Here is a 264388-nt window from a genome sequence, read left to right on the forward strand (position 1 = left end):
CTCGGCATCAGGTGCTGGGCCAGGGGCTCTGCATAGAACAGCTCCTGTCGGCCTCCCAGGGCCCTGCACGGGGACAGCATCATTACTGCCCTCTCCAGCAGAAGATGCTGGAGCAACTTGCCTAAGACTTCGCACAACTCGTGGTGAGGCCGAGCTTTGAGTGCACGCTCTTCTCCAATATCCTGAAGGTGGTGCCCATCAGACATTGTTTGATGGATGCCACCCTGGCTCACGGAACCTAGCACGTTTCCAACATGCGATTTTTCAGTAAAGTGTTTGTTACTTAAACTAGAAACAACTTCTGCATCAAATTCTGCTTCAACACACCTCAGAAGGTTGTGTGCAGTCTTCTGCTATCCAGCAGTCCTGGAAGTACGGGGCGTTGCTTGGCCCCAGCTATGCAATCCTGTACTTGCTGCACAGGGGTCAAGTGTGGGCATGAGAACACATAACTCCATAACATCTTCCCAGTGACGGCTCCTCCTCCTATTCTTTGATTTTGGGAGGATTCTAGTATAAATACCACATCTCTGTACTAGCATTTTCTAAAACTTCTGAAATATGGATGACCAGCTTCCAGTCACCTTTCGGTCCATCTCCAGGCCTTCTGACCTAGGGAAGCAGGATCAGCCCTCTTCCCACCCTACCCCGACCCTGGCCCCTGCCCCAAACTGTTGGACCCTCAAGGCCCATCTGGAGGGCTGGAGCTTAAGTGAGGAGTAATCTCTCTGCAGGAAGACCAACCAAGTTTTATTACAGATTCTATCACAATACAAGGGCTGGTCCTTCTGTGATTGAGCTAATCCCGTCACCACGTAAATCAATAGGAGACCCACAGGAGGTGATTTGATTTAGGATGTTCATTTGGGGAAGCTAGTCTTCCTAGAACATTGAAGCCAAAATAGTGCCTGGGCACTTCCACAATAAATGCCAAGTGTAGCTCACAAGGACCAGATCTGTTAATAAAATAAATTCAGATCCCTCCAAATAAAAATTCAGACACATTTTAGGCTCCTCAGTTCAGTGGGCTGAATCCCTGAATCTGCTAAATTATTATGGAAAAACTCTTATCTCTGCCTGTCAAAAATCACTGCTGTCTTGGTGGGAGGGTGTGTGTGTGGGCCCTCTGGGGAGGGACGAATTGCTTCATAATAACTTAGATTATGTGCAGTGTAGCATTATCTTCAAGAGTGCCACATACTTGAAGAGGCACAACACAGGATCTGCGACACAGCCGACCCAGTCCAGGTGACAGGGGCCAGAAGGGAGACGGGTGTCTCCCACATGGATTGCTGAAAAGTGACAGAGTGCGACTTCTAATCCAGCCCCCTGAATCAGTCCAGCATCCCTTCTCTGTGGACAGCTAGGCGACCTCTGGAAGAGACAGGGTGAGGGTTCTGGGTATGATTTTGGCTAAGGGGGGGGGGGGGTGTGACCTCTAGGATAGCCCGGCTTGCCTCAGGGCCTCCTGTCTCTTAAGTGGGTAGGGGCAGGCTAGCGTCTAGGCCGTCTGTAAGGGGGATGCAAGGGGCCTGATTCTGCAGCATGGGGCAGGCCTTGAGTGTCTGTCCAGGGAGCTGATCACACTCGGCCAGGGGGAGTGAGGTGGGAGAAGTTGCATCTAACGCAGAAAAGAGAAAAATGTGAGGGAAATGAATCCCCAGGTTCCAGGTTCCCTGGCAGAAGCCCTGTGAACAAGGATTTGGTTTGTCCCTGTGGGGCCTCCTACCATACCTCCCGTGCTCTCACCTCCATTCAGGGTGACTCACGCCTGCAGAAAGGATGAATCATGTCAGTTACGAAACCAAAGGGCTCCTGAGAGGGAGGCTGGAAAGGACCCGGGGAAGCCACCTCCACAGATCCTGCTTTCTCCCCACCCCTCCTGCCCCCTATTGCCCCACCTCTATCTGCCAAGCCACAGACTCGAGCGAGCTCTCCATAGGAATTTCTTCTGGAAACGGGACATCGGATCAGTGGTCGTCTTGCCTTCCCACCTCAAGGCCTTCTGGGGCCTATGTTTTGTTTTCTCTCCTGTATTCATCCGGGTAAAGTCTTGCTTTCCACGTGATGCCAGTTGGGACCAAGGGGTCCTGAAAGTAATGGGAGAAGAGATCCTGAAGCAGTCCTCACCTCTCCCCACTTGCTTGTTCACAGTGTGAACACTTCCATAATTCTCCAGGGTGCACCAAATAATTACCTGCTGCATTCTAGGCTGCTCCAGGCAGCAGGGGCAAGGATGATTCAACTCACTTTCCCACTGACTGGTACCAGCTCACCAGGAGCTTTTAAGAGTCTACACGAGTGAACACCTACCATGTGGCAGGCCCTGGGCTCATAAAAACAATTGTTTATGGACAGCTTATCGCCCCGCAAGAGCTCATGTCATCCTCAAAACAGCCCTATGGGGTGGATACTGTTGTCATCCCCATTTACAGGTGGAGCCCTGCGCTCAGCAGGGACAGCGACGTGCCCAAGAATCACACAGAAAACGAAGCAGACAGCTTGGGGATTCACCTGTACCACCTGCTTCTCCAGGGTCGGCTGCGCCTCGGGGTTTCTGCTGTGCACTCCTTGAGTCCGGCTAATCTGTCAGCCGTCTTGGCCCCACTTAACGTGCCTCTCCAATCAGGCCTCGTTCTCCACCGGGCCACGACCCTGTCTTTCCTTGGGGCTTCTTTCCTTTAGAACCCAGAGCCCTTGCAAACCCACCATCTCACACTGAGATGAGCAAGGCCACCCTTCAATGAGATTAAACTCGACCCGGTGGGTGAGGCCTCCAGGCTGCCCGACGGGTGGGAGGGCTCGGGCCTGAGCTCCCCGGTCTGGACTCACCTGAGCTGCCCCAGGCGGGGGCGGGGGGTGGGGAGCCTCTCGGGGCTCCTGGTAGAACGTGCGGGGGGCGGACAGGGCCGCCGCTCGGGGCCGCCCTGGGCCTGTGTCCCGAGAGCCCTAAAAGTCTGCGAGAAGTTCCCCGGTGGGGGGCGTCTCGGGCCTCCCCCGCCGCCCGCCCGCACCGCCTGGTGCCCCCCTCCCCCCACCCCCCGGCTCGCGCTGGTCCTGGTGCGGGCCGCTGGAGCGCGGGCCCAGGGGCGCCACCGGGCCGCGCGGGCGGGAACGCGCCGCGGCCGCCTCCTCCTCCCTCGCTCCCGCCCGCAGCGGCGGCGGCGGCGCTTCCCCGGCGCGGAGCGGCTTTAAAAGGCGGCACCCCACCCCCCGGCGCACTCGCCGCTCGGGCGCCGCGCGAGCCTGCCGCTGCCATGCCTCCGCGCGCGCCGCCTGCGCCCGGGCCCCGGCCGCCTCCCCGGGCCGCCGCCGTGGACGCCGTGGACGCGGGGGGCGCCGGCGGGCCCGGGCTCCGGCCGCTCGCGCCGCGCCCCTGGCGCTGGCTGCTGCTGCTCGCGCTGCCCGCCGCCTGCTCCGCGCCGCCGCCGCCGCCGCGCCCCGTCTACACCAACCACTGGGCAGTGCAAGTGCTGGGCGGCCCGGCCGCGGCGGACCGCGTGGCCGCGGCGCACGGCTACCTCAACTTGGGCCAGGTGAGTGCGGCCGGCCCCGCGCGCCCAAAACTTTCCCGGCCGCCGGTGGGCACGGCGCGAGGGGGCGCCTCCTTCCGGCCCGCGGCGCGGCGGCCGCGCGCGGGCAGGGGTCCGGATCGGCTCGGCCCTCGCGGTCGGGGGGCGGCCCCGGCGCCCGGCGGGGAGTCGACTGGGGACGCGGGACGCTCGGCGGGACCCATCGGGTGGCCCCAGAGCGCCCACTCGGGCCTGGAGCGCCGCGGGCAGTTCCGCCGGCCCGGCGGCCCGGCGCGGGCACCTGCCCGGCGGGGCGGGAGAGGGAGCCGGTCTCGGGCGCCGCGCTCTGCCCGCGGGCGCTGTCCTCAGTGCCCACCAAGCTCTCCCTGGCCTCGGATCCCCGCTCCGCCACACCGGACCCGCTGTCCTCGACGGGGGGCGGCGCGGGGCTCAGGACCCTGAGCGCGCCGGGGCGGCCCCGCGGCTCGCTGGTGACACGCGCGTGGCCCAGAGGCTCGGGGACCCGTGCTGACTCGGTGTCCGCGGCTCCAGGAGGGAGGGCGGCCCGGAGCCTGGAAGCAGCCGTGAGAGGCTTTGCAGGCAGCTCAGGACCCTGCACCCGCGCGGTGGGCTGGAGGCAGCGGTCCTGCGTTTAAGACCCCTTCCGGCACCGGCACCGGGGAGTTGGCTTTGATTCTGAGCTTCTGTCGCTGTTCTCAGGGCTGCTCTCCACACTAGCTGTATGACCTTAGGCGAGTCACTTTCCCATCCCATCTTCAACTGTAGGGACGGTGGCAGTTTGTACTGGCTGCATTTGTTGGGAAGATCAGTGTTGTCCGGCAGCAAAACCCCAGGCCGGGCCCTAACCCTGGTCAGTGAGCCCAGAGCCCTCCCACGGCCTGGGTCATCGCTATTACTGTCAATTAGCAAGAGAGGACAAGCCCTGGGCACGAAGGTGGCATAACCCCAAAGGAGGCTGAGGCAGGTCCCTCCCCCCCCCCCTTCGCCAACCCTACAGAATGGCAGCGGGCAAGGGATTGATTTGTGGCCCGTGGAGGGGCAACAGACTGAAGTGTGCGGTCCCACCAGGGGACCTCTCCGTGCAGTTAACAAATCTCCTACAAACTCCACACTTAGAGGGATGAAGCGAAGCGACAGGGAAGCGCCAGCTCATAACTCAAACCCTAGTGCCAGGCGGTGTTAAATTTAGTTTCATCATTATCCGTGACAGAAGCCAGCAAAGTGTGGTGTGGCCCCAATGTAAATGACATTTCTTCTGCATCCTAAGTCCCGCACAGAAGCTGCTAATGTGAGATGTGTGGCCTTCCGGAAAAGTCAATTTCTGCGGCTTGCTCTGTACTTCAGGCGGCAGATCAGAGTGTGTCTGAAAAAATGCCACCGTATCTTTTTGTGTATCTTTTATACAGTTTGCTCAGGTCTCTTCAAACACCCTGTGATGGAAGATGTTGCCTTTGGGTAGCACTGGCTTCATTTCTACTTGTGGTTCCTAAATCTCCCCAGCTGATGGTCCAGCCTGAAGAAGGTGTTCCTCGGGGCGCCATCCCCGTTGGTTGCTAGGGCCCCCCGGCTCCTGCTACACTTCGCTGCTCTGCCCAGGTGGCCTGGCAATTTGTCTTCAGCTCAAAGTGACTCTCAAACTGCACGGTAAATTACAAAGTGCCTGGGTTTCTGGCTCCTATAATTAAAGGAGCAGAGGGGAACTGACGTTGAGCCGTGAAGCTCCTGGACATGGCAATGAGAGGCACACACAGTGCCTCCCCCTCACAGTTCCTGTCCCCCACAATAAAAAATGCCAGGGCTTTGAAACAACTTCTGTCAGACTCACTGAGCTGAGTCTCATACGCAGTGTGCTGTTGTCATTTTACCCATGGGGGAGGTTCCTCCAGGTACCTACCTGCCCCGACCTGGGACCTTCTGGGGAGTCTCTCAAGGACCCTCCAGTTCTGTCCAATGCAGCCAGGGTAGACTGCCGTGGTGCCTTCGCCCAGCTAGGGAGTCAGGGTGTCATTCGCAAACGGAGGGATTAGTTGGTTGGGGATCCGAGCAGTCTCAGAGGCTGTGTGTGTGTGTGTGTGTGTGTGTGTGTGTGTGTGTGTTTACTCAAGGACAGCCTATTACTCTTTATTCCAAAACCAGCTTTTCTCCCTCCCTCCCCCAAGTGAACTGCTAATGTGGAAAAGGCCTGGAGCATTCCAACCTCTACCTATTCACTAAGAACTCTTTTAAAAACCTTATTTGCCTTTTTCAGCCGGGAGAATTCGTGACTCATAAATAAGATGTAGATATTATTAGGTTTGATTTATGGATAAGTAAACTGAGGGAAAACAAGGGATGGAAGCCGTTTGGGTCCACACAGTGTGTGTCACCTCTGATAACTTTGCTCCCTGCTCTTTGTCTCCTGCTGCATTCTCTGGTCTGTGTCCTTTGTGTGAGACCCTTTCCCCAAACCCTTAATGGGCAACTAGTGTTATGCCTCCTACCTGCCCTGACTCACAGCCCTGCTGTGCTCATGGGTCTTTGTGATGCTCTAACTCCTGGCTTGATTGTTTTACTCTCTTTTATGCAACTGATAACCTGATTCCATGTATTTTAAGTGGTGCAAAAGTAATAGAGAGAGAGAGAGAGAATGAGAGAGATGGATGCCTTTCAGACTGATAAAGGCTCTGGATCTTCTCCATTGAAAAATATGCATCAGCAGGAACCAAACTAGCCTCTTTTTTTACCCTTCCGTCCCAGATAATGCACCACAATGTTGAAAGAAAGAAAGAAAGAAAGAAAGAAAGAAAGAAAGAAAGAAAGAAAGAAAGAAAGAAAAGAAAGAAAGAAAAGAAGGAAGAAAGAAAGATTTGGAAGAGTCAAATGTCATTATTGACAGGTGGTATAAGTAACTACGTGGATAATCCAAGAGAATCTAGAGACTGTTAGAATTAGTTATAGAATTGAACAGGGTGCTTCGTCACCGGTAGCTACCTATCCAACAGCAACATCTCAGAAGATAAAAGAAATGATAAAACACTGTAGCATAAAAGCTGTTAGAAACCTAGGAATAAATTTTTGAAAAAATGTGAAACTTACAGGCAGAAAATTATAAAATATTGGAAAGATGTTTTGAAAGAAAGGTCTGAATAATGAAGGGATGAGCCATGTTCATGGATGGGAGGACTGATTATCACATGCCCCCTCCCCTGATTAATCTATAAATTCAGTGTAATTTAGTTGAAGTGCCAACAGGGTTTTATATGGGATATGAAGTCATACAACTGAATGCTAAAATTCACATGGAAGAGTAAGTTCCCAGAATCCCTGAGACGACTCTGAGAAGGGAGAAAAAGGAGGGGAGTGTGCTGTGCCAGGGAGCGGAACTTCCCATAAGGATGGTTTGACATTGGCCCAGGGATGGTCCCATCCATCAATGGGATCAACTCAAACCCGGGCACATATGGGAACATGTATGTGCAAGTGGAAGAGTTACAAATGGGTGGGGAAGGGTGGGCATTTCAGTCAATGGCGCTTCAGATCCTTACCTCACCTTGCACTACACAATAGTAAATTCCAGCTAGAAATAAACAGAGTGGAATACTTTTATGACATTAGGACAGGAAAGGATTTCTTTTTTTTTTTATTTTTTTTAACATTTATTCATTTTTTTGAGACAGAGAGAGACAGAGCATGAATGGGGGAAGGTCAGAGAGAGAGGGAGACACAGAATCTGAAACAGGCTCCAGGCTCTGAGCTGTCAGCACAGAGCCCGACGCGGGGCTCGAACTCACAGACTGCGAGATCATGACCTGAGCCGAAGTTGGACGCCCAACCAACTGAGCCACCCAGGCGCCCCAGGAAAGGATTTCTTAAGACAGAAAAAGAACAAATAAAGGAAGAGATTGATCCATGAAAAGTTCTGTGTAACAAACACATCACAACAGAGTTTAAAAGCACATAGTAGACTAGAAAACATATTTACAACATATAGCACACAGGTTGGTGCCAAGATTATTTAAAAAGATATAAATCAATAAGTAACAGATAAATGCCACATAGAAAAATGGAGAAATGTATGAATAGGGAATTCAATGAAGAGGAAGCCCAAACGGCCAATGAACACGAGGAAAGCTGCTGGGCCTCCTGGGAGTTATGAGGACAGTGCAACACGAAGCAGTGACAACATAGCACTTCACACCGTCAGATCGACCGATGTGGAAAAGTGTTAGTATCAAGTGTTGACAAGGATGTGGAGCCACGGAACTTCCCGAGGCTGCTGGTCGAAGTGGAAATCGCTATAACTACTATGGAGAGCAATTTGGCCCTTGACAATGAGGTAGAATTGCATCAGCACGTTCATATCTAGGCTTCTACTGGAGAGAAGACCTTACGTAAGTGCGCAAGGAGCCTTGCAGAGGAAGGTCACAGAAACATTTTTTAAATGAAAGGAAACACGTCCTAAATATCCGTCAGTAGGAGAATGGAGAAATAAATCAAAATGGTCACATGATGGAATATTATACAATAGCTAGAAAGGAACTAACCAGGGACACCTGGGTGCCTCAGTTGGCCTAGCGTCTGACCCTTGATTTTGGCTCAGGTCATGAACGCAGGGTTGTGGGACCAAGCCCCGAGTTGGGCTTCACGCTGAGTATGGAGCTTGCTCAGGATTCTCTCTCTCTCTCTTTCTTTCTCTTCTCTCTCCCTTTCCCTCTGCCCCTCTCCCCCACTCACACACACACTCTCTCTCAAAGAAAAAAAAGATAAGAAAGGAATTAATCAGATAAGTATCTACAGAGATAAATCTCTACATGTGAAAAGGCACATTGCCAGTGCACAGTGTAGTAGTATTTATGTAAACTTTAAAAAACACACTAAGTAATTCTGTATTATTTGTGAATGCATACACTTGTAGGAAGCATCCACATCAAGTTCAGGTTAATAGTAGAAGGGAGGGAGGGGGGAGAAACTGAGAGAGGAATGTCAAACTTTATCTGCAGTGTTATAATTCATAATATACAGATATAGGGGCATACATGTGTGTATATATAACACAAATTTGGGCTTTTGTGCTTTTCTTTGTATCAAAATTTATATATGGTGATGTGTACACGTGGGTGCAGACATGCACGTATACATGCACGTACATATATACACTTACGCACACACACGTACACACATATATGTCAATACACATGAAATGTTAAAGGGGGGGGAAGAAAAGAAAAATGCACCTCACATGCACACATCGTGGTGTTCCTGGATTGTCTGAAGACTGTCTGTGGACACACAGGTGGAGGAAGAAGCCCCTATTTAGGCCTCCTGAGCTGGGCCAGTCTGCTTGTCAAGCAATTGGTGACCTAGAGAACCAGAATGCCTAGCTCAGATCACCAGGCTATTTGGGCAGAGCCAGACCCAGAGCCCTAGAACCCTGCTCTCAGCCATCACCCTCTCTCTTCTACCCCCTCTGTTTCTTTATTTTTTTAATTTTGTAATGTTTATTCGTTTTTTTGAGAGACAGAGTCAAAGCATGAGCTGGGAAGGGGCAGAGGGAGACCCAGAATCCGAAGCAAGGTCCAGGCTCTGAGCTGTCAGTTGGGCTTGAACTCATGAACCATGAGGTCATGACCTAAGCCGAAGTCGGATGCTTAACTGACTGAGCCACCCAGGTTCCCCTCCTCTGCTTCTTTGTCTTTCAAACCATTTGGTGGCCCACATGGCCCTCACTCTAACCTATATACATTGTAACCTTTGACCCCAATGACTCCAGGAAAAGACTGGTTGTGCATGTGAAAGGGATGGCAACAAGATATTCTCACCAACCAAATCACAACATTTCAGCACCTGCAGCTTTTGGAAGTGATATTTATCTTAAAGGTGGTGCTTTGATACCATACTTTCCCTTGCATTTTTTGCTTTGCCTGAGGTATTGAGCTAATTTGTTGGTTCTGAGTCTGAACATAAAAAGGCAGGCTGGCTGCCAGGGCCCCTAAAAGATCTAAGAGCCTTAAATGATTTTGAACTTGCCTTAAATAGTTTTGCTTAAAATAGCTACAGCGCGGGACATACCTGGCCCAGAATTTCAGGTGGGTCTGCTTAATTCACTTGTCAGCAGAGGAAAATTGTCATGCTGCAGACAGCTTGTTCTTACAATCAAAAAAAAAAAGCTGAGGCTTTAGCCAGGTGTTAGAATAATGGGCCAGCATTTGTTCCGAGTCCGAGCAGAGTGTTGGGGGCTTGAGGGGGACAAGGGGAGGCCCAGAATAGCAGTCACCTGTGACCTAGTTATCTGGTTTTGATTTTCAGTCTGAGGCTGTCTTGTGTTAATACTCTGAGCCAAGAGCCATGCATGCAGGCTGGCCTGGGAGTAGAAATGGAGAGGTTCTGGGTGTGATGTGGTGGGGTGAGGGTGGAGAGAGAGATAAGATTGGGATTGTGAAGCTCGTGGTATCATATGGTATCATACCCTCCGTTTGACATCTTTCTTCAGATGGTAACAGTGTTAAGTGGACAGGGTTTTATTTGAATAGACTGCCCTCATAAGTCACGGGAACTGTGGTGGAGAGAGATGACTGAAGCTGAGTGGCTGTGCGTGGAGCCAGGTGGCCAGGAGGAGACTCTGAATCAGGCCAGAGTGGATGCTCAGCCGAACGGTCCCCTGGAAGAGTTTGGGTCTCTCGAGGCAGAAACCAACAGCACAAGTGAGCAACAGAGCTGTGGACGGGGTGGAGAGCCCGAAGCACCTGTCTGCGGCCTCTGCCTGGCCTTGGGCTTTGGGTGACCCCAGGGCCCTGCAGGACCGTTCACACACTGCAGAACACCCTGGGGCCTTTTGGGTCTTGAGCCTTTGCACAGATTTTTGCCTCTAAGTTGCAGTTCCTCTGAGCCTCCACAGCCCGGGCCAAGGGGGCTGATGCATCTCCCTCTCCTTCCAGGGCCCTGCAGTGGAGGGCTGCCTCTCTCCCTTCTGGCCTTTGGATTGTGGCTTGGCCTTGGCATTGAGCAGAAGCCCTGGCACGTGCTTGTGTCTAGCCAATGAATGTCTCTTCTGCAGGTGCTCCCACTCATGGAGCCCTCGTGCCACCCCTGCAGAGAGGTGTCACCAAGCCTGTTTAATCATGAGGAGCGCTCAGGCCCAGTTCAGTTCTGACTTGTGCAGGTCACAAACTGGTGACTGACAGGCCAGGGTCTAAACCCATACACTCTGACCTGCCTTCCACTGTCATCACCTTTGGCTGACTGACCTTGGACCTGTTTCTCAGATACAGGTAAGCCATCGGGCCAGAAAGCCATCAGCTCACTGCTGCCATTGACAAAGAGCCTATGTGGACCCCACTGGCCACTGTTTCTCCTTCTTTCCACCTGGCTCACATGCACACGCACACACAGTGCTGCATGTCAGCACTGTTCCATCCAGAACACTTGGTGCTGGCTCCTTGTCATCGGTATTGAAACTTACATCTCTCCATTTGGGAGGGAAAAGTATGCTCCAATCCTTTTTGGTCCTTTGAGGATGGATGCTACACTCAGTTGCTCAAACTCTGCACACTATGAACGGAGGAATCATCCCTCACTGTAAACCTTCTCCTCTCTGTGTGGTCCCTGTCCCCAGAAAGGATTGGCAAACCCGGTGCCTGAGCTCGAGGACCGGAAGTCACCGCCGCCTCCCCCTCCTTCCATGCCTCCCGTCTGGTTTGTAACTCAGCCTGTCTCGTGGGTCTCCTGGATGGCTCTCAGGTCCCCCTGCTTTCCTGCTGCTGTTGCCCAGCATAGGCCGGGGGGCCTCTATCACCTCTCACCTGTCCATCCTGCTACCGGGCCTCCTTCTGCCCTGGCCCCAACTCTCCTGAACCACTTCACGCTCTTGCTTCCCTTCAGGTTCCCTTATGCTATTCTTTCTTCCTGGGATGCCCTTCCCACCCCCTGGCTAGCCTCTTGTCCTTCCCAGACACCTGCAGGCCTGCCCTGATTTCCCCAGCCCTCCTAGGCTCCCCAGCCCCCATCACCCCGACGTTGCCTATTGGCTTGTTCATTTCTGCCACCAGGCTCTGGGCTTCCTGGGTAAGTCAATCCGTAGTTGGTCCTCTGGCTGCTCTTGAAGATCGGTTCCAATCCTGCCATTTCTCTGATCGTGGAGGGGCCACTCCAGGGTGGCCAGAGGACATGCCCTCACTTATTCTGTGTTTGCTGTGTGCTCTCACTGGTGCTGGGCCCTCAGAGGCAAGAGATGTAGCCTCTGCCTGACCAGAACCTCTTGGTTAGGGGGGAGGATGTGAGCATTTGTGAAGGAGCAGGTGACACTCGTACATCTCCATATCTGTTGGCTGAACCGTCTCCACCCCTACTTTTTGAATTTTAATCCCTTGTTTTTTGGAGTCACCTGGCAGACGGGCCCCTCCCGGGCTTGTGCCTGTGTTCCTGCATGGGGATGACCCCATGATGCCCTAGTTTGCTGCTAGGTGAGGTCAGCTACACAGGGCGCAAGGGCCAGCAGTGCCCCGCCCTGGAGACCACCATGGTGCTTCAGACCCTATGGGCCCTCTCATCCCATCAAATCCCACCTCTTCCTGATGTCCTTGAGCCTGTACTGTTGGAGGATTTTGGAGACCCGGTGGGAGGCACAAGGCACTCTGTCCAGTGCTGCGGAGAACAGGGATGAATAGCCATCAACTGTTGGAAGGGAGCCTCATGCTCCATGGGATGGGATCGGCAGCTCAGGTTCCCATGGTAACCAGCCCATCAATGCCCTTAGTGTCAGGACAGTGGCACCGCTGAGAGGAAGAAACAGTCTCATTGTCTCCCCCTTGGTTGCTTGGGTGCAAAGCAGCGATGCTCCGCGGGGCCCCACAGCCTCTGGCCCGACTTGTGTTGCCGCCCTGCCGCATATGACCTGCTTGAGGAATCGGGGTCAGAAAGTGGCCATCGGCTTCAGCTTCCTACCCCTCCTTGGGGCCTTTACACTCCTGTCACTGGCTGACATCCAGTCATTTCCGGAGTCCTTGTTGGGTGAATCCAACTTCTCAGTGGGAAGAAACAGCCCAATGGATCAGACTCTTGAAGCTCTGGATGATGAGCCAGACTGCATTTGCCACAGGGGTGGATCAGTCTGCGCCCAGTTTTGGCAGGCGGGTTTCTGGAAGGGTCCTTGATTTCCAGAGGCTCTCCCCTTTGTTTCAAAAACTTGTGAGGATAGCTCTCAGAGATGACCTCCTGTGTTCATTCAACCAGCACCTCCTTCTTGCCCATGGGGGGCCCGAGTCTACTCCGGTGACCTTGTCAGACTCTCCAGGGTGGACACAGTCTGGGGAGGTGGCAGAGAGGCAGGCAGGGCCACCCGCTTGCCACGTAAGGGCCTGCATGCAGTTGTCCCTGGCTAGGAGAAGGCAAAGCTGTTCCTTTGCTAGCCCTGTCTCATGCCCTGTTCTCCACGCTGGAAGCCGGGACTTCGCTCTGGATTTCCCTCATGTCCACATCCACTGGCCACGGCCCTGTCCACTCTGCCTCCTGGCTTCTCCCTTGCAGCCCTGCCTGCTCCCGGGACACTCACACTCTCTCTGGTAATACCTGGGTTACTGCCTCGCTGTTCTCCCTGCCCCCTTCCAGGTCAGTTCCCACACTGCTGACTGGACAGTGCTTCAGGACCAAAATCCTCATGCCGTCCTTTCCCTGCTTTGAACCTGGCCAATGCTCTTGTGCAGCAAAGCCTCACTCCTTTGGCTCTTGGGGAGCGAACTATCCCTCTCTCTTGTTCTGGCCTCAACCCAGAGCCCTTCCCTTTTGCCGTTTTCCAGCCACCCCTTTGCCATTCTGGAAACTTTCCCTATACTTTATCTTTCTTTTGCACCTGCTATTGGTTGCTATTATTTTAGCCCCGGTGCCCATTCCCTGTATATTCTGCCTGGCCAACACTGCTCTTCAGAATTAGCGAAAGTGCTGTTTCCTGACCTGTCTGCTGCCTGGCAGGCCTGAGCACTGTGCTCTCAGAGCTCCACAGAGGGCCTCAGCTAGACCCCTGCCGTCCACCACACACACAGACATTGTGTGAGAGCATCTTGTCCTCATCTTTGTTCATTTCTGTTTCTTCAGGCCCTTGTCCCACTCACTGCCCCCACACCACCTCCCAGACATACCTGGTGACTGTGTTGCATTAGAGGGGGCATTTGAGTCACTGACATTATTGTCCCCACTGATTAAGAAGCACTGCTCTGATCATTACCCAAGAACCCTAGGAGTGACCCTGTTACACAGATGAGCAAACTGAGGCTCTGGGTATTTGAGTGACTTACTATAGCTTAGTAAATTTCAGAGCAAGGCTTTCAACTTGGACCACTTTGATTCCAGACCTCACTCACAGACGGTCCATGTTAGGAAAGGTTGCAGAGAGCTGGCGGCAGCTGGACTGGCCATGGAGCTTGAGTTGGGGTCCTCTAACTGGTAAGGTAGAGGGGTACAGTCCAGGCAGATGGAAGCTTGAGGAAGAAGGGACACTTAGGAAGGTGACTATGTAGTCCTATCCAGAAGGAGGATGACTGTAGAACCCTCCCTTCTTATCAGGTCTTGGCCTGGGGCTTCACTTCCAAGGTTTATCTTTGAAGGCGTAAAGGCTGCCTGCAGCATCCTTGACTTTGGAGTCCAAGAGTCCCAAGGGCAGGGAGCTTTCCTTGGACATCGCTCCCCCCCCCCCCCCCCCGCCAAGGCTCCCAGGGACCTGTGTGTTTCCCACCCCAGGAGGAGAGTGGAACACCATGGAGCCAGATCTCTGACAAGAAGGTTGGAACCCCACGAGGAGAGAAGGGGCTTAATGAGGGGACAGCCTAGTTATAAAATTGTGTCATTACTTAAATTTTTTGGTGTAAGAGGAATACACACATGTATATTGAATATTTGAAACACATGAAAAAGAACAAAGAAAACTCCAAAAATCATTTATAATCCTACCACCCAAAGATAATCAGCGTTAATGTCTTGGACCGTGTCCTTTTCATTGTTTTTTTTTTTTTTTTTAAACTGTGTATGGAGGTGGGGGCACCTGGGTGGTTCATTCGAATGAGTGTCCTACTCTTGATCTCAGCTCAGGTCATGAAGTCATAGTTTGTGGGATTGGAGCCCTGCATCTGACCGCCTAGAACCTGCTTGGGATTCTCTTTCTTCCTCTCTTTCTGCCTCTCTCCTGCCTCAAAATAAATAAACATTAAAAAAAAAAAAAACTTTGTGTGTGTGCACACTCATGCATGTACATGTGAGTATGTGCATACGTGTATTTATATATAAGTATGTACATATGCATATATGTATGCACACACACACTCACACATGGGTGCATGTCTTATACAAATAGAGTGTACAGTTTTGCACCCCATACCTCCTAAGCCTAGAACTACTCTATGGTGTAATTTTTAAGGGCTGCCTCAGTGTATCATTTAGTGGCTGGCCCATACTTACTTAATCTTTCCCCTGACATTTTAGGTCAGTGGATTCTTTGCGACTCGTTGGGGAGTCTGGTCTGGAAGGTGAGCACCGAGCAGGGAGGCGGAAGGGGTTCCGTCACCGCCTCGCTCCCACTGACATGACTTGCACCCCTGGTCACAGTGGCTCATCACAGTTCCCTGTGTCTCCCCTGTGTCACCGGCCTTGCAGAGGGTCCAGGACTTGATGACATTTGTTCACTTCAACTCATAAAGATTTTATTGAGCATATTTTTTCTTATTTTATGAAGTTACATCTGTATTATGTAAATATTCTTCCATCGTAAAGATTTCAAACCGTGCAGATGTATAACGAGCAAAAATCCAAAATCTTCTTCCCCCTTCTCCCATCTCCAATTTCCTTCTTCCCCTAGATACCATCACACTTTAGCGTATGAGTGTCTGTTTCAGAAACGTACGTGCACATAAAAGGTTTTATTTTTTTATGTAAATGGGATCATGCTAAACATGTTTTTCTGCACCTTGCTTTTCTGAAGCCTAACCATGTATCCTGGAAAGCTTTCCACTCTAGTGCATAAAGATCTACTCTGTTATGTGAAATGGTTTTAAGTTATTTTATGGATGTGACATTTTATTACATCATTTACCTATACTAATGTTCATTGATTTGCCTACAGTTTTGTTTTTGATTTTTTTTTTTTTGGTATTATAAACAGCGTTGTGGTTATCATCCTTATGGATGCCTCTCTGTGTATGTGTATGAGAATTTCTGTACTGTACACAATTGCAAAAACAGTAGTTATAATAATAATGATCACAGACACCCCTCTGGCCCTCGTATGCCAGGTAATTTTCCACGTGTTTTCCTGGTATTGACCCATTTAATCTTAGAAACTCTGTAAAGTAGGTGTTATTATTATCCTCATTTTACAGGAGGAAACCAAGGCACAGAGAGGTTGAATAACTTGGCCATGGATACACAGCATATACATGTCAGAGTTAAGATTTGAGTCAAGATAAGGCAAAGTATATATGCATGTTATATGGTACTAGGGATCGGCAGGTGGCTCTCCGGGCAGGTGGTACCAATTGACACCCCCCAGAAGTGTCTGATGGGCCCTCACCAACCTTGGGTGGAGATAGCAGTTGCCGCAGTATTTGCCAGTTCTTACAGGTGAAAATGAGATCTTGTGGTTGTTTTAATTTGCTTTTTTTTTTTCTGATTACTTTTAGAGTGAAATGCCTTTTCATAAAGTTATTAGTCATTTTAATTCTCTGAATTGCTTATTTGCATTCTTTGCCCGTTTTTCAATTGGGCTATTTTTCTTCTATCTTAATGATTTGTAGGTGCTGTCTCTATATTGTGGATATTAATCTCTTGTTTGCAACTATATTACAGATATTTCTCCCATCTGTCACTTCTCTTTGAACACTGTTCACAGGGTGTGTTTGCTTGCTTGTTTTCTGAAGTTAAACCTGCGGTCCCATCTGTCTGCAAGGCTTTGGGCTCGTCACTGGGTATAATTCGGTGATGAACAATCAGGGTCCTTACCTACAGCAGACGGGAACATAAGTGAGGAATACTGAAATTAATATAGTGAAATTAATGGAAGCCAGATGCTTTAGGATAAGAGACGGGAGTGGGGCTGCTTTTCACCTGGGAAGTTCAGGGAAGGCTTTGACCCAGACCTCGAAGGGCCCACCGGATTTTCAGAGAGAGAGAAACAAGAAGTGGGAGTGGTGTTTCTGCAGGTGGATCCTGAGTGAGTGCATCAATCTGCATCCCACTGGGAAACAACTCACCCTGTTGGCTCAGGTAGAGACTCTCATGGGGGCTATTTATAGAGGCGTGAGTGGGGATAAGGGAACCACCAAAAGGTATTGAGGCATCTGAAGACCAGCAGTGCTGGGAGATCTGCTCCTGGCCTTGAGCTAAAGGGACCCAGGGAGAACTCAGGTCAGCAGAGCGCGGGAGGAGGAGGAGCTGCAGAGGAGGCTGCCTCCTTCTGGCCCCGCCCACTGGCCAGACCCTCCGGAAGTGTGGTCCAGGTAGGGTTGTTGGAGGGGCACGGGGCAAGGCAGAGAGGGAACAGTAACCAGCACAGTATGAATAAGGAGACAGACCATTTTTGGCATAGCAAGAGCTCAGCAAACACCCTGATGTCAGTAGAGGAGACAGGAATTCATCTGGGGGCTGGCTTGAAGCCTGGCGCTGCGCAAGATACCTAGTTGCAAGATGCGTTGGGCTGGCTTCGCATCCAGCGATGTGTGCCTCGGCGCCAGTTTTAGCCTTCCACGTGTCCTCTAGGAGGGTCACAGCAGAGGCGTGCGGTTTCGCGGTTGTTAGACCCCACGTACCTGGATCTGTGCCTCCTTGTTCCAGCCGGAGTTTATTTAGGTGTGTCTGTCAGAGGACAGACTTTTAACACGGAAAAATAAGTCCCTTCTGGCCACCATTGCGTGCCGTTTAACACACATCTTGATCTTCCGCTGTTTTCTTAGACTTGAGCAAACAAACAAAAAACCCCTTATTTGTGTTCCTCTTGACAAAGCTAATTTCTGTAAAAAGAAAAAGAAACCTTTCTAGCCGGCTATCAAAGTAACTGTTCATGACTGAGCTCATTAACAGTCTTTTGACAAACGTCTTTTAATTTCTCATTTGCAGGAATATGACACTATTAGCCACGGACAAGATTTCAGGGGCTTAAACAAGTTTATGTACCACGGCTTTGCCAATTCAAGACCCCCACAACCCTTCGTTGGAGCACAGGATGCAAAAGCCCATTTGTGGGAATGAATGTTTTCTGTTCCCGCAGAGTTTCGTGTTCTTGTACAAAACGAACTCGTTAGGACTTTCTAGGATTATTTTTGCAGGGCCAGGTGGGGGTGGGGTTTGCTTTTATAAGGACCGTGGTTTTCTACCTTCCTCTGATATCTGACCACACCGGGAACGTTGTAAAACCAAATTGATTCCTTCTCACGCTAAATAGTCTTCAAATCCAAACAAAACCCCAGAGGTAGAGACTTAGCAAAGTCCAGAAGACCATCTTTGTAAGGCTCATGTCGGGGGGCGGGACTGACCACCCCACATCATGATGAGCCACGTCTTTTGTTTTGTTTTTATAAGTTTATTTTTGAGAGAGAGACAGAGAGGGTGAGTTGGGAGGGGCAGAGAGAGAGGGAGAGTGAGAATCCCAAACAGGCTGTGCACTGTCAGTGCAGAACCCTCATGAACCGTGAGTTCATGACCTGAGCCCAAACCAAGAGTTGGACACGTAACCGACTGAGCCACCAAGGCGCCCTGTGTGATGAGCTGTATCTTAACAGCATTCCTATTCTAAGTAAGTACCTATCCAAAACCTAACTGGGAGAACCCCTCTACTTTCCATTTTGGTAGTCACTCACAAAGAGCACTGGACTGGGTTCTGTTTTTCCCTTATGTCAGAAATTCAATGGCTGCATAAAATGACAGAAAATCCTATCTTCAAGCCAATTGGTTTGGGTGACTGAAAGTTGGTTTTTCTTTCCAACAATTGGTTCCTTTCCTGCAGCTAGTCACTTACAGTGCTTTGTACTTGGTCTGTGCTGAGAGCTGTGCCAGCCTGGCCTCGTCTTCCTGACAGGCAGCCACCCAGCCTCCTCCCCGGTTGCTCCTGCATGCTGACCTCCTCAGGGGGGTCTCCCAGTGACCAGCTGCTGCCATCAAGAGAGTCCCCCCAACCCCCATGCCCGAGGAAACATGTTTGTGCACTTTCTGCCACTTTTCTCCCCTCATCATCCACATCTTATTTGAATTGTGTGGTCAGGCTGCAGGAATTGAATCCCAAGTCTCAAGGCAGGGCTGTGTTTCTGCATGTACTGTGGGCACAAAAATGAGGCTAAAAGATCACAGGATGATAGATGCAGCTGGATAGGAACAGACATCTGGCTGAACCTTCCCAGTCCATTTCAAATGGTGTTCCTGTGTCCTGAGGTCTTCTGGGGAGGTTCCTTAGTGTTGAGCCCAGTTTGATTTCTGCATGAGCCTTCCATAGCAGAAGACAAAGGGTTGACTGCTATGACCAGGCCTTCCTGTGGCCAGGAGGAGCCAGTGCTGTGGCTTCCCTGGAAGGTCATGGTGCTTGGATTAGATAATCAAACCAACAAGTACTTGCATTGACCCAAACATGTCCCCAGTTTGTCTATTGCCCTGTTGGTTTTTCTGTAATCAGAAGTGCTGCATCTGTTTGGTTTTTTTCCCCCAGAGAGGATTACAAAGTTCCCTGAAACATTCAGCATGTTTATCATAATTTTTTAAAATATTTATTTATTTATTTATTTTGAGAGAGAGAGAGCATGCGCCATGGAGGAGCAGAGAGAGAGGGAGAGAGAATCCCAAGCAGGTTCCATGCTGACAGCACAGAGCCAGACGTGGGGCTCGATCCTGCAAATCATGAAATCATGACCTGAGCCAAAATCAAGAGTCAGATGTTTAACTGAGCCACCAGGCGTTCCGTGTTTATCATAATTTTTTAAGTTCTTTAGGTCCATCAGTAGGAGAATGGGTAAATAAATGTGATGTACTCATACAATGGGCCCTCTTTACTCAGCAGTGAAGAACAAACAATCGTTAATGCCTAACAGCAGGGACAAACTCATAGACATAATATGGAGTGAAAGAAGCCTTGCACAAAAAGCTATCAGATTCCATTTACAGGCAGTTCTAGAACAGGTAAAACCAACTTGTAGCAGAATAAAAACTAATCTATAGGAGTGATGGACTGGGAAGGCACATGGGGAAACATTCTGGGGGTGGTGGCTATGTTGTGTCTCCTGATAGGGCTCTGGATCACATAGGTATATACATTTATCAAAACTCAACAAATATATAATGAACATTTGTTCATCTCATCATATGTCAACTTTACTTCAAAGGGAGAAATCCATAAGCAAATATTGAACTCTCTGTAATGATGTGTATGTTGAAGCATTTTGGGAGAGAGTATATTGATACTGCCTGCAATTTACTTTGGAATGCACCAGAAATAAGACAGATGGACAGATGGCTAGAGAGACATGGATAGATGAAGAGAAATGTGATAGAGTAATTGCAGTAATTATGTTAATGGTAGAATCAAGGATCAAGGTGGTGGGTATGTGGGTGTCTGCTGTATAGTTCTTTCAACTCTGCTGTATGTTTGAAAAATTGCATAATAAAATGTTAGAAGAAAAAGGTTCTGAAGGTAGTGGTGGAGATAGGAGAGATTTGGGAGAAATCCACTGTCCTTAGAGACATACTTATAAGTTTGTGTTTGGAGGTGAAGATTAAAAACCTAGAGATATAATGGGGCAAATGATGCCATCCAAGAAATCCCCATAGACTCTGACTTGGGGGGGCAGTAAATGCTTTTGTAAGGGGTGTTTTGGTCACACTAGCATCTGAAAGGAGTACTGTGGCTCCCTGAACCCCTAGGCTGTTAGTTTTCCAGGGACAGAAAGATTCAGCCCTGGGGAGAAGCAGCCCAGCAAATGTAAATGAGTGGAGTCCCGCAGTTTAAGGACCTTCCTGCAGAGGAAAGATAAGCCTGCAGCAGATACCCCTGGCATGGCCCTGGTAGTCTGGGTTGCTTGCCTGCTAATTATCTTCTCTTCTTGCTCGGCAGTGGTTTTCTAGTTCCAGGATTTGAATTATTGACTTTATGTAGAATTTTCAGCCCCTCTTATGTTGCCGAATGGGAGGGCAGGAATAGCACCCATTCCGTACAGAGTCCTCATGGGTGGGTGTCCTAAGCTGGAGTCTTACCCCTGTGTCACCTGGGGGCTGTCCCAGACCATCTGCAGCAGAGACAACGGCCATCAGAGTTCCTGTGGGAGAAATCCTGCCTGGGAGATGAAGCTCCTGGTCTGCTGGTAAATTTAGGGCATGTGTGAGAAGTTGGGGGTAGGGAGAGAGGAAAAGAATGAAAGCATTATTCTAAGAAGCTGCTTTTATTTATAGATTCTCCTAATTCTATTAAAATGAATGCCAGGGGATATAAAACTTGGAACACGTAACACATAATAGAAATAAAAGGACGTTAAGCTAAAATAGGGAACAATGGCAAAATAAGAAAGTCTTAGGACCGAGAGGAAGATAAGACATTTTTCTGAAATAAAATCGTCTTCGAGCACACTGTACAGGGAAAGTGAATTAAAATAAGGACTTTGTTAGGAGAGAACTTGGAAGGAAACATAAAATATTTCATAATGAAAAGGAGAAAGTGTTACACTGACTCCAGGGGAAAACAGAGACAGAGATTATACTAATTACATTATAGAGACAAATAAATAAAATGTCACTGTTGTAAAAGGAAATCAAACTAATTAAATACTTAATATGCGTTAAGAAGAGTTGGCAAAATAAAATGTATTAAATATGATAAAATATGTAAATAGACATCATTTGCCTGCTTTGTTCCGGCAGCCAGTACTGTGTCTTCCTGCCTATAAAGAGAGATTTTTGATTCCTGTGATAACACATTAATGGGACAAGACGCTAAGTAAATAGCCACTTACATTAGAAAGGCAGGAGTTCAAGCTCCACACTGGGCAGAAAGCCTATTTAAAAGAGAGAGAGAGAAAAAAAAAGGCTGGACTCAAACAAGCACTTTCAAATGAATGCATTGATGAATGAATGAGGATTCCTTAAAGTAAGGAGTTTAAAAACACACATGCAAAAGAGAGAGCAACAGAACTACCTTCCAAGATGAAAATTGAGTGCATCAAGGCATGAAAGAAGGTGCCAGTAACTGAACTTCTCTGTGCCTCAGCTCTTTCTACTGCAAAATGGAAGTTATCAGCACCTCCAACAATCAAATGCTTGGAACAGCGCCAGGCCTGAAGCAGACACTCAGTGCATATTAATGCTAATAATATTATCATCGTGGTGATTATTAATACCAAAAGGGAGGGAAATAACACGTCCTTTCAATGTCAGGCATTGGAGACAGACTAGGAAAGCACTGTCTATTTTTAAAGTAGGAAATCAGAGCTAGTCGAAGGTGGGATGTGGAGAAGATTGCAGATAGGGTGTTTGTTTTACCTCTCATCTTTTTTTGCGGGAGAAGATTCACTGATGTGAAAAGTTTAAGATGGAAAGGGCAGAAGTTAAGCCAGGCCAAGAAAGAAGCAATGAACCATGGCTTACAAACCAGGAGATCCCGGGCTGCAGAGCGTGCTCCTGGGCTCCCAGCGAGGTGCCTGGCCCGTAGCCACTGTGGCTGGCAGCACGCGCAAGGTGCCCTCCTCAGCTCTTCCACCTCCCTGGCAAGCTCAGCTGGGCTTGTGCCCACCACCACTGTTGCAAAAGAGAGCCCTCTTGCTTGGAATTAATTCATGATCCTCTCTTGAGGATACATGAAATAAAACTTTGGATTAAGTGCAACTTTGCGTGTCGGTTAGCCTATGTGGGCATCTGGGAGCCACGTAAAGCTTATGAAGGAGTAGTCTGTTGCCCGAACGTGGCCAGATAGAGCCTGGGGCAGCTCTCTACAATGTGCATTTGCCTATTAATTACAGCTGACACATGTCCACGTTCATTCCCAAAGGAGAGCTGTGTGCCTGGAGATGCTGGATTTTTATGCTTTTTCCAAACTTAACTTAGTCTGGGCATCACTCAGGATGGATTGCACAGAACACTGACTCTCCTAATTAAATGAGCCAGAGTCATAATGGGACTCTGGAAACAGGAAGGCAGGAGATGGATTGTTTTTTCTTCTGTTACTCCCCCCATCATAGCCAAATTTCCCCATGATGTACGAAGACATGCATGTTTTTCATTTTATAGGGCTATTTTGACCTGGTGCCTCCGGCAGACAGAGCCAGTGGCAAAAATACAGACTTACGAATTAGAAGGGGCGGATTCTAATTCCAATGCTTTTGTATACAAATTGTTCAATGGTTGGCGAGTCCCTTAATGTCTCTGGATGTCAAGTCGTATATTCATCTGTAAAGTATGAATGTAATGATCATTACCCAAATAGTGTTCTCATCTGGCCGTTGTATCACAGTGTAGACTTAAGCCTCTGTGTAACTAAAGGGGTCAGTCATTATTAGGGCAGACGGGAAGTGGGCCTTCCTGCGTGACAGACACTCTGTGCAGGCACCCCCGTGTGGATGTCTAACACCATCCATGCTGTGGCCACCTGCCCACATTTATAAGAACCCCCTACAGCCCTCTCCCTAACATTTTGCCTGGGTTGGTTCCATATTGGATTTCGGTGGACCTGTGGAAGGCTGGGTACTTCGGGAGTCTTGGAGTCACAGCCTGCCTTTGGATGTGAGAACTGAAATTTGGAATGGTCAGATTGCTGCAATCTAATTTAATCAGTAATCTAAAAGCCCCCTTCCCTCCTCTGAGAGTGGATACTTTGCATGCATTCTGCTGGGGAATAATACACCCTGCGCCATCAATTTCAAAGCATTGTCAGATGGTAGAAAGGAATGCATTCAGATGCAAAACCAGAAGGTGGTGGCCAGGGTCGGTTCTTTCACACAGCAGGTCTGGAAATGGGTCCTCCAGGGTTGGTGCTGTGCCTGGTGATGTCTTTGGCTACTCCACCACACTCAGCAGGAGGTCTCTGCCCTTGTGACCATACAGCATGGTGGTTGATGCACCTTCAGGCTTCATGTTCAAGTTCCAGGCAAGGCTGGGGGTCAAAAGGTAGAAAAGGTCTTTCTACCTTTTTATTCAGGAAGGGTCACCTCCCCCAGAGAGGTGACATTTCATGGGGCAGACCTATGTCTGTGGCTATGCTAGCTTCAAGGCAGTCTGAGATATCAGGATTTTAGATTCTACAACCTCTATAGAAGAGGTGGGCAGCAGAGAAATTGTTGAAAATAGAGGTAGCATCAGCCAACCACACATCACACTGACTGTAGTATGCTTCCACTATCTTATGGATGATCAGGAAGGAGAGGGAGAAGAGAGAGCTTTGTGTTATTGCAAGAGAGTCATTGACTCTTAATGTGGCTCAGCTTAAGCAGCAATTCTGTGAGGGGCAGGCCCTGACCTGGCTGCTGCGGGAAATGCAGAGGAGACCAAGACAGGCCAGCTAGTCCCATCCCCTGCTCTCTAGCAAGGGAGATGCCTGCACCAATAACCATATACCAGCAGAATGTGATGCAAGTGACACTGTAGGACCGGGCAGTGAGAGATCACTTCCATTTCGCAACAGAAAACAGTGAGGAGGAAGAGGAGGAGGAGGAGGAGAATGGTGGCAATGAGAATGGTGAGGATGACGATGATAGGTATAATGATTATGATGATGATAGTGACGGTGAAAAGGATGGTAAACTTTTACTGGGCTAGAAACTCTCATTTACTCCTTATAGCCACCCCACAAAGTAGGTATCCCTCCCTGACTCTCTGTCCCCAGTGACAGATGAGGAAACTGAGGCACATAGAAGTTACGGAGTTACTCAGGTTAGGAATGGCAGAACCGGAGCTGACGACACACGTTATTTCTCCTTCGTTGTCTTTGAAGCATGTTATTTGACACATATAAAATAGTTCCCATATGTGTCAGTTATAAAAAGCGCAATAATAGCCCTTGTGAAGCCACCACCCTGTGCAGAAACTAGACAACCATCAATATTACCTATATATTTCTCCTCTGCCTTAACCACTGTTAAAAGATTAATGGAGGCATATTAAAATTTTTAAGAATTTATTTGAGCACAAGTCTATTTGAATCGGGCAGCATCAAACTGGAAGTGGTTAGGAGTGCCCTGCTGACAGAGCAAGAGAGAAGAAGGTACCCAGGTAAAGCAAGGAAATGATTTGATTGGCTGTAGCTTAAGTGGTTGCCTTGTTTGGGAAAGACTTGTTGGCTGTTTGTGATTGGCTGTCCTTGGATTTTGATTTCTTTGCCTTGAGGCATTTACAGGCTTAGGTCTTGGCTTGCTTATATAGGCTGCTAAGGAATTAGAGCCACCTCAGTCTAATGGCCTGTTGTTTAATTAATACCACCCTGCCACCACCTGTCCTGCTCCCCTGTCCAAATGGAGCATGGATTGCAGGTGTTATAGATACACTTAGATGATGTATTGCTCAGTTTTGTTTTTGAGCTCTATAAAAATGATGTATGTGTGCATGTGGCCTGGGACTTGCTTTTTTGCTCACTTAACGTCATGTTTCTAAGACTCAGCCACAGTGTAGCCACCCTGTTTAACTTTGGTTCATTTATTTTCACTGCTGTACAATAGTCGTTGGCCAACAAGTCACAATGTATCTGTCCATTCTTCTGGCAATGAATGTGTGTGATTTTTATTAAGAATGTTGTTGCTAAGAATAATCTTGTACGTGACCTCTGGGGCACATATACCAGAGTTTCTCTTGGGTACTTGCCTAGAATTGGGATGACTGTGTTTATATATTATGAATACCAACCCTTTGTCAGTTACAAGTATGGAAATAGCATTTTCCAGTTTGTGAATTTTTAAAAAAATTTGTATAGGTGTCTTCTGATTAAATAGGAGAGTTAACCTTTATCTATCTTTTCTCTTTTTTTATACTAGTTTTATTAAATTGTAATTCACATGCCATATGATTTCCCTATTTAAAATATACAATCCAGGGCACCTGGGTAGTTTAGTCGGTTAAGCATCTGACTTCGGCTTAGGTCATGATCTTGCCGTCCATGAGTTCGAGCCCCACATCGGGCTCTGTGCTGACAGCTTGGAGCCTGGAGACTGCTTCGGATTCTGTGTCTTCCTCTTTCTCTGTTCCTCCCCCACTCGTACTCTGCTGTCTCTCTCTCTCTCTCTCTCTCTCTCTCTCAAAAATAAAGATTAAAAAAATTTTTAAATATACAATCCAATGTTTTTTTGTTTTGTTTTGTTTTTGTATATTCACAGTTGTGCAACCGTCACTACAATCAATTTTAGAGCATTTCATCACCCCAGAAAGAAACCCCAGACCTATTAGCAGTCATTCCCCATTCTGCCCCATTCCCCCAGCCCCAGACAACTACTAATCTACTTTCTGTCTCTATAGATTTGCCTATACTGGACATTTCATATTATGGAATCATACAATAGGTGGTCTTTTTTGTGACTGGCTTCTTCCATTTAGTGTGTCTTCAAGGTTCATTCATTTTGTAACTTGTCTAAGGACTTCATTCTTTTTATTTCCAAATAACATTCCACAGTGTGGATGTACCAGTATATAGATGTTTTGTTTGTCCATTGATGGACATTGAGGTTGTTTCCACCTTTTTGGCTATTATGAATTATGCTGCTATGAACATTCATGTATATATTTACTCCTCTGGGATTATATCTGGGAGTGGAATTGCTGAGTCATATGGTAATTCAATGTTTGAGCTATTGAGAAACTGCCAGGCTGTTTTCCAAAGTGGCTCCACCATTTTACAATCTCACCAGTGGTGTATGGGGGTCCGATTTCTCCACATCCTCATGAACACTTATTATTACGTCTTTTTTTATTGTAGCCATCTTAGTGGGTTTGCATTTCCCTGATAGCTAATGTTGCTGAGCATCTTTTCATGTGCTTGTTTCATGTGCCTTTTGTAATTTTTCTTTAGTGAAATATCTGTTCAGATCTTTTGTCCACATATATAATTGGTTTGTCTTTTATTATTATATATTCTAGATGCGAGTCCCTTTTCAACTATGTGATTTGCAAATATTTTCTCCCACTCCATGGATTGTCTTTCTACTTTCTTGATGGTGCCCTTTGCAGCACAAAAGCTATTGTGTGTTTTTTTTTTTTTTTTGAAATCTATTCTTTCATTCTCTTTTAATTGGTGTACTTAGACATTCACATTTAAAGTGATTATTGATAACATTGAGTTAATATCTACCATGATTTTTTTAGTGTTTATTCATTTTTGAGAGAGAGAGTGTGTGGCAGGGGAGGGGAGGAGAGAGAGGGAGACAGAGGATCCAAAGTGGGCTCTACGCTGACAGCAGAGAGCCCGGTGTGGGGGCTGACAGCAGTGAGCCTGATGCGAGGCTTGAACTCATGAACTGTGAGATCATGACCTGAGCTGAAGTCAGACGCTCAACCAACTGAGCCACTCAGGCACCCCTTCCGCCATGTTTTCTATTTGCAATTGTTCCCCACTCCTGCTTTTCTACCTTCTCTGATTATAATGGGGCCCTTTAGATACTTTCATCTTATCTCCTCACTTAAGCGTATCAATTATATTTAGCATTGCATCCTATTCTCCTTGCCTCTGTCAGTTGTACCTGCCACTGGTCTCTACCTCTTAGGATCCCATGGTTCCCACTGACAGTAGGGAAGGAACCCAGGGCCATTAGAACATCCCTTGGTTATCCGCAGGATAGAGAGGGCAACCACTGCAGAGCTCTTTGGGAATGCTGCTATGCCTTCCCCGGGCATCCTCAACTTCTTGGTCAAGTTTGTTGGGGTAGCTTAGGAGATTTCACATAGCAGATCCCTCCAACATTCTCATTCTCCCAATTCCCACCTGACCACCACCAGCAGCACCATTTAGGGCCATATTAGAGATGCAAATTCTTGGGCCCTACTACCTACCTACGTCATTAGAAACTCTGGGGGTGAGCCCAGAAACAGGGGTTTAAGAGGCCCTCCAGGGCATACAGTGCTTGCTGGAGCTTGGAGAGCCATTGCTTCACAGGGATCAGGAAGTTCCAGCAGGTTGACCTTACCAGCTATTGGTTTTTGTTCATTCTTGATGTCGGCTAGCCAATCTTGTAGATGGTAAACACCTCCTAGATATCTGAGTTACGCATGAAATAATCTGATTGTGGGGAAAGCACCCACATCCTCAAATTTGGCCAGATCTGGGCTATTTACATAACTTCCTCCTTCCCTGTACATTCATTGAATTTACTCCATATTTTCCAGGCTCCTGCAGGACACACCAGCCCTCTCCTTCCAAAGCTGATGCTGGACTTCTAGGATCCAACTCATTTTGTGGGCTTGGGCAGTGAGAGATGTGGGCTGGGTCCTGTGGAAAAAGGGCCCCAGCTTGTGAGACAGTGGCCCAGTAGCAGCCATTTTTTTTTTTTTTTTTTTTTTTTTTTTTTTTTTTTTTTTTTTTTTTTTGCAGAGGTCTCTCTCACATGTGGTGGGAAGGTTGTTTATACAGACAAAAGAGGTCAGAGTTCTCTGTTGCAGCCATTGTCTAGCTGTGCCTGATGGGCCCACTTCTTCCCCATCTTTCCTCATCGTAAGAGACCTGGGACTGTTGAGCATTTCAACAGCTTTTTGACTCCGGAACCTTAAAATCACACCCTGGGGCTGCCATGGGAGCCATCTGGTTCTCCATATGTGTTCTTAGTTGATTGTTTTTAGCTTCTCTTTTCCCCCTATATATGTTCTGTAGGGCCATACACAGAATCTACCTAACCTACCACCTTTGCAATTGCTGTTGCCACACTCCCTGTTCTCCCCATGCCTCACCCTCCTCCTGCACCTCATTCCCATGTATCATTATGTGTAATCATGAACGCTCTGGATTTGCATATAATCCACATGCTGTACATTATCTTTATTCACACACACACCCTTGCCCTCAGCAAGGTGATGATCCCAGTGCTCTTGTAATATATGGACAAACCCAGAATCCAATTTTGAGGATCTATTTTAAGACCATTTCCAGTAACAATGACATTATCAATGAGGGTCTCAATAAGATCGGTAGGACACACTCAAATTAGGGCACTTTGAAGAGGGTTAATAGGTAGATTAACTCTTTTCAAAGGTGTGGGCAGAGTTTGAAGAAATCACCGGGTGTTATTAACAGCAAAGTTTTTCCCATCCTCTGGACCCAAAGGAATAGAGAGAGAAGGAGAGACTGTATTGAGCAGTGATCTCCGGGGAGAGACAAAACCAGTCTGAAGTAACCCTGTAGGGAGTGTCAGGGGAGTAAATAAGCCAGCTTCACTCTCCTCCGCCTTCCCTCTGATACCTTCCCAGGGTGCTTCATTGCCAAAGCCAATCCACAGCCAGAGATCAAAGGAACCCACTGATGTAGTCCATATTCCTGGGGCAGAGAGCCAGGTAGAGGAAGTTGGAAAGTAGATTTAGAGTGGCAAATAGAGATATCTGGCCCACTTTCCTATGTTCTAAAAGTTTTAGTTTTGTCACACTTAAAAGTACTTATTCTAGCTCACATTTGTTTTTGTGTTTGATGCAAAGTAAGGATTTAATTTTTTTCTCATATGGATTCATCAGGTGATAAGTCCCTCCTTTCACCATTCATGTTTCATCATAGATCAAGTTTGTATCTGCATGGGTTTTGTCTCTCTTTTCTGTTCCATGGGTTTAATTTTTCTGTCTTGGACACAATGTCTCACAAACTTTAGTACAGTGGCTTTATAATAAGGCTTCCTATCATGTAGAGCAAGTATTACTCTTCTTCAGGCATATCTAGGCTATTCTTGGTCCTTTGTTCTTCCATGTTAACACTGAGTCAATTTGACAAGCTTCACAAATAAAAACTCTGTTGACTCAACAAAAACTCTGTTGACTAAAATTTTATTTAATATATAAGTCTATTTGATACATCTGTTATATCTTTATGATGTGGGGTCTTCATATCCATGAATATGGTATGTTTATTTGTTTATTGCAGTCTCCTTTAATATAGGTTAGTAAAGTTTAATAATTTACTATGTACAGGACTTATACATCTTTTGTTAAATGTATAGATACCTTAAGCTTTCTAACAGCTATTGCTGGTATATAGAAATGCAATTGGCTTTTTTTTATATTGACCTTATATCCAGCCACCCTGCTATAAATGCCATTGTTTTTTCTAATAATTTGTCTATAGATATTATGGTTTCCTATGTAGTCATTTCACCAATGAATAACATTAGCTTTGTTTCTTCCTGAGCAATATTTAAGCTGATTACTTAATTACTGCTGGTGGTGCTGGCTAAGACCTTCAGTATAATGAGCAGTAAAAGCATTGATCATAGATTATGTTCTTGATTTTACAGGGAATGGTTTCAGTATATTAAGCTTAATATTTGCTATGTATTTTTTGCAGATAACTCTTTAACAGGTTAAGGAAGTTCTCTCTTCTTTCTACTTGCTGAGAGTTTTTCATTATATGGGTTTTTAATTTTATCAAAATATTTTCCTGTATCTCTAATTTGTTAATATAGTTAATTACATTTATTGATTTTCTAATGTTAAAATACCATTGCATTTCTGGAATAAACTCAACTTGGTCATGGTGGATTATCTTCTTTCATCACTGCTGAATTTGGTTTTCTAATATTCTAGTTAAGAGTTTTGCTTTTATATTTATGGGCAAAATGAACTTAAAATCTTTTCCTATACTGTCTTTGTCTGGTGCAATATTAAGGATAATCTAGCCTCATTAGATTTTACCGTTTCTATTCTCTGGAAGAGTTTATGCAAGACTGGGATTATCTACACCTTGACATTTTGGTACAGCTTACCTGTAAAATTATCTAGACCTGTTTTGTGGGAAAGAGAAAAGATATTTAATTAGTGCTTCAGTTTCTTTAATGAAAAGTCTGACTAGTCCTATAAGCATTTCTTCTTTAGTTAGTTTTCTTAAGTTATAATTTCCCAAAGATTTGTTCTTATTGTCTATATTTTCAGATTTGTTAGCTTAACATCATTGATAGTGTTTCCTTATTATTATTTTTATTTCTCTGCTTTATCTTTAGTTGTATCTCTGTTTTTATTTATAATATTACTTATTTGTGCCTTCTCATTTTACTAATCAGTGTTGTCATGGGTCTGCCTATCTTGCTAGATTGGGGTTTTTTTTATGTTTTTATTTACTTTTGAGAGAGAGAGCAAAAGAGAGAGACAGAGCACGAGTGGGGGAGGGGCAGAGATAGAGGGAGACACAGAATCTGAAGCAGGCTCCAGGCTCTGAGCTGTCAGCACAGAACTTGACATGGGGCCTGAACTTGTGAACCACAAGACCATGACCCAAGCTGAAGTCGGATGCTTAACCCACTGAGCCACCCAGGCGCCCTGCTAGATTGTTAAAGAACTACTATTGGCTTTGTTTAGTCTCATTATTATAAAATTATTTGCTGTTTTATAGAGTTATCCTAACTTTATTATCTCTTTTCTTCTCTATTTTTTTATTGCTTATTTATTTTTAAGAGAGAGAGAGTATGAGCAGGGGAGGGGCAGAGAGAGGGAGACAGAGAATCTGAAGTAGACTCTGTGCTGACAGTGTAAAGCCTGACATGGGGCTCGAATCCACAAACTGTGAGATCAGGACCTGAGCTGAAGTTGGACACTCAACCAACTGAGCCACCCAGGTGCCCTCTAATTTATTTTCTTTTTAACTTTTTTGTTAGATACTTAATCTCATGAATGTTCAGCATGTCAACTCTTAATATGAGCACCTAAAGTTGTCACTTCCCTTCCAGTGTCATGGTCATTAATGCTCATGGTTTGTCATATATAGTATTGTCACTCATTCTGTTTGCGTGTACTTTTAAATTTCCAGTATGATATTTTCTTGGATCCATGAGTTATATATACATGTGTTTGCTAATTTCCAAACATGTGGAATTTTTAAACTCCTCTTTATGGTATTCATGTCTCACATCATCGCTCCATGATCAGAGACCTATGCTGTCCTGATGAAACCAGTTCTTTGATATTTTGGGAAAATCAGTTATTTGCTTTAGACCTGGTATTAGGTCAGTTTTTGAAAATGTCCCATGTGTCTGGAGAATAGTATTGTCCTCTGATGTTGGATGCAGAGTTCTAAGTCTGCCAGAGCATGCCTCTGGATAGAGCTGCTCAGATCCTGTCCACCACAGTTGACCTCTGTTGTTTAGGGATACCCCTGTGCCTTATGGCCTCTGGAGTCCAAGGATTCCTTAAGGAGGAGCAGGTATTTGGGCTGTCCTTGGAGGATGAGGGAGTAGGAGGAGGGTAGGAGGGGGTGAGCAGAGGGAAGAACATAAATACTGGTGAGATAAGGGAATGGTGTAATCTCTGGGGAGAAGGCCAGAGGGAAGGGAGGTGATTGGGGCAAGGACCAGAGACTCTGGGAAAGGCAGTTCTTTAGAAAAGAGGCAGGAGGGAGCTGTCTCGGGGGTGAAGACAGGAGAAGTCTGGGTGGTTTGAGCTGGATGAGCCTTTATACTGACATGGTAATGGTGTGATTGCATGGTAAGGATGTCCTCAGCCATGCCTGGGGATTGGAAGAGCAAGGGTGACCGAAAGTGAAGGGACAAGCAGTCTGGGGTTCTAAAGAGAGCATGGTTGAAACAAACTGCCCCAAAGGCCCAGGACTGGGTGGGGCAGGATGGACCAAGAATCTGGAGTGCTCAAGGCCATCGTAAGTGGGAAGGGAAAATAGTGGTGAGGGAGGAGACTGAAGTCTGGGGGCCTGGCTGGGGCCATGCTCACGGTTGCTGGAATGGAGAGGTCAGAGAGAGGATAACGGCAGTCAGGGGTATTGAGGCCAGGTGTCAGGAAGGTCATTTACCTGAATGTCAAAGTCATGTCTTGGTGGCAAAATGGTGACAAAGGAGAGGGGTGAGCTCCTTGATGATGGTGATGATGAGTATGGCAAGGGACAGGGGTGGTGACAGCAGGTGGCATGGACTTGGGAAGGAGAAACACAGTGAGGCTTGAAAGCCTGGAGATGTCCTTTCCTGGGAGGATGACTATGGCCACAGAACTTACCATCCAGCCTGGATGTTTCTAAAAGTGAAAATGAGAGCCATGAATACTTAGGCAGGAAAACAAGGGTGAGAAAAACTGGACACATGCTATTTGTTAGGGAGGGTTATCAGGTAAATGAGAGCTTTCAACTAAGACAGGAATATATAAGCAAATACCAAAGAGGTATTTTCATTTGTAAAATATCTTAGAAGAGTTTTACATTTGTTTGTTTGAGGCCTTAGGAAAAAAAAAAACTGTGGTAAAATACATACAGCACAAAATCTGCCATCTTCTCCGTTGTTCATGTACAGCTCAGTGGTGTTGATTACATTCATGTCATTCTGCAAGCCACCACGACAACCCATCTCCAGAACTCTTCATCTTGCAAAACTAAAACTTTGTATTAACTCTCTCCACCCCCAGGCCCCTGGCAAACACCATTCTACTTTCTGTCTCTATGAATTTGACTACTCTACGTGCCTCATATAGGTGGAATCATACAGTATTTGTCTTTTATGACTGGCTCGTTTCACTCAGCATCATGTCCTCAGAGTTCATCCATGTAGAGGTGTTAGAATTCCCTTCTTTTTTAAAGCAAAATAATATTCCATTGTATGGATATATCACATTTTGGCTGTCGGTTCATCTGTCAATGAAAACTTGCAGCTTCCACCTTTCAGCTATTGTGAATAAAGCTGCTACAAACGTGGGTGTACCTAGATCTCTTTGAGCTCTTGCTTTCAATTCTTTGGGGCATATATGGTACTCAGAAATGGAATTGCTGTATCATATGGTAAACTTATGTTTGCCTCTTTTGATGAAGCATGCTGCTGCACCATTTTACATTGCCACCAGCAGTGCACAGGGCTGTGATTTCTCCACATTCTTGCCAACACTCGTTTTCTGGTTTGTGGATAGTAGCCATCCTAATGTATGTGACATGGTATCTTACTGTGGTTTTGATTTACATTTCCGTAATGGCTGGTGATGCTGAGCATATTTTTAATGGGCTTATTGGCCATTTATACATATGCTTTGGGGAAATGTCAAATGGGGACATTCAAATCCTTTGCCCATTTTTATTTTATTATATTTTTTAAATGTTTATTATCAATTTTTGAGAGAGCACAAGCTGGGGAGGGGCAGAGAGAGGGGGACAGTGGATCCACAGCGGGCTCTGCACTGACAGCAGCAAGCCCAGTGTGGGGCTCGAACTCACCAACCACAAAATCATGACCTGAGCCAAAGTCTGACATGCAACTAACTGAGCCGCCCAGGTGCTCCTCCCTTGCCCCTTTTAAAATTGTTGTTGTTGTAGCTGTAGGAGTTGTTTATATATTGTGGGTATTAACCCCTTTCCAGATGAATGATTTGCAATTTTCTTCCATTCCATTTAATAAAAAATTTAAATAATAGCAATTCTCAAAGGTTTGGCAGGAGGAGCTAGTGGTGGGGCTGGGTGAGGAGATTTGGAGGTGGCAGGTGGGAGAGGTGACCTGAAGGGGGTTTGAGTGTGTGGGATGAGTGAGTAGCAGTTGGTGTCTGAACTTGGGACTCATAGGTGGGTACCTGGAGTGAGGGAGGTTGGGCTGTGACATTGGATGGGCAGACGAGACAGCAGACTGGATGCCACAGGAGCTGTGTGAGCAGTAGCCAGCCTTGGGGCCCCCCAGCATGCTGGTAGGACCTGCAGGACAGTTAAGCTCTGGGATCTCCAGATGCTGGGAACAAGGCAGCAACGGTTTCTTTGACTTGGGGTCAAGATAACTTGTCAAACAAGTTGATTTTTAGTTCCACGCCCCCCACCCCCATCTCTTCTTCTATCCCAAAGCATTTCTCCTTGGCTAAGAGAAGCCACATGCATAACTTTTCTGTTTGAAGATGTGGTGTGCAAAACCACAGCAGCGGAACTGCTGGTAGTAAATAGCCAGGCACATAAAAGAATACCTGAGGAAAGATTACATGGGCTTGTAGGGGTGAGCAAATGAAATGGAAGGCAATTTGTTCTTTTCCAAGTGAGGCGGATATGTAGGAATTATGTAGAAGCTGACGGAGATATAAGCAAAGCAGCTTAAATTTAGCCTGGATTTGGAAAAGAAAGAGGTTAGAGAGGTGGTGTGCTGAACAGTTAGACCCATTGCAGAGAAATCTGAGTGATCGTTTGACAAAGGTCATGTCTGCAGTTGTCACCAGGGAGAAATAAAACAGAACGGAAGCCTTGGAAAGACTTCTCGATCTACAGCAAATTCTGGAAACTTTGGTGCGGTAAAACACACTGTAGGATGGTGGAGTCCATTTCTGGCAGAGCCGAGACTCTGAGGGGGAATGGGTCATGAAATGCAGAGCATTTCTGGCCCCTGGAGATGGCTGATGGTCTGCAGGTGGGTGAGTCAACACCAGCCAGCAGCCTTGCTCAGGGCCACACTGAGGGCTCTCCAGGGAAGCCAGGTCACATGTGATCCAGGGAGGCGTAGAGGCTCCGAGGTGTATTTTATGTTGACTAGAATGTTTGTAGAAAATTGGAATCGGGGGCGCCTGGGTGGCTCAGTTGGTTAAGCGACCAACTTCAGCTCAGGTCATGATCTCGCAGTTTGTGGGTTCGAGCCCCGCGTCGGGCTCTGTGCTGACAGTTCAGAGCCTGGAGCCTACTTCAGATTCTGTGTCTCCCCCTCTCTCCACCCCTCCCCTGCTCATGCTCTGTGCCTCTCTGTCTGTCAATAATAAATAAAAATGTTAAAAAAAAAAAAAGAAAATTGGAATCGATCTCAACATTTAAACATTGGGAGATTTCAGATAGGAATTGGAATTTCTAGCTTCTCTTGAAAAACAGGAAGGACTGGCCCCTTCCCTACAGGGCCGCAGGCAGGGCAAAGGGGGAAAGTGACCAGAGTGCTGGTGTCATGTTGGATTTCATGACACACATTCCCCCTGCCACACCCTTGCTCAACCTCCCAGCAACATCTGATAGAAATAGTGTTGAGTGAAGATGGGGGCAGGGTGGTGGGAATTTGCCGGTCATTCCCTGGGAGGGAGCAGATAGCAGCCCAGCTGTGTCAGGTCCTCACTGATCACCCAGCTCATAAAGTACAGCCACTAAGCCCTCTGAGAGCAGGTGTGTATCCATTGGGTTGTGAGTCACCAAAAAAAAATTGCTGGATCCAGTTCCACCTGTCAAGGAGATGTGTCATCTTGAGTTATCTGTAGGTGAAGGTACACATTAGAAATACCAGTTCTGGGGCGCCTGGGTGGCGCAGTCGGTTAAGTGTCCGACTTCAGCCAGGTCACGATCTCGCGGTCCGTGAGTTTGAGCCCCGCGTCAGGCTCTGGGCTGATGGCTCAGAACCTGGAGTCTGTTTCCGATTCTGTGTCTCCCTCTCTCTCTAACCCCTCCCCCGTTCATGCTCTGTCTCTCTCTGTCCCAAAAATAAATAAACGTTGAAAAAAAAAAATTAAAAAAAAAAATACCAGTTCTCAGCTTTAGTAAGTGGTGACCATAAATCAGACAGAATCTCATAGAACCTAATGAGCATATCTCTTCATTTGAAGTGAATTTATCTTTGCAGACTTGGGAACATGAATGATGACATAAGGCATGAATTCGTTTTACAGAATCAGAAGTCTAGAACCTAAAAAACGTTTCAGCCTGGAATCGATCATGTATTGGCGGCTGTAGTTTATAACAGTTGATAAAAATGAAAGGGGCGAGAGAGAAGTTAGTTTCAGGGAACTGACAAATGCAGGGGCTGGCAGGCATGAGGTGAGGGTCAGGGCCGCCTGTGTGGGGTGCTGCATCCCCGCGCGCCTGCGCCTTCCTGAGCACCCAGGGCACAGCTCCTGTTCCCACATGTCCCACAGGCACAGGCCTGGCCAGCAGGGCGATACTGTGTATACTGACCTTTTTGTTTCTATTTTCCTCACAGGAACTACCAATAAGGAAGTCCAATATATATATTAGTTTTTTATTTTTTATTTTTTTAACGTTTATTTATTATTGAGAGCCAGAGAGAGACAGAACATGAGCAGGGGAGGGGCAGAGAGAGAGGGAGACACAGAATCCAAAGCAGGCTCCAGGCTCTGAGCTGTCAGCACAGAGCCTGATGCGGGGCTCGAACTCACAGACCGTGAGATCATGACCTGAGCTGAAGTCGGATGCTCAACCGACTGAGCCACCCAGGCGCCCCTATATTTTTAAATTAGAATTAAAGATCAAATGGGATTTTTTCTTGAACCAACTTTGCAACTAGCAAGTGAGATGCATTCATTTTCTTTTCTTTGAGAAATAATATGAAAAGGGCTACCTGAACAACAGCTTGCCACGTGCCAGGCCCCATTTAGCCTCGTGACAACTGTGAGGGTGAGATACTGTTATTCCCACTGCATGGAAAGGGAAATAGAGGCAAAGAGAAATTAAGGCACTTGCGCAGAGCCTCTTTTCTGTTCTTTACTGAACAGTTCTTACAGAACTGAACAGTTCAGTAAAGAACTGTTCTTTACTGTTCTGTTCTTTACTTTTTTTTTTAAGTTTATTTCTTTATTTTGAGGGAGAGGGGAAGAGAAAGAGAATCCCAAGCAGGCTGTGCACTATCAGCACAGAGCCCAATGCGGGACTTGATCCCATGACCTGTGAGATCATGACCTGAGCCAAAATCAAGAGCTGGACACTTAACCGACTGAGCCACCCAGACGCCCCCAGAAACTCTTTTCAATTAAACAGAGGGGCTGCAATTCAGATCTGGGCAGCCTGGCCCCAAGACCCAAGATGGCAAAGGGGAGTCCCACCAGAGCGCCCCCTGCAGTCCATGCAAGGGGATGGCTGGGGTCCCTTTGCGACCTCCTGGCTCCGCCTCCCATCCTCCCTCTGCCTGGTCCCACCTTTCCGCGAAAGCCTGGTAGAAAACGTTTGCTCCACCAGCGGGACACCAGCCTCTCAGAATGCAGGCACCGGTTTCTATCTCAGGATGCATTTGGGCAGGTCTCATAGTTGCTATCCGAGCACCAGCTGGGCACAAGCTTCCCTTGGGCCTCCCTCTGGCCTCTTCCCCGGAGGCAGGTCCTGCGCCCTATGGAAGCCCTGCTGGATGCCCTGGGTCTAGAACAGTGCCTGCGTCAAACAGCTATTCACATACTTGCTAAGAGAAGGAAGGAGTGAACGGGCAGTCACCCAGCAGTCAGTGTGGGCGTCACTAAGCAGTAAATACTCAGCAAGGTTACTGCAGAAGAGCCGGCGACCGTGGGTGGGTGGGTGGGTGGGTGTTCATCTGCCCCACGTTCACAAGACACTGTCGCATGCACTGTCTTCGTGAATCATGGGCGGAGGGGGCAGACTGGTGATGTTTTCTCCTGCTTTCCTTCAAACAAGTACTTCTCGCCTATGAATTAGTGCTTCTGAAGTTTTACTTTGAATACAGAAGTTCTGTCGAAATTTTTTATTGCCAAATATTCCATAAACCATAACGTTAGCATGAAAGGGAGAGAAAAGCTGATCCAGCCCCTCCCTTGTGAGGGGAGAAGCCGGGGCCAGTGAGGGGACAGAGACAGGCAGCCGCCTGGGTCCCCGGACTCCTCAGTGCAGCAGCTTTGCAGGAAAAGTCCCAAATGCCACAGTGAAAGGGCTAACTGAAAATTATCGCACAGAGCCCTGTTTTTCGTTTCCAAACCACGATGTGCTCTGCAACCGGGAAAGGGTGTCCCTCGAGTTGTGTTTTGGTGAAATCATGACAGCTGCCTCATCAGTAGCTTCTTCATTTTTAATTACTGGCTTGGGGTTGAGTCACAGAAGCCAAATGATAGAGCGTGTTTCTCTTTACATCTGTTGTTAATTGGCATTATTGAGTTTGGGCACTAATGCGGTTGGACTCAAGTTTTCCATGTCTTCACTCATGGAAGCTTGTCTCGGTAGGGCAAGCCCCCCAGAGGTCAGCTGATTTAGGGGGCTGGTACGGGGCTGCCTGGTCAGCAGACCTGGACGGCCACACTCCCAGGATGGACATCTGGTAAAAGGAAGCTGGGGTGATGGGGTCAGGTGGACTTGGCCTGTCGCCAAGAACGTTGCTGCCTCCTCTCTGGTATCCTTTTACCCTGTGAGGGAAACCATATAATAGAGGGACACAGGAGGGGGATAAACTGCCTGGAGCCAAGAGTAGTTAGTAATTACAGCTGGGCAGCATTGCTGTGCTCTGGTTTCTGTTCTCTGCTCCTTGGGGCTGGCTACACCTTCTCCCTTGTAGGGCTCCCTGTCATGGAAGCTGACACCCAGCACCCCAAGTGACATGAGAGAGGAGTGAGTTTTAGGAGCGGTGGGGAGAGAATGTGGAAGAGATATATTTTTACTATGGTAAAATATTCATTTATTATTATTTGTTTTAATTTAATTTAATTTTTTTAATTTTTTTAACGTTTATTTATTTTTGAGACAGAGAGAGACAGAGCATGAATGGGGGAGGGTCAGAGAGAGAGGGAGACACAGAATCCGAAACAGGCTCCAGGCTCTGAGCTGTCAGCACAGAGCCCGACACGGGGCTCGAACTCACACACCACAAGATCATGACCCAAGCCGAAGTCTGATGCTCAACCGACTGAGCCACCCAGGCACCCCTATTTGTTTTAATTTTAAAGTTAATTTATTTCGAGAGAGAGGGAGAGGGTGAGCAGGGGAGGGGCAGAGAGAGAGGGGAACAGAGGATCCGAAGCAGGCTATGTGCTGACAGCCGAGAGCCCGATACGGGGCTTGAACTCATGAATGGTGAGATCATGACCTGAGCTGAAGTTGGACGCTTAACTGATAGAGCCACCCAGGCGTCCCGTTGTGGTAATATATTCATAATAAAATTTACCATCTTAACCATTTTTAGGTGTAGAGTTTGGGGTCGTTAAATACATTCTCATAGTCACACAACCTTCACCACCACCTGTCTCCAGAACTTTTTCGTCCTCCCAAACTGAAACTCTATACCCGTTCAACACTTAACTTCCTCATTCCTCCTCCCTCAGCCCCTGGCAACCCCCAGCAGTCCCCATTCTACTTTCTGTCTTTATGAATTTGACGATCCTAGGTACCTCATGGAAGTGGAATCATAACAATATTTGTTCCTTTGTGACTGGCTCGTTTCACTCCACATAATGTCCTCAGGGTTCATCCATATTGTAACATGTGTCAAAATGCCCTTGCTTTTTAAGACTCAATGATGCTCCATTGTGTGCATAGACCACATTCATCCATCGATGGACACTTGGGTTGCTTCCTCCTTTTGACTATTGTGAACAGTGCTGATGTGAACGTGGATGTACAAATATCTATTCAAGTCCTTGCTTTTGCTTCTTTGGGGTATAGGAGCTATTTATTTTTAAAGGGAAAAATTTGAAGATTAATTTCTCTAAAATCCTTTTTAATTTCCCTCAGGATAACTGCTCTCTAGTGAGAGTGTTTTAGATATTAAAGTTTGAATTTTAAGCCTATCTTTCATAAGGACAAAAATCCTTTTTTCTTTTTTTCCCCAAATCGTGCAGCCTTTTGACCTTCCTCAGTGAAGTAGCCCCAAATGGCAGCCCATTGCCAGCCTCTCTGGAGACCCCCAGATGGAGCCCACCTATTTTCCTGGGGTGCTTACTGTAGCTTTGCTCTTGGGTCTGTGGTGTAACCAGCCCGCCAGGTGTGCTGTGCACGGCCATTGGTGCTGAAGGTCACGGACATGGCTTTACTCCATTCACAAGCTGAGATGCTTTTTGCTAAGAGCACATCTGGGCATGCCCAGAGCTTCCCTGGTGAATTTTCCAGGTGAGACTTTCTAAGGATAAGGCCACTTACTTAGGTCTTGCATACTCAGAGACAAGTGAACAGTGTACCTCCTCGAGTGAGGGAAATCTAAACCAAATTGTCTAGATCCCCTTGTTTCAGGGGCCGTGGAATCCCTGTGGTCCATAGGCTGCACCAGTGGTGGTAACATTTTAAAATTAGTTGCTAATGTTAAAAACTTGGGAGATCTCTTATAGAATTGAAGTGTCAACTTCTCTGGAAGAGTTCAGGAGATCTGGCAGAACTGGGTTCCCTGAGTCTCCACCTACCTGCCTCCTCCCCATCATAGGGTCCATGCCTGGGCCTGGAGGGCAGCGAGGGCACTTCTCCCAACTAGATCCAAACAGGGACAAGTGGCATGAACCTATCTGCAGTATCAGGCCACCACGCGGGAGGTGGGGGGCAGCCTTGGGGGCTGGGGTGAGGATCAGGGCCCGGATCCATAGATGGACGGGGCCAGGCCTCAAGCAGCCTCCCGACCCCAGTGGTCATCTACCCTTGAAATAAACCTCATTGGCTTCCTGTCTCTTTTACAAAGTAGTTGTGGGCCTGATGAGTTTCAGGGGAGGGAGGAAGACCTGGTTCCAAGGACCAACTCACCAAAGAGACGGTTGTTGAAGTGATTCAGGTTTTGACCTCAATTCTAGACTAGAAGGTCTTTAGGCTTTATTTGGGAAAGGGGGACAGTGAGAACTCTAGTTACCTTGTTGTATTGCAATTAAAATATTCTTTATAGGAACACCTGGGTGGCTCTGTCAGTTAGGCGACCGACTTTGGCTCAGGTCACGATCTCTAGGTTAATGAATTCAAGCCCCGTATCGGGTTTTGTGCTGACAGCACGGAGCCTGGAGCCTGCTTCAGATTCTGTGTCTCCCTCTCTCTCTGCCCCTCCCCCACTTTCTTTCTGCCCCTCCCCCACCTCTCAAAAATAATATTCTTTTTAAAAAATATGATAACAGTCATGAGGTCTCAGAAATAGCTGGGACTGTAGTATACAACTTTTTCTGAACCGTTTGAAAGTACATCGCTGAGCTGACCTTATCACCCCTCATCCTTTACTGTGTCTTTCATAACAAACAGCACCATATTCTACAGAACTGTGGCACCCTGGAAACCAGAGGATTACAGATGGTCATTGCCACCATCTGGCCATCATACCTCCGACACTGTTGCCAACTTCCCAACAGTAGCCTTCACAGGAAAGGATCCTGTTCAGAGTCAGGTGTTACATACAGCTATGGGGGTCTTTCAACTAAACTATAAGGGGATGGACGCCAGAAAAGAAAAACTTAGTGGCCAAGAGAAATATCATTTTAATGCAACGTTTTAAAATTTGAAATTTGCACAGTGAGCAAAATATCAGAAAGTTAAATAAAGGCAAGTTCAGCATTGCTGATTTTTCCTTTGCCTCTGGCTTCAATATGGCTTTGCACAGCGCTGTTCCTTACTCTCTTGGAGTCTAGAATAGTTCCTCACTGTTCTCTTGACTTTCGTGACCTTGGCACTTGCCAGTGTCAAGCCAATTACTCTGTGGAAGGTCCCCCTTCATTGGGGGTTTGTCTGCTGTTTGTTTGCTCACGATGATTTGGGTTCTGCACTTCGGGCGGTGACACGGTGTTCTCGCTGCGTCTGACCCCATGGCCCACGTTTCAATTTGCCTCATTGCTGGTGGCCCACTTGTTGATCACTCTGTTAACAGGCTCTGTCTGCCTGTCAAGTTTCTCTTTTCCCCTTTATAATTAGTAAATATTTTGTGGAGAGGTGCTTTGAAACTATGTAAAAATAGCCGATTCCTATACAACTTAGGATTTGTTCTTAAGTATATCTGTATGGACTCATGGTTTCCTAGTTCATTCTTGGACTGGAACCTCCAAGAGGGATTATTTATTTCGATTTTCAACTGGTCTCAGTTTGGCCTTGTAGGTGCCTTTCAAGTCTGGCTCCCGTGTGCTGGTGATATGTCTCTAGAGTTCTTTGCATCATTTCTTACTCTCTTCCCAAATGTGGTATTACAGATTCCTCTTGCACTTTCCCTGCCCTGACCCTGGAATCAGCCATTTCTCCAAAAGCCCTGGTTCCTTTTAGTAGAAAATGGTACTTAGAAGCCAAGACCCGGGCTCTGGGTGGGTTTGCCACTGTTTGAGTGTTGCTTCTCACAGGCCTGTCCAGTGAGGGGAGACACGTGTGCACACGCTGGTGTGTCTGCCTATCTCTTTGTCTGTCTATCTATCTATCTATATATGTATCTGGAAAACTAAAATCGCATGGCTGTCCAATTCCAATCCCAGCACCACAGAGTTCTTTCTAGTTTTCTTGTCTAACGGTGAGAAATCTCTCCCACTACCCCAGGGTGTTAACTGTATTTGATCATTCTCCCTGTGGGTAACCAAGGTGCCATGTGTTCTGTCTACGTCTCACGGTGTGGACAAGCTCCTCACCCACTTGGGCTCTGACACCCAGGCTGGGCTGCTCTCTCCCAGGGCAGACACTCTTGCAACCTGCTCAGGGCCACCCCAGGTCTCCCCTTGTACCCTTGGTGCCCTTCCCCCACACACCAGAAGCCGTGCTGTGCCCCACATGGCTTTAGGACCTGCATTTTTTCAGGAGGAGGAGCCTTACTTTTGTATTTTTCAATCAAAATGAAACAAAAATAAATACAAAAGTAGCATTGGGTTTAGAAATCTGATAAAGTGGCTAATTCTAGATGGCTGCAAAGAAATCTTTAACCAGTAAATGGTTTAAAAAGAAGACCTTCAAAGTAAAGATTGTAGAGTTTTTCAGATGGCTCTTTGTGAGTGTTAAAGGTATATGTTGAGGCCAGATATATAATATAATATATATAAGCAATATATAATATATAAACATCCTCATAGGAGGCCAGACCATTCGGTTTGGCAACTTCAGGGAAGAGAAAATGAAGGCTGCTAAGTAAAAATTAATGATTTTTCAGGAATTTGTAGGAAGTTGAGCAGCTTAATTGCATGCTTTGGGTGGATATGTGTTGAAGAAAGTAATTTTAGGAGACTAGGAAATTGTGCAATAATCTTAACTTGGGTCAGAATTGTAATTATTGCAGTAACAGAATGTTGCTATGTGTATATGTGACCGAAATGGGAAGCAGGTTTTTTTCTTCTTTTTTTAATGCTTTAAAAAATAACAACAAAATGTCCATTCTCCCTCTTTGGCCTTCCTTAATTATAAATACCAGGTAACTCAGTTCTGGCTAAATATAGGTTCAGTGGCCATCTATATTTATAACTTTCTTCAGGTAGGAGTCACCAGAGCAAGACAGAATTAATTTGGTGTGTAGGTTTTTTTATAGGCTCTAATTAGTTATGTTTTTCTTAAGCAGACCAACTGGGATCAATACTATTATATAACTGAACTCTGATGCCCGTGACTTTTAAACATAGACTCTTCCCCAGAAGCCAGAGGCCCTCAGAAGAGGCCAGCCCTGAAGACCAGCAGGTCCGGAAGCCGGCATGCTGCAGCTGCGAGCAGACAGGGCTCGAAACATCTGTTTCCAGCCAAGGGCAGGCTTTGGGAGTGATAAAGTGAAGAGTTTTTTGCAAAGTCAGATGTCTCATCTACAGCCCATTCATTTCTGAGACCTTGGATCGTGACATTTCGTGGCTGCTTATCAGCTGTCCCTGTGAGGCAGATTTAACTGTGTGAGCCTGGGGAGGTGGGAGTGGCATTTTTGTGCACTGACCAAAGCGTGCATTTAGCCAACCCCCCAGCCCCCCAACCCAGCATGCTGACTTGAGAGCTCAGGGAACCACACCTGCATCTGAGGTCACATTCATTGGAGGGCTGAGTGGGCGGCTGGACCTTTGGAACGATCCGATGTCATCTCGGGTGGATTTGGCATGCTCCTCAGTGACTTTGCTGCAAATCAAACGTAATATATCAGATGGGGCTCTTCTCCACCATTCCTTGGGATCTGCAGAAAACAACAAATCATCTTCTTTTTCTTCAGGAAGGCAGGGTACACCCCAGCCGCCAGCACCCACAGATCCCTCGGGCCTCACACCTGCCCTGTATGAGCAGGGAGGTGATTTGAAGCTGGAAATACTCAAATTTACAGGAAAAAAAAAAAAAACCCGAAAAACCAAAACGGGACAAGAGAGGCTCTTCCTGTCAACATCCCCAGCCCAGGCCTCTCCCCCGACACACTTGGCTTCTGCCCCTTCCTTGTTTGGCTTTGCAAGCTGTTTATACTCATCCCTCCTGTAGTCCCCAAGAGTCTTCCTCTCCAAGGCCAGTTAGCTTGCCATGAATGAAGGGTGCCAGGCCACTTGGATGGAAGTGCAGAGTCCTGCATGGCCTCTCGCTCAGCCTGCACCCGTGGGAGTGGAGCTCAGAGGAGCTGCATGGGGCCTAGCCCAGGCCACACAGCGGGTAGATGGTTGCCTGACTCCACAGCCTCAGCACCGTCATGAGAGGGGAGGCTTAGAGAGAACCTGAAAGGCAAGACAGCAGTCACTGGGCTGAGAGGCACGGGGTCTTGGTTGGCCCCAGGGCCACGCCGGACAACTATATGTAAGGCAGAGAGGGGAAGACGTGTGTGTCCTTCCAGTATCACTTGAAATCTGTTCATTTCACCAAATATGTTTTGAGCTTCTGCCATGCACCAGACACTGCCAGGGCCTGAGGATTTACAGATGACAGTTCCTGCCTTTGAGAGCTTACCGTGGAAGGATGGAGGGAAGGTGGGTTATGATAGCCACATGTGTGCAGACCTGATCCTGGAAGGTCCAGGAGGGCTTCCTGGAGGCAGTGATAGCTCAGGTGATGGTTAAAAATGGAGTGGGAGGTAGTCTTATTGGTGTGAAGGGGCTGACACACAACAGCAGCACCCAAGGACAGAGGTGATGCCACCAGGGCCAGGCCTTTGGCCAGAGAGGTGGCCTGGCCTAGTGGTGGAGATTCTTATGTGCCCCATGAGGGGCCAAGGCTTTGTTGTGGAAGGGAAGGCAGGGCTGGGGTAGGAATGGCAGTACAATGGTGCAGAAGAGGGTCAGAGGCCAGCCAGGGCCCTGCTTTGGTCCTAGTAGAGCAGTGGGGCCACCTACACTGATGTGGGGGTGATGGGGTTCAGCCAGGCTTGAGAAACTTTCAGCAGGTCACTTCCAGAGGGTTTGGTGACACTGGACACCTGTGGAAGGTGTGGCACCATTTACCAAGACAAGGGACTCCTAGAGAGGAGGAACAGATCTGGAAGGAGGTGAGGGTGGCAAGAAGATGCTGACCTCAAGATGGCGGCTCTAGCTGTGGCTCTGGTTGTGGTGGGGAGTCATCTGGGACGTGCACATTGGGGGCTGCTCCCCTCTATGCTCAGCCTGGAATAAGGAAACCAAGATGGTGAGGCTGTGACCCTGCCCCAGCAAGACTCAGCCTGTACAGCACAGATGTGCTCAGGACCCAGGTGGGTGGGAGAGGCTTCCCAGAAGAGCTGGTGTGGAGCTAGCCTGGAAGGCCCAGCGAGGGAGGGGCAGCCTCCTGGAAAGGGACTCGACACAGTCCCTGGATACAGCTCAGCATCTCCTGGGAAGAGGCTTTAGCATACCCGTGTGTGGCAGCAGCCGGGACCCCAGGAGCCGGAACCTTCATCTGGGGGTGGGCCTGGCTCACAGCCAGCATTCATGCTATCAGGTGATTCTGACCAAGGTAGTGGCCTTGGTGGCCCTCAGACCCAGAAGTTCTGAATTAGAGCAATTAATAGCAGCCTCAGGAGGTCCTATTGGATATCAGGGCTGTGGGAAAACCAAAGACTTTCCTGGTTGCATTTCAGAGCCATTTATTTGTGAATCTTGCATAAACACCCCAGGCAACTGTATACATACATATACAAACATATCTGAATATGCACATACATGTATATACACACACCCACACATCTCTGTGTACATACATACACACTCATACATGCACACACATATACACACATATCTGAATGCATACATATATATACCCATAAACATCCATATACATGTACGCATATATTGCACACTGCACATCCATATACATGTGAACATGCATGTATACACACATGTTTGAATGCGTACATATATACATGCGTGCATATATATGCATAAGCACACATATCCGTGTGTACACATGGGCACATACACTCACATGTGGACGTAATGGAATAGATACGTGCATGGAATATATGTCTCTCAGGATTTCTGCTTGAAATGGAGAGTGGACGCCTGTTGAGCCACTTGGCCCTGTGTGAACACACCTGCAATCGAGGATGAGAACCAAGATGACTGGGAACCCCCCCATGGCAACCAATGCTGTGAATGTGGCAAGAGGCAGAAGGCATGATGGTTATGAATGGGAACTCCGAGGTCACGTCCTCACTGTGCTACTCACTCAAGATATGGTCTTGAAGTAGTTACTTCACCACTCCGTGCCTCAGTTTCCCCAACTTCAGGATGAGGATAGCATAAGGGCGTCATGACAGTCAAACAAGTGAAGGCATCTAAAACTGCTCTCCTACTGCCTGACACATGGCATGTGCTCAGCAAGTGCCAGCTGCTCTTGACGTGAGCCAGGAGCACCCAGTAAATGTTGGGGACCCTCAGTGGCTGGGAGATGGGAAGGACGGAGAATTGCCATTCCCTGCGAACTCTGTGTGCTTTTGTACTATGTATATTTTGTACCATGTGCAGACATTATCTAGACTTTTATTTATTTATTTACCTATTTATTTTAATGTTTAGTTATTTTGGGGGTGGACAGAGAGACAGGGGACAGAGGATCTGAAGCAGGCTCTGCACTGTCAGCACAGAGCCAGACCCGGGGCTCAAACTCACAAACTGTGAGATCATGACCTGAGCCGAAGTCAGACGCTTAACCGACTGAGCCACCCAGGCGCCCCATCTAGATTTGTTAAAATAGAGTACCCCATTAAAGAGAAACCGTGCTTCAACTGTCTTCACTGTGGATTCTTTGATCTCATTTCTCCCAATGCTCTGGCCGAGAACGTTTAGCAGGGTTTTTAATGATGTTTTAATGATGTTACCAATTTTATCAACTAATGTGTATAATTACACATCAGTGATGAGTAAAGAGACCTGAGTGTTACATATTCAGAAGATTGTTCACATTCTTGGAGGGGGTTACTAACAGACTGGCTCTAATTAATGCATTGTGAAAATACCATGGACAGGAAAGAGAAAAGGCACTGAAATTTTATGTTGTGACTTAAAAAAAAACAAACAAACAAAACACTCTGCACACCAGAGATCAGATTCATTGATGGAGAGCAAATTGAGGTTCTGGAAGGGCTCAGAGCTGGGCAGGACAGGCAGACAGCCTAGGATGCTGGGGGAAGAATTTCTCTCTCATTGTCAAGGAGGAGAAGGAAGAGGAGACTGCCAGCACCCTCAAACAGCGATATTCTGTGGAAGCCACTCACCCCATGTTTATAAAGGCAGGCTGCTTCGATACTGGCTTGAGAAGCGGTACACAGAGCACGTGAGTGGTGACTCCCAGAGGCCAGTGAGGCCTGGGGTAAACACTGTCCCAGGCCGTGGCTGAGGGACAGCAGCACAGGATGGCCCAGACTGCCAAGTTGGGAGGAGTAGCTACTTAATATCAGTGCAGAAGTCATATCAAAATAATGATATTTCCTCACTTAGGAAAGTGAATTCAAGATCACCTTGAATTCAAGTCTTTATGCCACCCCAGCTTTTCTATTTATCCTTATGGTTCCAGCTCTTGTCCATTTGACTCTGAAGATGTACCAAAAGTGTTGCAATAATCCTAAGCCCTAATTTGCGTGTCTCTGTGTCATTTGGTGTCAGATGTTGTCACCTATTCATCTGTGGCCAGGTGGGGTGGGAGGGATTGTTGGTTCAGGAATTGGGAAACCCTGAGAGTAACAACTGGGGATAACTCCCTGGGTGGTTTCCCATTTATAAAATGGGACCATTCCCAAGGTTCTTTCCCTTCTCTGTAGGTCAGGACCATGTGACAGGGACACATGGGACATGTCTCTTACGTTTAACCAGGCCAGTGGCCATGTCCCCAATGATGCTGCTAGAGAATGGAGGCTTCCCAGCCATTCTGTCCTCTTAGCTCATGTAGGTACCTGGAGATCTTAAAAAGCAGCTCCCTAAGCTGGGAGGGGCATTAACTGGGGTGGCAGGCAAGGTGAGAACCAGAGGAATATTTAGATGGGGTGGGGGAGGAGAAGGAAGTAGGAAATAGCTCCTAAATCATAAATGCTGCATCAGCCAAGCGAGATGACTTTCGCTTGGCTGTGTTCCATGAGCAGTCAGGTGCACCCATCTACTGCCCCCTCCTTGATCCTTTCTGACCTTTTGGCCATGATGAAAACCTCATATTCCTGACCCATGCCTGATACCAGGGGAGGGCCATGGCAGAGGGCAGGATAGTGTGAGTCAGACAGATGTGAGTGACCTCCTGGGGCATCCGACAAAGAGGGCTCCTGGAGAAAGGGCAGCTCAATGGCCACATGAGACGCCACAGGTGCTGGGACAGCAGCTGCACCTATGTTTCTAAGCAGAGCCCCTCAGCATGTGGACTGGTGGTCCCCAACTTTTGGAGAAGCCATGTTCATCATCAGAGACTTTGCTGGACTCCCAAAGTATGCTCAGCAGCAAATGCCATAAATCACAGGTTGGCAAACATTTTCTGTAAAGGCCACATGTGAAATGTTTTGGGCTCCTGAGCCAGAGGGTCTCAGTAGCACACAATTCTGTCATTGTAATATGAAAGTGGCCATGGGCAGTAGGTCAATGAATGGGTGTGGCTGTGCTCCAATAAAGCTTTATTGATAAAAACACAAGGTGTATATAGCATTGAAAGCAGGTTCATGAACAGGTATTTGCATACACATGCTCATAGCAACATTATTCACAATAGCCAAAGGGAGGAAGTGAAAATCCGTGTGTCCATGAATGGATGGATGGAAAACAGAATGTGGTATACAAATACAAGGGAATATTATTCAGCCTTTAAAAGGAAGAAAGTGTTGACAAATGTCACGACATGGATGAACCTTGAGAACACCATGTTTAGGGAAATAAGCCAGTCACAAAAGGGCAAATGATTCTACTCATATGAGATATCTAAAGCCATCAAACTCACAGAGACAGGAAGTAGCATGGAGTTTGCCAGGGTTTGGCGGGGAGGCGGGAATGGGAGTTCATGAAATGGGTGCAGTTTGGGGAGAGAGAAAAGTTCTGGAGACAGAGGGTGTCGTTGGCTGCACAACATTGTGAATGTACTCAGTGCCGCTGAACTGCACACTGATAAATGGTAAATGTTATACTATGGTATAACCTGGCAAATGTTATACTATGTATATTTTACCACAAAAAAAAAAAAAAAAAAAAAAAGTAAGCTAAACAGGAGATAGACCAGATTTGGCCTATGGACCATAGTTTTCTGATGCCTACTCTGAATTAATGAGTATTTATTTATTTATTTATTTTTAAATGCTTATTTTTTACAGAGAGAAAGAGAGAGAGAGAGGGAGGGAGAGAATGAGTGGGGGAGGAGCAGAGAGAGAGAGAGAGAGAGAAAGGGAGGCAGAGAATCCCAAACAGGCTCTGCACTGTCAGTGCAGAGCCTGATGTGGGGGCTCAAACCCATGAACCGTGTGATCACGACCTGAGCTGAAATCAAGAGTCAGATGCTTAACTGACTGAGCCACCCAGGTGCCCCATCCTCTCCTTCTCTTACCCTTACAGTAATTCCAGTACTTTCTGTCCTGTGCTGCCCTGAATCACACTATCTGGCCTCAAATCTTTGGCCATGAGGAAGGAATGTGGCTGCTGCCCACCCACTCATGCCAACTCTCCATAAGGACCCAGAAGGTGGAGAGAGGTGTTCAGAATTTCAGGGACCCTTGCAGCTGCTGTCAGATTTATGAACAGCCGGTGGTCTGACCCCCTCACTGGTTTTTCTGAAACACATTCCAGCTTATTCTGCAGCTAACCTTGCAGGGGCAGGAGGACAGCCTTGGCTGGTGTCCCCTTCTCCTCTACATTGGGAGTGGTCCTTCCCGAACCCCCCAGTCCCTATGCTGGGCTGGACATACACTTCCAGACAGATGTGGCACTGGTCACCACTGCCACTGGGGCTGGTTTGCCAGGTCAGCCCTGGGGAGCATCTGTTCCTCCCATGGATTGCTCGAGGAGAGCAGCCCTCATTAGCTCAGACCCTGGACACCATTGCTAAGGATGATCATGGTGGCTCAAAGGCAGGGAGCTGGGTGGTGGTGGGGTTGGCTACCTCTGGCTTGGCTTGGCTGCCCTGAGGCCAGGTGCTGCCCTGAATGACCTCCAGGGCTGCCCTGACACGGGTTTGCTTAAGGTCAGCAGCTCTGCGAGTAATCCACCCCTTTGCCAGCAAATTTGATTCACCTCTTAGTTTCTCCACGTCCCTGGATGGGAATTGACTTGAATGCCCAGAGTTAAAAGGCCAGGAGTTGTGAAACATCTCCCAGGGATGGTGGCAGCTTAGAAGCAAACATGCTGATTAAATACTGCTGTAAGTTAAGACTCCATTATTGCTTCTGGCTCTAAATCACAGCTCTGGCATGCGTTAGGAGGAGGCTTGACATATCTAGCAATTAACTCTGTTGAAGAAGTGAGCAAGGTGACTCATCTGTAGGAGAAATAAAAGTGCTTTTGTGCAAAATGGGGCCGAAATAACGAGGTTTATGATGGCAGAAGGGGTGTCTCGTGGTAGAACATGAACTGAGAATCTTAATTGCAGAAAACCATTTATTGAGCACTTACTACCTGCTGGGCACTCTGCTAGATCTTCCTATATTCGTGTAATTTAAGTCTTAGAGCAACCCTGCAAGGCAGTAGTTACTATTTTCACAAGGAAACTAAGACTCAGAGAGGGCCTGAAGCCCAGGTCACCCGCAGGAAGGGATCGAGTTGGAATGTGGGCCCAGATTGGGCCAAATCTAAAGCATCCTGGTCCTAGCGAGGGGAATGGAGGAGCCGTGGGGAGGAGCCAGAAAGAGAATCCCGACCAGTGTTTGTTGAACACCCATGATACCTATTTAATCCTCATGACTATAATAGTATTCAGTGTTCCATAGTTGTAAGCTGTCACTTACAACTCAGAGCACTCAGGAGCAAATTTAAGTGAAAAAGGAGGATTTATATATTTTTTATTTTTTATTTAATTTTTAAAAAATGTTCATTTTTGAGAGAGAGAGAGAGAGCTCACATGCAAGCAGGCAAGGGGCAGAGAACGAGGGACAGAGGATCTGAAGTGGTCTCTGCACGGACAGCAGTGATCCCGATGCAGGTCTGACATGCACAAACCGTGAGATCATGACCCAAGCCAAGGTCAGATGCTCAACTGAGCCATCTAGATGCCCTGAAAAAGGAGGATTTTTAAATGGGAATCTCCTGACACTTAAGAACAGGAGACAGCCAGGCAGCTGGGATTGCTGGAAACGAGTGCTGGAGGGCTCTCATCTTGTGGAAATGGCCACTCTGAGCATCCACATCCCCCCAGGTCTCTGCCTGGGCCGGTCAAGCCTCATGGGGTTAGGTCACAGCAGACAAAATGGCTTGAGCGAGGCAGGTGTAGCCAAAGGTTGTTGGGCGTTGCTCAGACTTTAGTTGTACTGAACTCCAGTGGCTAAGTAGTTTTGTCCCCGTTTTACACATAAGGAATCGAGATTCACAGGGGGCAAATGTCCTTGCCCAAGATCACATGGCTAGTGGTGGTGAAGGGAGAGGGAAGGTTTTGAACCAGATTCATATTGTAATCACCACACATGTGCCATCCTAGAGGACAAATTGTCTTAAATTCTCCCTTTGATCAGAAGCTGGAAAAGAAAACTAGGATGGTTTAGGCTGAGAAGGGCAACTTGAAAGTCTGTATAATGTTCAGTCCAGCCTCTTTTAAGAAGCTCTGCTTTCAAGGATGGTGACCAACAAGCTAGTTTCAACAACCAGTGAAAGTCAGAACAAAAAACAGGTCTTCTGAGAACAATGTCCTGATACTCAAGGGTCACTGAGGCATGAGAGCCTGCCTGTCCCGAAGGCCACATCCATTGCTTCTCTTGGTTCTGTCCAGCCCTCAAGCTGAAATCTGTCTCGACAAACCACCCCTGGCAGAAAATTGGGACACCCTGGGGGTTTGGATGTTCTCATCTGACCTTTTCACAATCCCCAAGCAGATGGACGTGCGTGTTTTCTTTGGCTCCCTTGTTTTGCTTGGGAGCGAATGTTCATTCTTAGATCTTTCAGTTTACCCGTGGGGTGGAGAAGATGGAGTTTGTTTATAAATGAATATTTTGGTATAAGCCTGACTTGACACTAACTTAGCTACTTCAGGGATGCTTGGCCCTAAATGAACATGGATTCTGGTCTACCAAACTTGGCCAAGATAGTACACATTTTAAATGATAGGCACTTAATACAAGATTTGCTTCACTGGAAACACGACCCTGTGTTGTTTATCCCAAAAGGATTGTCTAAATCCACCGTCATGTTTGTAAATACCAACTATATGCCAGAGAGATGAGTGGGAAGGCATAACGGAGGGTATGTTTCCTTTGGGAGCAGAATGAGTCTCTAAGAGAAAGGGAAGATTTTTGTGGGATAGAGGATTTTTGAAGCTGTTTTTAAGACTGTATTAACTGATAGTGTCCTGCTTCTTGTTTTGCAGATTGGAAACCTGGAAAATTACTACCATTTTTATCATAGCAAAACCTTTAAAAGATCAACTTTGAGCAGCAGAGGCCCTCATACCTTCCTCAGGATGGACCCCCAGGTACAGATCTCTACTCTCTGGACAGGACCCTTTCCTAAGGCCTAGAGCATTGTTTGCTTTTCGTTTGGGTCTGTGCTTCTAAAAAGAGCTGAGCCTTGATTTTAATATGGTTCTACATAGTCGTTAGTTTTCTTTGTCCACTTTGAATAAAACAAGACAGATGTGTAGCAACAAATCAGACCATCTGAATGCTCAGAATATTTGGTCCCTTGTCAGACTGGAGAATTTAAATTGGCTTCAGTTTGAAGCAACAATCAAATGAGTATAGATCTGTTGATATTTTACATCTTTAGAAATCAACAGAATGCACCGTAATTAGAGGAGATAAATATCTGAATATCACCCATAACAGCAAAAAGACCAGGGAATTCAAAACAGTGTTTTAATGATTAAATTAGAGATTGGGCCGAAAGATGTTTTTGCGGTTGTCATAACACATGTCTTAATGGTTACCATGAATTTTAAAACTTGGGCAGTAAATATAACTTTTTTCCCCTTAAAAGTTCATGTGATCTTTGAGAGTAAGACAAATATAATTTGCAAAGAGGCTGACAGTTTAAGTTTTCATGTAATTCATGTTTATTGGGTGGTTAATGATACTTCCTTTCTGCATAGATTTGAGACTAATGTTTCACAAATGCCAGTCAAAACAGATCCTGGTAAGCTTACAAATTGAAGATGGTCAAGTTAGCTTTTGATGACTCCATTCATTCAGCAGGTGATTCTGGAATCCCAGCAATGTGTCAGGCTCTGTCCATAGTGGTGTCATTGGAGTGGGTGGTCAGGCTGATAGAAAATGAGGCAGTAAGTAGAAAAATATGTGATCTATCACAGGGTGATGAGTGCTATGAGGGAAAATGAAATTCATGTGAGAAGCGGTAGCAGCCCCAAATGAGGCTATTGGTAAATCATAGTTTTAGAACATGGAACTCGCCTTCTCGTGAAAGCAATGTGCTAAAATGTTAGTTTGAGCTTCCAAGCTGGCTCACGATACTATTTCAGCTATTCCCACAGAATATTTATAATAAAGTTTCCATGGAGAAATGGGTTCTTGGTGTTGTCCCAGGCCACCCCCAACTGACAATCGTAGCTCCTTTTGTATTGGCTGAGCCACAGATGGGTGGGAGAGATGGTTTATCCCTGGACACTGTACCCGCCACACCCTTCTCCAGGGCTTACCTTTGTGATGCTCTGATTCCGAGCACATGAGAAAGTGGTCCTCGTGGAACTCATTCATGTCATTGGACTGTGACAAGGCAGACATGTACATATTTCTGAGTTCATTTTATTGGTGTGTAGGCAAACAAATGGGTGGATAGATAGAAGGAAATAGATATGAGGCTCCTGGGTGGCTCAGTCGGTTAAGTGTCCGACTCTTGACTTCGGCCCAGGTCATGATCTCATGGTTTGTGGGTTCGAGCCCCATATCGGGCTCTGTGCTGACAGTGTGGGGCCTGCTTGGGATCTTCTCTCTCTCCCTCTCTCTCTGCCCCTCCCCTGCTCACACATGCATGTGCTCTCTCCCTCAAAATAAATAAACATCTGGGGCGCCTGGGTGGCTCAGTCGGTTAAGCGGCCGACTTCAGCTCAGGTCATGATCTCGCGGTCCGTGAGTTCGAGCCCCGCGTCGGGCTCTGTGCTGACAGCTCAGAGCCTGGAGCCTGTTTCAGATTCTGTGTCTCCCTCTCTCTGACCCTCCCCCGTTCATGCTCTGTCTCTCTCTGTCTCAAAAATAAATAAACATTAAAAAATATTAAAAAATAAATAAATAAACATTTAAAAAATTTTTTAAATGAAGGAAGTAGATATGAAACATTATGCTAATCCCATTATTGCTTCCTAGCAGGGAAGAGAATCTGATGCTTATTAAGGGACTACTATGTGCTTGAGTACTTTAACATACATCCTCTCATCTGATCATAGGGGGCTGTGATTATACCTATGTGTGTTCACACCATGGAACTGGAAGGAATGTTTTTAATAAAAAGGGCTGGTATATATATATATATATATATATATATATATATATATATATATACCAGCCCCTTTTTAAAAACATATATATTTAAATATATATATGTATATATATATATACACATATATATATGTATATATATATATATATATATATGTATATATATATATATTTACATTTTTTTCCTCCTGGAAGCAGAGCCAGATTGTAGTTGCCAATTCCCACAGAATGGGGCAGTTGGAGAAGGGTGAGCAGACTGGATGCCTCTGTCAGTATTACACTGAGTGGAAGGGGGTTGTCTCTGCTGGTCACCAAAGAAACTGGATTCTTTGAGGCCGCACAGGGGGTGCTGAGATTCACAACAGCATCACCTCTCAAAGCCTTGAGAAACTTCTGAGCTAGAAAGGGAGTTCCTGCCATGGCCCTCCACAATTTCACTTCTAAGCATACGGTGCTCTGTCTTGTGAAGACGATGTGCTTTTTCTTCATCTGAAGCCTTGAGAGTTTGTGGTAAATTGCTACCACACAGATAGTTACAACAAGGGGCAAGCCATTTGAATGGGGGAGCCCCTGTACCCCAACGTAATTATGCAATGAGAAAGATACTGGGGCAGCGCCTTTCTTGGCCCCTTTCCACAGGTCCTTCTGAGGATTAAGCTGGTTTCTCAATTGTTAGAGAACTAAGGCAGAGTTGAAATAGGACCTGAGTTTTATAGACATCCTTTTTTTTTTTTTTTTAAGTGACTAAATTTTAGAACGGCTAAAGATATTCAACTTGGCTGCTCTTCCCTTCCTTCCCAAAAATATTAATTGTGCACCTGCTGGGTACCCCTGTGCCCAAGGGAATGCAGAGATGCCTGGGCGTCCACCTGGGTGAGTCCCCAGCAGAGCAGGGCATGGGAGCTGGGCATGAGATTGTTCAAGGCGTCAGAGAAGGAGTCCAGGCAGGCTTGAGCACCGTGGGGTGGGAGTGGCCAGACCCGCCTCTGCTGCATCATCTAAGGTGCTGGGCTCGTTCACTTGAGGTGCACTCAAAGTACTACATTCAGTTTGGGACCGAGGGCCAACCATTCCCAGCGATCAGTTGTGTCCTTGAATGGAAGAGAAAGAAGGATAGACTTTCTCTGAGCAAAGGCTATGGCAGTTACGTTTTTTCAAATACAAGTCCTTTTTACACAAGAACTTCTTAATAAGCTTTGCAGGGCTGCTATCAAAGCATCCTGCCGCTAGAGAAGAGAGAGAAAAGGTAAACAGCCTGCACATTCCAGCCCTGCCTGTGACTTCCATGCGATTGGCCGCTGCTTTCTCACAACACTAATTAAATTTGTAGCCTCCGGGAAAGCATATAGACATCTGAACCAATTATGAATTCAGAATCGCAAGCGAAATCCCTCTGTTTATATCAGTCTAGTTGAATACAAACCAGATCAATTAGCTGTCAGTCTGGCTAACTAATATTTACTCTGCCTCGTCATTTCTGATTAAATATTGGGCAAAATTAGCTGGCGTACCCACGTGTGTAGTGTTATCTTTTCCTCGTGGCGCGCCAGAACGCTTTCCTATGTGAGCGAAGCATTTCTGTGACACCTTGGCGTTTGGAGATGGTGTGATTAGTATTAATAAGAAAAGGACAAGATGAGTTAATATTATTCAGAGACACTGGAATGCAGAGTTGCCATTGGGTTCGAATGACCAAACTGGAAATGAATGTTACAGGGCTCCGGTACAGTCCGATCGAATGCAGATGGTATTTTATTTTAATTAGCTCCAGTCCCTATTGTGTAAGAGCACTTTGATAAGTGATGGAATTTACAGTCAACCCCTACCTCACAAAAGAGCTGCGAGAGTGTACATTTGTTAAAGCAAAGCAAAACACAAGCGGGGAGGGAATATTTAAGAGTTCCTTAGCCACCCGTGCGTGAGCACGCACATGCATTTATTAAGTATCTTTTTGCATGGATCGCATACCAGAATTGTGCTGTTGTTTTCTTTGCATTCTTAATTACCTTCACTTGATGTTTTGGTGGTTTTTTTTGCTTTTGTTTTTGTTTTTGTTTTTTTACCACCCTTGAAAAGGGCCATTTTACTCCAAGTGCTTTGTGGATCAGCCCTCTCCTCGGGAGAACAGCCCAACTGTTCTCCGCATGCAGTATCAGTCACTGGGTTTTTCCAAGGGCTATCATTTAAGCAAACTGAAAGCATTTGTTTTTAACTTGTTCTTGTGCCAAAAGTCTGGAGAAGGGTGGATGTTACAGAAGCATCGGCCAATGGCTGTAAGGGCTCACAAATTTTTTTTAAATTACTTGTTCTGATTTCGTTCCAAGCTGGCTTATAGTTCGGCGTGGCTGCCTACATCTTCCAACCCTTACATTTTAGTGCGATGACTCGGGTACAGCCCTTCCCTTCCCTTCAGTTCTCAGCCAGATTGATGACAGAAATGGAAGGATAAAGATGTTATCAGGAAGGCCCTCAGTGGCTCCTTCCGGGGCGATGGGAACCTTCACTTTGAGGCTTCATTTCAGTGCTTTAAGCTCAGAAGTTGGAAGTGATTTCCATGACCAGAGTAGGCATTCTGTGTTGTCGGATGGGACTTTGCCCCCAGAGTTTAATCAAAGCTCAGGTTTCTTTCCAGCAGTGATGCAACGTTTAAGCAGATCTTTCCATTAACCACAGATGGAATTTTATCTGAGAGTTTTGTGTGCAAGAGCCATTCAAAGTGCAAACAAAAAGTTCCTGGCAAATTCAAGCACATAGACAGCAAATGACCAGATTGATCTCAGGGTTGATGAACTTGTTGTAGACTGGGGGCAGGGGACAGCTGCCACCTAGGGTCTGATGGATTTGCCCATATGGAGACTAGAGAAATCTCCAGCTGTCTCTTCATATTTTCTTTATTTTTTTAAACTATTTTATGTTTCTTTATTTTTGAGACAGAGAGAGAGAGACAGAGTGTGAGTGGGGGAGAGGCAGAGAGAGAGGGAGACACAGAATCTGAAGCAGTCTCCAGGCTTTGATCTGTCAGCCCAGACCCCGACGTGGGGCTTGAACTCATGAACCGCAAGATCATGACCTGACCCGAAGTTGGATGTTTAACCGACTGAGCCACCCAGGCGCCCCTGTCTCTTCACATTTTCTGTACAACCCGACTGGGTCGAGTGGGATGGCCACTATGAATTGGTAAAAAGTTAGAATTTCAAAATATACTTTAAAAGATGGTGCTTTATTACTTCACTAGCACATTCAATGCTTCTGCTTTGATGCCTCATAGACATGTCCAAGTCCACAACCCAGCTGACCATCCCTGACTCTGCTCTGTCCCAGAGAAGAGTGTCATTGGCATCCACAGTGTGAGCAGCAGCTTCCCTCACACCACACTTGTTCTACACCCTGTACAGCTCTGTGCTGCCCTTGTCCTGTGTTGCCCCCTGCACCCCTGCCCTCTCTCATGTGGACCACTGCACTGCCCTCCTTCCTGGCCTGTCGCAGACTTCCTTGCCTCTCACCAGTCTGCTCTCCACTCTCCCAGGAGGTCTTATGAAACACACATATGATGGTACCACTGTCCCTTAGGATGTCCCTCCCAGGACTTTCTTCCTCTGGCCTCCCTGTGGCCCCTGGGCCCCAGCCACACTGGCCTTTACAACCCCTCAGACAGCATGGGCTCTTTCCCCCTATAGAGTCTTTGCACAGGCTGTCTTTCCCCACTGTGTCTCTTCCTCACCCGCTTGTCTCGGCTCATGTGTGCCTGCTGCCAGAAGCTGGCTCAGAGTCCTCTGACTTTACTTGCTCTTCCTATAGTTGTATATTTATATTCTAGACTTGCGAGACTATTCCATTAGAATCTATATTCCTCACTGGATTCCAGGAGCAGAGGCGTCATGTCTGTTTTTCTCACTACTCTTGTCCCAGCTTGACATTTGAGCATAGCCGTGGCAGGGCCAGAGAGGGTCTGGGGGGCCTCCACATCCAGCCTTCATTCCGAGCTGACCGCTGTCACGGGAGATGCGCCATCTTGAAAAGTTTAGTGGTCACATAGATGTAGGAGAAATTGCACCGTCTTCCTCTTTGAAGGAAGGAAAGAAGCCTGTCTAGCTCGGCAGCTATCGGACTTGTTTGACCACGGCCTCCTCCCTTTTGTTCCTGTAACATCTGTTTCCTGGCCATTTTGGAAATAGTGCCAAGATTGCGGGCCTGGGTGGGAGCACACAGGAGCATACGGCAACGTTTGGTGGGAGTGATGAGTGGTTTAGTGTGCTTGGTGACAGGGATGGGGTTGGTGGGAGCTGCAGATGGTTCCCATGGAGGCAGGGAGGCCTGGAGCATGAGGCTGGGGAGACTGTTAAGTTTTCCGGAACCCAAGGAGAGGCGATAGGGAGGTGAGCTGACCTGAGGTGGAGGAGCTTACAGTTAAAAGCATGTAAGCCCATCTCTTGCCAGTGAATTGTAAAGTTCTTGAGGGCCAAGGCCGCATCTTAGTTGTTTTTATTCCCATGCAGGTCCAGCAGACTACCCAGCAAATAGTAGACAGACACTTAGTAAATGTTTATTGAAACATATCTCAATTTGCACAGAGTAGGTTCACATAAGCAAGTTATATCTGTTATCATTTGTTTATCAGCTTCTTTTTATGTAACTACGTTAGATGTGACTTGTGCCCTGCCTTGGTAACATTATGACAAAAATCCTGGGGCATCTGGGTGGCTCAGTCAGCTGAGCGCCCGACTTTGGCTCAGGTCATGATCTCGCAGTCTGTGAGTTCGAGCCCCACATCGGTCTCTGTGCTGACAGCTCAGAGCCTGGAGCCTACTTCGGATTCTGTGTCTCCCTCTCTCTCTGCCCCAACTCCACTCATTCTCTCTCTCTCTCTCTCTCTCTCTCTCTCTCTCTCTCTCTCTCTGTCAAAAATAAATAAACATTAAAAAAATAATAAAAATCCTAAAAAGGGCCCAGATGAGCTAATTAAGCTGCATCCTGTATCACTAAAGCCTACAATGACAAAAGTACAGACAATACTGGCTGGATACCAGGCGTGCTGACCAGTATCTGGTTGGTGAACGCGGGGGACCTAGGCTTTGGCTACCTGCCCCATTGTCCATGAGTAGAGGCAGGTGATGCTCAAGAGGGTCAGGGAGAACAAGGGTAACTCTCTTTCATTTCAACCAAGTAAGAACTAACTTATAAATGAAAGAATAGACCCAATTTTCCAAAGTACTTTCACACCTACTGGTCTCCAATATGGGCAGAATGAGTACCATCATCTCTCACCAATATAAAGCAGTCATCCTTTGGCTCAGGTAGTTCAGCTCAGATGGCAAGAATTGGAGAGATGGTCTACACATTGTTTCAGTTGTGGCTGTAGAATGAGGAAGTGGGGAAGGGCTAGGTTTCCAGGTGCCTCCATGCCACTGGGGGAGGAAGGAGGTAGGTTTCTACGCCAAGTTAGAATACCCTTTATTTTGTTGGTTCATCTTCCTTCTCCTCTCCCTCTTATGCTGCCCTGGCTGCTGGGTTTACAGCTGAGCAACTGCCATAGCAGCTCAGCATCCCCTACCCCGCCCCAAGGTGATACACTCAGGTAGGCTTGGGCATCTCACTGAGACAGGCTATAGTGAGGCTGTCTAATCATTGCTTGCCTGTGGGGCTGGTCCCCTCTGCTCCCTAGGAACATCAGTGCTGCTCTATTTCTCCATTTCTCAAATCCTCACATGGAAAGCCCCGATCCACTTTCTACTCCATGAGCTTAGCTGAGTTTAATGGTTCTTACCCATTTTAGAATCGTAGATCCCTTTTTGAAAAGCTGATGAAACTTCTGGATTCTCTCTCTCTCTCCAGAAGAAGAAAGAAATCATGTGCTCATATCCACACCACTTTGCCAGTAGTTTCTGGGGTTTCCTGGGACCATAGGCTGTCCTTCCATTCTTGAGGGACCCTGGGCCCTGGGGCAAGAAGGCCCACCTTAGCTTCCTGCTGTTGTCGCGTATGCATTAACCATTGCCTATCATGAGAGAGGGGCGACCTTGAAAACCGTAAGGTCACATGCACTTGTCAGGGAGCAGTGTTTTTCTTTCTTTAAATTCTTCACTCAGTGAGTTGGCTTCTTACTTAACTCTTCACCTGGTTGAAAGTTGGCCCAACAAGTGTTGGGACAAGATGTTGAGAGGGGTCCAGTGTTGATGGGAATCAAGATCTAAGCATCATAGACCATTGAGTGCCAAAGGGTCTTTGGAGTGGGCTGAGCCGACCCGTTGACTTTGCAGATTGGAGGCGGAAGCTCGGGCAATCTCCCACAGGGGAAGTGAGTCAGAGACTTATCACCTACTTTACTTCTGCTTCTCCCTGGAAGGAGGTCTTAGGATTTGATGGCACCTGGACCCTCAGGGGTCTGGACTTCTTCCACAGATTTTCCCTGGTCTACATTCAGGGGCTGGCTTACTCAAGGTGAACAGTAGAGGGAATGCCCTGTCCTTCAGCAAACTGTCCTTCCCTTTGATGATGCTAAGGGAGAAAGAGAAAGAAAACAGAGAGCTGGCAAGAATTGGCTCCCACGTGCTGGATAAAACTGTGCATGGAAACCAGAACCTGTATAGAATTAACTTTCAACAAACTGAGCATACAAGGCATGTCAAGGATTTTAGCAGCTTGAGTCAAATGCGTGTTCTTCCCCTTGAGGTAGTGGGGACACGAGAGGGGGTGGGGTCAAGGATCTCTGCATATGGCCTTTGTTGCCTTAGCTCCATCTCACAGCAAAGACTCTGGAGCCCCCTTCTAGGACTTTCCAGCTCCCACCAAGTTCCTTAGACTTCTCAAGCCCTAGAGGGGCCCCTGTGAGCTGTTGAGGGCTTTACAGCAGGACACGGGCACATGGTGGCTTCGGGTGGAATGTGGCTGGGTTTTCATGCTCTCCCTGGTGTCATTGGCTTATGGGAGGAAGCTACAAAATAAGTCCCTTTGCCACTTGTCAAACCTACAGCAGATGTGCTAGGCCAGCTTCTGGTCTGGCAGCATGCCTGTGGCCCCAGGGAAGAGAACATGACCAGGTCTGCCCAAGGCACACCTGCCAAAACGCTTGGCCAATTCACAGCCCAGTAGCACTGATAACCCATGACACCCGCAGGCCATCTAGTGGGATCCTGCTCATTTCTGTTAGCTCTTTATACACATCTTTAAATTTTGTCTTATCTTATCTACAGAATGGCATTCACCAGATGCCTAGTTTTAATTTGACTTCTCCAGAAGAAAGCTGGAGGGGCAGGCCGGCAAAAGGGAGAAGTGCTATTCACATAACCTTGGGAAGATTATGAAGTCTTCTGCATGACTAGAATTCTCTCCCCCAGAGCAAATAACTTTCTATGATAAATATGCTGCATGTTTAGCAAGAAACGTACCAAAAAAAAAAATAGATAAAAAGAAAAGGGTCAGTGTGAAGTTCCACCTTCAAAATGTGACTTTGAAGAAATCAAGACACTCTATACAGGTCTATACAGGTTTGCTAAGAGAGATGATTTGCGTTTGGGCCAGACGTGGCCTTTGGCAAACATTGCTCTGGCTCCAGATCATTTCCCGTTGATCTTCCACAAATGATCAACCAAGGTCATCGGGTGGTCCTTGAGACTCCATCGCATTTTCTCCTCTGAAATATGTTTTTAAAAGTCTACTTGTAGTTATGCTATATTTGTAATCTGTAATGTAGTCACTTAACAGCACTCCTTCGTTCAAGAAAGCATTTAGTGAGCTCCCATTCTGTGCCATGCGTTGCCTGATACACTGAAATACAGGGGTGAGCAAAATCCAGGCCAGTGGGGAGCAGAGGGGCATCAGCCCAACCCCCAGGTATGTCCAATTACAGACTGGCCAGTGTTGGAAGAATGAGGTGCAGGACAAGCCCTTGACCTCTGGCAGATGCACACCTAAGTTTGTATTCAGCCTGCATCCGTTTTTAATCTGCCTTTTCAGTGAGAAAGAGGAGAGTACTTCGGTCCAGCCTATCGTTGCTGAGAAGTACGTGGTACAGGGCATGTATTTGCTAACATGACTGAGGAAATGAGGGCCCCTGAACAGATAATGTCCACATTGTGGGGCAAAGGCGCTAGTAAAGAGACATGCAGGGGAGTCTAGGAGCCCCTCAACAGCCAGCCTGGATGTCAGACAAGGTTTCCAGGGTGCATAATGGTTAAAAGATGAATGCAGGGGTGCCTGGGTGGCTCAGTCCATTAAGTCTCCCACTTCAGCTCAGGTCATGATCTTATGGTTTATGAATTTGAGCCTTGCATTGGGCTCTGCACTGATGGTACAGACCTGCTTGGGATTCTCTCTCTTCCTCTCTTTCTGCCCTGCCTCAAAATTAATACACACACACACACACACACACACACACACACACACACACACGGTGAATACAGGGAAATGGCCCAGCAAAGGCAGGGAGCACACGCCAGTCAGAAGGCATAGAGCTTGTGGCACAGCTCAGCCTTGGACACTTGCTGCTGGATGTGGAAGACCAGGAGAGAGTGACCTGGGCTAGAGTGAGGGTCAGGGGGTCAGATTTGCCTTTCTGCATTGGTCCTGGGGCAGGGACACCCTGACAGTCCTGTGACCACCCAGACACAAGGGGCACTGGCCACGGCCGTAAAAAGAGGGGACAGGACCCTGACACCTCTAGCAGACTGAATGTGAGGCCCTCACATTGGGGCGGATTCCAGTTTTGTTCTGATTTGGAGAATGGGTGCGTTTTCATGCCACTGAGCTAGAAGGGAGAATCAGCAGGCCGAGTGGGGCCTGAGTGGGGAGCAGGCTCACTTTGGGGGCAGCTGGAATGTGAGAGGTGGCAGTGGGGAGAGGTGTTGGGTGCCCTGTGGCTTACCGGGGAAGGAGCAGTCGGGGCCAGAGCTCCAGGTCTGTGTGGGAAGTGGTTCTAGCCAGAGCTGGCCTCAGGGGGTGCACGAGGACAGCTGTTCCAGCGTTTAAAATACTGGTCAAGAGCCTCTGCCTGGAGCATCTCTCCCCGGCCCAGTGCACTCGGCCTCAGCACCCAGCCTCGGCCACTGTGGTCCCTCCTCTGGGGTCCTGTGTGTTCTCGTCACCAGCAGCGAGAGGGGAGGTCTGGCCAAACCTGGGCTCTCAGATCCTCCTTCTGCAGGACAGCCTCATGGATTTTCAAATATTTAAAACTCTCAGCCCTGATTAAGGCCATGATTTAAACCTGTGTTACTCTCTAAGGACAGCCGTAACAGATGATCACAGACCGGGTGGCTTGAAACAATAGAAATTTATCGTCTCACAATCTGGAGTCCAGAAGTCTGAACTCAAGGTATCGACATGGCGGTAGCTCCTCTGAAGGCTCTTGTTGAGAATCGTTTCTTGCCTCTTCCAGCTTCTGGTGGCTCCAGCTGCTCCTGGGCCTGTGGCTGTGTCCCTCCCACCTCTGCCTCTGTCTATATCTTCCCAAGGGCTTGTCCTCTTGTGTCTCTAATCTCCCCTGCCATTTTTTTTAATGTTTATTTTATTTTTTTTGAAAGAGAGAGAGAGAGAGCAGGGAAGGGACAGAGGGAGAGGGAGACAGAGGATCTGAAGCAGGCTCTGCGCTAACAGCAGAGACCCTGATGCAGGGCTCAAACTCACGAACCGTGAGATCATGACCTGAGCTGACTAACTGACTGAGCCACCCAGGCGCCTCTCCCCTGTGTTCTTATATGGGGACATTTGTCATTGGAATTTAGGGCACATCCAAATAATCCAGGGTGATCTCATCTGGAGCTCCTTAACTTTAATTACTTCTGGGTGGACATACCTTTTGAGAGGCCACCATCAACCCACTGGAAAACCTACAGAGGGCGAATTACAAGCAGGTTCTTTCTTGTGTGCAGCATTTCCCCCTTCCTTCAATCCAAAGACCTGAAGATTTGACGATCAGCCTGTTCTCTTCGTAAGGAGGTTGGGCTCAACTCTTACCAGGCATACATAGACACTAAATATATTTTATTGTGCTCCAGGTCCATTCATTTGCAGTCTTACTTGAGTTTAGTTTAGTTCTAGTCTGTGGCCTTGAAAGGTAGATCATGCGTGCTACTGTCTCCTCCCCTGCATCTTTTCCCAAGAGAAAGGCGGAACACCTCCCAGGGAAGTTCTGAGGGATCTGGATAGGTGACAAGTGAAGCTTCAATGTAAATGGACAGCCCAGGTACACTACCAGAGAAATATTATGAAAAATACTTGAAACCCCACAAAGGATCTTAGGTTGCCTTTTCTAATAAAGATAATCATGTGGATAAGGGAAACTAGCCTCAGTCTCCCTCCCAGGCTTGATACTCACTATCATGACCACTTCACTGTTCCACCATATTTGTTCTCGAGATCTGCAGAAGAATCTATTCCGTGAGTGATACCTCCTTAGAGATCCTAAACCATGTATCCCTTTCTCGTGAATCACATCACTCTTCATGGGTAACCCCTTTAGCAAGGACAGGTACAGATACTATTTGAAGGGAGAGCTAATGTTTCAGTCATGTGGTTTGGGTCATCGGCACTCTGACCTTCCTAGACAGGCCATTGGACCCTGGGTTCCAACCTGAGGGCCATCTACAGAACTCTGTATCTGAGCTGGGGGCACAGGGGAGGGTGCTTTGGTCCTGGATGGGACCCAGTGGTACCTATGCATCAGAAACACAGTAAAACTGAATGCAACTTTGTTGAGCAGGCAACTGAATATGCAACCACAGGGAAATCAGGGCAGGTAGACCTGGCAAAAGGCAGGATACAGGAATCCAGGATCCTCTTGTACTTCTCTGTGGTTGGCTGAGAAACGAGGCAGTGATTGGAGCCAAGAGAAAGAAAATGGGAAGCCCAGACCAAGTGACTACTGGCTGAATCAGTCTGTGACAGTAGGGTCACCTGTGATTCCATCTGAATAATTTGTTATATTCAGTTCCATTGGCCTGACAGTGCCTCACTGGCTGTCAAAGACTCATAATGACCTGGCACAGGAGAGAGGGCTGTCCCTGAGACCACGCTAAAGAGAGAGCCCCAAACTGTGCCATGGAACCTGTGCCATCACAGCCTACCCTCAGAACTTGTGTTAACGTTGGGTTATTACCCAGAGTCCAGTCATGATTCGAGCCAGGATGCCCATGCTCTTTCATCCCACTAGGGGCCTATTTTGTGACTTCTGGCGACATGCTTTCCCATGTCACCTGATTTGGGGAAGTCACCCACTCGGGCTTGGAAGAGAGTTCACTTCCTCCTTTGTAACTGCAGGTGGGGCCTGGTGACCATAGAAGTCAGAAGGTGCTGGAGGGTAGTAAGATGGGTGGTGAGTCAGTGGGGCAAGATGGATGGGAACATCCCAGGGAGCTTGGAGCCATCAGTGGGATACATAACACCTTATTCTGTAATGGGATATTTAGTAGATTAGGAAATATTACCTTAGGTATTTTATAAGTCAATATTTCTGGTTCAGGCAGTGATACTTGGGGAAGTTGCAAAATGCCATCAGAGAGTGTTATGAACAAAATATCTTATTGTATAGTTTTCATAGAAGTATCTCTCCATGGGAATTATACATTATCTAGGACTTGGGGTGGGGGTTAGTTTTAGTACCTGGTCTGAAATTGTTTTTGAGAGGCTTGTGGTGTTTCTTTCTTTCTTTTTTTTTTTTTTTAAGTTTATTTGTTTGGAGAGAGAGAGGGAGAGTGCAAGCAGGGGAGGGGCAGAGATATAGAGATAATCCCAAGCAGGCTGTGCACCATCAGCATGGAGCCCCATGTGGGACTCAAACTCACGAACAGTGAGATCATGACCTGAGTGGAAGCCAAGAGTTGGGCACTTAACCAATTGAGGCACCCTGGCACCCCTGTTTGTAGTGTTTCTAAGGAACCTGGTCTACTGGGGTCTCATGTACAGAGCTCATTAGTGGTGGGACAGGCTGTGGTACTTCTTCGTAAGCATTTGGTCCTGTCAACGAAGGCTGCCTTGCAGATCAATCCCCACCCTTAAATATAAGGCTGGGTATGGGACTGTTCCACTTTCCTCCCTCAGGACAGTGTGGGGAAGTCGAGGCCAAGAGAGGTCTGAGGGAAGGTATCTTGCCCCTCTACCCTTGGGTGCTTTTATTCCCTTCAAGAGTTGCCTTGGGTGTGGCTCCCACAGTGGGCTGTGGCAGCCGTGGAGCTGAGCCTGACCATCTTTGCCTGGCCTCCAGGTCACCCTTGGCCTCCACTGCCCCACCCTTGAAGCTCCCAACCCCCCCTTTCCTCCTCTTCTACCTTCCCTGCCCTGTGCCACCATCTGCTACCTCAGAGCCTGCATCACACTCTGGGCTGCTTGATGGGGGGCCCCCAACTAGAACACAAACTCCCAAGAGCAGAGCCCAGGCACCCTCATCCTGCCTGTCTCCACCCCAGCACCAGACTGAGCCCCAGAGGGAGCCATTACTGAATCAGACCATGGCAGCAGGACCAAGAAAATGCTTCACCTCAGGGCATGGGAATTCTTTTCCCCATGATCTTTTAAAAGTTAAAAAAAAAAAAAAAAAAAAACTCTTCCACCTTGAAGAACTCTTAAACACACACACACACACACACACACACACACACACACAAGCACACACACACACACACACACACAGATGTGAGCGCTTTATGTACACCAGTTCATATGCCAGTGCCCACTCATGACAACCCATTATGATGCCCATTGTACAGATGAGCAAACTGAGGCCAGGGAGGTTACCAGACAGCTCTAAGTCATACCACTGGTGAGTATGGGACTGGGTTTTGAATCTAGGCAAGGAGGCTCCTAGATTCCTGCTCTTAAATACCAAGTATACTCCCTCTCAAACTTTTCCTTGGTGGTGAAGGCAAGTTATGCCAAATGAAGATTTATAAAACCGTGAAAATAATTTAGAAATTTTAAATTAGCAATAATATCACCAACAAAGATTTGCTGCTATTAATGTTTTACTGTACCTCTTTCTAGATCTTTCTCTGTGCTTGTTTTGGTACCATGTTGCCAGTGGCTGCTAAAAATTCCAAAGTATGGATTACTATAATTTACTTATTCCTGTCCTTTCTGTAGAATATCTTGCTTCCAACTGCCAATAACCATTTGATCAATTGCTCTGCTCTCACCATTCTTATACATGGAGTTCCTTCATATTCTGGACAAGGGTCACCAGACAATTTGCTGGCAATTCCACAAAGTCTTTTTTTGCTTTTTTTTGTTTTTGTTTTTGTTGGATTTTTTTCATTTTAATAGAACGATTTCAAAACCTATGAGAGTGGCACTGTTTTCCCTGCCACATACACAGACAAGTTCTCAGATTTAAATATTGTCACTAGGAGTGAAAATGTCTCCTTGGTGTTTACCATCCAAGACCCCTATGCCACAGATATTCATGAAAAAGGACACCTGTAGCACCCACAGAGAAGCTACAGGTGATCATGAGATCCTCTTTAAAATGAAGAGTAACCTCATTTCTCCCTGCCAGGTGAAATGGCTCCAACAACAAGAAGTTAAACGCAGGGTGAAGAGGCAGGTGCGAGGTGACCCTCAGGCCCTCTATTTCAACGACCCCATTTGGTCCAACATGTGGTACATGGTGAGTAGGGTGTGGGCCTTGCTGCCCCCAGGGCGTCGGCAGCGCTGTGTTCCCGAGATGGGTTCAGTTCCCCCAGCAAAGCTAAATTCTCACGACAACTCGAAACAGACACACTTCATATGGGTGAGAAACCCCTACTTTTTAATGCTGGGTAGCACAAACTTTCTCATGAAAATTTTTTAGAAATTATGTGAAAGTCTCCAGGGGGTGGTGGTGGAGCCCTTGAGCAGGAGAGTGATTTAAGGCAAACTCAGGACTAATAGTGAAATGAGAGCCCCGCCCCCCCCCCAAAAAAAGGGAGATAATGCCCTGGGAAAATGGGCAGGTAGATTGCCGGGTGCAGAAAACACGTGGAGTGCTTCCTGGAAATGCGTGGGAGAGTCTCTCTGCTAAGGCATGGAGAAATGTTTCCTCCCCTACTGCATTTACACGGTATGGTATGTCTATCTCATGCCACAGTATGGGCGCAAGGAGTGCCCATGCTGGGGGGGCTTTGTGTCTTCTGTGCCTACAGCACTGTGGCGACAAGAACAGCCGCTGCCGGTCAGAAATGAACGTCCAGGCAGCGTGGAAGAAGGGCTACACGGGCAAAAATGTGGTGGTCACCATCCTTGATGATGGCATAGAGAGGAATCACCCCGACCTGGCCCCGAATTATGTAAGTCAAACCCAGAAACGTGCAAGGATATTCAACCATGCTAGTCATTAAATAAATCCAGATTTTAAAAACCATAAGGTGCCATTTCTCTCCCCTCACCCACTGTATTAAACAATATAGAGGGACACCTGGGTTAAATGTTGGACTCTTGATTTCAGCTCAGGTCATGATCTCATGGTCATGAGATTGAGCCCCGCATTGAGCTCTGTGCTGAGCATAGAGCCTGCTTAAGATTCTTTCTCTCCCTCTCCCTCTGCCCCTCCCTCATTCATGCTCTAAACAAATAAATAATACAGAAAACCATGTTGAGAAGGATTGACAAACCATACTTCCCTCTGCCTCCTGGAGCCCAGGATTTCACAGAACAATTTTTTTAGATATTTGAGGAGTCACATGTACTTCTGGGAATAGATCCTAAAGAATTCAGAAACACATGTGTGGATGATCGTCATACTAACATGAGCAACAAGGAACAGGACGTGATTAAAGCCTGGGCTCTGGACCCAACTGCCTGAGTTCCTATTCTGGCTCTGCAGCTGATTAGCTCTGAGACCTTGAGCAGGTTGCTTCACTTCTCTGTGCCTCAGTGTCACCGTCTGTAAAATGGTATCTCATCAGGTTATCGTAAGGATTAAATGTCTTCATAAATGTCAAGAAGACAGCCTGGCGCATAGTGAGAATGAGAAATGCATTCAGTATCCTAAGGACCCTGAGTACCTAACAATGGTTAAGTCAACCATGTCGTATCTGTTTCATAGACCTCATGCAGCCCTTTAAAATGACAGTTTTGAAGTCAACAACTGAGGACTTTTATGTGTTTTAGAAGGAAGATATGAAATTATATGAATACTATGATTATGGGTATATAAACAAAGACATACATATTAAAAGTATACGATGAAGGAAATTCTGATACATACCGCAAAATGGATGAACCTTGAGGAATTCAGTGAAATAAGGGGCGCCTGGGTGGGTGGCTCCGTCAGTTAAGCATTTGATTCTTGATTTCAACTCAGGTCATGATCTCACGGTTCATCAGTTTCAGCCCCAAGTTGCCCTGAGGCGCAGAGCCTGCTTGGGATTCTCTCTCTCACTGTGTCTCTGCCCCTCCCCTGCTTGTTCTAAATAAATACATACATACATACATACATACATACATACATACATACATACTTAAAAAAATGAAAGAAGCCAGTCACGCACACACACGCACACACACACACACACACACACACACACACACACAAGAACCCCAAATACTGTATGATTCTGTTTATCTGAGGCACCTAGAGAACTCAAATTCATAGAGACAGAAAGCAGGGTGGGGGTTCCCAGGAGCTGGGGGAGGGGGAGGCTAGTGTCTGATGGGTGCAGGGTGTCAGTTTTGTAAGACGAAGATGTCCAGGGATGCATGGTGGTGATGTTGAGTAACCATTGAAGTCTGATGCTATTGAACTTTATACTTTCAAATGGTTAGGGTGGTACATTTTGTTGTGTGCATTTTACCACAATAAGAATATATGTAAGATGATAATTATCATACGAGAGCACCAAGTGTGTGTTTTTCTCTAACTTTCTAATAGTTGCATAAAAACATTTAAAGCATGCTTTAATTTCCCTCAGTCATTAAGATTTCATCTCTTAGGATTCCTACGCCAGCTATGATGTCAACGGAAATGATTATGACCCATCCCCACGATATGATGCCAGCAATGAAAATAAGTATGTCACTTTGTCTCCTCTTTCCTTACTTGCCTGTCCCTCTCCCTACAGAATCACTATTGAACTGGCCCCCAGTAGGGATTCCAGAAGGGTGATGGGGCAGCCTGGCCAGTGTCTGGGACTAACCCGGGAGCCAGAAGCCAGACCCGCACAGCCCTTCAGGCCCAAGACACCTTCTGTGGACTTTGTGTCTTAGGGAAGAAGCAAGAAATGGATGTTCAGCTAGAAATGGATGTTGGCCAACATTGTTCCTGTTTCCAGCCTTTTCGGAATATTGGAAAGGAATAGCCCTTGAATCTAGTGGTCTCCATGACCAATTGTGTTAAGACAGCAGTTGGGCCTATTGGAACACAGAGGTCACATGCTGAGCTTTTTTTGTCGCCACTTGTGACCTTATGAGAGAGGTGGGGCATGCATGAGGGATGTTGGATAAATCTGGGTTCAAACCCCAGCTCTACCATTCCTGGCTGTGTGGCTCCTTCTCAGTCTCTTAGAGATTTTGCAGTGGAGACAGTGCTCCCTATCTCCCAGGGTTGTAGGTGGGCGAGCGGACAGGCGAAGACCGCATACGCATATTGTGGGCGTGCAGCCTCCATGGTTTTTCCCATCACTTTGCAAATGAAGGCGGCAGGATCTGGAGAGCTAGGTGACTTGTGTGCTGTTAGTGGCAGTCTTGGGGGTAGCGTCCAGCTTCGCAAACCTGCTCCTGGGAGTTCACTTTGCTGCGTCCTGCTTGTCTTCTCTCTGCTAGCGTGCCCCATGCCCTAAGCTCTTACCATCCCTCCAAAAATATTTAGAGGAAAAGAACAAAAGCCCTTTTCTTCCCTCCCTCTTCTAACATGATGCTTGCCAAGGTGCATTCTCCCTCCATATAGTGTTTTGCTTTTCTGTAGAGTCCCTGGTGAGGTTCAAATACTGGTGCCCTCTCTGTGCTGTGCAGGGAGGTTTGGCCAGGCTGATATGTTCAACACAACAGACACAGAGCTCCCCAGAGCCCGCCAAGGCCCCAGCCCTGAGGGCTGCTTTCCTGCCTCACGTCCCAAGGTGCCCCTTCCTGCTCAGCAGCAAGCACGCCTGGGGCGCAGGGTGCCTCATTTCCCCGCCACACATCCAGGGGGCAGGGAGGAATGATCCAGACGCGATGCAGTGACCCATGAAGGATAGGATTGAATCTGGGCGAGACAGGGAGCTCCGTGACACTGTGAACAGCCCTGGCCGTGGGGCCGCACGAGGTCCGCAGAAGGACAAATGACCCCCCCCACCAGAGGGTAGCACGCAGACTCAGGACTCTTTTAAAAGACGGTTTTAAATTTGAATCAATGATTCTAATCCCCTGTGGACCCTCCTCAAAGATGTGCTGTTTAAACTCGCCCGTATTTTGGCCTCTGCTAGAGGAATTGCCTGGATGCAGCACGTTGGAAAATGGAGTCATTACCGAGGAAAGCAATTTGTTTTTTCTGGTAATTTCTTCATAGTCCCTCCGCTACTGTTGAGTGTCCAATTTCGAGCACTCTTCCTCAGCTCCGGCTTAAATGGCCATGGAGGTGAAGGGGGGGCTCTCTGCAGGTGAGCATGGGGGTGGCAGGTACACAGGGAACACATTTGTTCTTTCTTCCGTCCCATCAGCCGGGCAGATGTTTACACCACACCTGCAGTGTGCCAAAAGCGGTGTGTTGTCAGTCATGTGAATGCATAGCTCGGGGTGGGGGAGCCCGGGGACCCTGGGTGCTGGGAGCAGGAGCCCCTCACTTCGGCCTAGGGGTTATGGGGAAGAGCCACCCCTGAGCAGGTGCTCGCAGTTTGCGGGGTGGCGGGAAGGTCCTATTTGTCTGCCTGTCCGTGCCGGTGTGGCGGGGACAGGACCGCCCAGGTCTATGCAAACCCTGGCCTGGTGCCCCCTCCCAGAGGAGCCAGCCATGGGAGGCAGGGTAAGTGGTGTCGAGGAGAGAAGGAGGCAGGACATAGGCTTTCGTGTCCCATCTGGACTTAGGGATAACTGACTGTCCTTGTAGGAGACCCGAGCCTTGCACCGAACCTGCTACAAATCGGGGGGCTGAGCCCTGACTCTGTTTTCTGCTCTGCTTCAGACACGGCACCCGGTGCGCAGGAGAGGTCGCTGCTTCAGCCAACAACTCATACTGCATCGTGGGCATAGCATACAATGCGAAAATAGGAGGTAAGGTCCGGGAGCACACAGCCTGGGAGCTTCAGGGCCCGCTGCAGGGGCGCTGGGGGTCCCTCCCTGCAGGGCTCAGCAGCTGTGCCTCTGGCCTTGGCCTGGCCACAGCCTGAAGCCTCGTGCCCGTGTGCCACGGCCAGGCAGCCAGCACTCAGTGCTCAGGACCTGGAGGCAGAGGCATCGCTCACTGTTTTGGCTGAAAAGCCATCAGAAAGGCACCCTCTCTCTCTTTTCCGATCCTGCTAGTCTGACTCACCATGGTCAACCAGACCACGTTGGTTCCCTGCTGCTCACAGCCCTATGGCGGCTCCCTGTGACATTCACAACACACTGTACTGTCCTTACCTGGGATCAAGGCCTTTCATTGCCCCAACTCCTGCTCGAGCCTGGTGGCCCACTTCTCCTGCCCCTGCCCCTCAGCATTAGCCAAAGGACATTTGTCATAGTGTCCCCCAGTCACATGTGCTCTTCCCAATTTACGCCTGGACTTGGAACATTCTTCCCATCACCCCAAAGAACTCTCCCTGCCTCTCCCTTTGGTTCAGTCCACTCATGACTTATGGGCAGCCCATGGCAACTCTGCTTCATGAAGTGTCCCCTGAATGTAGCTGTCCTGCCATCTTGTTCACTACAGGCAATGGGGGTCAGCTCTTCCAGGTCTCTGTAAGGAGCAATGTCAAACAGTTATGACATGGTTGACTTAACCGTTGTTAGGTACTCAGGATCCTTAGAATACTGAATGCATTCCTCATACTCACTATGTGCCCAGCTCTCTTCTGGACAGTTATGAAAACCCCAGGTGTTTCTGCTTCCACTTTTGGGCTTCCCCATTTGTGAGTGAAGCCACCCTTGCTAGGAGAAGGCTTGAGAACAGTCTGCCTTCCCCACCTGAGCCTGGCAGTTTGACAATTCAGACTGGCAGTCAGCAAGTACTCCGAGGTAATGAAATGACTGGGAACTGAGCAGGTACATGCCACGAGTGTGAATGGTCCCTGACCGTCCAGATGGTTTGGGGGCACCGCTGTCCTCACATGGGACTCTCAGTTTGGAGGTGCTCATGCTCATTCAACGGCATGCGAGGATGCTGCCTTCCCTGCTGCTTTGCCTTTGCTCAGATGACTTTGCCTTTTGTCTTTGACCCCCTCAGGCCTACTATGAGCCACATAGGTGGAGAGGTTGGGCCACGGGTTCTCTGGATCACCCAGTCCTTAGGGGACTTCTTGAATTTTGAAAAGAGAGTCCTCAGCTTTTACTTAACTAGTATGCCCTGCCTGCCCTTTCCCTTGGAAATCTTTGAAGTGACTCGGATTTATCATTTTATGATAGCATTAACCACCAAGGGTATGTCCGGCAGACCAAATCTGGACACTCTGTCACCTGGATGCTCCTTTGTGGACAGATGTTGAGATGTTTTAAGTTCTCCCTGGAGGTTCTAATGCATGAATACTCCTAAGAAGTCTCTCCATGAACTGTAGGACCAGGCTGACCCTGGAACCAATCCCACTCCTACTACCCACTAGCTGTGCGTCCTTGGACCTCTCTGAGCCTCGGTTCCTTCACTTGTGGAGGAAGAATGGCAGAGTCAGCTGGCCTGCTGGGTCTGTTACAAGGATGAAGTGAGATGCCATGCATGAAAGCATTGGCTCAGGGCTAAGTCTGCAGGGAGCCTCTGAACAATTCCATTCCTCCTTCTGGAACTCAGAGGCAGAAAAAAAGTGATTTGCGCTGTTGTAAGTGAGAGGTGAACCCCACCTTTGGGGTTGTCTGAGCTCTGCTCCCCCAAAGACCCTGGACTGGTACCACTGACATTCTCTGGGAGCTATTAAAAGTGCAGAATCCTAACCCCCATCCCAGACCTACTGAGTCAGGATCTACATTCTAATAGAATCCCTAGAGGGTGTGACAAAAATGACAGTTTGAGAAGTGCTGGTGTAGAGGGTTCTGGAGTCAGGCAGATAGGTAACACCTATATTGTGGACTGCGATGAGCAGCCAGCAGAGTTAACGGAGATAAAGAACCTCCAGAGAAGTACACATGAATATGGTTTGTTCTTGCTCAAAGAGATTTGCTCCATACTCATTACAAAATTGTATACCCAAGTTGCCCAAATTCTGAAGAGATCACTTCTATGACCAGGGCTGGAGGACAGGAATATACTTTAATAATGCATTTAATATCTTTGAGCATGAACTGTACACTATGATACTGTGCTCGCCATCGAAGGGGAGAATAAGGATAAGACCGACACAACCCGGGACCCCCAGGAGCTCCACGGGTCTTTGGGATGAACAGCGTGAACACAAAAGACAGTATGGGACCAAGTACTGAAATGACAGAGGCAGACGGGGTCCCAAGCGTGGCAGGGCAAGCACCTAGTGAGGGAAGAATCACAAGGACGCGGCACAAGCTCAACACGGTAGAATTCAACAGGGAATGGAGGAAGTGCAGCTGACAAAATAGGATCTGCAGCATGGAGCGTGCCACAGAGGGTTAGGGGCCATGGGGTGGGGCTGGCCATGGAGGGGCAAGCTGGCATTGACCCGGGGAACTTGTGGCACCTATGTCCCGAAAGATGCTTGTACACGGGCAGCCACCCCTTTGTCCTCCAAGCCCACCCCTGGACAGGGCAACCTTCAGGCACCCCTAACAGACTCCCTCTCTGAGTCTGCATACCACAGAATTTCTGTGAGATGCCCATGGAACTGACCATGAGCTTGGCCCTTTAACTTTTTGTTGTTGTTGTTAGCTGTTGCTCGAGAAATTAAAGTGTATATCCTAACTTATTCCAATCTACCTGGAATTACTAGTATACTACTTCATGTATCATGTATGAGCCTAAAACAGATTATTTGAATTCACACTCACTCTCATCCTTTGTGCTGTTGTTTTTATATTTTACTTCATGTGTTATAAACCCATATGCATTGTTATTCTTGCTTTAAACAGTTGACTTGGAAAATATTAATGGCAAGGAATACATTTACCTACATATTTACCATTCCCAGTGCTCATCCTTACTTTCTAGCTTTGGATTTCTATCTGCTTTCAATTTTTCTTTAGCCTGAGAATTTCTTTTCATGTTTTTTGAGGTGCAGGTGTACTGGTAACAATTTACTCTGCATTTATCTGAAAATGTCTTTATTTTGTTCTCATTTTTTAAAGTTTATTTATTTTGAGAAAGAGAGGGAGAGAGAGAGCACACACAGGCAAACAGGGGAAGGGCAGAGAGACAGAGGGAGAGAGAGAATCCCAAGCAGGCTCCGTGCTGTTAACACAGAGCCTGACTCAAGGCTTGATCTCACAAACTGTGAGGTAATGACCTGAGCCGAAATCAGAATTGGACACTTAACCAACTGAGCCACCCAGGCACCCCCTATTTCATTCTCACCTTTAATTTATTTTTTAATGTTTATTTTTGAAAGAGAGAGAGAGAGACAGAGCACAAGTGGGAGACAGGGGAGCAGGCAGAGAGAGAGGGAGACACAGAATCCAAAGCCAGCTCTGTCAGCACAGAGCCTGACATGGGCCTCAAACCTGTGAACCATGAGATCATGACCAGAGCCAAAGTCAGACGCATAACCAACTGAGCCACCCAAGCACGCTTTATTCTCATTTTTGAAAGAAATTTTTCTGCACATAGAATTCTAATGTGACAGGTTTTTCTTTCAACACTTTAAAAATGTTCTTACATTGTCTTCTGGCATCCATTGTTTCTGATGATGAGTCCATTATAATCCCTGTTGTTGTTCCCCCTTTATGTAATGTGATTTCTTTTTTTCTTTCTTTCTGTGTTTTGCCTGTGACTACAATGCCCTTTGGTATAATTTTCTTCATGTTTATCTAGCTTGGGGTTTGCTTTGCTTCCTAGTGGCTTGTTCTTATTTTTTGGTCTAAATCAAACGTGGAAAAATTTCTGCTATTGTTTAACTTTTTTTCAACCCTATTTTCTCTCTCCTCTCTTTGGGCATGGATTATAGTTGTTAGATTGCTTGATACACCTTACAGGTAATTAAGGCTGTGTTCATTTTTTTAAGTCCTTTTTTTCTCTGTGTGTTGCAAATTATATGCAACTATCATATTTCTATTGCACTATCCTCAGGTCCATTAATACTATCTTTTGTTGTGTCTAGTCTGTTGTTAAATCCATCCAGTGATTTTTTTTTTTTTTAACTTTCAGATCTTGTGCCTTCCTTTTGTCAAAGTCCATTTGACATCTTTTTACTGTTTCCAAATCTTTCCTGAGATTCTTCTTCTCTTCACCCATTATTTCTATCTTTTGTTTTAGATTCTTTAACGTATTTAGAAGAGTTACTTTAAAGACTTATTCTACTAATTCCAATATCTGGGTTATTTGTGGTTATTTCTAATGGTTGAGTTAGGAAGAGGGTCATATGCTCCTGTTTCTTTGCTCGTGGCTCGTAAATTTTTACTGTGTGCTAGCCATTGTTGTGCTACATTGTAGAGACTACATTCTATGATCTTTGAATGCTGTACAGTTTTGTTCTAGCAGTCTGCTCAACTTGAACTTGTGATGGTTTGATTATTAATTTTTTTATGGTTGATCTCTTTCTGATTTGCTCTTAGCCTTAGGGAAAATTCTTTATCCCAACCACATGGTCTTTACTCTTAGATTGTGACCCTTTGGGCATTTCAGTGGAAAGACTGAAATGTTTACCAAAACCTCTTACTTGGCGAGACTCAAACGCCAAATTGACTCCCCTGTAATGGGCAGCAGCTGAAGTATCTGCTCAGCTCATTCAGCTTCCAGCTGTTCTTTTCCTCTTTTTTTTTTTTTTTTTTTTTTTTTTTAATTTTTTTTTTTTTTTTAACATTTATTTATTTTTTGGGACAGAGAGAGACAGAGCATGAACGGGGGAGGGGCAGAGAGAGAGGGAGACACAGAATCGGAAACAGGCTCCAGGCTCTGAGCCATCAGCCCAGAGCCCGACGCGGGGCTCGAACTCACGGACCGCGAGATCGTGACCTGGCTGAAGTCGGACGCTTAACCGACTGCGCCACCCAGGCGCCCCTTTTCCTCTTGAACTTCTTAGAGTCTTTCCCAAACATGTTTAGCTCAGGGGACAGCTAAGTGTTTGAGAGGAGTTTATATGTCCTCTTCTGTAGCTCTCATCTTTCTGAGATTTATCTCAATTTCCAGCTGCTCTAGCAGTCCCAAACTCTATCCCATACTCCCCAGGAGAGCTAGATTGCACTTTCCTGCTTGAGTTCTAGCCTCTCCATATGAAGAGAATTGGGGAGTTCCCCCAGAAGAAAAGTTACGTAAACTTGCATCATACCTAATATGGTTCCCGTCTTTCAAGAACTGAATCCCGTGCCTGCCTCTGTCTTCTTCTGGTTGCTTTCCAATGACCTTAAGATGTTGCATTTCTATTTAATAACTATTGTGTTGAGAATTTATAATTATTATTTTTAGAGGAGTTAGCATGATAGAATCTACTCTGCAGTTATTAGAACTAACACTTGTGATTTATATTTCTTTACCAAATAGATGGTGTATTAGGTATCTATTGCTGCTTGACAGTTACTACAAAATGTAGCTGCTTGAACAACAAACATTTGTTATCTCTGCCCCTCCCCTGCTCATGCTCACTCTCTCTCTCAAAATAAATAAATGAATAGACTTAAAAAACACTCATATATACAGATAGATGGATGGATGGATAGTAGATGGATGGCTATGATTTCATTGACATTTGATCATTCTCTACTTGTTTTTAGTAAGATATGTACAGCTTAAAATAAATATAGCTTAATCTTACACAAACATAACACAATTAAATCAAACTGAATAATTGCTGGACTCCAGATTTAATTTTATGTTTACATTTTATTTGTTTAATGTTTAATTTTATGCTTAATTTGATTGATGTAGATGTAACAGAAGAAAAAGAAACTTAACTTGAAATGAAGACATTGCTGAACTTCACGTAAACATTTCATTGTAATGAAATATTTTCCAAATAGCCCTTTTCAGTTAGTACAAACAAAACAAAACCCAAGATTGTGAAAATCTTTAAGAAGCCAAAGTTACTTTTCTAATGCCTAATTTGACATTATGTGAATTTAATAGAAAAAAACAAACTTAACTTGAAATGAAGGAATTGCTGGACTTTACATACATATTTCATTATGATGAAATATTTTCTCAAATAATCCTCTAAGTTTTTTTTTTAAAGAAAACCAAGATTATGAAAATCTTTTAAGAGTCTAGGGTTCCTTTTTTTTTTAATTACCTGTTTCCCATATTAGATAATTAGTACTTCAGTTTCTTATCACATTCTCACCCTCATACCTTGATTCAGATTTTTGTCATTGTCCTTACATTGTCACGGTTTGATTGTAATCATCTGTCACTGTGATTCTCCCACTTGTTCAGTCTTGCCACCATCATTTTCAGCATGGCATCTCCATTCCTGAATTATTTTTTTAAGTTTATTTATTTATTTTGAGAGAGAGAGAGCACACCAATGCATGCTACAGGGGAGAGGCAGAGAGAGAGGGAGAGAGAGAATCCCAATTAGGCTCTGTTTTGTCAGCCCGATGCAGGGCTTGGTCCCCCAAACCCTGAGATCATGATCTGGGCCAAAATCAAGAGTCAGACACTTAACCAACTGAGCCACCCAGGCACCTCTCCATTCCTGAATTATTTCTTTTGATTCATCTCTTAGTTGACTGGATTTCATCACTGAGTGTTTTTCAGGAAAGGCTAACAGGTGCTGTCTCTCCCTAGTTCTTTCATCTTTGAGAATGCCCAAAAGTTGCCTTTACACTTGAATTATATCTGTGTTATCTATTATATCTTTATAGAACTTAGCAAACATCCCCCTGTTTGTCCGCTAGATTCAGTGTTGTTTGGACAAGTTTGAGGTCAGCCTGATTTTTCCCCCGGTAGGTGATTTGACTTTTTGGCTTGTGTAAAATTCTTCCTTTAAACATGAAGTCTAGTAGTTTTGCTGGACCACCTATGGATGAGGATTATTCTCTAGCAGCTGTTCTTGGGAATCAATATTATTGAAAAGATCTGGGTTTTTGTTTTTTTTTTTAATTTTTTTTTCAACGTTTATTTATTTTTTTGGGGACAGAGACAGAGCATGAACGGGGGAGGGGCAGAGAGAGAGGGAGACACAGAGTCGGAAACAGGCTCCAGGCTCTGAGCCATCAGCCCAGAGCCTGACGCGGGGCTTGAACTCCCGGACCGCGAGATCGTGACCTGGCTGAAGTCGGACGCTTAACCGACTGCGCCACCCAGGCGCCCCTGGGTATTTTTTTTTTTTTTTATTTCAGGCAAATTTTCTTCTGTTATGGTTTTGAATATTTTGGGCTCTATATATGCAGTTCTACTCTTCATGCATACCATTTATACATATGTTGGATTTCTATTTCTTGACTTCTATATTTCTTTCTGATCATATTTAACTTTTTGTTTCCTTTCCATTTTATTTATTTATTTATTGTTAATTATTTTTAATGTTTTATTTATTTTTGAGCGAGAGAGGGAGGGAGAGAGATACAGATTCCGAAGCAGGCTCCAGGCTCTGAGCTGTCAGCACAGAGCCCAATGTGGGACTCAAACTCGTGAAGCACGAGATCATAACCTGAGCTAAAGTTGGACGCTTAACTGACTGAGACATATAGACATCCCTACTTATTTATTTTTAATTTTTATTTTTTCAGTTTTTCTCAAGCTTGTCCTCCAGTTCTTTGGGAATTTTGCCAAAGTGTTTTTGCCTAGAGAAAACTCCAATAAAGGCTTTCATTTATTTTTCTTCTTTTTTTTTAAGTTTATGTATTTATTTGGAGACAGCGGGACAGAGGGAGAGAGAGAGGGAGAGAGAGAATCCCAAGCAGACTCCACACTATCAGGGCAGAACCCAATGTGGGGCTCAAACTCATGAACTGTGAGATCATGACCTGAGCCAAAGTTGGACCCTTAAGCAACTGAGCCACCCAGGCACCCCAAGGCTTTCATTTCTAACATTGTTTAATATTTTCCTTCTATTTCTGTCCTAAGGATGAACACACTTTGGACCCCTTTCTTTTGTCTTGTCATGTCTTCATCGAATCCTTATATATCCTTGATCTCTTGCTTCAGAGAGAAATTACATTTTCCTTAAGTTATGGAGAAATATTTGTTTATATATTTATCATTTTCTTGCACTTATGCCCCCTTTTTCCTTATTTCTTGCAGCATTGTTGCACAGATGTTATGCTGCTCACTTTCTGGTTATTAATAATGACTAGCTGGAGAGTAGGTGAAGGCTTTCTCTCTAGGTCGGTAAGATGCTAGAATATGGGGGGTGAGGGGTGGGAGGAGCAGAGAAGAGAGCAAGGCTGCAGGTATTGAGAACTTGTGTTTGTGGACCCAGATCCCTCTCTTCTGCCAATCCAGTAGCTGAAGAGCTCTCCTCCCCTCACTAGTGAATTAGCATTAACTCACATTATGCTCACCACAGTGGGGATGGGGCAGAGTTGGCTGTCACTTAACTTTTTCTCCTCCAACAAACCATGTCACAAAAAAAAAAATGCCTGTTCTTGGAAAGATGGTGTGTGTCTGTGTGGTTCCTGGTTAGACCTCACTGTTTCTAAAATAATAGACTTTTCATTTTTGCTGTGAAAACAATGCAGTGTGACAAAGAAACATCCCCCCTCCACCAGCCACCCCCCCTCACCCTGCCCCCACTGCCACCCGTGTCCCAGCCACAAGGCCCTCAGGTGCATTACCTACTTTATGGAGAAATGATAAATCCTAGGGAATCACAGAGGCATGTGTCACCTTTATTGTTTTCAGAGAGGAAAGTGGGGGTACTCCAAATTTAACTGGAAGTCCCTTTCATTTCAGAGAAATTTTCACTTTTTTAAGTTTTAAGTTGTACATTGATGATTTGTGCCTTTTTTTCTATATGTAATATTTCAATAAAAATCTGTTTAAAATTTTTTATGTTGTTAGATTAATCATTTTTGTGACTCTTGGGTTTGGGCTGTTGCTTAGAAAAGCCCAAGATAATAGATTGATTGTCCTGTATTTCCTCTAAAACTTTGTTTTAGAAGAATAGTTCATCTTAAAACTTTTATGGTTTTGTCTTTTGCATTTAGCTTTTTAATTCATATGGAATTTATTTCTGTGCATGGTGTGAAGGAGAGATCTAACTTTATTTTTCTCCATAGTTAATATTTACTGATCTCCACATGCCACCTTGATCCTCCATTGTCTCATTAGTTTCATTAGCCTATTTGTTCTTAATCCCTAAACAATACCTCACTTTTAAGTATATTATAGTTTAAGAGGATTTTTTTTTTGATAACTTATAGGACAAATTTCTTCTTATGGTTCTTTTTCAAAAATTTCTTGGCTATTCTTGCACATTTTCTCTTTCAGATGAACTTGAGAATCTGCTTGTCAAGTTCCATAAAAAATCCTGTTGGGATTTTGATTGGGATTGCATGGAAATTATAGATTAATTGGGGGAGAATTGACATCTTTACAATATTGAGTCTTCCCACCCAGGAACATGGTATGTTTTTATTTATTCAGGTCTTCTTTGACATCATTTAAAAGTGTTATCGCTATCTTCATATCAATCTGATGCATTTCTTGTTAGGTTTATATCCAGGTTGATTTTTTTTAATTATGTTTTCAATTGGTTATTATTGAAATGAGTATAGGAAAATGACTGATTTGTGTGTGTTGGGTATTTGTATCTGGCCGCCTTAATGAACTCTGTTGGTGCTATTATTTTTTGTTTTCTTGGCTTTTCCAGACAGATGGAAATAAAAGTTCTCTATAAATGTAATGGTGGTTTTTATCTCTTTAATAACTCTCATTTCTTTTTCATGTCTTATTTCAATGTATAGGGACTCCTGATGAATATTAAATAGTGGTGGTTTGTAGGTTTTGTTGTTTTGTTTCCTGCTTATACAGGAATGTTCCTAGTATTGTGCCATTTGTAGATGTCTTCTGTAGGTTTTCTGTAATTATTTTTTATTAAATTAAGGAAATTTTTATATTCCTAGATTTCTAAGAGGTTTGATCAGGAATGGATCTATTGACTTTTATCACATGCTTTTTAAAAAGCATCTACTGAGGTAATTATATTGCTTTTCAAGTTTACTATTTAATCTGTTTAATTTAGTAAATTACAGTAATAGATTTCCTAACAATGGAAATTTCATTCTTCCATTCTTAGAATAAGTTCTACCTGCTTATGAGTATTGTTCTTTTAATACACTGCTTGCCGTGTTCAATTGTTAATGTGTTATACCTGGTTTTTTAATCTTTACTTGTAAGATAGATTGAACTACAGTTACTGTGTTTTGTGATGTCTGTCTCTAGTTTAGGTATCAGAATTATGCTGGTTTTATAGAATGAGTAAGGAAGTTTTCTATCTTTTACTGTGCTCTGAAACAGTTCATATACTGTGGACATTGCCTGCTATCTTAAATGTTGCCAGGGCTGAAAAATCAGTCTGACCACACAGGGTGACTCTTCAAAGGACTAAGTCTATTCAGGTTTTCTATTTCCCCCTGAGGAAATTTTGGTAGTTAAATTTTCCTACAAAATTATTCATTTCTCCAGATTTTCAAATTTATGACCTATAAATTTAATATTGTATTCTTATAATTTAAAAGACATATCCCCCACATTCATACTTGTAATTGTTCTTAATCTTATTTGTGGCATCTTTCCTTTTTTTCCTTGATTAGACTAGATAAATTTGCTATTGTATGAAATAGGTTTTTTCCCAAGAGCAAGATTTTGATCCTTATTATTATTATTATTTGAGTTTTTTGTTTTCTAATTATGAATTCTACTTTTCTTTTCTTATTAATAATTCCTTTGGCTTTTTAATTTTTATTATTGGTGTCTTTTACTAGCTCCTTGAAAAGAATGCATAGTTCTTATTTTCAGGCTTTGATGTGCTCTAATAAGTAAATAAGTGTTCTATATATTTTCTTCTCATTACCTATCTCTGGCTTTAATTTTACAGTGCTCTTATTGTTATTTGTTGCTGAATAATTTTTTTCAGCTTTGATTTTTCTTTTCAACTCAAGAGTTATTTATAAGGGATTTAAATTTTTTTCCAACTGGATAGATTTTTTTTTTGGCACTCCTTTTGTTGCTAATTTTCATTGCAACATGCTATGCTAACTTCATTGCATTGAGATCAGAGACTGTGTTCTGTATAATTTCTGCCTTTTGGAATTTGTTGAGTGTTTCTTTGTGGTGTAATGCATGTTCAATTTTTGTAAATATCCCAGTGGGTTTTTGAAGAGTTTTTATTCTATGCTTATTGAGTACAAAAATCTATATAAACTAGATCAGAGGTTGCAACTGGGGGCCCACAGATTGCCTTGGCCTATATGCGTGTTTTGTGTGACCCACACAAATGTTTTTTTGTTTTTGTTTTTTAACGTAAGCGGATATTTACAAATCAAGGGATTTTACATTAAAATACAGATTTGGAGTTTGTCTTGAAAAATTAGAAGCTCTGGCCATGCCGGACCTCATCACTTCATGGCAACAGTTAGCTGGAACAGTGGCTGTTCTTTCAAAGAGCTGTTCATGTATCTCCCTCACTGCTTAGCTTGATAGACCTGTCTACCTCAGCCATTTGTCCTGCCTTCCTGGTGCCTGTAGGAATCTCTGTCACCTGTGTGCCTGATCAAACTCATTCAAAGGTTTGGGAGTCTTGCACTCCATCTGGTCAGTTTCCGAGAAGGGATGTTTGTCTCCATGGTGACTGTGGATTTGTTGGTTTCTCTCAATCTTTGGTGTATAAATTTCATAGCTATGTTACAAGGCGCACAAATGTTATCATCTCTTGCTGGTGTGATGAATCTTTCTTTAATCACTGTAAAAATCCTCTCTGTTTCATTCTCTTTTTGCCTTTAATTGTTCTTTGGCTGGTAATAATACTGCCATACCTGCTAAGTTATTTTATGATCATTTGCCTCATATATTTTTCATTATTTTATTTTATTTTTTTTTAATTTTTTTTAACGTTTATTTATTTTTGGGACAGAGAGAGACAGAGCATGAACGGGGGAGGGGCAGAGAGAGAGGGAGACACAGAATCGGAAACAGGCTCCAGGCTCTGAGCCATCAGCCCAGAGCCTGACGCGGGGCTCGAACTCACGGACCGCGAGATCGTGACCTGGCTGAAGTCGGACGCTTAACCGACTGCGCCACCCAGGCGCCCCTCATTTATTTTTAACCTTAGTTCTGTAAACGACATGTATCTGGCTTTATTTACATTTTTTGTGTGTGTGCAATCTAAGAATTGCTTCAAAGAGAGAACTTGATATGTTCACACCTGTTCTGATTTCAGATGTATTTAGGTTTATATCTGTTACCATATTTTCCTTTCTCTTAATTAACTTACTTAGTTTCTTTATTTTTTCTGTTTTTTCTTTCTTTCTGTTTCGTTACTTCCCTGCCCTTTGCCAGATAGATAAAGTTTCTTTCTCTCTTCTTTGTTCCCTTTCATCCTGATGGCTTGAAATTTCTGTCTTTCTCATCACCTGAAGCACACGTACTTGAATTTATATTCTCCTACACTGTTTAGCATTAATCAGTACCTATCCCCCTTCTCCTGAGCAAAACAAGAACCTTACCATAGTTCTCCTTCCTTCTGCCATCTTATCTTCTCCTTCATCACCTCCCCAAATTGGGGACATCCAGGATTTTCACTCCTTATTTTTATTAACAGGTTTACATTATGCAACAGTTATGTCAGCTTAACCATAAAGGTGGACCAGCTTCTTTGGTCACTATTGTCTTGGGTGCTGGGAGAATCCCTAAACTCAGTCTTCCACCTCTCTGATACCCTATCTATTCAGTTGGTAAATATTGAAAATAGGTTCCCTTCTAGAACTTCTGGTTGATGTTTTAAATTAAAGTTTTATTTGAAATAATGGTAGATTCGCATGCAATTGTAAGAAATAATACACAGAGATCCAACGTACCCTTTACCCAGTTGTCCATAATGGCAATGTCTTGCAAAACAGCAGTACAATATTACAACCAGGATATTGATACAGATACAGTCAAGATACAGAAAAGTTCCACCACCAAAAGGATCCTTCATGTTGTCCTTTTATAGCCATACCTACTCATGCTGTAACCCCATTCCTTAATGCCTTCACAACCAATAATCAGTTTCCCATTTCTATAATTTTGTCATTTCAAGAATATTATATAAATGAAACTGTATACTATGTAGCCTTTGGGATTGGTGTTTTCACCTTACTGTGATTCTTTAGAGATTCATCTAGGTTGCTGTGTTTATCAGTCGTTTGTTCCTTTTTGTTGAAAAGTAGTGTTCTGTGATATGGATGTACCACAGTCACCCATTGAAGGACATCTGGATTGTTCCTACGTTTGGGTTATTAAAATAAAGCATCTAGAAATATTCTTATATAGGTTATGTGAAATTAGTCCTCATTTCTTTGGGATAAATACCCAGGAGTGCAATTACTGGGTTGTATAAGTTACAGGTTTATTTTTTCAAGAAACTGGCAAATTATTTTCCAGAGAAGCTGTAGCATTTTACATTTCCACTAGCAATATATGAATGATACAGTTTCTTTGCATGCTTGCCAGTAATTGGTAACATCACTTTTTAATTATAGCCCTTCTGATGAGTATGTAGTGATACTAATTTTCATTTCCCCAAGGCTAGTTATATTGGAAATCTTTTCATGTGTTTGTCATATATATATATATATATATATATATATATATATATATATATATGTGTGTGTGTGTGTGTGTGTGTATATATATATATATGTGAACTGTCTCTTCATATTTTTTGTTCATTTTCTAATTGTAATGTTTGATTTTTTTTAACTGTTTAGTGTTGATGGTTTTTTTACATATCCTACCTACTAGCCCTTTGATGATTATGTTGCTTGTGAATATTTTCTCCCATTGTGTAGCTTGTGTCTTCATTCTCTTTAACAGGGTTTTTTGCAGAGTAAAAGTTTTAATTTTGATGAAATCCACTTAGCAATTTTTCCTTTTATAGATCGAGGTCTTTGATATCAAAGAACTCCTTGCCTTGTCTTAGATTCCAAAGATATTCTATGTTTTTTTTGATAAAAGTTTTATGGTTTTATGTTTTACATTTGAATTCCATCTTTGAGGATCCTCTGTGAGTTGATTTTGCATAAGGTGTAAGACAGGTCATGCTTTCTTGTTTTGTTTGCCTATGGATGTCCAATTTTTCCAGCACCTTTTGGTGCAATGCCTGTCTTTTTTCCATTGAGTTACTTTTGCACTTTTGTCAAAATTCAGATGGGCATGTTTGTGTGTCTTTCTGGGTTCTATGTTCAGTCCATTGATCTATGTGTCTGTCCCTCTGCCAATGCAGCACAGTCTTGATTACTGTGGCAATATATAAGTTTTGAAACACGGTAAACTGATTGCTCCCACTTTCTTTTTCAAAATTATTTTAGTTGTTCTAGTTCTTTTGCCTTTCCATACAGGGTTTATCATTATCTTGTCAATATCTATAGAAAAATCTTGCTAGGCTTTTGGTAAGGATTGTGTTAAACCTATACGTCAGTTGGGATAATTGACATCTTTACTAAGCTGAGTCTTTTAACTCATCCACTATGTCTCTCCATTTATTTAGGTCTTTAGTTTCTTTTATCAGTACTGTGTGGCTTTCAGTGTACAAGTCCTATACATTTTTTGTTTATATTTACACCTAAAAGTTGCATTTTATTTTTAGTAATGATAAAGAGCATTGCATTTTGAATTTTGATATCCATGTGTTCATTGTTAACGTATAAAAATGTAATTGTTTTTGGTATGTTGATCTTGTATCCTGCGATCTTTCTGAACTCACTAACTTGTTCTAAGAGTAGATTCCTTGAGGTGTTATACTTGATAATGTCATCTGCAAATAGGGGTAATTTTATTTCTTCTTTCTGATCTACACGCCTTTTATCTTTTCTTGACTTATTGCCCTGCCTTGAACTTCCAACCTAGAGTAAACATCCTTACCTTGTTCCTGATTTTAGGAAGAAAGCATTAAGACTTTCACTGTTATGTATGATGTTACCTATAGGTTTTGTAGATGCCCTTTAGCAAGCTGACAATGTTTCCTTCCGTTTCTAGTTTTTGACAATTTTTTTAAAAATGAATGAGTGTTGAATTTTCTCACTGCTTTTTCTTTAGTGAGTGATATGATTGTGTGATTTTTCTTCTTTAGCTTGTTAATATGGTAGGTTATATTGGTTCATTTTTGGATATTGATCTAGCATAGAATCTATGGAATAAATCCCATTTGGTAATGGTATTTTCTTTTTATATGTTATTGAAATCTGTTTACCATTATTTTATTAAGGATATTTGTGTATATATTCATGAGGAGTTTTGGTCTATTATTTTCTTTTTCTTCCTTCCTTTCTCTTTCTTTCTTTCTTTCTTTCTTTCTTTCTTTCTTTCTTTCTTTCTTTCTTTCACCATCTTTGTCTAGTCTTTTTGTTTTTGTTTTTTTTAATCAGGGTGATGCTAGCTTCAGTAAAAGAATTGGCAAGTGTTCCCTCATCTTTTATGTTCTGAGAGTGATTGTGTAGAATTGGTATTAATTCTTTAAACTTTTGGTAGAATCTTCCAGTGAAACCATATAGACCTAGAGATCTTTGGGGGAGATTTTTTTTTTTAATTACAAATTCAATTTCTTGAAAAGTTATAGGGCTATTCAAATTATCCATTTCATATTGAGTGAGTTGTACTAATTTGTATTTTTTGAGGATGTGGTCCATTTGTCTAAGTTGTCGAATTTATGTGTGTAGAGTTGTTTGTAGTATTACCTTACATACACTTTTGATGTTTGTAGAGTCTGTGGTGATATCCTCTTTCATTCCTGAAACTGTGAAACTGTTAAATTGTGTCTTTTTTTTTCTTTGTCATTCTCATTCTTGCTAGAAGTTTATCAATTTTGTTGATCTTTTCATAAAACCAGCTCTTTGTTACACTTATTCCAGTGTTTTTGTTTTCAATGTCATTGTCTTGCGCTCTTATCTACACTGTTTCCTTCCTTCATCTTACTTTGGGCTTGCTTAGTTAGCTTTTCTTTTTCTAGGATCTTAAAGTGAATGCTTAGGTTATTGATTTAAGACTTTTCCTCTTTTCTAACGTAAACAATAATGCTATAAATTTCCCTCTCATCAGTTTAGCTGTGTCTCCCATATTTTTTAACTTTTTTCCTTAAGTTTATTCATTTATTTTGAGAGAGACAGAGACAGTGTGAGTGGGGGAGGGGCAGAGAAAGAAAGAAAGAGAGAAAGAATCCCAAGCAGGCTCTGCACTGTCAGCGCAGAACCCGAGTGGGGCTCAAACTCACAAAACCATGACATCATGACCTGAGCCAAAATCAAGAGTCAGATGCTTAACTGAGGGAGCCACTCAGGTGCCCCTCCCATATGTTGATACATTGTATTTTCAATTTTGTTAAGTTCAGTGTTTTTTTTTTTTTTTTCATTGAGACTTCTTGCACCCATCAATTATTTAGAAGTATTTTGTTTCCAAGTGTTTGGAGATTTTTCTGTTATCTTTCTGTTACTGATTACTAGTTTGATTCCACTGTGGTTGGAGAATACATTCTGTGTTAGTTTCGTTCTTTTGAATTTCATGAGATTTGTTTTATGACACAGGATCTAACTGATTTTGGTATAAGTTTTGTTGGCACTTGTAAAGAATGTGTATTCTGCTGTTGTTGAGTGGAGTGTTTTAAAAACATTGATGAGAACCTTTTTGATGATGGTGTTGATGAATTTATCTATATCCTTACTGATTATATGTTTAGTTGTCCTCTTAATTGTTGTGAGAAGAGTGTTGAAGTCTTCAACTATAACTGTGGATTTGTATATTTCTCCTTTAGGTTCTATCAGTTTTTATTCAAACATTTTGCAGCTTATTGTTTGGTGCTTATACATTTGGATTACTACGTCTTTTGGTGAATTAGTCCTTTTATCATTATAAAATGTCTGTTTCTGTCTATAATAATTTCCTTTGCTCTATAGTCTGTCTCATATTAATATAGTTAGATTGGTTTTGATTTAAGTTTTGATATTAATGATCTATAATGACATATTTTTTTCTATCCTTTACTTTCATCCTACCTGTATTGCTATATATTTTTTTACCGTTTATTTATTTTTGAGAGAGAGAGAGAGATAGAGCATGAATGGGGTGGGTCAGAGAGAGAGGGAGGCACAGAATCTGAAACAGGCTCCAGGCTCTGAGCTGTCAGCACAGAGCCCGACACGGGGCTCGAACCCACAAACTGTGAGATCGTGACCTGAGCCGAAGTCGGACGCTTAGCCGACTGAGCCACCTAGGCGCCCCTGTATTGTTATATTTGAAGTGAGTTTCTTGTAGACAGCATATATTTGAGCCATGTTTTTTAATCCATCCTGCCAATCTCTGTCTTCTAATTGCCATATTTAGACCATTTATACTTAATGTAATTACTAGTGTGTTAGGACTTAAGTCTGCTATTTTATCTTTTGTTTTCTGTTTGTCTTTCTGTTTTTAGTTTCTTTTGTTTTCTCGCCTTCATATGGGTAACTTGAATGCTTTTTAGAATCCATTTTGTTTATCTCTAGCCTTTTAAAGTTTATCTTCTTGTATAGCTTTCTTAGTGATTGCTCGTGGTATTACATTATATATACATATCACAGTCTTTGAGTGTTATCATTTTACCAGCTTGAGTGAGGTATGGAAACCTTACCTCTCTTACATCCTATTACCCTCTCCTCTTTGTAATTGTCTGAAATATTTCTCTATTACATCTAGAACCACATCAGACAGTATTATAATATTTGTTCTATTCATCAAACATAATTTAGAAAACTCAAGAGAAGGAAAGCCTATTGTAGCTGAAGGTTTATGTGTCTTGCCAGACTTGGATAGAGTTTAGTCATTATATCTTCTAATACTTCTTCAGCCCTTCCCTACTTCTCCTCTCCTTCTGGGACTCCAATGACATGAATGTTAGATCTTTTGTTATAGTTCCAGAAGTCTCTCAGACTCTGTTTACTTTTATTGAGTTTGTTGTTGTTATTTTGTTTTATTTTTTAGTCTGTTTTCTCTTTGTTGTCAGACTAGACAATTTCTATTTTCTGTCTTCCAATTCACTCTGTCTTTCTTCTTTCTGTCCACTGCATTCTGTTGTCAAACTCATTCATTTCATTTTTTACTTTATTATATTTTCAATTCTAAAATTTCAACTTTCATATTATTTCATATCGCTGTCTTCTATTTCTTTGCTGAGACTTTCTATTTCTTTATTGAGGTTTTATATATCTGATCATTTGTTTCAAGCATATTTGTAATTGCTCATAGAAATGTTTTCATTATGGCTGCTTTAAAATCTTTATCATATTATTCTGACATTCCCTGTTACCTCAGTGTTGGCATCTATTGATTGTCTTTTATCATTCTGTCTGAGGTGTTGCTAGTTCTTGGTATGATGTATGATTTTCAGTTGAAACCTGTACATATTTGTATTATGTTATGAAGCTCTGGATCTTATTTATTTATTTGTTTGTTTAATGTTTATTATTTTGACAGAGAGAGACAGAGTACAAGCAGGGGAGGAGCAGAAAGAGAGGGAAACACAGAATCCAAAGCAGGCTTCAGGCTCTGAGCTGTCAGCACAGAGTCTGACATGGATCTCAAACTCACAGACTGCAAGATCATAACCTGAGCCGAAGTCAGACCCTTAACCAACTGAGCCATCCAGGCGCCTCTCTGGATCTTATTTAAACCTTCTGTTTTAGATGGCTTTCTCTGACACTACAAGGTTGCTGAAGGGGGCCCCACTGCTTCATCATTGCCAGGTGTAGGAAGACATCCAAGTCCACTCACTTACCCACTGTTGGCATCTGAAAATGGGAGAGCTTCTCCTCAGTGCTGAGCAGGGTGTGAGTTCCAGCTTTCCATGTGGTCTCTATTGACACTGCAGGGGTTCACCTCGTTCCTGTGGTTGATGATGAAAATTCTGACTCACCACCAGGCCTCCTGATATGACTCCAGTGGGGAGGGAGAGACATCTTCTCACTGCCAGGTAGGGTGGAAGGCCAAGCTTCCCCACAAGATCTTTACTGACACTATGGGAATGAGCCCCTTTTTTGGTTGCCAAGGGGAAAGACCTGCTCCTTAATTGCCCTTTTCTGACATCAACTAGGAAGGATGTTGAGGTTCCTCATTACAGCCTTGCAGGGGTAAAGGTCTAGGCTCCCCACTTGGTCTTTGCTGCTGTGGGTAGAGGTAGTACCACAATGTCGTCTGTGGCGTTTGGCTAGAGTAGAGTGGTTCTTGTGTGAAAAGTTTCTGTCTTGCTGTGTTGCCCTTCCTTGGTGCTTTGGCTAGAGGGAACAGGCTTTGGGGGATTCTTTTTTGGTCTGTTCCCATTGACGCTTCCAGGCTGCCAGCATCTCCATTTCCAAGTCCCCAGATATGTGAGACAAAAAGAATCCCAGGGAACTTACCACCATGTTGTTCCTTGGGTCCTGAGATCTCTGGATAGTCTGCCTTCTCTCTACCTTTCAGAGTCTTATGTCTCATTCTTACACAGTGTCCAGAGTTTTGGCTTTTCTTAGGAGGAAGAATGGGGAGAAGTGCTTCTACTCCATGTTCCTGGAAGCAGAAGTCTTCTAGTTGATTTTTTTCAAAGACGCACTACTTTCTTGCATCATTTTAAAGATATTAACAATACTTGCTTTGGGAATTTTTTCCCATTTGCTGCATTAACCATTATCTCCTTGGCTTCCTCTTATTGATGCCATTCTGTTTAGCTTTTTCATTTGGGGGTTCTCTTTCTTGATGTTGGTTTTCCTCCTAATTGCTGATTATTGGTTGTGTGCACTTGTGTTTGTGCTCACAGATCCTTGTCTGCTTGTGGTGTTTGTCAGTCCTGATGGCTATGACGTGGGCGGGGGTGGGACCTGCTGCTGGATCATATTACTTCTGGCAGGGTGGTAGGTGGCCTCCCCGTCCCACCTTCTCTGGCCTCAGTGTTGGCATCTGAATAAAGCCTGCTGCTGCTCACTGCTCGGCCTGGAGGAGGTGGAGGCTAACCTGCTTCTTTAGCTCCCCACACTGACGCCTGCTCAGGGACCCCTCCTGTGCTTGCACACCAGGCCTCTGGATCCCAGGATTTCAAACCCTTCTGAAACCTCCTGCTGGTTAATCCCATCTGCTTGCTGTCTTTCCACAGTTCCTTGAAAGGTCTCATCTTCTGATCTTGTTTTCCAAGGCTTTTACTGATTTTTTTTTCCTTCTCTTTTTCATGTTATCTCTGAGGATTTGGGCCCCAAGGAGAGGTAGACTGATCACTGTTTTCCTGCATGGTCCAATCTGCTTAGTGTTTTTATTGTGATGATGGTAACAGCTCTCTCCACTTGCTGTTGGCATCTCATCCTCAGACCGATCCTGAGTTGGAATTACTACAGCCATTTTCTACCAGGGGAAACCAATAATCAGAGAGGTTACCCACCATGCCCAGGCTCACACAGCCGCTAGGAGGCAGAGCCAGGATGTGAACTCAGACCCGTTGACTTGAAGCCTGGATTGTCCCTTTGCGGTGGTATCTCTTTAATGCTGGGACATAGTGGGGATAGGGTGAGGACAGCTGCCACCAAGCCCTGTGAGCAGGAACAGAAGCAAAAAAGAAGGTTCCGTGGTGTGCATGTGTATTCTTATCCTTGACTGAATTCATATTCTTTCCAAACATAATTTCGACCTTGTTTCCTTATTCTAGCCTAAAATAGAATAAGCTAGATTTTTCAACCTCCTCTCATGGTGGGAATAACATAGGAGGGTACAGGTGGGTCATTCTTGGCCTCTCTTCTCACTTAACCTTTTGTTTTATGCCCATCTCAGCCTATTGATAGTAATACTATCCTTTGCTATTGGCTAGAAATGCCGGGGGGGGGGGGGTGTCGCTCACTGGAGCCCCAGGTGAGCCTGATGCAGACATCTCCCCTTTCCAAACCAGTGTTACAACTGGATGGCCCCTTGTGGTTCTTATGATTGCAAAACACCCTTCAGCAAAACCATCAGGAAACAGAAAAAAAAAAGTTTATTACCAATGACCTGGAATTGACACAGCACACCTGGGGGCCACATAGCAGGGTTGGAGATACAGAGAGAGAGAGAGAGAGAGTGCATGCACAGGTGGGATGTATTGGGGCGTCTGCTCTCACTGGGGCTGAGGGTGGGAACCTAGGGCTTCATGGGCTCACTCTATTGGTCCATTTAAAATATGGGCAGGGCGCCTGGCTGGCTCAGTCAGTAGAGCATGTGACTCTTGATCTTGGGGTTGTGAGTTCGAGCCCCAAGGTGGCCTGCAGACATTACTTAAAAATAAAATGTTTAACAAAATAAATTAATAAAATGTGAGAGCGAGAATTTAAAGTGCTAGGAAAAGACAAGTGGCCGAAATGGTCAGTTATCAAAATCAATTGAGATCTCTAAAACAAAGGCACCTCAGTGGAGGAGGGAAGTGGCCTGGCCCTTTATCTAGGGTGGCTGGCAATGTTTACTTGGGAAAAATAGTCTTTGAAGACGAGGGCTCTTTGAAATGGATGCCTTAAGCAATTAAAGCTTAAGTCAAGCACTTGCATTTCAAAAAAAAAAAAAACAAAAACAAAGGAAGGACAACAACAAAAACCTTCGAGGGCTTTAAAATACACCTTTCTTCACTCTCACTCAGTTAACCTTTAAAAAAAAAAAATTCAGCCCTATGGATAGTTTCCCTTCTTGTTGCTCTGCTCCCCATAATGCTCTGGCCCTTCTGCTTCAGGTTGGCATTGGTGGTGGGCAAACTCTCAGACTTGGCCGTGTCCACCAGTCATCAGCTCAGCAGCCACAGAGGCTCACTTGCAAGGTGCGCTCCCTGGGACAGAGCCTTCCCTACCATCCTGGGAGGCATCTGAGCCTGGCCACTGCATTAGGGCTTCTTGGCTTCAGGGCCTCTCCCAGCATCCCATGGGGCAGGTGAGTGAAGCCCTCGCCCTTGAACTTTAGGAAGAGCCTAGCTTTTGGTAAGCTTCTCACCTGTCCTAATGCTTAATGCGATTCAGACATTTTCCTGAGGCAGGACAAGTGTTGCCTGGGACACAGCATTTTTTGACCCCAGCGCGCCCTGGTTCTGGATGTGAAGAAACATGACCAGCAGATCCCAAGGCTGCTGGGGTGCGGGCAGCAAGGGAGCAAGGGAGCTGGAGGCTGCCAGGACACCCCCTACCTCGGGGGACCTGGCAGACACTTAGAAACAGAAAATCTCCCCTGCTCAGGCCTCAAGAAGTCCGAGCATCTTTTTAGCCTGTGTTTACTCGGTTTCTGGGAAGGAAAAGTGACACAGCCAACAGCCAAATTTCCGTTGGTGTTTTTGTTCCATATTTTGCTCGGGGAACTGAATCATGTTTTTCCTTTCATACACATGAAAATGTTAAGTACATAACAGCTAAATTAATCCACGCTCATAAATTAGTTAATTATGTTAATTCAGAGTCACAGAACTCTCAAGTCTCATTAGCGTTTCCATTAAACAGTTTAGGCTTGTGAGCATTTTAAGAGGACAGTTGAACCTACAGATTAATCTTCAAAGGCTCCAAGTATATTTTCAACGGCAGTAGGATTTAACGTGCTTTGGAAGTTATGGGGGGGATTTCGTGAATGTGCGCAGCTCCTACTTCAGAGCTGAGCTCTCAAGGAGCTGGGGTTCCCCACCTCCCTAATCTTCACCCCACATTCTCATCAAAGGCCCCTGCCTGCTGGGTCTGAATATCCCTAAGTGAAGCAGGATCCCTGGGAAGGAGGAGATGTACAAGAACCGGCCATAGCTGCTTCACCCCTGTGTCTCCTGGGCGGCCGTGCCCTCTGCAAGCCACCTTGTTGCAGCCACCCCCAGAAGACAGATAAGACTGGCTCTTGAATGCCCTGGGGTGCACAATCCAGTTCCCAGCTTGCCCTCACAAACACTGGATGAGGGGTAGCTGCTTCTGGGTGTATGTGAGATAGATAGATAGACAGGGAGAGGGCACGTTCAAGTCTAAGTGACAAGCTGAGCCTAAGATGGCCTTTGTTCGAGGCTATGTGAGTGTCTTGTTGTTGCCATGTGCTGGTCTCCTTCAGGAGCCAGTTCAGGGCCTGTGCTCCCTGTCACAGGTGCACATCCTGTCAGGGTCCCTCACTGTCGCCACACGCAGAGCGGATATGTGGGTGCCCCAGCTGGCTTGGAAGCATGCTATTGTGCCCAGTGTCCCCAGCCGCCGACCCCGCTGACTCTCTGCGGGCCCCTGTGTGATCCACTGTTGCTTTCTGGCCCCTGATCCCTGGTGGGGAGACCATGAGAGCTGGTCTAGATGTCAAATCTCAAGGTAGCGACTGAGGCTCTTCTGGTTTTTACCATTCTTTGAAAAATCAGCAGAACCTGATTATGAACGAGTGACCTGTTTTAAGCTCTAGTTGTTATTATTTAAGCACGGCGAGGCCAACAGATCAGGAGACAATGGCATCGAACAAAGTTTGTTACTCACAGTTCCCAAGATGAGAGAGTGCTCCACACGGTGGAGGCCAGGAGGGGAAGCCTCAGAAGCTGGTCTGGAGGCAGAGGGAGCCAGGGAAGTAGTGGCTTATAGTGGTTTCTGCAGGAAGAAGTGGGCATGGCAGAGTCAACAGAGTGAGGATGGCTCATTTGAATCATTTCGGTGGGCTCTGGGGCTTAGGGGCTGTCCTTAGTGGTCTGGTACTTGGTCGTGCGGGGATTAGGGCAAATGGAGGGGGGCCCAGAGCACAAAAGGCTGTTGAAAGTGTGGGCTCTGGATTTGATTAATTTGCACATGGAAGACATGCCTCCTGGAAGAGTTCTTTACTATTTTGAGGAATTGGCCAGCCCTGGGGTGTGGATCCCTCCAGGGTCCACAAGGCCCCAAGATGTCAAAGCATCAGAATAACAGAAAATAAAAGGCATGGTTAATGCAAGACCCTACCTAGCATGGGCCTCATCTCATTGACCCCGGGCTCCAGGGTAGGACATGCCCATGAGTTTCCTGGCACGCCAGTGGCTACTACTGCATTTCCACTCTGGAAAGAAATGGCATGGCTCTATCAGGAGATCAAAAACGGAGTAGGAGACCAAGAGAAACTTGGCGTGAGCATCAACCACTGGTCTGTAAGAATTTCCTGTGACAATGGTGAATGTAGATGTGTCCCGACAACTTAGCAGACCACAGCTCCCTGGTGTTTGTTGAACAAGGCTGTCATGTATGGCCATATTTAGAGATTTGAGAGCCCTGTTACTGTCTTAGGCAATAAGGAGAGTTGACAGAAACCTTTTCGGTTTGTAACAATTCCAAACAACTTTTGAAACCTCACTTGGCCCAGAATGTCTGCTCATAGAACAGAATGTACTGTGGGTTTATTGGGGGGGGGGGAGGACCCCAAAAACCAATTTTCTGTGGATTTACTAAAATAAACTCAGGATTAATGAACAAAATTTGTTGGGGAGACCTATTTGTCACACTTAGGAAGCTACAATCTAATTTTACTTGCTGCTGTTCATTGCTCTTGCATTTCCATTCACTTGCTGAAGGCAAAATATATTACTTCTCAATAAACAAAAGTGGGCCCAGCTCATCCTGCTCCCCTGCCTTCCTCTAGACATTAACAAGCTGGGCTGATCACTGACTTCTTGCATTGGGGTGTGTGCGTGTGTGTGTGTGTGTGTGTGTGTTCTTCTCCTTGCCCCCTTTTTTGGTTACCATCTTCTTGTCCCCTTCGGAAGCCAAAAGATTTAAAATCTAAATACATTTAGTTGGTGCCTCCTTGCTCACCAGCTGAAATTTATTTTCTGTCAATTATGGAGGCTTGAAGTCCAAGATCAAGCTCTTGGCAAGTTTGGTTTCTACTGAGGCCTCTCTCCTTGGCTTGCAGATGGCTGCTTCTCACTGTGTCCTCCTATGGTCACCACTTGGTCTGTGCGTTGCCCATATCTGGATTTCCTCTTCTTTTTTTTTTAAGTTTATTTTTTTTGAGAGAGAGACAGAGAGAGAGAGAACATACACATGGCAGAGAAGAGAGGGAGAGAGAGAATTCCAAGCAGGATCCACACAGTCAACGCAGAGCCTGATGTGGGGCTGGAACTCACAAACCGTGAGATCATGATGTGAGCCAAAATCAAGAGTTGGATGCTTAACCGACTGAGCCACCCAGGTGCCCCCTGAATTTCCTCTTCTTTTTTCATTTTTTTTCAACGTTTTTTGGGTTTTTTTTTTTTTGTTTTTTTGTTTTTTTTTTTTGGGACAGAGAGAGACAGAGCATGAACGGGGGAGGGGCAGAGAGAGAGGGAGACACAGAATCGGAAACAGGCTCCAGGCTCTGAGCCATCAGCCCAGAGCCTGACGCGGGGCTCGAACTCACGGACCGCGAGATCGTGACCTGGCTGAAGTCGGACGCTTAACCGACTGCGCCACCCAGGTGCCCCTGAATTTCCTCTTCTTAAAAGGGCACGGGGCATAGTGAATTAGGACCCACCCAGATGGCCTCATTTTAGCTTAAATACCTCTTTATACCCTGTCTCCAAATCTGGTCACACTGACCTTGCCATGCCTTTTAACATGGAGATTCTTCAGAAAGTTCAGGGGAACTGCTGTGTCTCATGCCACTTCATAGGGTCAACAGCACGTTGCTAGGCCGGTAATTTGGAAAGTCACACTATAAATTCGTAGCAGGGAGAGGGGAGGAAGGACAGGTCACTATGGAAAAAGTGCTGTTGGTTATTTACACTTGACCAAGAGACTTGTACAGTCCTTCATTTCAGCAGGTTCTCCAGGGCATGTAAAATATTATTGGGTCCAGGCAGTTTTATAGGAAAGCACATCTTGTTTAAAGTGAGGCCAGCCTGTGTGATTCGCTCCTGGACACAGCTTCTGTGCACACCAGAACGCATAAGCACCATCTTCCTTCTCTTCAGTGATCCTCCCGCAGACCGGTCCTCGGGGTGGACCCGTCAGCACATTCGCCCTGTCACCGTGAGCTCTGAAGCCTGCAACGCTGCCGCACCTGTGAGCACGCCCACCACCTGGAGCTCACTGGCCTTCCACATGATTGGTCCAAATTTTGTTGTTGTTGTTCCGGACAATGTACAGCAAATGGATGGGTCTTTCATTTCCATTAGAGAAACAATTACTGTTTTTCTTCATGTTGGCATTTCCAGAGAACCATTCACATTTAAAGCTAATATTGGAGCTCTGAAAATATTTACCTTTTCTTTGTTGGCAACTTGTCAGCGTGGGGGAAAATAGATGCTTCATCAAAATCTAAATACATTATGCTTCCTTCCTCACACATCTGTCAGTCTTCTTCTGAGATGAAAAGCATCAGGAGAGGTACTGAGAAATCATTCTGGTTGTCTGCTTTTACAGATCTGTGATGTCTTCTGGCATCTCGTTCTTCGTGTTCAAGAGGAGGCACCGAGCACTGAGTAATGCATAGAATTGTTGAATCACCATATTGTATACTGAAATTAATATAATGCTGTATGCTAGTTATACTGAAATTTTTAAAAAGTAGGCATTCAGGGGCCTCTGGGTGGCTCATTCGGTTAAGCATCCCAACTCTTGATTTCAGCTCAGGTCATGATCTCCTGGTTTGTGGGATTGAGCCCCACTTGGGATTCTCCCTCTGCCCCTCCCCGTGCTCTCTCTCTTTCTCTCTCTCTCTCTCTCTCTCTCAAAATAAATACATATTTGTTTATGGGGCGCCTGGGTGGCGCAGTCGGTTAAGCGTCCGACTTCAGCCAGGTCACGATCTCGCAGTCTGTGAGTTCAAGCCCCGCGTCAGGCTCTGGGCTGATGGCTCAGAGCCTGGAGCCTGTTTCCGATTCTGTGTCTCCCTCTCTCTCTGCCCCTCCCCCGTTCATGCTCTGTCTCTCTCTGTCCCGAAAATAAATAAAAACGTTGAAAAAAAAATTTAAAAAAATAAATAAATAAATAAATACATATTTGTTTAAAGGTAGGCATTCCAACACCTCTAACTTGCATGGAGAAGTCTAGAATAACAGGTTGCATTTCGGCACTAGAACATCAGAATTGATTTTGGCTGCCTGTGTGGCTGTCAAGGCCTTCTGCTGCCCTGGAAAGCCTGTTGTGGAACATAAGGATATAAAGAAAAAGCGACCATTTCTCGAACAGCACCAGGCACTATGGCCTCAACATATATTTAACTCTCTCAGCTATTCCGCCAGGTAAATATTGTGGAAGACAAGGGCTCAGAGAGGTTGAGATCCTGGTCTGAGGTTAGACAGAGCTGGGATCCCACCCCAGGACTCTCTGACCCCTGTTCTCTTTCCCCCACTGTGAGCTGCTCTTTCTTTAATCTTGCCAGAGGCCACACCGTTGCCATAGCACACTGCCAACATCCTGTACTACTGGTTATGGCCCCTCTCTTTGGGCTGATGGCTAAGTAAGCACCTGGGCCCAGTGTCTCTGACAGAGGGAAGCCCTGAGCACAGAGACCAGTGACTGAAGAAAGGTAACCTTTCAGATCACCTGGACTCATCGTGTCCACCCAGAAATCAGAAAGAAAGAAAGTACACTGAGCTGATGTAAAAAGTGGATCTGCCCCACCTATAAAAGGGAGAAAGGAACCCCGCAATAGATCCCAATGAACTCACATAAATTTGGCTTCCGTTATAACTCCCTCGATCCTCAAAGGAAGTTGTTCTTACTCCTTTGAAATTAAGTATCTCTGTCTAGCAAAAGATACCATAAATAAAGTGAGAAGACAAGGCTTCAACTGAAAGAAGATAGTGGTAATGTGTCTAACCAATGAAGGATTAATTCCCAGTACAAGCAAAAGGAAGCAATATGTTATTTAAGCATGCATACAATTGTGTTAAAACACTAGTTTTTAAAAGGCAATGAGGACGCCTAGGTGGCTCAGTCCGTTAAGCATCCGACTTCAGCTCAGGTCATGATCTGGCAGTTCATGAGTTCAAGCCCTGTATCAGGCTCTGTGCTGAGAGCTCAGAGCCTAGAGCCTACTTTGGATCCTCTTTCTCCCTCTCTCTCTGCCTCTCCCCTGCTCATGCTCTGTCTCTCTCTCTTTCCCAAAAATAAACATTAAAACCATATAATAAGCATCCCTTTATTTGAAAAAAAAAAAAAAGGTTATGAAAAGACAGTCCAAAATTCTGAGTAATTTCCTCTGTGAGGGGCAGGGCATAGGTAGAGACCCCAGTGGGTCATGTTTATATTTACATTGAATGGAGGGAGGGCTTGTGAGTGTCAGTTTCCTTAGGCTTTACCACTAACATGTATGTAACTTATGATCCTTCATACATTATCAAATAGCATATGTTTTTAAAACAAAGGTAAAAAACTGGGGCGCCTGGGTGGCTCAGTCGGTTAAGCGTCCGACTTCATCTCAGGTCATGATCTTACAGTTGGTGAGCCCACATCGGGCTCTACGCTGACAGCTCAGTGCCTGGAACCTGCTTCGGAATCTGTGTCTCTTTGGATCTCTGCATCTCTGTCCAGGCACCCCTCTTTTTTAGCTTTTATGGCACCTTTGTAGATATGATAACTTTCATCAATGCAATCTATAGGAAATGGAGGCTCAGTGACATGGGGTAATTCCCAGAGTCACTAGTTGGTGGTCACGGCAGGACTGTCACCTATGGCATGCCCCACCTCCCTCCTGCCGGTCCCATGGCACACTGTCCGTAGAGAGCTCTGCTCCATGGGCCACTCCTCGGGAGCGGTGACAGGAGTCCACATCTACTGGCCATGTGGTGCCATCTTAGTGTGTGAACAGTGGTGGCTTCCTGGCCCATCCTAAGCCAGGCAGCTGAGGTCCTGTCTGCATCAGCTGGGGCCACCATAACAAAATTCCAGACTGGGAGCTTACACAACAGACAATTACTTCTCACAGTTCTGGAGGCTGGAAGTCCAAGGTCATGGTGCTTGTTCATTCTGCTCCCCTGTGAGGGCTCACTTGGTGGTTCACAGATGGCTAACTTCTCTGTGTCCTCATGCGGTAGAGAGAGACAGAAGAAGCAAGCTGTCTGTGGACTCTTTTTATAAGGGCACTAAGCCCATCGTGGGGGCCCCACCCTCATGACCTCATCCAAAGCTAATTACCTCCTAAAACTCCTGTCTTCACCACACGGGGTGGGGTGGGGCTTCAGCGTGTGAATGTGAGGGAACACAAACATTCAGTCCATAACAGGTAGTAAAGAGAGGAAGGGAAATAGATAGCGAGCCAGAAGATAGAACAGACAGGGTTGAAGTTAGAATTTATTTCTGCTTCTCATTTTTAAGGTCTTTCCGCCATAAAGACATGGTTCTTCTGATGACTCCAGCACCACCTTCTGTCACTGCCTGTGCCGTAACACTCCCAAATGGCTCTTGGCCCTGTCACTGAACTCCTGATGTCTCCCAGACCTCAGTCTCACTGTTGTTTTGCTATAATTTCTCTGACATTGATTTTGAGTATGATTTCCAGGCTTCTGGAGTAAGCGGTTCCAGTTTGCTTTGTGTCCCACGTAAGCACAGGGCCAAGATAGTGTGCCCTATGGTGGCCCTCCCTCCTCCTATCAGCACAACTGTCCTACTCGGCTTCCCAGGGACCCTGCACGGTGCCTTTTACCTTTTCTCTCTCAACTCACAACCAGAATTGTTAGGACAGGCCTGAAAGAGAACACTTCAGGACAACCTGAACCTTCAAAAACCAGGCAGGACAAGTTGATAGGCTGGAAGAATTTACTGCATTTAAATCATCTTCACATTCTCTGTAGGTAGGAAGTTTCTCACCCTGACAAATCATAAAGTACTGTTAGTTGTTCGTCTACGATCCCTGTGTTACTGGGTGAGAGATTAGGTATCATTCGAAATTTATGTGTTAGGGATCTCTGCCTCTCAACTATCCATCAAAAGGGACAGCAAGGCATCTCCACAATTCCAGTTAAAATGGGTGGGACAGGAAGGTTTAATCCACATCCCACATCTGTCCCTGAGCCCCTGGGGAGGGTGTCCCCTCAAAGAGTCTCTTTCTTGTGGTTCTTCCTGCCTGAGCCCTGTACCATTTCTTTTCATCCTGGGGAAAATTCACCGTTCTGTCTTTTAAAGTCATTTGTATTCCGCGTTTCTATTTTTGGCATATGTGCTCTCTTGTCGACGCAGATTCTGGGATATTGCATGAGTAGATCCAGCCCAGTCTGGGGGAGGTGGGGGCCTCTCTGCTCAGTGAGGCAAACCTCGGGGAAAGTGCCGCCTGGGCTGGGGTGCACGGGAGGGTAAGCTGCGGCCATTAACAATCGAGTCTTAGAAGAGTCTTTAATGGTGCAGGGAAATGTTCTGTATGAGGTTCTGTGGTAAAAAAAGAACTTGGAGAGAAAGTGCATGCTGTGGCCAAAGAAAAATACTGGAAGAAAATAACCAAAATATTATCACTAGTTATTTCTCTATTTTCCAAACTTTCTGCAAAGAGCATATGTGATGCTTATAATCAGAAAAAGTCCTCTTTCCTGTTATGTCTTAAATAGCTCAAGATTTAAAATTCGTTGGCATGGCCACCACACACATGGAGCTGGGCCTGGTGGAGGAGGGGTTTCTGGGGACCTCTGAGCGGAGTGGCTGTGGTCCCCGAGGAGTCACCTAGAGAGCGCTGATCCGGGGTGAGAGGGCACAGGTTTTCTGAGCCTCAGAGAGGTCCCATTCTGCATCCAGGCAGGACATGCTGGTGGCCATCATTACCCTTGCTTCCCAGTCACATCCCAGCATCGCTGAGACCCCCTCTCTGGATGAGGCACGGGGGTACCACACTTGCTGGGTGCAGAGTGTAATCATTAATGGAGGCAAATGCTGGGCCCAGGGCGGGCAGGGGACCCCTGGCCGAGGAGGCAGGCTTCGGAAGAGGTTCCTGGCTCACCCCCTCTCCTTTTGAGGTGCTCTTGAGGAATCTGTACTCCCCAGCACCTAAAGAGCCCTCTGGGGAACCCGGAACCAGAACATACACTGAGATAAGATGCCCCCCACCCCCCGCCTTGATATGCTAGGGGGAGGCCTTCTGTCTTTCAGGTTAAAAACTCCTAATTACAAATCAGAGATGGAGTCATGTTTTTTAAAAAGGAGAAATAAACTGTTGACAGCAGGGAAAGGTGAAAATGACCCCAGAGTTCTGTTCTAGAAATAATAATCATAATACGTCTAATATGTTCTGTTGTTAAATACCAGAATGATATCGTGCTACTGAGGAAATTGCTTAAATCCTATATTTTCCAAACACTTCTGTTTCCTTTGCTCCTGTCCGGTGTTGGGGACGCCACAGCGTGGCCCCAGATGGTATTTGAAGTCCTTCACCTCGGCCAGCACAGGATGGGGGGAAAGCTTTCCAGAATGACACTGGAAGTCTCCAGAACTGTGTGGGGCTCCCTGGCCGTACCCCTGTGCCCTGGGGTCACGGTCTCTGCCGCCCTCCCAAGTGCAGAGCAGGCGTGCATGGAGCCCCCTTGTGTGCTTGCAGGCATCCGCATGCTGGACGGCGACGTGACGGATGTGGTTGAGGCCAAGTCTCTGGGCATCAGACCCAACTACATAGACATTTACAGCGCGAGCTGGGGGCCGGACGACGACGGGAAGACCGTGGACGGGCCTGGCCGCCTGGCTAAACAAGCCTTCGAGTATGGCATTAAAAAGGTGTGAGTTGTTCAGGGCTTTGGTGGATCTCTCAGGGGCGGGGTGGGGGGGAAGGGTAAAAAAAAGTTTTTAGCGATTAAAAACAGAGTGACACAAGCCAGAGCCCCAAAAGAGGACCAGGATGGCCCTGCTGTGCCAGGACCAGTGTGAGGGAGAAGTCATTTAGGGGCTCAGGGAGGTGGCTCTCTACCATCCAGAGCAGAAGAATTTCACCTTGTCATAGAACGGCTATTTCAGCAGGTGCCAGCTGGTCACCCACCAAGCCCAGGACTCTGTGCCTTGAAGCCTGACAGCCCCCAGCCAAGGGGTATGTGAAGGTGGGCAGCCGGGCTCTTAGTCCAACTACCTGGCCTGTTAACCTGGAATGTGCAGGTGGAAGGGGTGTCCTGAGCCTCGGACTATCTGCCCATGGAAACACCCAGCCGTGGAGCTTCCTGTGTCCGTCACGAGCGTGTGCTAATCTAGGGCCTCCAAAGCAGGAAGGCCTGGCCTTTTTGCCCTCAGTGCCAGCACACAGCCTAATGTGTTTAGGATTTCTTGGGTGGAGCCTCACCAGGGACTAAACAGAGCAAACATCCAAGCAGTGGTTCTCCACTGACCAGCTGAGGGGAAGCAGAGGAAGCTGGCAGCCTTCTTCTCCTCCACCCACCAGGAGGCCCACCCACAGTCACTCTGTGATCATTAGTTCTGGGTCCTTGGGAGTCAAAAATGCAGGGGGAAGGGAAAGAGGGACTGGAGATAACCCAGTTCTTGTAAGCCAGGTGGTGCGGCAGATTTCTGGGTGAGGACAGCTTCTTGGAGCAGGCAGACAGAGTTGTGGTCAGTGTCCGGGTGGCTTTGGGTGGCCCAACAAGGCCCAGCCCAGAGTATAGGGTATGGCCTGGCGATGCTGGCAGGGGTTTGGGCAGGAAGTCCAAGCGTCCCTGGGTCAGCATTCATACTTCTGACTTTTATTGGAGATGGGGGAGAAGGGCTGGGGAAGAGGGTGGTTCAAGTCCATTTTATTATTTGTGCTTTATAAATCTTTTTTTTTGAAGTTTATTTATTTATTTTGAGAGAGACAAAGAGAGTGCAAGTGGGTGAAGGGCAGAGAAAGAGGGAGAATCCCAAGCAGGCTCCACACCATCAGCACAGAGCCCGATGCGGGGCTTGAACTCACGAAACTGTGAGATCATGACCTGAGCCTAAATCAAGAGTCAGAGGCTTAACCGACTGAGCCACCCAGTGCCCCTTATTGTTTATGCTTTAAAACATTTTTTTAAAGTCCTTACTTATTGTAACCTATGCACCATGATTAAAATGTGATTAATAAATAGTTAATGAATAAATCAAATATTATCAGAAGATTGTGTTAAAGGCAACCTTTCTTTGTCTACCCTCTGCCCAACCCCTGGCCCTGCCCCATAGAGGAGCCATCTTTTTTAAACCCTGTTCATTATTTCTTTCTTCTAAATAATATGACTTGATCGCTTTTCTGGATGTATTGAGTTTGGCCATTTTCTATTACTTTTTTGTGGAGTTTGAGCATTTATGTGTTAGAATACTCCCAACCTGGCATTTGACCTTATGGTCATGCCTGCGACACCACACAGCCTCCTTTGCCTGCCCCCACCCCTCACCCCCATAACTCCAAGAAAATGCAAAGGCTGCTTCTGTCAGGTTGCTGAGCACCTGAGCTGTGCCAGGTGCCGGAAGGTTCTGTGACCAAGTCAGCTGCTGCCTACAAGGGGCTGCCCGGTAAAAATATCTTATCTTCCCAGTACTCAGCTCCTACCACCCACTAGATCACATGGATCTCACTCTTGGTGACAAGTGGAACATCCTAAAAGTTAAGCTTAATTTAAGCTATAAACTAGAGATCACATTTTCTGTGTGGAAGACACTGCTTTGAATGGTGTTAATCCTAAACATGTGTTATTCTAGAAGATGATTTCTAAAGATCTGATGTCTTAGGACAGGGCCTCCCATTTCCTGGATAAGTAAATGATTGTTTTCTTTCTTTTTTTTTAAGTTTTTAAAATTTATTTATTTTTGAAACAGTGTGTATGTGTGAGTGGGGGAGGAGCAGACAGAGAGAGAGAGAGAGAGAGAGAGAGAGAGAGAATCCCAAGCAGGTTCTATGGTGTCAGCACAAAGCCCAACATGGGGTTTAATCCCACGAACCATGATGTTACGACCTGAGCCGAAATCAAGAGTCCAACGCTTAACTGACTGAGCCACCCAGGTGCCCCAAATTGTTTTCAAACAATTTTTTGGTATCTCAGTTTACTTGGGTTTGTGTAGACGAACCCATGGAGGACTTTGGAAAGCCTGGAGCTGCAGAGAGGGGCTCTTTGCGTGCCGAATTCCGAGCAGCGTCAGCTTTATCAGGCTGTCGGGGGGGTGAGGAAGCTGCAGAAGGGACCATGTGGTTCCCCGTCATTCTTGTCACAGTTGCTTGAAATACTCAGGTCATTTCATCTTTTTTCAGTCATTCTGAAGTAAAATATATCATATAGGGAGCCTTAAATCGTAGCCGTCTAAAGTTGTCACTGAAAATCCTCCTAGAAATTTGGTGATCTCAAACCAGACCACATTCCCCCATCTGTTTTTCCTCCTCGGTTCCCCATTTGTCACCTACAGTCTTTTTCTGTCAAGTCTGACTTCATTTCTGGTGGACGATGTGGTTTGGAGACTTCAGAGACCATAATTTGGCATAGGGATGTGCCTAATGTCGGCCCTTAGGAAGCTTTACCCCTCACGTAGCTTGTCATCCCAAAGGGGACATGCAACATGGCTGAGGCTGGAAAGGCTGGCCTTGCCCAGATGCCGGGCATTTGCTAGCCCTCAGGAACGGTGCTTCGGAGTTCACAGATGAACCCTTCACCTCCCAGGCAGGACGCTGAAATAGGTTTTGATCCAGTTGAGGTTGTGACTGTCCTGAACAGAAATACAAGTTCATGGCTGGGGTTGAACTGTCGTCTCCTATAACTTCTGCCCTGTGGCTTCCATGACCTGGGAAATGAACATGAAAGAGACAGCGAACACATCTCCCACACCTCAGATCTGGGTATTTTCTCCACCTCACTTTCACATTCTTTTTAGGAGACTTTTCAGGAAGGAGAAAGGTTTTTGATGCCTCGACACCTGAGAGAATGGATTGGTCTAGGAGTAACTGTGTGGTGTAAGGTGGCATATATATGCCTTTGGCACTTTAGGCCCTTGTTACCCAAAGTGGAGTCCAGAAGCAACCACGCGGGCATCACCTGGGAGCTCATTAGAAATACAGAATCTTGGGGAGCCTGGGTGGCTCAGTCAGCTAAGCATCTGACTCATGATTTTGGCTCAGTCCTGATCTCGTGGTTTGTGAGTTCAAGCCCCACATCGGGCTCTGTACTAACAGAGTGGAGCCTGCTTGGAATTCTCTGTCTCCCTCTCTCTCTGCCCCTCCCCTGCTCACTGTCTGGCTCTCTCTTTCTCAAAATAAATAAGCATTTTTTAAAAATAAAAAAAAGTAAACTATTTTAAAGAAATACAGAATCTCGGGGCTCCCCCTAGACCTGCCAAGTCTGAGTCTGCCATGGAGCAAAGCCCCCAGTGACCTGTGTGCATGCTCCGGTACGAGGAATGCTGTGTGGAGGCATCGTCTGTGCTTCTGGAACAATAAGATTATAGGCCCCACTTAGCAAAATGACAGTGTTTCATAAATAAATAATCCGCATGGAATAAAGATCGGCTCTGATGGGTTAAATACCTTTTTATTTGGATTTCCGTTTCTTTGAACTAGTTTCAAAGAGAATTACATACAGACACACCCATTTCTAAGGTACTTTGTGCCTTTCTTCCAGAAGGTTGACCTTTTGGCTAAATGTGAGTAACCTTTCTGTGGAGCTCATGGCCATGTGGACAGTCCCCCCTGGGACATGTGGAAAGTGGAGTGAGTGAGGCAGCTTTGAGCAGCGGGATTGCGTAGGCGTGAGGGACCTTCTGTGGACTGTGATGAGAGCCTCAGGTTGGAAACTGGAGGAAATGTCAGAGTCATGACAAATAGGCACAAAAGGGCAAAGAACTATAGTCCATTTGGTCTACAAAGTGGAACGTCATGGGGCTTTCAGAGTATTTGGATCTACTCAGCCTGGGATGGACTTGAACTCAGAGTGAGTGTAATGCCCCCTGAGTCAGCAGCAAGGCTTCAGTTGGACTCTGTGGGGATCGCAGAATTCTGTTGCAGGTTTTCTTTGAATTGGCCAGTTGTTGGGCATAAGTATCAATTTCCTCCCACTTATTTGGAAAGAAGGGTCCTCGACAAGGACACCAAAGTTACCAGCCCTGTGGGTCCAGTTTCACCTACATGGGTGTTGGCACTGCTCTCTGGGGCTGGCTGTGCACCACCAATGGGTCCAGCCACTTGGGCAGAATGGTGAGCTCTGTCTTGGATTAGTTCATCTTTAGCTGGTGTTTGTGACTTGGTTGGATCAGAAATCATTGCTTCTGTGGATGTGGGATGGAACAGAGCTGCAGGAAGCTACCCTGACCACCACTACCTCTCAAACACTTGCTCTCCTGTATGCGTTCCTAAAAATAAAAACCTAGGTACAGGTGAAGTGCTGGCCTTGGCTGGCATTGACCATCTGACTGCTTTAATGCGGACCCATGGCGGGGACACTGGGAAGCCCTCATAAGATGGCCATGAGCAGCCAGGGCATTCTGGACCATGACCCTTTTTACCTGTTCAGTCCTCACCCAGAATTCACAGTCCCACCCCCTCTTCTCAAAAATTAGCTTGCTCTGGAGCACCATGAAGTATCTAACTTCAGCACAGGTCATGATCTCATGGTTCATGGGTTTGAGCCCCACATCAGGCTCTGTGGTGACAGCTCAGAGCCTGGAGCCTGCTTCGGATTCTGTGTCTCCTCCTTTCTCTGTCTCTCCCCTACTCATGCTCTGTCTCTCAAAAATAAATAAACATTAAACAATTTTTAAAAATTAGCTTGCTCTCTAAGACATGTGCCTTTTCCACTGGGTTTTTAAGAAAATTCACCCTCTGCCTCACAGGACCAGCTCTTTCAGTCCAGAAAAATTAATGTTATAAATTCAGCCATCAATTTTTCTTCTCAGTAATACTGCTCTTTGTGATGATCGGACATTACGATGGAAATTACAGGCATGGCTCTGGAATAGAACAGCTTATTTGAAGGCCCTTGATTTTCCCATGAAGAACAGAGAGGTCTTTCTGGGCCATCTCCTCAGTGCAATCTGTGATTCTGCAGCATTAAGCCTGTCACCACAGGCAGAAGTGCTCTATTAAAATAAAACAGGAGGGGTGCCTGGGTGGCTCAGTCAGTTAAGCATCCTATTTTGGCTCAGGTCATGATCTCAAGCTTTGTAGGTTCAAGCCCCACATCAGGCTCTGCACTGAATGGCTCAGAGACTGGAGCCTGCTTCAGATTCTGTGTCTCCCTCTCTCTCTCTGCTCCTCCCCTACTCATGTTCTCTCTCTCTCAAAAATAAATAAACATTAAAAAAATAAAAGAATCCTTTAAAATAAAACAGGGGCCCACAGAACCATGTCCTTGGTAGCATCATACAATCTGAATGCATCCTTTTTTTTTTAATGTTTATTTACTGTTAAGAGAAAAAGAGAGAGACAGAGCACAAGTTGGGGAGGGGCAGAGACAAAAGAAGGAGACACAGAATCTGAAGCAGGCTCCAGGTTCTGAGCTGTCAGCACAGAGTGCGACGTGGGGCTCAAACTCGTGAACCGTGAGATCATGACCTGAGCCGAAGTTGGATGCTCAACCGACTGAGCCACTCAGGCACCCCTGAATGCATCCTTCTTAGACCCTTGGAAGGGACATTCCGAGGGAAGGACTCCGGGCTGGTGTGAGACCCACTCTTCGAAGTTGTAGCTGCCGGGGCTGACTGAGACCTTGTTGTCCTTCCTGTCTAGGGTCGGCAGGGCCTGGGCTCCATTTTCGTCTGGGCATCTGGGAATGGCGGGAGAGAGGGGGACCACTGTTCCTGTGATGGCTACACCAACAGCATCTACACCATCTCCGTGAGCAGCACTACCGAGAACGGCTACAAGCCGTGGTACCTGGAAGAGTGTGCGTCCACCCTGGCCACCACCTACAGCAGCGGGGCATTCTACGAGCGGAAAATTGTGAGTCCTCTTGGCCAGGTGGAGAGCTTAGGATCTGCTCCTCCAGCCCTTTGGGGACAAGTTTCTTTTCCCTGAGGCCAGTTTGTACTGGCTCCCAGGGTACCAACCTCCCCCATCAGCAAACTGGTTGTACCTCGAGGGAAACCCCAGTCCCTTGGCAACCTTCCCCAGGCCCTGCCTTTCTAATTTTTGCACAAAATACCGATTAAAACCCTCTCTGGCTTCAGAGATCTAAAAATAGCATTTAAGAATGGGGTGCATTCTCAGCACTGTGCCTCCTTTTAGCTCTCTAAATTTCTGTGGTCACATCGCTTGGGATCCAGCTGACCGGTTCAGTTTCAATGTGCCAAAGAGAGGAAGGGAAAGTCTTGGTTTTATACTGAAACATTTTAGAGATCTAAGTGTTCTTCCAGGCCATCCTCTCCCTAACAAAAGGACTTGCCCCAGACCCTTCAAATTGAGCACTGGTTTTTCTGTCTGTTACTTTCACTTCAATGGACATCAGTGTGATTTCTCTTTTAAAAAGTGTTTCCGTTTAGCATATGGGTGGAATCCGTGTTTCTTTTTTCCCTACAGGCTTTCCTGCTTTAAGAAAAGTAAAGAGGGGGAGGATTTTGAACTGAAATTAATGCAGAATTCAAATGCACAGTCATTAAGTTGCTTTTTAGACGTTTAAAAAATGAGACCGTGGAGCTGGCCAGACACGGTTTAATTTGAAAGCAAGCTCACTAGCATCTTTTTTATTTCTCCTGCTGCTTCATCGCATCTCGAGAAATTATTTGCAAATTTATTTTTAGGTTTTTCTGCGGGAGCATACAGGCTCCCTGTTCCCCACTTTGCTCTGTACCAGTTGAAAGGTCGGCCACGGCTGTTCCGCCACCAGCCTGGCAGCGGCCCGGGCTAGTTAACGAAGGTATTAATTTATTTTCCTTTTCTACTGGAGCACGTGCCCCTGGGACAGGCGGCCGAGATTCTGCACGGTGTCCTGTTCGTTTAGGAATCCAGCTTCATTTGAACACGAACTTGCCGGAGTCTTGTTAAACAGGCCTGCTGGCTGGAGGCGTGTGGGGTGGAGACTGGGTCATTGAACGCTTTGTACCAGAGGCTTCCTACGGGACAACCCTGTCTCTCAACCCTGGGAGCAGGGCTTGCAGCTTTATTTGCTTAATTAATCATACTGCGTGTGCACACACCTTAGCTACAAAACGCCTTGATTCTTTTTTCTTTCTTAAGTCCCTTCTCTGAGCCATAACATGGGTCAGAAGGGTGTAGTTAAGAGGATGGTAAAAGAGAGAGTGAGTCAGTTCTTGCTCTGGACTGGAATTCTTCTCTGAGAGTATGGACGGCATTTTTTGTTTGTTGTTATTATTGTTTTCAGCTCAACTAGAGCCAAGCGTTTGCTCTGAGTCCCCTTAGAAAACCTCCAAGCTCTGGACTTTTGGCAGCTTGCTGTCAGCTGGAAATCAAGGCTCTGTCCCATCCATGCCCTCTAGTGAATGCCAGGCAGCATTTGCCTGGAGGGTGGGATTGCCTGGTGCTGACACGTGACTCTTTATAAATGGAGTGACACCTAACGTGAGCATCTCTTACTCAATTATTCCTTGGCTCTTTCATTCACTGAACATGAGCAGACCATGCACGACATTTGGTCTCAGAAAGGGGGACCTGCCTGACTTGGTTGAGCCATCTCCTCCCTGTATGGAGGACCCACTGCTCGCTCCCCAGTAGCCCTTTCTCATGGGCCTCACCTGCTCTTGGGGGCTTGGCCTCCTGCCCAGATGCCCTCAGTTTCCCTCACGGGCCACCATTGTAAGTATGTTTCAGGTGCCAGCTGTGACTTTCACCAGAAACCTTATAAAGGATGTGGCATTGTGCCCATTTGCAGATGAAGATCCTGGGGTCAGAGAGGTTGCATCCTTGTCCCTACTTCCCTACCCTCAGCTGCCCTTCCTAACATTAGGTTGCCTCAGTCCTGCTGAACAGGGAGGGAGGAGCAGGCTGGTCTCTGCCAGTGTTCCTGTCCAATCCTTCCTGTGTGTGAGAGAGACAGGCTAGATCCTGTCTGGGTGATTGCAGCCCAGCCAGAACGTGAAGAAGGAAGATACTCTGTTTGGGAGAGGATCTGGATTGTTAGCACTAGGGCAATTCATGCTTCAGGGCTATGCAGATCGGCTACTAGAGGCTTACAGTTGGTGAGGCTATCAGTTTCCTATTGCTGTCGTAACCAACTATCCCAAACTTAGCTTAAACAGCACAGATTTATTATCTCATAGTTCGGGAGGTCAGAAGTGCAGCAGCCTCCACGGAGTCTCTGTTCTGAGTCCCCTGAGGCTGAAATCCACGTGCCTGCCAGGCCGTGTTCCCTTCCCGAGGCTCAAGTGGGGAGTCCATTCTGTGCTCGTTCAGGTTGTTGGCGGCATTTACTTTCTTGTGGTTATAGGACTGAGCTCCTGTTTCCTGGTGGGCTGTCTGCTAAGGGCTGTTCTCAGCATCTCCTGGCCGCCCACATTCCTTGGCTTATGTTTCTCCATCTCTGTGTTCAAAGCCAGCAATGATGGCTTGGGCCTCTCTTCTGCCTCATCTCTCTGACACATTTTTCTGCCTCCTTCCACTTCTGGGGGCCCTTGTGATTACATTGGGCCCACTGGCTAATCCAGGATATTCTCAATGATTTAAGGTCTGCTGATCAGCAACCTTAGTCCCATCTGCAGAGCCCATGGGGAATAGCTTGAGGGCCAGAATCCCATCTAGTGCAGCAGGTGTGGCACAGCCCAACCCAAATCGGGTGATTCCCTGGTGCTGCTTCCTCATTTCAGCTCAAAGGCAAGGGGCAAATCAGGCTGTATGCCAGTGGGGCCCAGAATCAATTTCCCCACCCAGCTGGGAGTCAGTGCCTCAGAGGAAGGCATGCGGGGCCCCTGCAGTTTGCTGAGTCAGCTTTGCCTCCCCAAGGAGAAGGGCCAGCTTTGTGGTCCCGTACAGCAGGCGCTGTGAAGGTGGAGAACTCGCCGGGTTCGTCCGCTGCTACAGATGGAACTGGGTGCTTTGGGACACAGTCAATGATCTAAGGAGGACGTCCTGGTGGAGAGTGATCTGTGACCTTCTATGACTGACCTCTGATCTTCTGACTAAAGGCAGAGATGCTGTCTGGGCCACCTGGGCACCCCCCGCATGTTTCCAGCTGCTCTGAGGTCAGGGGTGACTTGGGGGTCATTCCTGTGGGCTAGCGCAGGTGGTCTCGCCATGGGGACTCTGCAATGGAAGGCCCTCTTTGTTTCATTTTGTCTTACCGTTGTGTCTCAGCACGCACACCTGCAGTAAGGAGGTTATGCGGCTTCCAGCCGTTTGTCTTGCTTCCAGCTGTTTGTATCCCATCTCCCTTGTCTCCTGGTTCTCAAGCTGTGATTAGCTCATCCCTGCAGTGGGTCGGTGTTTTACATATGCGAGCAAAGCAGATTAGCAGGGAGTATCTGACACAAAGCTTGACTGCAGAGGGGCGCCTGGGTGGCTCAGTCCGTTAAGCATCTGACTCTTGGTTTCGGCTCAGGTCACCATCTCACGGTTCCGAGTTTGAGCCCCATGTCGGGCTCTGCGCTGGTAGCACGGAGCCTGCTTGGGATTCTCTCTCTCCCTCTCTCTCTCTGCCCCTCCTGCCTCTCTCAAAATAAACAAACATTAAAAAAAAAAAAAAAAAAAAGCTTGGCTGCAGAGATATGAATGCATAGTGCCTCTTGAGTAGCTTCCGACATCTGGGAGCTGACTTAGCCTCTTATCACCCAGGTCACCACGGATCTGCGCCAGCGCTGTACCGACGGCCACACTGGGACCTCGGTTTCAGCCCCCATGGTGGCGGGCATCATCGCCTTGGCTTTAGAAGCAAAGTAAGTTCCCACTTGTCTTCTCCTCTTTTCCTTTGTTTTCTGTAAATTTTTAACACAGTAAAACACTCATAAAATTTACCATTTTAACCATTTTTTTAAGTTTATTTTGAGAGAGTCAGAAACGTTGCAAGTGGGGGAGGGGCAGAGAAAGTGGGAGACTCCGCCTTCTCCCTCGTGTACTCAGGCTGTCTTCCCTCCATCTATGTGTGTATCTAGGTCCCAGTCGTACTGGATTAGGGACCCCAATCGTATAAGGACCCCAGTCGTATTGGATTAGGGCCCACCCTAATGACCCGTTTTACCTTAATTACCTCTTTAAAGACCCTGTGTCTCCAAATACAGTCACATTCTGAGTATTGGAGGGAGGGCTTCAATATATGAGTTTGGGAGGACACGATTCAGCCCATAGTACTGCCTATAACCCCTCCCCCAAGCTCTGGCAATTGCCATTCTACTTTTCCTCTCTATGAGTTTGACTGCTAAGCAGCTCACATAAGTGGAATCATACAGGAATTGACTTTTTGTGACTGGCACACATGGCACAATGTCCTCAGAGTGTATCCATGTTGTAGCATGGGTCAGGATTTCCTTCCATTTCAAGGCCATCCTTAAGGGACGTGAAGAGATCCCTTCCCTTCTTTTCTTTTAAAAATTTTTTTAGTATGTATTTTTAAGTTTTTTTATTTTTATTTTTTTTGAGTGGGGTACAGAGAGAGCAGGAGAGAGAGAATCCCAAGCAGGCTCCATGCTATCAGCACAGAGCCTGATGCAGAACTCGGTCTCATGAAACTTGAGATCATGACCTGAGCCGAAGTCAAGAGTCGGATGCTTAACGGACTGAGCCACCCAGGTGCCCCTCCTTCATTTCCTGGTTAAAGCTCACCACCTCCTGCCCTTTGTAGGGCCACAGAGAGCTGGGTGGGCCAGAACCCCAAGTCTACCTCCCATGCTGCGTCACATACCAGAATCCCCCTTCAGGCGGCCACAGGCTGATCTTTATAAACTTTAGTTGATAATTGATAATGCAATGGTGACATTTCATCTGTCATAAGCCAAATAAAAACTCTAGGTTGTTAGTGTCTGGATGGGTCAGAAAGAACATGCAATTACGGTGTCAAAAACAGATTCAGTTAAGGCATCAAAACTGGCTTGGAACATGCCAGCCATTTGAAATTGCCAGTTGTAGATGAGATTTTAAATTATTCAAAAAATCACATTTGGGTTGCTTCAATCCTCACAATTGTGTGTTTGCATGTTGATTCCTACGAGGCAAAAGGGCATACAACTCAAATGCTACCAGTTTAACAGAGGAATAACTAAATATTTTCGATTTGCAGGCCAAAGCACTGGCTTCTGTGTCCTGAGGCTCTTTAAAAAAAAAAAAAAAAAAAAAAAAGCAAATAACTCTAAATAATTACTTACTTATGTGGAAAGTGGCATTCACATACTTAGCAATTCATTGTTTTATATTTCCTTCCATTCTTTATTGGAAACATGCAAGGAATTTTGTTAGTCAAAACTAAATAGAAAGCAAGCTTCATTTCATGCCAGCTTGTCCCATTAAACTTGGCCTGTGGACACATGAAAACTCTCATCTTCCTCAGTATTTTAGATGTTCCTCAGAAGAGTACAGGTGGCGAGTCAAGCAACGTGAAAACAGCATCAGCTTAAGGGTGCCTGGGTGGCTCAGTGAGTTAAGTGTCTGAGTTCAGCTTGGGTCATGATCTCATTTTGTGAGTTCGAGCCCCACATCGGGCTCTGCTGACAGCTCAGAGCCTGGAGCCTGGTGCAGATTCTGTGTCTCCCTCTCTCTCTGTCCCTCCCCCACTCACACTCCATCTCTCTCTCAAAAATAAATAAATATTTTTAAAAATTTTTTAAAAAGAATTTTATTGAACTGAAAACAGTGTCAGCTTTGAGCATTTAAGCCTGCAGGACCGGTCAAGGCAGGGACGGGTTGTAACAAGGGACCCTGCAAGCCTGAGGTGAGGAGATTGGAGACAAGGCCAGCTCACGTGTCCAGGGAGCAGGCCTGCTGCTCACCTGCCTGGCATTGCCTTCAAACACTGTTCACTTGTAGGTAGAAGGCGTCAGGGCAAAGCCAGATCGTCCCAGGTGGAAAAGGCCTCAGGGGGTCAGGGAGGGCCTGTGGACAGCATGTAACAAAAATGAAGAAAGACCCGCACGTGTAAGAATTGTGCATAGGTCATCCTGGTTTGTGGCAGTCTTGGGACTTTCCATCAATCCCTTCTTTGTTGAAAAACATTTTCAATGCCATTTCTTAGCTGTATTTTTCAGATGACTATATTTGTGATTTTGGTACCAGAGTCCGAAATAAAATGGAAGTCCTTATAATGAGATGGTTTCCTTTTTTTTTTTTAAGTTTATTTATTTATTTTGAGAGAGAGAGACAGCATGAGAGCAACAGAGGGGAAGAAAGAGAGAGAGATTGAGAGAGAGAGAGAGAGAGAGAGAGAGAATCCCAACCAGACTCCACACAGGCAGTGCAGAGCCTGATTTGGGGCTTGAACTCTCAAACCATGAGAGCCAAAATCAAGAGTCAGAAGCTTAACCGATTGAGCCACCCAGGCACCCCATGATCGTTTCCAATAATGTCCTTTTCTGCACCCATTCTGTGCTGCCCTGAACTCTGAAGTTCATGCTTCCTGGCTATGCTGAACTCCTGGGTGGACTGGCTTTAGCCATCCTTGATAGGATGCCGACATGAGTAGTAACATGTCAGGCCACACAGGTAACAAAGGCTGTGGCCCCACCCCTGGCTGAACTCTAAAGCCTGTGCCTGTATGAAGCCTTGGGCCACATGGAGCCTCAGAAACCCCCTTGAACTATGAGGTTGGCCACGGGGCCTCAGGAGGGGGAGTGGATATGGAGCAGAGAGCCGAGCGAAGACCTAGAAACTGGACTAATGGACATGGCTGGGGGAACATGGCCAGGAGGCCAGTGAGGTCATTGGCACAGTGGCAAGAACATGGTGGAGAAATCCCAGAAGCCTGGGGCTAGTGCCTGGAGAGTGAGCGCCAACGGAGGAATCTACTTGTGCCCCAAGACTCAAACCACAGTGAGGTCCCAGTGGACAACAGACAAAGAGGTGGAAAAATAGAATGGTTCAGCCACTGTAGAAACCAGTGTGGTGGTTCCTCAAAAACTTAAAGATTTACCATGTGATCCTATAATTCTGCAGGTGGGTATCTACCCAAAGAACTGAAAGCAGAGACTTGAAGAGCTCTTTGTACACCCATGTTCATAGCAGTGTGACTCACAATAGCCAAAAGGAGGAAGCAAGTCAAGTGCCTACTCAATAGATGTATGGATAAACAAAATGTGGTCTATGCAAACAATGGAGTATTATTCATCCTTAAGAAGGAAGGAAATTCTGACACCTGCCACAACGTGGATGAGCCTGGAGGACATTATTCTGAGTGAAATCAGCCAGTCACAAAACCACAAGTACTGTAGGATCCCATTTGTATAAGGTTCCCAGAGTCGTCACATACATAGAGACAGAAAGTAGAATGGTGGTTGCCAGAGGACTGGGGGAAAGAGGAAACGGGGAGTTAGTGTCTCATGGGGACAGAATTCCAATTGGGGAAGATGAAAAAGCTCTGGAGATGGATAGTTTGTGATGTATGTACAGCAATGGGAAGGTACCAAGGACATGCACTGTACAGAGAAAAATGGTTAAGAGGGTAAATTTTATGTTATGTATATTTTTTTTTCAACGTTTATTTATTTTTGGGACAGAGAGAGACAGAGCATGAACGGGGGAGGGGCAGAGAGAGAGGGAGACACAGAATCGGAAACAGGCTCCAGGCTCTGAGCCATCAGCCCAGAGCCTGACGCGGGGCTCAAACTCACGGACCGCGAGATCGTGACCTGGCTGAAGTCGGACGCTTAACCGACTGCGCCACCCAGGCGCCCCTATGTTATGTATATTTTTAAGCATGCACAAAGAGTGGGTGATCGGGAAGACCACTGTAACCACTGTGGGCTAGGGCAGGCACTGGTCAAGAGGAGGGGGTGCAGACTGTATTTAAGACAGCGTCTGTCTGCAACCTGGTCTTAATGCTGTGAACAGAAGGGGTTATGAGAGAGTATCATCTATCATCGTAAGATGGATCCTGGTTACAGAGGCGTTTAAAAGGTGGGACCATGTATCTTAGACTCAAAAAATTCTGATCTGTGCATTTTTATTAGTGGGCATGTGTTCTTTCAATGAGATGTTTCCACTTTGCACCAAAACAAATATAGATTGGGAATTACTAAACTCTCAAATTATAATTGGTAGGAGGTGGATCTAAACAACGACAGGGTCTGGGAAGATGATGGCTTAAGCATGCTGTCATGCACCACAGCCATTTACTTGTTATGATGAAGAATAGGCCCCCTCGTACTCGTAAAATAAGGAGGTCCCTCTCTCCGCTGCCACAATTTCCTCTCTAGGCCTTGAGCACTCAGGCATACCTTGGTAGCAGGGCTGGGTTTTTAACGCTAGGGATTTTAGGTCACCCGTTGCACTATTTTATCTTGGGATTTAATCCCTGGAAACCATTCTTTACAAAGAGGTTATAAAATAAGCCCTTGCTGAGGAATGGAGTCTTCGGGAATTCCATAAGTCCCCACTCGGGGCTGGCTCCCGTCGTGCCACGGTGGATGGTCCTGTGAAGCCATTGTTTTGACCTGTGTGGACTTCAGCGGTCTGTCATTGTGTCATTGCAGCAGCCAGTTAACCTGGAGGGACGTCCAGCACCTGCTGGTGAAGACATCCAGGCCGGCGCACCTGAAAGCAAATGATTGGAAAGTCAACGGTGCTGGTCATAAAGGTGCAGTGGTGGCTCCTGTTGGGCTGGGCGGGGACCAGTCAGCCGGTCCTGGGGGGCCCACTGGGTCACCTGCTGGAATCTCTATTAAAGGGTTGACAGGAGCTTCTCAAAAAGAATCCCCAAATGACCTTGATTGTGTGTCACAAGAGTGAGACGTATGTAGCTAGAGATTTAAGGATGGTATTCTGGGACCTCACACTGACTTTAAGGAAAAAAACCCAAGATCGGTAGAATTCAGGGTTCCCAAACATCATGACTTTTCCCACATCCAGGGACCACCTGTACCAGTATTGGTATAATAGTTCTCTTTAAATTGACTTGCATTTTTTTTTTTTTACATAAAGAAATATATTTTAGGGGCGCCTGGGTGGTTCAGTCAGTTAAGCCTCCGACTCTTGATTTTGACTCAGGTCACCATCTCATGTGAGCTCGAGCCTCGGTCAAGCTCCAAGCTGGATGTAGAGCCCACTTAAGATTCTTTCTCTCCTTCTGCCCCTCCCCTGCTTGTGCTCTTTCTTTCTCACTCTCTCTTTCAAAAAAATATATTTTTTAAAAGGAAACTTTATTACATCTAGTTAAACACAGGTTTGGTGTGTACTTTTATTTCTTCCTAATGCACATCCAAACAAATCCATGACTATTAAGATAAATAAATAAAATAATATTTATCTGTGTGCCACCTAAGGGCAGCTTGCATTCTTAGTCCTGAGTAGCAATACGATTTTGAAACTGGCCCTCAGTTTCCTTATGTGTACAATGAGGACCCTGAGATAGCCATGTAAGTTACTTTCTAACTATAAAACTTCTGTCTGTGTTATAAAAGTAACTCCTAGAACAGCAAGGCTTCTTCCCCCGATCCAGCCTGGGACAGACATAGGTTCCATGAAATCAACCTGCAGTCAGGGCTTGTAACCCAGATACATGGAGCCTCTTAAGCAGATAATTATAGGACTGTGCCATTGGCTTTGTTTGTATGGCTTCTTACCAGAGATGCTTGAAAAAGATTTCCATTCAGCCATGGTATGTTAGGGAGGACTTCTCCTTTCCTGAAGCTGAGGCCCAACTATTTCGACACCAAGCCTGATACTACTAGTATGTGTAAAATATAGGGCAAGTGGTGTTATTGTGAGTTCCAAGGGACATTCCTTTTAATAAGAAAGCCATTGATCAGGCAGGCCTAATGCATCTTTGTTTTGCAGGAATGCTGGTGGTAGTCGTGTGCTGTAACAAGAGCTGACCTACATTTCAATGTTGGCCTAATTAAATAGGAAAATAGATTGTATCTAGTTCTTGACCTTGCCTCTTAAATTAAACTTTGAAACTCTCCTGCCACGGCCAAATTAAACACTGGCTCAGGCCAACTCACAAGTGCGCACACCGTGCCCCTCTCCCCAAATGCCGTGGGAGGTTAGCAGGCGAAGAAGATAGCAAAAAAGATGAGCGTGGCCCTGCTTTCTTGTTTGTTGCACATCATGGTCGCGTGAACCAACGGGTTTAAGGCTTTGTTTCTCTTGTCTGGTTCATGACTCAGGGAGCCCAGATGCCGATGAGTCCCTTCACTATACAGAAACCCAAACTCGTCTCCCAGGAAGAAAGTAATAGGTCCGAGTAGGAAACACTTCTTTTCCTACTCAACACCGGAGTGGGCCACATTGGCTGGCCCGCACCCCTGACCTGAAGGAGTACAGACCAGGGAGAGGGTAAAGTGGCTGGGATCTTGGAGCAGTCCTCAGAAGGGCTGGTCCTGCGGCCCGGGACTTCCAGGTGATGGCCCGCACCCTTGCAGCCACGGAGTGACACAAGTGGTCTGTCCCGTGGCAGTTGTGGATCAGGTGCCCTTCGTGGGAGCCAAGTGGAGTGTGAGCGCGGAGCCTCGCTCCATTCCTGGGGGGCAGGATGAGGCGGGGTCTGAAGGCTCTGTCTTTCCAGTTAGCCATCTCTATGGATTTGGCTTGGTGGACGCGGAAGCCCTCGTCACGGAGGCGAAGAAGTGGACGGCGGTGCCCTCCCAGCACATGTGTGTCGCCACCACAGACAAGAGGCCCAGGTGAGGCTCAGCGCAGGCACCGCGTGGCTTTTCAGGAACGTCGGTGCTGACATGACTCTGCTGCCAGGTTCCGCAGGGGGAGGTGTTCACACACGCAGTCCCGTGCACGTCGGTGGGCATAGACCGTGCATAGACGTGTCTGCGTTTTCTCATGCGGATTGTTGAGCTGGAAAGGAGTCACTTAACTCATGACCATTTGGAGGTATTTTGCTGTCAGTTATGGTTTCTCCTCTTGCTGCAGATTGCCCCATGGTGGGGAGCCAGACCCATAGCCCCTCGTGTTGGAAATTCTTACCCAGGATACTTAGCAGAGCTGACCAGCCCAGCGATCAGCCCTGCCCACTGGAGCAGCTGTGATGGGGGTGGTCTCTGTCACCTGGGAGCCCTAGCTGCAGCCCAGCCCACAGTGTGACTTCCTCAGCCCAGAGCAGGAGTGGCCGTATCTCCCGCTTCTCTGTTGCAGAAGGGGACTTATTATCCAAAGCGCAGAGCGCTTTTCCTCTGCTTCACTTTTATCTGGCCTTGATAACTAACCTTCCTAAGGTTTAAGCACCAGAATTTTTTTTAAATTTTTTTAACACTTATTTATTTTTGAGAGACAGAGTAAGACAGAGCACAAGTGGGGGAGGGGCAAAGAGAGAGGGAGACACAGAATCCAAAGCAGGCTCCAGACTCCTAGCTGTCAGCACAAAGCCTGACTCTGGGCTTGAACCCACTGACCGTGAGATCATGACCTGAGCCAAAGTTGGACTCTCAAACCAACTGAGCCACCCAGGTGCCCCAAAGCACCAGGATTTTTTAACAAGCCTTGAGCTGTAGGACCCTGGCTTTGTCTCTCTTGCAGGGTTAGGACACACCAGGTGTCGCCCTTTGTAGTGACTTGCTCTAAATCAGATGCATTCATTCATTGGAATTTTTGTTAAAAAAAAAAAAAAAAAAAAACAGCCACAGAGTAAATCAGATAGCAAGAACCCTACTCCATCAGGAGACTAAATCAGATGATTCTTCTGAATTCTGCCATAGCCACTCTACTTTTTAAGGAGGAGAATGGTGTTTCTCTAGGCCTCAGTATCTGATAAAGAATGGAATGCTTTTTTTTTTGTTGTTGTTGTTCTTAGCTGTAACTATTTTATTACCTTTGGGAAAATGCGTGTTTGGAAAAAGACATGTTGGAGTAATCAGAAGTGACCCTTCCTTTATCAACAAATACAGATCACTCCCTTTGATACTGCCTCTTTTTTGAATGCACCTACCTCTCAAAAAAAAAAAAAAAGAATGCATCTACCTCTCATAATGTGTTCCTCTGCTAGAAAATGTTGAGGAAAACATTTCTCGCTGCTGCCTGGCATACGGGAGGAATTCAGAAAGTATTTGTTGGATGAATAGCCATGGAAGGCTCTTTTGAGAAATTACATCTGCGTCCTGCTGCTAACTGTGGACACAGCTTGGGTGACCCCTCCCAGGCCTGATAGGCCAGGCGGCCAGCGGCAGGTCTCAATCTTGACATCTTAAAGCATCATTTTCCAGATCTGGGCAGCCTTAGCCTGTCAATTCAGAAGAAAGCGAGAGGTTCTCTGAGATAAAGAAGGCCTTTTGCTTTCTTTTGTTTTGCCTGTTGGAAAATGCCCGGCACGTGGGGAATCAGACTCCAGGTCAGGTGACGCTGGGCACCTGGGAGCTGGGTCCTGCTCCGCGAGGCCACTGCGTCCAGGCTTACTTCTCTCCCACGGGTCTCCCCATCAGGGCGGCTCCTGAATGAAGCATTCTTCTCCTGCCAGAAATAGTTTTAAGATGGTAGAGTGGTGCCTAGGTGGCGAAGGGTTGTTTTTATTTTTATTTTATTTTGTTTTTTAAATGAAAGCACACAGAGTCTAGACAGCATAGGTTGAGGGAAACAGCCAAAACATACAGTGTGACATTGTTCCTGTCCTTTGAGGGAAGAAAGGACTCTGCGAATTCCAACAGAGGGGAAGAATCAGACTTCTGTTTCTGAAGAAAGGTCATCTTTACGTGTAGCGGTTTCAGGCTCTTTCTAGACTTTTCAGCCAACCGGCGATCCCAAAGCACTTGCTTAACTGCACTCTCAACTGTTCCCAAGGAGATAAGGGCCTCCAGATAGAAAAAGACAGAAGAGAGAGGGAGAGGGGGAGATTTAGAGAGAGGGAGAGAGAGAGAGAAATATTACTATGTGGAAGGGACCTTTGGGCTTTGTGTCCTGGCAGAGAGCTCCAGCTTACCTGTCAGGGTCTCTTGAATCAGGGCCACTAAGCACCCCTGAAGGTTATGGCCAATTTTTCTCATGAGGGTTCTTGTCTAGCTTTGTCCAAGCTGCTGGAATCACTTGGCTTACAAATGAAAGGGAAATGTTCCCACATACCTATGTTTCCCTCTCCCTGTCAGTCCCCCTTCTCCATGGTCCGGCTGTCCACCAAGAGAGCCGTCCACTCTTGTGGCCTCATTCTGGTTTCTCCTTCTCGTGGTGGAATCCAGGACTCTCTGAATGTCCCAAAGTTGGCTTTAGCTGCTTCCCATGGAGAAAAGCAGAAAGCGAGAGAGAAAGAGAGAGAGAAAGAGAGAGAGCCTCTTTATCTGGCCATCCCATGCATACCTGGGTGCAACGTAAGTGATACGTTTACCTCTTTCCTCTCGGGTAGAAGGGAAAGGCTGCCCTAGTGTGATGAAATTCAAAGAACTGTATTCATTAGGAGCAAATATGGATGTCCCAGTGGGGGCTGTGGCCACATCTGCCATTCTACAGTACTGTCGTATGGGGTGCTGAGTCAGAGGGCCTGGGTGTAGATGGTCACATACTGGGGCAGGAATGAAGTGCATCTAGGGACTGTGGGGTTGGGAATTTAGCCTGTCTCTGTCTATATCCCCCTCCTGAGAGAGAATAAGAAGTCCCCAGGAGCATGGAGAAGGTCAGGGAGCCTGCCTGGAGATGCCAGGAGAGAGGGGACCACAGGGGTGGGGGTGGTAAGAAACGAGAGGGGCCAGGCCTCCTGCTCCAAGGCACAGCCAGATTTCACTGAGCCATCTCTTTACAGCCTGTCACCCCCCCACCCCAAAACAGACTGAGCCCCCCCTGAAACAGACACCATGGTGTCTGACTTAGCTCTCCAGCACCCACAGAGCATCATAAAAGCTGTCAATGAATGCTAAATCTAAATGCAAGGACAAGGGGAAAATCACTTGAACTTGACAGCTACTTTTGCAAAAGAGAATGACTTTTGACATTCGAACACATTCAGGAGAGATCCTTGCTTAGTCTTGGGCACAAATGGTTAGGACTTTTCTTCCGTTAAAGGAAGGTACAGAGGACCATGACCTGTGACATTGCCCATGCAAAATTATTTAACAGTCTTTGTGTCTGGGGCACCTGCACGGCACAGTCAGTTAAGTGTCTGACTCTTGATTTAGGCTCAGGTCATGATCTCACAGTTCGTGGGATCTAGCCCCGAATCAAGCTCTGTGCTGACAGTGCTAAGCCTGCTTGGGATTCTCTATCTCCGTCTCTCTCTCTGCCTCTCTCTCTCTGCCCCTTCCCTGCTTGCGCTCTTTCCCCCTCTCTCTCTCAATAAGTAAATAAAAACATTTTTAAAAATCTGTGTGTCAGATTAGAGTAGGACAAAATTGATATTTTTATAACCTTTCTAAAAGCAAAAAAGAAAATCAAGTTCAGTATAATTCCTGTGAATGAAACAAAAAAATAAAAGGCCCAGCTAGTAAATATCTTATTTGACCCTTAGGATGTTTCTAAGCCAGCACTTCTTTGTGTCTTTAAAACTCAGGGCTGCTATGAAACATTTTATGCCATCCCTGACTCTCTACTCCTTCTGGAAAGACGGCAAAAATAGCAGAATCTCTTAAAGCACTAAGATGTTATCTACTCATCTTTTGTTTTAATAGGTTTGGAAGGTTACCATCTAGAGTTTACAGTGTAGTGTGGCTTGTCTTTTATCGAAAGAACTCACACACCCAAAAATATATTTCAGTCCCAAAGGCTTTGCATATTAAGGATTATCTATAGACCAGACCATATATTTATAGATGTTTGAAAATTAATTATGGATGGGGGCGCCTGGGTGGCTCAGTTAGTTGAGCGTCTGACTCTCCATTTCGGCTCAGGTCATGATCTCACAGTTTGTGAGTGTGAGCCCCGCATCAGGCTGTGTGCTAATGGCGCAGAGTCTGCTTAGGATTCTCTCTCTCTCTCTCTCTCTCTCTCTCTCTCTCTCTCTCTGCCCCTGCCCCCGCTCATGCTCTTTCTCTCTCTTTTGAAATAAATAAACATTAAAAAAAAAAAAAAAAAAAAACCTGGGGAGCCTGGGTGGCTCAGTTGGTAAGGAGTACGACTTTGGATCAGGTCATGATCTCGCGGTTTGTAAGTTCGAGCCCCATGTCCGGCTCTGTGCTGACAGCTCAGAGCCTGGAGCCTGCTTCAGATTCTGTGTCTCCCTCTCTCTCTGCCCCCCCATGCTCACGCTCTGTCTCTCAATAATAAATAAATGTTAAAAAATTTAAAACAAAAACAAAAAAAACCTTACGTTAAAAAACAATTAACTATGGATTAACCACATACTATTTCTCCTTCTCGTATTTCATGAAACCAGACCACACGGGTTGGTTACTTTATCACAACTCTACCTATAAATACATAGATAAGCATAATGGATAATGATCAGGACCTTACTGTGTGCCAGGCATTGGCCTAAGTGCTCTGTGGGAGCTCACACATTCAAAACAGCCAACAAGGGTGTGAAGTGTGGGGACTATTTTTATCCCCATTTATATATTGAAGGCACTGAGGCCCTAAGGAGTTGAGGAGTAGCCTGGGGCTGAGAGGTGGAGGGGCTGAGTTGCCACCCCAGGCTGCCCGTCTCCGGAGTCCACCTTGTCCCCCTGGGAAGGGGCACATCACAGGGACTCAGGCGGGACCAAAGCAAGAGGAGTGATCTGCGTGTTCTCCAGGAGAGAGCTTGCTTCTCTTCCTTCTGCATCCCCAACAGGCTGGGCACACTGGCCCTGAGGACAGAAGGCACCTTGGCCCTGGCCAGTAGGAGGTTCTTCCAGTCCTGAGCAGTTGCCAGCACCCCAGAGGCCAGGCCCAGTTGTCTTGTCAGCAGCAGCTTAGCTAGGCGAGCAGGCAAGGCCACACAGCCGTTATGTCCTGATGAAGTACCCGTGTGGCCATGACCCACATCGGCCCAACTTCAGGACCCTTCTGTGCTGTGGCGCACAGCCTGGTTTGGCATCTTTTTTAAAAGCTAAAAGCCCCTCTTACTCTGACCTTTGGTCTGCCCTGTCTATACTGTGCAGGTTGCCCACACGCCCCGCGTGGCACTTCTCTCCAGGGCATCTAATTGTGTGCACTCCTAGATGCTATATGAGGCCCCTGCTTCTGGCTTCTTCCATCAGGGCATGGCTGGTATCCTAGGAAAACTCGTGCTTTGCTGTCCTTCCCTGGTGGGTGACCATACCTGGGTCCTCATATTTGTCCTGGTTCCTGACACCCCTTGAGACACTGGTGAATATTCGTAAGCTGCCTATTATCCTACAGCCCTTGACATTCCAAGCTTATTTTTTGCCACAAACCTGTTCCCTCCAAATTATAAATGCAACTTACTTCAAAAATTAGTATTTGAGGGCACCTGGGTGGCTCAGCCAGTTGAGCAGCTGACTCTTGATGTCGGCTCAGGTCATGATCCCAGGGTCGTGGAATCAAGCCCCACGTTAGGCTCTGCACTGAGTGTGGAGCCTGCTTTAGATTCTGTCTCTCTCACCCCCTCTGCCCCTCCTCCACTCATACTCTGTCTCTCCCTCTCTGTCTCTAAAATAAAATAATGAATAGTTTTTTAAAAAATTAGTATTTGAGGGGCGCCTGGGTGGCGCAGTCGGTTAAGCGTCCGACTTCAGCCAGGTCAAGATCTCACGGTCCGGGAGTTCGAGCCCCGCGTCGGGCTCTGGGCTGATGGCTCAGAGCCTGGAGCCTGTTTCCGATTCTGTGTCTCCCTCTCTCTCTGCCCCTCCCCCGTTCATGCTCTGTCTCTCTCTGTCCCAAAAATAAATAAACGTTGAAAAAAAATTAAAAAAAAAATTAGTATTTGAATTCAAATAATACAGCCAGTTCTCAGTTAATGTTCTATGAAGTCACCACAAACACTGACTTTGCAAATATAGAACCATCGCTTCTAAGAGAAATACAGGGTTAGGTTTGTGCAAGCCTCTGGCCACAGCATTTTTGTCAACTGATCCATACATCACCTTGTTTTATGTGTGTTTCTGTTTAAAAACATTTTATTTACTATGTATTACTGATTCATTAACACTGGACTCAAGGCCAACAGCACTGTAACTCCTTCCTCAATGAAGCTCACCCAGCACACGTGTTTTCTCTGCAAGGCACATCACAGCTGTCCAATGCTTAGGAACCAGACAGCACCTCAGCACTCTGCTTGGGGGCCATTTTAAGCCATGAAGCCACCAACCAAAGGCACAAAAATATGAAAAACATGGCACTAAAAATAGATCACAAGAAGGACATTTGTTCACAGAATGAGAACTGAAAACAAAAGACAGAGTGTCGCCTTTGTTTGGCCTCAACTGGGAACGTGTGTATCTGGGCAGCTCAAACATTTTGCTGTTCTGCATATATCCGCAAATGATCACAAAAGCACAAGTATTGATTTAGGCAAATTTCATGGAATCGTGAATAATGGGAAGTGACTGTATATCTTATTGTCTTTTTCACTCCCCATCAGACTGAATCTTAGAGCTGGAAGGAATGTTTAAAGCCAGCTAATTTAGCCCCTTGTTTCATATGGGGGGGGAGAAAAATAAACGTAAATTTAAACACTGTGTATTAAAGCACCTTACAACTTAATCATGAACAGCATGTCTAGATTAATGTACTGGATTAGTCTCTTTTTCTTTTCAAATTGTATTTCCAGCCTAAGTGATGTGCTGTGGTTTCATATTCAAAAGCAATTTCATCTAAGGAAGACCTGAAATGTAAGCTAATATGAAAGAATCTATGTATTTGAGATTCTGTGACCATCCTGCCAAGAACGTTCATCCTAGAACATATCATAGATCTAAAAAGTGACCCAGAAGCTTTTTACTGTCTACGTTCAGATCCCTCTGTGCCCTCCAACAGACCAATTTGCTTTCCCACAGTTTAGTCTAACAGGAATGTCCCAATTAACCCCCCTCCACTCCACTATTACCCTTTAGAAGGTCTGTGAAAGGGTTACTGGTTGACCTTCCTTTTTTTTGAGAGAGAGAGAGAGAAAGAGTATGTGCGAAAGTCAAAGCAGGGGAGGGGTAGGGGGGTGGGAGGCACAGAGAATCTCAAGCAGGTTTCATGCTGACAGCAGCCAGCCTGATGAGGGGCTCAAACTCATGAACCCTGAGACCATGACCTGAGCCAAAGTCAGACACTCAACTGACTGAGCCATCCAGGTGCTCCTGGTTGACCTTCCATTGTAATGGTCGTCAGCCCAAGACAGATTCCAAATACAACACGGGGAAGGACCAGTCTGCCTTCCGATTCTGGTAGGTCTCCCACTCAGCATGATCTCAGAATTGTCTAGTGAGGAGCTGGGCCCAGCTCGCTTTGCCCACCCCGCCTCCAGCCCTGCAGCTTGGTAAGGCAGCATTGCTCTGGAAATGCTCTGCACCAGAGCACAGATCTGCCCTTGTAGCTGAGCTGGAGAGAGGTCTTCAAGGTGGGAGTTAGAAATATTGGCTTGGGGACATCTGGGTGGCTCAGTCGATTAAGCATCCTACTCTTGGTTTCAGCTCGGGCCATGATCTTACTGTTCATGAGATCGAGCCCGGTGTCCAGCTCTGTACTGACAGTGGAATTCTCTTTCTCCCTCTCTCTGTCCCTCCCCCACTCATTCTCTTTCTCGCTCTCTCTCTTTCTCAAAAATAAATAAATAAACTTAAAAAACAACATTTAAAAAAGAAAAAAGGAAGAAAGAAAAAGAAGAGGAAAAAAAGGAAAGAAGAAAAAAAAAGAGAGGAAAAGAAAAGAAAAGAAAAGAAAAGAAAAGAAAAGAAAAGAAAAGAAAAGAAAAGAAAAGAAAAGAAAAAAAAGAAAGACATACTAGCTTGTAGTATGCTCCCAGCCAGGGCAGAAAGACAAGTAGAACAATGCAGGGTTTCCACTGGTAGCTACCAACCTCCCCCTCTCCTTGCTTTCCCTGGCCATTTGGTGTGTAGGTATCCCCCACTTTTCAAAAGTTCACCTTACACCACTTGGCTTTTATGAAAGTCTTAGACCTGGAAGAAATAGGCAGAGGATTTCTGCTTTTCCCAAAGAAAGGGCAGAAAGCAAAAATAGCATTCAGTATTGGTTTTGCAGTGAGCTGCTAGAAAGTCATTGCACACCCTAAGCAGCAATAGTGGTGCCCCCAAACTCCTTCCCCGGGGAACTACACCCAGCATCTCAGCATCAAGCAGCCACAGCTTCAAACTGTATCTGTGAGCATCTGTGCTTTGTCTCTATTTATTTTGGGCATCCATTAGCAGGACATTTCTTAAGGTATCAGAAAAACCTAAGAGAGGTGATTTGGGGGTAGATGGGGCGGGGCATCTGGGAGTCTGGGAGTCCTCACATGTTTTTCCCATATAAATTAATGGTAATTGCTTCTTTGCTTAATGCCTTTGCTCTCAGCTTGAGAAAGGTTTCATAGGAACACTCTACTTTCAGACAGCAGGGAAAACCCATACTTGAAAATATTTATCTTTGGCTCTGAATTTTACTGTGATGCTATCGGAGTCCAAGCATTGTGATTTGGTGAGTGCCTTGAATTTATTAAAGCGGATCTTGTTTCTACACATTTACAAGATGTTAGATGCTATTATACACTGGAGACAAGTTCAGAGGTCAAAGGTCAGGAGGTACTAGGAAGTTATTGTCAAGACTGCTCCACCCTCAAGAGAAGGGAGCTGTTCACGAGACTTTAGGATAAAAGGAGAACATCTGGAGTATCAGTAATTAAGTCTGAAATGTGGTTCAACAGGAAGTGACAAGTCTGTCCTCAGAGATCTTTTCAAAGTAGGACAGTCTCCATAGTTTAAATATCTATCGCTGGGTCTGGAGCTAGGTCTCATGGGATTTTTTAACTCCTTGGGTTCCTTTAGGGCCCTTGGGGGATGGCCTTGCATACACAGACAACAATTACAGAATTTAATCACAGTGGGACGTTTTTAGTTATCTTGGGAACTTTAAGACCTTTCTAAATCAGGTTTCATGGTTAAAATACAATTTAGCTGAGTTCATGTGACAAAGATAACGCCCCCGCACCGTTTAAACTAAAAAATACACGGCTTTGCAGTCCACTTGCATTTTCTGTGTTATCTTTGAAATAACTGTACAATGGGGAATAACTTCCTTTTTTCTACCCATCAATGATTTCGCCTTCTGCATAGGAGTTAATTCTTACAGAGTGATGGCTTTTGATTTTCAGCTTCCCCATTTCTACTTGGAGTTTCTATCTGAAATACAGAAAAACTTCAACTTGACTATCCTGAAACATTTTAAAGCCTCCCCCTCACCTCCCTTCTCTTTATAGGAAATGTAAAAGCCCCTGATTTGGAATATTAGGTTATTTGTTCCAACAGGAACAATAAAAGGTGGGGAAGGTTAACTTCAAGTAAGGAGGGTAATGCCTCGTTGTCTTTGAGTGGATGTCCTGGGCTCCCCACCCTTCCCTAGAACTTGCAGAAATGAGGAGGTCTGGTGGCCTGTGACAGTGTGGGTTCATACAAACTGTTATAATTAGCCTTGTTCCCCAGAGAAAGGGACTCCTTGCCCCCCCCCAGGCGGGGGGTAATGTCTTAAGTTTGAAAATCTAATCAGACTGGGCTTTAATTTCCAAAGGAAGGAGTTGTGGGCTGCCCACCCCCAGCCAGCCACCCTGCAGGCAGGGGCAAGGTGGCCTCTGGGCATTAGAGCAACCAAGCTTTCTGACCTCTGGGGTGGCCTAGCAGCTAGAGTCCAGTGGCAAGAATAAAATTGTCAAATGCAAGAAGCTTTCATAATCTCACTATTTAACACTACTTGAGATGGTTTTTGTTGTTGTTGTTGTTGTTTTGTTGTTGTTTTTCTCTAGATGTCAACACTGTGGCTGGGGCACAGGGGAAGTGGGCAGGTGAGGGTGGGGTCTGTTTGCCATATCTTATACCCCTTTCTGTTTTCTGAAATCCTATGCCTTATCTTTAGGATTAAGAATGCCTCAGTGGGCAGGTGCCTGGGTGGCTCGGTTGAGCATCAGACTTCATTCGGCTCAGGTCATGATCTCACTCATGATCTCATGAGTTTGAGCCTGGCTTCAGGCTCTCTGCTGTCAGCATGGAGCCTGCTTCGGATCCTCTGTCCCTGTCTCTCTCTGCCCCTCCCCCATTTGCGCTCTCTCTTTCAAAAATAAATAAAACATTAAAAAAAAAAAAAAAAAAAAAAGGAATTCCCTGGTGGGATTTCAGGTCTATTTCTAGGTCGGAGTGATCATTCTATCTCCCGAATGGCCAAAGGTTGGAGGGATAGCACAGGTTTTTAAACTTTCTTATGGCTTTTGTTTCTGCTTTAGCTTGACCTTCCTCTTGGGCCCAGGAAAGGCTCTGCATCTGGCACAGCGGGGGGCCTGCTGACCTGTAAACACAGACAGGAAAATTTGGGAGAAGGCAGTGAAAGAAGTCAGCATCTCTAAATCAATTTATGATGCATGCAAATCAGTTTTCAAATATTTACAGAGTCTCTGAGGGAATTACATCACTGTTTATAACTGTTTTGATTGTTTTTTATGACTCAGGCCCTGTAGAGCCAAGCGATGTAATTCCTGAGAGATGCTGAGACTACGCTGCGAGCCTCCCCTCCTGAGCGGAAAGTCGGGGTGTAATGAGAAAAGCGCTCCCCTTAATAGACGGAGCTTGGCTGAGCACTGGGGGATTATTAATGTGCTGCTGGGTGGCAGGAGATCTTTCCTCAGTTTACAAGTGGTGGGGGCGGTAGGGGCAACCGTGGTAGCCCAGAATGGGCGGGAGCGCCTGGCCTGGATGTGGCAGGGCACGTGCAGGTGCGAGCTTTGTGTCTGCCTCCTCTGGGGAGTCTTAGAAGATTCTGGTGGAAATAAGCCATGAATGATTGGGGTTTGATGCTTGTCCTCAGATCCCATCCCATATGGCAAAACTTCCCTGACTTCATAAAGAGAACTGTCATCCATTCCTATTAGAGGACAGGGGAGGGAGAGGCCCCCAGTCTCCATGCACAGCAGTAGGGACTGGACCAGTTCCTGTCCATCTTCCATGACTCTGGTCCAGTCACTACGGCCTTGACCAGTGCAGTTAGCACAAGAGCACAATTCCAGCCCTTGACCATATCTCCTCATCCCCAGTGTCCCCATATGGTGCCTTGACCATATCTCCTCATCCCCAGTGTCTTAAACACAAGTGTGGGTCCACACAGCATCCTTGCGGAACAGTGTGGAACAGAAGTGGGAGCAGTGAACTCCAGCCTCACATCCCAGCTCTGCTCCTCAGTAGCTGTGTGACCTTCAGCATGATCCTTGACCTCTTTCTGGATTTAATGGATTAATCCTTGTAAATTCTCAGTGCCATGTCTAGCTTCTGGCATGCAGTCAGTTCCGGAAATGTTTGCTGTTATTAGTCAGCATGGTGACTTATATTATCAAGTCTGGTCTTTGAAACAAAGTAGTGGGGTTCTAAAGCCTGGCTTACCCCAGCAGTTGAGGAAATGAGGTGGCCAAAGGCTACTTAGAAGCCAGCTAGTGGGCACTGAGGGGGCCGATCACTGGGTCGGTATGAGAAGCCATTCTTTGTGTCTCTAAGCAAATTCCAGGACAGCAAACATCTTCTGGGCCAGCAAGATAGCTCCACTGGGAGCACCCAAGAGTGGGACATCCAAGAGGGGCTAGAGCTCTCCTCCCTGGGGGTTCCTGGGAAGACCTGAGTCCATGGCCCTCACTCGAGACTTGGAGCTTCTGGTGTCACGTCCTGAGTCCCTCCCTCCTCTCCCAGGAGCATCCCTGTGGTGCAGACGCTTCGGACCACCGCCCTGACCACTGCCTGTGCGGACCACTCAGACCAGCGTGTGGGTTACCTGGAGCATGTGGTGGCTCGCATCTCTATTTCCCACCCACGCAGGGGAGACCTCCAGATCCACCTCATTTCTCCCTCAGGAACCAAGTCTCAACTCTTGGCAAAGAGGTAAGGCCAGGCTGGCCTAGTGGGGCAAAGGCTGGGGATTGTCAGGAGGGCCTATCCAGCCCCAGGTCACAGTGTCCCTACAGGGCCCTCCTCCCCAGGGCAGGTTGGTTCTTCAGCAGCTTCCTCTTGGAGATACTCAGATGTATACCCCACCAACCTGAAACCTGGCCTTCAAAACCGTCCTTCCTGGAAAACTTTTGTTTCCAGGCAGGAGAGATAAGGGTTTGGAGAGATTTATGGAATTCTGGCTATGACTTAATTGCTCTTCAAAGTGCACCAGAGATCATTTTTCTCACATTCACTCGGCATCTGGAGTAAAAGCTTGTATTAGGGAAGGACTGCTTTGCCCGCTGAAGCTTCTGCACGGTTCTCCAGTTGTGGGGTGTGCTCTTGAACTTGTGTGGGCAGGAGGCTCTGCTCCATGGGAGACTGGCTCACTTGGGGTGCTCGGTGGCTGCCCTCTACAGCCTTCTCACCCATGTGCCTGAGAGGGTCCCACTCAGGACCAATAAACAGCCTCTGAACTCTGGGGAATCACATAGGCTTTGTGGAGAGCCATGGAGCCATTTCTTCCACAAAGTCAGAAACAAGAAAGAAGTACTTTGATGCATTTGTGTTGCTTGCAGGTAACTGGAGTGAGGGGATTAATGGGAGGTTGGGGGAGGGGGCAAGGGGGACTGGGGCTTCCTTCCAGCCCCTTCTAGCTAAGAGGCAGAGGGAAAAAGAAAGGTTTCAGGACAAACCAGCACTTCCAGCTTCTCTTGAAAAACAGCTGGCAAGTGTGTCCCCCCCCCCTCACCCCCCGCCTCAGCCTCAGGAAGCACCCTGCCACTACCTGTCCCCTGGGCCGTGGCCCCACTGCCTGCTTGCCCACACTGGGCCCACATGACCCATTTGGGTTCCCTGCCTGGGGCTGCAGCCATATTTGGGCTGTAGGATTCAGAAAATGGGGGTTGAGTAAAGGCCTCCATTCAGGACCAGGTAGGAGTTGCAGTTTCTCTTAGCCCCCTTCCACCCCACCCCTACTTTGCATAAGACAGAGAGATTGCCTGCAGAGATGAAAGGCTGAATGCTCTTGCCAGCCAGTTGTCTGAAGGAGTGGGGAGTTTGTCCTCTGGAACCAGCCCTGAGACCAGATCCTGGCTTCATGGGTTCCAAGGGCTTGGCCATCAGACTCAGTCCCCACCAGGTTAGGTTCCACCCTCGTAGAACGAGAGCGACAGGGGGCATCTCTCCCTCTTGAAGGTAGGCCTGGGCCATACTCTGCCTCTGCCCTTGGGAGACCAGCAAGGCTGTGAGCAGTTTGAGAGTGCCAGCTGGCAAGCCAACACTTTATTTATGCTATTTTACAACCAGAGTTATTATTATTATTACTGGAACTTTTAGAGATTTCATCTAAAAGTCCAAATTTCTAGCATTCCTTGAAACATTGAAGTTCTCTGATAAGGGCCCTCATTCCCTGTTCAAACACCAGACTGGAGCTGGGCGGATGGGCGGGGCCACTTCAAGGCACCTTAGGTCCCCGTCCTTACAGTAGCACGGAGGCCAGGCACAGGCTCCACTTCTCTGGGCTCTCATGAAGTCACCTCCCTAGAGCCCCCTTTGCTCCATGCTGCACACCAGGAGGCATCCAAGGTGGTGAGGCCTGACTTCGAGGCAGGAACTGGATCCAGGCACCAAATGGTGACCTGGGTTGACCAAGAGCCACAGTGAGGCTTAGGGGTTGGGGCGGCAGGTCAGAGGCCAGCAGGGCAGCAGTGACCTGCGAGGACCCATGCCGAGATGGGCTGTGGGCCCAGAGACATGAGATTATACCCTGCTCCTTCACCTCCTGGCTGGGCACCCAGGAGTCACCCATTTCTCCTCCCTTTATCCCTCACCTCTAGAAATATCATTTCACTCCCATCACAGTCCAGAATGCTACAAGCACTGGATGCTGATGATGTAGATGAAAATGCCCGGCACATGCAGCTGGCCTCCCTCCCTGTCCTGCTTACATCCACCTGACCTGGAAGAACCTTCCAGCGCCCCAGCATCCCCACCGCCTGGCCTCTGTGCACTCTGATCTCCTCCCCTTCTAACCTCCGTCCTGTTCAAGCCCAGTGTGTGCCCCTCAGATGGGAAAGAGCGGGTCCTGCCAAGTTCATTCGCTTCAAGACTACCCATTAGCTAGGAGGTGCTGTACCTGTGCCATCAAGCACTTGAAACCTGCCTTGAGGCCATTTGGCAGTCATCTGAGTCTTGGGAATTTGTTTTTTTCCAAGGCACAGATTTTGTGATTATATCAAGAGTTTGTATTTGGGCGATCTATTACTTCTACTTTATTTCGCATCTTGCTCAATACGGCAGCTTTTTCAGGTTGCCAGATTTTTTTTCACCAAGAGTTAAGTTGACATTTCGTTAAGTGTTTCAGCCCTTAGAAGACAGTTTGTCTTTGTTCTGTCCAGGCGGGTCGGGATCAGTTTGGCATCGTGTGTGAAAATCAGCCTTGACCTTTGCAGTTTCTTAGAAGAACGTACAGGGTGTGGCCCTTCCCCCTCACTATTCGCCAAGCGAAGAACATTCTTCCGATAAAGGTTTTTATACATTCGTTGGATGTTCGGAGAACACCCAAATCAGGCATCCAGTCTTACATCACACCAAATATGTATCTGAACTTCTGATGACAAATAAAGAGCTCTTGGGTAAAGACAGTGTTCCACAATAGAGCTAGAAAATTAGACTGGGAAGGAAGAGTAAGGGAGAAGAACCTGAGATTGTTTCTTCCAAGGAGAGGAGACTAAGCAGGGCACAGGGTGTGGGAAGAAAGAGGGTGCCCATAACTTGTTTCCTGTTTCCTGCTCAAGTCAAAGAAGAGGAAATGGATCTGGGTTGAAGTCCAGAAGGACCTTGGGGTAGCAAAGGACCAAGGGAGGCTCATCAGAACCTACAAGGGGAGGCTGGCTGAGGGGCGGGAGCTCCTGTGCCTCCTCGTGCTGCACCCAGGGGTGCCTCCCACCCACACTGGAGAACAACCAGGCCCCTTATGTCATCTCTTCCAAATGCACCTGTTGAAGCCTGTTAAGCCCTGGAGAGTTGCACGTTTTTCCTTCTTTGTATCTCCTGGAGAACAGCACGTAAGAGCTGGGTCCATGACAGATGTGAAGGTTTCATTCGTTCCATAAGCCAGCATTTTAGAAAGGTTTCCTCTGTGATGCCCTTGGTGCTTAAGTCCAAGAATCATGTGGCCTAGCCTCTTTCTGCCTTTGTGCATCCAGGCATTGGTCCAGATCCTCTGTAGGAGGGAAAGGGTAGGAAGGAACCAAACACCTGAAGGAACATGGGGTGGGGGGTGGGGGGTTTGAGGACCTTCTTTGGTAACCTCTTACACACCTCCCTGTGCTGGAAAGAACAAAGACAGGAGTCCGAATGCCATTGGGTGAGTCCCAGCTCAGCTGGTTCCTGGCCGTTGGACCTGCCATGAATCACTACCCTTGGGATCTCTCCATCGGCAAACTAGGATGGCAGGAAGAGCCCATCGCTGGCTGAGTCCGTCTCATGTTGGGCACCTGTAAGTCCTGCCAGCCTGCCTGCCTCTCAGAATGTTCAGGGGACCCGATGGGATAATGAAGGTGAAGCTGCTGTCCAGGGCTGTGTCATAATGCAAGGGTTTGAAAGCGGTCACCATTGTACCTGCACCTGCGCCTGTGCTGAGGGCCAGGCTCTTTTTCCTTCCGTTCTCAGACCTGCTGCCCTGGAGGTGCCACTCAGCTGAATAGTACCGTCACCTAAGTAATTCTGAGCTGGGAGAGAGCCCTCCTCGGCCTGTCCCACCCCCTCCTTTCCAGATCCTCGTGTTCTCACCCCGAGTCTCCAATTGCAGATTGCTGGATCATTCCAATGAAGGGTTTACAAACTGGGAATTCATGACCGTGCACTGCTGGGGAGAAAAGGCCGAGGGGGAATGGACCTTGGAAATCCAAGACATGCCGTCCCAGGTCCGCAACCCCGAGAAGCAAGGTCAGTGGTTCTCAGGAATTTCCAGACCACTTTTGTTATTTCTACCTTTTTGTTAACTCAGACTTTTATTTAACTTGTGTCTCTCATAATTCTTTCTTTTCTTTTTCTTCTTCTTCTTTTTTTTTTATGGAGGTAAAATTCACCATTTAAATCCTTTTAAAGTGTATAACTAGGGGAGCCTGGGTGGCTCAGTCAGTTAAGCGTCCGACGTGGGCTCAGGTGATGATCTCATGGTTCGTGAGTTCAAGCTCCACGTCAGGCTCTGTGCTGACAGCTCAGAGCCTGGAGTCTGCTTGGGATCTGTGTCTCCCTCTCTCTGCCCCTCCCCTGCTCACGCTCTGTCTCTCCTCTCTCAAAAATAAATACACATTGGGGCGCCTGGGTGGCGCAGTCGGTTAAGCGTCCGACTTCAGCCAGGTCACGATCTCGCGGTCCGTGAGTTCGAGCCCCGCATCAGGCTCTGGGCGGATGGCTCAGAGCCTGGAGCCTGTTTCCAATTCTGTGTCTCCCTCTCTCTCTGCCCCTCCCCCGTTCATGCTCTGTCTCTCTCTGTCCCAAAAATAAATAAACGTTGAAAAAATAAATAAATAAATAAATAAATACACATTAAAAAAATAAATAAAATGTGTAACCAAATGGCCTTCAGTACATTCACAGTCTTGTACAACTTACCGCTTAACTAAATCCAGAACTTTGTCATCACCCCAAAGGGATACCCCATATCCACTAAGGAGACACTCCCCGTTCTCCCAGCCCCCAGCAACCCCTAATCTACTTGCTGTATCCATGGATTTGCCTCTTCTGGATGTTTCATGTAAATGGAATCACACAATATGTCACCTTTCGTGTCCAGTTAGCATAATGTTTATAGTATGTATCATACTTCATGCCCTTTCATGAATAATACAATTTAATTGTGTGTAAATAATTGCATCTATAACATTTTGTTTATCCTTTCATGAGTTGGTGGACAGCTGGGTTCTTTCTACTTAATGACTGTTAGGAATAATGCTGCTTTGAACATCCACATGTAAGTCTTTATGTGGGCATACATTTTCAGTTCTCTTGGTTGTATACGTAAGAATGGAATTGCTGGGTTATATAGTAATTCTATGTTTGACTTTTTGGAGAACCATCAAACTGTTCTCTGCAGTGCTGTACCATTTTATATTCCTATCATCACTATATGAGGATTTTAGTTTCTCTCTGTCATCATCAGCTCTTGTTTTATCATATCCATTTTCTTATTATAGACATCCTAGTGGGTGTGAAGTATATCTCATTACGGTTTTGATTTGCACTAATTCCCCTAATGACTAACAATGCTGAGCATCTTTTCGTGGGCTTATTGCCCACTTTTATCTTCTTTGGAGAAATGTGTATTCATATCTTTTGCTTATTTTAAAACTGGGTTGTCTTTTATTATGGAGTTGTAACAGGTTTTTTTTAATGTTTGTATTTATTTTTGAGAGAGAGACAGAGCACAAGTGGGGGAGGGGCAGAGAGAGAAGGACACCCAGAATCCAAAGCAGGCTCCAGGCTCTGAGCTGTTGGCACAGAGCCTGACACGGGGCTCGAACTCGCGAACAGCGAGATCATGACCTGAGCAGAAGTCAGACACTTAACCGACCGAGCCACCCAGGCGCCCCAGTGGTTGGAATTTTGATAGAGATTTCACTGAATCTAGTTCAGTTTGGGGAGAATTGCCATCTTTACAAAATTGAGTTCTCCCATCCATGAACACAATTTATTTATTTATTTTGACTTATCTCGATCTTCTTTCATTTCTATCAGCATTGTTTTGTGGCTGTCAGTCCACATGCCTTGTACATCCTGGGTGACATTTGTTCCTAAGTATTTTGTTCTTTTTGATGCTATTGTAAATGGAATGGTTTTCTTACTTTTGCTTTCAGATTGTTTTTTTTCCTCTGGGATGGTAGCCCTTCCTAACTCTCCTTTTGGGTCATAATCATTTCTTGAACTGATCTGTATTGAATTCCTACTTTGGGCCAGGCACTGATGGAGGTGATAAGGCTACACCAGGAGAGAAAATGAGAATAATCATTGCGTCTTCTGCCATAGTCACCAACCTCAGTCTCTGATGTCTTCACATATCTCTCTGTTGGATTGGGATTTGTAGTAAAGGGACAGGGACTATGCTGTCTGTGGAGACAGTTCCCTGAAGTTTGCTTTCACCGTTCTGTTGTCCCTAGGGGCCTGCTTCTTGATCACCCTAGAACCTTCCCCTGCCCTGGTCCTTTTCAGAGTTTTCATGAAGCACAGTTTCAGAGAATTTTTTTTTAACCAGGAAGAACAGAAGAGCATTGACTTGCCTCATGCAGAAAATTGACTTTATTATTTTTTGTGTGTGAGAGAGAGAAAGAACGATCGAGGGAGAACAAGAGGGGGAGGGGCAGACAGAGAGTGAGACAGAATCTGAAGCAGGCTCCAGGCTCTGAGCTGTCAGCACAGAGCCCGATGCGGGGCTCAAACTCACGAGTCACAAGATCATGACCTGAGATGAAGTCAAATGCTTAACTGACTGAGCCACCCAGATGCCCCCAGAAAATTGACTTAAAATTTTTTTTTAATCTTTATTTATTTTTGAGAGAGAGACAGAATGTGAGCAGGGGAGGAGCAGAGAGAGAGGGAGACACAGAATCTGAAGCAGGCTCCAGGCCCTGAGCTGTCAGCATAGAGCCTGATGTGGGGCTCAAACTCACGAATCGTGAGATCATGACCTGAGCCGAAGTCAGACACCCAACCGACTGAGCCACCCAGGCACCCCAAAAATTGACTTTAAATGATCAAATCATCTATAAGACCCTGCCTGCCCCCAGTCACTTTCTTTCTGCCTTTAGGATAATAACTATTTTGAAAAAAAAAGTTACTATAACAGTCTAAAAATACAAAGATGCAAAATTTTACATCACTTGAAATTCAAATTAAATCACTTGAAATTGAAAGTTTATTTATTTTGAGAGAGAGAGAGAGAGAGAGAAAGGAGGGGAGGGACATAGAGAGGGAGAGAGAGAATCCCAAGCAGGCTTTGCGCTGCCAGCACAGAGCCCGATTGGGGGCTCGAACCCATGAACCATGAGAACATGACCTGAGCTGAAACCAAGAGTCGGATGCTCAACCCACTGAACCACCCAGGCACCCGAAATTCACATATTTTAAAAGTAGAAGTTCCTGAACTCTTTTAAAACACTAAAGTGCACTGACCTACCATTGAAAGTCGAGGATCAGCGTCTCATGCCAGCTGCAGCCACAAGCATCGCGTGCTCCTCGGGTACAAGGTGCTGTTCCTGTGCCATCAGCACTGCCACTTGCACCCGGACGGATGCGTCGGTGGAGCTGTGTGTTCACACAGCACAGCTTGTCCGTCGGAAGCTGAGGCCCATGTCTATCGCGGGGAAGAGCATGCACACCGTTGTGATTCTGGTAGATGTTTATTTACACTTCTAAGAACTTTGCAAGTCAGGGTCCCTGTCTGGACCTCAGTGTCCTGGGCTGTGAAACAGAGCTGAGCTAGATGTTCTCTGAGCCCTCATAGAGGACCTGCCTGTCTCTGAAGCAGTGGCTCGTGTGGCACGTCCACAGCCTGGAGGGGGCTCTGCTGGCCTGAGGTTACCCCTCCCCTCTCTCCAGCCTGCCCACATCCCAGTCCTCTTTAGGACCAGCTGGAGACATCCTCTTCCTGCAGGGGTGGGTGGGCGGCAAGATGGGCAGGCACCTAGGAGATCCCCACACCCCCTGGACCGGCACTGCCTGCGGGCGGCTTTATCAGCATGCAGGTGCTGATGTGGTGTGTCCAGTGGTGCCCGAGATCCTGCAAGACCACATTGCACCCCGCGCTGTAGGCCACCGCAAGGATTGGTGGGAAGCCACTGGGGGCTTTTAGGCAGAGGAGAGAGACGGTGTGAACTTCTCTGTTACTAGGTTCACCCCTGCCAGTTTGGTCGGACTACTCCGAACTGTGGTTGGAGTAGAGGAGAGGCACAGTTAAGGGGTCATCACGATGGGAGAGGAAGGTGACTCAGACCAGGGTGGTGGCAGTGGAATGGTCAGATTCCCAAAGCCGTGTTGAGAGGGCCTGCTGACAGGTAAGATACAGGCTGTGAGGGTAGAGAGGGGACATGGACGACTCCAGAAGATGGGTTTTGTTCTGGGCAAGAACAGACCCGCAGTTTCCTGGATCTGGAACGCTGCAGGGGAGGGGGGGCTGGAGAGAAAATTGGGAGCTTAGTTTAGGGCAGGGGGTTCCATGGAAGATTCCTATGACAAATCCAGGTAGAGATGTGTACCTGGATGCCAGGGTGGAGGTCTGGGGTCTGGGCTGGAAGTACACATTTGGCAAGTAGCTGGTAGTGAAAGCCACAAGTGTGCACGCGCTCTCCCCGGGGGTGAGTGGGGATACCCTGCCGCCCTTCAGGGGTGGGCACTGGAGGGAAATCTACCTACGTAATGATGATTCTCGCAAGTGCAAGTACTGAGCTGTGGGGTTGCTTCGGTGCCCAGCACAGAACTATGCGCCATGCACCCCCTACGCCCCTTCCCACCGCCTCTGCTCCCTGTCTCCTGCCTGCACAGCACTCTCCAGCCCTGCCCTCATCTTTCACCCTGATCTCTGGAACCTTGTCTGCTGGCTTCCCCGTGTTCCCAGTGCCTCCTGCTGTGCGGATCATCATAGGTGCGCAGTGGTTGTTTGGTGAATGAGTGAGTACATTTGGAATCTTTTGTGATCACCACATGACCAGCTGCTTTACATACTACAGTGGACACAGGCTTAGAGATGCAGGGGATATCTCCCGAGGGCGGCCCCACAGTAAGTCCTGAAACAGGCCAATGCGCTTCCTTGGGCATGGTTAGAACCTGCATCTTTGGCTGGTTGAGACAGGAACAGAATAAGCTCTCTTAGCTCTGACCTTCTGTGGCTTATTGGAATTTGGGGGACCGGGGCACACTAAGCGCCTGTGCGTTCCTGAGCAGTTCCCGTGGCGGTTCATTCGCACAAGCTTTGCCCTGCAGGGAGGTGCCGCTCCTGAGATGGCCTTTGCAGAAACAAGCAACAGGCAAGTGGCCTGCCGCTGGTGCCTTACTGCCCTCCCCTCTTTCTGTGTGTGAGGAGGATGGGTTCCTCTCTCTAGGCTGTGCACGCTCAGCACATCCAGGCATTAGCGCCTCCTCCCTGTGCACAGGTGGACTCAGTCTTGGTTCCAACAGCATCTCTCCAGAGTACAGGGGAGAAGAGAAAAAAGAATGAGAAGGGTCTTTCAACCAGTCTGGCTTTCAAAGCAGGGCTATCCTCTGGGGTGCCTGGGTGGCTCAGTCAGTTAAGCGTCCAACTTCGGCTCGGGTCATGATCTCAGTTTGTGGGTTTGAGCCCCGCTCTGACAGCTCGGAGCCTGGATATTGCTTCAGATTCTGTGTCTCCCTCTCTCTCTCTCTCTGTCCCTCCTACTCTCACGCTGTGTCTGTCTCTCTCTCAAAAATAAAAAAAAAAATTTAAAAAGCACATTATTAACAAAGCAGGGCTGTCCCCAACACTTACAAGTTTAGGTCAGTCTGGCAGTGTCTGTCGGGGACCTCAGCCATAGAAGGTGACACCAGTTAACGAAAGTTTCCTACTGACTGCAGCGTTCTGGGGCCCAAGAGAAATGCAGGCCTGGGAGCTGCCTATGGGTGTTGTCCTTTGGTGCCCAGGGTGTGATTGATCCCAAAGCACATGTCTTTCCCTCCCTGGTTTTCCAGTCACCGCCAGCCTCAATGCCAAGATTAATGCAGCAAACACAAAGACTGGCTGGCCAGAAAGAGCAGCACTGTTCTCATTTCTCTACAGTGCTCCTGAGACCCTGTTTCGGGAGCAAGGTGCTGGGTTCTGTATCGTTCACTTCAATACCCCTCAAATCTCTGCAACTTACATAATTGCTTTAAAAAAAAGAAAAAAGAAAACAACTCCATTTCAATGGTGTGCTATGCGATAGTACTATAAAATCTCAGCTAAGACCACACCTTATTAAATAACTGAGTCTTCTGAATATGCTAGCTCAAAGAATACTCACCCCTGTCAGATTGAACCTGGTTTGTGTCATTCGTTTTAAAACTATTTCTTAGAAACTGAGTAGCTGATGAGTTCATTCATTGTCCTCTTCAGTTCCTGGGCCAGGGGAAGGGTGTGTCTTCTCCCAAGATCAGTCTCCTCTGGGAGACAAGGGAGGAAGGGAATTGAGAGCACATCCTGATTCACAGCTGTGTTGTGTTTACAAAAGTGGCTTTTCATTCATTCCTGTGTTGAGCACACCTTTACTGAACTTTACTGAGTGCCGGATCTGGACTCGCTAGGACCTCAGCACCCTCACTGGGGAAGCAGGTGTGGGCCCAGGTGTGGGAGAGTAGGCTCCCTGAGGCATCCAGGGTGGGCGTGCAAGCCGAGCACTACGCAGGCCACCCCAGTTACCATCCAGAGCCTGCAAGGCCTGAGACAGGGCGCTGGCTGGTGATGATGCAGCCAGAGCAGAGGTCCCTCCTTGCAGACCATCTTTCAGAGAAGCATGGCTGCGTTTTAGAATGTTTGCATCTGGAATGTTCAAAATTTTAAGTTTGGGCCTTCCTGAATGCAGAAAGTTCCAGTCCTCTGAGAAATGTGTGCACTTCCTTCTCCCGCATCTGGTTTGGAACAGGCCTGGGGTCGGATCCTCATGTTCCCACTTTCCCCAAATCTCTGATGTCTTGGTCAATTCAGAGTGCTCTACCAAAGTGCCGTAGACCGGGTGGCTTATAAACAACAGAAGTTCTTTCTTCACAGTTCTGGAAGCTGGGAAGTCTGAGATCAGGCTGCCAGCACGGTTGGGTTCCGGGGACGTCTCTCTTCCCAGCCGCCTCCTTTTTATATCCTTGCACGGCGGAAGCTCAGCAAGCTAACTTTCTGGGGTCACTTTTGGTAGGACACTAATCCCATTCATGAGGGCTCCACCCTCCTGACCTAATCACCTCCCTACCGCCCCACCACCTGATACTATCACGTTGGGGTCAGGTTCCAACATATGAATTTTGGGGAACACACGCATTCAGTCCATAATGGCACCTGGCCTCACCACTGCCTTTCCTCCTACCAGATGAGGATGAACACATCTTGCTGAGGATTTGCATAAAAGATGATGACCCAGGCCAGGTAACTAAGGATAGGGGTCCCCCTATCCTGCCCTCCTCACCTCAGAGCCCACATTGGTGGTCACACCTGGTGCACGAGGCAAAGCCCGTGCACCTGCACCACCGGGGCCAGCCTCCCTGCTCAGGTAGGCATCCTGCTTAGTACCCTCGGGCACGGGGACACCCCCACCACCTCCTCGTGACCTGGGGCTCCTGCAAGCACTCCGATGCCCACAGCTCTGCTCAGCTGGAAGTGAGTTTGGCCCTGAGCAGCACTAGGGATGTCTTTGCTCGTTTCTTCTCTCATTCATTGGGCACACCCTTACTGAGACTGCCTGTGGGCAACACGCCAGACCTGCTGGGCACGCAGAGGCAGAAGCCTGCTTCTTCACGCTTCACCTCTGCACCCTGTTCCGCCCTGCGGTTTCGGCTCTGTGCCCGACACGGAGAGCCCAAGCAGGGCTGTGGTTTGTTTCCATCCTGGGCTCACACTTACTTTATAACCACGAGCCCACCTGAAGAGCTTGGGTGCCTCCCGTTGTCTTCGCCTGTGAGGGGGGTTGTAAGGCATCAACCTGAAATGGAAAAAAAATTCAAGCACGCTTTCCAATCCCCCTTCTCTAATGGACACCATGTATCATATTCCATGGCTCCAATGGGTTTTCGTTTTACATGGTGTTCACATAGTAATACACAGGCAGAAACAATTGATGGCGTCTTAAAAATTTCTATGTCATTTCTCTTGAATGCAGAGAATTCACTTTTTCTCCCTGATGAAAATTTCTTTTTTTTTTTCTCTCTCTCTCTCTAGTCTTCCCTCTGATTCCAAAAGAGCAGCAACCCGCATGGGCCAGGTTTCTCTCTGTTTCACCAGCATTTCCAGATGCCCACTGAGCTAGGGAAGCAGTAAAATGTATCAAAAAGAGGAATGGAATGATAGTGCTTATGTGTTCTCTATCAGGTACTGGTGTTATTTCACCTCATTGCTAAAAATCGGTATATAGGGGGGCGTGGGTGGCTCAGTCGGTTAAGCCTCCAACTCTTGATTTCAGTTCAGGTCATGATCTCATGGTTTGTGAATTCCAGCCCCGCATTGGACTCCATGCTAAGCATGGAGCCTGCATGGGATTCTGTCCCTCCTTGTCCCTCTGCGTCTCCCTTGCTTTTATGCACTCTTTCTCTCTCTCTCTCAAAGATAAATAAAATAAAATAAAATAAAATAAAATAAAATAAAATAAAGTAAAATAAAATAAAACAAAATAAAATAAAAATCAGTGTAGAATCAGAGCATCTGAAACAAAGTCCTAAATGACAAGGAGTTAAGGTTTATGAAAAAAAAAAAGTTCTTATTGCTAGTGATATATACAATAGTATTCACAAGTAAGATATTAATGAGATCTAGTATTTGCCTGAAAATACTTTGGGGGTGCCTGGATGGCTCAGTGGGTTAAATATCTGACTCTTGATTTTTGGCTCAGTCATGATCTCATGGTTTGTGAGTTCAAGCCCTGCATCAGGCTCTGCACTGACATCATGGAGCCTGCTCAGTATTCTCTCTCTCTCTCTCTCTCTCTCTTTCTTTCTCTCTCCCTCTCTCTCTCTCCCCTTCCCCTGTTTGTGCTCTCTCTTTCTTTCTCAAAATAAATAAATAAACATTAAAACACACACACACACAAATACTTCAAGGAGGGGTGCCTGGCTGGCTCAGTTGGTAGAGCGTGTGCCTCTTGATCTTGGGGTCAAGCCCCACGTTGGGTGTAGAGCTTACCTAAAAAAATAAAAAATAATAATAATAAACACTTCAGGGGGTGTGGGATGGGAAAGCAAGGAGGGGGTAGACAAAGCAAAATTGGTGGAATGTTGCTGATTGCTGGCACTGTGTGATGGGAACATAGAAACTCACTATTGCTTTCTCTATTTTGATTTGAAAATTTCCATCATGAAATTAAAAATATATATACCCATGTGTAACATTTCTTCCTAAGAGGTAAAAATGAAAGACTATCATAGAACTTTAGATTGCACAATTAAGGTAACATAAAGATATAGTTGCTTGGAAGCAAATATACTTTAATTCTCCATATGTATGTGAGAAAAAAAGGTTCAGTATACGATGGGAGAACTCGTTTCTTTGGACTAGTTTATTTGGACTTTCTTATCCCCAGAGAGTCAGTCTTAAATCTATCTAGGACTAAGGCAGGGCAGCAAACTCTGTGTGTGTGCATGGACTGGAGTGGGTATCATGTGTGTGTATGTGTGTGTATATATATATATATATATATATATATATATATATATATATGTGTATATGTATATATATATACACGTATATGTGTGTGTGTGTGTGTGTGTGTGCATGTGGGTATGTTATGTGTCTATATGCATATGTACATGTGGGTATGTATGTACGCATGAATGTATGTATGTATTATGTGTGTGGGGTGTGAGTGTAGGTGGGTACATATATATGTATGAATGTGTGTGTGTGTGTGTGTGTGTGTGTGTGTGCACGCGTGCATATTTGTTTGTTATTGAAGAACCAGCATACCATAGAGGTTGAGTCTGGAGCCAGCTTGCTCACCAGACTCATATTCTGCCCCTCACCAACAGCGGCCCTAGACAGGTCATCATCATTCTCTGAGCCTCAGGTCCCTCTTGTGCATAAAGCTGTTGGAAGGATTAAATTTCCATCCATGTCAAGTGCTTGGTGTTATACTATTAACATGACTCCTCATGGCAATCTTACTGTGAGTGTTTTTGCCCTCGTTTTGTGGGAAAGGAGGCTAGTTCCAAGCTCTAGGAAGAGGCTGACAGAACCCACACAGCCATAAGGACAGTCTGGACGCAGTGTGCCCCTTTTGACTGCAGGCGGCCTTTAGCTGATGTTATGCCCTTTTAAGCCATGTGGCCAGTGGTTTTCCTGTGTCTGGCTTTGGGAAAGCTTTGGTTGGGTTTTTTATTCCAAGTGTCATAAGATAAAAACCAAATAAAACATTGAAGTCTAACAGGTGCCTTGTATGAGGAGCATTTCCTGCATACTGTAGTCATGACTTCTGGAAAATGTTTCTCCTGAGAGGCTGCTTCACCAGGACTGAGAGTCAAGTGAGAGTTGATGTGGCAGAGACCTTTATTTTTTTTAACCGACCAGAACACTTGAAATACAATAGGCACTTAGAATAGATGGTTATTGATTTTTAAGTGTTTTTCCTTTGTACGGTGTTCCTCGCTTCAACATCACTGACATGGCCATTCTTCACAAATCTCCCATTTTAAGGCAATACCAATCAATCTCACCATGAAATTAAGGGGGTAGGAGGAATCTAACTGAATGATTATAAAACTGATCTGGAAGAGTAAACACAGAGAATAGCGAGAGAAATTTAAAAAATAAATAAATGCAGGTATTCAGACATACAGTTGACCCTTGAACAACACAGGGGTAAGGGGCGCCAACCCACCCCTCAGTCGAAAAATCCACATATTACTTCTGACTCCCCAGAAACTTAACTACTAATGACCTGCTGTTGACCATAAGCCTTACTGATAACACAATTAATACATATCCTGTATGTGTTAATGTATATGTTATATGTGTTATATACTATATTCTTACAATAAAGTAAGCTTGAGTAAAGAAAATGTCATTGCCAGGGGCGCCAGGGTGGCTCCGTTGGTTAAGCATCTGACCACCGGTCAGGTTGTGATCTTACGGTTTGTGAGTTTGAGCCCCACTTCAGGCTCTGTGCTGACAGCTCAGAGCCTGGAGCCTGCTTGGATTCTGTGTCTCCCTCTCTCTCTGCCCCTCCCCCGCTCATGCTTTGTCTGTCTCTCCCTCTCAAAAATAAACCTTAAAAAAATCTTTTTTAATGTCATTAAGAAAATGATAAAGGAGAGGAAATACTTTTATAGTACTAAACTGTATTTATTAAAAAACAAAACAAAACAAAACAAAACAACCGTGTATAAGTGGACCTGTGTAGTTCAAACCCATGTTGCTCAACGGGTCAACTGAATTTTTTTTTTAATGTTTATTTACCTTTGAGAGACAGAGTGAGACAGAGCATGAGTGAAGGAGGAGCAGAGAGAGAGGCAGACACAGAATCCGAAGCAGGCTCCCAGCTCTGAGCTGTCAGCACAGAGCCCAACGTGGGGCTTGAACTCACGAACTGTGAGATCGTGACCTGAGCCAAAGTCGGACGCTTAACTGACTGAACCACCCAGACACCCCACGGGTCAACTGGATTTTTAAAGTATAATAATAATTAAAATGGTATGGCCGGTGCTAATACAGACAGATAAGTCAAGGGGAACAGAACAGAGAGTCCACTGGTACAGCCACAGGAGTGCACTAAGTCTAGCATTTCATATTGGTGTGTGGGGGCTGGGCTGGGGAGAATGAGGTATTGAATAAAAGCCCTCAACAATTAGCTAACCATTTGGAGAGGAGATTATTATTTTAGTAGATTTATACACATAAAATTAGAAACTTCTGCTTGGCAAAAAGAACCATAAAATTAAAATTAGAAAAATATTTCTAAAATATTTTGGATGAACTCTAGTAATTCACAGATGGTCTTTTTCGCTTCACTCAAGCCTGATGGTTGCTAACTTTTTCTGTGAAAGGCCAGATAGTAAATATATTAGGCTTTCTGGTCTCTGTGGCAACGGCTCAGCTTTTCCATTATAGTATGAAAAGAGCCATAGAAAATATGTAAATGAATGCATATGCTGTGTTTCAGCATAACTATTCAAAATCAGGTGGTGGGTCTGTGGCCATAGTTTGCAGCCCTCTGCTCTAGCCCATTTACAAATTGCAGTTGAATTGAGGACTCTGTCACCTGGTAATTAAGAGGTTTGTTTATTTGGGTGTTATTTGGGGACTCTCATCCCTTCCCCATTTACTCACCCGTGGACCCACATTGTTCTATGTGCTGGTAAACACTATGTGCTGGTAAACAACTAGCACTCCAGGGGCAAGTATGTACAGATACATATATATACTTACGCATATGCGTGTGCAATATTATAAATGTTACTGATACAAAGTATGTGTAGCAAGCAGTTTACAAATAATAATAAGGATACACTGTGCTCGTTGTAAATTACATATAGCTCTTGATTCTCAGAGAATACATTCAGAGATTTTTGCCAGACTCCTGTATCTCTAGCCAATCTGTGGTTGCAATTGCAAGGAACAACTCCTTTGGCATAAATAGAAGTTGGAACCTGATTCATTTGCCAAGGGCATGGACAACTTCATTTCTGAATTGGATGATAGTTTTCAAACACTAGAATATTTCATCAATTCTTTAATGGCTACAGATATAATGCCCTTTGAAGCTTAATCTACATTATGAATATTTCCTCCTCCTCCTTCACTTTCGTATGTCCAGAAAATCCACAGTAAATCAAGCCCTTTTTTGTAATGTTTATCTATTTCCACATGTAAATGCTCCTACCATGGCTGAATTCAAGCCACCAACATGATGTCGCTGAGAGCAGAATTCAGAGGAGATGCACAGTGGCCATCAGTAGATAGTGATGAGGTTTGGGGGGAAAGAATTCTTGAAGACATCTTTGGTGCAAGAAGGTGATTTTATTAAAGCACGGGAACAGGACCTGTGGGCAGAAAGAGCTGCACTGGGGTTGTGAAGAGTGGCCAGTTATATACTATGAAGTTGGGGAAGTAAAGTCTAAAGGGAGGCCTCCAGAGGGACTTTGCTATGCTAAAGAGGACTCCTAAGATACCGGAGGCCTTGCTATTGTCAAGCTAAGGTTGTTTTTCCCTCTAGTAAGGCATTAACATTAGAACGGTAGGGGGTTCCTGGAAAAATGTCATACTCTGTATTTGCCTCAAGTATTTGTCAATGGGCTGCAGGTTATAAGGAAATTTAATTTTACCTGCCTTTTCCTTCTTGCCTTTGTTCTCCATAGCATTAGGCAGGGGGATATTGGGGCTCCAGTCTACAGATTTCTGGAGATTAGGCTGTTGATAAGATTGCCTTTTTCTTATAATTTACTAAGATATTTGTAAACTAATGGAGACCCATGTCCTGTATGACTGTGATCTCTATCAGTTAACCATTTATTTTCTTTCCTTTCCTTTGTCCTTGGGCAGCCAGGAGTGCCTGGGGAATATCACACGCAGCACACCTGGGATGTGGGGGGAGGGAGGGCAGTAGCTTGTATTTTGCCCTCAGCCTGCCCCATGCTCCCTCATCATATAGTATTTCCATGGGATCCATAGTATATAGGTAATCTCCCCAAAGCATAGATAATGACAAAATACAGTAAAATGATTAGGAAGTGATAACTTTTGAGTATTTCTTACCTTTGTTCTCAATATAATTTAACTATAAGCTTTTATCATTTAATTTTTAATAATGGCTAGGTTTAACAACCATTTCACAAAGTCCCTGAAAATGTTTTCAATCAATACACCAAGGCAAAGTGGTCCTAGCGCACCACTGCTTATTGGGAATCATATAGGTCAAGGACTCTCTTTTGGGATGGGTATACTTGAGGCAGATGCATTCAATCAGGATATGACCAAGGCTCAGACCTTATAATGTGCTCTGTCCTCCACCCTGCAACTCCTCTTCATCCCAACAAAGCAAAACCCTAACCCTCCCCACCTCGGCCAGGACTAGACATCACAATCAGGGGCTCTTACAAATCATTGGTTTATTTCTTCTCAAGGCCCACTCAGAAGAGTAAACATGCAATTGCCATCAGTTTAACTGCTTAATTAATAAACCAAACTCCTTTTCTGACTAAATGTTGCTAACCAGCAAGCAGTTATCATTTGGATTCTCAATATGCTAAAAAGTCATTTATCCAAGAGATAGAGTTAAAAAACAATGTCCGGTATAAAAAAGTTCCAATACACAGGCAGACACCTTCTTTATCTCTAACATCTCAACCCCCATAATTAGGTGATGGCAAACAGGGCTTTACATTATGATAGCCTTAATATATAAAGAGTGTTTAAAAATCTAAAAAATATGCAAAGCACCCTAGCAGAAAAATCAGCAAAGAGCCTAAAAAAGACAACTCATAAAGAAAAGATATAAATAACCAGTGAACAGCAAAAGATATTCAGTCTTCATAGTAACCGAACAAAATATAAATTAAAACATGGGAGGGAAGGGGCGCCTGGGTGGCTCAGTCGGTTGAGCGTCTGGCTTCAGCTCAGGTCATGAGCTCGCAGTCTGTGAGTTCGAGCCCCGAGTTGGGCTCTGTGCTGATAGCTCAGAGCCTGGAGTCTGCTTCAGATTCTGTGTCCCCCTCTCTCTCTGCCCCTCCCCCGCTCATGCTCTGTCTCTCTGTCTCAGAAATAAGCATTAAAAAAAAATTAAAAAACAAACTAACAAACAAACAAACAAAAAACATGGGAGGGTAAATGTCCTGAGAGCAAGTCAACAAGCAGAAGTTCCCCAGATTTCAACCAGGTATTCTGCACCTGGGACCACAGTGTGATTTGGTGAAAAGAACATGAATGCAGTAGTAAGGCCTGGGTCCCAATACTGACCGTACCAGCTACAGACACTGGCTGGAAGACCTTGTGACCAATAATATTCTCTCATAGGAGTGTTGTGAGCACCGGATGGGAGTGAACATTTTGAACACAACCTGGCATATAGTGGGTTGCCATGGAAACTCGGGTCCCTGTCTTCCCCACTCCTCCCTCCCCCTTCTCACTCACCTGCAGTAGTTCTAACCACAGCCTTTAGGAATGGATCCGTTTGCCCTCCGGGAAAGTTCCAGCCCAGAGGTAACTGGCAGAGACCTGCCCTACTGCCTTTGAGAAAAATTAAAGAGGCTCTGCTTATAGAGAACCCAGGGATCTGGAAACAACAGAATTCAGGGTTGCTGTGCTGAGGGCAAGCTGGATCACCGGCCAGTCAACAGACCGAATGGAAAAACTCTCTCCCAAGTCTTGAACTCAGCAGGTACATTTCTATTCTTTCGTCTTCTTAAGCAATGTTTTTTTTCCCAAACAAAAGAAACCAAAACTTGCTAACCAACAGCTTGCTTTTGAAACTGCTGTGAGGACTTAACTACACCACAAACTGACTGGCTTTTCAGGGGCCTTTGTGTCTGTGCTCGGTGTGCTCTCTGGGGTCAGAGCCACTTTAGAAGTTCTCACACATCTTGGCTTTCTTTGGAGCTCAGCCCAGGACACCCGACTCCACCTGCTCTCGCTTCTGCAGAATCCCATCTTTGGTTCTCTTTTTAGCACAAACGTGAAAGTTGAAGCCGGGGCGAGATCAAAGAAGCTCAGGAAGAATTTGAGTGCATTTGCCAGGACCTGCAGAGTTAGCTGTAGGGGGCACAGACACACCATAAAGATCAACCCTGAACCACAGTCAAGTTGACAGGGTGGTGGTAGGAGGAAGACCAGGCTGCCACATGAACTGGGGTCCTGGGCACAGGAAATGGGTGTTGGGACCTGTTTGGGGTGAGCCCAGGGCAGAGTCTCTGGTGGGTGTGGCCTGAGTTCCAACTGGGCCACTTGCTGGCCTGGTCACAGACCCTCTCTCCTCTCAGCCCCCATCACTGCACGTGCATGATGGGAATCATAGTATGTACTTCACAGGCCTGGAGGAGATTCAAATGTAGGAAGATTTTATATGAAAAAAAAAAATGCTTCGTGAGATTTTTTAAGGGTTTCGATTGGTGTTTGACCATAGTGCCTGAAATATTAAAAGTACCAAGTATTTCTTGATGTTAAGCCATGTTGGAACCTATCACATGTGTCACATGTCACCAGTTCTGCAACTCTGCCTCATACTCTTATACAGTATCTTACCAAGATGCTGTGCTCACTTGGATGGAAGACCAAAGAAAGGCCAGGGGTAAAATGTTCTTTTCAAATATTACTCGTGCTAGTTCATGCCTTCTACCTCCAAGCACATGTAATGATTACAATTTACTCCATCAGTGTCACCTGGACCTGTTCTATGCCTCTCCAGGTTGGCTCAGCCCCTCTGCCCTTGGGCCCCCCTCTTGCCCGGTGAAGAGGTTTGGCCCCCAGTTTATCTCCTGAGCAACCCCCCTGCGCCCCCCCCCCCCCCCCCCCCCGCTGTGAAGGCTGGACTGGGGCACAGTTGTTCCCACACAGGGAAGAGCTGCAGGGGCTCTGGGGAGTCAGGTACTTCCCAGCAGGACTTGGGGAGGCTGTGACTTTTCTTTCCACTTCCAGAAGAAGTGTGACATCTGGGCTCCCCAGGATTGAGCTTCCTGGAGGGGGCAGGTGACGCATCAGGAAGTGCACAGCAGGTTTGCCCAAAAGACGGAGGGGCGGGGTGGGGAGCTTTTGCCCTTCCCTGCGTCCCACAAAGCCTCTTTGAAGGATGTCTCCTGGCCAAGGGCCCTGCTGTTTTGTTGTGAAGCTGCAGCCTGCTGGGGGGTTGTCCCCTGCCCCCTCCCCTGTCTTTCTCCACCCACCCATCCCCCACTCTTGTTGCCCTGGGATCCTACCTCCCAATAAAGCCTCAGTCCCCAGGCTTTGCCTCAGATTCCCATTTTCTAGGGAACCTGGGCTAAAACACATGCTCAGGTGGCCGATCTAATGTGAGTGTCAATAATGTGGATGAAATATTGCAGAGGCAGAGGTGATCAAAAGTGTCATAGGTAGAACTGGTCCAATGTGACTCTGCTGTGGGCGGACAAAGCTTGCCTTCTGAAGCACAGTGCTCAGGCTTCCGTCTCTCCCGCCCCCAGCGCCGGGCACTTTGAGCACAGTCCGTGAATAGTTGTTGGATGACTGAATGTGCGTGCACCCATGAACCTTGTTTAAATCAAGAGCTCATAGAATTTTAATCAGTTCTCTTTTCGGCTGTGCACACTCAGTAAAAACATTTAATAATTGGTTAAAAGTGGAAGAAATTAGTCTTTCCTATGTGACTGCAATTTTCCTTTTTTCACCATCTAAAGTTCCATGGTTTTCTGATTTCCTTTCAGTTAGTTAGCTCTTTCAGGCATTTCTTCCTAAGAGGAGAGCTGTTCTCGTTTTATTGTTGTTTTACTGACTGCTGTTTAATTGACATCTGTTTTGGGCTCATCTCCGCTTCCAAGAGGAGTTGAAATTTTGCAATCTGCGATCCAGGGCTCAATCTATCTTGTCCTGACGGCTAGGAAGAAAGTCAGATTTCAAAGCATGTGCCTTCTGTGCCGGCTTTCAAGTTTGTCACTGAACTCTCATTTCTGGAAAGTACGATTCTAGATTATCACTCCTGCTTCTCTTGAAACAGAACTGAAGAGGGGCGCCTGCATGGCTCCCTTGGTTAAGCGTCTGACTTGATCTCAGCTCAGGTCTTGATCTCAGGGGCTTGAGTTCAAGCCCAGTGTTGGACTCCACACTAGTCAAGAAGCCTACTTAAAAGAAAGTCAGTCAGTTAAGTGACCTTTTGTTCAGGTAGTGGTCTTGCAGTTTGAGCCCCCCATGGGGCTCCACACTGACAGTACAGAGCCTGCTTGGAATTCTTTCTCTCTCCCGTTTTCTCTCTGCCCCTCCCCTGCTTGAGCTCTCTCCCTAAATTAATTAATTAATTAATTTTTAAAAAAACACAAAAAACCAGGGGCGTCTGGGTGGCTCAGTTGATTAAGCGTCCAACTTCGTCTCAGGTCATGATCTCATGGCTTGTGAGTTCGAGCCCCGTGTCGGGCTCTGGGCTGATAGCTCAGAGCCTGGAGCCTGTTTTCAGATTCTGTGTCTCCCTCTCTCTGCCCCTCCCTTGTTCACACTCTGTCTCTGTCTCTCTCAAAAATAAATAAACATTAAAAAATTAAAAAAAAAAAAACAACCAGAACTGAAGATTTCAGTAAAGTTTCCAAACAGTCACTATACACACAGCTATCCAAAAGTCCCACTTCTAACCCCATTTGCTTCGGTATGTTTCGGTTGGTCTTTTTGCCTCCCTTCTCCTCGCCATCCCCCAGGTCTCCTAGTGCAAGAAAAAAACAAACATTCCTACTTCAGATAGGTGAGGGGACAATCCAACCACCGTTGTGCATGGTTATGAGTCATGGCATTGCCAGTTGGTTTCATATCTCCTGATGGTGAATGTAATAAAAAGATGAGATTTTTTTCTTTAATATTTCATTTTTGCACATAATAGTCTAAATGTGGTTGAAAATGAAAAATCAATTGGCATGGAGAAGAGAAAGAGCTTCCCCAAAACTCCTCTGTCACATTCCTGTACCATCAATCAGCTTTTAGGTACAAAGATGTACCTGGAGGGGTACCTGCATGGCTCAGTCGGTTGGGCATCCAACATCAGCTCAGGTCATGATCTCGCAGTTGGTGGGTTCAAGCCCCACATCAGGCTCTGTGCTGACAGCTCAGAGCCTCAAGCCTGCTTCAAATTCTGTGTCTCCTCCTCTCTCTGCCCCTCCCATGCTCATGCTCTGTCTCTCTCTGTCTCTCAATAATAAATAAACATAAAAAAAAAAGATGTACCTGGAGGTCCATGCTGCCCACACTGGGCAATATTCTGGCAGCCAGAGCCACGACCAAATATATAAGTGCATTTAATTTTTGAACATTTGCCTTTTTTTTCCCCCAGAAACATGTCATGTTCAAAAATACATCTATATTTCTATTTGGTGTTCTGTTTCCTGACATTTTATAGAGTTCTAACCAGGCTGCATTCATAACTTTGGATTTCTTTGTATGACTTGCATATCAAGCATCTTTTAATATCATTATACATCCTTTGTAAGCAGCACTTTTTTTTATAAAACTTTACCAAGTAGAAACACGATAATTTATTTGAGCCATGCATCTATTGTTGGACATGCAGGCTATTTTCCTTTTTTTTTTTTTTTTTTTTTTTTTCCTTTTTGCTATTATAAATAGACAGCTTAGTGCAAAAGGCTTTCTCCTAAATTTAAAATTATTTCCTGGGGACCATTCACCAGACAAGTAAGAGATGGAAGCATATCTACTTTTGATGCCTGTTACGGATTTGCTTTTCAAAATAGTTGAACAAATTTGTAATCTCATCAAGCACACTCACTGGCCAGCTCTAGAGGAAATAAATGATATCTCTCCTTAATTTGCATTGTGATAATTACTAATGAGGATGAACACTTTTTTCCAAATATTTGTGTACAGAGTGTGTTTTTTCTTTGGAAAATTGCCATTTCTGTTTTTGTCCCAAGACGTCTCACTGCTGTTGTTATTACTATTTTTTAATGTTTATTTTTGAGAAAGAGAAAGGACAAGCAGGAGAGGGGCAGAGAGAGAGGGACAGTGGGCTCTGTACTGACAGCAGAGCGCCCCATGCAGGGCTCCAACACAGGAACCATGAGATCACGACCTGAGCCAAAGTCAGATGCTCAACCTACTGAGCCACCCAGGCCCCCCTCACTGCTGAGAAAGTACTCCATGTAAAATACAGATGTAATAGCCCATCATGTGTCATAGTTCCTATAAATATTTTTCCTCATGTGCTATTTAACCTTTAATTTTTTGAAGATAATCTTAAGATTTTCCTCCAGAGTTTTGATAATTTTTTTTTTCCATTCCAGGTTGTTTATGATTTGGTTTTCTCCACAATGGTTTTGGTTTTGTTTTTGTTATAGTATAAGGTAAATCTTGGGGCACCTGGGTGGCTCAGTCGGTTAAGTGGCCGACTTCGGCTCAGGTCATGATCTTGCAGTTTGTGGGTTCGAGCCCCGCATTGGGCTCTGTGCTGATGGCCCGGAGCCTGGAGCCTGCTTCTGTTTCTGTGTCTCCCTCTCTCTCTGCCCCTTCCCCATTCGCGTTGTGTCTCTCTCTGCCTTTCAAAAATGAATAAATGTTAAAAAAAATTTTTTTAAGGTAAATCTTTTTTCTAAATTGCTAACAAATGACCAAATCAAAGACGGAATTGAAATGTTAAAAGTTGTTACAGACTCCTAGTCCTTGCTTGCTCACAGAAAACAATTTTAAATGCTGATTGACATGTTGACAGTCAGGTCAATGGAGGATTGATGGTGGCTTGTGCCTTAGGGTATTCGCTGAATCTGGGGAGCCCACCTAGAGAGTTTTATAGCACCTGCATAAAGCTGGGACCTCAGGGCATGAAAGGAAAAACAAGAAAAAAGAACCTTATGGCAGAACACATAAAACAAGTGGTTCAAAAGAAGTCCTAGTTTCAGTAAAGGTAAATAGACTAATTGCTTCATTTTAGATGACAAAAATTGTCATATTAGATTTTTAAAAAATATATTTTCTCTCGTGCCAAGTGTGTTTCTGGTGTCTACCAGCCCCATTGTCTATTTTTCTCCACCCCACTCTGCCTTAGGAGGCTGGCATCATCTCAGACTCTTTGCCTATGGCTTACGGTTAAGTTCAGCCAAGGCAAAACTCCAGAGGAAAATGGAGGGAGAAAAAAAATTTATTTATGAGTTTATTTTATTTTTTCCTCCAGCTGCCCTCAGCAGCCAGAGTTCCCCAGGGTCACAGTCCTGCCCCCAACCCTAGCCAGTAGAATAAAGTAACCTAAGGTCTTAACACCAGTTCTGTTACTAGCCCCAGGGAACTCCACTATCCAAAGTTGTAACTTTGTTTTGCTCTGCTCACACCTTTGTAAACAGTCTCTTTATTAAAGCCTCCTTGGATTATCCCCATTTAATTATGCTGTCTGCTTCCTGCTAGGACTGACCCAAAGAACTATGAAGAAGGGTCTCTAAAACAGAAAAACAACAAATAAACAAACAACCAGAAAAATTAAAAAATAAAGCAGATGGAGAAAGACATACCAAGAAAATACCAACCCAAAGAAAGCTGGTGTAGTTATATTAACATCAGACAAGCAGAAATGTCAGCACAGAAAGCATCATTAGCTCTAAAGAGTATTACCACACATTGATAAAAGATTTGGTTCAGTTCTAACACGGCCTCAAAACATAGAAAGCAAAAAACTGTTACAAGTACAAAGGGAAAAAGACAAACTCACACACTAAGTAGGAGATTTAACATGCTCGAATATATTTGATAGATAAAACAGGATTCAAGAATATAGGATTCAAACATCACAACTGACAAGTTATATCTAATGGGTCTGTCTAATGGGTCTATTGGTGGGTCTATACCCACCAACCGAAGAATAAAATTTCTTTTCAAGCATAAATGGAATATTTATGAAAATCAGCCACGTAGTGGGCTGGTTGGCAAGCTTCAGCATATTTCTAAGGATTGGTAGCATATAAACCCTGTTCTCTGACATTACACTTAAGTTAAAATTCAAAAGAAAATGATGACTTAGAAAAAGCCCATACATTTGAAAATTGAAAAATGCTTCCAAATAACCCATGTGTCAAAAGAAAAAGATTATAATGTAAATTAGAAAATATATAGAACTACATGATAATAAAAATAGTACATATCCCAACAAGTGGAATGCCAGGAAAGTTGTGGAGTGAGGGAAATTTATGCATTAGGAAAGACAAAAGGCTAAAAATGAATGTGCTAAGCATCCAGCTTGAGATGGTAGAGAAAGACCAAAAACATCAATGCAAAGAAATAGGAAAGAAAGAATTTTTTTAATAGCGGGAATTAGTGAACTAGAAAACAAAAGTATGAAAGAGAGAATCAAGAAAACCATAAGTTAGTTTTTTGAGGAGACGAATAAAATTGATAAACCTCTAGGAGGATCAGTCAAGGAAAAAACTGAGACTATATCATTTCAGGAATGAAAATGAGGAACATTATTATAAATCCTGTATACGTTAAAATTGTTGTAAGAAGATATGATAAACTTGTGACCAAAAGAAAAAAGGAAAGAAAGAAAAGAAATTTTAAGTGGAATGAGCAAATTCCAAGAAAAAAATACAACTTAGTAAAATTGACACAAGAAAAAAATAAAGATTGAAACTATCCTATTAAATTGATTATATAATTTACAAGAAAACTCGGTTGTCTCAGTTAAGTGTCCGACTTTGGCTCAGGTCATGATTTTACGCTCGCAGTTTGTGGGTTCAAGCCTGGCGTTGGGCTCTGTGCTGACAGCTCAGAGCCTGGAGCCTGCTTCAAATTCTGTGTCTCCCTCTCTCTCTGCTCCTCCCCTGTTCACTCTCTCTCTCTCAAAACTAAATAAACATTAAAAAAAATTAATTTAAAAAAAAGAAAAGAAAACTCAAGGATAACAATTCACCAGATAGATGAACTGGCAAATTCTACTAAACATTCAAATGGAAGAAATAATATCAATATTCTGTAAACTCTTTGAGACAGTTGAAAAAGGGGAAATGATCCCCAGTGGTTTAATGAAACCTGTATATCCTTGGTGCCAAATCCCAACAGCACAGTATGAGAATGGAGAATTTTCAGCCAGTCTCACTCAGGAGCATTAATACAAAAATTCCAAGCCCCGTGTTAACTAAATCCAACAATATTAAAAAGGTTTCTCTTCTTGTGCCTTTTTTTGGGAGGGAGGGTATTAAATAATTTTGAATATTACATTTATTTCCTTTTTGGCTTTTTAGCAATATTTGTGTGTTCACTCTAAGGATTACGATATGTAGCCTTAATATATTACAGTTTACTTAGAATTAATATTGCACGGACTTCACCCTTCACAAATTTAAGAGCCTAACGACGGTGTCATTCTATTCTCCCACTCCCCACTTTGTGCTATAATTATGTCATATATTTTACTTCTCTCTATATTACCAACTCCATCAGACAGTGATATTTTTGCTTTACACGGTCTTTGTCTTTTAAAGAAAGTAAGAGAAGGGGTCGCCTGGGTAACTCAGTCGGTTAAGTGTCCGACTTCGGTTCAGGTCATGATCACAACTGTCCATGAGTTCGAGCTTCGCATCAGGCTCTGTGCTGACAGTTCAGAACCTGGAGCCTGCTTTGGATTTTGTGTCTCCCTCTCTCTTTCTGCACTTCCCCTGCTCGTTCTCTCTCTCTCAGAAATAAACATTGAAAATTTTTTTAGTAAACATTTTTAAAAAAAGAAAGTAAGAGAAGGAAAAAAGCTACTCTTTTTGTTTATCCACATACTTACCATTTCTGGTGTTCTTTATTCTTTCCTATAGATACAGTTTTTTATCTGGTATCATTTTCCTTCTGCCTGAAGAATTTCCTTTATCATTTCTTATCATGTTGGCCTGCTGGCCATGAGTTTGCTCAGCTTACATTTATTTCAAAAAAAGTCTTTATTTCAACCAATTTTGTTTGTTTTGAAAAATGTGTTTGCTCCTTTGTTGACACATTGACTTTGTGCTTTGAGGAAATCATTGTGATGTTTCCATGTATCCACCTACTTGTAAATAGTGTTTTCATTTTATGGAATTCTGAGTCGGCAGTGTTTTTTTTTTAAATTTCAGCAGTGTAAAGATATGCTTTGCTCTGACCTCCATTGTTTCTGATGGGAAGTGTTCACATTTACTATGTAAATGTTGTGTACATCTGAGCCACCTCATACACTGTGATGGCATTTCCTTTCTCATATTGCACAAGCCAGCAAGTTGGCCGTGTACAAAGTGAATAAACAAACAAAAAAATACGTTTCCATATTCCAGCACACAGAACTGTCAATCAGCTTTATAGTGCCTCACTACTGAGGCACACCTCAGTACAAGGACCACCAGACATTTGAGGAAATTATCTGACATTAAAACAGAAACAAACTCGAACAGAGAAGAAACTTGGAGGGGAAGGAGCAAGGCAGAAAACTTCAGAAAAACTATAATTGTTTTTTTTTTAATGTTTATCTTATTTTTAAGAGAGAGAGTGCTAGCCTGGGAGGGGCAGAGAGAGAGAGGGAGAGAGAGAATCCTAAGTAGGCTCCACACTGACAGCAGCGAGCCTGATTTGGGGCTTGAACTCATGAACAGTGATGCCCTGAGCCAAAGTCAGACACTCAACTGACTTTAACTGGTATTACAAAATAGAAAAATTTAGTTCCTCTGTGTAGGGAGAACACCAGTTATTCCCTAGTCTGTGTTCCTCCTGTGTGTCTACTATTCACACAAAACACTTCACCTCTGACACCTCTGGTCACCAAATGTGTGTTTTTTTTCCCCCACAACAAGCAATTCTCAGTCACACCAGTTGGACGTCCTACAATTTAACTTGGTTCTGACACCATCAGAGATAGCATTAGATCCCACAGCTTAAGGGCTCAGTCCCACAAAACTGCCCCTGGCTCCCCCTTACACACTCACATACACTTTAGAAGCCAGTAACAAGTCTGGGTTACCACCTGTGCTTTTGACCTACCAGCCAGAGATGGGTGCTCTAAAGACCTCCTCTTGGGATGCATTTAATTTGGGAGAATGACTCCCAAAACTCAGGGAAGCTCTTACTTACACTTATCCGTTTGTTAAAGGAAATGATAAAGGATACAGATAAATAGCCAGATGAAGAGATACACAAGGCGAGGTCTGGCAGGGCCCTGAGAGTAGGAGCTTCCATCTGTGCAGAGTTGGGGTGCGCCATTCTCCTGGTGTGTGTTTGCCGACCTAGAAGTTCACCAAACCATATACTGTTGGGATATTAAGGAGGCTTTCTCATATAGGCATAGTCCGTTACTATCTTTATTTTTAGCCCCTCCCTAGAGAAGTTGGGGGCAGGGCTGAAGATTCCAAGCTACTAATCTTAGTTTAGTCTTTTTGGTGACCAACCCCCATCCAGGAGCTCGCCCAGAGTCACTTCCAGAGAACAAAGGATGCTCCTTATTATCACTTAGGAGTTTGCAAGGGTTTAGGAGTCCTGCGTTAGGGACAGGGTCAAAGACAAATGTTTTAACAAGAGATGTTCCTATTGTCCTTATCACTTAGGAAATAACAAGGGTCTCAGGAGCTCTGTACCAGGAACTAGGGCAGAGACCAATATATAAATTCCGTTATCTCATAGGTGTCCTCAGGGAAGAGAAGAGAAAATATTTCATCTATAAACCAAGAACAGGATTCTGTATTATAAAAAAAGAACATTGGGAGAACCAGATAAATACTTTGAAAATTTTAAGCGTGAGCAAAACTTAGGAAGTCAATAGATAGGTTAGAAGCCCTGAGGAAATCTCCCACAAAATGAAATGGGAGGAAGGTGGGGGAGAAGACACTGAATACTGACCCAGTAAGAAATCATGTCAACAGAGTGTTGGGTATATGGGGAAGGATGTGAGTATATGAGGGATGGCATGAAAGTGGGGCTTCTTCTCCATATCCTAGGTAGGATGTCACTGGATGGTGTCTAAAACTGAGAAACCAAGGGCGCCGGGTGGCTCAGTTGGTTAAGCATCTGACTCTTGATTTCAGCTCAGGTCTTGATCTGACATTCGTGAGATGGAGCTTCGCATTGGGCTCTCCACTGACAGTGTGCATCCTGTTGGATTCTCTTCCCTCTCTCTTTCTCTCTCAAAATAAATAAATGAACTTAAAAAAAAAAACAAACCATGAGAAACCAGGACATAGCATACACACATTTAATCAAGCAATGAGGTACTAAGTGCTAGAATAGACGCTCTGAGTGTGAAAAGATACCATGTCCCAAAAAAGGACTCAGAGAGGGAGGGGGCAGTAACAGAAAGACTAGACTGTGTACCATTGGTCTAGACTGTGTACCATTGCTTGGCTTTTCAAACTGTGAATTCATTACTTTGAAAAAAGCAAAAAAAAAAAAAAAAAAAAAAAAAACACGTTAAAAAGATGGTATCCTACCTAACCTTAGGGTGCCATTAAGGAAAATGCTATTTTGTGCATCGCCGTACAGGACCACTATTGTTCTTTACTGAATTCGTACTTGTTCTACCTTCACCTAAATGAACACTAGCACTTAGGATTCTTAGATCCTTTTCCGGGTACTGAAAACACCATCTTTAATGGTTTTTATGACTACAAGATTGTAGGGAAGATTCTCTCATCCCCCCTGTCTTGCACTGGGCTCTGAGGGAAACATGTACAGGTGTGCGTGTGTGTGCGCATGTAGGCGCACACATGGTGGCCCACATGTGTGGACACTCTTCCTTGTCCTTTCCACGTTGTTTCCTAAATTCCCTTTATTCTCCTCCCTCTTAGTTGCCATAATGTGGATTTAAAGTGCATTTTTAATTATGTGTTAAATTTATTGAGTAAATGTTGGGGTTTCTTTCTGTCTATAATACACACGTGTGTATGTGTGTGTGTATACATATATATATATATATATATATATATATATATATATATATACAGTATTTCATATAATAGCTTTATTGAAATATAGTGAACTATAATCCACATACCATAAAATCCTCCCTTTAAAGTGTTTTTGTATATTTTTATAAACAGATGGAGGTGAGCCTTTTTTATTCCTTCCACCAAAACCTCTTCATTAAACTTCATAAACTTTGTAAGTCAGGTTCACTGGCCCTTATGTGGAAAAAACTTCCACTGGGTTGGGGCTGGAGGGAGGGCAGAGACTGAAATGTATTTCTTTCTTAATTTTTTTTTTTTTTTTAGGTCTCTCTTTCTTTACTATGTTTTGACTAAAGAATTTCTCCCTGCATGTTTTCAATATAAGGGCGGGGGAGGATTAATAAATTCTTTATTGTTAATAACTTCTTATGCCCAAAGAAAACCCAAGAATTCAAAAGTATTAGCTCAGAGTTCTTAGCCTAACAAAAACTTTCCCCCACTTCTACCCTCTTTGTCTCCAATTGTAAATTCCCCTCTCAAGGATTTTTAATGCTTCACTCAAAATATGAGGCAAAGAAAAGCTTTATTACTGCTGGTACTTTCCTATTGGCAAATTCAACCGTAGTCTTCCTTAATTCTGGTTCTTCCTTTGAATAATAGGAATAATCCTGTTTGTTCATTACCAATTCAATTCATCAAGGGGAAATGCTGCACTGAAGATAGTGAATGATGATAAAGCCATTTATTGGCATTAGCCAGGATTATCGTGTGCCTGGGACACAATTACTGTTGCCTGGGCTTTGCTGGTGACATCTGGAGGCAGAGTCCTGACAGTGCTGGCCCCAAGCAGCTAAGCAGGTGGATTTGTTGTTCTTTCTTTACAATCTCAGGAGGCTGATGGAAAGAAAAACCAAAGAATTTGGATTTGGATGTCTTTTAAGACCTCCCTGCTGGAAATTAAGGAATTAATGGAACTGCTTGGTTTTTGTCCCAGTAAACTTGAACAGGCATGCTGAGTGTCCTGAATAGTAAATAATACATTCTGGCTAAATGCTTTGTCCAAAGCAGGCCAACGTTTTTCAATCATCCTGCCCCTGGACGGCAGTTCTGTCGAGTGTGGACCCAGTCCTGGTCTGGGGTAGCCCCAGCTATGTTCTCCTTCTACTTTTCTGTGGTTCTTCCACATTCACATGTCTCATCTCCCCCAGAGCGAGGGCAGACTCTGGGGATGGTTAGCGTGGAGGGAGCTGACACTGGGGACCGGGCCACACACTAGGACCTCTTTCTACTTCTCCGGGCCCCTCCTCATGTGACCAAGTTATAGCACTGTTCATAATTGCAAATTGGAAACAACCTAAATGCCCACCAATAGGAGACTGTTAAATGATTCAACGTCTCTCTGCTGCAGGGATGGGAAGGTCATCGAGATTCCTTGCTAATGGAAGAAGCAAGGTTCAGAAGGTGTAGCAGGTGTGTTGATAAAGGGGACAGGACAAAATATATATGCTCATATCTGCTTGGTAAAGAATAAAAAGAATAAAATGCTTCTGGAAGGGTACATAAGAAACAAGTAATGGGGTCACTTGTGATGAGAAAGATGGTGGCCAGGGGACAGGGCTAGAGGAAGACTTCCACCATATTCCCTTTTATACTTTTGGATTTTTAGCTATTCATATTCATTCATATTTATTACTTATTCAGAAACATAAACCCAAAGCCCCAAGTATCCCGTTTTTTTAATGTTTTTTCTTTGAGTATACAACCTCCCCCTTTTTTTCACTAAACTTAGATTTCTTCTCAAATTGTATATGTGAGGGTCACCTGTGTGGCTCAGTCGGTTAAGCATCCAACTTCGGCTCAGGTCATGATCTCACAGTTTGTAGATTCAAGCCCCTGTGCTGCCAGCTCAGAGCCTGGAGCCTGCTTTGGATTCTGTGTGTGTCTCTCTCTCAAAAATAAATAAACATTAAAAAACAAATTTTTAATTATATATCTGAAAGGTAACATATGCTGTGGCTTAAAAACAAAACAGAACAAAAATCCGACAGTCCCTAAGGGAATACAGTGAAAATGAAGTCTCTTTCCTATTCCTGAACTGCAGCCTCCCCTCCTACCATCCCAAGGCAGCTCCTCCTGCTGGTTTCTTAATATTTTTTTTTCCTTTCAGTTTTATTGAGATATGACTGGCACTCAGCATTGTAGAAGTTTATGATGTACAGGGGTACCTGGGTGGCTCATTCGGTTAAGGGTCTGACATGATCTTGCACAATGAATTCAAGCCCAGCATCGGCTCTCTGCTGTCAGCACAGAGCCCTCTGCGGAAACTCTGTCCCCCTCTCTCTCATTGCCCCTCCCCCCCAAATGAATAAACATTAAAAAAAAAAAAAGAAAAGAAACTATTTTAAAAAAAAATTTTATGTTTATTTACTTCTGAGACAGAGACAGAGCATGAGTGGGGGAGGGGCAGAGAGAATCAGAAGCAGGCTCCAGGCTCTGAGCTGTCAACACAGAGCCCGACACGGGGCTTGAACTCACAAACCGTGAGATCATGACCTGAGCCGAAGTTCGTCGCTCAACCGACTGAGCCACCCAGGCTCCCCGAAAAGAAACTATTTTAAAAAAAGAAGAAGAAGTTTATGATGTATAGCATAATGACCTGACTTACCTAGATTGTGTGTAGTTACCACAATAAGTGAGTCAATATCCATTGTCTCATACACACACACACACACACACACACACACACACACACAAAATGATTTTTCTCCTTGTGCTGAGAACTTTGAGGATCTACTGTCTTGGTTTCTTTGAATTCCTCCTGCTCCCCCTCCCTCCGCTGGGTGCTTGCTGATCCTGAGCTCAGAGCAGCCTCTTTTGTTTGTCCTACCAAAGCCCTATCTGAAAATACGAGTCTAATTTTAGTGGTGAGGGCTTTCGTGGGTGTTTTGGGAGACACGATACAGGGCGGAAACAGGTCTTGACTCAAATGACAGCTTACAGAGCCTTGCTCCCTGTCGTGTGGTCCTCGTGCTCCCCCTTAATCGGTTCCTCACCCTGCAGTTAACGTGCCCAGCTCCTCTGTGGTTTTGAAATCTGGCTCTAATTTGGTCTTCAGAAGTTGAGAACGGATGACAGTTCATAATCAGGGACTGTGTTTTCTGCACCTGCACACGGGTGAAGTGCTTCTCATGGTGTTAGGGAAATGGTCACAGAGTGTCTAAAAGAACCAGGCCCTTTGGAAGTCCATGTACTGGGAAATAGCTCAGGAATATTTTTGCAAATTCAAGGACCTGCATCCTCTAGCCCTGGCCAGGCCGGGAAAGGCCCAGGTGACGTGGGGCCTGACTTGGAACAGCTTGAGGGCTGCAGGCTTTCGGGGCCTGGGACCTTGGTTGGCTAGAGTGTGGCTCTGTGCCACATTGTATAACTGAATCAAAATCAGACACCATTTAGAAGAGCACAATAAGGGGCACCTGGGTGGCTCAGTCCATTAAGTCTGCTCAGGTCATGATCTCACCGTTGATGGGGTTGAGCCCCATGTCGGGCTCTGTGCAGACACCTCAGAGCCTAGAGCCTGCTTCAGATTCTGTGTTTCCCTCTCTCTCTGCCCCTCCCCTGCTTGCACTCTGTCTCTCTCTCAAAAATAATTAAACATTAAAAAATTAAAAAAAAAGGGGCGCCTGGGTGGCGCAGTCGGTTAAGCGTCCGACTTCAGCCAGGTCACGATCTCGCGGTCCGGGAGTTCGAGCCCCGCATCAGGCTCTGGGCTGATGGCTCGGAGCCTGGAGCCTGTTTCCGATTCTGTGTCTCCCTCTCTCTCTGCCCCTCTCCCGTTCATGCTCTGTCTCTCTCTGTCCCAAAAATAAATAAAAACGTTGAAAAAAAAATTTAAAAAAAAAAAAAATTAAAAAAAAAAGGGGGGTACAACACAGTAAGTTTTAAGTGTGGCCTGGTATTTGCAAGCCAGTCCTGCCTCTGTCCTCCTAGGACAGTATGGGTTTTAGCCCACAGGCTTCTGGGGTATGTGGACAAGCAGGAGCCCGTGTTGTAGAATTTAGGGAGTCCAAGGGATTCCTGGAACTGGAATAAAAGATAAAGTTATACCGGCAGAGCTGACCATGTGGCAAAAATAGTGTATAGACAGATATCTAAAGACAGATGGCCTGCCTTTCAGAGGAAAGAAGTGGAATAGTGTGAACAGAAGCGACAATAAAAACACAAATCACTTAGGGACTAATCAGAGCAATAATTCCCGTCACCTAAAGCATTCCGATTGCCAAGAAACCCAATGATAGAAAATGAAGAGGAAGCCAGAGATTTTTCCCAGCTGACACAGATGCGAAGCTGGCAAAGACACTGTCCCTAGCTTGGGTCACCGTGGCCTGTCATGAGGGTTCATTGAGGTGGCTCACAGCTGCATGGTTGCTGGGGTGGAGAGGCAGTGAGTCCTTCAGCATGAACAGTGTGTCCCCTGCTGGCCACATTGGACCTTGGCCTCTCATTTGCACAAGAATAACAGCAATGACCTCCTCAATATGGTCTCACCTCCCTGAATGCTGGGAACACATAGTTAGGAAGGGAAGCTCAGACCCGTGGTGCGTGTAGCTGGGCCAGCCCCAGGCATATCTAACTTGGCTTCTACTGTGTTTTATAAGATCAGGGATTTCACCTACAAATTGCAGGCCAGATTTCCACTTCTCTGTACACCTGGGAAGACCTAGCAGCATGGGCCATCATTCCCACATGGAAGTAGACGGTGGGGTCCCCACCCCTGTTCACTCATGGCTGGGCACACTGCCCTTACCCCTCCTCCCCAAGCTTCTCACTTCCCCATGCACAATCCAGCCTCTGTGCCATTCATCCTGGCTTTTTTTTTTTTTAAGTTTATTTATTTTGAGAAAGAGAAGAGAGAGAAAGTGCGCAAGCATGAGCAGGGGAGGGGCAGAGAGAGAGAATCCCAAGCAGGCTCCACACTGCCAGCACAGAGCCTGAAGTGGGGGTTGAACTTACGAACCGAGAGATCGTGACCCAAGCCGAAATCAAGAGTTAGATGCCCAACTGACTGAACCACCCAGGTGCCCCCATCCTGCCATTTTTGAGGACATCCTCTCTACACCCAGCATCTGGGGACATTTGGGTTTGCACTGCTATTCCCACCCTACCACACTTCCCACCCACCTTGGCGGGCTACATAGGAAGGATCCCAAGACCAATCTTCGTGTGATCCAGGGTCAAGGATGCAAATAGCAGGACTCCTCGGTATATGGAATCCAGCTTTCACCTTTGGAAGCAAATGGGAAAAGTCTCAGGGCCAGGCCCCAGGTCCACCCACTGGATAGTCCAAGAGGGCAAGGAAGCCAATCAGCAGAGCCATGTGAGACTGGGGGACAGAGAACATGGCCTGGGAAGTTGGCACGTCCTTGGTTCTCCGGTGACTAGATGGTGGGTGAAGAGCCCCCAGGAGGAGCCCTGCGCCTGGTTCTTCTGTGAGTGATGGCGGCCTCGGGCCAGGCGCCTCAAGGACTTTCTGAGGGAGGTTTCATGGCTGTCCGGTAACTCTGGGCTTGGTGTCTTCCAGGGAAATTGAAAGAATGGAGCCTCATCTTGTACGGCACAGCGGAGCACCCATACAACACTTTCATTTCCCATCAGTCTCGCTCTCGGATGCTGGAGCTTTCGACCCCGGAGCTGGAGCCACCCAAGGCCGCTCTGTCACCGCCCCAGGCCGAGGTTCCTGAGGACGAAGAAGACTACACAGGTAATGAACCCGAAGCCGAGGGAGATGGCAAACCTCAGCGAGTTTTGGTTTTCCACTGTTGGCTCTTAAAACGTGGGGCTATACCTGGCAAAGGCGGGGATTGTGATGGTAGGTCTTCCTCCCTTCCTGGAAGTTGTAATAATGATGGCAATTTACACCCACACAGCTCCTTCCACCCACGGCTCTCCTAATATCTTACAGACCAGTAAGTATGCTTCGAACCAGTAAGTATTCTCCAACCTTACAAGGCTGGGAAACAGAAGGTTCTATATGCCCAACCAGAACTGGGACTTGCCTCCTGGTTAATGAGCCCCCTCCTGGGGCACCCACTTATTTCAGAGTCCCTCGTCTCATGCCTCAACCTCCTGACCCTCTCAAATCCATCCACTTTCTGTCCCTATGGCCAGAATGTGGGAAGGACGAGGGTCGAAATGGGCCCAGAAAGGTTGGGTTGAATGAGCATAGCCAGATAGCCAGGAGAGGAACTTACAGTGCTGGTCTTGACTGGCCTTGAGAGCTGGGATGAAGACTCCAGGAGAGAGTCTTAGCTCTGAATGTCAGTAGATAACTGATGCCACTGGAAGGAACTTAAGAATCTCACAGGAGAGGCACCTGGGTGGCTCCGTCGGTTGAGCATCCGACTCTTGATCTTAGCTCAGGTCTTGATCTCAGGGTCATGAGTTCAAGCCATGCATTGGTGTGGAGCCTACTTAAACAACAACAACAAAGAAATCTCACAGAAAGTAAAGATGCCTCGTGCAAATGCTTCTTCTCCAGACATACCATTGCTGGGAGGTGGGAGGTGCCCCTGGCTCTGGACCTCCAGCGCCCGCGCCCGCGTGGAGGCAGCAGCCTGGAGAGGGCTTTCGGCATATCTAGCCTCTGGGCTGGGCGCAGTCATGATTAGCACATTAGGTAGAAAGCTGTTCCTTTCCCTCTGCACCAACCCACAGTGATTTGTGAGAAGCTGAGTGTTTCTGGTTGGGCATATTTTGCTTAGCTAAATATTACAGCTGTTTGATAAATGATGGGTGATATCTAAGGATATTGATGTTTTGAATTATCTAATAGCTTCTGAAAAAAGAAAAGTAACAAAATGGAGAATTCCACTGATACATATCAAGCATAAATTACGGTTGATTCCATTTTAAATTTCTTCTACCATTCCTTTAAAATGGAGCATTGAATTATGTATGGATTAATCTGCTCTGTTTCCACCTGCGATTTATAAATGATGGCAAGATTCAGTAATTATTAATAAAGGACTGATTTTTTTTTCCTTAAAATCTGCTACTGACTCTACCCTTACACTGTCCTGGAATCTCACAATATGACTGCCCTGTAGCCCAAGTCACTTAGTCTTTCCCAAGTATGGCCTAGATGGATAGAGGATGTCTCTGTGGGAATGGAAAGTGTTCCTGACTCTCGGGGAAGGTCCCTACAATCTTGGGGCAAGTGGGATGGGCAGGCCAGTAACAGCAGGTAGAGACAGAGATGGGGAGAGAGCAAGAGTGGGGTGATGTGGAGGGCAATGGGAGAGGAGGGGAAAAGGAGGAGGAGGAGCGGGGGAGGAGGAAGCAGCCATGTTAGATTCCATAGTCAAGGGGCGCCTGGGTGGCTCAGTGGGTTAAGTGTCCGACTCTCAGCTTCAGCTTAGATCATGATCTCACAATTTCATGATTTCAAGCCCCTCATTGGGCTGTGTGCTCACAGTGCAGAGTCTGCTTGGGATTCTCTCTGTCTCTCCCTCTCTCTCTACCCCTCCCCCACTCGTGTTGTCTCTGCCTGTCTCAAATAAATAAACTTAAAAAAGATCTTTTTTAATATATAAAAAATAAAAAAGATTCCACTTTCAAGGGCTTGTCCATGCCTCTTCCAGAAGCTCAGTCACAGATAAGCCTCAGGGCAGAAACTCAGGGAAAGAGACAGGGTGGAGGGAAGGGTGATTTTGAGGTAGGCCCATGATTATTATCAGCTTTCTGCAGTTTTAGCACAGAGGTGCAGCAGGTTGAAGCAGGGATTTTCCGGGGTGGTTATACTAGGAAGAAGGTTCTTAAGAATTTGGAGAACTGGCATGGGCAGAGGTGCACAGGGGTGATGAGTGCAGCCTGGTGGTACTCCACCTGGGCCCTGTGCGCCAGAGAGCAGTTACCGTGTCAGGAAGGGGTAGAGAGGTCTGATGGAACAGTGGTCCCAGGGGTCAGCAGCAGGGGGCACAGGACAGCACTGCGTCCAAGGTAGTGGTGGAGTCTGGGGTCCCCAAAGTAAAAGAGTATGTGGAAATCCAACTTAGAGAAGAGGGCTTGGAGATCAGGAGGCTGGTGAGTCCAGCAGGAAGTGGGGGGCAGTAGCCACATGGGCTGGGTGAGGTACCAGGGAAACTGGGGGCGATGGCCTACCTGCTGGGACAGAGCCTCCTGGTGGCTGAGGAGCAGCGGGAGGTCCCTGGAGAGCAAGCACCAGACATGGCAGAGAGCAAGGCTGCCCCAGTGACCCACCTAGGATGCTTGGTTGAAGAGCAGGCCCAGGGCTGGGCCCCACCTCAGAGGTGGATTCAGCAGGTCTGGGGATGCTCAGTGGCTGTCCTGGGTGACTCCAGGTAGTGTGATGATGATGGCAGGACATAGGGTGGTGCTCAGGCTGCTATGAGAGAGTGGCCTCCAGGGAAGGACAGAATGTCATGAGGATGAAGGGAAGCTAAGGTCAGTGCAGGACAGTGTGGTCAGCCCCACGGGACTGAGGGAAGCCAAGAGCCCATGCAGCCTTTGCCTGGATGCATTCCAGGACAGCTCAACAGGCACAGGGGAATTGATTCGCAGGACACGTGGCATGCCCAGTGCAGGACATTGTCAGGTCATGGACTTTGGGCACATTAGCACTCACCCAGCAGAATAGAGCCATCAGGGAAGAGATCAGACCTGCAGTGAAAGTGGTCTGTTATTCTCTTCCGTACCTCTCGTCTGCAGTCAGCCACCTTTGTCCCTGCCACCCCACTTCATGTCTGCTGGTGTGCCAGTGACATGCCAGCACACTCTTCCTGGACAGCATGAACGGCAGGGGAAAGATCGTGATACTTAGGCAGTCCTAAGTATCTAAGCGTCTTCAGAAACTGGTCTAAGCGTCTTATGACAAAGGCCATTGAGAATTCCCAAGTTGCTTTCTAACATTTGTTTGTGGGGATTTTTTTAAGTTAATTTATTTATTTTGAGAGAGAGAGAGAGAGAGAGAGAGGAAGAGAGAGAGAGAGAGAGAGAGAGCACTTGCAAGCATACAAGCAGGGGAGAGGCAGGGGCGGGGTGGGGGGGAGAGAGAGAATACCAAGCAGGCTCTGCAGATGCTTACCCAACTGAGCCACCCAGGTGCCCCTGTTTGTGGGTTGTTGTTTTTTTAATCCTGGATTTTCTCCACAAAAGATTTAAGGTAGAGATTTCAAATAAGCCTGTGTCATTGTAACACCCAGTAGGTGGGAGTTGGCAGACTGTCAGCACATGAATCACACTCCCCCTTGTATCTGGAACCTTGGGAAATGACACAGGATGGCAGTGGGTCTTTGAAGAATTTTCATGCTAATTGAGGAAAGAGGAAAAACAAATACAAATGGCAACAAAAATAACATATGCTTACCCAGAGAATGTGTTACAGCTGTACCAGAAAACACACACACACACACACACACACACACACACACAAAATCTTAGGAGTGATGGAGTAAGCAGGATAAGTGGTAAATCTACCAACCAGGTAGATTTAATCCAAGAACAATTCATCGAGAGGCGAATTTTGACATTGGGCTTTTGGAGACAACTCAAGTAGACAGCTGTAGGAGAGGTGCTTACAGACGCTCATCTAAGCGTCCTGCCTTGGACAGTATCTTACCACACTCTTCACTGGGGCCGGACACGGCTGGTTAGCCAGATGCCCTGATGAGGTTTTGCTGTTACTGTTAGGGGGACCCCAGCCTTGTGTGGAGCTCCCTTGGGGTTATTAACTAACTTCTCCACCACAAAGAGGCCCCAGGAGGGAGGAGGAAGGTGAAGTCCACATGCCGTGAACCAGGCCTTCTCCCAAGGCTATCCCTCTCTTGGTACGTCCTAGACTGTTCTGTTTGTGGATGGTGAGGTTACCTGCACTTTCCCAATTTCCACCCATATTTCTTTCATCCATTCTCCTACCCTTCAGCTTCTCAGCAAATATTTAGTTGGCACCTGCCCTATGCCAGACACCTTTCTAGGTGCTGGGAATATAGCAATAAACACCCTAGTCCAGATCCAGCCTCTTGAAGCTTCTGTCTCCCGTGCTGGGAGAGAGTAGGGAAATTGGTCTGTCTCTTCCCTGTCCCCCCCCCAAACCTCCTTAAGATTAAAGAAACTGTTTACTTAATCAAGTAAGACAGACCTCCTGCCTCCATTGGCCTTGGGGAGAAACCACTACAGAAGGCAGATGGTCCTCATGGTGGTGTATCCTGAGGCCCCCACGGCTCGGGCTGGGTGGAAGGTCAGAGCCCAGTGGCCAAACTCATAGGTGTCTTCTGCGCAGTGGGTAATTGAAAAACAACGTGCCAGGAAGCAAGGATTTGCTTGGAAATCTGGAAATGGCCCGGAATGAGGTGGACAAGAATCAAATCAAATGAGAACTGACTGCAAAATAGCCTGACAGTCTGGAGCTGGGGAAGGGGGCGGGGTGAGGGTAGCCTCCATGATAAGCTTTGTGCATGTCAGGCCGTGCACTAGAACTCTACCCGCAACAGAGCCCTCCCCAGCCCAGACCAGTGTATTCCCAGGGACAAGCTCAGCTTTGAAAGGGGTTCACAGCTGAACCCACAATGAAAACTTTGGAAATATCAACAACAGTAAACCTTCAGGGAGGGAAGCAAAATAAACTGGGTCTAACACTAGGAAGGTCCGCAGGCCCTTTAAGGACGAATGAAGAGGGCTTTGTGTACCTCAGCAAAGACCCATTGTGGGCAACAGAGAATGGGGACTTTTGTCTGTGCCTGCATCCCCATGAAATGCTGGTGGCCAGCAAATCACCTCTTCTTTGCTTCTGAACTCACTCCCCACCCCTTCCAACAACTCAAACCTTACAGAAGGCTTTTTTCTTCTAAAGACTCTAAAGCCTTTGTAATACCCCACTGGGCACCTCCCCACATGGGGCAGTTTTCTGGAACCATTGCCCAGAGTAGGAGGGTGAGGGACGAGGCGGGCAGGCGGTCCCACCATAGTGCTGGTCTTCAGCATGATGTGGTCATGTCCTTCAGGCCAGGCGAAGGGGACATCTGTGGACCTGCCCCACCCCGGCCTGAGGGCACTAGACATTTCTAACTGGGCTCATCTGTGTGGCCCACCTGCAGGGCAGACCACCTGCAAGAGTGAGGCTTGCTAGAGTCCACTGAGCTCCCTACATTTCTCTCCAACACTTTTCCAACAACACACAGGCCCCCAGAGTCAGAATTTGGGGATGGTAGGGGACTTGGAGGAGAGGGAGGGAAGCAAAAAGGTTTGCAGAGAAAGGCCCAGCCCAACCCATGCCCACCCAGGGGCAGCCCCACCCAGACCAGCTCCACCCAGGGACAGCCCCACCCAGCTCAGCCCCGCCCAGGAACAGCCCAGGCCAGCTCAGCCCCGCCCCGGGACAGCCCCACACAGCGGTCCTGGGCTTGCAGATCCATCCTATTCCCACCAGTGCATGTAGTGAATCGTCTCTCCCATCCTTTCCATGATCCTCACCGCTTGGCAGCAGTTTCCCTGATGCCTTTGATGCCCCATATTGCCTTGCTTTGTCCTTCACGTCAGGAATCTAGAGAGATGGCTGGTGCCAGCATCATGACCCTGTTGCAGAGGAATGCCCCGAAGAAGGCACCACCAGCCTCTCTCCTGGTATCTCACAGTGCTCGTCTTTTTGTGGGTCTGGGTCCCCACCTACTGCTGGCTGTTTTCCTTCTCAGGCTGCCCCATTTGAGAGCTAGGCTCAGCTCTCAGCCGTAGCCAGATTGCCATAGGGGTGGGCACTCTGTCCAGCTGAGGTCCTGCCGTCCAGCCCCAGCAGATCCACCACTCTCTAGGGAAGCTAATCCTGACCCACCTAGGCTGTGACAACCTGACTCAGGGTCTTAGGGGACTGCATTTGGTTGACAAAGCATCTCTCTGGGTGAAAGGAAATGCTTATGTCTTTAAGGTGTGTGCCATCCGGAGTGTGGTGACAAAGGCTGTGATGGCCCCAATGCAGACCAGTGCTTGAACTGTGTCCACTTCAGCCTGGGGAGTGCCAAGACCAGCAGGTAATGGGCTGGGACTTCTGATCACATGTCCTGGAGTTCCTCGGCATACCGCTAAGGTGACCTGATTCAAGCTGTCTCAGCCCCCGGCAGCCTAGTACCCTACTTATGAATCAATGTAAAACCCCAAAAAGGAAATCACATTGAGGTTTACTGCTTTGGAATTTCGTACATATTAGTAACTTCTGGTCCTCATCACAAAGTAATTCATGAAATCAGAAACTGTGTCATTGTGGTATCTGTGCTTATAAACCATTTTGTACCCATTTTGTTAAACAAAGATTGGTCAGACTGAGCATCCCAAGACTGACCACTTGGGAACTATAGACAAATGCCATGTTAGAGGCCAGCACTGTTCTGAAAGTCAGCCCTGTGGGCCGTGCCTGGAGAGCTCCCAGCCCCAGGTGTCCAGTCAGCGGTGCAACCACACAAGGTGGGACACATGGCCACCAGGGGCCCCAGCAATGGTGCAGCCATGCAGGGCTGCGGGCGTGTCTCTCCTGGTGTGCTTGAGCTCCCAGACACAGCCACACGTTCCCTGCACAGTACACAGGCAGCCAGCCTGATGCCTTTATGCATTGTCCAGTGAGTCTAACTCTCGAAGGGCACCATCGGTGACATTCTGGCAGAGCTCAAAATTCCAAAAGTCGAATACCATCATCCAGGTGCCACTGAGACTTTGAAACAAAGGATTCCTGGGTTCTTGTCCAAGTCCTGGATCCTCTCCTGGGTACTTAGGAATCTCTCAGCTGTGTTCACCAGGATGATGGGCATTAATGGTTTAACCTTCACCCCCAGGCCTTGGCTCCCTGAGAGTTTTGCTAAGCTGGGGGTGCAGAGGGGTGGCTGGGATTTGCTCCCCAGCTAGCTATCCTGCCTCAGCATGACCTGGCGGTGCTGCAGGCTCCAAGGGCCATGCAGGGCTGAGTTGCAAAGGCCCTCTGTGGCTTCTGCTCCCACAGGAAATGCGTGAACACGTGCCCTCCAGGCTACTTTGGGGACACAGCAGCGAGACGCTGTCGCCGGTGCTACAAGGGGTGTGAGACCTGCTCGGGCAGGAGCCCAACCCAGTGCCTGTCCTGCCGCCGTGGGTTCTATCACCATCAGGAGATGAACACCTGTGTGACATTCTGTCCTGCCGGATTTTATGCCGATGAAAGTAAGTGCATGTCTGTGTGCGTAGAAGTGATGAGTCAGTCCCTCTCCCCCTCCCCTCACCCCCGCTCAGGGCTGGGGTCCCTTCTCCTGGGAGAATTTTCCCAGGGAATCCAGCACCAGCTTATGGACTGGGTAGTCAAAATTGGGGGAAAGCCCCTCCTCGGAAGAACTGCTGAGCTGAAATCAGGATTCAAGTTTGGGCAGAAGGTTTTCAGTCCTCCAAAAACCCAGAGGAGCCTACTGGCCAGTGTTAATTGGGCCCAGAAGAAACGGGTTAGTCTTGGTGGCCCATTTTACAGGTAGTGACCACACCCCTAAGAGATGGGGGTGCTCTCCTGGTCTTGAGGATGGGGAAACAAAGCTGAGAGGTGGCAAAACGCTCACAGCTAGTAATGGCACAGGTGGAACTTGAACTCAGCAGTGAGTGGGGGTGCTCTCCTGGTCTTGCAGATGGGTGGGGGGATCTGGGGCTCGTGACCCATGCCAGTGTGTCACCAACTCACCTTGCCCCAGAAGAGACAAAAGACAGGGTCTGGGTTAAATTGATGGAGGATAGTCCTCAAGTTCAAAGAAGCTACTGTTTTGACATTGGCAATTTGCAGGTGGAAGCCTTCCCACAGAGGCCCTTGCCAGGCAGGGGTGTTCATTGATCCAGGCTGTGACGGCATTAGTGTTCCTCCTATGGAGAAGGAGCCAGGAAATCTTTAAAGACAAATAAAGCCATCGAATAACCAGAATCTCTTTAGAGGAAAAACAAATAGTCTTGCAAGATGTGTTTCACAGCCTTTACAAACACCTGCCCTGGGCTGCCAGCCAGACCTGCTTTCAGGGTGGAGTTTCCTTCATCCCCACCCTGCTTCCAAGACAAGAATCAGCCACCCTTACTGACCCAGCATCTCCCCTGAACACCTGCTGCTGCTGCGCGTGCACACGTGCGTGCGTGCGCGCGTGCGTGTGTGTGTGTGTCTGAGTGAGTGTGTAATACCACGTGCGGGGCCCTGAGGAGGAGGCACAGAGGGCAGCAAGCAGCCCTTAGTGTCCAGGCACAACGCCAGGTGGCGTTGATGAGATGCCAGAGGGAAAGACCAGATAATAACTTAGGGAAAAGCACATGGGAGTCATGGAGACCCAGCGTTTCCCCAGGAGGTGGGATGGGCATCGTAGATTTATTTCTTGGTGTACGTAACTGCCAAGTTTCAATAAAGTCCCCTGTGAAGGCACCAGCAGGGCTCCCAGGCCTCTTCAGGCTCCATCCTGTCACTTTCTTATATATATACATAGATATAGATAGATATAGATATAGATATAGATATAGATATAGATATAGATATAGATATAGATATAGATATAGATATATATAAAGACTGGCACCTAATTAATCTCAAGCTTGGTCAGCCAGGAACTGGCTCTAGTCCTTGTTGAAATAAACAGAAGCAGACGATGTCTCCTCTGCCAAGGGCCCACTCCAAAGCCTCAGAATGGTGTAAGGACTTTAATTTACTCCAGAAAGGAGAGGTGAGAGGCCTCTGATCCCACACCTGGGCCTGCCCTGGCTATTTTATTACTCCATCATCCCTCCTGGAAGCTGACACCGGTGACGAGCTATGCCAGCAACCCTGCTTTGAAATGCCAGAGTCCTCTTTGCCCAGATTCGATTCACATCTATTTTTCTCCTTCTCTTCTCCTCATTTTTCTCCAGGTCAGAAAAATTGCCTTAAATGCCACCCAAGCTGTAGGAAGTGTGTTGATGAACCAGAGAAATGTACTGTCTGTAAAGAAGGATTCAGGTAAAACCCTCCCTTCAAACCTGAAGAATGGCAAAGGGTTTATGCTGTTTTTCGTTTTCTTGGTTTACCAAGTTTGGGCAACTTTTTCCGAAAAGCAGAGGCCCAAAGCCTTTCAGGGTGAAGATTCTGAGTCTGTAGAAATCAGAATTCCACTTGGAGATTGATGTTTAAAATAGGAAGTTAGAAGACAGGCAAGGCAAAATCTCTATCCTTTATGCTGCACTGGGGAACTGATAAACACAGGAATCGATGCTACCGTAAAAAGCAGGGCTGGCTGCTGGAAAGGATTCTAACAGAGCTCCCGTTTTTAGGCACCAGTAACACCACCTACTCCCCCCGTGTCCCTCCTGTCCACGTGAGGGGAGGTGGGGCATTGGGAAGCCCAGCCTCCCTCCTCTCCGTCCTCTGCCTTCTCTCTCTTCTTTTCCGGCTCAGATACCTCCTTCCAGCTCTGGGAGCTTGCTGCCTGGGAATGCTCTTTAGATTCCTGGTGTTCCCTGTCCCACCAAGCTCAGTACACATCTGCTTTAAAAACCTTTTACTGGGTTAAGGATTTTTATTAGAATACTTGGGAATGTTTGTGTAGCCCATTTAATGCAACTAAATTGCATTTAATGCAAAAGCAAATATATATTACCTGTTCCTCTAAGTTACCGTTTAGAGCTTAGGAAACGTTCTATTCGAAACTACCTTCTCTGAACGTTGCCATAGTCCAGGGACTAGAGCCAGGGTCTACATGTTAAGGAAGAAATGGAAGGGTCAGTGAGAGCAGCGCTCCCCGCCCCCCGCACCCCCGCTGCAGTGTGAGCAAGGAAATTCCCAGGATTCTTGTTAAAATGCAGATCCTGGGGGTTCCTGGGTGGCTCAACCAGTTAAGCATCCCACCCTTGATTTCAGCTCAGGTCGTGATCTCACAGTTTGTGACATCGAGCCCTGCATTGGACTCTGGGCCAACAGCTCAGAGCCCGCTTGGGACTCTGTCTCCCTCTCTGCCCCTCCTCCCCAACCCTCTCTCTCACAACTAAATAAAAGCATTTTTTTAAAAAATGCAGACCCTGGTCCAGCAGCTCTGGGCAGGCTCCCAAATGATGAGATGCTGCTGGTCCAGGTGAGAACGGCCCGTGCATGGTGAGGTACCAGAGGGTCTGCAGCCCCCCCTACCCCACCCCAGCCTCCCTTCCACCCAGTTCCAGCCAGGGCTGGAGTTCACCAGTAGAGGTGGAATGCCTTTGGAGTAGGTTGTGATGAAAACCTGTAACAAGCGCTGTTCCAGGTGTTTTCACCAATATTGCCTCATTTAAATCCTCACAGCAATCTGTGACCGTGATATTACTGCTCCCATTTACTCACTGGGGAGAGAAACTGTTTCCCCAGGGAGCGTGATGTCGCTGCTTTCATGAGGTTCCCCTGAGCCCGCCCTTCTCTGCCAGCTCAGAGAGAAGAAGATCAGGAGAGAAGAGGGCCCACCGCCCAAACACCCAGGAGTCTGGGAAAAGAAAAGGAAGCAGGACCCATCAGAGTCACACATCACGCCTGCGGTCATTTAAACCCATTAGGTGGACAAGGCAGGATCAACAGTTAAAGGATGATGTGGTCAAGGAAGTAGGTCCCCAAGGGGAAAGGAGGCATTGAGCTGATGGCCACAGCAGGTGGCCTGGGATGGGCAGCTGTGATGGCACCTTTCACCTGGGCTCCCAAACCCCAGTCTGGTGACTTCAGGTGTCGGGAGCAGGGGGAGGCTCTATGGTTCCAACTCACTGTAGCCTGTTTCCCACCCCGGAAGCACCGGTGAGTCCCAGGGAGCTGGTTTTTGTGTCGTGTGGGTCCAGTGGGAGAAAGGAGGTCAGCTGCTCAGGTCAGGAATAGTGTCACAGACAGAAAATGCCTGTCAGGCAGAAGCCACACAGCCGGACGCAGCGGTTCCAGCCACCACAAGCATTCAGAGAGACACAGAAACTCGGAAAACATCGTCAGCCATAATCCACAGAAAGCTTCCTTTTATTGCCCAATATCCTTTTAAGCTGTGGCTTCAAATCATCGCTGTCACGTTAAAGCAGTGAGAGCAGCCGAGCCGCTGACGCGCAGCCATCCATCTCTTTAGGGGGATAAACGCAGGAAGGGTTCGAGGGGGAACATCAGTTATCGAAGACTTGATTTAACTGCCAGTCTCGGTGGCCCCGGAGCCATGATGAGGAGGAGCTCTGGGCGGGCAGCCACCATCGATGAGAAGAGGCTTTCGGACCCACCGACCTCTCCCCACTAAACGCAGGATCTTGCAGACACACTTTCCGTGTGTCTAGTGGCAGACAGCTTACAACATGTGCCTCCAACGCTGTAATCTTGCACACGGAAGCAATCACCGTAGCAGACACACCCCTGTGTGCCAGATACCATTGCAGTGATTCACTAGTATTTGCTCACTGAGTCCTCAAAACAACCTTACAATGCGGGAGCCGTGATTGTCCCAGCGGACAGGAAAGGAGACAGGTGCAGAGAGGTTAGCCGGCTGGCCTGGGACCAGGGTTGCACAGCTAGGAAGTGCCAGAGGCAGGATCCTGGAGTGGGCAGTCCAGCCCCAGAGACCACTCTAGAATCCACACACTCGGCTGCATGGGCAAGAGAGGTGAGGGCAGGCGCCCACCAGGTGAGACAGGAAGGCAGGAACCACGTCAGGCAGGGCATGTGAGGCTCCAGGAGTGAATTTTATTTCAAGGTCATTGTGAAGCACCGAAGGTTTCAAGCAAGGCAGAGGCAGCAGTGGGTCCAGCTTTTGGGATCTGTCCTGCCACTGCCACCCCAGCTCACACATCATAAATGTTAACACTTTGCTGAAGGCTTGGGCCAGCCAGCCTGCCACCAGGGGTAACCTACACGTGCTCCATTTCTCCTCTTGAGGTTTGGTTTCGAGTTTGATTAATGTCAATGAAAAGAAGTCATCACAGCCCAAGAGAGCCTGAGAACTTGGCCTCCTGCACCAGGACCAAGTCCACAGGGATCTGAGGATGAAGCCTGGGGCTGCTGGCCACCTGGGCACAGAGGCTTTGCTCCCAGGGCCAGGGCATCCCTTCCTGGGGCCCTCCAGCTGGCCGCAGGACTCCTTTTCCTGCTTTCATTAGCTTGGAACCTCAAGTGACACAAAGAGCAACTTCCTTTGCCTTTCATGAAAGGCGATTAAGGGCAAATCATAATTTAAAAAAAATTTTTTTTATGTTTATTTATTTTTGAGAGATAGAGAGGGAGCGTAAGCAGGGGAGGGGCAGAGAGAAGGAGACACAGAGTCCAAAGCAGGCTCCAGGCTCTGAGCTGTCAGCACAGAGCCCGATGTGGGGCTCGAACCCACAAACTGTGAGATCATGACCTGAACCAAAGGACGCTCAACTGACTGAGCCACCCAGGCACCCCAGGGGCAAATCATAATTTGATTAGAATTTTGAAAGAGATATGAAAACATGGCTTTTTTTTTTTTTCCAACAGCTTTGCACGGGGCAGCTGCATTCCAGACTGTGAGCCGGGCACCTACTTTGATTCTGAGCTGATCAAATGTGGGGAGTGCCATCACAGCTGCCAAACCTGCGTGGGTGAGTTCATCGCCTGCAGAGGCGTTGGCTTCATGATGCCAGACACTTGGAACCTGGGTCACTGACTGTAGGCTAATGGTCTTGAAGCTCAGGAAGGCCGGGGGGGGGTGGGTAGGGAGCAAGGGGAGGGAGTGTGGGATTCATGGGGAACAGACTTTCATGGGGAACAGACTTTCAGTCTGGGAAGATGAAAAAGTTTTGGAGATGGGTGGGTGGTTGCATGACCGTGTGAATATATATCTTTTTAATTTTTAAAATGTTTATTCATTTTTGAGAGAGAGAGACAGAGACAGAGCGTGAGCAGGGAAGGGCAAAGAGAGAGGGAGACCCAGAATCTGAAGCAGGCTCCAGGCTCTAAGCTGTCAGCACAGAGCCTGAATCAGGGCTCGAACTCGTGAGCTGAGCCGTGAGATCATGACCTGAGCCAAAGTCGAATGCTTAAACCGACTGAGCCACCCAGGCGCCCCCTGTATTTTAATGCCCCTGAACCGGACACTTAAAACTGGTTATACGGTCCATTTTATGTGATGTTCCTTTCATCACAATTTTACAAATTCAAAATAAGGAAAAACCATAAGGCCTCACTTTCCATGAGCAGTCTGGGCTTCCCTGCATTAGAAGCGCAGCCAGGCAGCGGATGCTGTCAGCTGCGTAGGGAAGCTAATCGCTCCCGCGGAAAAGGCACTGCCTGAGACACAAGCTATAAAGATGCAGAGAGACGGGGGCTGATTGTGGTGGTAAAGGGAAGAAGGCGTTTTAAAACACAGCCTTCTTTCTTTGTACCCATCTTTAGTTCACTTCGAACATTTTATTCAAAGAGGAAAGACTTCTATAAACAATTTTATGTGTATTATAATTCCCCACGAAGATGATAGCACAGATGTCTTCCAGGCACAGTTTTTACGCACAACAGCAGAGAATGCACTCATTTTATTGGGTTTCCGGTGACAGAGTTATTCGCCCTAGACGGTGAAGTGCATTGTGAGTTTGTGGGCTCAGATACATTTCGGGAACAGTCTTCTCCTCTTGACTCACCTTCCCTACCCGGCACCTGACAGGGACAGCACAGCCGTCGCCATATGGCCATGTGAGCCCTGGGTGGCCACGGCTGTGCTTTCCAGGAGTGGACGTGCCAGAGAAAGCAGGGCTGTGGCCAAAGCCGGAGCCCCCAAATCCTGCAAGAGATGTGCCTTCCCAGGACACGTCCCTCCTGGGACAAACCCCAAAGGAGCGAGAGCTCGACGTTTGGAAGCCTTCTCTGCTGCTGACAGCTGAGCTCTTTTTTCTAGCCATTTGCCTGGTTAATTTTTTGCTGTCATTTTTATTCTTTGTTTCTTTGTCTCCTTGTTTAGCCCAGGTTGATTAAGGAGCATCACCAATGTTCCTTATTTAAATTTCATAGCTGCTCAAATCCATAAAATTCGGATATGTGCCTTTACAACGCTTTAGATTTCAATAATTCAATTTACTTTTCTTCCTCCACATCCCCAGACTGCCGGTTGGCAAACTGCTTGATGGAGTTGCTCCCTAGTTTTCTCCTCTCCACCCAGTGATTCCTCTGTCACTTCGGGCATGTCACTCTATGAAGTCTGAGGCCATCTGGGGGGTCTTCCTTCCTCCATGTGCTTGCCTGCCTGGGTTCTTTCTAGGCTCCTGAGATGCATGCATCCACTCCCTGGAAGCTGCTGGGGAGAGGACCCCGTTTCTCTGCTCTGAGTTGCCTGGAGGATTTTTTGTTCCGTGTCAAATGTGAGTCTGTGTCAGAAATAGCTGTTCTCAGCTGCCAGCTCCCCACGCCCTTGAGGCCCAGGCCCACCTCGCCTTCCCATCCCTGCTCCCACTCAGTGGTTGCTGCTTCTCCTCTCTTGGATGTGGGCCTGGGCATGGTCATGGGCAGGGTTGTGGTCAGACACAAGTGCAGGGTGAGGCACGGTGGCCTCTGTCCCCACCCTGGGCTGGCAGTGCCCCAGGGCATTTGATGGGCCACTGGATGGGAACAAGCCTCTTGCCCATTCCCAGTCCAGACACCCAGAGTCTTGGCACAGAGGCTTGTGACCCCTTGGGGTTGCCCAACAGCTGTGGGTTGGTGCAGGGACCCGTGGGACAGGGAGGTGCCTGGCTGAACTTGTCCCCGGCTGGGACATGACACACTGGTCAGCACTGGGCAGCTGGTAGAACATATGCGAGACGAGTTGAAGGGTGGTGCCCCAGGTCCCCGTGAGAGTCAGCCCTCACCCACTGTAGCCTCCTCAGGCCTCTAACTAACGGAGAGAGGCTCAAAATGGCAGATAAAAAGCACCATGACAGCTGGAGAGAGAGATTGCAGAAGCAAGAAAAGCACTTTATATCTTAGTACCCTTAATGGCACATTTCTCCTGCATTTTGAACAAGAACTCCGTGTGTTCACTTTGTAGTAAGGCCCCACATGTGACGGATTGGGTCCCATATAAGCAAACCCCATTTTGCTATTATTGTTATGATCTGTGGGTGCTTTTCAAGCATCTGAGGCCTGCAAAGACTGGTGACTTAATGGGATCCTTAAGAGACTTCTGGTTATAAAGTTCATAGTTTGTGGTAATTGTGAAAATAGTTTGTCCTGAAAATGTGTGTTTAACCAGCTTCTTTTATTGCAGCAAAATATCCATAACATAAAATTTACCGTCTTAACCATTTTTAAGCGAACACTTCAGTGGCATTAAGTACAGTCACATTGTACCTTACCACCATCCGTCTCCAGAACTTTCCCATCTAACCCAGCTGGGTGTTTCACCAGCTTTGAAGTTTAGCAAATTGGACATTAAACTAAGTACACTTGACCCTTGAACAATATAGGTTTGAACTGCACGGGTCCACTTGTACGTTGATTTTTTTTTCAATACATACAGTACAGTAAATATACTTTGTCTTCTTTATGATTTTCTTAACATTTTCTTTTCTCTAGCTGACTTTATGGTAAGAATATAGCATATAATACATGTAACATACAAAATGTATGTTGACTGAGTGTCTGTGTTATCAGAAAGGCTTCTGGGGACGTCTGGGTGGCTCAGTTGGGTAAGCGTCCGACTCTTGATTTCAGCTCAGGTCATGAGCTTTTGGTTTGTGAGATTGAGCCCCGCATTGGGCTCTGTGCCGAATGTGGAGCCTGCTTAAGACTCTCTCCCTTTCCCTCTGCCCCTTCCTAACTTATGTGCATGCACATACACGCATGTGCTCTCTCTCTGTCTCTCAAAAAAATAAAATAAAATAAAAAAGAGGGGCTCCTGGGTGGCTCAGTCAGTTGGGCGTCCAACTTCAGCTCAGGTCATGATCTCACAGTCCGTGGGTTCAAGCCCCGCATCGGGCTCTGTGCTGACAGCTCAGAGCCTGGAGCCTGCTTTGGATTCTGTGTCTCCCTCTCTCTGTGCCCCTCCCCTGCTCATGCTCTGTCTCTCTCTGTCTCAAAAATAAATAAAAACATTTAAAAAATTTAAAAAAAAGAAAAAGAAAGACTTCTGGTCAATAGTAGACTACTAATAGTTAAGTTTTAGGAGAATCAAAATCCACATTTGGGGGAATGTGGATTTTCAACTTCGTGGGAGATTGGCGCCCCAACCCCTATGTTCGTCAAGGGTCAAGTGTACAAATATGAATGAGTGTTCTTTTGCACCACAGAAGCTCTTCAGGCATTAAGGACCCTAACGGCTGAGACAGAACAATGTGGGTAACAGGGTTCAGCAGAGGAGGCCCAAAGGGGACAGCCACAAGGACCACACAGCTCTGGAGGCCCAGGGCTTTCCAAGGGCCAAGTGGCCAATGCCAGATGCTCCCTGGAGATACATGATGGAGGGGTGGCCAAAGCACAAGACCAGTCTTCCATCTGGAATGACATAAACTGGGCAGGAACCCTACATGTCTGTGGGGCATTGCAGCGAAGGAAAGAGGACATCCCATGTGGAGACTACAAGTGGGTGGGCCATTGCTCATTATGGAGGCCCAGTGACCCCAAAGGGTTCCTGCTTCTGCCTCCCACTCACAATCCTGAATGAGCTCAGAATTTCCTTCCAGGTTGCAAGCTGTGGTTCTGAGAGATGGAACCAGCTACCAGAGCACCAAGCCTTGGGGCTGGTGGAACCACCCTGCATACCCCTGTCTTCAAGGGGGTCTTCCCTTGACAAGGCCAAGAGGTCCCCTCTTAGTCCAGATGCTACTCCGGGAAGAGGGCCAGATATTACTGCTTTAGCTGCCAGGCCTCCATCTAAGACCACAGTGAAATTAAAGGAAGATGTTTAACAAGGGACTGTGATCACCATAAGCATCTGAAATGACTTCTTTCCCTTGTTCAACCCCCAAGCTATCAGCCAGGGGCCACCTCGCTGCCTCTCTCTGATGTCCCATCAGGTGCTCCTCAAGGACATTTGGCACAGGGTAGGCTCCAGCCTGCTTGACGTTCAGTGGATGAATGAACAAATGGACAGGCAGACAGGCAGACACATGGACAGGTGGAGAGGTGAACAGCACTCTTTCTTCATTCTAGACCAAAGTTTGCTGCAGGCTGATGAGTCCAAGCTGAGCTGAAGATTCTCCCTCCTGACTCTTGGTCCTTCATTCTGAGCTTTTGTCTCTTCAGGCCTCCATCCCCCACTCTATAAGCCCTTAGTTGTTTGTTCTCTGTGGTTGAAAATGTCCTGGTTGTCCACACCAAATACCTGTCAACACCATCCCCTGAAAATCTCTTCCTTCACTTTTCCCACATCTTACATGCTGTTCTGTCCAAAAGAAATACGCAAGCCACAAATGGGAGCCGCTGAACCAATTTTAAATTTCCTAGAGAAACAGGCAAAAATAAGTATAATAACATCTTATTTAACCCACTGTGTCTAAAATACTATCATCTCAACATGTAATCAACATTGAAAAATGAACAAGGACTTTCTTATTCTGTTTTTATGCGAAGTGTTTGGAATCCAGTGTGTCTGTATTTTGCACTTGCAGTATGTCTCAGTTTGGTCCAGCCACATTTCAAGCGCTCCAAGCCACACGTGGCTACCTCTAGCAAAAAGAAGTGGGACCAAGCTTGTTGGCAAGGAAGCATTTGGAATGGGGGCCATCAAACACGGCACGGGCAGTGGGAGGTGTGCTGGGCCTGGCTCATGCCTCCACGTCCCTCCCTGGGTGCAGGGAGGCCCGGTGCAGACACAGGGTGGGCACTTGGGAAACCTGGCTGTGGTGGTGGACAGGGGCATCCAAACAAGACCCCAGATCCCCAGGGCACCGCCGCAGACCTGGAACATGGTAATGGGCAGGCATCCCTGACATCTGCTTCTGTCCCTGCACTCCTCAGGGCCCAGCAGAGAAGAATGTATTCACTGTGCAGCAAACTTCCACTTCCAAGACTGGAAATGTGTGCCAGCCTGTGGTGAAGGTTTCTACCCAGAGGAGATGCCAGGCTTGCCCCACAAAGTGTGCCGAAGGTACGCAATTCTTTCAGTCTTCCTGGCTCAGACCAAGATTGCTAGGGAATGGCGTTGCCTGGGGCAGCAAGGGAGGAGCCGGAGGGCAAAGTCTGGTGGCCTCTTCCCTGGGCCTGGGGGAGGGTGCCACATCACACAGCTGCAGAGGGTGCGGGAGCTACGGTGGGGGTGCCAGACCCCATTTACAGAGGAGGGACCCCCTGTGGTTGGCGATTGCCAAGGTCACAAGTTCGTTGGTGGCTTTCATTCCTTGGTTCATTTAACAAGTGTCTGTTGTGTGCCAGGCACTCTAGCTGGGAGGGGGCAGGAAGCAGGATAACAAGGTGCCTGCCTGGCGGTACTCACATCACCACAGCAGACTCCATGGGAGCAACTCCCTGCTGCAGCCCAAGATGCACCCATGCTGGTAGTAACGAAGGAATTCATGTGTTGGGGATTTCTTTCATTTTAAATTAGAGAAAATTTAGGTACAGACAATGTCTTCATTCTAAAACCACTTGCCATGCAGTCAATGAACATATACTGTAACCCTTCTCATTCTCCTGTGTGTCCGCACGGTGTGCCATTCTTATTTGGTGGCTTCCAACCCAGTCTGGTTCTTTCTCTTTGTCATTGGACATGGGCAATGAAAGAAGTTTGCTTGGGTATCCTCTTGTCTTGCTGCTGAATAGTTACTGCCTTACACCAGGACTTCATAACCTAGATCCCAGGACAGGCAGGGCAGCCGATAATGAGGTGTTGGAAGGTGGCCTTGCTGATAATGATGGTGGGGGTGGGGGAGGGGCCTCCTTCTGAAACAGCCTCAAAACAAGGGAGCCCTGGGGGACCCTGTTAGAGCAGCCCTGTCTTCCAGGTCACAGCTGAGCCCACATTGGGGTTGCCTCCGCAGTCTGTGTTTGAACACTGCTCTGGGTTCTAATCTGTTCTCACAAAACCAGAAAACCCCACAGTTGCCTGAGAGAGACCACCAAATCCTTGCACTTTTTTGACTCACAAAAGAAGGTCCCCACAGGGGGTTATGTATCTGTGCAGGCATCAGCCCCCTCTTTTGAGCTGATTTGAAACAGGAAACTTGGCACCAGCCTTGTTGAGTTCTGTGGGGCCCTCGGATGGGTGTCTGAAGTAAGTGTTTCATTTGTACCAGCCCATTGGTTCAAGGGTGATTACACTAAGTACAGCAGCCAGGGAGCACACGGAATTAAACAGTGGTACTCTCTTTTATTTAATGGTTATTGTTATTTATTTTTGTTTGGGGGGGGAGGGGCAGAGAGACAGGGAGACACAGAATCTGAAGCAGGTTCCAGGCTCTGAACTGTCAGCACAGAGCCCAACACAGGGCTTGAACTCACCAACTGCAAGATCATGACCTGAGCCAAAGTCAGACACTTAACTGACTGAGTCACCCAGACACCCCAGTGATAATCACTTTTGTTTGTCAGATGCCCAGGATCCCACAGGATGCTGGGCATCCCCATGAGTGTGGTAACCAGCCCCCCTGGTTTTTCTGGTAAGCCAGAAACTATGGTGTCCCCAGCCCAGGAAGCAAGAGGTAGGCAGCCCCCTAAGCCCCTTCTCAACAGTGGGGGACAGCATCTTCCTGGGTGCTCACCTCCACAGGAGGGGAAGCTTCCAGTCCAGTGCTAGGGCTCCCACAGCAGATCTTGGAGATACACCCCTAGGAGGAGCCCTGCATAAGGCGTTGAGGTGGTGAAATGCCAGCCCTTCAGGAAGCTTCTGTCTTTCGAGTGCCCTGGCTCTGAAGACCCCTTTGATGTGGATCCCTCCTGCTTGGTTGTGCAGGGCCTCTCCCCACTCAGGCAGCAGCAGCTTTTAGGGTTTGGCTTCCTCCAGGCCCCAGGATGCTGAGAAGCGCTATGGCTGGCCCCTGCTGGTAGGCCTGGGGCAGCTCCTGGCCACACAGCCAGATGGGGGGGCTTATGTGGAAAAGCCAGCCCAGAACATAGGCCTGCCTTGTTGGCAACCAGGATGCCAGGAAGACCAGTGAACCTGAGGCCCAAAGTGGAGAACAGTCCATGGTAAGGATCTCAAAAGAGGCCCTGGACACCCCCAAGGTTTAGTAAGAGAACCCAGAAGAGCGAGCAAGGACCTCTCTGGAGAGCAATTCAGTGGGGTACTTGCCTGAGGGGTAGCTAGCCCATCAGGCCCTCAGTCTTCCCCACTGTTCTCCGCTCCCTTGGCCCCTCCTGGGTGTTCAGGGGGGCAGAGACTTCAGGCATTTCTTCTGCTGTATTCTGTGCCCACACTGGAGGATGACAAGACTTGCTGTCTGGCTCTCGCCTGGAACAGCCTGAAGGCAAAAGGAAGGCGAGGACACGTGGCCCGTGCAATAGAGCACGGAAAAGGGGCTGCGGTGCACATGCCTGTCCTTCCAGAGTCTGGCAGGGCAAAGTTGCCATGGTGTTTTGTGGGGAAGTGGGTGCCATAGAAAGTGACAGAACCAGAGGTGTTTTGAAAGCCCCCTGCCTGAGAGGGCTACCTGCTGGGCAGGTAATCCTGACAGAGAGGAGTCAAGAGGGTCTTTCAGAGAAGGAGGGACCTCAAGGCAGCTGGGGGTGGGGGTGCGGTGTTACCGGGGTGATGGGGGGCATCATCCTTCCCTGGGGGCGGCGTGATGCTGGATTCTCTCCCTGAGCTGGGGCCTCCAGATCTAAGCCCCGGCCCAGCTGACTCCTTGACCTGGGCCTTGTGACACCCTGAGCAGGGAGCAGGTCGGAGCCTGCCCAGGATTCCACCTGAAGACCTGGGAGATGATGAATGAGGCTGTTCTAAGCTGCTGGGTTTGTAGTAGCTTGTTACACAGCCATAGAAAACTGACTCACCTTCAGTGCCACTGGGGGCTGGCAGGGAGACCCCTGACGTGGCCAGCTTATATCTGGAGAAGGTAAGCCATGCACAGGTGGCCCTCCACCTTAGCACGCTCTACCCATGGTTTCATTGAAGCTGCCCTCAGCCAGGGCCTGGGAAAGCTGGCCCAGGGCCTTTGAAGCATCTTCATGAAACAGGCTAGGCCCTAGTTCTGGTCCCACAGGGGTGGTCTGTATAAGAAGCCAAGGGTTCCCAGGGGAAGTCATCCCTTGTGCTGTGGCGTCAAGGGTCTGTGGCTGGGCCACCAGAAGGTGCAGCAGGACAGAGTCCAGACCTTAGTGGCTTCCCCAGAGTGCACAGAAACAGGGTCCCACATGGCAGGGCCCACTCTCCCTCCAGGTTGTAGGGCAGGGAGGTGTGGTAGGGGGGAAAGCTCTTGCTACAGGAGGAGGAAGTCAGAAGAGCAAGTTTGCCTGTGGGATTTACACATTTATAAATATAGACTACGGGCCTGAACTCCAGTCTGGGGGCATCCTGCACTGGAAGAGCAGGCCGAGGGCATGACCCACCAGGGCTCCATGTAGTCAGAATCAATGGTGAAATGAGAACCCAGCGGATGGCTGCTTTGGAAAGAGGCCTATAGGAGCCTTTGTTGATAGCATCTAGTCCCTGACTGGGAGGGTAGCATCTGTCCTAAGCAAAGAACTGGCCACACAGGGCAGATGCAGGAGCCATCTGAGCCAGGCTCCTGCCCCGGATGCCCCACCCGCCCTGCCTGAGCTCCACCTCTGGGGCCTGTTCCACCTGCAGCTGGCATCCGTGGGGAAGCCGGGTGGCAGACTGGAGCACTGGGAGACCCACTCACCAAAGTGGCCCCAGAAAAGGTGGCAGGTGCAGCCCCAGTCCGCACGTGGTCCGGAGGAGGTGAGGTGCACATTCAAGCCCCAGGGACGGGTTGGCAAGCTCTTTCTGTAGAGGGCCCCGTGGTGAGTAGTTTGGGCTTGGCTGGCCACATGGTCTCTGTCCCATCTACTCAGTCCTGCCGCTGTGAAAGCAGCCACGGATGATACATAGATGAGCAGTGACTGCCTTCCAGTACAACTGCTGGATGTGGCTTGAGGGCCACGGTGTGCCAACCCTCCCCTGAGGTCACGGTACTCTGCATTAGAAAGAGCCCTGGGTCCCATCTCAGGGCAAGAACTGGAAGATCCTCACCTTGCCTGCCTGCCCTGGAGGGAGGCTGGCATCACGGCAAAGAAAACTCAGCCTCGTGGGCAACAGCAGTCCCCAGGCCAGCTCCAGGGTCGCTTTGCCACGCCCCTGTCCCTGCATCCCAACCCTGTAGCCATCAGAGCTGGGCAGCTGCCCAAGGGTGCATGTGCTGATGCTGCTTGAGGAGCCACCTGGTGGCAGGGGCGGGGGGCACAGTATCCAAGAAGGTGTCCAGGTGAGCCACAGGGAGTCTCAGAGACCTGGGCCTGTCTGCGACTCCAGGCATGCTCCTGCCGACTTCACCCTCCCAGGGCGATAGTGCAGTCAGACAGGAGGTAGGATGTGCAGATGCTTGGCTGGGGTTTCAGGCCATCATGGTGGCCACAGCTGCAGGTGGAGACAGTGCAAGAGGGTAGGGGGGCTCCAGGAGGGGGGTCCTGGAGTGGCTGGGCCCATTTCCCAAGCAGCATCATGAACCCGTGTCCTCCCACAGGTGTGACGAGAGCTGCCTGAGCTGTGAAGGCTCCAGCAGGAACTGTAGCAGGTGTAAGACAGGCTTCACGCTGCTGGGGACCACGTGCATCACCAACCATACGTGCAGCAACGGTGAGCACCAGTGAGGGAATGGGGGGACATGAGTTACCCTCGGGGCTGCCCTTGGAGGAGCTCAGTTCACTGAGCTGAGAAGAAGAGAAGGAGAAGAGGCAGGAACAGTAGCCCTTCTGAATGGGTGTGCTGGCCCCAGTATCAGGGATGCCTCATAGCCTCCTACTGTCCCTTTGGGCCCCTCACATTGACCAGGGAGGCATCCTGGCCACCAAGCTACTGCCGGTCCATTTGCCAAGTGACTCTTAAAGCTGATTTTGTTCTGGTACCGTTCCCACTCTTGTGCCATAAGCCCAATGGCCTGGGTGCAGTGAGTCCTGTTAGAAGAGGCCTGACTTTGGGGGTCGAAGCCAGGAGGCCTGGAGGGTGTCAGCCTCAGAGCCCAGACTCGGGGCCCCCCAGGTCCCACAGGAAAGCCCCACATCTGCTGTGGGAGAGCCCTGGATCTCTAGGCCCACTGGAGACCAGAATGAGCTGTGAAGACAGGAACTCTGAGGGAGACCAAAGACCAGCTTGGGGTTCCAGGCAGAGGACTCTGGCCCGGGGACCTGGTGCAGGAGTAGTGAGCCAGAAGACTCCATGCTCAACGAGCCACTGGGAGGAGCATCGCAGGCCAGCTCTGGGCACCTCAAACCGGTGTGCGGGGGAGAAAGCTGGTGGCCCCACGGCATCCCTGGGCTTGGAGCTGTAACTGGCCCTGCCATGGCAGAGCACAAACCAGCATGTCCTGCACACTTTAGTGTGGCCTCCTTGCCTTGGTGTTTGGTCTTTTTTTGTTTTTTCTTTTTGTTTTTTCTCTTTGGTTTGCAGAATTGTGTGCTTTCAGAATAGGAAGCTCCCTCTGTAGCATGTCAGCTACTCAGGTTATAGATACAGCCCAAGAAAGCGGGGCAGTCTCGGGAGGGGCTCCCAGGTCCCAACAAGGACGAGGCCTCTTCAAAAACTCAGCAGCCAGCTGGGATGGGCTGGTCTCCATCCCTCCTCCCCTCCCCCTTTCCATTCGCCTTGACGACTCTCTCCCTCCCATCCCATTCAGTTTGGGGAGCCCCCTGGACACAAGAGCAGCCGCCAGACAGAACACAGCCACAGGACACAGACCTGTCCCAGGCCTGCCCTCCTACCCTAGCCCCACCCCCCAGAGTCTTCCTACGAAGTCCTGCACCACCACAGTTGTCTGGGAAGATAGATGCACAGGAGCACTGAGGCCTGGCTGGTACAGCTGGCTTCATCCTCCACCCTGCCTCAGTTTGCCCCCATCCCCTATACCCAGCGTGAGCCCCTGCATGCTAGGTGCCACTTCTTTTTTTTTTTTTTTTTAATGTTTATGTATTTTTGAGAGAGCACAAGAGGAGGAGGGGCAGAGAGAGGGAGACAGAGGATCCGAGGTGGGCTCTGTGCTGACAGCAGCGAGCCCCATGTGGGGTTCGAACTCACGAACCTTGAGATCATGGCCAGAGCTTAAGTCGGACGCTCAACCGACTGAGCCACCCAGGTGCTCCCTACGCCACATGTCCCCTCTGCCACACCAGGCTTGCCACATGTCCCAGGAAGACCGTGACAGCCACCCCGGCTGCCGCCCCCAGCTTCTTCCATGACCCTTGCCCAGCCCATCGCTGGGGCCTGGTGAAATGGGATGGTTGGAACATGTCAGGCCCCAAAGTCTGACACATCCCTCCTTTCTCTTTCCTGGTGGGACCCCAGCTGACGAGATGTTCTGCGAGATGGTGAAGTCCAACCGGCTCTGTGAACGGAAGCTGTTCATTCAGTTCTGCTGCCGCACGTGCCTCCTGGCTGGGTAGGGGCACCCAGCCGACTGCAGGGGGCAGGGCCCCTCCTGTCCGTCCGTCCGTCCGTCCGTTCAGCAGCCTTTCTCCAGACCGTCAGCCACAGCCTGTTTGGGGGGTGCCCTGCGTCTGACAGCTTTATCTCCCCAGGAGCAAGGTCCTTCTGCAGCATCTCTGAGCACCCAGCCCAGATGGGTGGTGGGCCATAAGGGGGTGTTCTTCAAACAGTGACAGGCTCTCAAACTCTGCTTGCTGGCTACATTCTTCTGGCAAACTTAAGATGGAAACACAAAGAATTCTGGGAATCCATAGCTCCAGCTTCGGGGCAGCCTCTGGGACCCTAAGTTTACTGAATCTTCAAGACCAAAGCAGAAAGGCAAGATGCTTGGCTTCACACACCACTCTTCTCCCCGTGCTTTTGTGCAGCATCACAGTGAATCTCACCCACCAGGCCTGGGACATCCCCACATGTGATGCCCGGCCGAGCGCGCACCTACTCCCCCACCTGCCGCGGAGCAGCCTGGGGACGGTTTGGTCAGGCTGTAAATAAAATAGACTTGGGGGGCATAAAATATATGACCACTGGGGATGGAGCATCCATTCCTACACAGTCAGCTACTTCTGGAACTGCAGTGATGTCTTAGAACGTCCCAGTTCCAAATCTGGACGGGAAGACCCTTTGTTTCTCTGCCGCACTGTCCCGTAGGTGAGCTGAGCGCCCCTTGTCACCACGTCTCTGGGAGCCTCCTGGCCCGAATGATCACCTCTACTTGATGCAGAGCCTTCTGGGGAGGGTCCCCAGGAAGCATCCCAGGGACCAGCCAAGAGGAGCCCCATTGACTAAGCAATTCCTCTTGCCAAAATGTAAACCCAACCCGTGAATCATTAATCTTATCACCGCCCATTTCGTGGAATTGCTTTTGAAATACACTTGGCCTCTGCTCTTCAGGAAACTTGTTCTTAAGGTAGATGCTCCTGTGTCTGTGTACTATGAGCCTAATGACACGGTTGGATTTATTTCTGCCAAACCTGTGTAGGCATTTTATAAGCTACATGTTCTAATTTTTACCGATGTTAATTATTTTGACAGATATTTCATATATTTTCATTGAAATGCACAGATATGCTTGATCAATTCCCTTTAATATGGGAGTGACATTTGCCTTAAATTTTTTCAAGCTTGTTCTCCATTTTGTCCTGCTCCCCTCTTTGACTATAATGCGTTTGCCTTGTCCCCTAGGAGCTGGGGGAAACCCAGCTGTTTATTGAATCCACAACTTCAAAAAAGAAATCCACAGAACAAATACAATGTTAACCCTAAGTTAATAAAAGAGTTAACATCCCATGACCAAGACGCCTGTATTTCTTTCCAAGACACAACGATTAAATGTAGGTGTTGACCAATGTGTGAAATGGCTTTCTTTGTGGTTTTGGGTCTATCTGATGTCATTAAGTAGAAGGTCTTTGAGCTTTAGCAAATGTTCATGTAACGACGTCATGGGGGAAATCCTAGAGCTCCAAGGTGTCCTTTGGTAACAGACCTTCTTCAGGCCACAACAGCCTGGCTGGGTGGAGGGGCTTGGTGCAGGGATACCTGCCATCTATCGAGGGAGTGCCCTCCACAGTCTGGACTGCAAGCCTCTTCACCTACAGCTGCCCAGTGTGACTTAATTAGGTCACAGCTTATTTTTCAAAGTGACTGAAATCCCTGCACCCATGGGTTTTGTGTTCCATGGGACTGTTACCATGGCCTCTCTTTGAGGTCAGAAGCTTGTACTTGTTGGGAATCCAGCAATTTTTTTTAACGTTTATTTATTTATTTTGAGAGAGAGAGGGGACAGAAGTGGGGGAGGGGCAGAGAGACAGGGAGAGAGAGAAAGAATCCCAAGTGGGGCTCGAGCTCACATAACCGTGAGATCATGAACTGAGCCAAAACCAAGAGTCAGACACTTAACCAACTGAGCCACCCAGGCGCCCCAGATTTTTGGTTTTTATTTACAATTATGGCTAGGAAAAAAACAAAAGTGGGTGAGGGGCATTGTTTTAGGAATCTGGGGTTGACTCCGAGTTCCAGGAAGGGTGCAGCTGGGCCTTGGGAACTCTGGTGCCAGCATTAAATGTCACCAGGACCTCCATTGCACCATAGCATGTCCTCCTCACTCTCCAATTGGGGCAAATGAGACCACTGACATCTCCAAGCGAAACTGGTGCAACTCAAACTCCCTAAGCACGCTTTCTGAATCTGCTGCTTGGCCCTGGTTACCCTGCTTTGCATCAGTGTTCATCCAGCCCCATCAGCTGTGCCACGGACACAGGTTTGCACAGCAGAACACGGCTGCAGGAACTTTCCAGTGACCTCAGAGCCGGAGGAGGGGAGAGATGTGCAGCTCTTAGAACATAGGGGTAGGTAGGCCACACAACCCGATAGCTGCCCACCATAAGCATCAACCGACTGGAGCTGTCAAGGTGAGGCAACGAAGGAATGAGTGTGTTTGGGAGACAGTAGCCAGAGCTGGGCAGAATATTGATAAGGGTTCAACTTCCCCCATAAGACTAACATCTCATTGAAACCAGCAATTGCTGGGACGCTTGGGTGGCTCAGTTGGTTAAGTGTCCAACTTTTGGTCATGATCTCATGGTTTTGTGGGTTTGAGCCCCGAGTAGGGCTCTGTGCTGACAGTGCGGAACCTGCTTGAGATTCTCTCTCTCTCTCTCTCTCTCTCTCTCTCTCTGCCCCTCCCCCACTCATGCTGTCTTTCTCTCAAAATTAATAAACTTAAAAAAAAATTTAAAACCAAAGATTGCTAGGTGCTTCTTGTGCAAGGCACCATTTTTGCTCCTAGAGCTCTTTGAACATGGAAAACTATGGTCTAACAAGTTTGGAGCTGAATCAGAAATTCCTTTTATTCCCAAAGCAGACCAGCTACAAAAAGCCAACCAAGCAGCCCCAGAGCACATGTACCTTCCTCACAGTGGGTGGGCCAGCTGGTCCTGGGGCTGATGAGGGTGGTGGCAAGCTGAGAAGCTGTTCACAAAATCCTAAGGACAAAATACCACCTTGTTAAAAAGGACTGACCCCATCAAATGCCTGTTCACAAATCATCCAACCTCAAGGATATTTGGACTCAGTAGGGGCAGGACATGTTTATGGATTTTGTTTTACGTGGTAAAGTCATGGATCACCTCCTCTAAATCTGTTGTTTCACAGACTGAGGCTCATGGAGGTGAAGTGACTTGTGTTAGGCCACACACTGGCAAGGTGGCTCCTTCATCCCCAGGTAGGGAGGCTGGCTCTCTGCCAGAGGGGAAGTTGATTCTGCAGTTGGCCAAATTCAGCCATGACCCATTTGTTTCAAACTGACTCTATTTCCAGGAGGTGAGTTTTCTGACCTTGTCCCCAAATTCTTTGGCACCTCACAGTGGTCCCCATGTGCTCATCTGTATCCCGCTCAGGCCACTACAAAGTATACTTTGTAACTCTTCAAAGGGCTGGGGAAAACTGCACTTTTTACAGAAGATACACCTACGATAGAAAGGGGATGGGGATGGGGGCATAATTGAACTTTAAAGAAACCAAAAGGGCAACATGGTCTAAATATGGCCAGCACTAGAGCGCTCTTGAATTTGGGGAGACTACTATCCACTGCATTTGAATCACCATAATATGGCTGAAGAGAGCCTTAACCTTGAATGCTTAAGGTATGCTGGGGCCCCTGCGAGCAGATGGGGGGTAGAGGTCCAGATCAGAGGATGGAAAGGGAAGGAGGTGGAGAAGTAAAGTAGAAAGAAGGTCATCTGAATGGGAACAAGCAGGGATAATGGGAAACCAAGGCCGTTCTCCAGCATCTTAAGGTTCTGCCTGTAGAGCTAGGAGGCATTGGGGTTCTGGCTGCTGTGGGAAAGAAGTCTGCCTCCTACCCCAGCCTTCTCTGCCGCTTTCCCTCCTTGAACCCAGGTCTTATCCTTTCTGACTGGTTGCCCAAGGCCTTTCCCAACACACCAGTCTCTGTGGCTTGTCTGTGCACAGAACAGTACCGCTAGGTGATACAGCACTGAGCACCTACCAGAACTCCAGGTCCTGGGGTTCAGTTCCCACCACCCAATGCTTCCTCCTGCCCCAACACGCACACACTATGTACCAGCCACATTAGGCATGATCAGATACCTCCTAGGCTCCCTGCTGAGCACAGAGGAACCAAAGTGCTCAGAGCAGAGAACATTCTGTTGCCAAAAACAGTGGTTCTCAACCTGTTGATTTTTGTCTCCTAGGGAATACATGTCAATGTCTAGAGACATTTTTGGTTGTCACAATTGGAGGTATGTACTGACATGAGTAGAAGCCAGGGATACTGTTAAACATCTTATAGTGCACAGGTAGCTCCACGATAAAGACGTATTTAGCCCCAAAATGTCAACAGTGCTGAGGTTAAGAAACCCTACCCAAAAGAAATGAAATAAAAAAAGGTACTCTATTCTCAACTTCATAGGGATAACCTAAAATGAATAAAACCACCTACAGTTTATATCCTGTTCATGTGCTGAAGCAAAGGAAACCCATACAACTTTCCTTTATTTATTTATTTATTTATTTTTTTAAAGCACTTATTAGTATTTAATGAACCTCCCTCCAAGTGGCTTCAAGCTACCAGGACAGGCTCCTCCCACACTCTGTATCTCCTCAGCTCTTCCACTGAAGAATTTGCCCTTCAGGTGACAAGCTGCTTTGGGAACTTTCCCTTTCCCAAAACTTTGTAGTTGCGCAATCGCACCACATCAACGACAGGAGCAGCTCCTGTTTTGTTTCTGGCAGTATTTTTTTAAATGTTTATTTATTTTTGAGAGAGAAAGATAAAGTGTGAGCAGGGTAGGGTCAAAGAGAGAGGGAGACACAGAATCTGAAGCAGGCTCCAGGCTCTGAGCTGTCAGCCCAGAGCCCCACGCAGGGCTGGAACCCACAAACTGTGATCATCGTGACCTGAGCCGAAGTCGGACACTAACCGACTGAGTCACCCAGGCGCCCCTTCTTTCTGCAGCATTTACCCGTGTCTGCTCACTGACTGAGGTCCAGTTTATCAAGGTTGACAGTTCAGCAGAGCTCTCGTTCCTCTTCACGTGGTAATGCCTCATACCAGCTTTTCCAAAGTAACCTGGCTGGTATTTGTTTGAAGTTGATTCGATGGTGATACATACCACCAGCATTACCCTGGCCTCCTGGGTGCTTCCGGTGCTTGCTGATGTGGCCGTGGCTGTGGCTTAAGTGGCCCTGAAGTTCCTGGGTCTTCCTCAGTCTGGATGGCATGTCGGCAGCCCAGATGAAAGAGCTTTCTTTCCCTTATCAAAGAAACCCCTTCTTTTAAACCAGAACTGAAGAGCCAAGTAAAACTGGCTCTCTGGTCTAAGGACTCCACCTGGTGGTCCTCTCTGGAATTAAGTGTTTGGGATTATTTTTTTTAACTTCTCTGAGACAATCTCAAAGCAAAATTATAAGAAAGTTGCGAGTAAAGAACCAAGAAATGTTTTCCTGAACAATTTGAGAGTAAGTTATTGATATGATACCCTATTACCTCCAAAATACTTCAGAAAATACTTTATTTTCCTATAAACAAGGATCTTATACATAGCCATCAGTATCAGGAAGTTAACATTGATGTATTACTACCATCTAATCCTCTGACTGCATTCAAATTTTGCAAATTGTCCCAATAATGAATGCTCTTGGCAAAAGGATCCACTTTAGGTCACTCTTTGCATTTAGTCATCATGTCTCTATAATCTAGAACTTCTAGTCTTCTTCAGTCTAGAACAATTCATCAGTTCCCTGACTTTCATGACCTTGAACCTTTCAAAGACTGCAGGCTAGTTATTTGTAGGCTGTCCCTCAGTTTGTGTTTATCTGAGGTTTCCTCACATTTACATTCAGGTCATGCATCTTCAGTAGGAATCTCACAGAAGTGATGCCATGTTCTTCTAATTGCATTCTAGTAACTGAATCATGATTTTGATTTGTTCCATTATTGGTGATATTTACATGGATTGCTTGATTAGGGGTCCTGCCCATACCTATGATGTGAGGCCTGCCAAAGGATGTCTGCTTTTACCACTGTCCAACAGTGTGCTGAAGATCTCAGCCAGTGAAAACAAGGCAAGAAATAAAGAACAAGTGTAAGAATTGGAAAGAAATAAAGCTATCATTATTGTCACATAGTGTGGTTACGTACATAGAAAATCCAAAAGAATGGTTCTAAACTATTAAAATATTACAACTAGTAAGTGAATTTAGCAAGACTGTCAGACACAATGCTAGTACTAATTGTATTTCAACTATAAATCAACTATATTTCAATGTACCAGAAACTAATGATTACAACACTGGATTTTGTTTTAGCAGAAGATACTATTTACAACAGCATTAAAAACTATCATATACTGGGGTACTTGGGTAGCTTAGATGCTTAGGCGTCTGACTCTTGGTTTCAGCTCAGGTCATGATCTCATGGTTCATGGGATCAAGCCCTGCATCAGGCTTCTGCACCGATAGCATGGAACCTGGTTGGAATTCTCTCTCCCTCACTATGCCTCTCCCCTGTTTGTGCTCTCCCTCTCTCTTTCAAAATAAATGAATAAACTTAAAAAAAATTTTTTAAACTATCATATACCTAGAATAGATCTAGTAGAAGAAGTGTAAGACCTCTACACCAAAAAATTATAAAACACTAAGAGAAATTTTAAAAAAATTTTTTAACATTTATTTATTATTGAGAGACAGAGAGAGACAGAGCATGAGCATGGGAGGGGCAGAGAGAGGAGGAGACACAGAATCTGAAGGAGGCTCCAGGCTCTGAGCTGTTAGCACAGAGCCTGACGCAGGGCTCAAACTCACAAACCCAGCGAGATCATGACCTGAGCCAAAGTCAGACGCTCAACCAACTGAGCCACCCAGGCACCCCAACACTAAGAGAAATTAAATACAATCTAAATATATGTAAGGTTATACCATGTCCATGGATTGGGATGCCCAATATTATAAATATACTAATTCTCCAAGCTTATCTATGGAGCCAATACAACATAAATCAAAGCATAATTTCTTTATTAGATGCAAGATGTACCTAAAATTTATACCAAAATGCAAAGTGCAAGAATAACCACGACAATCTTGGAAAAAAGTAACCCCTTTTTAAAGGCAAATATCAAGTTTTTAAGTGACAGTATGATATTATGCAAGAATAGTTGGTAGGCAACTAAACCCACACAACAGAATAGCCAGTCCACAAGACCTTCACATATTTGGACACTTAATTTATGAAAAAGCTGGCAGTGCAGAGCATTTACAATAAATGATTCTGGGTCAAATGAATCTCCATATGGGGAAAAATACATCTTGATCCCTCCCTCAGACCATACACAAAAATCTATTCTAGATGGATTACAAATCTAAATGTGAAAGGTGAAACAACAAAATTTCCATAAGGAAATATTCATGATTTGGGGGTGGAAAAATTACTTAAAAAGGACTCAAAAGAACATTTAACCAGATAAGGGAAAAGTTCATAAATTACACTATATTAAAATTAAGAACTTCTGTTCATCAAAAGACACCATTAAGAGAGTGAAAGGCAAGCCACAGAGAAAGGGAACACATTCACTATACATGTATCTCACACGAACTCATATCCAAAAAATATAAAAATCTACAAATCAGCAAAAAAGAACAGCCAATAGAAAAATGTGCAAAACACTTACCAGACACTTCACAAAAGAAGTGATCCAAATGGACAATATATTTTTTAAAATATATTTAATATATTTTTTAAATACTAACTGTGTTAGTACTTAGGCAAATACAATTAAAACCACATTGCAATACCACTATTAGCCCACTAGAATGCCTAAAATTAAAAAGACAGACAATACCCGGTTAAGCATCCAACTCCAGCTCAGGTCATGATCTCACGGTTCATGAATTTGAGCCCGGTGGGGCTTTATGCTGACAGCTCAGAGCCTGGAGCATGCTTCTGATTCTGTGTCTCCCTCTCTCTCTGCCCCTCCCCCGCTCACATTCTCTCTCTCTCTCTCTCTCTCTCTCTCAAAAATAAATAAAATAAACATTAAAAAAGTATAAAAATAAACAAACATTAAAATAAATCATAAAAATAAAAAGACTGACAATACCAATAAGGAATGTGAACTGGTACAACCACTTTGGAAAACTAGTAGAACCTACTTAAACTGAATGTAAGTTAACCCTATGACCCAGCAATTCCATTTCCATGTATATATTAGTATATGTGTTCAGTTAAAGATATGTATTATAATATTAATAGGTGCAGTACTTATAATAGCTCAAACTGGAAATCACCCAAAAGTTCATAAACAGCAGAATGGATAAATTATATTCACACAATGAAATGCTATGTAACAATGATTATAAATTAACTACATCTACACACAAATATAATGTTAAGCAAGATATACATAAGGTACAATTTCATTTGCATAAATACAAAATTAAGCAAAACCAATCTATGTAAGATGTGGTTACCATTGGGGCAAGTGTGTGACTGAAAGAAGGGAGGTTCTAGAATGTGGCAAAGTCCTGTTCTTGATCAGGATACCAGTTACTTGGGTGTGTTTGATTTGCATTCTGTTCAAAAAGCTCAAAAAGAATCAATTCCAGGGGGACTGTAGAGCTACATGTGAAAGGTAAAACAATGAAGCCTCTAGTAGACAACAAAGAAAAATATTTGAGGGTACATGCACAGACACACAGCCCTCTAACCAGAAAAGAAAAGATGAATTGAATTACATAAAAATTAGAAACTTCTAGTCAACAAACAACACCATTAAGAGTGGAAAGGCCAGTACGCAGAAAAACTTCCTGTCCTAGACCTACCTGACCACAGTGTAACTTTCCCCCTACAAGAAAAAGGACAAAAGGTAGTCAATGGATAGGGCTTCCTGAGCTAAGAAGTTTTTTCTCTGATGACTCCTCTTAAAATGGACCATTTGAAAGCTTGTTCCCATTGCAAAATGGGTGAGGAGGCCATTTTTGTAGTCTTTTGATATGAATTGCAGCCCTGATTATGATTTGGTGATTTGGGGAATAGGATGTTACCCTAAACAGACCAAAATGGACTACAATTTGTATTTTGCAGCATAGGTGACATGTACAAGGATAGTATTTCTGGTCTCTGTGAATTCTTTTGTATTTAAGCAGTTTTAACAATAACAACAACAACAGCAATAAAAACAACAACAACAAAGTGCAAAGGCAAGCTACAGAGTGTGCTCATATGCAGAGCATATAAAGAAATCCTGTAAGTCAGTAGGAAAAAGGCGACAATCCACTAGGAAAAAAAAAAAATTGGTCACTTCGCAAAAGATATCCGAATAGACAATATACATGAAAAGGTCCTCAACTTCATTAGTTATTAGAGAAAAGCTAATCAAAACAACAGGGCAATACCACTACCCACCCACCAGAAGCCCCACAATTAAAACTACTGACAATGACAATGAGACTGAGGTTCGAAGCCATGGAAACCCTTACACACCACTATAGAGTTATGTGTATTATTTCAGCCTCTTGGCTGAAACAGGCATTACCTATTGATGATATCATACTCTATGTCCCAGAAGTTCTACTCCTGGAGAAACTCAGGCACGTGAGCATTGGATCCATGTACAAGAAAATACATAACAGTATTATTCTGAATAGCTCCCAAAAGAAAACAACCCTAGTGTCCACCAATAGCAGAATAGCTAAGTTATGGTATAAAATAAACAACGGAATTCTATACAGCAGCGAAAGTAAACAAACCATTGCTGTATGTAACCTGGATGGATTCCAGGCATAATACAAAGACAAAGAAACCAGGCACGGAAGCACACTGCATGATTCTATTTATATAAAAAGCCAGCAAAACTAATCTAGGGTGCTGGATTCGTGGTTGCCTTAGGGAAGGGAGGGAAGCTTTCAGAGAAGTGTTCTTCTGGACCCAGAGGCAGCAACGCGGGTGTGCTTACTCTGGCTATTCGTCTCGTTCCAGACTCCTGGTTTGCGCACTTTTCTGTATACATGCTTCCTGGTGAATATTTAAGTGTCTGGAGATCAAAGGGCAAACCGCACACTGAACGGTGCGCGGATCCCGCGGTCGGACTTGCGCGGCGGTGAGACGGTCCCAGTGAAGTGACCCTGCGAGTGACCCGGGCCTGGTTCTCGCGTGGTAGCCTCGGGGGCCAAAGCCCCGGGCCAGAGTGTAAACCTGAAGTCCTGGACCCCTCACTGGATCCCAGGGGTGCCCGCCCTCCTGAATGGAGTGAGGACACAGCGTCCCCCCCCCCCCCCCCCGAAGGTGCACCAATGCATGAGAAAGTTCCACTCGGATGCTTTCACATTTGCTTAACTTGCGGACATAAACATCTGGAATTGGGGGCCTTCCTCCAGATACGCCCTAAGGAAGCACCCAGAACCTGAGTCACCTTCACTGGCGCCAGGACCTCCAAAAAGACGAGATCTCGGGAGTGGCCGTTCGATTGCTTCGGTCTGGGCGTCGAGCTGCGCGCGCACGGGCCGGCTGCGATTGGTGCTGCCTGGAGGCGGGGCGCGGGGGACGCTGGGAAATCTGGCGGGCCGGAGGCGGCGGGAAGCAGCCGGTGGGCCGCGGCACAGGTAGCGGGAGGCGGCAGGATGGTGAAACTGACGGCGGAGCTGATCGAGCAGGCGGCGCAGTACACTAACGCTGTGCGGGACCGCGAGCTGGACCTCCGGGGTGAGTCCGGGGAAGGGAGCGGGCCTCTCAGCACGCCGCCCGTTGGTTCGCGTCCCGCCGCGTGCGCGGAGGGCTGGAGCCTGGCCAGGAGGCCCGCATTGTGGGCGCCAAGCCCGGCTGCGCCAGCGCCTCCCGGCCCTGAGTCCTGCCTTTGCTGCCAAAAGACCATCCATCCCTAGGCCCTTCTGAGGCTTCTGTTGGCCTCGCTCCTACTCACACACCCAGCTGATTGATTGATCGCTTCCTGATCCACACCCGTGGGCCTCAGTTCGGCCTTGCTTGGCGTATTTCGCAGTCTGAACTGTTTGAGAGCTGGGAGAATGTTAATGATTGTAATTCTAGGGCTCAGCGACCGGGTGGTTCTCAGTAAAGACGTTAGAGTGTTATTGTGGGATTATAGACAGGATACGTGTTACTTATAAGTAATTTGCGAGGGAGGAAATGAAGTCTGAGAACAAAAGCGACGGCTTCCCCCAAGTTTTCTTTCTTATTAGCTTCAGTCGTCTGATCTTGCCCCTTTATCACAACACTTTCAAGAGGAATGCACTACGAGTGCCGTAAGAGGTGGAAGCTCTGAACTACCCAGATTCATGTAGCACTTCCAACCTTAGTAAGGCTTGTTAAAAAATTGGGGGTGCAGCTGTCTATTCGGCATTTCAAGGGAAAGACTTGAGGAAGGATGTGAAGAGCAGGTTCTTAGCGGTTGTAATAGAATACAATTTGCGCCTTAGATTTGGCTCCAGAGGGGCAACACCATCTGAGGAGCAGCGCTACTGCAGGCTCTGCTTTCGACTTGGATTCCTGATTCACAAAACCCGGTGCTTTCATTTTGTTGAAATTAAGTTTCCCAGGGAAAAGTTCAATTCAAGAGTAACTGACCACTCCCACTCTCTCGGGTCAGAGTGAGCTCTGCCTTCTAAGTCTGAAGTGCATGGAGTGTTGAGGATACTTGTTTTGGTGCAGCACTTTGATGTAGCCCTAGCAGCTCTGAATTATGTACTTTAACCTTGGCTTGGATTCGTTTCTTCTGCCAGCACCTAGCACAATAGCCATGTCCATTTTAGACAAATCAGTATTTGAGTGAACTGTTCACAGGGTGATTTACCATTGTGCATAAACCATTGACCTTCAACTCCTGATTGGAGCTGGGGGGAGGTAGAACTGTCATGGTATCTCTAGGGTGTCCTGCTGAGTTTGATGAATCTGGCCTGTGGGAATGCAAAAGAGGTTAAGAACTGTTGTCCGCAACGTATGAACAAGACTTGGACACTGACAGTAAGCAGCTCACAGTGTAAATTGTCATCATGCCATTTAACTGTTTAGAACAGTGTGAGGCACCTTGTAGATAGCCTTACAAATAAATGTTAGCTACCAATATTACTGTGAATAGGTGTATCTTCGTTATCATAGCCCTCGTCCTTGTTGTCATCACTATCTTCATGTCCGCTCCTAGACTGTAAGCTTTGCGGCAGCTGGGACATGCGACTCTTGTTCCTCAGGGTTTTTTTGTTTTTTTAACGTTTATTTATTTTTGAGACAGAGACAGAGCGTGAATGGGGGAGGGGCAGAGAGAGAGGGAAGACACAGAATCCGAAGCAGGCTCCCGGCTCTGAGCCATCAGCCCAGAGCCCGACGCGCGGCTCGAACTCACGGGCGGTGAGATCATGACCTGAGCTGAGGTCGGACGCTTAACCGACTGAGCCACCCAGGCGCCCCTCTTGTTCCTCATTTTATGTGCCAATACCTTGCACATTTGAACAGTTGTTTGGCACAGCATAGGTGCTGGGTAAACACTTTCTGAAAAAAAGGAAGTTTTGAGTCAAAGTACCATGAAGTACTGCTAATGTTTTCAGGTACCTTTTAATTATATTAATACTTGTGTATTTTCCCTCCATTTTTTTGTAGGGTATAAAATTCCTGTCATTGAAAATCTAGGTGCTACCTTAGACCAGTTTGATGCTATTGATTTTTCTGACAATGAAATCAGGAAACTGGATGGTTTTCCTTTGTTGAGAAGGCTGAAAACATTATTAGTGAACAACAATAGAATATGGTAAGTGTCTGCTGGTGGAAAGTAATTTTTTTTTCTGCTAGAGTACAGTGTTGCAGTGTTCCCTGAAGACGCTGTAGCACATACCAGTTGAGCCTCCGTATTTCTTCTAAAAATGAGAAACAAGCTGCATTTTTCCCATAAAGATCCAGAGATTAACTAGGCATTGGTCTAGTTTTATTTGCATCTATTCAGAAATACTTATCTATTCATGGTAATAAATATTTAAGTTACAAACATGCAGTTTTGTACATATTTTGGCTTCTAAAACAATAATTGTAATTATTAGAGGATTGTATTTAAAAGATGCATAAAGTTCAAAATTATATTTTTGACTGTTTCTATCTCCTCTGTCATTTGTTTTTTTTGTTGTTGTTGTTTTTTTTACAACTTATTTGTAGAATATTACTTATTGACATTGAGGGGTTGTTTTGTTTTGTTTTTTACCCTCTTTCATCATCTCTGAGTAAATTTCATCAGAAAAGTTATTGAAGGTCTATAGACAATGTCTTTAAGAAGTACTAGGAAGTACTAGTGACTTGCTTTTTTACAATAGGCATATTTCTTATGAGTTAACCGTTCCCTTATGGTGTAGCTGTTCGCCGTGTACCTGAGCTGTGAATGCAGAGTTGTTTGTATTTCTGTGCTACCTGCACAAAAGTCATGAAGTAAGCTGAGCAGTTTCTTCTTCACTTAGCTTTCCCTGGACAGTGTGGTAATGGAAAGAGCCCCAGGCACCCCTTCAGGACACATGGGTTCTAGAATCATTCCACTTCCACCACTAACCCTGTGACAAAGTGTCCTCTTTGTGCCTCATTTTCCCTCTGTCAGATAAGGTGTTGGAAGAAAGATCTCTAAAGTTCTTCCATCTTTGGAGTCTGAAATCTTCTGAGCAGGGACTTCGATAAAATTGTTAGCTTTCTTTCACTCTTATGAAGTCTTTGTTTTCATTTTAGCCGTATAGGTGAGGGACTTGATCAGGCTCTACCCTGCCTGACAGAGCTCATTCTCACCAACAACAGTCTCGTGGAACTGGTAAGTTGAACAGGGGAACTGTATTTGGGGGAGGAATTAAAGGTGCTGCACACCTCTTAAAGAAAATTTGGAAAACCCAGAAAATTATCTTACCATCTTTTGTCTTTTTCTTAATTCAAGATCTGGGTGGGCCTCTTTCAGTTATGTATGTTGCAAATACCCTTTTCCACTCTGTAGCTCACCTTTGGACCTTTGTAGGGTGTCTTCATAGAGAGGTCCCTAATTTAAGTGTAGTCCAGTTTATCTGTCTTTTGTTGTTGTTGCTAGTGCGTTTGATGGTCTGTCAAGCTTCCCCTACCCCAGAGTCCCAGAAAAACTCACCTAAGTTGATTTCTAGAATTGTAGGGTCCAGTGTGGTAGCCATTAGCCACACCTGGCTACTCTGAATTGCTATGTACTAGAACTAAAATACACATCAGATTTCAGAGATATAGTACAAAAAAAAAAATGTAGACTATCAGTTTTTTATATTGATACTGAAATGATAATATTTTGGATAATAGGTTAAATAATATTCTACTAAAATTAGTTTCACTTGTTTTTCTCTTCTCACTGGCTGCCACAAAACATTTAGTTACATATGTAACATGTTAACTTTTGTTGCACATTTACATTCTAGAAACTTATTTTACTCTTCATATTTGGCTCAGTGATCACTTGGAATTGGTTTTCCTGTGAGATAAGGGGCAAGGTTTCTCTATTTGGATGGGATTATTTAACAAAATTGAGCTCATGGCATACATTGTTTTATAACCTGAGTTTTTCGCTTAAACATTGGGTAAGTTTAAGTCCATATCATATAACTTGATTTTGTGCTTTTATGATCTTACCTCCCTTCCCTGTTTTCCTGATTGTTCCTTTCCTTGTGGACTCAGTCCCGAGCTTCCTACAGATTCTCAGAGTACTTGACTCCAGCAATAAGAAAGCGCTGATCTGAGACTGTGTCTTTTCTGAAAGATAGGAGGTATTCAACCCAAAATGCACATTCATAGGAAATGTTTGGCGTAATAGAGGCTGCTTGCATTTTTGTGTATGTTGTACTTATATTTAAAGTTGTTTGTAAAGATGAAGGCTGAGTTTGTCCTGTCAGTTACTGAGCTTGGTGTATTAGGTGTGTTGTATAGGTGTGTTAAAATCTCATTCTGCCTAGAGTTCTGTCAAGTTTAGTATTACGTATTTGGAAGTTATCGTCATGGATACATACAAATTTAAGGTTTTTTTTTTTTTTTTTTTTACATTTATTTATGTTTGAGAGAGAGAGACAGAGTACAAGTGGGGGAGGGGCAGAGGGAGAGGGAGACACAGAATCCGAAGTAGGCTCCAGGCTCTGAGCTGTCCGCACAGAGCCCGATGCGGGGCTCAAACTCACGAACTGTGAGATCATGACCTGAGCCGAAGTTGGACACTTAACCAACTGAGCCACCCAGGCGCCCCCAAATTTTAAATTGTTAATACCATCCAGGTGAACTAATCTTTTTATTATTCTGTTGTGCCCCTCTTTGTCTCTATTAGTGCTGTTTTACCTTGTCTGTTTTATCTGCTATATTACGCCAAAACAAGCTTTGTTTTATTTAGTGTTTGTATGATAAATTTTTGTCCATGCAGAATCTACTTTGAACTTTTCTGTGCCTTGTATTTTAGGTTTATATCTTAAAAACAGCATATGTGGTAGGATTTTTTTTTTTAATCCAATGTGAAGTCTGTATTTTAAATGAAGTATTTGGTCTATTTACATAATGTAATTACTGGTGTATTGGAGTTTGTCTTCTCTCTTTTCTGGAGGTTACTGTTTGACAGCCCATTCTGCATTTCTTTTTTTTTTTTTCCCCCCTTCATTGTGTTCATTCTCTTTCTCTGTCATTCTTTGCCTACTAATAGTGTAGGAATTACTTATTCCTGGTGTTTTGTTTTGTTTTTGTTTTTTTTTTTTTTGAGAGAGAGAGAGACAGAGTGAGATCAGGGGAGGGAGGCAGAGGGAGAGAGAGATAAGCAGGCTTCATGCTCAGTGTGGATCGATCATTGTGGCTCGATCTCATCACCCTGAGATCATGATCTGAGCCAAAATCCAGAGTGGGACGCTTAACCGATCGAGCCACCCAGGTGCCCCTACTTATTCCTATCTTAGCAATGTGGGAATTAAAAATACACATTCATTGGGGCTCCTGGGTAGCTCCTTCAGTTAAGTGTCTGGCTTCAGCTCACGACGTGATCTCACAGTTCATGAGTTTGAGCCCCTCAAGTTTGAGCCCCACGTTGGGCTGTGTGCTGACACCACAGAGCCTGGAGCCTGCTGCAGATTCTGTGTCTCTCTCTGCCCCCACCCTGCTCTCGCGTGCATGTGTGCGCACTCTCCCTCAAAACATTTAAAAAACATTAAATAAACATTAAAAATTTTTTTTTAAGTATTACAAATAAAAAAATACACATTCATTAAGTTTCAGTACTCTTAGCTTCTTAAACAGTACAATGATGTTAAACATTTCAAACCCTTCAACATGTTATTTAGTTATTCTGTCTTTAAAAAACCCACTAAGACATCATCATTATGTTTTATGTAGTCTGTGTGAGTGTAACGAAAGTTGCCATTCTTTGTTCCTTTTTGGGTTTTTTTTTTTAGCTTTATTGAGGTGTGACTGAGAGATAAAAGTTGTATGTATTTAAGGTGTGCATTGTGATTTTTGAGAAATGTATAATTGTGATTACCGTTATCTAACATATCCATTACCTCACATATTTACTTGTTGTTTGTGTGTTGAGAATACTTGAGATCTATTCTCAGCAAAAAAAAAAATTTTTTTTTTCTTAAATTATTGAGAGAGAGAGTGAGTAAAAGAGAGAGGACAAGGTGGATGGGGAGAGGCAGAAAGAGAGGGAGACACAGAATCTGAAGCAGGTCCAGGCTCTGAGCTGTCAGCACACAGCCCGATGTGGGGCTCGAACCCGCAGACCTTGAGATCATCACCTGAGCCTGAGTCACACACTTAACTGACTGAGCCACCCAGGTGCCCCTCTCAGCAAATTTCAAGTATACAGTAGTACATTATTATTAACTATAATCACCCTGTTGTACATTAGGTGTCCAGACTTACTCATCTTACAACTGAAAGTTTGTACTCTTTGATCAAATAGCTCATCCCTCCCCAACCCCCCCCCCCCCCCCCCGACTTCAGTCTCTGGTAACTACCATTCAACTGTCTGTTGCTGAGAGGGGGTCTTTTTTTTTTTTTTTAATTCCACATCTAAGTGGGATCATGCCATGTTTGCCTGCTTTTGTTCCTTTTTAGATCATCCTGTATATTTTAGTGGTGACATGCCAGTAGCAAGCTTAGAGCTCCCTCTTCCAGTGTTTGTGAAGTGTTTTTTAATGGCAGCTTATTTTCTGAACTCCTGGCTTTGTTCCCCTCTTGCTTTTTTGTGTCTACTTTTTTCTCATTGTCCTTCTTGCCCCCGTCCCGCTCAATTTCAGTCTGATCCTAGCAGTTTCTCCCCTTTGTAGGCCTTTGTCCTGGAAGGGATACCATTTCTGGTTAGTATTAAGAGTGAGGGCCCAAATTGCCTGGTCCCATCAGGCCTCATCACAGACTTAACTGGACTCATTATTGGGATGTATGTATCTGTTGGCTGCTGTTCTCAGACCGACCAAACTGTCGGTCGTTTTGGAGTACTCGGGCTTGTTGGATGCCTCTGCCTTCCCTCTGCTTCATCCTGCACAGATGTTGCCCCCCTATAAGCCTTGCAGCTCTCCCAGTAGTCGGTCTCTGCCCATTCCTGATTTAGAGTTCTTGCCAGAATGCCTTTTCATCTGGTTTAGTTGTAGTGGTTAACCATAGACTTTGGTTTTGCTGTCCTGTTTTATGAGATGATTTGGGAAGATTAAATACCAAAAAAGTGCCTTTTTCCCATAATTGGGTCCTTTTTTTGTTTTTGTTTTTTATCCAAACTCCTTGTCCTTGAATAATTATCTGAAGCGATTTGAGGGAGCCTTGAGTAAAGGTGTCTCCTCATGGGGCGCCTGGGTGGCCCAGTCGGTTAAGTGTCCAACTCTTGCTCTCAGCTCAGGTCATGATCTCATGGTTTGTGAGATTGAGCCCCAATTCTCTTCCTCTCCATGCCCCTCCCCTGCTCTCTCTCCCCCTCTCTCAAATAAACAAACATTTAAAAAAATAAAGGTGCCTCCTCTCAACCATGAGATGTCTGTGTCACCACCAGGCATGTACAGTTACTAGTGGGAAAAACCACCTTCCACCAAAATCCAGCTGGAGATAACCTGTGTGAATGACTTGTTCCAAAGTTACATCAGCTTGGACATTTCTTTCTTTTCTAAATCATTGCTTTAAATTCTAGCCCTTTTGAGGTTGCTACAAGAAATCAGTTTTGGGGGGGGGGGGTCTATTCTGCTATTGAGACACAAGTTTTTATGGATGTGGCTAAAATTTTCAGTTTAAGAAGCTCAAATTTACTCACCAGTTTGTCAGAATTTTTATTAAGCATCTGTGGTGCGCTAATATTGTGCTAGATGCTAGCAGTAAAAAAAGAGTCCTTGCTCCAAAGACATCTGCCATTTCAGAGTATCACAGTAGCCTATGGCCGGTGGGGTGGGGGTGGGGGGACACCTGGGGCTTAGTCAGTTGAGTGTCTGATTCTTGATTTTGGTTCAGGTCATGATGCTAGGGTCACAGGATTGAGCTGAGCATGGAGCCTGCTTGGGATCCATATTCTCTCCCCCTCTCCCCCTCCCCCTCCCCCTCCCTTCTTCCCTCCCTCTCTTTCTCTTCCTCCCTCCCTCTCTCTCTCTTTTTCTCTTCCTCCTTTTCCCTCCCCCACCTTCCCTTCCCCACCTTCCCTCCCCCCCCCCCCCCCCCCCCGCCAGCCACTCTCCCCTGCTCACGTGCGTGCTCTCTCTCTCAAAAAAAAAAAAAGCCTGTGGTATTCATGTTCTTATGGCCATTTATTTTACAGGGTGATCTGGACCCTTTGGCATCTCTCAAATCACTGACTTACCTAAGGTATGGAAATGATCTGTGGTGGTGACAGGGAAGTCCTTTACAATGACACCATTATCAGCCTTGATCTTAAAGTAATCAGTTAGTAAGAAGCACCTTTTAAAAACAAATACCGAAAATAAGTCCAGTGCTCTATTAAAACTTCCCTAACATTAACTGAATAACATTGAACTGTGAAAAAAAAGGTCAACTTTTCCTTAGCTTATGGACTCATTTGATTTTATTAAAATGGACCTCTTGAAATGCTACGCTATGAACAAGACTGGCATTGCTATTCCTTTTCTTGCAGTATCCTAAGAAATCCTGTAACAAATAAGAAGCATTACAGACTGTATGTAATTTATAAAGTTCCACAAGTCAGAGTACTGGATTTCCAGAAGGTGAAACTGAAAGTAAGTATTTTCTGTTGGTTGTAAGTCATTATACGTTCATGTTTTATTTTATACTTTTGCTGTTGATTTTTTTTTAATTGCCGAATGTGTTTTACTATTGGTTTGTCATAAAAATGTGGGAACAAAATGTTAAGTCAGATTTTTTTTTCCTAGCAGAGTTTACAGTAGGACTTTGAGTTAAAGCTGTCTTGTGCAGTAGTGTTGGTCATTCAGAGGTCGTAGCACAGTATCAGCCGCCGTGAGCACTGTCAGCAAGACTGTGCTTAAGATATGTTCCCCCTTGGGGAGCTTAATAGAATCCATTTTTCAGCAGCTTTAATTGTTAGAATGATTTTCCCTTTACAGGGAGTGGGTTTTCCCTTGTTTTTTGTTTCTGTTTTTGTTTTTTGTTGTTTGTTTTTTTTTCTTTCCTTTTTAAACCTTCCTAGTTCCTCCAGAGCCCCTCCCTGAAACTAGGAGGGGGAACTTTCTTCAGGGAACTTCACCAGACAAAGCAAGGCCATTGTGTCTCCTTTTAATTTGAAATTGACTTTTTGGTATTTTTACCAGCCCCGAGTATTTCAGAAGAGTTTTCTTCCGTGTTTTCTGAGGAATGCATCTAAATGCATGTGGTATTCCTATTTCCATTAACTCTGTGTGTGGTGTTGCTGTAGGAGCGTCAGGAAGCAGAGAAAATGTTCAAGGGCAAACGGGGTGCACAACTTGCAAAGGATATTGCCAGGAGAAGCAAAACGTAAGATACGGATATCCAACTTCACTCCACTTCACCTTCAGAAACACTATCTGTCTGGCTTTTTGCCTCCTACAGAACTAAACAAAACACCTGTGACTGACTAATACAGTATTGAATTTGTGTGATGATAGCCCATGACCTTCAATGGTCCACACATCACATGAGATTTCTACCAGGTTAGCAAATACTTCCGGTGTTCAGTCTTAATGCAACACTATATATCCTGCTTTCTCTAGAGGAAGATGAACTGGGTGGTGTTTCTGAAGGAGAGAGTTTCTTGTATCAGTTTGTTAACGAAGATAAGATACTACACTGGTTGAATTACTTTCAAAAGCCTTTTTGAAAGTAAAAGAGAAGCAATTTCCATTGGTCTGGATTTAACAGTTACGTTCTTTCCTCCCCTCCCAAGTTTCAACCCAGGTGCCGGTTTGCCGACTGACAAAAAGAAAGGTGGGCCGTCTCCAGGGGATGTAGAAGCCATCAAGGTAAAAATGTGTTAGAAGAGTTGCCATGGGTTTAGGACACAAAATATGTAATAGACCAAATTCTAAACATTGCAGTTTCCACCCTCCACCCCCCACACTTAGATTCCTGCTCCATTTCTGTGTTAGGTGGGAACTAGCTTAAAGTGATTATTCAGCCACCTTTGATGTGAATCGCTTCTATGAGCCAGTCAGCACAGAGACAGCTCTAGTTCTTTTCCATTTTCCCAGGGTATTTGAACGGTCAGTCACTGAAGTATGCTGTCTCGGTTGTTTGCCTTAATTTTTACTTTCAGAGATTTGCTGTCTGAAAGATCTGCTTGATGATCAGTGGGAAATCCTAGTTTCCTAATACTGCTTCCTAAATTATCCAGTAACATAATTCCACATAGGTGCTTTAATTAGCTAAAATTTTAGGACATGTGCAGTAATCATTTGCTCATTGTGACAATAAAATTCTCCCAGTAGAGCTGTTGAATGTTCCACCTCAAAAAGTTGCTATGGACTTCTGTAAGGTTTTCTGGGTGATTGATACTTAGATGCAATTAATTGTCCTCCTCTGTTGTTTTCTGTCCTCCAGAATGCTATAGCAAATGCGTCAACTCTGGCTGAAGTAGAGCGGCTGAAGGGCTTGCTGCAGTCTGGTCAGATACCTGGCAGGGAACGCAGATCAGGTCAGGACATGTGGTCTGTCTGTGTACTTCCAGATTGATCTTATACTTGAGGTGGATTCCTAAACAGTTGAGGTGCTATGACCCAAGGATGTTAGAATAGTGCCTCATTACCATCTAATGCACACAAAATCCCTTTTTTCATATGCTCTTGGAAGATAAGTTACTTGATATAAAATGTTATGGCATAGGACTCTGAGGGGTCTTTTTTTTTTTTAATGTTTATTACTGAGAGGGAGGGAGGGAGGGTGAGGGGGTAAGGGGCAGAGAGAGAGGGAGACACAGAATCTGAAGCACGTTCCAGGCTCTGAGCTGTCAGCACAGAGCCCGACGCAGGGCTCGAACTCACAGACTGTGAGGTCATGACCTGAGCTGAAGTCGGATGCTTAACCTACTGAGCCACCCAGGTGCCCCAACGGATACGCTTTTTTAATGAGTTACTACTTTTTTAAAATACTCAGCTTTAATTTCTAATACAGTGTTGATTATTCTAATATAGTATCGATAAATGTACGTAAACAAAAGCTCTTTGGGTCCCAAAACTAACGTGTCTGAGAATTACTGAACTAAACAAAGGCCAGAGTGGCATTCTAGGGGCAAAGCGGTGAGTGAGGGACTGTGTAGGCAAAGCACCTGTGGTGAAAAGGAGCCTTGCACACTAGAACTGAAAGAGGCCAATGGCAGTGGAGTTCAAGGCACAGGGAGAAGGGTGAGCCAACAGAGAAAGCATGTCTGGGCCACGCAAGGCTCTGCAGACTGTGATGGATGAGGTCTTTGTCCTCAGCATTAGAAGGGTATTAAAGGCCTCCAAGGCTCAGTACTGACGGGGGAAGAGGCAATATCACAATTGCTTATTGTGACTGTAATATGACAGACTTACTGAATTAATCTGTTTCCCCTGAAAACGTTTTCTTTGAGCCTTAGGATCTCTTGGGATTTTCAGAGCAATCTGAAAGATTACTGGGGAGAAGAAGGTAGAAATTGTTCAGGGCACTCCATAGATTGCAGTGGGCCTAGGCTTCTGAGTATGCTAAAACTGGACTGACATTCTTATCTTGGTAGTTTTGCATCTAGAAATGTGATGTTGAGTCTACTGTAAAAACAATAGGCTTAACCAAGAGTAATCTTCCCAAACACTGATAGTTAAAACGTTTCCTTTTTCAGAATACAGTGACCAAAATATCTCATAAATTAATGAGTAAACATAACAGACTTGGTTTTTGCCGTATTTTCCCTCATTTAGAGACAATAAAGTCATTGAGTAGTCCTATTATCTGGCATGTGGTACACATTCAAATGTTTGTTTGTTTTTAATGTTTATTTTTGGTGGGGGGGTAGAGAGAGAGGAAGACGAGGAAGACACAGAATCCAAAGCAGGCTCTAGGCTCTGAGCTGTCAGCACAGAGCCCAACAAGGGGCTCGAACTCATGAACCATGAGATCATGATGTGGCCAAAGTCGGACATTTAATCAACTGAGCCACCCAGGTGCCCCTCAAATGTTTTTTGATATTCCCATTTTCTTTCCCTGTGGTAGTTGTAAGAATAAAACACAACGTATAAGCTTTTTACCTTCACAAAAAAATGAATGAACAGCTCAACCAAAGAAGGTTAGAATGTCAGGCAATGAGTTTGACTTTTTGTAAAACACCTTTGTGATCCTTTCCCCCTAGGAATTGACCATCCCTTCCCATAGCTGCCAAAGATAGTCTCTGGACTGTAAGCTCCTTGAGGGCAGGGGCTGCTGGGATTTGTAACTAGTCCAGGGAGTAGTGTGCAATAGCTTCACAGACTGGCCACTCGTGTACTGAGCAAACATGCTGTAAAATCAGTATGACATGTGGCTTTGTGTTTTTCTTTAGGCCCCACTGATGACGGTGAAGAGGAGATGGAAGAAGACACGGTCACGAATGGGTCCTGAGCAAGATGGCCTGAGTATCTGCAGGACGTATAACATGCCCACTGGGACAAGTCCTGCTTTTTGAACTTGGAATAATAGCCTTGTTTGTGTCAGCAAAGTGGAGTTCATAAGCATTGTTGAAATGCTTAAGACTGCTGCTGGTAATTTTGTAACATCATACATTTTGAAATCTAAATGCCGGTTTTCTACAAATAGTAAAAATACAAAGACATTCGCTGTGCTACCAAGTTGTCTGTCATCGGGGCGGGGTGTGCAGTGAGGTATCTGGACATGTTTCAGTTGGAAATGCCAGAGGGCATTGTTTCTAGGTAGGCTTCCCAGGCCTCTTTAAATATTTAGATTTTTAAATTGTTAATAAAACTGAAGATTATCTGTGTGCTGCCAGTGGTTTCAGTAAGACTCTACGATCTCTGGTGCATTTTTTTTCCATGCAAAGAACAGCTTCATTAAAGACAGCCAGGCTTTAATTACTGATTTGAAAAATTACAGGAGAATTGCAACTTCTGCTTGTTGGAATGTGAACAGCACATTCGAGCTTTCAAGACATGGTTGTGGGTGGGGGGTGGGGGGGTGTCCCAGCCCAGTGAGCAGGCTACGGCAGTTTCCTCACACCTCTGGATGCTGCAGTACATGTATCCCACCCAGCTCTGGCCAGTTAGGCCAGTCTAAAAAACATGATGGAGGTGAGCACCTCACCATCCATCTTTTCATCTGCTCGTGTTTGGTTGGCTTTGGGTCGGGTTTTTTTTAAGCTCCTTGGGAGATTTTCTAAATGTGAGAAACACTCGCTCTAAGTAGGCCTCTGAACAGTTGTGGGTGATTCCTGGTTGCTGGTTTGCTGTACTTGTAAAGTCTGTACAAGGTGCATGAGACACTGAAGGAACGCAACCTTCAAGGAGCTGACAGTCTAGCTGGGAACATGGAACCGTGGGTAGCGGTGGGGCTAAACCTCAGTGCAGTAGCAACTGCTAGAAAAGAGTAGGGTAGAGCAGTCCGAAAGGAGGTGGAACTTGGCTATCAGGAGAATTTGGTCTTTAGTTTTCCTCAGTGTGGCCCTAAACCAGTACTTTCCCACTCCAGTGTGCTGAACTTCCCGGACATCTTGTTAAAATGCGAGATCTGGTGGGGTGGGAGGCTGTGCTTTAAGTAGGTTCCCAGGTGCTGGCCTTCAGAGGACAACACTCCACACAGGATTTCCAGCCTCCCTCTCACCACTTCCTTAACTTCTACCTGACCCCTTTCAGCCCCTTCCAGAGCAGTCCCCTCTAATCATGTACTGATGGCCCACACCATAGGGGGTTGCTCTGTTCTGGTTTTATCCTCACCTTGACAGATTTGGAGATTCATGTTTTTTTATGAGTTCCTGGGGCATTCAGGCACCAAGGAAATAACCCAAATATACAATAGGTGGATTTATAAACTAAAAGTTGTTCATTTAATTTGAGAGGAAGGTGACTGCAATTCATGCTCTCCTGTTCCCCTCACCAAGGTGTCCTTTGGGATTAGAACATTGCTAAATGTCCACAGGATCAGAACAGGACTTGGAGGGGGTGGGGGTCTTAAGATCTCCCTGCAACATCTTTCATGACATATGCCAGTGAGGCTGCCTTTTCTACTTCTGCAGAGCCTTTCTGTTAATGCACATTTACTTGACACTTGTGCTTCTGATGAAACAACTAAAATGAGTCCATTTTTCTTCTCCATACTTAACATACAGGGAAGCTATTGCCAGGAGGCTCCCTGCTCCCATCATTTATAAGCCACCTACTAAGGAGCCTCTGAAGGAGCCTCTGGTCACTAACCTCGGTAATAAATTGGTTGCAGTTCACTTTTCTCCCACCACATGCCCTACCTCTACATAGCCTACTTTGGGTCCTGGCTTTGACTACGGGCAGTACTTAGCAATAATACCCAGACTTTGGTGCCATTGCCAAGTGGATCTGAACTCAACAGGATTACTCTGGCACCAAACAGATTAATGACTCCCGGGTAATGACTGGAGGGCTGCTAAGCAAAAAACAAAAGGAGACCTTGTTATGTTATTTATGCTATTGTTGCAAGTGAGGATTTGGCAAAAACTTGACCAGAGGAAAGTGAGGGCTCCTTTGCTCAGAGCTCCACCAACATCTGTGTGTCTCAGGACCAGAAAAATTGGGTTTGCCTCAACCCAGTTTTTCCCAGAAGTCCAGTGTTTTCCATGTGCAATTTTGTGGAACATGAGGTTCAGTCACAGATAACTTCTCTCATGTTATAGCCAAAACTATACCAGTGTACCAAGTGGCAGACATGCAGCTCTCAAAACAACAGTGTCTGTGGAACCACATTAAGATGTTCATTTGAATATTAGTTTTGTAGTATTTATGTTTAATTAGTAGGTTTTGACATTCTAAGTACTATAAATTTAGAAAATGTATATATATATATATTTTTTTTTTATATATATGCAGATATTTAACATAAATGCTACAGTAGGAATCTACAAGAATGCCATTGAAAGGGCAATTCAAGTTTGACAACCACTATTGTTTGATTGCCATCTCAGTAATCTCCCTTAGTTACCGACACTTTTAATCCTGTCTTGCGTATACTTTTGTGAAAAGGTGAGATTAGGCCATTTATCAAGTTAGCTTTTGCCATAGTAATGCTGATTAACAAACCATTCCCAAAACTCTGGCTTTTAAGTGACAATCACCATTCTCACAGCTGGCTTTGCTTTTTACTGCAGGTCAGTGGATTAACTAGGGTGGCTCAGCTTTATGTCATTCTCCTAGGACATCTGCCTACTTGCTATTAACCTAAGCAAGCCACCTGGCCAAGGCCAAAGTCAAAGGATGTGCAAATACACTCCTTCCACCTTGAGGCTATTGCAAGGATGTTCTCAGAAGGAAGGATGGATGAATTGGGGCTAATCCTGTAGTCTGTCATGGGCAGACTATACCATGGACGTTCTGGATTACTACCTTTGTCCTGTTTTTACAAATAACTCTTGAGCAATTATACTAAGCAAAGTGTGTGCTGAAATAACTTTATGGTTCTAGATAAGATAGATGAGATGATACACCCTAATTAAAGGGACAAAGGTAACACTTAGAAGCCTGGCTAGGAAGAATAACTTCTCACTGGGAACTTAAGAACAGCATTGAGGGGCCCTTGGGTGGCTCGGTCGGTTAAGCGTTCAACTTTAGCTCAGGTCATGATCTCAACAGTTGGTGAGTTCAAGCCCCACATTCGGCTCTGTGCTGACAGCTCAGAGCCTGGACCCTGCTTCGGATTCTGGACTTCCCTCTCCCTCCCCTGCTCACACTCTGGTCTCTCTCTCAAAAATAAATAAACATTAAAAAAAAAAAACCATATTCTAGGAACTGAAGCAAAACTCCTTTGTGCATTCTAGTAACTCAAAATCTATTAGATTTTAGTTGAAAATACTATTCATACTGTAAGTACATATGTAGACACACAGACTAGTTCATAATAGTACACAAAGGTACTTTATTCTTGTAGGTGTTTTAAAAAGTGCAATGTTTTCACGACTGTTGTGCTGGTTTTTATATCAAAGTCCTGAATGAAAGCTTGCAACAACAGCAAATCTTTGCAACCTAGGATCTTCCTCCATCGCTACTCCAAATATCTTAATCCCTGAACCACACTGCAAGCTCTGAAATGATGTTCACTGCAACATTCTTGAAGCTTTCACATCTTAATCTGACACTTGTCAGGGTGGGGAAGTATCTGTTAATCTTATTTAACCCACTTAACCACTAAGTTACTATAAAAAAAAAAAAAAAAAGAATTTACCATGCATTAGTTGAAACTTGTGTCAGATCACTTTTCAGGACTCAACTCTGAGAAAAAAGAGAGGTCCCCACCGACTGCTTCCATGAAGTGACTCCCACAGTACAGTGTACCTGGTGTCCAGAGCATAACCAAACAAGTCAGGCAAGCCTGATCACTATGCACAAGGGTGTGTGTGTGTGTGTGTGTGTGTGTGTGTGTGTGTGTGTGTGTGTGTGTAGGCTCTGAGCTGTCAGCACAGAGCACGACGAGGGGCGGGAACTCAGGAGCCTTGAGATCGTGACCAGAGCCCAAGACGGAAGCTTAACGGACTGAGCTACCCAGGTGCCCCCAAACATGGTATATTTAAAGCTGGTCCCAAACTATGTACTGAAGTCATCCCGAGAAAGAGTTCGGTTTTAGCACATCGAGTTCCTGCAAGATGCCAGAGCAAGTGAGAAACCACTTCAAAAGAGTAATGGTTCATCATCTTTTACAAGTGAGAGGAAAACATCAAAGAATAAAATTCCTCCCTCCTAAACTCATCAAATCAGTGGCTGTCTTCACAGCCTTAATTTACAAAATCCAGGGTCCTCAATTTCCCCATTTCAAGAGCCCATTTTCAAGGTGGAGAACAGCTTTCAGGCTTTTCTTTGCCACGGCGCACGAACCACAGTCCCCCAGTAGAAATCTACCTCTCTTGCCGCGCAGCCCCCAGATCGCCCACTCCCCTGGAACTCCTAGGTGACCCAGAGCTGGGAGCGCCCGCTGCGGTAGCGGTAGCGCCTGGGCAGGAGTGATGCAGGCCTCCTACGGGGTGGCGGCGCGCTCTGACGTCATCACCTGGTCTCTGTTTTTTTTTCACGGTTGCATTTTTGATTCTCAACCCTCCCTCCGTGACACAGCTGTGTGTGTTCACCTCAAAGCCTTCTCCAAAAACACACTCAAGCCCAAATTTCAAGTAAGGTGGTTAAAGCAAGAGGCCTCTGAGCGGCAGAGGGGCCAGAGGAGTGGAAGGCGGTGAAGGAAGGCTTTGCAGGCAGAGGAAACAACCAGGAAACTGTGATAACAACTGCTACTGCCGCGTGACACCTCGTAGGATTCGATACGTGCTGGAGTCACTGCCTTAATTCTTTCCCCGGAGGTTTTGGTTCTGGAGGGGTGGAGAACCGTGAGAGTCGGCGGGCCTTTCTTAGCCTGAACACGGGCAGCTGGAGGAGGAGGCTGCCAGCGTTTCATCTGACGAGTTCTGCTGCCCAGTGGGCCCGGGGCAAGGATGTGGGCGCAAATCCTGTTTCCAGGCGGCCCCTAACCTCCAGGGACGTCGGCGTGCAATCGGTACAAAAGTAAACACGCCCGCGGGAGTCGGCCCGCAGGTCAGTCAGGCGGCTTTCCTCAGGCGAGCGGTGAGGCCGCCCAGCCACACGGTGCGCAGTCGGCGGGGACAGTCTGTTGCCGCCCCGCCCCGCCCGGCTGGCCACGCCCCTCCTGGATGGACACACCCTCGCTGTGATAGGCCGAGTCTCAGGACCGGGTCGCGCCGCGATTGGCCGGGGCTCAGGGACCCTAGTCCCCGGAGCGCCACGTATATGGAGGGGCGGGCCGGAAGGCGAAGACTCGAGCTGACGCGGACCGGCCACCTAGAGTGGCGGCGGCGGCCATGGAGCGCGACGGGCAGCAGCTGTCCGCGCGGCCGGCCCTGGAGACAGAGGGATTGCGCTTCCTTCACGTCACGGGTGAGTGGCCCCGGGTTGCCGGTTGGTGCCACCAGCTGTCCTGGGCGCCGCCATGTTTGGTGGGTCGTCCTCCGCTGCGCGCCCGGCGGGGCCTGGGGAGGCCAGGGGAGGCCTGGCTGGGAGCCGGTGGCGGCCACGCAGCTCCGGGCGGCTGGCCTGGAACGCGCGCCGAGGCCCTCTAGGAGCTGCACTCCTCCTGGCTGCGCCGTCGGGCCCTTTTTTGCGCCAGTCCTTTATGCGAAGCAAGCCTTTGTGGCTTGCGTTACTGGGGCCACTGGGCCCTTGGCATTTCATTCCAGACCTCGCTTTCGTCCCCCATACCCGGCGCTGTATCGGCCCCCACGGCCACCCCTGTCTATAAATTTCTGAGGTCCGAAAGGCCTTTGCCCTCCTGAGTCGGATCAACATCCCTCCAGACCCGTCAAAACCCGCTTTCCCGTGCTCTCCGGACTTGCCCTCCACCCCCGACTCTCCAGATGGTTGAGGAGTCCCTTCTCGGTGACCCCCGAATTGTACTCGCTTCTATTTTAACTGCCTACTTGGGAGGCCATTTCCTCAGCTAGACCCGGAGGGATTCGAGGGCAGGAGCTATGCTTCCTTTGTCTTTTGGTGAATTTTATGCAAAAGTCCACTAGCAATATATGTTTTTTTTACTTTCTTGAAAACTGTTTTCTTTTCAGTGGGCTCCCTGCTAGCCACCTATGGCTGGTACATCGTCTTCAGCTGCATCCTTCTCTACGTGGTATTTCAGAAGCTTTCCACCCGACTCAGGGCCCTGAGGCAGAGACAGCTGGACCGAGCTGCGGCTGCAGTGGGTTAGTGTCTGATAACAGAAAGGAAGGCGGTGGCTTTACACCTCTTTCTTCTAGCATTTAAAAGTTAGTCTGTTACCAAGAGTAAGAAGGTCTTGCTTCTAATCTGCACGAGAGGAAAACCATTTTATGTTTCTGCAATTGATCTTGGGGAAATGTGCAATAGGTTTTTTAATTTCAGAGATTGTCATGGGATGGAAAACCTGCTTGGTGGTGGGTAGGGCACTCCTGCATATCTTTTAATGGTTTTTCATTTAGGGGATGGATTGAAATGAAAATTTCACAGCTTCTCCATACTTGGGGGTCTACCTACTAAATTTCTAGAACCATTGTGAGCGACAAGAAATGCAGACTTAGTTCTTCATATCCATCACATTTTGATTTTCGCAACTTCCTCATCAGATCTGCTTTCAAGTTACATTTGGCTGTGGCAAAAATTTATTTAGCCTTTTTGCTAGATAGAAGCTAGTTTCTGAGGACATATCTAAATGATAAATGTTCACGGGCACCTGGGTGGCTCAGTCGGTTAAGTGTCCAACTTCGGCTCAGGTCATGATCTACCGGTTCATGAGTTTGAGCCCCACGTCGGACTCTGTGCGGACAGCTTGGAGCCTGGAGCCTGTTTCGGATTCTGTGTCTCTCTCTCTCTGCTCCTCCCCCGCTCACACTCTGTCTCTCAAAAATAAACAGTTTAAAAAAAAAAAAGAAATGTTAAATGTTTGGGGAGTAGCAGCATAATTAAACAGATAAAAATCATTCTTTGGACTCCCCACAGTTACTGAGAAGAGAGAAAAGCACATGTTGTGACACAAAAGTAGTCATTAGTGGAAAGACTTAGAAATGTCCTTTACTCAAACATGCCTCTCCTCTTTCCCACGAAGCCCTGTGGTCCTGCCATTCTCTCCATCTTTTTGATTATTGGCTGTACATCCAACAACAAACTACAAATTACAGTTGTTCATCTTGCATAAGGTGCAGGATTTCATCAAGAGGGTGGCAGTGATGTTAGGAAACTGCTTTCGTCACCCAGTACAGCCCTCTTCATGGCGGAGGTGCTGGCAGTGTGAAATCTGTCTTACACTGGGAGAGCAGATCTATGAGATGATGGGCATTTTTAAAGAGAACTCGTTGTTTTCGTGAAGCACTGCAAAAAGTAAATGTGCAGCCCAAAGTGTTATGTTGTGCTGTTGTACGATTTTGTTAGGAAAATCAGGTTTAAAAACTCCACACTTGATTGATTTATACTGAGAATGACCTGATAGTTACAAATGTTACCAAACTTCATATTTCTATGAAGTGGAATTGTCATTTTGTTTTGTTTAAGATAAAATTCCAGGGGCTCCTGGGTAGCTCAGCCAGTTAGTTATACTAAATCTGACTTCAGCTCAGGTCATGATGTCACAGTTCATGAGTTCAAGCCCCGCATCAAGCTCTGTGCTGATAGCTCAGAGCCTGGAGTCTGCTCCAGATTCTGTCTCCTCTCTCTCTGTCCCTCCCCCAGTCACATTTTCTCTCTCTCTCTCAAAAATAAATAAATACCTAAATAATTTACTTAAAGGTAAAGTTCCAGCCATTCCTACCACTGCATATGCTCCCTTGACTGACCACAACATTTTAGTCCATTTTATGTGGATTCAATTAAGTGGTCTTTTCCCACTACTGTTTAGGTAGTGATGATTGCCTATACTTTTGTATAGTGCTGATTTGAACATACAGTTCTTTGTTTTTTTCTTTATTTTTTAAAATTTATTTATTTTGAGACAGAGCATGAGTGGAGGAGGGGCAGGGAGAGGGAGGGAGAGAGGATCCCAAGCAGGCTCTGGGCCTTCTTCACAGATCCCAACGTGAGGGTTGAACTCACGAAACTGTGAGAGCATAACCTGAGCTGAAATCAAGAGTTGGATGCTTAACTGACTGAGCTACCCAAGCGCCCCTGTTTTCTTCTTTAAAAATTAGCCACACCCCTGTGTCCTTGCCCTTTGGTGATCCTTGACATGGTGGGCTGAGTAGATGAGCAGATAGAGAACTTAGCTGAATATTTATAAAATTCTGCTTTGTTTTATAAACCAAATAAAACAGATAAAGCTGGGGAGCTCATTTCCATTAATGCTAACTGGAAGGATGTTTCTTTTCCATAGAAACAAGGGTAAAGTATCTAAGGATCATTACCTCTTTGTGGTATAGATCTGGGCCAGGTAAGTGACGGCTAATGATCAGACAACTTCATCTTCTCCTGGTTGTCTTCTAGCATTCTGGTCAGCCTGGAGACTGGGTGTCAGGAGGTGTCCAGGTTGTGGAATGGAATTTTGGGGTGCCCCTCAAACCACTTCTGTCTCAGTCACTGGGCTGTGCCAGGCTCTCTGACTTGGAATTGCTGGGGGAGCCCAGGCATAACACATTTCTAAAGGGTTTCTGGTGCCCTGGATATTTAACTAGGGCTATGAACTATGACAATAGGACAATCCTCTGCCCCCATAAGCAGTAAAATACACGCAGAGCAATAGAATTTTTGTGTAAAATCCATGTTTTTTTGTATTGTCTGACATCTCTACTTCCATATCCTTCTAATAATATGGACTCTCAGGAGTTTCTTTTTTCTCAAATTGTTTCTGACATTTTAGAACCTGATGTTGTTGTTAAACGGCAAGAGGCTTTAGCAGCTGCCCGTTTGAAAATGCAAGAAGAATTAAATGCACAAGTCGAAAAGCATAAGGAAAAACTGAGACAGGTATGAACCGGTTTGAGTTTGAACATATGGTCTTAAGAAATAGTTGGAGGCTTAGTGGGTAAAAGAGTGTGTGTGGGTGTGTATATACACGCTTGCCTGCATGGCCTCCCCCATTAGGGCGGGTACTGGGAACAACTGGTTGTGACAGAATCATTTCCACTTAGCATCTGTCAGCGTGCTTTCCTTGTGCAATATCTTACGGTTTATGGGGAAAAGACTCCTTTAAAAAAGATGTCTTTTATTTACCTTTTTGCTTTTCAGTGGTTTCCTCGCATAGTATTTTCACCCAAAACGGTGTGTCAGGGTGCCGTGGCACTGGACACACGGGGTACACATTCAGCTTCTTCCTCCATTGTCTCTTTCAAGCCATGTATCTCATATGAACTAGCTTGGTGGGGCCACCTTCGTCGGATGGAAGGAGAGCCCAGGGAGGGTGGTGATGGGCTCAACCCAAGGGTGAGAAGGAGAGCAGGAGATGGAGTTTTGAAAGCTTTTTTACAGGTTTGGTTGGGGAGGGGGGAGGAGAAGGGGAGAGGTGGAAGAACCAAGGATGCGGTTGGAAGCGACCTGAGCCGGCAGGGGATTGTGCCGCCCTTCATAGGTGCGAGACCACCCACCAGATTGGACCCTGTCTGTAACTGAAACGACCAGGTGTGGACTCTGCTTTCTGAGAAGTGTCAGTCCAGATGTTTCTGGGCCCCCCTTCATCCTCCCAGAAGGAAACCTCTGCTGGCTCTAAGGCAGCAGAGCAATAGGTCTTCCTGTCGGCTTTGCCTGTGTCTCTGGTGTTTCCAGGGTCATGTGCCTTTCTGCCACTGCTAGCGGCTCTTGTGGTTTCTGCCTGGTCTCCCCAGCTTGGCTGGAGCCCAGAAAGAAAGGTAGAGCAGGACCACACCTGCTCCACACATTCCTCCTCCATGGTAACTCTCTTAGCAGCCTTCTTCTGTGTGTAGTTGCACATTTCCACTAAAAGCAGCCAGTAACCTAGAATGTACTAGCACATTGCTGTTACTTAACTTTTTAAATCACATAGAGTAAAAAAATTCGAGATATAAAAAATCAATACCATGAAAATTAAGTTTCTCATTTTCTTGTTCTACCTGCTGCTGCCCAAGCATTCTCTGTTAGGATTTGTAGATATTTTTTCCAGAAGTATTTATCCATATATAAACACACATAGGAATTTTTCATTGAAGTGGCAGCAGAGTATACATAAATGCCATTTTTGAGCATGTTTTAGTTCTTTTAGTTTTTGAGCCAGTTTTGAGCATATTTTAGGTTTTTGCTCTGCCGATCTCAAACCATGTAATTATTATTGTTCCTAGAGCCACCGAATAAGTTGAATTCCTTCTGCATGTCAGAATGGATGACTTCAGGACCTGAGTTTTTTGTGTGGTGTCCATGAGATAGCTTGATCGTTTATGCAGTTTGCCGATGCAACTAAAAATAATCTTTTTAAAAGATCACTTTTTAAAATTGCAGTCTGAGCCCCCGAAAATTGGGAAAGGGACAAAAGTTTGTGTTCAGTGTTCAGATTGTTGTAGCACATGTGGTTCTGTCTCGTGTACTTCACAAACATAATAGTAATAATCAACTGACTGAGCCTGCCTGACCCACAGCTAACTGCGCTCTCTTGTTTGTAGTCTCAGGATTTGTCAGCTGAGTCCCATCCTGGCATTTTCTGTGTCAGCTAGGAGTATAGAATAGATGATTTCCTCCTTGACTTCTTGTATCTGCAGACAGCAGAAGCATGGGGAGACAGGTATTTGGGGTTAGCAGCAAGGGGCTCTGAAAGCCATGGAGGAATTTTCTGGATATGTGATTTCTTAAGGCATCTTCTCACATACCCTTGTGACATCACAGTGTAACTGGAACCAGAATGAACAGCACTTTGGGTCTGGATTCCACTGGGAATGGGAAATGTAGCGTATGTAAGCTATGGTACCCAGTTACTGGCAGAAATGTTGTTCTTCTGGGAGTAGGAAGCAGAGGCAAAGGCCCAGGGCACCGTGTTCCCACCCTCCTCGGGTGCCTACTCACTGTAGGATTACAAGCTTTCTCAAGTGCTCATTGTTGTGCACAGTTTTCCACCAAGATTAGTTTTTCCTTATGTTTCCCGTAGTATTTGACTTTCAAAGCACTTTCAAATCTTCTCTCATTAGATCCTCACAGAATGCAAAGCAGAGGGATTAAGTGATTTAGGTAACATGGCCACAGAGCATGCCTGCCAGCCACGCTCACCTGTTCCAAGTCAGAATTCTTTCACATGTCCTCCTATGGGCAAGTTTCAGGAGAACTGATCGGTATTCATTTTTCCATGATGCCTTTTGCTTTCTTTAGTAAAGTTTCTGTTTGTGAGTTAAATTCCTACCACTAGATGACAGCACTGTTATTAACTAAAGAAAACACAGGTGAAGGTTTGGTTTGAAGGACTTTTAAATTAGAAAATTGTTGGGGTGCCAGGTGGCTCACTCGGTTGAGCGTCCAACTCGATTTCAGTTCAGGTCATGATCTCACATTCGTGAGTTAGAACTTTGCATTGGGCTCCGCTTTGAGCGTGGAGCCTGCTTAAGATTCTCTCTCTCCATATATGAATAACCCAATGCTAATATCATCTTCAATGGGGAAAAACTGAGAGCTTTCCCCTAAGGTCAGGAACAAGACAGGGATGTCCACTCTCGCCACTGTTATTCAACATAGTATTAGAAATCTTAGCCTCTGCAATCAGACAATACAAAGAACTAAAAGGCATCCAAATCACCCAGGAGGAAGTCAAACTTTCACTCTTTGCAGATGACATGATATTCTATATGGAAAACCCAAAAGATAGCACCAAAAAACTGCCAGAACTGATTCATGAGTTCAGCAAAGTGGCAGGATATAAAATCAACGCAGAGAAATCAGTTGCATTCCTATTCACCAACTATGAAGCAAGAGAAAGAGAAATCAAGCAATCGATCCCCCTTATAATTGCACCAAAAACCATAAAATACCTAGGAATAAATCTAACCAAAAAGGTAAAAAATCTATACACTGAAAACTATAGAAAACTTATGAAAGAAATTGAAGAAGACACAAAAAAAATGGAAAAAGATTCCATGCTCCTGGATAGGAAGAACAAATATTGTTAAAATGTCGATACTACCCAAAGCAATCTACATATTCAATGCAATCCCTATCAAAATAACACCAGCATTCTTCACAGAGCTAGAACAAATAATCCTCAAATTTGTATGGAACCAGAAAGGACCCCAAATAGCCAAGCAATCTTGAAAAAGAAAACCAAAGCAGGAAGCATCACAATCCCGGACTTCAAGCTATATTACAAAGCTGTAATCATCAAGACAGTATGGTACTTGGCACAAGAACAGACACTCAGATCAGTGGAACAGAATAGAGAACCCAGAAGTGGACCAACAGACGTATGGCCACCTAATCTTTAACAAAGCAAGAAAGAATATCCAATGGAATAAAGACAGTCTCTTCAGCAAGTGGTACTGGGAAAACTGGACAGCGACATGCAGAAGAATGAACCTGGACCACTTTCTTACACTATACACAAAAATAAACTCAAAATGGATGGAAGACCTAAATGTAAGACAGGAAGCCATCAAAATCCTCAAGGAGAAAGCAGGCAAAAACCTCCTTGATCTTGGCTGCAGCAACTTCTTACTCAACACGTTTCTGGAGGCAAGGGAAACAAGCAAAAATGAACTACTGGGACCTCATCAAAATAACAAGTTTCTGCACAGCTAAGGAAACAATCAGCAAAAGTAAAAGGCAACCGACAGAATGGGAGAAGATATTTGCAAACAACATATCAGATAAAGGTTAGTATTCTATAAAGAACTTATCAAACTCAACACCCAAAAAACAATCCAGTGAAGAAATATACCAAAGACATAAATAGACACTTCTCCAAAGAAGACATCCAGATGGCCAACCGACACATGAATAAATGCTCAACATCACTCATCATCAGGGAAATACAAATCAAAACCACAATGAGATACCACCTCACACCTGTCAGAATGGCTAACATTAACTCAGACAACAACAGATGTTGACAAGGATGCGGAGAAAGAGGAACCCTTTTGCACTGCTGTTGGGAATGCAAACGGGTGTAGCCACTCTGGAAAACAGTATGGAGGTTCCTCAAAAAATTAAAAATAGAACTACCCTGTGACCCAGCAATTGCACTACTAGGTATTTATCCAAGGGATACAGGTGTGCTGTTTCAAAGGGACACATGCACCCCAATGTTTATAGCAGCACTATCAACAATAGCCAAAGTGTGGAAAGAGCCCAAATGTCCATCGATGGATGAATGAATAAAGAAGATATGGTACACACACACACACACACACACACACACAATGGAGTATTACTCGGCAGTCAAAAAGAATGAAATCTTGCCGTTTGCAACTACATGGATGGAACTGGAGGGTATTATGCTAAGTGAAATTAGAGAAAGACAAATATCATATGGCTTCACTCATATGAGGATTTTAACACATCTCAGGAGGCAAGGGAAACAGACAAAACAGATGAACATAAGGGAAGGGAAACAAAAATAATACAAAAAACAGGGACAAAACATAAGACTCTTCAATATGGAGAACAAACTGAGGGTTACGGGAGGGGTTGTGGGAGGGGGGATGGGCTAAATGGGTAAGGGGCATTAAGGAATCCACTCCTGAAATCGTTGTTGCGCTATATGCTAACTTGGATGTAAATTTAAAAAAATTTTTTAAAAAAGTTTCTCTCCCTCTGTGTCTCTCTCCTGTTTGCATGCCCTAAAATTAAAAAACAAAAATTAGAAAATTGGCACAGTTTGCGTTTTCTTTGAGCAAGATGACAGCTTCTGAATTCATTCTGTAACGTGTGATTCTTCCTCAGCTTGAAGAACAAAAAAGGAGACAGAAGATTGAAATGTGGGACAGCATGCAAGAAGGAAAAAGTTACAAAGGAAATGTAAGAAAGCCCCCGGAAGAAGATAGTGCTGGGCCTTCTACTTCATCAGTCCTGCCGAAACGGAAGTCTGACAGAAAACCTCTGCGAGGAGGTGGTAAGTACCTAACGTTAAAGCATTTTGAGCAATTATGGCATATATTTACCTTTTAAAAACAAGGTTCTGTTTCTTCCTTTTGTTGTCTATAAACTGAGGCTAATTCCGAAGTTTAGGATTATGGAGATTAAACAGAAGAAGCACATACCAAGCCCCCCATACCCCTGGCAGTCACCAACCTGGGGAGCCCTCTTACCCAGTGTCCCAGGGCAAGGATGTGGGTGAAAATCCTGCTTTCTGAAGGCCTGTAACCTCCTTGGCCTCAGTGTCCACTTAGTAAAAAAAAAAAAAAAAAAAGTAAACCTTCAATAAGTTGAAAGGGAGGTCAATCAAGGCCCCAGTGAGTGGAATGATGGCACTCGTATGTCTGCCCCTCCCCTGCTTGCACTTGCCTGCACATGTACTCACTCTCTCTCTCTCTCAAAAATAAACATTAAAAAAAATTTTTTTTAACTTACCTTGCTGGAAGGATATTTTTCAGAGCAAACAGTGGTGATATTTAGGAGAGGAGTGGAAATCGTAGAAAATGTAATGCATGATATTGCTATGTGCATGGTAACTTAGTGTTTCCATTGATCCTGAGCTAGATGCTCTCTGATTAGCTTGGTGTGTTACAAATAAGGAAATTGAGGCATAGGGAGTTATTGCCCAAAGATGCCACAGCAAGTAAAGAGCAAAACCACCTCAGTTAAGGTCTCACTGGCCTAAAGCCTGAGCACTCAACCCAGTTACCAAATGTCCATTAACTTTGGGAAGCTAGTGAGTTTGCAGGGTTAAGAATGAGGGCAGAGTACATAGATTACCCATTTCTCACTGAGAACAGCAAGTTCTGTTCTGTTTTGATTTTTTTTAAATTTATTTTCTGTAGCTTGAACAGTCCTTATTTGCATGTATACATTTTATTTACTTATTTATTTATTTTAGAGCGGGAGAGTTAGAGCGCAAGCAGGGGAGGAGCAGAGAGAGAAGGAGAGAGAGAATCCCAAGCAAGCTCTGTGCTGTCAGTACAGAGCCTGACTCGGGGCTCAATCCCATGAACCATGAGATCATGACCTGAGCCAAGACTAAGAAATGCTTAAGTGCCTGAGCCACCCAGGCGCTGTTGAATTGTATACATTTTGTTAAGCACTATAATAGGGGCCTCCATATATTTAAATCCAGCCATCTTGAGAGGTTTTTTTGGGCAAATTTGTTGTTTGTTTTGGGGAGTTTTCATATGTTTGAGGAGTTGAGATCAGGAAGCTGGATGGCTTCTTTTATTCCCAGCCGAAAGTCAATTCAAAGTGCAGTCACAGAATAAAGTTATTTTTTTCACATGGTAGCTAAAAGTTTGGTGAAAATGTCCGTGAGAATAGAATCCATAGCTTTGTAGTGCTTTGCATGTGAGGATCACGATTTTATGTTTGATACAGAATGTTCCCAGTACTGTTTTGCTTCCTTTCTCTCATCCCAGGTTACAACCCTTTGTCTGGTGAAGGAGGTGGAGCCTGCTCCTGGAGACCCGGACGCAGAGGCCCGTCAGCTGGTGGATGAGGCTAAGAATCTTGTTAGTGTCGCTTTTGACATTAGCAAGATGAATCCGTAACCCTCAGTTCAATTGCCTTACGCACACTTTTCACAGTGACTAGCCAAGGGGAGTGGGGTTTATTTCTGATCTTAACTACACCTGCATCTTTAATGGTCGAAGTCCGCATAGGTTATAGACCTCACCACTAGCAGTAGTGACAGTTGGTCACAGTTCACTAACTGTGAACACAATGAGTGTGTTCATTGATTTCATGAGTTATTGCTAGTTGGTAGATAAGACCCTCCAGGTGACTAACAATCTTGAGATGAAAGAGACTAGTAATGGTTCTTCAAGTTAGAAGTCCTTGCTGGTAGGACAGTCTCTGTGACAGGTTGCGTTGAATGATGTCTTCCTTGTAAATGGTGAGCCCACCAGCGAGGATTACTGATGCAGACAGTTGATGGGGTTGTTTCTGTATATTTATTTTTATGTACAGAACTTTGTTAAAAAACCTGTAAATATTAAAAAAAAATGCAAAGAACATTTTTAGCATCTTTATTAAATTCAAGGAAACTTCTTTATGAACTTGAATTTGTCAAACATTAAACAGCTTTTTATCATCCCACAACCTCCTACTATTACTCATTTTCCCTCCTCATGATTTCTCTCCTGTGGTGAGCATGGCGCATGACAGCTACAATGATTCCCAGAGTTGGCAGACCCATTGGGGTTTGTCCACAAAATCGGGTGCTTGGAGTGGAATTGCTAAACCAATAAGATAAACATCTTGTCTAGAGGTGTCTCGAGGGCCATCCAGGTTTCTAAGGGCCCTGTGGGTCATTCCCCTTGCACGATGACTCCTTCTTAGCTCGTGGGCTGGATTTGGCCTGTGTGCTGTAGTTTAGAGCCTGCTGTCAAGTGGAGATATCAAGGAACAAAATTAATCCTCAGAATTAGCCGGGAAAGTATCCTAGAGTGGTCTCATATATAAATTAGCCAACATTCTTCAGTTGAGTATCTGATATATGTGAAGTATTCTGTGGTCGTCTTCCTTGATATAAAGAAAGGAAGAAATACATTCTGGTTTTATGGGACTCACAGTCTCTTGGGGAAGGTTGGGGAGAGCAAAAACAGGACACTTGAACAGCGTACTTAACAAACAAGTAGGTTGGGATAGTCAAGACTAGAATTTGAGTCTGGAGACATTTGAGTTAAATTTTGGGTGGGGGAGGGGCATCTGGGTGGCTCAGTTGAGCTTCCGACTTCAGCTCAGGTCATGATCTCACAGTTTGTGAGTTCGAGCCCCACATCGGGCTCTGTGCTAAGCTCGGAGCCTGGAGCCTGCTTCGGATTCTGTGTCTCCTTCTCTCTCTGCCCCTCCCCCACTTGTGCTGTGTCTGTCTCTCAAAAATAAATAAAATATTTAAAAAAATTTATAAAAGAAAATTTTGGGTGGGGGATACCAGGGGTTCCAGACAGAAGAGCAGGCCAGTGAAAACAAGGTTGGGGTTTGTGAGGTTTAGGAGATCCCAGTTTCCAGTTTGTAACCAGATTGGCTTTTTACCAGTATAGAAGCCTTACAGCATGGGAAGTTTCACACTTGGGTTAAAGTATTTTATCCAGATTTGTTTACATTTAGAGAGATTCCCTTGTGGGCTGTAAAGGAACTTTTTAATAATTCTTTCTTTTACATATTTTCTGTAGCTGAAAACATGTGTTAAGCTGCTCTCAGTGATTCATTTTAGAAGTGGAAGGGCATGTTTTAGTATACGTGAGCTGTGACTCATTTCCCTCAAGCCTCGTTTTTCCATAAATTTAGAAATTAGCAAGTCATGAGCACATGGGAAGAAACGATGCTTGAATTTTGAGCCCTGATCACCATAGTTGACTTCATCCTTGCACCCCTAACAGCCAAGGGCCCAAGATAACCAGGGTGGGGACCTTGCTCTAGCCAATGAAGCAGTTCTGTGGGGTAGAAATAGTGGGGAAATTGTGTGCCACAAGCTGAGGGCAGAAAGCGTTTCAGAAGGGTGGGCTGAGGTAGCCAGGGAAGGTGGGTCTTGCTCTCCTCTTGAAAGGAGGAGGAGGTGGAGCCAGAACCTGAGGCCTGTGGGGAAGAAGAGAGTGGGCCAGGGCCAGAGAGCCATGTCGAACCGAGCAGGACACTGCCTCATGCCTCAGCAAAGGGGCTGCGGCTGGGATGGCAGCTTGGAACTGACATGATAGACCCTTGGGAGCTGTAAGTTTTCAGTGATGAATGTGTGACCCAGTCCATCCTGATCATGGAGAAACATTAGTAGACCCTTGGGCAAGATACAGATGAGTCTTCAGTTGAAACTCTGGTAGTTGGAGTTCTGTCCTTGACCCGTGCACCTGCCTCTGTACATGAGGAGAAAGATTTGAACAGTCATTCGGATCCCCTACCCTCTCACAGACTCCACTCTTGCCTCTCCTAACCCCCTGCCCTCTCTACTGGCTCTTCCTCACCACATGTTCAAGCGGGCTTTGCATCCAAACAAGAATGAGCCCATGTGAAACAGAGCCTTGGCTCCCACTGGTGCCCTTCCCTGCAGCTCAAGCTTGGAGTTGTCTCTGCTTGTCATCTGCTCCTTACCCGACCTGCTGAACACTGGGCTCTCACTGGGCCATCAGATTTCAAACTGGTGGAACTCTTGGTTATGTCTTGTTTGGCCTAGTAGCACTTGACCCCTCCTTGCTGCCCCTCCTATTCTGTCTGCCACAGCACCACAAGCTGGGTTTTATTCCCACAATGGCCCACATCTCTCCCCTTGCCAGTTCCCTCCTTGAACCAGTTTTCTGTAATCTCTGTCTAGTTCTGCCTCTCCAAAGCTCTTAAGGTCACCTGTGGTATTGCCTGATGGATCATTCTCAGTACTCCCCTTAACCAAGCATCATTGGCGATAATTGAGCACTCCTTAGAAAAACACTGTTGACTGCTAGGACTCTGCACGTGACTGGTTTGCTCCTACCTTTCTGGCCGTTGCTATGTGCTTTTTTTCTCACCTTCCTGACCACTAAATGCTGGAGTTTAGAGGAAGTTAAAAAGTCAAGAAGGTAACCAGTGTTGGGGGCATTGTGGAAACCACACAGGTACGGACACCTTACACACTGGTTGGCTGGCTCTCAGCTGGCGGCAGGTGAGGGAGGCCATGTGTTTCTCAATCTCCAACAGCCTGGCTGGGCTTGTTCACATGGTGATTCAGCTCCAGGAAGAGTGTGCCAAAACTTTCCAAGTCTGTTTGCTTCACATTTGCCACCATCCCATCAGCCTAACCAATTCCTAAGTCCAGGCCCGATGCAAAGGTGAGGGAAGACCTCTCAATGGAAGAAACAAAAACCATGTAGAAGGGTGTGGAAGCAGGGAAGGGAAAGAAACTGGCCATTTGCAGTGGAAGTATGGTAAATCCTCATGGATCTTCTAATACCAGTCTTTCAGTCTTTGAAATACCCAATCTGGATCAAGGTTCCCCCACTTGATCCTTGAGGACCATCCCCAAGATTTGTAATCAAGAGAATTGCCTAACAAATAGGAAGAATGCTGCTCTGGTAAATATATCACACCCTGATCCCAAAAGGAGCCTAGAAAATGCCCTGTTAATGGTTAGGGTCCAGCAGGAAACATGGCTTACTCAAACCAGTTGATGGAGGAGTAAGTACTCAGTAGAGGAGTAAGTACTCAGTAGAGGAGTAAGTACTCAGTAGGAGTAAATACTCAGTAAGTACTCAGTAGAGAAGCTAACTGCATAGGTGTAGTTGGGGTTTAGGGAAACCAGTGAGAGGGTACAATGCCAGGGGCAGCCAGCACCACTGGGGAGCCATTGATGCTTTCCTCCCCACCCCACAAGCTAAAGATCTGCAAAGAGACCAGTCACCAGAACCTGTAGAGAGGGCCTATGTGGGAGAAATCCACCTGACAAAGACGGCCTGCGGTAGAGAGAGCCAACCCGTGCTTCCCAGTGAGAAGGAACCAGAATAAGTACTCTGACCCCACTTTCCCACCCACCAGTCTCTGCCAGCGCCTCACTGGCTGAACTCAGCTGAAAGCTAGAGCTCGTGGGGTCAACATAATACCAGCTAAACTGGTCAACTGATGCCCTGGTGGCTGTTACGGGTTGAAATCTAACCCCCAAAAGATATGTTGGAAGACCTAACCCCTGGTACCTGTGAATGTGACCTCATTTGGAAACAGCATCTTTGTAGATGTTATCAAATTAAAATGAGTTCATTCGAGGTCATGCTGAATTAGGGTAGGCCTTAATCCAGTGTGATTAGTGTATTTGTCTGCTGGGGCTGCCATAATGAAGCACCATAGACCAGGTAGCTTAAACAACAGAATTTCTTATCACAAGATTCTGGAGGCTGGAAGTCGAAGTCTGCAGGCTTGCTTTCCTCTGAGGCCCCTTGCTGTCTTGCAGATGGCCACCCTCTTGGTGCCTCTTCACGTGGTCTTTTCTCCTTTCTCTGCATGTCCCAATCTCCTCTTTTAAAAAGATCCTTTGGGGGACCTAGGTGGCTCAGTCAGTTGGGCGTCCGACTTCAGCTCAGGTCATGTTCTCACGGCTCGTGGTTCGAGCCCCGTGTCAGGCTCTGTGCTGACAACTCAGAGTCTGGAGCCTGCTTCAGATTTTGTGTCTCCCTCTCTCTGGCCCTCCCCTGCTCACGCTCTGTCTCACTCTCTCTCAAAAATAAATAAAACATTAAAAAAATTTAAAAAGACCCCTCAGTTTGGATTAGGGCCCACCCTGAAGGCTTCCTTTTAACATAATTATGTCTTTAAGACCCTATCTCCAAATGCAGTCACATTCTGAGGTACTGGAGGCTAAGGCTCCAACATGTGACTTCGGGGGGAACAGGATTCAGCCCATAACAATCAGTGTCCTTACAAGAAGACGAGACACACAGACTGAAGACAACCCTGTGAAGATAGAGGCAGAGACTGGAGTGATGCAGCCACAAGCTGAGGACTGCCTGGGGCTACTAGGACCAAAAAAGACAAGGAAGGATCGTCCCCTAGAGGCAGGGAAAGAGCATGGCCATGCCAACACTAACTTTGGACTCTCCTTTAGAACTGTAAGAGAATAAATTTCTGTTGTTGTAAGTCACCCAGTTTGTGGTAATTTGTTACAACAGCCAGAAGAAGCTAATACAGTGGCCTACAGTGTACCCCTTAATGATACCATCCAGAAGTGGCCTTGAGGACATCCCTTTATCAATGCACTAAAAATGGTGCTGGTGAGGAGGCATCAGTGTTCATTACCACTATCAAGGATAGTGACAGTGACAGTGCTGGGTAATTTCTGTTTACCCCTCCACATCCACTCTCCACTCCATTCTTGCCCCAAGAAGCTGACCTGTATGAACTGCAGGGAGCCATATTTGGCAGTCCATTCAAGCCAGCATCATGGGGAGCTGACTCTAGGCCACTTTGAACACAGGCTTCAGATAAGAAATCTAGTGGACCTGAACACCATTCCCCAGCCAACACATTAAACCCTGAATTCCATTTTGAGAAGTTCAGCTCCAGTAAGCCTTTTATAATTCATTGTCCTTCTGGGAGCCTTGGAGTCCATTACTATGATTCTTCCCAGACACCTGCCAGCACAGAGGGATGAGGCTCTGCCAGGGCCTGTTCAGCTCTGCCCTTCCACTACCGGCATGGTACTTTTCCATCTGGCATATGTTGGGATCAAACTATTCCTGTGGCCTGGAGGCACTAAGGAGGAGAATGGGTGAGTCCTTGAGGTTGTAATTGGCGTCAGCAGGAGAGGTAGCTGCCCCAGGTGTGTTCATGGAAAGGTGTTCCTGCAGGGGGAGGCTGGCTGGGCTGAGGCAAAGGGATTTAGAGGTCAAGGTTTTCAGCCTCCTCTGCGTCAACCCATAGCTCAAGGTCCCACTCTTTCCCATCAGTGCCCTTAGCATGCGAGACCGGATAGGGCCAAGCATTTCATTGGCAGTGCAACTCTGCAACCCTTACAGTCCAGCCCTGGACAGCCATTTCTCCCCTGCAGCCATAACGAATACAGGAATTCCATCAGAGCTTTCTGGTTTCCCACTTAGGTTCTACATTGACCATAAATAACTACCTTCAGTTTGTCCTTCTCCCTGTCCTCCCTATACACTTGGGAGCCCATCAGAAGTGGCTAGGTGACCTCACTGTCTTTCCAGTTCCCTTTGTTGCCACAAGGACTGTTACTCAGACCTTTGATCTACCATTGCTTTGCTCTCCTAGGATGTCACCAGTGATACTTTGAATGCCTGAGATGCCACTGCGTGCTATGTGTTACCAGTGTCCCATTGCTCGCTTCTTAAATATGTGAGCAACACAGTCCCCAATCCCATTTTGAGGGTCTGTTTCCCAGACCCACTGCCCGGACATTCACTGTATGTAGCAGATGGGGTCCTGGCTGGAAATAGATGGCCTGCATGAACTGGGTAGTCAAGAAGAGCCTAATAAAGGCCTACAAAGGCAAAGTTTAGGTGGATGAAGGGGTGGGGTTCAGTGGCCCAGGGCTGGCAACTCCAGGGAGGTGATTGCCACCACCAGGTCTGAGGCAGCAAGGGAGAGTAGAAAGCTAGAGCCTTCCATAGAGGTAGGGGGGCACCCCATGGTACCCTGGCAGGGGACCCAGATAGTGAGGCCTATACCATGTGCTGCAAATGCTCTGGCTTTGAGGTGGCTTATAGGAAAGGATATGTGTACAGTCAGGTTGATAAAAGAGTAATATAAAATGAGGACAAAGAGAGGAGGGAAAAGACATCATACAGTTCCTGTTATCGAGCATTTAATTTTGTTCTGAGTTTCTTTTTTTAATCTTTTTTTAACATTTATTTATTTTTGAGACAGAGAGCATGAACAGGGGAGGGGCAGAGAAAGAGGGAGACACAGAATCGGAAGCAGGCTCCAGGCTCTGAGCTGTCAGCCCAGAGCCTGATGCGGGGCTCGAACTCACGGACCGTGAGATCGTGACCTGAGCTGAAGTCGGACGCCCAACCGACTGAGCCACCCAGGTGCCCCTGTTCTGAGTTTCTTAGTAGCCAAGGCAAACAGGGGGAACCACAAATTGTTTGCTTCTCATTGCTAGAAAAAAGAAAGATGTCAGACATTTTGGGAGGAGAGAGTTTATCCTGGCACTAAAGTTTAAGACAAAATTCAGACATAGGACTTTAACAGAGGAGAAACAAATACTAGAAGGCATAATAAATGTGCCCCAAAACAAGTTTATAGTAAATTCAAATGTAGTTTTGAAAAACAAACCAAGGATGCTGGTCTTTCTTGCAAAGACAAACAGTATTAGTTAAGGGTATCGCACCATTGCACAAATCAGTGGAGACAATACTTGTAATGGGTCAAGCCCAGAATTCCCAGTAGGCTTCATCTATTATTGGTAGGTTGTAGCTGCCTCAACTTTTTTGTATTGAGAATCACCTGGCTCAAAAGGCTATGATGGATTAGATGCTGCTGCAGGCAGGGATTGGAGAATGGAGGTATGCCTGGAGGAAACATGTCAACCTTGACCTAAGCTGATATAGGCCACTGGTCATATTAAATCTTTGAATCTACAGTATCCAGCAGAGTGATGGATAGGTTATCTTTTTTTTTTTTTTTAAGTTTATGTATTTATTTTGAAAGAGTGTGTGTGCATGAACAAGGGGGAGGGTGAGAGAGAGAGAGAGAGAATCCCAAGCAGGCTCTGCATTGTCAGTGCAGGGCCAATGTGGGGCTGGATCTCATGAACCATGAAATCATGACCTGAGCTGAGATCAAGAGTTTGATGCTTAACCAACTGAGTCACCCAGGTGGCTCCAGATAGCTTATCTTTAACTTTTTTTAATGTTTATTTTTGAGAGGGAGAGAGAGAGAGAGAGTGAGCAGGGGAGGGACAGAGTGGGAGGGGGACACAGAATCCAAAGCAGGCTCCAGGCTCTGAGCTGTCAGCACAGAGCCCAACATGGGGTTCAAACTCACGAACCGTGAGATCATGACCTGAACTGAACGAAGTTGGACACTTAACTGACTGAGCCACCCAGGCACCCCCCTCCCCATTTTTAAAAACTTTCTTAATGTTTACTTTAAGATAGCTTATCTTTATCAGAGATTTTCAATCTTCTAAGGCTTCACCTCAACATTGCTTGCCAGCACCCAGGAGCACACCCAGCATTACCCACAGTCCCCCAAAGAGCAACTGTAACTACACACCTTCTTCACTCACCCCAGAAGCCATAAGGGAGTGGAAGCAATGTCACAGCAGGGATAATGTCATATCTATTTTAATTTCTAGTTTTACAAGTAAATTTGCAGATTCTGGGCTTTAGGTCATGTTTAGAAAGACTTTTTCTACTTTCAGATTCTCTCATTCTACCAGTACTTTCTTCATTTAAACCTTTGATCAAAGGTTTGTTATTTAGAATTTACCTTGGTATCAAGAAGAAGAATGTGATCCAACTTCCTTTTTTTTTTTTCCCAAACTGCTATACAGTTGTTCCATCTTTCCTTCATTTTAATAATACACCAAATCCCCAAATATTTTTAGGCTTATTTTTGATCTCCATTATATTCTCTTGACATCTATCTATACATTCAAATTATGGGTTGAATTGTGTCCTTTCCCTTCTACCCTGCCAAAAGATATGTTAGAGGGGCACCTGGGTGGCTCAGTCGGTTGAGTGTCCGACTTTGGCTCAGGTCATGATCTTGCAGTCTGTGAGTTCCAGCTCCACGTCGGGCTCTGTGCTGACAGCTCAGAGCCTGGAGCCTGCTTTGGATTCTGTGTCTCCCTCTCTCTCTGCCCCTCCCCTGCTCATGCTCTCTCTCTCTCTCTCTCTCTCTGTCAAAAATAAATAAACATTTTAAAAAAGTTTTAAAAAAACAAAAAACAAAACAAAACAAAAGATATGTTAGAGTTGTAACCCCCAGTACCTCAGAATATGACCTTATTTTTACAGAGGGTCATTGCATATGTAATTCGTTAAGATGAGATCATACTGAAGTAGGGTGGGCCCCTAATTCAATATCACAGGTATCCTCATAAGAAGAGGGAAACATAAGGACACCCGGGTGGCTCAGTCAGTTAGGTGACCAATTCTTGATTTTGGCTCAGGTCATGATCTCATGGTTTGTGAGTTCAAGACCCACTTTGGGCTCTCTGCTGCCACAGTGCAGAGCCTGCTTGGGATTCTCTCTCTCTTTTTCTCTCCCTCTCTCTCTGCCCCTTCTGTGTACTCTCTCTCAAAAATAAATAAATAAAATTTAACAAAAGAGGGAAATTTGGATACACACACAAGACACACAGGGATAGTACCATGTGATGATGGGTGGAGATAGGAAGGAGCAATGTATCTGCAAAATCAAGGAACATCAACGATTGATGGCCACCATCAGAAACTAGGAGGAGGCAAGAAAGGATCCTCTCCAGAGTCTCAGAGTGAGCATGGCCTGTTCACACCTTGATTTCAGGCTTCTAATCTTTAGAACTGGAAATGAATAGATTTCTCTTGTTTTGAGCCACCCACTTTGGGGTACTTTATTATAGCAGCCCTAAGAGACTAATACAATACATCAACACCACATTACTTTAATTTATGTAGCTTTGTAATACTTTTTTAATGTGTAATGGATACAGTCACCCTCATTATTCTTTTATGGAATTTTTCTATGCATTTTTAATTTTTCCATGCAAACTTTAGAAATGCTTATTTCAAAAAAAAAGAGAGAGAGGGAGGGAAGGAAGGAAGGAAGGAAGGAAGGAAGGAAGGAAGGAAGGAAGAAGACCCACTGGTATTTTTTATTGGGCTTATATTCATTTTTTAAAAGTAATTTTCTGAGAACCAACATCTTTATACTATGGAATCTTTATGTCTAAGGGCAAGATTAATAAATATGGCCACATAAGAATAAAACATTTCTGCCTGGCTAAAACAACCACAAATATAAAGGACAAATTAACAAAGAATATTTGCAAACCACAAACTAATAAAAAGAAGAATAACACATCAATAGAAAATGTACTAAGGGGGCACCTGGGTGGCTCAGTTGGTTAAGGGTCCAGCTCTTGATCTCAGCTCAGATCATGATCTTACGGTTGTGAGTGTAAGCCCTGAGTTGGGCTCCACACTGGGCATGAAGCCTACCTTAGAAAACAAAACAAAACGTACTAAAAACACAAATGGTAAGCTTCACTGAAAAGAAAATTAAAATTTTTTCTAAACATATGAACAGATGCTCAACCTCATCCATATAAAAGGAATGCAATGAGATATCTTTGTTTTCCTTTCTTTACTCTTATCAAATTGGCAAATGTAAATACACTTAATATATTTGCAAGAGTGTGGGATACCAGACACTCTCAAATCTCATACATTGTTGACAGGAGTGTATAACCTTTACAGAAAGCAATCTGAATATATGAGAATTTTAAATGCATACACTCTTTAACTAAGCATTTCCTCTTCTAGAAATTTACCCTAAAATACGTTCACACAAAAGGTGTGTAAATAATATTCTTGGGTACATAATACAAAAGAGTGGCATATCTAATATTAGTACACAAATTACAGAATATTCATACATCAGAATACTAAGTAACTGTAACTATACATAAGTATAGTTCATAAGTATGGCTACAGAATGATTTATATTTAGTGAAAAAAGTGGGTTGCAGAACAACATGTATAGGATGCTGACATTGAGTTTAAAAGGGGAGGGACCATATAGGTACAGACACCTACATATACACATGTGCTTCAATATGCATAGAATAATCTCTGGAGCAATACAAAAGAAACCAACAATGGTGGTTGCTGAGGAAGGAAAGTGAAAGGTTGAAGAGCAGGATGAAAAGAAAAACATGTTTCCACCCCTTTCTACTTTTTAAATTTTATCCTACATGCATATAATACCCATTCACATAAAATATAAATTTTTTGGGGGGTGCCTGGGTGGCTCAGTCGGTTGAGTGTCCGACTTTGGCTCAGGTCATGATCTCGTGGTCTGTGAGTTCAAGCCCCGCGTCAGGCTCTGTGCTGACAGCTCGGAGCCTGGAGCCTGCTTCAGATTCTGTGTCTCCCTCTCTCTCTGCCCCTCCCCTGCTCATGCTCTGTTTCTCTCTCTCTCTCTGTCAAAAATAAATAAACATTAAAAAATTTTTTAAAATATACACATATAAATTTTGGGGTTTTCTCTTTTTCAGTTTTTTTAAATGTTTATTTATTTTTGAGAGAGAGACAGAGAGAAAGTGCATGTGCATGGGAGTGAGTGGGGGAGGGGCAGTGAAAGAGGGAGAGAATCCCAACAGAATTTCAAGCCCCGATGTGGGGCTGGAAATCATGAGACATGAGCTCATGACCTGAATTGAAGTTGGATTCCTAACCACCTAAGCCACGCAGGCACCCTCAAATTTTTGGTTTTTAAACAGATTTCATTGAAATATAAAATCATAGACATAAAAATGCACACACTGTGAATATACAGCTCAATAAATTTTTAGAAGCTGATCACATCCAAGTAACCAAGAATCCCAAACTATTTCAAGTATAGATTTAAACTATTCACAAACTTCAAGAAATTGACTATTACTAGGAAACATTTTATTTATTTGAAAAATGTATTTCAACCACTTACAAACTTCTGGAGCTTGACTCTTACTAGTAAAAAGCAAAATTACATTTGGAAAGTGCCAAAATAATAACATTCAATTTTTTGCCTTTGTCACAAAGCAATTTCACATCCATCATCTGCTCTAACCCTGTGAAAGAGATGATTCCTGCCATTTGATCCATGAGGAAACCAAGACTCAGAAAAGCAAAGTGACTTGCTAATAAGTGGCAGAGTCACTTGAATAAAAAAAATATTACACTGTACATGCCTCACAATTAGAATTGGCTACTGTGACTTTCAAGTGGTGAACAGGTGCCTTAGACTAGACTCTTGAAAGAGCACCCTATCCCTTTTCTTAAATGTATTCATGTAATGGTAGACTGGGTGGTTCATGCCAGCCATCCTTCTTAAAATAACTTAAAATAACTTAAAAAAACCTTCTTAAAATAACTTAAAAATAACTTAAAATAACTTAAAAAAACTTTAAAAAACCGTAACCAAGATAGGTTAACATATTTTTTTAATCATGCAGTTATAAAGCCAACATCTGGGAATAAAGGGCAGTAACACCTGGGACATTTGTCAGTTCAGAAGGTATCTGACAGTCTTTCCTGGCCTCTCAAGGCTAGAGAACATTGAATCTGGGGTCTGGCAAGGTTGGGAACCTTGCTAAATCCCTCACCCTAACTTTAAAGGCCTGAACAGACTTTGCAGCCTGGCTTCCAGTCATCTTGGTGGCTCACAAAAATCTCAGCCTGGCACCAGAATTAAGGTAGTCATGGACTATAACTGTTCCCAGATGCCTGACAGAAGCAGTCACAATATTCTCTGAAGGAAGATAAGCCCATCCTAGACTTCAAATTATTTCCACACATAATTTTGTAAATACTTTCCAGCACATAATCAAAGATAATTAGACACATGAGGGGACAAGACCACATAAGGGAGAACTGAAAAAGCAACAGGCAATGTACTCTCAGGAATCCAAGACTTTAAAGCTTCCAGTAAAACAACCATAAAATATGCTGTAAACAAGGGATGTTTATCTTGTACAAGGAAATGAAAAGAAAGATTGAAACATTTAAAAATGACATAGGATATTTTTTTAAAAATAAATTTTAAGGTTGAAAACAAATCGGTAACTAAAAATAATAGTTTATGGACAGGTTTAATAGCTGGGTAGTCAAAACGGAAGAAAGAAATAGCTGGGAAATAGGTGAAAATAAATAATCTGGAATGAAACAAAGAGAAATAAAATGCTGAATAATACAGAAGACAAGGTAAAGATTGTAGTAGATACATAGTAGATATAGAGAGAAGGTCTAACATATTTGGAATTATAGTCACAGTAGAAGAGGAGAGAGAAAATCAGACAGAAGTATTATTTGAGAAAATAATGGTAGACATTTTTTCTGGACCTGATGAAAGACATCAATCCACAGATTCAAAAACCCAACATATCCCAATCAGAATCAATACAAAGAATACACGCAGGCATACTATGGTAAAACTACTGAAAACCAAAGACAAAGAACTTAAAAATCAGCCATAGGAAAAAAGAAATCTTTATAGGAGCTTATCCTTGATGGAGTAGTTAGACTGATAGCTGGCTTCTATCAGAACGACTACTGGAAACCAGGATGCTAGAATGATATCTGTAGTGACTCAAAAGAAAATAACTCCCATCCTATAATTCTCTACCCAGGAAAACTATTTTTCAATGATTAAGGCAAAATAAAGATATTTTTATGGGTGCCTGGGTGGCTCAGTTGGTTGAGTGTCTGACTTCGATTCAGGTCATGATCTCACAGTCCGTGAGTTCAAGCCCTGTGTCGGGCTCTGTGCTGACTGCTTGGAGCCTGGAGCCTGCTTGGGATTCTGTGTCTCCCTCTTTCTGCCCCTCCCCCACTCACACGGTCTCTCTCTGCCTCTGAAAAATGAATAAACATTAAAAAATTAAAAAAATAAAGACATTTTTAGACAAAAACTGAGGAAGTTTACAATCAACAGACATATACCAAGGGAAATTCTGAGAGGTATTCTTTAATACAAAGGAAAATGATCCTGGTTAGAAGGTGGAGAAGCAGGATGGAAGGTCAACAAAAGAGGTTAAAATGTGAACAAATTCATGACGTAAAAACAATGTATCACAACATAATATATAATATATTTTAAAATAATATAATAGTATCTCATTGTTCATCTAGACCACAATTTAATCATTCCCCTATTATTGGGTATCTAGGTTGTTTCCAACTTCTTGCAGTTATAATCAGGCCATGATATATCTTTGCAGTAAATCTAGCCAAGCTTTGGCCAGCCAAGTCTTGTGGATAATTTTATTACATATTCTGATAATGCCTGCAGTGTGGTATAATATGTTAACATTAAGGGATGATTCATATTCTAGAAACTATACAAGTATATAGAAGGGTTGGCATTCTCCAACAAGCTGAGAGGTCTACTCACTATTTTCTTGATTGACATGCCAGTTATTAATTTTCTCTTAGCTTCAGTCCCACTCTCTTGTGGGTGGTGCTTGTGATGTGTGCAATGGGACTTGGCAAACTAACTTTCTGCTTAGCCAGCAGCTCCTTGTCAGTCACTGCCAATGGTGGGTGTGCTAGAGGGAAGCTGCATGGCTGAAGGAGGGTGAAGGGACTTTCTGCCTCTTTTTCCTAGAAGCATTACCCCAGCCATGCTTCTTCACCCCAGCAGAAGCAAGTCCTTCCTATAGCAGCAGCTCATGTGATTCACTTTTCCCTGATGCCAGAGAGACCAGCCTTTACTGCCCAGGGTCCCCTCCTCAGATATCTGAGTTTCAGCTCTGTAGGGTCTCTCCTCTTAAGATTCTAAGTTTTAAGAATTCCAGCTGTCCCCCATTGTTCTGTCAGTCCTAGGAATAGTAGCTGCTTCTGTAGCTGCCACTTCCATGATATCTTAATGTTTCCCCTTACCCTTTGGTTAGCTAGTTAACAATTCTTTGTATTAGGGTCTCTCCTTTTGGATTTCCCCTTCCAGCCAAGATGGGATAGCAGTGTCTGCTTTTACCCACCCATCTGAAACAACCCAATCAAATAGATAATGGTTTCAACATACTGGTCATCAGATCAGGAGAGACAGTGATCCTAGAGAAATGGGAACATGCAAGGTGGTCATATTGTTGCTCCAGTTACTGCTTCCAGAGAGTTTCCAAGATACAATATAGAACAGTGAGGCCTCGCTGACTCCCAGCATTGAAGAAGCTGAACTGAAAGTTGGGAGGAGACCCAGGTAGCTGGAGTTTGCAAGACAGAGTACCAGAAAAAAGAACTGTAGATAGAACTCTGGAAATCTGCAGAAGTTCATCCTCAAATATTAACAGAAGGCCATGGGACGCCTGGGTGGCTCAGTCAGTTAAGCATCTGACTTTGGCTCAGGTCATGATCTCACATTTTGTGAGTTTGAGCCCCTCATCAGGCTCTGTGCTGACAGCTCAGAGCCTGGGGCCTGCTTCAAATTCTCTGTCCCCCTCTCTCTCTATCACCCCTCCCCTGCTTGCTCTCTGTCTCTTTCTCAAAAATAAAACATTCAAAAAAATATATATTAACAGAAGGCCAGGAAAAGTGCCTGTTTCTACCAGCCAGAGTGGAAAATGTAGTAATTAATAGGATATTGGGTAAATTACTCAGGAAAGTCTTGCCTCAGTAGCAGAAAATAATTAGTCTGGACTGAGCCTTGCCTCAGACCTGGCTAACAAACCATAAAAGCAAGACCCAAAAGGATCACATTACTTCCAAGGAAATTAACCACTTCCCAGACCAAAACTCAAGATTTACAAGAATACAAAAACATTCAGGATCCAATGAGGCAAATTTCATAATCTCTGCCATCCAAAGATTACCAGGCATGCAAAGAAGCAGGGAAACATGACCCATAATGAGGAAAAAACAGTTGAAACTGACCTATAATTGACAGAGATGTTAGAATTAACAGGGAAGGACATTAAAACAGTTATTATAACTATAGTTTATATATTCAAAAAAGTGGAGACATGGAAGATTTTATATATGTGAGTCATATACATAGGACTCAAATAGAACTTCTAGAAATGAAAACTACAATGTCTGAGAAGAAACAAACACTGGATGGGATGAACACTGGGTGGGATTAGACATTTCAGAAGACAAGATAGTTGACTTGAAGGCAGGGCCATAGAAACAATCCAAAATAAAACCCAGAGGAAAAAAACATTTTGGAAAGATGAAAAGGGCATAGATCTTTGGGGCAATTTCAGGCAGCCATATTAATATGCATAATTGGAGTCCTGGGGTTGGGGGAGGACAGAAAAAAATAGTTGAAGAAATAAATGGCCAAAAATTTCTAAATTTTATGAAAACTATAAAGCCATAGGTCCAACAAAAGCATGAAGAAAGCTGTTCCAGCACACAGCATAAATAAATTGATGAACACAAGTATTAAACATAAAATAAAATATAAAAATGAGAAAATCTTAAAAGCAGCTGGAGACAGAAAGAAGACAGTACATGCAGAAGAACAGAGATAGGGAGGGTGGCAGATTTGTAATCAGAGCTGTCAATACTTTTTCTCAATAATTGAACAAGTAAAATCAGTAAAGGATATTTTAGACAACACTATCAACCCATTTGACATAACTGACATTTATAGAACACTCTACCAAAATTAGCAGGACAAACACTATGTTCTTCAGGTGCACAGAGAACATTCACCAAGATAGACACTATTCTGTCCATAAAATAAATCTCAAAAATGTTAGGGTCAGGCATAAGGCAGGGTAAAGATAGGAGTCAGAGGCTAAAAAATTTTAGCAGTCAAAGGCTTTATTTGGGAACTAAGGTCTTGGGGGAGGTTCTGTGACTCAGAGAGAGAGAGAAAGGAGTCAGGGAAGTCACCCCCAGGTGTGGTGGGGTAGGGTTTTTATGCTGCAGGGGTTCTGCGTTTAGGTCCGGTGGGCCTTTTCCGCGTCAGGTCGTGCTGTTGCTCCCTGATTGGTTGACCTCCAATTCGTTCTGGCAGCTACTAGGGGCTTTTCATTGGGTTGCACTGGCAAGATGGCCATCCCCTCTACTGTGGTTCCAAGGACATCCTAACAAAAAAATGTTTAAAGATTCAAGTCATACAGTGTATCTTCTCTGACTGCAATAGAATTAAATTAGAAATTGATAACAGAAAGATATTTGGAATCCACCTCCAAATATTTGAAAACTAAATAGCACATGTAAATAATCAATTTTCGAAAAAGAAATCAAGGGGGAAATTAAGATTTTTAACTAAGCAAAAATGAAAACACATCATTGAAAATTTGTAGAATGCTGCTAAAATTTATGGGAAAATTTATAGCATTAAGCACCTATATTAGGAAAGAAAAAGGTCTTAAAGTGGCTACTTCTCCTAGCTTAAAAAACTAGATTAAGATTAAACTCAAATAGAACAAAGGAAATAATAATAGATTAGAGCAGAAATCAATGGAAAAAACAAATAGAAAAAAAAATCAATAGAATAAAAAGCTGGTTCTTTGAAAAAAAAATCAATAAAATTGAAAAATATCTAGCCAGACCAATTAGGGAGGAAAAAAAGAAGACAGAACTACCAGTATCAGGAATGAGGAAGATAATAACACTAAAAATTCTATAGATATTAAAAAGGACAAAAAGAATATTATGGGGGCACCTGGGTGGCTCAGTCGGTTGTGTCCAACTTCAGGTCAGGTCATGATCTTGCAGTTTGTGGACTTGAGCCCCACATCGGGCTCTGTGCTGACAGCTTAGAGCCTGGAGCCTGCCTTGGATTCTGTCTCTCTCTCTCTCTAAAATAAACATTAAAAAATTTAAAACGAGAAAATATTATGAACTTTATGCCGATAAATTTGACAATTTAGGAAATGGACAAATTTCTTGAAAGACACAAACTACCGAAGTTCACTCAGGAAGAAATAGATACTCTGAATAGTTCTATGTCTAGTAAGGAAATTGAATCTGTAGTTTAAAACTTTCCCACAAAGCAAGCCCTGGTCTCAGATGACTTAATTGGTGAATTCTATCAAGTATTTAAGGAAGAAATAATACAAATTCTACACACGCTCTTCCAGAAAACTGAAGAGGAGGGAATATTTTTTAAACTCATTCTGAGGATAGCATTACCCTGATATGAAAATTACAAAGACACAAAGAAACACACATAGATGCAGAAATTCTAAACAAAATTTTATGAAGCTGAATTTAATAAAAATCTTAAAATTAAAAAAAAGTAGAGTATTCATGATGTCATGACCAAGTGGGGTTGCTTTAACATTTGAAAATCAGCCACTATAATTCACTATATTGAGAAACTAAGGAAGAAAAATCATGTGATCATTTCAGTAGGCACAGAGAAAGCACTTAACCAAATTTAACAAGCCAACTCCTTCCTTTACTTAGGGAGGAGTCTGTCAGCATGTCAGCGACTTCCAGGAGTTGGGCTGGGTCAACGTGAAATGACTGGCTTTAGTAACCAGTAACCAGTGCAGTTCATGAGACAGCAGGCTGGTATTGTAGGCGCTCCTCTGCTGTAGGTAAGTGCGCCTTTTCTATAAGGTGCTTACCTGGGCACGGGCACCCTGAGGTTTGCTGAACATGCCCTAATGCCATCCTTCTACTGGCAGGGAGGTTTGCATCATCACAGGCAAGTTAGCAGTCAGTCAGTCTTTCTGTCTATTGATGTGCAAGACAGCTCATAGCTGTTTCTCGATAGAACTGATGGGGTTTTGGAGTGGTGGTGGGGTGTTGGAGCTGAGGGCCAAGAAATAATTATTTGGTGCAAAAAAGGTGATTTTATTAAAGCACAGGGACAGGACCCATGGGCAGAAAGAGCTGCACTGGGTTTGTGAAGAGTGACTGCTCCTATACTATGGAGTTGGGGGAGGTAAAGCCAGAGGAAGTTTCTTAAGAGGATTTCCATATGTTAAAGAAGACTCAGATTACTGGAGGCCTAGCTATTGTAAAGCTGTTTTTCCCTCTGGCAAAACATTATCATTAAAAGAAAAGTTCCTGGAGATGAGGCTATTGATAAGATATTTATAAAGGATGGAGACTCTATCAGTTTAACCATTTGTTTTCTGTCCTTTCCTTTGTTCTTGGGCAGATAGGAGTGCCTGAGGAATGTGGCACGTATCCTACCTGGGGCTGGGGTGGGGGGAGGGGGGTATGCTAGCTTGTGCTTTGCCCTTAGCTTGTCTTACGCTCCCACATCAGGACCATACCTGGTTTCTGTTCCCTTCCATAATTGAGACCTGAATCCTAACGGGACTTGTTTCCGGTTTTGTCATTGCCACAGGCCCCAGCCAAACCCTTGTGGATATGAGTTTAAGTCTAATTCACAACTCACATCTGGCGTCAATACCCCCAGGGCCTCTACTTGTTTGACTACCATTTTGCTCCCAAGAAATCTTTTTGGTTAGCACTCCAATCCCATGGGCTTCTCTTTTTAACCAAGACATATAAAGTCTTAGTATCTGTGCAAATGGGGAATAAAAGGTCTCCAGTAACCCAATAAACCAACAAAAGCCTGTAATTCCTTTACTGTTTTGGGATTGTGAAGGCCTGATTTTATCAATGACTGTCTCTGGCATCACTTTTGTCTTGCCCACCTAGATGACAACCTGAACTTTACTGACTTACCTAGCCCTCAGATCTTGTCAGTTCTTATCTCCCATCCTGGTGATATAATGACGCAGTTGCTTGAGCAGGGAGGATAAATCATCATGAGTTAACATATCAGCATCTATATAATGATAAAGCACCTTCTCCTCTGGCATTTTCCCAATTTACCATGTAGTGACAAATTGTGGGACTATGGAGATGCCGTTGGGGCAACACCTTGTGTAGGCTGAGCAAGACCCAGTTGGGTTGTTTGTCCATATTTTCTCTTGGTGTCCCAGATAATACTAGATCTTGCCACAACTTCCCACCATTCTGTCATTGGCAGGATCTTTTGTTTTTCTCTGTTTTTCAACCCATCTTTTTCCCTTATGACAAAGTCTTTCCATTTCACTTAAATCAGCCATCATAGTGGCTACTATAGCAATGGGTTAATTTAACGATAGGGGCAAGGACAGATACTAAAGTACATGCTTTAACTGAAAAACAGACATGCTGACTGTAAAACACAGTCTTTCATATGAGAGGAAAATAATTCTTTCATTTGGGCCTCTAAAATGCTGGGTGTAAATGACATGTTTTATTCCCAGTTCACATATAATTCTTATAGTTCTTGCATAGAGGTCCAGTGTAATAGGGACTGGTGGGGGGGGGTGGAGGGGGAGAAGGAGGGGAAGGGAACATCCCCTTTGTTTCACCAGGTTATCTTAATGCTAACATTTATTCAATCAATCAAATTAGTTAACTGCCCACCATTCTTACTAATGCCTGCAGCATATTTCCTTTGCTGCAAGGTAGGTAGGTTGAACATTGATTGAGGCCATTAAAAAAAAGTTTATTTATTCTGAGAGAGAGAGAGAGCGCGCGCGCGCACAGGGGAGGGGCAGAGAGAGCGAAAGATAATCCCAAGCAGGCTCCACACTGTCAGTGCAGAGCCCTACAGGGGACTTGATTCCACAAACCACGAGATCGTGACCTGAGCTGAAATCAAGAGTCAAACACAGGGTGCCTGGGTGGCTCAATCGGTTAAATGTCTGCTGTGCTGTCTGTGCTGTCAGCATAGAGCCTGCTTGGGATTCTCTCTGTCCCTCCTTCTCTGCCCCTCCCCTGCTTGAGCTCAAAATAAATAAATAAATAAACATTAAAAAAAAGAGACTAAAAAGCTTAACTGATTGAGCCACCCAGGTGCCCTGAGGCCATTTTTGACATCTCAAACTCATTTAATACTATACCACCTTCCCCAGTATTCCACATATAACACCCAAGCTGCCAACCTTCTTGGCCTTTTTGCTTAAAGAGGCTGGTTAGTCACTAATTCAGTGGCAGAATATTCCCTCATAGTCATTTTCTGACTAGCGGAAATTTTTTCTCTGTCATCCCCAGGCTTAGGCACGGACTGGGTCTTTGAATCAAAGGGCATGCCCGTAAATCATTTTCCTCCTGTATAATGTCCTCCTCATCTGAGGATTCCTTATCCTGGGGCTCCCATGCTTTAGGGTTCCATTCTCTTGAGATACAATAGTTCTCACTTTAGTGCACAGTGAACCGTACCCATTACACACTATCTTTGCCATCTTACATGCTGTAATTTCTAAGTGTTCCCCTTGCTGCTGGATTCTTTTGGACATAATGCCTGTATTAGAGAACATGCAGCTCATACATCCTTTCCTAAAGCCAATGCTTCTCTGGTCTGTTCCAGTTCTCTCCTTACTGGTAATTCCCTTTAGCAGTGTCTTCTATCACATAGATCAGTGGCCAAGCTACAGCTGCAATAGCTTGTCCACTTTCCCTTCTGTTTCCTTTCCCCATCTTGTTGGATAGGATATCTAACAATCCCTTGGGAGTTTTTGAGACATTCCCATACTCACACACTGGTCCAAGATGCTCAAAAAACCTGGCCGAGTCTCCCTACATGGAGGTGGTTGGCCAACCTGGAATCTCCCCATTGGACACAGGGCTTTCCCTCCCACCCAGTCTCTTTACCCAGGCTTGTTTCATTTCTGGTCTCCTGCAGGCTTGCCAATTATTAGGGGGCAGAGGAGGGACAGTAAAAGATCTTCCAGACTGGACAGGCACTTTAAGACTGAAAAATGAATCAAATCATTCCTTACTGTTTACACAGAATTTTAGTCAGGTAACTTACTGACAGGGGGTGATCAGGTGGATGATGATCCAGACACTAAACAGCTATTTTTCACCCCCATCTGGACCTTTACCCACTGTTTTTATAGTGAGGGGATCATGGTGGGGAGGTCAAAGGGTAGTTATCCAAAGTGGTGCCTTCTGTGTGCCACTTTAGGGAAGATCAGAACAAGCCTTCCCGCATTCTGGTCAGGGTACACATTAACCTATAAGGGGCCTGGAGGACATAGCCCCAAGAGCGGTCGTTGTGTGGGAATGAACAAGATGGAGAGCTAAAGATGGAGTTGGTGTTGTCAGCCCTCCTACAAGTTGTTCAGTATTCACACATCAATCAACATGATGCATCGCATTAATAAGAGAAGGGATAAAAACCATATGATCACCTCAATGAATGCAGAAAAAGCATTTGACAAAGTACAACATTCATTCATGATAAAAACTCTCACCAAAATAGGTTTAGAGGGAACATACCTCAACATAATAAAGGCCATATATGAAAAACCCACAGCTAACATCATCCTTAATGGGGAAAAACTGAGAGCTCTTCCTCTAAAATCAGGAACAAGACAAGGATGTCCACTCTTACCACTTTTATTCAACATAGTACTGGAAGTCCTTACTGCATCAATCAGGCAAGAAAAAGAAAGAAAAAGCATCCAAACTGGTAAGGAAGAAGTCAAATTCTCGCTATTTGCAGATGACATGATACTACATATAGAAAACCCTAGACTCCACCCAAACACTACTAGAACTGATAAATGAATTCAGTAAAGTCAAGGGATTCGAAATCAATATGTACAAATCAGTTACATTTTTAACACTAATAATGAAGTTGCAAAAAGAGAAATTAATGATCCCATTTGCAACCGCATCAACACAAATAAGATACCTAGGAATAAACTTAACTGCATCAACACAAATAAGATACCTAGGAATAAACTTAACCAGGGAGGTGGAAGAAGAAGAAGAAGAAGAAGAAGAAGAAGAAGAAGAAGAAGGGAGGAGGAAGAGGAGGAGGAGGAAGGAGAAGAAGAAGGGGAGGAGAGAAGGAGGTGGTGGAGGAGGAGGAGGATGACAAGGGAAAGAAAGAAAGAAAGAAAGAAAGAAAGAAAGAAAGAAAGAAAGAAAGAAGAAGAAAGCAGAAAGGAAGAAAAGAAAACAAACATTTTAATAAGCACAGACTATATAAACAGTTCACCCAGAAGACATATGGATGGCCAAAAAGCATATGAAAATATGCTCACCATCATTAGTCATGAAGAAAATATAAATTAAAACTGCCATGACATTCTACTACACACTTAGTAGAAAGGTGAAAATGACTCACTATTCCAAGTATTGGCACAAATATGGAAGAATTGAAATTCTCACACAATGCTGGTAGGAATATAAAATGGAAAATGGTTTGGAGCTTCCTTAAAAAGTTAAATCACACCTATGATATGATCCAGCCATTCCACTCATATGTATTTGCCCAAGGAAAATGAAAGCATATGCAAACATTTGCATGTGAATGTTCATAACTGCTTTACATGTAATAGTCCAAATCACAATCAATGCAAATGTCCACCGACAGTTGGATGGATAAATTGCAGTATGTCCATGAAATAGAATGCTACTCAGCAATAAAATGGAATGAACTATTGATATGCACAACGTGGATAGATTTTAAAATAACTAATGTGTGTGAAAAGAGCCAGATGAAAAAGTACATACTGTATGATTCCATTTGTACAAAACTCTAGAAAATGCACACTAGCCTGAGGGTAGATCAGTGGTTGCCTGAGATGGAAGCTGGAGACAGGGAAGGAGTAACTTTTGAGGGTGATAGGTCTGTATCTTGATTGTGGTTGTCTCAGTCCATTTAGGCTGTTATAACAAAATATCACAGAATGTGTGGCTTAGAAAGAACAGAAGTTTGTCTGTCATAATTCTGAGATCAAGGTGCTAGAATGGCTGGATGAGGGTCCATTCCACATCTTAGCCCTCTCAGTATGTGCTCACATGTCCTCATTTGGATGCCAGGGAGATTTGTGGTGTCCCTATTATAAAGGTACTGATTCCATCCAAGAGGGCTCCACTCTCAGGACCTAATCACCTCCCAAAGGCCCCACCTCCTAATACCATCATCTTGGAGATTAGGATTTCAACATACGAATTTGGTGGTGGCAGGGACATAATCATTCCGACCATAGCAGTGATTGATATATTTAATACATATATCAAAACTTATCACATTGTACATTTAGAACCAGTGCAGTTTATTATATACCAATCAGACCTCAATAAAACTTTTTAAAATTTATTTTTGTTCAGGGGCATCTGGCTGGTTCAGTTGGTAGAGCATGTGACTCTTGATTTCAGGGTTGTGAGTTTGATCCCCACACTGGGCATGGAACCTACTTAAAAAAGACATAAAAAATTTGTTTTGTTCAAATAACTGGCAAGATTTCTGTCCCCTGACTGGACTCTGATAGCACAGGTTGTTCTGGTGCAGGATCAGAGCTCTCTGTGGGATCTTTGAGTTTCTGTCAGCTTTGCTCTCTTGATATCACAAAATTTCACAAAGGAGTAAAACAGTGGTGGTTTGGGCCTGGTACATGTTCCAGGCAAGTGTCATGGGAAGCTCCTGTCTGAGCCTAAGTTACACAGCTTCTCACCCTTGCTTCTGATATCCACCCTCTTGTAACCAAAGCACTTGGCTCTATTACTATGAAATATTTAGAACTAAAATGGGTTTAGCAATGGCAGAGATATTTTTCTCATGTAATCAAATAAAATATTTATCGGAAAATGTCGGGAAACCCAGAAAATGTAGAAAAGAAAACAAATTATACTAGTTCAGTAGAATTTCTCCATTATTTTCTACTTCATTGAAATGATTAAATTATTCTGTCTTGCAGCAGGGCCAGATGAAACTTAAGACCACTTCTAGCCTATAAGAGACTCATCTCAGACCAAAAGACACCTGCATATTGAAAGCGACTGCGTGGAGGAGTGCTTGGGTGGCTCAGATGGTTAAGTGTCTGACTTTGGCTCAGGTCATGATCTCATGGTTCATGAGTTCAAGCCCACATCGGGCTCTGAGCTAACAGCTTGGAGCTTGCTTGGGATTCTCTCTCTTTCCCTCTCTCTCTGCCTCCTCCCCCACCCCACACACACTCTCTCTCTCAAAATAAATAAATAAACTTAAAACATAAATGAAAGTGAGGGGAAGGAGAAATTTATTATACAAATGGATGCCAAAAGAAAGCTAGGGTAGCAATACTTAATTGGATAAAATAGACTTTAAAACAAAGACTGTAGGGGCGCCTGGGTGGCGCAGTTGGTTAAGCGTCCGACTTCAGCCAGGTCACGATCTCGCGGTCCGTGAGTTCGAGCGCCGCGTCAGGCTCTGGGCTGATGGCTCGGAGCCTGGAGCCTGTTTCCGATTCTGTGTCTCCCTCTCTCTCTGCCCCTCCCCCGTTCATGCTCTGTCTCTCTCTGTCCCAAAAATAAATAAAAACGTTGAAAAAAAAAATTAAAAAAAAAAAAGAAATAAATAAAACAAAGACTGTAGCAAGAGACAAAGAAGGACACTATATAATAATAAAGGGGGAAATCTTTTAGCAATTGTAAATATTTATGCACTCAACATGAAAGCACCAAAATACATAGAACAGCTAATAACAAACATAACAGAAATAACTGATAGCAATACAATAATAATAGGGACTTTAACACCCCACTTACATTGATGGAAAGGTCATTCATATGAAAAAAAATGAAACAGTGACTTTGAATGACACACTGGACCAAATTTAACAGACATATTCAGAATATTCTATCCTAAAACAGCAGAATACACATTCTTTTCAAGGGCACATGGAACATTTTCCAGAACAGATCACATATTAGGCCACAACCCAAGTCTTAACAAATTCAAAAACACTGAAGTCATACCCTGTATCTTTTCAGTCCACAACATTATGAAACTAGAAATCAATCATAAGAAAAAACCTGGAAAGACCACAAATACACTGAAGTTGAATAACATGCTATTAAACAATGAATGGGCCAACCAAGAAATCAAAGAAGAAATAAAAAATTACATGGAAACAAATGAAAATGGAAATACAGTGCCCCCCCCCAACTCGTTGAGATGCAGCAAATGTGGTTCTAAGAAAGAAGCTTATAGCAACACAGGCTTACCTCAAGAAGCAAGAAAAATCTCAAATAAACAACCTAACCTAACACCTAAAGGAGATAGAAAAAGAGCAAACAAAACCCAAACACAGCAAAAGGAAAGAAATAACAAAACGAGAGCAGAAACAAATTATAGAGAAACTAAAACAAAACAAAACAACAGTAACAAAAACCCCACAACAGAATGAATCAAGAAACCAGGAGCTGGTTCTTTGAAAAATCAACAAAATCAATAAACCTCTAACAAGACTCATTAAAAAAAATGACAGAGGACTCAAATAAACAACATTACTAATGGAAGAGAAGAAATAAAAAACAACACCACAGAATTACAAAAAATTATAAGAGAACATTATGAAAACCTATATACCAACAAATTGGACAGCTTAGAAGATATGAATAAATTCCTAGAGACATATAACCTACCAAAACTAAAGCAGAAAGAAATAGAAAATTTGAGCAGACCAATCACCAGCAATGATATTGAATCAGTAATCAAAAATCTCCCAAAAAGCAAAAGTCCAGGACCAGACAACTTCACAGATGAATTCTACCAAACATTTAAAGAAGAGTTAATACCCATTCTTCTCAAGCTATTCCAAAAAAAATAAAAAAGGAAGGAAAACTTCCAAATTCATTCTGTGAGGCCAGTATCACCCTGATACCAAAAACAGATAAGGAGACATACAAAAAGAGAATTACAAGCCAATATCTCATGAATATAGATGCAAAAATCCTCAACAAAATATTAGCAAACCAAATCCAACAATATATTTTAAAAAATCATACACCACCATCAAGTGGGATTTATTCCTGAAATGCAAGATGGTTTAATATTTGCAAAACAATCAACATGATGTATCACATCAGTGAGAGAAAGGATAAAAACTGTATGATCATCTCCATACATGCAGAAAAGGCATTTGACAAAGTACATCCATTCATAATAAAAATCCTCAACAGGGTTAGAGAAAACATGACTCAACATAATAAAGGCCATCTATGACAAACCCACAGCTAACATCATACTCAAAGGTGAAAACCTCAGAGCCTTTCCCTTACAGTCAGGAATAAGACAAGGACGTCCACTCTCACCACTTTTATTCAACATAGTACTGGAAGTCCTAGCTGCAGCAATCAGATAAGAAAAATAAAGAAAAGGCATCCAAATTGGTAGGGAAGAAGTCAAATTCTTGCTATTTGCAGATGACATGATACTCTATACACAGAAAGCCCTGAAGAGTCCACCAAAACTACTAGAACTGATAAATGAATTCACTGAAGTCACAGGATACAAAATCAATGTGCAGAAATCTGTTGTATTACTATACACTATACATAATTCCTATACACTAATAATGAAGCAGGCAGAAAGTGATATTAAAAAAACAATCCCAATTAGAATTGCACCAAAACAATAAAACATCTAGGAATAAACAACCAAAGAGGTGAAAGATCTGTACTCTGAAAACTGTAACACTGATAAAAGAAACTCAAGGAGACACAGGAAATGGAAAGACATTCCATGTTTGTGGGTTGGAAGAACAAATATTGTTAAAATATCTATACTACCCAAAGTAATCTATAGATTTGATGCAATCCTTACCAAAATACCAGCAGCATTTTTCACAGAACTAGAACGAACAATCCTAAAATTTGTATGGAACCACAAAAGACCTTGAGTAGCCAAAACAATCTTGAAAAAGAAAAACACAATTTCAGATTTCAAATTATATTAACAAAACAGTATGGTACTGGCATAAAAATAGACACATAGATAATAGACTAGAACAGAAAACCCAGAAATAAGCCCATGATTATATGGTCAGTTAATCTTTGACAAAGGGAACGAATATACAATGGGAAAAAGACAGTCCCTTCAGCAAATTGTGTTAGGAGAACTGGACAGGCACATGGAACAGAATGAAGCTGTACCATTTTTTTTTTCACCAGACAGAAAATAAACTCAAAATAGATTAAAGACTTAAATATGAGACCTGAAACCATAAAAATCCTTGAAGAGAACATAGGAAGTAACCTCTCTGACATTGGCTGTAGCAACATTTTTCTAAATATGTCTCCTGTGGCAAGGGAAACAAAAGCAAAATAAACTATTGAGACTACATCAAAATAAAAAGCTTCTGCACAGTGAGGGAAACAATTAACAAAACTAAAAAAATGACAAAGCTAAAAAGCAAACTGCAGAATGGGAGAAGATATTTGCAAATGACATGTCCGATAAAAGGGTAGTATCCAAAATATATAAAGAACTGATACAAGTCAATTCCCCAAAACCAAATAATCCAATTAAAAAATGGGCAGAAGTCATGAACAGACATTTCTCCAAGGAAGTCATACAGATGGCCAACAGACACATGAAAAGATGCTCCACATCACTCATCATCAGGGAAATGCAAATCAAAGCTCAAAAGAGATCACCTCACACCTGTCAAAATGCCTAAAATAAAAAACACAAGAAACAACAAGTGTTGGTGAGAAATAGGCACCCTCTTGCACTGTTGGTGGTAATGCAAACTGGTGCAGCCACTGTGGAAAACAGTATGGGGGGGGGTCCTCAAAAAATTAAAAATAGAACTAACCTACGATCTAGCAATCACACTATGAGTATTTACCCAAAGACTTCAAAAACACTAACTCAAAGGAATATATGCACCCTTATGTTTATAGAAGCATTACCTACAGTAGCCAAGTTATGGAAACAGCCCGAGTGTCCATTGATAGATGGATGGATAAAGATAGATGAATATAAAGAAGTTACATATATATACACACACACACATATACACATATATATGTATACATACACACACATATATGTATATATATACACACATATATATGTATATATATACACATATATGTGTGTATATATATTGTACACATTATATATATAATGGAATATTATATATATAATACTTTATATGTGTATAAAATGGAATATTATTCAGCCAAGTGTCCATTTGCAATGACATGGATGGAACTAGAGAGTATTATGCTAGGCAAAACCAGTCAGTCAGAAAAGGACAAATACCATATGATTTCACTCATATGTGGAATCTAAGAAACAAAACAACCAGGGGCGCCTGGGTGGCTCAGTTGGTTAAGTGTCCGACTCTTGATTTCGGCTCAGGTCATGATCTCACAGGTTGTGGGTTCAAGCCCCACATTGGGCTCTGTTCTGGCAGCATGGAACCTGCTTGAGATTCTCTCTCTCTCTCTCTCTGTGACCCACTCCTCCTCACACTCTGTCTCTCTCTCTCTCAAAAGAAATAAACATTAAAGAAATTTTAAAAAAAGAAACAAAACAACCAAGCATAGGGGAAGAGAGAGAGAGAGAGAGAGAGAGGAAAACCAAGAAACAGACTCAATTATAGAGAAAAAATTGATGGTTACCAGAGGGGAGGTGGGTGGGGAGATGGGGGAACTGGATGGGGATTAAAGAGAATACTTGTCATGATGAAAAAAATTAAAATAAAATGATTTTTAAAAAGACCACTTCTAGTTTGTGATATTAAAGTGTGTTATCTTTGAGTCTTCTTTTCCATTTGCCCAGCAGGAGGGCACATTTTCAGAGTGCCCCCTGAGTTTAGGTGTAGCTGGGGACCTGGGCCCTTCTTGGGGGACACAACAAAGGCAAACGCCATGTACAGATGACCATGTCACTGACAGTTCATATGAGTGCAAATGTGTTAAAGGTGGCATCTTTTTTTTTTTTTTTTAATTTTTTTTTCAACGTTTATTTATTTTTGGGACAGAGACAGACAGAGCATGAACGGGGGAGGGGCAGAGAGAGAGGGAGACACAGAATCGGAAACAGGCTCCAGGCTCTGAGCCATCAGCCCAGATCCTGATGCGGGGCTCGAACTCACGGACCGTGAGATCGTGACCTGGCTGAAGTCGGACGCTTAACCGACTGCGCCACCCAGGCGCCCCTAAAGGTGGCATCTTAAGGAGAATTGCAAAGAAAACATTTTTACTTCCAACAGCTGCTTCAAGGGCTGGCAGACACCCTCTCTGGTGTGAATTCTGTAGCTGTGATCTCCAGGACATGCAGGAAGCTAAAGATTCTCCCTGGGCATCTACTACCACACGCAATCCATTTACACTGGCTGGTAGTCTTCACTGATGGGGGATATGACCCATTTCCCACATGAAAGCAGAGATCCATGGTTCTCAAAACTATCTGGGTATCAGAATCTCACCAGCGCTTGTTAAAACTACAGACACTTATCACACTTCCTGAATTTCTCATTCAGCTTCAAGAAGCAAGGGGTAGATTCTAACTGGAGCTTTTTAAGCTCAACTCCTCTCATTTTACAGTTTTAACAAACTGGTTAGCCACAAATCCAAGACCAGGTTATCTCCTTGGAAAATTCTGGTAAGGCAGTGATTAGAAACAGAGTCTCCTTCTCCTTCTCCTCCTCCTCCTCCTCCTCCTCCTCCTTCTCCTCCTCCTCCTCCTTCTTCTCCTTCTCCTCCTCCTCCTTCTTCTTCTCCTTCTCCTCCTCCTCCTTCTTCTTCTCCTTCTCCTCCTTCTCCACCTTCTCCTCCTCCTCCTTCTGCTTCTTCTTCTTCTTGTTTTATTTGAGAGACAAAGCGAGAGAGAGCGAGAGAGCGAGAGAGAGCGAGAGAGAGAGAGTGCGCAAACAGGGGAGAGGGGCAGAGGGAGAGAGAAAATCCCAAAGAAGCTCCACATTCACCACACACAGAGCCTGATGCGGGGCTTGATCCCATGACTGTGAGATCACGACCTGAGCCAAAATCAAGAGTCTGATGCTCAACTGACTGTGCCACCCATGTGCCACTAGAAACAGGTTATTATTAGCCGTAAAATTAAAAAAAATCTAATCATTATTCTGAGTCCAAGATTATAGATGTCAATTTAACAGGAATAGTTATATACCACAAGAGGGCGCCATCGTCACAATGTTCTGGCACTGCCCTTGCTCGCTTTGGTGTGTTTAATACTGTTAGCCTAAGAAAATTTTAAAAGATTGATATTGTTTATACGTTTAAAGTTACAAAAAAAATAAAAGACATGGCATGAGGTCCTGAGATTATGGTAGGGCCAAAAATAAAGTACGAGGAGGAACCAGGATAAAACAAGTAGAGAAATAAATTCTTAAAGTAGCATAGGGATTTTGATGGTTTGGGAGGACCCTTAATGGCATCTCCACGCCATTGTGTAAGTGTAAGTAGAACACTTA

At 45.5% G+C, this 264388-nt stretch overlaps 3 protein-coding genes and 1 long non-coding RNA gene across 5 annotated transcripts; 3 read left to right on the plus strand and 1 right to left on the minus strand.

The window, feature by feature from the left end:
- The first annotated feature begins 3157 nt into the window (after nucleotides 1–3157).
- PCSK6 (proprotein convertase subtilisin/kexin type 6) lies at nucleotides 3158–196233 on the plus strand. Of its 2 annotated transcripts, XM_086711391.1 has the most exons (22): nucleotides 3158–3536; nucleotides 53068–53172; nucleotides 68628–68738; nucleotides 69253–69396; nucleotides 71042–71118; nucleotides 73206–73294; nucleotides 104865–105037; nucleotides 110967–111179; nucleotides 114960–115060; nucleotides 119798–119901; nucleotides 121831–121948; nucleotides 133991–134179; nucleotides 138042–138178; nucleotides 170028–170207; nucleotides 170374–170412; nucleotides 176382–176484; nucleotides 177444–177640; nucleotides 179339–179426; nucleotides 182901–183004; nucleotides 188328–188457; nucleotides 192989–193101; nucleotides 194803–196233. In XM_086711391.1, the coding sequence occupies exons 1-22, from the start codon at nucleotides 3258–3260 to the stop codon at nucleotides 194898–194900; spliced, it is 2892 nt and encodes a 963-aa protein (XP_086567517.1). In that variant the 5' UTR covers nucleotides 3158–3257; the 3' UTR covers nucleotides 194901–196233. The 2 variants fall into 2 exon arrangements, with proteins under 2 accessions (XP_086567517.1, XP_086567519.1); XM_086711393.1 differs by lacking the exon at nucleotides 170374–170412 and having other exon boundaries at nucleotides 3159–3536.
- An 8804-nt stretch (nucleotides 196234–205037) lies between these two features.
- Nucleotides 205038–218318, plus strand: SNRPA1 (small nuclear ribonucleoprotein polypeptide A'). The gene is made up of 9 exons (XM_086711394.1): nucleotides 205038–205657; nucleotides 207563–207710; nucleotides 208664–208742; nucleotides 213702–213748; nucleotides 214035–214137; nucleotides 214791–214870; nucleotides 215280–215355; nucleotides 215933–216026; nucleotides 217884–218318. Exons 1-9 carry the CDS (start codon nucleotides 205576–205578, stop codon nucleotides 217940–217942), a joined length of 768 nt encoding a protein of 255 aa, XP_086567520.1. The 5' UTR covers nucleotides 205038–205575; the 3' UTR covers nucleotides 217943–218318.
- On the minus strand, nucleotides 213948–223275 carry LOC147580374 (uncharacterized). Its single transcript, XR_015252836.1, has 2 exons — nucleotides 222409–223275; nucleotides 213948–216005 (listed from the first exon to the last, which is right to left on the minus strand). It is a non-coding gene; the product is annotated as an uncharacterized LOC147580374 (long non-coding RNA).
- Nucleotides 223276–223291: 16 nt separating this feature from the next.
- On the plus strand, nucleotides 223292–234192 carry SELENOS (selenoprotein S). The gene is made up of 5 exons (XM_025918963.2): nucleotides 223292–223449; nucleotides 224130–224264; nucleotides 226883–226989; nucleotides 231889–232057; nucleotides 233511–234192. Exons 1-5 carry the CDS (start codon nucleotides 223374–223376, stop codon nucleotides 233594–233596), a joined length of 573 nt encoding a protein of 190 aa, XP_025774748.2. The 5' UTR covers nucleotides 223292–223373; the 3' UTR covers nucleotides 233597–234192.
- Nucleotides 234193–264388: the final 30196 nt, after the last annotated feature.

This window comes from Puma concolor, chromosome B3 (assembly GCF_028749965.1).
Source record: "Puma concolor isolate L17-30 chromosome B3, mPumCon1.1.hap2, whole genome shotgun sequence".
Taxonomy (NCBI): Eukaryota; Metazoa; Chordata; class Mammalia; order Carnivora; family Felidae; genus Puma; species Puma concolor.

Coding starts and splice junctions, on each gene's coding strand:
- SNRPA1 (XM_086711394.1), top strand. CDS start 205,576: ATGGTGAAACTGACGGCGGAGCTGATCGAGCAGGCGGCGCAGTACACT. Junction 207,711..208,663: donor GTGAACAACAATAGAATATG/GTAAGTGTCTGC, acceptor TTTTCATTTTAG/CCGTATAGGTGAGGGACTTG. Junction 214,871..215,279: donor ATTGCCAGGAGAAGCAAAAC/GTAAGATACGGA, acceptor TCCCCTCCCAAG/TTTCAACCCAGGTGCCGGTT.
- PCSK6 (XM_086711391.1), top strand. CDS start 3,258: ATGCCTCCGCGCGCGCCGCCTGCGCCCGGGCCCCGGCCGCCTCCCCGG. Junction 69,397..71,041: donor CCGACCTGGCCCCGAATTAT/GTAAGTCAAACC, acceptor TTCATCTCTTAG/GATTCCTACGCCAGCTATGA. Junction 193,102..194,802: donor CAACCATACGTGCAGCAACG/GTGAGCACCAGT, acceptor GTGGGACCCCAG/CTGACGAGATGTTCTGCGAG.